At 38.7% G+C, this 207,216-nt stretch overlaps 1 protein-coding gene across 1 annotated transcript; it reads left to right on the top strand.

Annotated features, from left to right (window-relative positions):
* The first annotated feature begins 6,268 nt into the window (after positions 1–6,268).
* On the top strand, positions 6,269–164,067 carry LOC122806958. Its single transcript, XM_044077808.1, has 5 exons — positions 6,269–6,389; positions 45,370–45,450; positions 48,235–48,353; positions 76,756–76,930; positions 160,767–164,067. Exons 1-5 carry the CDS (start codon positions 6,297–6,299, stop codon positions 161,466–161,468), a joined length of 1,170 nt encoding a protein of 389 aa, XP_043933743.1. The 5' UTR covers positions 6,269–6,296; the 3' UTR covers positions 161,469–164,067.
* Positions 164,068–207,216: the final 43,149 nt, after the last annotated feature.

Raw genomic sequence — 207,216 nt, 5'->3', positions numbered from 1 at the left:
TATAATGTTTCTAACATAGAATGATCCTTTTGTTAATGTCAGTGATGTAAGCCAGGTACTCGGGTGATAGTTATTAAACTTACAAGTGTTTGACTTCTTAGCACTGAAAACTAGTTCAGACCATCACCAGACTGACTAATTTTGTAACATGTTAAACGGTGGACCTTATTTACTGTTGTTAAGTATGTATATAGTGATTCATCTTCTGCGGGTGGGGGGGCAGCTCTGTTCTTCCCACACTTCTCCATCCTTGGAGCAGCAGAGGAACGCGAATGGAAATAACGTAAAACAATTTATTCAACGTTTTCGTCCAGTAGACTTCTTCAGAATAAAACTTCTATCTTTGTCTCAAACATTTATACACATGCTATGCAATTAATCAATTAACAGTCTAATCATTCAATAAAACAATAAATGCTTTATAAAACTGTAATAAAAACATAGTAGAAACTTAAAATGCATTTCATGACATATTTCTGCAAAAAAAAAAAAACAGCTTTGACAGAACTTAGAAATGATTATGACCTATGTTTTATGAAAGCAGATAAAGGGGGTTGGGTAGTTGTAATGTGGACCACTGATTATAATAGAGCAATAGAAAGCTTATTAGCTAATGAAAATGAATATTGTGAAGTCACTTATAACAACATCGGGAGAAGTTTTAAATATGTTGAGTATTGTTTATATGATTATTTAATGAATGGTGACTTGTCTGTTGACCTGTTGAAAACGTTGAATAAATTGTTTTACATTTTTTCCATTCTCGTTCCTCTGCTGCTCCAGTGTTTGGTTGGTGAAGTTGTGTTTCGCTGGTATTTGGATTTTTCTTAGTTCTCCATCCCTGGATTTAATTTTTTCCATAGGGAATCATGTATTATATCACTTCCTATGATCTTTTAAGTTACATATAAACATAAATAGTTTAGTACTACCCTAATATATTAGTGACATTAATGACATTTCCCACTTAGATTACATGCATGCTTTCTGTCAGTATGTTAGTAATTCTCTGGCATGCACCCACACTTTGGCTGGTATTAAATCCATGATCATTTCTAAAATACTGAAGTGAACTACTGTTTTTTATATATGTCGGTTATTCATTTGCATTATGGTAACACTTGAAATTGATTGTTCTAATCGTACAAGCACATTTTTAGGCTTGCTTTTGGCTACTGCCAGTGCTAACAGTATCAGACAGACATATGTTAGCCATATCTGAAACCTGGTTAACCATCAGTTACCCTAATATTTTGAGTATTACAGACTCATGACAAATCTGAGGATGTATTTCTTCATTTATTAGATATGAAATGCCATATTTTTTCAAAACTAGAGGCCAGAGCATAGCACCAGCAATGGAACTGTACTGTTGATTAAAACGATATCCTGTGTAAGGTCATTGCATATTCCATAAACAATGAAGTATCAAACAGCACATATGAGTGCAGACTAGTTTCACTTGCCTATCTCAGCATCCTCAGTACAGACTAATAACTATTCTTCATGCATTACTTTATAGGTTATTTATGGTCACATGTTCCCCTTATAACAACATTCACATACCTAATTGGATAATTTATGAAGGGCTGCTTAGAAATAGTTCAAATATCTGGTTACATCTTTTGAGTCAACCACCACTTACTGCAACCAAAACAATAATATATTTGGTAATTTCAAAGTGATACCATACCTGAATGTCAAAACATATCCTTGTTTGGAAACTTCATACCTGAATGTCAAAACATGTCCTTCTTTGGAAACTTCTGTGTACCCTGGAAACTATCTGTACCGCAAGCTGAATCTGACTGTCTGAGTTATAATGCATTACTTGGTAGTATCAACTGGCCTATCAGACCTTATCCCCTCAATGGAAATATGTCAGTATTAGACATGATTTGCATCAGTTGCCATAAGAGATGTGAATTTGTAGTGACTCCTGCATGACCCAGTCTTTCGTGACATCTGCATTATGATTACTATTTCCTCAGCAAAGGCCAGTAGGCTATATGATAGAATATAAGATTTATTTGTTTTTATGTAATTTTGTTAATCGAGTAAGATAACTGGACCAAAGACCTTTTTTAGTCATGATCCATATTACAATAACGTAAGTGCAAGCAACAATGCAAAACATGTCAAACATTATACAACAGCAATACATAACAACACATAGCAATATATAAATATTGCAGACATTATAAGTTGGCATATAGAGTATGCATTACTGACAATTACTGTGTAATGTTATAGCATGCACGTCCATCATTGTACTGGAGGTGGGCAGGGCAGGTATTACTACTGAGTTAATTAACTTTCAGCTGTGACAGTAGGAAGGGAGAGGACCAGTAATCTTACACAGGTGCTTAGTAATACTGGGAGGGACGGTATTGCACCACATAGGTTCATGTCACAGTAACACTCCTTCAGCTTTGTAAGTGCAGGAGGTCAGACACTGCTGAGCAGTGTTATGTAATTTTGTGCCAGTGCTCCTTCAGATACAAAGAAATACAAGGACAATACATGGTGAGCAGTCCCTAGTACTACAAGGATAAGGGATCCACAACTGTAGAGGCTGGAGAGTGCCGCCATAATTAATATGCTGCTGTACTCTGCTAGTCATGAACCTTCAATTGTGGGTGTTATATGGAAGGAGACTGCCAAGTAATTGCTCTTACTATCAGAGCTCTGCACTTTGAGATGTACTGCTGAATGGTGGTTATTAGGAAAACATACAGTCTTCTTGGAAAGGGCACACAGAACCTAATTATGTTTACATTTTTGGGAAAGTGGCTCTACAGTTGGGAAGGTGGGATCATGGGATTCGTTTGAACAGCTGCTGGCTGTGTCAGGACAGTGCACACTTACATTTTGTGGTGAAGACAGACATAACTTCGTATTACATACCAGTGTAAAAAACAGTGTTCCAATTTGCTGCAGATGCAGGAAAAGGGGGAATGTAGTGCTAGATAAACCATTATAAAAGTGCATGCTTAATTGTGGGGTGCACTGTACATTGTTAAACCATTTTTAGTACTGTAAAGACAGTGCATATTCAGCTTGTACTTGTGAGTAGGCAAGGCATTATGCGCTATTTTGTTAATAATACTTGGAAAGTGTTAACTTCAACTGTGGAAGTGGGAGGTAGATAGAAGTCAGAGAATCAAAGAGATGCAAGTGAAGTAAGAATGTTGGGAGGTGTAATGTTGTAATACACAAAATGCAACACATTTAAACACACCAGACATATACAGGACTAAATGAATCTGTTATGGAGTTACATTTAGACTGCATTTTTTATTGTTTGTTTTTTTTTCTTTGCTTAACATTTGATTTATTCCTGTTTATAACAAGAAAACCAGTAATTATCTATCTGAACTTTGCAAATTAAGTGCTAATGTGTGGTTAGATATATGTAATGCTAGGCTGCTATAATATAATGTTACAATTACATTCACTACTTAAGTGCTGTCCTGGTTCACATGGACCACTAATGACCCTCAGCCTTACCCATGAGACAGGCTGCCTCACTGAGTACTTGGCAGCCTGAGAGCTGCACAGCATCACTGACAGGATGCTTCCCATCTGCAGGTGTAGCAGTCTGCAGCTGCCATAACCCCTCTTTCCACAGAATCTTCTGTGTACTAACAACTAAAGCACATTTTATTTTTCTTCTAAGAGCTATTTTTTTAGTACTGTCAATATTTTTATACTAGTTTACAATTTTAGGTGCGTTACTAGCAAGAACACAGTAATTATTAATGGAGTACCTTGGAAACTCATTAGAGCACAAAGCCAACTATAGTACAAGTTTGTTGTGGCAACAGACACTTGATCCGATGCTTCACAGTATCTGTTGCTGTGTATAAGTAAAGAACATACTCCCCAACACACACACACACACACACACGCACACACACACACACACACACACACACACACACACACACACACACACACACACACACACACTCTGACCAGTGCAGTAAAAAAAAAAACAGACAGAAAAAGTGAGAGAGAAGGGTATTTTATTCAAAGTATTAGTATCATCCAATTATATTATGTCTGTTTAGTGTGAAGCACCTGATAACTATTAACATTAATTAGACAGCTGTCATTATTTATTTATTTCCAGTTTGATTGCCGGGGAAGTCCACTGGGTCAACAAGGCCCATTTTCAGTGGAGGCCAGGGGAGAAAAGCTCTGAGAATGCATTAAAAAAAAAAACAGTTTACATACAGGATTTACAAAAAAAAAAAAAAAAAAAAATTAAAAGGGAGCTGTTGTATTTTCTAAGTCAATATTTTAATTTGAATTTCATGTCCATGATATTCACATTTTAGTACATTACAGAAGAGCTATTAAATGATGAATAACTTCCTACACTGCTTTCTCATTTCTTTTTTATAGTCTTTAATGAAGTATAATAAAAGCTGTTTAGACTTGATGAGAAACTACATAGCTTCTAGGTCACACAGGGTATGAGCGCATCTCTAGTAAGGAAACTTAATTATACATTCCTGTTAGTAGCTGTATGCAGACCCCAGCATACCTTTATTCTTAAAATACTGTTTAAATAAATTATTTATTTTATTTATTAATTTCAATTTGTTTATCAGAATACAGCACTAGTTTCCTTGAGTCAAGTTCAGTCTTAGTCAGGGGGTACAAAGTACATAAAACAAAGAATATAGACAACACAAAGAAAACAAAGGATAAAATATAATACGTTGAAGGTAACAAATATGACTTGAAAACAGTTATGAATAGTTAATAAAATAAGTAAAAAGGTTAAGGAAGCATCATTTTTAGAAATTCACCTATATATTTATAGAGAAGTAGTTGTTACTATCTACAGCAAATGACCTGTCTCACGCAAAAATACCTTCAAATGACAAGCATAAACATTATAGGTGCAAGTTTTTTTTTTCAGCAAACTGCTGAAGTTTCTTCAACCTAGCAAATGCAGTGTCAGAAATTACTGAATAGAATGCCTGAACCCATCTTTTTGGCATTTTGTACAACTATTTTATTCACAAATTTCTTCTTAAAAAGCTAGCTGTCTACAAATGGCTCAAAATGATAATCTTTACGAAATTAGAGCCTGCCATCAAAACTCAGGTGCAATGCTGTATGAAATAGTCATCTTGTATGCATGTTTGCACATTTGGTTGAATGTATTTCATGCATTTGGAAAATGTCACTACATTTTCATAAAGCTTGGTTACAAAATCATGTGATTTAACTTTTCATTTAATATAATTATGTGCATTGACTGCTGGCATGGCTTTATGGCTTATCATTTAAGAAAATAAAATACTGCTTCGAGAGCAATGATAACACTGGGTATAATAGTTGTTTATTGCTACATTTTTAGGGGATCATTTGATACAAAACACAAGTTAATTATGTGAAATAGGAGTGCTAACATGAAATCTTTATTTATCTTTATGAATCTGGAGTGGCTTCTGGAGAGCAAAGGTGTGGGAGTTTTTGAGCAGAAGTTTGACTCAGTTTCCTTGCTTGCTTGTTTGTTTGTATGAGCTCTTACTGAAAATAAAGTGTTGGGGAAAATCATTATTTTCTGAAGGTGGAGGGCTAGAGTCAGTATTAATAAGAATTCAGTTTGAGCAAAAATGCAGCCAATGTTATTCTGGATTTAGATTATCTAGTACCATCAGCCAACAAATAGGAGGTTCACTTTGTTGTTTTTCTTTTTCCTTTTTTAAGATTACACTGACGCTTTCCAGAATAATATGAAGTTTCTTAGGGTCAACAACTGTTATGAAATACAGCTTTAGCTGTTTAACAAACATCTTAGAGCAGTTTCTGAATTCAGGGTTTATATGATAGTCTACAAAGTTTACTGTTTGTGTAACTTTTTAGCAGAGTGTGTGCCCCTCTCTTTGTCTCCCTCTTATCAAGTTATTTGCTCTGTATCAAGCCAGTAATTGTATTGAATGCTAACTGAACATTCTTTAATGGAAATGTACGTCTTTTTTTCTTATGAATGCATTTGCAGATCTTTAACCAACTAAAATTGCCTGAACATAAAACTTAGAAATAAATTAAATAGGTATTTATAAAAACACAAAAGTTTATAACTTTTTTTTTCTTTTAGTAATTAACTGAACTTTAAGTAGGTGGTGTTTAGGACCCAGAAAGCATTGGATTCCCAGTTTTCACATTGCAAGCAGGCTAAGAACAGATCATCTGTCTCTGTTTGCATCTTCCTAACTTTCATGTTCTGTATTTGTGAGAGATGAATTTCTATGGCCAGTTAACAGTGTAACAGTATGCATCGTGCATATCAACCTCACACTCCTGCAACAAACAAGTACTTGAAGAAGAAATGGGACGTGACACATTATGAGATGCACAGGAGAAAGGTACCATATGCTTATTATTTAGAGTATAAGAAATGCTATGAGATGTGGATTTAGCTGCATGTCTTTCAGTGTTCTAATCTTTGGCAACTGCTAACAAAGAGTGTAAACATGGCGTATAATGGAATGCATTGCAGTTTTGTTCATAAAGGATTCCTGGAAACACTCATGTGAACCACACCAAAATTGCTACAATCATAATTTACACTGTAGTTCCAATTGTAGCAATGCTAGTGGTTTATTATGATTACAATTAATTAGTATCTCTTACCAACATTTACAATTCTGGAGCTGCACAAATAATTAGTATTTCAAATTTTTAGCTATTTTGCTCTGATCCTATAGTCAGGCTTCAGTAGCTTTCCAAATATTCTTAATTTCTGAACCATGATGTTCATGTCAGATTCTGCCAAACAAACTAAGTTACAGAAAATATATATTCTTAAAGTTTAGTAGTGCAATGAATTTTTAAATCCCATGATCATACTAGATTTAGTCAAAACATTTGTAATAGTTTTTATAAGCTCTCTAGGGTACTAGGGTACAGTAGCCACACAGACACACATACATGCACACATGTTGAAAGTAAGCACATAAAGTCTACGACATTTTAATGAATGAGAAGATATCAAGACACAAGTGATGAGATAATACATATAATTAAAATATGTAACAAAAATACATATACAAAAATAAAAAGTTTGAGCAGGAAATAAAGTACTTGTGAATATAATCATTGAAAGTGACCAAATACATACTCTGATACCGATACGATACATATATTGATATGATAATCTGCAGCAGTGACTGCTGAGTAATTAATGCAACAAATTAACAAAACCAAGCAGAACAAACTGCTGTTTACAACTTAAAAAGGCAATCATTTGAATGTGTAATCCTTAGAGTATATGTAATATGATCAAAGGAAAGCAGAGCTAATGGAGCAGACTGAAGAATGTATTGCTAAACAATTTATGAACAGAACATAGAGGAAGACATGGCAATCGTGTAAATACTTGTGAACTCATTGTAGTGTCTCATCTTAAATCTGGTGACACTAGCATAATGTGCTGGGGGTCCGGATTTCAAATCCTAAATGAGAACTAATATTATCCATTCATTTCTATGATTCTAACAGTGCATAAAACGGAAGGCTTTATCTCTATTTGTGCATGCCTATTGGTAATTTCACCTTGAATCTGGTGGTGAAAGTATCTAGAGAAAAGACAGAATACAAGCTGTAAACATTTGAGCAAGGAAAAACTCAGAGGTATGAGAGAACTAAGGGATGTTCATACTAGGTAGTAGAAGGTGCTTCAAAATTAACTGAGCAAAAGCTCTATGGAAAGGTACAGTCCTGATTGGTGAAGGTTAAAAAAAAGGAGTCAATAGGTAGCAAAATAAATTAACCATATGTTTTATGCAGTTAACGAGGAGTGTTGTTGGACGATCAAGAGGGTACCAAGGAGTAATCATGTAAAAATAAATGATAAGCATGCTTATGGAATAGTATCTATGTAAGAGGGAAAAGTGCTAATTCGTTCTAGATAGGGATGGTCAGCCACAGTGGACACAGATGGGGCATCTATGAGAGAGGTGAGTGATGACACAGACAGCCTTATGTATGGCATACAGTTATGTATTATGTCCTATAAATTAGACAAAACAAATGAATGACTAAAGAACTTGACTACTAAATCCCAGAGATGAAGATTGGTGCAGCTGGAAAGCAATCAAGTCTAATGACTCCAGACAGAGATTTATAACTCTTTACAACCTGGCTAAAAAATCCATAAAAAGGTTTAAAGCTAACTTTAGTGAAAAACAGCAATCCTTTCTGTATCATGTTTATAAACAAGTTTAACATCTAACAGGAATAACAAAAAATAATATCCTAACCACACATACCTCTCAACCTGTTACAATAAGAAATCTAGACAAAGCCAAAAGTTTTGGGGGGATGTAAGTCTAAATTCAGGGACAGATTTTAATTATTTGCTCTTATAAACTTAGTAAGCTGCTAGAACAACACATTTTATGTTAGCATTCATTTCATGAAGGACTTGAGGTTTGTAACTCAAATGTTTGTCATTATTTAGTGACTTCAGTCCAATGATTTGCCAGAAAACCACACATTTTATGAGGAACAGACCAAAAATATGAGGCAGAAATCTGGACATTCAAGAGGTATCCAGTTGTAACCAAAAATATTTAGTCAGACAAGTCCTCATTTTTTACTGATGAGTTGCTCAAAGAATTTAACCACCTACCTTCTCTCTCGTGTTTCACAACCATTATTCCTTCTCCACATCCAACCCCTCCAGAATTTATCTCATCATTTTATTTCAGAAAAATTAAAACTAATGAGGAAGAAAACCTCCTAGAAAAAATACTCATAGACACACACCTTGAAGCTGGCAACTTACACCCTTAGATCATTAAATCTGTTTTGATTATGTCATTCCCTTTGTTGAGCACATTTATAGCCTACCTTATCTCACAACTCATTTTCAGATATCTTGGAAAACATCTTAATAAACCCATCCCAGATACATCCAAACCCAAGTCTCCCTTGTAATTCAGACTAATGCACTTACTCCCAACTCTTGATAAAATCCTGAAAAAGTTAACCTATTCACAACTTACTAAAAATATCTAAGTTCAACAGAATGGATAGTGGCCTGGGTGTAGTACAGTGATAACCCTTTGGACCATAACTAATGACATTTTAAATGATAAAGAGGAAATGTCAGCTGACTGGTGTTGTTTTCACAGTCCTCACAAAAGATTTATTTCTGGTTGACCAACAAAATGTCTCCATGCTAGCAAGTGGCCTAAAACGTAATGCAACACAGTGGTACCAAAACTTTCTCGCCAGCAACAAATTTACAATTGTAGTAGAACCAAGCATATCTAAATCCAGCTGCTCTGCCTAAATGCGTGCCTCAGGAATTCATCTTATCCCCCTTTTCTTATACTTATATGTTAACAAACACCCCTATTCCATTCCCATATCCCCATTTTATCCTATATATATGCCATGGATATTTATAGGACAGGCCCAAGATCAGAATCTATAAAAACATTCTGAAAATTGTTGCAAATTGGATGGGCAGCAGAAAACTTATTCTTAACTTGTCCAAAACCAAAGCAATGATCTTCAGAAGCAGTAAGAAACCTAATTTGTTTTCTCCAGACTGGCTAATAATAATAATAATAATAATTGATGATGATGATGATGATGATGATGATGATGATGATGATGATGATGATCGTCGTCGTCGTCGTCATCATCATCATCATCATCATCATCATCATCATCATCATCATCATCATCATTATTATTATTATTATTATTTTATAATACCAAGAAACAACACATTAATTTAGGTATCTCAGGCTATGGTTAGGTCAGAATCTCAAATTCCAAATCCACATAAAACACATCAGAACTAAAATCCAAAACCTTTTTTTCTGAGCTTGAAAAATTCATGTTTTCTATCCCCAGCTGCCAGAGGCAATAGTCAAAGGAATCCTGCTAGCACAGTTAGAATAATAACATCCCATAATTGCCTCATCCTTCAAAAAAAATCTAAAACTTCTTCAAATAACATCAAATATGATTTGCTGGTTCATAATACATGCTACCCAAAATGAAATTCATTGCTTACTCCTAAGTAAAGCAAAGTGGGTGTCAACCAATAAAGCTGTACTCCTTCTTGGTTATCTTCTTTTTATTATACTCCTTAAGCAAAACTCATTTCTAGACTTCACAGATATGCTCACAATAAGAGAAAAAAACTATAACCTATGAGCGCACCCTGAACATGCCCACAAATTCTTGCCCTGCATTGAGAAAATATATATATGTTGCAGGAACCACTGCTTTTCAATATTGGGTTCAAAAATCCAGGAATCCATTCCACCCCATATAAAAATCTCAGAAACTATGCAGAATTCCTATCTAAACTAAAATCCTACTTACTAGAAACTGCAAATTATGCTAGTCCCAAGCTTAACAAATTGCATAGCAATCATAGTTGGTTTTAGGCGTCAGTGAACACTGCAATCGATGGGGGCCCCCAACCACAATAAGTTATCTTATTTTGATACTTTGTAACAGGTTGCCAAATCAACAAAAGTTTGTATGGCAATATTGTGTACTTAATAAACCAGTTAGATAATAATAACTCAGTTATATGTCCTTTAAAATTCAAAGATACCTCCAGTTATTATAACAATTATTTTTTCAATAACAGGCTTCAGAATTTCATTAAATGTTTTACCAGTGACATAGTGTACTTGACTTGGTTAAATCCTGCTGGTGGGCATTCTTTCCACTAAAACTAACATCATTGCCAGCTTTAGGTACCTGCAGTACCTGTAGCTGCAGTGTCCCTCCCTTATCATCCTTGACTGTGTGGGGGCCTCTCAAAAGCTGCTTCTGGTTGGAGAATTGTGAGGAGGAAAAAACAGATTATTCATTTTTCAGTTACATGCTTTATCTGAAACAGGATAGTGATATGCTCTGGTTAGGATAAAACCATTAATCAGTGAATGAACATGAACAAAGTAAGCGCTAAAAATCAGCAACCTAGACTGATCAATCTCAGTGCTAACCTTGGATTTTAAGAAGAGTTGATGCTCTTGATTTTCAACGATGGCTTTCTGTTTTAGGGAGTTTTATAAATATTGGTAGAACACTAGAAACTATAACTTTCAACTTCTTTGCTCAAGAATTTATGACAAAACCAAAAATTATAGCAGAATAAAGGCTAAAAATCAGCAACACTTTTTAAATATTACTCTAATGCACTTAAAAAGTTAATAGAATAACACATTTTGGATCAACATGCATTTTTTGGACAATAAGAAGTATGAAAGTCAGATGTTTGAATTTACTGATCTATAATCCTGAATGATTTACCAGCAAATCAAACTTTTTTATGAGGGTTAGAGCAAAATCCGGAACAGTGACAAATATGCATTACTCCTCAGTGAGGTAATTAAAGGTGACTTATTCCTGCTGCTGACCAATGACCGCTAAACAACAGTCACAGCCTGGCACGGCAGTGCTATTGTTCCACAGTGCACTGCTATTTGCTGAAATCAGTGTAAAACTAGTATTGCTATGGCTTATGTTTGTGCGTGTGCATGCACGCACAGGTGTGTGTGTGTGTGTGTGTGTGTGTGTGTGTGTGTGTGTGTGTGTGTGTGTGTGTGTGTGTGTGTGTGTGTGTGTGTGTGTGTGTGTGTGTTGCTGTGTAAAAGTAACAAGCTGGCTATAATTTCTTCCACTTTCTAGCACAAACATCATCAGCATTGCTATTATGCTTGAGTGTGTGCGGGGGTGTGTGGTTGCACTGTATTTAAGAGTAACAAGCTGGCCATATTTTCATTCACTTACTATCACAAATATAGATCTTATGCATGATAGGTGGTTATATTTGATGGTTTGGTAGGAAGAGCATGCGTGTGGAAGCAACTGTACATTGCCATTGTGACACAGTTTGTAGCTTTGCCTTTCACAGTAATTTGCTCTGGTTGAGTTGTTGACTCTTGTTTTTTTTTCTATGTGGAGGCTGCATGCCCTCCTTATCTATGTACATGTCAATCCACATGCTCAGGTTTCCTTCTGCACCTCAAAAACATGCAGCAGTAGAAATGGAATTTTTCCATTTTCATGTAAGGTAAACATGCAGTGTGTGTATGCAAAAAATATCACTGATTTTTATCTGGACATACAGACAATAATGCCAGACACATACATAACTCTTCTAAGCAGCAATAAAAAAATGCAGTTAACAAGTGATTACATTTCAAAAATAAGGCATAGAATACATCACTGAACATTCAAACACTGAGCTTCTAGGAGTCTGGAGGCCCCTACACCCCAGACTGTTTAACTGGATTTTGACATGGACTTAGTGGGGCCTCTGCCCTCAACCCCACCTATTCTAAAACCAGCCCTGCTCAGAGGTGTGAACAGAAGGTTGTTGTAGGTAGTGTATGTGGGGTGGGGTGGTCATTACTTCTTTAGTTTTCATCACAATCAAACCTTAAAGATATATACAGGAGGTCATTACAGCTTGTGATAGAGCTGGGGACAATCTGGTCATTTCTTTCATTTTTTTAATCGACCTCAGAGATATGTAAATAAGGTTACTACACCTCGCATCGGGGCACTATACTGTCTAGGAGCAGCAAGTGGAATAAATTACAGAAATCATTATTTTTTCACTTTCCTCACAGTCATACATCAGGCATGTATACAGGTTGCTGCCTTTGGAGGTTAGGGGTTTAGAGTGAGGAGGTATGCTATGTATATATATGACAGCAATCACATGAAACTTATGACTGTGGCCATTTCATCCTCTGCTTTCATCTCAGTCTAACATCAGGGGTATGCATAGGCAGTGGCTGTCATTTTTTTTGGGGGGGGGGGTGGATTTGTGTATCCTCACAACAATTGTCTTGTCTTGTTAGTTTATAGTGAGACATTAAGCCTTGGGCACAACTTATGTCTTCACTGAAAGAAACAAATAAGAGTGAAATTATTTTCTTAATCATGGTTTTTGCTCGGGCCACCACTGGATTAAAAGGTTGGCAAATATCCAGCTCAGAGCATCTATACCCCTACAGCTTCTGCAGGCCCCAACATAATTGAGTTATTTTTTAAATGTTTATTAGTATGCTGTCTTGGCCAAGTAAGGTATGTTGAAAGGATGCAAGAAAAAGTAAAATTGAACAGCAACACTGAATTTATTTCCTTAATCATAATTTCTGTTCATGCCATCATTGGATGAAAGTGTTGCATAAAAAGAAAAAAAATGTATATGTACTTCAGCACATATAGAATGTTTTGGCTTCTTGAAAAAGCTGAAGAGTAAGGCAAAATGTGAGAAAAGAAAGAAAAATGTAATGGGCATGGCTTGGGGATCCTAGGTTGGGGGAAAATAGAGGGAACACAGGATGATGTGTGATGTGTGTGTGTGTGTGTGTGTGTGTGTGTGTGTGTGTGTGTGTGTGTGTGTGTGTGTGTGTGAATGGGTTGAGGGAGAGTGAAACAGTAGGCATCTAAGTTCAGCCCTGTACATAGGGTTGTCATAATGTATCATCATTGCATCTACATGCCTTGCCATTAATCCATTAAGCTGTTTACTTAACAGCTTAGGTCATGGCTAAAATTTGGCTTCTAGAAAACAACGTCTAGTGACTTCTCATCTTCTCAGTGTTGATGATTTAAAACTGTATAGCTCATCAGATGAGGAACTGAAAGTACAGCTGCAGGTTGTCAAAACTTTTTCAGATGATATTGGAATGTCATTCAGCCTTGATAAATGTACAAAAGCAACCTTTAAAAAGGAAAACTGCAGCACCAGGAAGATATCAGTCTGGAACAGGAATATGATGTGAAAGAACTTGAGCAAGAGGGAGTGTATAAATACTCGGGAATTGATGAAGAATCAGCAATAAACATGAACAAATGTGAATAAAACTTAGTAAGGAATACTTTAGAAGACTTCAATTGATCCTGAAAACAGCATTGACATTTAGGAACAAGATCCAAGCCATAAATCAATTTGCTCTTCCTGTCCTAACTTATAGTTTTGGAGTGATTGACTGGCCCCAAAAAGTGTTGGATTGATTGGATATTAAAACAAGAAGGATGCTTCATGCTCACCAAATGATTTATAAAAATCAGTGCATACCAAGATTATATATTCCCTGTTCTGAAAGAGGTATGGGCCTACTTGAAATTGATTACATGTATAAATCTGCAGTCGTGGGACTTCACACATATCTACTGACCTCACAAGATCCAAATGTGGCGAAAGTTTTGAAACATGAGGAGAATAAATCTAAGATGACATCTCTGCTTAATTTAGCAGAAGCATATCGACATCAAGCAGGAATGGTAATCAAACCAGAAGTGGATAAAAATCAGGCAGCAACTGAATATGCTAAAAAACAAAAGAAAGAATATAAGGTGAAGGACCAGTTGAGAAGGCAAGAAATGTGGAAAAAACATAAATATAGTTGCAAGTATAGAAAACTTCTGGAAGAGCCTCATGTTGATCAAGAATGAACACAGGAATGGTTAAGGAGAGGTGAATTCACATCAAGAAATGAAAGGTTAATATTGGCAGCCCAAGACAGCGGATTACATCCATTGAACATATGGGAGAAACAGATATATGTAGGGTTTGCAAAACTGAATTAGAAACAGTCACACACCTTGTTACTGGCTGCGACGCACTAATGGCAGAGTGACTGTACACTGAAAGGCATAATAATGTGGCGAGACTGTTACACTGGAGATTGTGCAAACATTATGGTATCGAAGTGGCTAAAAAACATTGGAAACATGAGCCCCAAAGAATCATAGAAAATGATGAAGTTTATATCACATGGGATCACCCAATACCAACAGTTCAAAAGATAGATGCTAGAAAACCGGATATAGTGGTTCATGAAAAGAAGACAAAAGTAGCATTGATCATTGAAATTGCCACACCCAGTGACTACAGTGTCTTGCGTACAGACAGACACAAAATCATAAAATACGTTGGTCTGCAGGCAGAAACGAGGGCTATGTGGAAGAAAGATACCCAGACAGTTCCAGTAGTAGTAGGAGCAACTGGTCTTATAAAAAAGAATTTACAATCATATTTAGATATGTTACCAGTTTCTGTAACACCATACAAATTACAGAAGGAATCATTACTGGGCACATTGCAGGTGCTGCGAAGAGCACTATTGTCTAACATCAAAGAGTGAAACAATACTAATTTCATGAACTTTAATCGTACTTTGACTTAGGAGTGGGGTCTATTCCCGTCATGGTAAAACCCAAAAGACTTGGAGAAATTAAAAATGACAGTAACTGTGAAGGTCCTTCTGTGAGATAGGCCAGCACAATGTGGTACACAGGCCTGTCATAATTTAAGAGCATTGTAGCTACAGGTCAGTCTGTGTGTACTATGCCTAAAACTGTGCAGCATGAATTAAAAGGTTGCTTAGGAAGGGTGGAAGTGACAGACAAAAACATGTGCTTGAAGTGTCCAGAAATTCACAACTTAAAATTTGCTGAGGCCACCAAAATGCTAATACTGGCCCTGATGGCAATCTTAGCACTTTCACTTCTTATCACATCACATCACATAACACTCTATAAACCAGAACATACAATCTTCCAGTCTTCCCTACATAATTATCCCCATTTAATACTTCATTAATTATAACTCTGCCTCTCATTCTCTTTCTACCTGTAATTAATGCATATTTCTGCTTTCTTCAACTCATTTCTAACACCTTCTATCTTCTCTCCCCTTCATAGTATCCTCATTTTTGATAAAAATGTCAGAGCTATGTACAAATTATAAATATTATATATATATATATATATATATATATATATATATATATATATATATATTGCAATCTGAATCACTTTATTTGAAGACAGAATATAACCATTATACTTTTTGTGCAATTCTTGTGCTTGTACACCTCAATGATTATACTGCTCACCATTACAATAATCTATTTTAGTAACAAATATGCATTGTTATGGTGAACCAATACCTCAGCTTATTTATTTATTTATTGACATTTGTTTACTGGGAAGGTCCACTGGGCTAAAAAAGCCCATTCAATTTTGTCTACCTATATTCTAATCTATTTATCTATCTTGTTAATTGGGTTAGCCCTGCTGGGCTGCTTGCCAGTCTCTTTAAGAGGGGATCTGGGGTGACCAGTTTGTGACAAATGAAGCATAGATAATACAGCAGATAATACTTGTAAACAGTTCAATTACACAAAGATATGATGACATGTTAAGTAGGGCATGAAGATGATGCCTTTGTCTACAATGGTATGCATACAATATAGTTTTCAGTTAATCCAAAGTCTGTTATTAAAAGCACTAAGCATACAGTTTCTCTATTGTATAATCATCTGTATTGTTACATTTGTGGAGAGCATGTTCAGCAAATGGCTTTTTACGTCTGTCATGATCCACTCTGAATACAGTCACAACACTATAATTTTGTGAAGTGTTATTATCTCATACATCATAAGAAATGTTCACATTTCTAATAGCTATGGCTCAATTATTATTAACATCATTAGTAGTCAATGGACATGTACAATTTCAAATGTGCATTGTATGTGAGAGTAATGTGCAACTATATTTTAAAGGTATAATAAAGTCTGAATGGAGTATTTAGTCATAATTCTATATTTTCTAATGACTGCACATTTTTGCAAAGGGATATGTTAGTACAGTTGTGCACTGCAGCTAAATTAAACCCAGACTACCTATATGCCTTGTCTGTTCTATGCTTTTTATAGCAAGTAGAAGGAATATGACTCAGTGGCCTATTACCTATTTTGTGAGTGTTTTAGACATGTTTTCTGGTATGATTATGCTATTTTCAGCCAGAATACTAGGTTTTGGAGGTTAAGAGAGGAATTTCAGTATGGAAGTGTTTGTCTAAAAGAAAACTGATGTTGCATAATCTTATTTTAAATGCTCCTCCATCCTAGTTTGATTAATACAGCAAAGTGATGCAATGCTTTTGTGATTCCTACAGTAAACAGAACAAATTTTATATATATATATATATATATTTTTTTATGTCAGTAAGCATTCCTTCTGGGTCCCTATAATGAAAGAATGATATGTTAATTTTGGCATTAGGAGAGCTCTAGTCAACATGCAATACATTTCTGATGATAGTAGGCTTTTTATTTTATGTATACCTTTTTAAGCTCTAGTTTATTTCCTTAAGTGATGTATCCAAATGTGTACTGAAGCTGAATATTTAACTAGTAACAAGACCCAAGTATTTCCAACAACTACTTCGATAGGTCCAGAAAGGTGCTGGTTGAGTTCTGAGTTGTTGAATCACTGCTGTTTCTAACTTGGTTGCTGTACATAAACATTGTCTTTTTCTTAGTAGCAGTCTGCTGTGATTCAAGCAATACACAAGGACATCAGAACTAAGGTTTTACTCAGTACCTGGGTGATGATTTAACAATGTGCACTTGTCAGCCTACTATACAAGAGTACGTCCTCCAGAGTGCAATGATATATTACCAGTTAACACTGAAAACAGTAAAGGGCCATGTATTGGCCCTTGTTGTGTGTCTGATTTCACAATAAATGGCACCAAGATCAAATTTTAAAATATATTGTTTCATTGTGATCCGAAAGGTAACTACTGAAGCAGCGTACTGCACTCATACAGTTTTGAGACATTGCAAAATCAAGCTCATCCATATCAAAGGCTCTGAAATAGTCTAGAAAAAAACAGCAACATTTTGTCACTGACACATATTCAATAGGTTTTACTGTAGCTGTGGTTGCATTGTGACCAGCTCTGAATCCATGTTATAAATGAGATAAAATGTTTTTACAAGATACTAGGTGCCAGTGTTTTGTAGATTGATCACTCTTTCTGTAACCGATTAATTGGGCTTACTGTGTTTTTAAGTCAGTTGTTTTCAACCTTCTGTGTATTGTTTCCTTTAAGAACCAATACAGTTTTACTCTGCCTTCATTTATCAGGTACAACATACTTTCTTGTAAAGTCGAGTCTGTCTACTGTTAGTGGGAATGTATGGAATTTTCCTTGCATTTGTAGGTGGTAAGTTGTAACAGAGGCATAGACATAATGTTTAATCTGTCTGGTTTTCATCATAAAGTCTTGCAAGTATGTTTTACTAATTACATACTGCAAAGGCGTATTTTTCACTAGTTCTATTACTGAAGAGAAATATTTCTTGATGTGTAGCTATATCCAAGTTGTGAGCTTATTATTGATGGGTTGTCATTTCTGGTGAGCTCCTTTCCCAGACATATTTTTGTGGTTTTCCAGTATTTTGGTGGGTTGTTTGAGGTATAATGTTATAGAGCATTATACCAATATTGCTTTGTTTGCCTCATTTGAGAATGGTACTTATTTCTAATAGCACAGTATAGATTTTTGTGGTGTATCTTCTCTATTTTTTATATATTTCTATGCTAATTCCTTTTTGGTTATAAGGAAGACACAAGGTACCCTGCTTTACATGACTACAGATATACATGCATTCAATGTGTTGAGCAGCAGAACACTGAAAAGGCATAAGGCAGCATTTAGTTCTGGAATATTGAAGATGTTATCGAGTCTATGTAGTACAGTTCTCTATCCATTTGTCTGGCTGTTTATCAAAATTTCTTATGCACTTGAATTTAAACAAGGACGTTAAAAGGGTTATATTACCACATAGTAAATGTTCACTGACTGTCTTTGAAATGGTTGGCCAATGTACCAAAGGCGATGAAGTTACAGTCCTCGTTAATATCCAGTCTAATAACATCTGTATACCTGTCTTGACAGCTCCCAGGGAGGACACTAATGACCCATGCACAACAAAGTGACATGAAATAATTTATTCTTTTCTGGTTATATAGAGTTTAACATGGAATTAAAAGTCCCCTAACAATGCAATTTAAATCTTGAAATATTCTTCAAACCATGAAATGATAACACTTCGACATTCTTTCTGCTTCCAGACTCAGATAAACATGTTTTATATTAGTAGAATTTTAAGCACTAATTTGAACAGTAATGATCAGTTTCACTGCCTGGGGTCTCAGAAGTTTGGAGCTCATTCATCTAGATGTAAATATCTGATGAAGAAGTTTGGTTACTCCTTCTCCTGTTGTCGCTGCAACCTTTTCTGTCACTGGAGTACTGTCTGGGACAGTAATTTCACTTCTTTGGGAGAATAGCTTTAATCAAGGTTATGATACAGCTGTAATGTTTGGCTCAAGCCATGTTTATACTTCTTGAATTTTGTAACATAATCTCCTCACACTCAGATGTAGTGTTTTAATGCCTTTGGCTAACTTGAGCACACCTTCATGTGCCACCTCAGCAAGTTTAATTAGATGACCTGGCTTGAGATTATTTTCATTGTCCCAGGCTGAAAAAAGTTAAGTATTCAGAATATGTACAATACGATGCTTTCAAAGTGTGGTACTGCACAAGTATAAGGCTTTCAGCATCTTCTTTAACAGAACTCAAAGCATTATGTGGCAAACTGCCCGATCAGCCTTTCTACCAGTGAATAGAAGTTTTTCTCAAGGATCCACTTTAGGTCCACTTCTCTTTAACTTAGTCACAAATGAATCAGCCAGAGCTGCCAAACTTGCTACTCTAAGTCACTATGGAAATGATCCCACTCTCATCTGCTCAGCTTCAACTCTAGCTGAACTGTAGGCTTTAATGCAATAATCTTTCTCTTCAGTTCAAAATGGCTACAGAACTCTCAGCTCCTGCTAAATGCCAAAAACACCAAGCTTCTATTATTCTCCCTAAATCTCAAGACAGCAATAATAACTTTTCTGTCATCACTGGAAACCTGAACTAGTCCCTTGTTCAAAACTACTTGGTGTAATTAGTAATAATCTGAAATTTGACTATCATATACCACAAGATGTTAAAAACATCATCAAAATCATGGTCTTCTGTAGAGAGTCAAACCGTTCTTAACACAAATTGGAAGTAAATCCATGGCAAGTGTTTATCTCTTGCTAGCCTTGTCTATGGCTCATTCATGTTTATCAACCAACAACCCAGTCAGCTTGCCAAACCTTTGTGCTACAGTAGACTACCTAAGGTCAGTGCAACTATTAAACACAAAACCCATCACTGCTTAGCCCTTCAGAAACTCAACTGGTAGATCTGCCAAATGTCTTTGACCTCACTTAAATAAATGTAGCCAACAAGATTTTATACCAGTAAAACAAATGCCCATCCATTAGCCTCTAACTGCACTGGTATACTTCACATAGGGACAGCTGACCAAAGGACCTTTACCTAACCCGTACCCAAACATCACACAACTCATTTAACAATTCTCTCTGCTTCTCTTGCCAAGTGCTAATTTTAACAGGAGCCCTAGTGCTATTTTGATTTTAGCAAACAGCACTATATTTAAGAATAGCTACTAAAAGATAGCCTGTGTAGGTATTTTTGATTTTGCTAATGTCAGAGGTGCTTAGCATGACTCAAGAAATGTTTAAAAGTAGTTGCACTGACAGAGCTATAGTACAGTGGGTTATGACTGGCTGTGACCACCTATATAGATGTGACCACCTGGCTTTTATATTGATATTACAGATTCTGCAGTTTAGGTTCATAGGTAGGTACTAGGCTATCTGCCCGAAGGCATTTATAAGCCTAACCGGAATGTGTTGGCTTTCGCCACCCCCTTAGATTAGTTCCCTGTGCCTCTGTCCAGCAGACCCATTGAAGTGATCCCTGGGGTAAACATTCTGTTTCCCATCCACTCATCAAGGTTTCTCTTGAAGAGGGTTAGCAAGGAGCTCTGCCTAATGTAGATTGGAATCTTGTTCCAGAGCATGGGAAATCTCTGGGACAGGAATCTATCCCTCCAGCACGTCCTATTTATTATTGTGGTGAGGTTTAGATCCCTGGAACGTGTGGCTCGAGGGGATATGGTTTACTTTAGGTGGAGCATGTCCATCAATTCTGGGTTGGACATGGCCTTGTATGTCAGGCAGAGATCACCTCTGAGTAGGCGGTATGCAACCGAGTACAGCTGGAGTTTCTTCAGTCGAGCTGCATAGGGCATCTGCTTGAGGCCAGTGATCCTCTTGGTGAGGTACTTCTGTGGTCTTTCAGGTTGTTGCAGGTGTCTTGTAAGCTACATCCCAAATGGGGCATTGTTATCTATGATGGGCCTGATGAGTGATGCATATAGGGGCCCAATGACCTCTTTCGATCTGGATGCAAACCCTTTTGTGATTAGGTGGGCCACATAGAAGGATTTTCCAACCACTTTGGCAATGTGATTATCAAAGGAGAGGTCACTATCTACTTGGGTCCCCAGATCCCTTATTATGTCTTCCGTATTTAGGGGGCTACCCCCTATGTGGTAGTTTGTGGGTACTTTGTTTTTTTCCAAAGGTATGACTATGCACTTTTTGGCATTTAGCTTGAGGCCATGGTTTTGACACCAGGTATCTGTCTCAGTGAGACCCTTTTGGAGGATGTCCGTGTCAGCCGGAGAGTCAATTATAGCCCCTAGTTTGCAGTCGTCTGCAAACTTGGTCAGTCATAGTCCTCCTGTGCTTGCCTGTACTTCTGCGAAGTATATGCCAAACAGGAGGGGTCCTAGGGCTGAGCCCTGGGGAACGCCACTTGTAACTGGTTTAGAGTCAGACCTAGCTCCCGCAACTCTTACCATGTGGGTTCTGTCTGTGAGCCAGTTGGCAACCCATCTCGTGATGTAGGGGTTTATGTTCAGGCTGGTGAGCTTGTCTATAATACCTGAGTGGGGAATGGTGTTGAGGGCCTTTGCGAGGTGTAGGTAAGCTGTGTGAACCACCTTTCCCTCATCTATAGCCTTGGTAACTGTCTCAAAGAAGTTCACCAGGTTTAGGAGACATGATCTGCCCTTAACAAAGCCGAACTGGGTAGAGTTCAGTGTTTGGAGGTTTCCAGTGTATCTGTTAATGAGATCCATGATGATGTGCTCCATAGCTTTGCAGACCAAGCTAGTCAGGCTTATAGGGCAATAGTTTCCAGGGTCTGTTGTGGCTCCACCTTTGTGGAGTGGAATAACCATTGCTGTGCACCACTCTGTGGGCATGTAGCCTGTGGAGAGGCTGAGTTTAAATAGTGTGTTTAGGTAAGGGGTTAGTTCATCTTTGAGCTCATGTAGGGCACAGCCTGGGACACCATCCAGTCCTATTGATGCTGTATTTTTGGCTTTGGAGAGGGCTGTTTTAACCTGAGTGTCTGTGATTTCAGGGGCACTACATTCTTCTGGTATAGTTATGGGCCCTTTTGGGGGTGAGAGGGGGGATGTTGGCTATATCAGTTGGTTCAGTGTATTTTGTGCCATTCTGCACTAACTCCGAGCAGATCTGAGAATTCCTACTTAGATTTTTGACATAGCTAAAGAATGCCTTGTGGTTATCTTTGGAGTCCATGGCAATTTTTCTTTCAAAGCTAGCCTTGGATGATTTTATGAGGGGACGTAGTTTCTTGCTGATACTGATCAGGGATGTCTTCCCTTCTTGGGATTTTACTCTTTTCTGGACTAGTTTCCTCCTTCTATTGTATAGCTTGTTTATGGCAGGGGTCCACCAGACTGGTTTCCTTTTCTTGGAGAAGTGAGTCTTGGTTTTGTTTGGGATAGCATGATCCATGCATTCTTGTAGGTGCCCGTAGAGTGCATTATTAAAGAATTTTGCAGCTTGGACAGCGTTATCCTTTAGCATGGGGGCTTTGAAACTTCCCACCTCTGTCTTAAGTAACGTGAAGTTTGCTTTTGAAAAGTTTTTCATGGTGATTTCTTTGACCGGGATGGTGGCAGAATGTGGATATCCAGAGTGATTAGTTTATGGTCAGATCTAACCAGCAAGGGGTTGACCTCCAGTGTGGAACACCGGTTGACCATGTTGGTGATGACCAGGTCAAATATGTTGTCACCTCTGGTGGGAGTGTTGACCAGTTGATCCAGGGCGTTTGAGTTCATAAATTCTAGGAAATGTTGGGCAAGGGAGTTTGTACTTGAGTAGGTCTCCCAATTAATGTTTGGGTAATTGAAATCACCCAATATCAGGGTGTTTGGTAGGACCTTTATGTTTCCCAGTGTTTCCAGGAATGTGGAGTGGGGGTCCTGGGACATGGTGGGTGATCTGTAGCAAGCTATAATTTGAATAGCAGTTTTGCCCGTTGTTAGTTGCATGTGGATGATCTCTGAAGCATCGTGCTGTGCCACTAACCTGGAGGTGTGGGTATCCTTGATGAATATGGATGCTCCCCCGCCTTTTGTATTTCGGTCCAGGTTTTGTGGCCGAAATGTATGGTATGAGTTGTAGCCTGGTAGTGTTGGGGTGCTCTCTGGAGCCTTAAACCAGGTTTCTGTTACTGCAAATATATCAATTTTCTCCATACTGAGGAGTGCCTCGAGTGTGGGCATTTTGAGGTTTAGACTTCTGGCATTGAGTAGCATTACCCTCAGTTTTTTGCTACTTGTGCCCTCAGTTTTTTGCTACTTGTGCTATTTACGGCGGTGGGTTTGTCTTTTGAGCCTTGCCTAAAAAAGGCACTATGGGGGTGGCAAGAGCCTTGGCCAGTATTCAAAATCCTAAGGGTGACAGGTGCAAGCCATCTCTAGCGAAGCAGTGTGGCTTGTCGAGCATGTCATCCCAGGCTGACAGACACTGAATCCCCTTTGAATGACACCAGAAGCTTAGCCAATTGTTGAAATTGATAATTTTTTTCTCTATACCGTGGTATCATTCTTGGTGAGGGCAGGATGCTACTCAGGGTCAGGGTCATACCGGCCTGGGCTATGTGATCAGAGACCTCCTCCATGTCTCTTTTCATGTAGTCCAGGGAGGTACGGCTCAAGAAATTCACACCAACATGGACAATGATAGAGTCATATTTGTACTTGTTCTGGAGTGACCTGAGTGCTTGTATTATGTGGCAGATCCTGGCACCTGGCAGGCAGCTAACAGTAACCTTCTCCTTGTTCAGCCTAGTGAGTGGGACGTCAGTGTGCCTGACTATAAGAGTCACCTATTACTAGTGTGTTGGGTATGTTATTTTGCCTTAAGGGCTGTGATTGTGTGGCATACTGTTTTTGTGAAGTATGTGTTTCATGGATTTGTGTTGGGGGGGTGAAGTTTGCTTGGATGTCTGCTTTGAAGGTCTCTGTTGCTTTTGCAGATTTTTATTTAGAGCCTCCGTGTATGTTTTCGTGTATTTATGTGTGTTTTTTGCCGGTGCTGGTTTCATAGGTCTATGTGAGACTGGTGGCGTGATGCAAGTAATTCCCTTCTCTTCTTGACTGCCTGGTCCAGTCTTGGGTTGAGAGAGCTTAGCCTCCAGTTTGGCTGTATAATTGCATCTCTCGCATGTATTAGTGTTTGGTGGAAGGAGGAGAGGGTTGTATGTGTACATGAGGCAATTGTAACATTGCCTCAAAATGCCCAGATTTACCAGTTGGACTGGAGAGTACACCTGCCTGGATAGGTACAGTGAACTGTTTTACTGATTGGCTGGTAAGGTCGAATAGAGACCCTTGTCCTTCTCTACAGTATAGGGGGGTCTAGTGCTAAGGTTTATTAGTACTTGCTATCAATGGTGGCTGGTGACTTCAAATCAATGGGGGGCTGCAGGAGACAGCTGAATGGGTGGGGTCAATGGGGAGGGGTGTGGCCAACTAGAAGGGGAGGAGCTATGCTCAAAACCACAAAAACTAACTAAATACACTGCCCTGGGTGCCAAACTGGCATTATGAGAGTCCAATCAAGGCAAAATGAAGTGTAGAAGAATAAAAATATTTCAATGCATTGGCTGCATGACAGCTTACTTAATATCTAGATGGAAACAAAAAGGTTGTGAGGTATGAAAAAATAAATTACTTTTTAAATACATGAATGGAATGCCAGTCAAAATCAAGTATAAGAAAAACAAGCAGCACTCAACTCAAACCACTTCTTGCACTGCAGTTCTAATTACAATTTATATTCAGCTTTATTAAAGTACCAAGTAACATGCTGAAAGTAGAAATCTCTGATGCCCCCACTTGTAAAAATGTTTCTTATCCAAAAAAAGACCTGCTAGCTGACAACTATCTACTTGTTTCATGGGGAAAACATGATCAAAGTAAATAAATGAAAAGAAGAACAAGAAATAAGCTCAAGATACATTGCTTAAAAGGATTACTGTACAGGTTATGGACCACACAATTGGCATTCTGTTTAGTTTACGGGTAAAGCCTGCAGAGATGACTGGAAGTCTCCAAGTGTAATGAGCTTCTTAAAATAATGTAATCCTGTCCTTTATTACAAATACTGTCATATGCATTTCAATATCCAAGGCTTATACATTATATCGTTAAGTATTCCCTACATGGCAACAACAGAAAGGCTTTCAATGTTGGCAATTCTTTAACAGTATGCTTATTAAAGCTTACTTGAATGATCTCAGCCAAGCTTACCTGATGTTCATTAAAATATTGCTACTTAAACACAGAGCAACAGGCACTTTGAGTAATAAACATAAATCAACAGTACAAAAAATTTGACAGAAACCAGACCATTCTGCAAAAATCAAGGACAGATGAAAAGCCACTCTATTTCTTGTGTCTACCTTGGATGGGGGGGATACTCTGCACATTTACACTGCATAACTACTCCTTGCCTTGCTTCGACACATCCAGAGTCACTACATGGAGGAGTAGGGTGCAACACGTATGTCACAATTTGAAATGTCTCTGGCTGACTGTGATGGCCCTGACACATTTGTCATACCTCTGAAACTCAGAGCAAGAAATCTGGACAAAGCCATACAAAGAAGTGGGACAAAGGCCCAAAAATAAGGACAAATTTTAAATATTGCTCTTATAAACTTAGAAAGATAATAGAATAGGTCTTGCATTAGTATGAATTTTCTGAATGGTATGAAATCTGAAACTCAAATGTCTGTCGTTATTTTCTAACTTCAGTCTTTAATGATTTGTCACTAATTTGCCAAAGAAAAACACAATTTTATGAAAAATGGACCAAAAATGTGATGTAAAAATATAAAATAGCCACACAATACAGCTGGGAACCTGTCAAAGAAGGGTCACTTTAATATTTGTACTGCTAACTTGAGCAGCTGACAAAATAAAAGAATCTATATGCATTTCTGAAATAAAAGTAATCTATAACTCTGATTATTACAGTTATTTCTTAATTGTAAACCCTCCATGATTTCTTCCAAAATTGCTATTTTGCGGAGGGATTATTAGGGGGAAGAGCAACATTTTGAGCCAAAATCAGGGACAGTTGAGAGGTTTGGCTATGCCTAATTCTATAAAGCAATTTATTTGCATGTACCTCTCAACCTATTAATGCAATAAATCTGGACAAGGCCAAATATATTGGGGGAAAATATAAACAGTACTAAAAATTGCTCTTGTATAAACTGAGACAGTTGATAGAACAACAGGTCTTACTTTAGCATGCATTTTTCTGAAGGTTATGAAGTCTGAAACTCAGTGTATCATTATTTAGTGACTTAATTCCTAAATGATTTGCCAGCAAACCACAAATTTTATGAGGAACAAACCAAAAATAAGAAGCAAAAATCTATTCAATTTTGAAAATCTGGACAGTTGGGAGGTATAGCTCAGCTGGGGCTGTCTTTAAGTTTGCCGACCTTCCCCCTCACAAAATCATGGTCGAATGGAGCCTCCCCCTGCAGCCATTCCAATGATCCATTACTTGGCTATTTCACTCCATTTACCATAAACACTAATGTGCATACTGGTTTACTTCTATGATGATTTGGACTTCATTTGAAAGTTTTATTTTGCATTTTACAGCACAAACACTAAGACATCTGCTAAACAAACTTAGCATTAAAACTTCTCTGCCCTTGAAGCTCACATTCATTGAAACAGCATTGAAACCCACATTCAAAGAAAATACATTTTACCAGTGACAGATAAAGATTAATTCTGGGCTGTTTTCAGATCATAGGCCCCTTGCATATGAAACATACATGTGCTCTTTTTCTGACAAAAAAAACTACTATAGTAATCTTCAGCAAGTAAATCATAATAACCCCTGTAAATTCTGGAAAAACTTAAATAGACTTATTCGCCCTGGTCAGACTACAACTCCCTCCCCCTCTGAGTCGGACAATATCTCAACCAATGAAATTGCCAATAACTTTAATTCCTTCTTTATTGACACCATTAACTCGTTGGCCTCTCACCTTTCCTTTCATAAATCTAGCATCCCTGATCTCTCATCTTCTAACCTACCAACCTTCATATTACAACCCATCTCTACCACCTTTATCTGAAAATGTATCCAAAAACTTAAACCTGGCACCCCCTCTGCTGACCAGCTTCCACCTGAATTCCTCCAAAAAACAGTGAATGAAATAGCCTATCCTGTATCCATTCTTATAAGCAGAACTATTAATGAAGAAACCATCCCTGATATTTGGAAATTTCTTATATCATCCCCTTACACAAAGGAGGAAACTCAAATGAGTACTCTAATTATAGGCCCATAGCAATCCTGTCACCACTAGCAAAAATAATGGAAAAATGTGTTCACTATCAATTAATGGATCACTTAATTAAACACAACATTCTAACTAACTGCCAACATGGTTTTAGACCATTTCATAGTACTACCACTGCACTCCTATCCTTTACTGACTTCATCAACAAAAAACGTAATAACAATATTCTATCATCAGCTCTCTTCATTGACCTGTCCAAAGCCTTTGATATGGTTAACCATCCCCTTCTCATAAAAATTCTGGAATCTATTTCCTTAGAACCCAAGGCTATCCATTGGTTTGCTTCCTACCTCAATAACAGGAGACAGGCAGTCCTCTGGGATAACAAACTCTTTTCTCTCTTGCCAATCTCGCTTGGTGTCCCCCAAGGCTCTATTCTCGGACCACTTTTATTCTCCTTATTCATAAATGACCTACAAGTAGCTATACCCCAGACCACATGCATACAATATGCTGACGATTCCACACTTATTTGCTCTGCTAAAACCATCTCTGAATTACAAACAATTACACAAAATGTATTTCACACAGTAGAGGCATGGTTCTTAAAACGTTGTCTACTCTTGAATGCTAAAAAAACCAAACTCCTCCCCTTTAAGCCCACTACTAGGCCCCCCCCCCACTAGAATTTTCTATCTCTTCCGGTGATGGCACCCTTATATCACCTGACTCTACCACCAAGTTATTAGGTGTTACAATTGACAACAACCTTACCTTTGATAGTCACATTAATAATACTATTAAAAATGTAAACAGAAAGCTGGGCTCCTTCTACAGAATCAAAATGTTCTTAACTCCTACAGCTAAAGCTTCACTTGCTCACTCTCATCTTATTTCCACTCTTCTCTATGCTTCACCTATCTACACTAATCTAAAGAAAAACAATCTCTCTAAGCTGGCTAACACATATCATAGTATAGCTAGATTTGTTACTGGAAATCTATATAGAACTCATCACTGCCTGAACCTACAGCAACTTCACTGGCTTGAACTAAAAAACATGTTGTTACTTTCTCAACTTACCTTTGTACATATGATTTTCTACTATCCTAACAAAACACCTATACTTTCCAACCTGCTTACTCCTTACACTAACCTTAATTCTCTTCGCTCCTCAAACAAACTTCTAGTAACCTTAAATAAAACTAATAACTGTGCTGGTGACTCCCTTTTCTCCAATACAATTGGTAAGTATTGGAATCATCTTCCCACCGAACTAACTTCCATTCCATCCTCGGTTCTCTTTAAACAAAAACTCAAAACACACCTTAAAAAACACTGGTTATGCTCTTGCTTTAACCCTGATTAAAACTATGGTTTCCATAACTTCTTTTCTCTCTCTCTTGTCCTCTCCTTGTTTTCCTTCTTACTATTTTAATGGGACACTACCTATGCCTTAATAGGTTTTTTTCTTTCTACTCCACTTTTTTTTTCCTATTAGTCTCTTTTAAATCTATTAATAATGTTGTTAACATATTAAATTAACAAGAATTTTTTTCTGCTGCTGTTACTTTTACATTTACTACAAATGTCTTTCTCTTTTCCTTTCGTTTTTCATGTACTAAATGTTCAATTAACCTTTGTTTCTGTACAGGTTATGAATTTAGAATACTTCAATGTAGAATTTTATATTGAACTAGGCACCTTATTTTATTCTTGACTTTTTTTTTGTATTATGTAATTTGCTTTTTTTTTTCTATGTGGAGCTTTTCTCCCCAGCCCTCTGCTGAAAATGGAATTATATCCAGTTAGACTAGCCCGGTTAACAAATTTAAAATAAATAAAATAAATAAATAAATAAATAAATAATGATACTAAGGAAATGTGGACTCATGACCAGAGCTAAGATTCTGATTTAGCCCTCTCTCTATACAAGGGTTGTCTTTGTTTTAAATTCCAGCATTTTTATTAGTATGCAATAGTCCTACCAACCCATTCCAGAAAATGAATGTAACGTAACAAACTTTCTTTCTGACTTGCACATCTTGTCTGAACTTTTGCCATTGGAGACAAAAGGTGAAATTCACATACTTTAGTAATATCAAGCAAGTAGCTAAGAACTCATGACTGACCATCAACTGTCACCAGGGTCTCTTCTCATCTGTCTGCTTTAGCAGACACTTCTTACCTCCTCCAGACGTTCTCATGACCCATGCTCTGGGCAATTGAAGAGATTGAGGCTCATGGTGCAGCATCATATTGTTGCCAAGGAGTGATTTCCACCAATGACCCAATGCCCCCACCCTGACATACACCCATTAATATCCATCTGCCAGTGCCCCAATGCCCACCACCCCAACACACACCCATTAATATCCAGGAATAAACATGCAGTAGAGCATGCTGGCATTTCATCCTGCAACTAAAATAATTCAGACAGTGCCCTAAACTGATCTCCCTTAAGAAAAGCACCCCCACTCTGTGCCAAGGATCAGTGGCAAGGTGTTCCCAAGTACAAGCCCTCCTCCTCAGGATGGGCACCCCATCTTTCTCTGCCAGCACCACAAACATGAGATCAATTAATCAAACTCTACTTTCCTGGGCTGTAGTCAAGTCTTTATCCGTCTATGCCACAGTGTTGCTAGGCAGCCAAAGAATTATTACAGAATATCACCACATGGCATACTGTAGTCTATTTTGTTTTTTTGCGTGTGCTCATCTTGTTTAGTTCCTAGCAAAACACTAGTTTGCTCTAGCAGGGAAAAAGTACTTTCTTCTCACTGCTAGCTACGGACATCACTGTGGATATGCCTGCATGTAACATCCCCTCTTTGATAAAAGAAATCCTTTAAGCATTTACCATGTGTATAATTTTTACCTAAGATTTTACCAGAATGGCTAAATCCCGTTGCAGGCTTTGGGCCTTCTGCAATACTAGGAACTGCTGAAGCACTCTATGAGATGTATTGCTCGGCAAAAGACTATTAGACATACTGCTAACCAATTTAGGCATTATTTATTTATTCTTACACTTGGTATACTGGGGTAGTTCCATTAGGCCAAAGGCCTCTTTTTAGGGAAGACCAGAGGTTGTATTCTTCAAGCACGTCATAAATTGTATCAAAATTTGCTGACAATGTAAAGGAGCATTAATTCACTGGCAACCTAAATGAGGCATTATTTAAGTAATTGCTGTTCATTAAAGGAAATACTGCCCCCTGGCCATGAAAGACTTCAGTTGTTCACCATACCTTGCAACCTCTAAGAGCAAGAAATCTGGACAAAGCCATAAATAATGAGAGGACAAAGGCAACAGCAATAGGGACACTTTTTAAATATTGCTATTACAAACTTTGAAAGTTGATAGAATAATATGTTTTGCATTAATGTGATTTTTCTGAAGGGTATAAAGTCTATAACTCAAATGTTTACCATTATTTTCTGACTTCAGTCCTCCATAATTTGCCAGTAATTTACCACAAACCACACTTTTATGAGAAATAGACCAAAATATGGACCAAAAGTCTTGACAGTCCAAGAAAATCCATGCAGTTGAGAGGTATGTTGTTCACCCTATCTCAAAGAGAATTTTTTAAACTTCTCAGAGCTTTAAACACACTTCAAACAAGCTTCAAACATTCTTTTTTAGTCTAGCATACTTTTTACTCTGCATCTTCTGCAGTGCCATGCCACTAGCTTCACCTCTTCTACACGCAGTTACACTATATTGCATAACTGCTAACATCGACTGAAATTGTTTGGTAATGACATACTAAGTAAAGACTGGTGTAGTTAACAGTTCCTTGAAGTGTTTAGATGTAGCAAGCACTGCTAAATATGCTCCTAAATCAATTATTCAACAGATCATACAATGGCTGTCCCATTGCACAACAGATGCATTTCTCAAAATATCTTACCGTGCCAAGAACTCCATTCAACATTTGAAGATTCTCTGGTTGATTGAGCTGTGTAATAGTTTCCACATCATTTGGGTGTGACATAGCCTCAGATTTATTAGTTCAATATCTCAAAAAGCTAAGCTGCTTCTGTCCAAGAATCCTACTTATTTAATTTCAGTCTTGCAAATTCAGGCTTACGTGAGGGACTTCTACAACATGCACCATGTTCATCCTTAGTGCTTTCTCATATTAAAATGTCATTTATAAACCTAGGAAGGCCTTGCAATGTTCTCCTCTGAAACATTTTAGGAGTAGTTGGAGTTTAAAATGCTAGTTTATCAAGGCATTGTCTGGTAAACAGCAAGCAAGGTACTGCTCCCAAAATAAAAGGGTATCTGCCCCAGTCCCCTCACAGCATCTAGTGAAGAAAATGACATAGCTACACTCAGCTTTCTCAGTCTCTCTTTCAGAATGGGTAAAATAATTTTTTTCTTTTTACCTGTTTCATTGTCTTTTTAAAACAATGCAGTTTTGCACCTGTCAATTTTGCTGTAGGACTGTCACCATGAGAACATACCAGTTTAGCTCCCTCTCATAAGTGTAAGACACGTAAATGTGAATCTAACAACTTCAACAAATAAAAGGCATTTGTTAAAAGGAAGTACAGTGAATTTCAAAACATACACTGTGGTGCTGTTAAAGCATTTTTGTAAAGGGCTACACCCCCCCACACACGCGTGCACACACACACACACACACACACACACACACACACACACACACACACACACACACACACACACACACACACACACTTCATTACATCCATAGCTGTCCCTCTTACCTGGAGCAACACACAAGCCCTTCAGTAGATTCCCATCCATAGCGACTCCAAATCCAGGCCACGAGATCCAATCCATAGCAACACCATTAACTCCAAATCCCTTGGGCCATTAAATCCATAGTGACACCACCACATGAGATCCCCCGATGAGACTCCTGGAGCACATCCACCACGTGAGATCCCCAACGAGACTCCAGCCTGCCGACGTTGCAGTCCGGGTCCGATCTTTTTCCAGCTACAGGCTATGCAGTTAAAACTGCATAGACTTCTGGGATCTCTGCTCTGACATGTTTCCCAGTCCGGACTGCTGCTGGGGCAGTCTGCGCATGCTCCAGACTGTCTCAGCAGCAGTCTGGACTAGTGCACATGCGCCAAAGTCCGTGAATTTTTTATTTTTTTTATCCGCGCAAATTTAATTTTTTTTAATTTCTTTTACTTTCTTTACAGCTGTTTACAGCTGAGGGGCTGCAGTCCGGCAGTCCAATAGCACAGGCCGCCCCTGCTTGCTATGAGTTTTGAGCAAGTGCCGGTATGAGAAGTGAATGGTTTGAGTGCTTAAGTTGAAAGTTTGTCTAGTTCCAAGGGAAAAATTGAAGAGTAGACTTTGTGGAGCTGAGAATAGTTATACCCTAGCTAACCAGTGCTACCTGATGTGCAAAACTGAACAAACACAGGTTTTATAGCAGGGAAATGAAAGAGATAGAAATTAACCCAAAATGGCCAATAAACTACTATTTCTGGGCTGAAACCACTCCACCAGGGACAGATAGGCTGCTCAAAGCTCCGTCACTCACAGCGAACAGAGAAACTTCCTACTATCCAAGTAAGGTATTGGGCAAACACAGAAACTTGTACCACAGCCCTGAATTCAGCACTAATTTGAAAACTGGACTATACTAGCTTAGAAAGGTGGGAAAACAAGTGTATATATATATATATATATATATATATATATATATATATATATATATATATATATATTTTTTTTTTTTTTCAGAAAATAAAGCAAATACAATCAAAAAAACACTTTAAATGCATAGAAATGGCTATCACACTTGAGTTTGTAGCCTACAACAGTTAAACAGGTAATTTAAACACAAAAAACAACTTTGTTAAAGTGCAGGCAGTAAAATAAGTACAATATATAGCTGAAACAAGCTTTTTAAATCACAGAAACTCTAGAAAATCTGTGTTTTAGGTGGAACTAACTAAAGGCAGCAAGAAAATGCAGAAAAATTACACTTAATCACTCCAAAGTCTCTCTTTTGTCTCTCTGCTGCTGTAGAACTCGGCAGGGCATGCACCAGGCAGGAGCTTGCTGAGCTGTATACTGCAGCCTAATTACACCCAGGCTATACAGAACAGGCAAATGTAAATAAGATATAAGTTGGAATTGCTGCAGGAAGTATGCAAAATTCTGTAGTACATAAAATACCCCAAACAGTAACTGTTCTATGAAGGACTGTAAAACCCACTATCATAAATGTATCAGTAAACTAAAGTACCATCACTCAGTGTCCTGTATAAATCAAAACTGTTTTCCCTGTTGAGCTATAACTAGAGTGGGGAGAAGGGTGTAGCTGCTCCAGGCAAAAGATGTTAGGGGATGAGATTGATACTGTAGATTAGACACTGATTGCTCCGCTCAGATCAGTGGCACTTGAACAGCCGGGCATGTAGGTACTAGAGTTTGCTAGGGCTAGCTATCTGATTTGTATCCTGACAATGCTGATCTAGCAAATTCCAGACAAATACATTTAACATACACCAAGTTTCACTGATCTGGACCCCATACACAGTTATGCTGTGATGCACCATTCACCCAACTCTACCTCCATAGTATAAACACCTCCTTAGTCTTAGTTAGCCATCATAGCATAGACCACAGTGAAAACAATAGCATACATTCTTACTGCAGATACCTAGAATGTACAGGCCGCATGATCAATGAGTCACCTACCAGCATACATTGCAGTAAAAGCCTGTGATAAAATATTTGCTATACTTGCAATGTAACATATAAAAAGACAACTCAGAATAGCTTTATGAGTGAACAATGATAGAATCTCCTCCAGAATCACTAATCGCTCCAGGCACATTCACATTGTAAATTGTAGCATAAGTGATCGTATGCCTCGTTTGTGTGTGTGGTCCTCTGACAGCCACAGCAATAGTGTTTTCATATAATTTCTGATTGTAAGGGTCATTCACCTGCACTCCTGGCATTTCTAAGCAAAATTAAAAAGTTATCTGCATCCCCCGCAAGATCTCTTCCCTCTCCTGACTGAATTGTTAATGTCTGTTCCCTGGAAACTCCATGCATAAGTACAAAATAATTAGCAAAATCAATAACGAGTGCATTTTTATTGGCTACAGTTACATACATGAGGAGTAAAAACGTAAAAAAGGTTCAAAAGTATGCCATTTTGGTAGTGTAAGGGAATTTAAAAAAATAATTAATTTATATATGTTTAATTGCACATTTAGAAATAAATTAAGGGAGGAGTAACCTTTATTCATTCTGTCATAGTTAAGCAATTCTCTCTGAAAAAAAATATACCACATGCTACATGAAATGTGTGGTTTCTACAACCCAGTGTGAATGTACACATTTTAATGTTTGCCATACTGGCAGGTTGTTGTGTGGTAGAATAAAAGATCATGTAGCTGATATCAGATATAAACAGGGGTATAGCCTGTTAGCCAAACATAGGATGAGCTATGCAGAGGGACAGAAGTTTTTATTCAGTGGACTTGGCATGTTGCACAAAAATGCCAGTGGATGGGACTGAGACAATGTTTGTCAGTGTTGGAATCAAGGTAGCAAATGATGCATTTGATCACAGGATCACAGGAAATTACTAGGCTATTGGCCCTGATGCCCTCACAAGCCTAGCTAAGAATTTAGCCCATGTTCCGACAAGTCAGCACCTGATTCCCCTGTCCAGCAAGGACACAGGTGGAATCCTAGGGGTGTATTTTCTGTTCCCCATTTAGTTATACAGTTTGCACTTAAAAAGGGTTAATAAGGTACTCTGCTTGACATGCACAGAAGGGGGAGTCTCTGGGACACAAATCTGTCCTGCAAATAAGTCCTATTGATGTCACAAACAAGGTTGAGGTCACACGTGTGGATTACTCTAGTCGAGCCTGACTTGTGGATATGGAGCAGTCCCAACAATGCAGGGTCTGAGATTGATTTGTATGCCAGACAGAGGTCATCTCTGAGGAGTCTGTATGAAACTGAGTAGAGGGCATAGGGCTTTTAGCCTATTTATATAGGGTAGATGTTTGAGGCCCTGGATTCTCCTGATGAAGGACCTCTGTGGTCTCTCCAGCTGCTACATGTGATTTGTGAGGTACATGCCAAAAGGGGCATTGTACTCAATAATGGGTCTTATAAGGGAATAATATGGGGATCTTATGACCTCCTTGTCCCTGGATGAGATACCCTTACTAATGAGGTGAGCCATGTAGAAAGCTTTCTGTACAATGGAGGCAATATGGTGGCTGGCCAAAAGTCAGTTTGCTATCAACCTTGGGTGCCCAAGTCCCTCACAACTGATTCTGTGATTAAGACCTTGCTATTAATGTGATAATTTGTGGGAACATCACTTTCCCCAAAGGGGATGAGGATGCATTTTTTGGCATTTAGTTTGAGGCCATGTTTCCTGGTACCAGTCATTTGTTTGGGTGAGACCCACTTGGGGATATCCACATCACTAAGGGAATTGATGACAGCACCCAGCTTGCAGTCATCTGCAAACCTGGTCAGCCATAGCCCACTGGTTTTGGCCTGCACCTCAGAAAAGTATATTCCAAACAAAAGATGCCCCAAGACTGATCCCTGGGGTACACTGCTCATTACGGGTCTACTGCTTGAGGTGGCTTCCTCTATTTTGACTAGGTGGGTTCTATCACTGAGCCACTTTGCTATCCATCAGGTAACATATGGATTGATGCCTAGTTGAGAGAGTTTATCTATTATACCCGAGTGGGGAATAGTATCAAAGGCTATGGCCAGGTCAAGGTAGGCAGTGTGCACCATCTTCCCCTCATCCATGGCTTTGGTGACTGTCTCAAAGAAGTTGACCAAATTTAACAAGCATGACCTCCCCTTGACAAAACCAAACTGTGTGGGATTGAGTGTTTGGAGGTTTCCAATGTCCTTGTTAATGAGGTCCATGATAATCCATTCAATGGCCTTGCAGATCAGGCTAGTTAAGCTGATGGGTCTAGAATTTCCTGGATCAGTGGATGCTCCACCTTTGTGCAAAGGGATGACAGTGACTGCCCTCCACTCAGCTGGGACAAATCTGGTACTCAGGCTTTGGATGAATTTGAATAGTGTGCATAATGGTGATGCAAGTTCCTGTCTGAGTTCATGTAGGATGCAGCCTGGGATGTTATCAGATTCCATGGAGGCTGTATTTTTTGCCTTTGAGAGGGCAGTGATGACTTTCTCCCTAGAGATAAGGGGAGGGAAGCAGGTGCTGGAGATGTCCTGATTTACTGATGGGGGGACAGAGCGGTGAAGTTTTCACTGAACCTGTCTGCCTGCAGGTTGGCTATATCTACGACATTTGTGTATGTGGTGTCATTGACCACAAGTTCTGAGCAGATCTGAGTGCTTCCTTTGAGATTGCTGACATAATGTGAAAGAGCTTGATGAACTTATGGACCGGATGACAGATTTTCTTTACAACCAAAGCTGAAAGCTAAAATATTAAGTGAAAAACTTGAATTAGGCATTTGGGAATTTAATTAATATATTGTTAGTTCATGATGACATCAAGTTAGTCTGCTATTCATTACATAAAGTGTTGTTTGTTTCTTAGCCAGTGGAATCAAAAATACTTTTAATTGAAGCAAGTTGGTTGAAGGTATGCACAAATTAAAATGTTAGTCTTTTTTAATGGTGGGACAAAGCCCTCCATACTATCATGTAGAGAACATGTATTCCTGCCCTCCCACTACTAATTTAATCAACCTTGGAGTGGCTGTACTTTCAGTCAGGGAGATACCCTCCTTTGTAATGACCCATTTGATGAACTGTCCATTAGATTCCATTGTAGATTTTTAAGTTGCAGACAGTGATTTCACAAAACTGGATGTCATAATTTTTATTAATGAAAAACATGCTATATGTACTTTATGACACCGCCTAAAAGTTATATATAGAACTACCTGACAATGGTATTGGAACCAAAGATGCCATGCCCCTAAATGCCACCAATAAACAAGGGCCCACATTTGTTCCATAAAAACAAGCACATACCCAGACAACATAGCAGCATTTTATCATCCCATGATAAATTCAGAGTGCGGTGCAACAAATGAGTATGTATGTATTATGTGCAAAGATACAGTGGCATATATGACACATTGTGACTCAAATGTGATACAGCTGGATGACACTGGGGGTGGCAATGGGTTCAGCTTGTGGAGGCTTATATGCGAACATTGTTGTCACACAATGGGAAAAGAAGTTTTTATTTCCCTCATCATTTTACACATATGTTAAGTATTACACTCAGTTCCTGGATGACATTTTATCCTATGGGATGGGCCCAATGAACGTTTTAATGACTTAATGACTTACATTGATTCTATCACCAGCTTTTTAAAGTTCACTCACACATACGGACTATACCAGATCTCATTTTTAGATGTCCTTTTAATTAAAGATTACAAGAACAAGAAAATTATATCTAAAATTTACAGAAAGGAAACATATTACAATTCTTTACTTCACTTTTCCAGTACCCAACCTCAGAAGCAAAAGAAAGCCATAGTGAAAGGGCAATTTGTATGTGCTGCATACATGGTCTCCACTATGGAAGATTTTCTATGCGAATGTGACAACCTCTAACAAATATTTTTAAGAAGGGGTTACCCTTATAAATTCATTACAGACATTCTTTTGGAGGTAGTCAACAAAAGAGAAAGAGGTTTTTACCTCCCTCTCTTAGCAGACCATGAAATGGATATTTCCCCAGCCTCCATCAATATATCTACTAACAACACAGAGGAGGTTAGGGATTACAAGACCTCTTTTATCACTGTTTTTACTGGGAATAGTTATAAATTAAAGAACATCTTGGAAAGGAATTGATCTATTTTAAGCCAAGAAAAAACTATTAGACCTTACATAGGTATGAATCATACAATGTTTTTTAAAAAGGGTAGAAATTTAAAAAGCATCTCTGAAACCAGGAATTATTCCAGAAGGAAGGACGGATACACGAATAAATGTGGAATGTGCAATTATAGTAAATTTATTAAGGAAGGCAGTGTTTTCCAGATTAATAACATAGAGGTCAGGATTCATCGAAGACTTAACTGTGCTTCAGAAAAAGTTATATATTGTGCTATGTGCAACAGCTGTTGTTGTTACTATATTGGGAAAACTGACCGTAAATTAAAACAAGTATCTATGAGCATCTACATGATATTAGGTTAAAAAGGGAAACTAATGCCTTAAGCAATCATATTTTAGAAAATTAAGGGTATGTTTTTAAATTTACAGTAACTGACAGTATTAAAACAGAATTTCAAGGTGGAGCTTGGTCTCTGTTACTAGAGAAGAGGGAGCTGTACTGGCAGCTGCGTCTTGTTGCAGAAAATTGGCCAGGTTTAAATGAACACATCTCAATAAGCTCCCTACTGAAACTAAAAGCTAAAGAAAGATAATTAGTGTATGTATAGAATAGGCTTTTAAACAATATTACACAATCTATTTTTAAACATACATATTTATAAGTAGGATTTTTATCCTATTTTTATTTTATTTTTAACACCTTTGCCTTTAAGGGGGTATATCAGTTTCTACTTGATTGTGGTGGCATTTTTGTTCTTCAATATAAAATGTGGTTAAACATTCAATTATTTATCTGATGAAGTTCTGAATGCACAGGATGAAAGCGCTTATCATCCTTGGTTTTTATTTGGTGTTTAATGTAAATAAATTTGGTTTCTCTACTTTGGGCTCTGTCTTAATATTGTAAGAGAACGAACACTGTGAAGGGCAACTCCAGCTACTTTGCTGGACTATCTGTTACAAAAAGCACAAGTCATTGTTAAAGCAGACCATCCACCAAACAAGTACACATATGCTTACAGAAGTGCAGAAAATGCATATGCCATTGACTTCTCAACAAATGCAGGTCCACTATTGCTTGTTGTGTCTTTCGACTTTTCCCTGTTAGGGGTCACCACAGTGGAACTCCGGTCTGCTAATGATTGGCAGTAGATTTTTACGTGCCGAGTTGCCAGCTCTGATGCACAACCTTCAACGAAGGTACGCCCATTCACGCATGTCTCCACACAGAAGACGCTCTAGCTGAGAATCGAACAGGACAACGTCTTACTGTGAATCGACAATGCTACCACAGCACCACCTGCTCAAAAGTGCAAATATGATGTGCCGTGTATTTCCAAAAAAGAAAAGAAACCTTATTGTGGTAGCAACCATTGCCACAGGGGCAATTCAATGAGTATCCTATATCAAGTTACAAAGACAGCCAGCATCCAAACATCCCATACTAGAAAGCCTTAAGAAATCATACAGCAGGAGTTATATAGTACAGGATACATGTGCAGGCAGTAACTGAAACACAGACACACAAACCATAAGAGCAACATGTGAGTCATAGTTCCATACAAAGGAATATCCCAGGGTTTCCAGTGTATACATTTAGGGCATCCTCTGTGGATGTAATGCAAGACTTTATAATGTATATACATATGGCATAAATCATAACATAGCTGTTTGCATCCTTTTGCCTTCAGCAACAAGAGGTTTACAATGCTGAATTGCTACAACCATATTGAATACACATGTCCAGGAAGCAACATGAAATGGGAATGCAACATTTCAGAAATACATGGTTGCTTTATAACTCTAAAAAAAGGGATAATAAAATAAATGAGGCTTGTATAAAGTCTAATGAGTTCAGCATAAAACCATAACATCTTCATAGGGGAACTAGACATTTAGAGATGTTACCTTGATGACTGTTGGAAGATACGGCGAGCGGATAAAAATTATTTATTGGAGTTTGTCCAATACCTTAATGATAATAAATGGAGCATAGAGTTTACATTAAATTGTGATTTGAAAGAAATTAATTTTTTGGATGATACTGTTGTTAGGAATCCTGATGATATTCTTAGCTAACAGTTTTTTTTGGAAATATCCCCAGTATAATAACTTATCATTTACACAAGAAGAAAAGAGTGAACCAAAACCAATAAATCCTTGAAATATGGAGAAGACCAGGACAAAATTAAAATATCCAAGGATTTTAATGTCACTCGTTGAAATCAAAACACTCAAAAAGCACAAAACCAAAACTGCATTTTTTTATGCAGTTTTGGTTTTGTGTTTTTTGAGTGTTTTGATTTCAACGAGTGACATTAAAATCCTTGGATATTTTAATTTTGTCATGGTCTTCTCCATATTTCGAGGATTTATAACTTATCATTTGCTACTAGCCTACATCCACATCATATAATTAAGAACATACCCAAGTCTCAATTTTTGCGTATCAAACGCATTTGTTTCACCAAGGAGAGCTATGAGGTCTATCAGCAGGATTTAATTTATAGGTTTCAAGAAAGGGGCTATGGATATAATAATGTTATACCTGTCAGTAATTGGGCTTCTGAAAAGGACAGATTGGATCTATTAGAATATAGGGACAAAAGCAATCAGAACAATAAAATTATTGGATTTGTCACAACACTTGGACAAAATGTTAATGTGACCAGGGACATTATTAATTGTAATTGGAACAGTTTACTAGCTAACAATGAACTTTGTGAGGTCCTCGCCCCTAGGTGCCAATTTTCCTATCGGAGGGAGTGGACTTTGGAGTCCCGTTTTAGTCACTACAACATTATGGGGGCAGCCATTCTTCCAATCAACAACTGACACATATGGAGATAGATTGTTAGGCTCTTTTTCCTTGTGGTCACTGTTCCTCTTGTAAATTTATGTTTAAATCAATACAATTTTCTAGTAGGAACACTAGTAAGTTTTATGATATCAATTTTTTTGCTAATTGTAGTACAGACTGGTTGATATATTTAGCAACCTGTTCTTGCTCAGCTTTTTATATTGGCCAAACCTTCCCGCCCACTTCGTATATGAATGTGTGAACATTTTAGTGACATTTGGAATAAAAAACCCTCCAGTGCTTTATACAGACATACTGTCATACACAGTTCAGCCAGATTCAATTTTATGGTGATAGACAAAATTCAGGGAGATAGGAAAAATAAGTTAGGTTGGCATGCTCTACTAAATAAAAAAGAAAGGAGTTGGATCATTAAGTTAGGTGGGTTATTCTCCCCAGGTCTTAATGACCACGTATAATTTGGAATAAGGTTATTTTTGCAATGACTAATTGTTAATTATATAGTGTTAATTAATTAGGTGTGTGTGTGTGTGTGTGTGTGTGTGTGTGTGTGTGTGTGTGTGTGTGTGTGTGTGTGTGTGTGTGTGTGTGTGTGTATGTATGTGCTGTATAGATGAATTCATCACTGAGGAAAGTATTCATGCCGAAACTGGTCTGAGTTATTTTGGTGTTGCCACATTAATAAATGAAGTTATTTCCACTCTTTTTGGTGCTGGCTTCCTTTCTTCGAATTGTGTTGAGATTTTTGGCCAGTTGCAACAGCCGTACTTGCGAGATTCTTTTTGTGAGATATAAAACAGTTCCAGAGTCAAGAGAAGTGTGCACAGATGAAAGGAATAATACATGCAACACCAAGTAAAGATCTTACACAGCAGGCAGACAGCATGTGGCAGTACACAGCGCTGCCTTACAAAGTTCCAATTCTACATCAACAAAAAGATGCAGTGGGCACACACTGATGGGCTGCAATATTCAATTGAATATATAGTGTAAATGTTTCAGAAAATAACATTGAATGGATACAAAGCCATTCAGTGGCATGAAAGTGACTTGTCAAAAACATATATATACAGGGCCAATTAAAGCAGGCTGTATTAGTGCTGGCCATATACCAAAACATACTCGGTGCCAGGCCACAGAGCTGTGAAAGGAGAAATGACTCCTGCACCACCAGGAGAGTGTCACACATAGTAAGCAAATGCAGCATATGCAGTCCTGCATGTGGTTTGGCTGAGTAGTTAAGACCACTGTGTGCAAACTTGTACAGAGCTGATATACCTGCAGTACTGGAAAGAGGAATGTTAAATCAAAGCCATTATTGAAACCCTGGGGCTAGAAGCATCACCATCTATTACACAGAACATAAGTCCTTAATCAAATTGATAGGACTGTAGACACTGAATAAAGTTTCCCACCACCAATTAGTAGCACAGATCTCCAATAAATTTGCAGATCCCAGAAAACGATATCATAGTATTAAGTATAAAGAGGCTTTGTGATGACCGGCACATGCTCTGCTTAGTTAACAGAGACTATAGTGTACAGGCCAACACACTGCTGATACACTTATCCTATAGGCAAGTAGAATCATGTTAGTGTCAAATCCTCATTTAAACTCTGTGACTTGAATCATTTCCTAGTGCAAGAGTGCAGACCTAAGAACACAATATTAAGACGGGGGATATCCAGCGATCCATTCATTCCATCAAAGCATCTCCAAGGAGTGAGTCCAAGTCTACAGCAGGACTGCAGTGGCTGGCCTGTTCATGGACTGTCCAGGCCAATGAAAAACTAGAATTCGGACCACCACAAGGCTTACACGTCTGTCCCAGTGATGTAAAGAAGGTTGGTACAGAACCAGAATTTAAACTCTGTGTCTAAGGATACCAGTGCTCAGCATACAGGTTTACAAGCCATAGCACTCACTAGTAGTTGAAGTATTAACAGCTGGAGCAAAAGGCAAATATGCATTAGTTACACCTAAACAAATAATATAGCTGTAAGGCTACAATGGCCAGCTATAATGATGCTGTCAGCAGTTAAATATGTACATACTGTCCAGTGATATAGGTTTGATGTATGACACCAATATGAATGTCAGTAATGCCACCATATTCATATTTCATATTTTGTGTTAACACGCAAACACACACACACTTATACACCGACACGTGCAATTACATAATTGTGTGCATGCAAGCATGTGCACGAGCGCAGGCGCATGCACACACACACACACACACACACACACACACACACACACACACACACACACACACACACACACACACACACACACACACATTGAAGCTGCTTATAGCTGAGCGATAAGTACAGTGTTTTTACAAAGGTGGGAAGTCCATATACTCATTCAGTGGATGCATGCATAACATTGCAGCTTAAAACTTAGTGTTAAAATATGTATCAGTCTCTCTCATATAATAATCACCAACCATGTTAACAAAGAAACAGGCTGTTTCATAATATCATTAGTTTTTCTCACCCATTTCTAACTTTGATGTAACAACCAGAGGAATCTAATGTTTGTTGGTAGACAGTTGATCAATGCTTAGAACATCATCACTGGAAGGTCACTGGCATCTTGTTATGGCTGTTAGACTTGGAGAAGAATGAGAAGGTGAGTGCTGCATTTCAATCACTGTACATTGCCCAGTTCCACCTGGAAGTATGAGTTTACAGTTTTCCTTTTTGCAGTATTTGAAAATTTCTTCTCTACAGTCCATAAGAAAGCTTTGTAAGATGATTACATTTAAATTTTTATATCAAATGTTTAAAACAACCAAAGTAGTTGAGTTCACATTGGTAAATATGGGCTTCTAACACTCAGAAATCCATTTTTTCCATATAAAAAAATGAAATGTACATTCATTGGGATATTATCCCAAATGCAGTATCAAGTCAAAGCTATGGTATAGACTGAAATGCACCTGATGCTCTCTGATTCATTGTGAAAGGTGGAACTGTTTTACATGAGTGTTATATTAAAGGTGCGTTTTTTGTAACTAAAACTGCTTAAATCTTTAGATTCATGGGTATCTCACTTTTTAATGATAATAATAATAATGATGTCCTCCTGAGTAAGATAACACCAGATTGTCTACAGCTTGAGGTCCGCTTACTGCAATGCTAAGCTTCTTTAGCCTTTGTCTGTCCTACTTTAATACAGCCCACCTGTCAAATAATATTAGCTGCAGAGGTGACTAGAGTATCAAACCCAACAAGCACAGCCAGCACTGACTATATACCATGTTGTGACAGAAAGCATTCGCTTAAAGCACGGGATCTCTTCCTTACATGTATTTAAATGTATTTCTTTGCTCTAGGACTAGTGCCCATTCCTCAAAAAACAATATCTTCATCAGCCCTGCACGTGGATATTTGTTTGCTCCAGTGATTTCTCTTGTTTGTGCATGATTGACAGACATGGACTTGGGACACACGTTGCCATAAAGCAAATTTACGTAGTACTTAATCTTAGTTTTTGGGGAGCTGAGAATAGAGATGTCTCTCAGCCCATAGCACCAACAGAAGGCTTAAGAGGAACTGTGCATATCAAAATAACACATAACAACCTCTTGTATGTTAATATGCTCCAAGAAGAAAACCAAAATATAAGTGAAGAAACACTGCAGCTAATTCACTTAGGTTGGGAAAGCATACTTTCAAACAAAATTTGCAGGTTTTGAATACCTGGAACTGCAGTATGTTCTTAGGGGGAATGTGACTTACGATGTCATGTGCAAAGTCAAGAATACTGTTCAACAGACGCACGTCACTGTGTAAGAAAGAAAAGCAATTTAAGCAAAGTTGTATTCCATGGGGTGTCTCAGTGTTCAGGCTAATTATCCCCTCAGAATGTAATGTGGCAAGATGAGGCAAAGACCATAATGAATAATGTTACATATGGATATAACCTGAGATACTTTGAACAGCTGGCTTTGCCTACATTTTAGCAACTTGGTAGGTCAGGTAAAGTCGCTACTTTAGGCTGGATTCAGAAAAGTTACAACAAAGTGTGCTCTATGTGTACACTTAGTAACCTTTCTGAATGAACAGACAGAACAAGCTTTGTGGTAGGGCTTTTCTTGATTTCAGAAAGTGTACATGTTCTGGTAACCTTTATGAATCTAGCCTTTTATAAGTCAGAACGGATCTGTGTGTCTAACCAGTAACCTGTTTTTCAAACTGCGGTATTAAGGAAGTAAAAATACCATTTCTTTTCTATGCCTGCAGGTTGCTACAGCAACAGCCGCTGTAGACACCAAAGGACTGCCAACACCAGCTCATCTGCATGTAAATCTGAAGAAACTCCAGGTACCGATTTTCTTTGCTTTGTATAAGATTAAAAAAAGGAAGAAGCAAAAACCAAAGCCTGTTTTGAAATCAGTTTCATTTTGTTTTTAACACTCAAAGCAGAAAGTCCGCCAGTGATCACCCCCACAAAAAATAAATCTGGTCTGCTGCCCCACTGGTGTAGGAAAAACTGCATCCACTTGCTGTGCTGGTGACCATAGTTCAGCTAGCACCTGTATGCAGGAGAACTGGGAGAGAAAGAGAAAGAAAAAGACATAAAGAGCAAGACTCACTCACACAGGAACGGGGAGGCTTTGGTTTGTTTCTGTCTCCTGGGGCAGAGAAGCAGAGTATAGTCGTGTCCCAGAATGGTAGCTAGGGGACCTGTTCTATTCCCTCTTTAAAAGCATGCAGGGTATCTGAGAGGGTGCACTGCTTGTGGAAGCAGACAACAACGCTACGTAAATCCTTCTACACGCCCACCCCTTAGCTATTGTCAGGTACACAACTGGAAGAACGTAGGCATATCATAAAGATAAATGACACTCATTTAATATTGATAAACATGAATAAATGAAGGTAAGGTTACAAAAACACTGATTTTGTTCATTAACAAGATTGAGATTTATTACAGCATCCTGGGTCAAAATATATTTCCTTCTACAACACAATTATCAAAGCAATTGCAGAACTGTATTTTAGTCTATGAGTGCCTTCAAATATATACTTTATAGAATGTATCTTCACTAACTCTTTGACTTCATGTTTGTTTTTTTTTCCATGGACTCCTCTTGCTTATGGAAAATTAACAGAAATGGATTTGAGACAGTCTATTATCAACAATGCTTTTTTTTTTTGCACTTCATCTTTTATGCCTGTTATATTTCCCGTGACAACTATATTTTTTTTTATTCTGTGGCATTATGGTCATTTGTTTGTGTGTTTGAATGTTCTTGTTGGTGAACCTGTTTTTTTGCAGATTTAGTTCATCTGTTTGATAGGATAAAGTTTGGTTTCCTTCACTGTTATTTCTTTGTTAATTTTCTTGTTCATGTAAAGTGCTTTGGTAAAAGCACTTAAATAAAAACAAACAAATTTAAATCATATGTGAACCTTCCTAAAATTATCATTCATTTCTGCTTTACTATTTTGAGGTTATTCATGCTTAATTCACTTTCCGTGTAACTCAAGCCTGTAAATGCTACAGCTATATGAATATCACATCATCTTGGAAGGGACAAATTAATTTTATAATAACTGTGTGTTCTGATTGAGGCCTAAAATATTTTTCCTAATACGATCTTGCCATTTGCACAATGGGAAGACTTAGCAATACTGAAAACAAAGACATATTTTTCTTTTTTCAGCTTACTGTTGTGCAACAAGGGAGTCAATGATGTAGATATCTGGTGTGTTACTTGGGGGTGGGAATATTTGTACATGCCATTTGGTGGGTGGAACCTAACCACTGACACGATAGGCAGGCCACGATACAGTACTGATTACTGCTAGGATATGGGGAAGGGTACAGAGAGGGAATTTCAGTCTGTTCCAGTATGGAAGTCAGGAAAAACAGCAGACTGTTACTATTCCTGGTATGGGAGCTTGGGCAGGAAAGCAACTGTGATATTGGACAGCATGGGAAGGGGGCACAGGGAATACTAACTGTTACCAAGATGCATGGGGGTGGGACCAAGATTAATGGGGGTGGGATCAAGATTAATGGGGGTGGGACCAAGATTAATGGGGTTGAGAACTGGGATGTTCTGCTGGTTGGCAGGCTAAGTTGAGATTACCAGACACTGTTCAGTTGGTGGTGTGGCCAAAGACACTGAATACTGTTAGTGTAAGTGGATGGACAGTGGGCATTCAAGGGTGGTCAATGGGCATTCAGCAGTGCTGATTTGAGGAAGCAGGTTAAGTTGGATAACAATTGTAGCTGGAGTACATGTGGGCGGTAAGGGGAGGTGTAGGTGATATCAGACACCTCACACCCTACATTTTCTGAAGGGTCTGTATACCACCATTTTCATGAACTTTACTCCAGACCTTTGAAAAGCAGCAGTCACTTCTAAGAACCACACATACACTTCCTCTGATGGTATATATTTCAGGGTACTTTTCATGCTAATAGATTAATGGTGAAAGGGGTACACAAAGGCATGGTCTTTAAGAATTGAGATTCTCCATGGTATCCTTTAAGACTAGTGCAAGCATACAGCAAGGGGTTACCCCAGGTATAGAATTTCAGGATATGTGTTTCTGTGTGTCAAGATATTATAGTATTTTATTAATGAAGAATTAAATGTGTAAAAGGTGTCAAGATAAGAAATGAAAGGAAGTTATGCAAACTTTTATACAGCGCCATCTGTAAGATGGTAACAGTCCCCTCTATGAGAGTAAAATGTGTTTCCATAGCCCTGGTGACAGTGGAAAAGAGACCTTAATTATATTGCAGGCCACTATCATAGGTGTTAGTATGCATAGGAAAAGACCTGTGATTTAATGCTAAACAGCACAGGAAGTAGTTATTCAGATGTTTTATTACAAAAATTGCACTTATCAGCATTTTCACTGAAGCAAAGGTGGCCTGTTCTTATAGAATACAATAAATAATATACTTTGCTTGTTTCTCATTTGTGTGTTCTACCCATAGTGCTTTCCTGTCAGCTGCACGCTTGATACTTTTTAAAAACTGTTTTACTGTACCTGTACCTGTACCTTGTGCAATCAAGAAACTCCTTCACATCAAGACCATGACCTGTCATATTCATTACAATTTCCCTGTTTTTCCTCCTTATCCAGCTGGAAGAAGAACGGCTTGCCAAGATAGAACGGGATAATCAGATCCTTTCATCTAAGCTGGCTTACATTGTAAGATCAAAAGGACTGGTGGATCACAGGAATGACTACACCGGAAGAAGGTACACATTACGACTGAGAAAATGTGTCACTGCTATAAATATTCATGTAGTTTTGTTTTCAGAGTTTTCTGTCCCCCAATTATTTACATTTATCAGTAGTCATGATACAGCAGTGCACATGTAAACAAGATTCCTGCTCTGTAAAAGACACCAGTTCTAGGTCAACGTCATTAATCATGTACCGAAATGCATTCTGCAGCTGTCCCTGCTCCCTCTCAGGTTATTTAATTCCTTCCTTTCTGTTCATTTCAGTCCCCTGCATCTACTATAAAACTGCTATTCAGTAGAGCAAAGCACAACCATCTCAAAAATCAAGAACAACATCTCCCTTCAACTCTGCTCTGGTTGTCCCTTTATATCCCTACAGACAAGAAAAATTGATGACCAATAAAGACCATGATAACTGACTCCATTCAAATGTGTAACTGCTACCTGAAACAGCTGTAGTTTCAACATCTAGCACTGATATCCTTCAGTTATTGAACTGTGCCAGTTCTCACCGTGATATTTCTGGCTAAGAGAGAGCGAACTAATAGGCTCAGTATGAAAACTGGACAGTTCCATGCTTACTAACACAAGTCATACTCATGTACTTGATTTAGAAGGGAGAAGGAGTCAAACTGAGTCTTACTGAAATTTATTTAACCAGTTTACTGTTTTCACTTTTCTTTTTTTATAACATATCGCTGTTGTTTATGTTGAGCCAATCATTTTCAGACAAGCATGCACATACATGTTTTTCCTCCCCCTCAGCACAGCAAACCTTCAGCTGCCATCACCTGCTGTCCTTATTCAGCATGTCTACTGGATGTGCCTGAGCTTCCCCCAGGCACCATGCAACCCACCGCCAGGGCTGATGAGGATATCGAAGGCACTGATGCTGACGATTGAGCATGCCCTAACTCACCACTCTGGCAGCCTTGTGAGCTTTGTTATGGCTGCCTTTAGAAGTGTGTGCTCACTTCTGTACATGTTTAACCTCCTGAACAAGTGGCACACCTCTTGCAATGTGAAATTCACCTGGCACTTAATGTTGCAATGGGAGTGAGCCAGGATGTCTCACTCCCCTACAGTGAGCAAGCTGGTGTTGGCTACTCTCTCCCACCCTCCCCCACTTAGTTCCTCCAGTGCCTGTTCTGCAAGTTGAACACAGGCTGTTTGGGGCACAGTCAGGGCTTTATCCCTCTGTGTCACAGGATTGTACAATCATATATGGTCTTTAAGGTTACTCTTGTATAAACGCTGCTTAATAACTATCTGTCTATCACCTTGCCATTGTGTACCTTCCAGCTGATGATTTGCTATTTTTCTTCAACTCTTATTGTTTCTAACTAACCCACTATTATCTCCCAGGGCTGGGGTTGCCTCAGCCACAGGTGGGTTGGAAAAGGGACATGGAAAATTGGAGGAGAGCATCTAATAGGGTCATATATACTGTTGTTATATTGTGGGGAATTTTTGAGAAGCCCTAACTGAGCAAAGCTGCTAACATCACATGCTTCACTGCACATAATGTCAGTTAGTTCTGGCCCTATTCTCTAAAACTGAATTTTAATTGCAATCTGTCTTGTAATCATGGCATGCCCCCATCACTGAGTGAATTCTTACCCCCTCTTGGAAATACAGAAACAACAAAATACCACTGATTTACACCTGACCCTCACTGAGCCTTCCAATGACTTATCCACTAAATCAGTCTGGGGTAATATAGGCAGCAGTCAGGGCTACATCAATCCATGTTGTAGAGCCAGGTACTAATAACTACCATCTTTTTCAGGTACACCCTCTTTCTTGTAAAAAAAGGTCCAAGAGAGTAATACTAATAAAGTGGAATAGTTAAATTTTTACTATTTCAAAAATAAACACTAAGGCATTTGTAATACTTGTCAAAGACAATGATATATATCTAAATAGGTAATAACAAAACCTGAGTCACAAAATAATTTCTTATGATTTTGCCACCAACAAATTATGTTGTAGAAGTAGTGAAAAACTGAAATTCACTTATATGTTTATTCTCTTTGTTTTGCATAAACTGTCATATGCTCATCCTAGGGTCTTCCAGAAATAAACAAATCACAATACTGAGTAAGTGCTAATTTTGATAACTGTAGTTACTTAAAGATTACATTATTTGGGGGAATCAGACTGGCCAACGTCACTGTAGTAGCAGTAGGCACAACATTAGCTCAACCCAGAGCCATGAACAATGTATTCGTTATCACATCACTTACCTGACCAGTATGTTAAATAGAGCTGTCAAGTTCTCTCTCTTCCCTGACAGATGCATTGAAGCCATTGTTTCTAAAGAAAACTGACAATTATCATCATCACAAAGACAGCTGAATGTTAGACCACCATGAATCCAGAAATCCAGCGGAAAAAAATTGAACTGTTTTTTGCCACATTTTACTGTATACTGTATTAGTTCAACTGTAGCATAGCCCAATTCCAGGTTTGCTGTTTCTGTTTTGTAACTTCTGAGCATCAAATTCAAGCCAACTTTACTGTTGAAGGCCCTTCTGCACCCTTGTGGGAGGAGAGTGCTGTCTGGGTCCCATCTAATTGAGGGTGATTGGACTAGAGCTCAGAGGCAGAGCATCCTTATTAGCTAGTTTGAGTTAAAAGGTTTATTTCTTGTATTGTGTAAGCCCCATGTTTGTGCTTGTTTGCTGGTAGCGCACCATCGTGCACTGCCACGTAGCGGTGATTATTGTTGGTGGTTATAGACGCAAATGTTTTGCTTAAATTTTCCCTTAGCACTTTGCTTGTGGTCCTCTAGAGGTTTTTTGTGACCCTGCTCTACTATCAGTTGGAACACTAAGCCTAGCCTCAGAGGTACCAACACACCTCTCACCCACTAGCCATTCCTAAGTGTGACCTCTTTTCCTGACCTTATAAATTTACCTAACACTATGGAGAGACAATTTCCCACAGTTTCTCCAGCCAGCTTGGTCAACATGGACATCCTGAGGCAGTGTAGCAACTGCCTCATGTTCACCGACAACCCTCTACTCCTAGTCCACACAAACTCAGCATATGAGAGATGCAACTATATTAAGAAACTTGAATCCATGCTGTCTCACACACCAGGCAATACATATGACAATGAGCAGGTTGTCAGCATGCACATCTCACCTCCTACCCTGCCCAAACCCACATCACACATACCTACATATGCGGAGGTCCTCACCAAAAACATACCTAAACACCAGAGACCTCCCAATTAGAAACACAAGCACACTAGACATATTTCCTCTGCAGAACACAATACACATAATAGCACACACACCAGTGTCTCACTTGTCAAGCCCTTAAGGCAAAACACAAAATCAAACATATTGAAATAGATGATTCCATCGTGAGACACACAGATGTCCCTCTCACCAGGCTGGATAAGGAAAAGGTCACAGTTAGCTGTCTGTCAGGTACCAGAATCCACCCATCAAACACATGCACTCAAGTTTCTCAACAACAGGTACTGTTATGGCTCGGTCATAGTCCATGTTAGTGTGAATGACTTCAGACGTACCTCTCTGGACTATATGAAAAGAGACATGACTGAACTCTCGGACTATGTGTCTCAGGCAGGTATGTCCCTAGCCTTAAGCAGCATTTTGCCTAGGATGATGCCTGTATATAAACAGAAAATGAATGACTTCAATAATTAGCTTATTTCTGGTGTCATTCTAAGGGGATCCAGTATCTATTAGCCTGGAATGACATGACTTATAGAATTTGATGCTTTTCCAGAGATGGTCTTCATCTGTTACTCCTGGACTTTCAGCTACTGGCTAAGGGTCTTGCCACCCCCCTAGTGCCTTTTTTAGGCAGTGTCTCAAGGACAAAATTCTCAATGTAAAAACTCCATCTAAAAACAATCTCAGGGTTATGCTGTTAAATGCTAGGAATCTTAACATGAAACTGCACTCACTGGAAGCAGTCCTCACCTTGGAAGACGTGGACATTTGTGCAGTCACAGAGATCTGGTTCAAGGCTGTGAAGAGCACCCCAGCCATACTGGGTTACACCTCCTTCCACACATTCAGATCACAAACTGAAGGAGTGAAAACTAAAAGAGGCGGTGTATCAATATTCGTTAAAGATAAATACACCTCCAGATTGGTTAAACAGTATGATTCCCTGAAGATACTTCAGGTGCAATTAACTGTTGGTAGGACACCTAATCAACTTATTGCCAGCTACAGGATCCCCTTGATGAATCAGGGCACCCACTCTGCCTATTTGGATCTACTGGAGTCTATCACGATGCATCCGAACACAGTTAACTACCCATCTATTGGCTGGGTAAATTACTTGTGCTCAAACTCACTTGCCAAAGGTTCCTCAATTTCATTAACTCCAATGCCCTGGACCACCTGGTTGACACCCCCACAAGGGGTGCCAAGATCCTGGATCTGGTGCTTACCAGTATGGGGGAACCACTGCAGCACCCTCACTGTGAGGTCTTTCCTGATGATATCTGACCACAAATCCCTCTCATTCGAAGTAACTATCACATCTGACCATCCTAGCAGCAACTAAACTAAAAAACTTCTCCAAAGCAGATTATAATCCCTTACGGGATGGTATAAATAGATTCACTGCACCTCTCCCCTCAGATGGAACTAGCAACTATACCGAATTCCACACCAATGCTTTATACAATCACCTGTATAACTGCATTGACTTGGCCATACCTGATAGGACTAAAACAAGCTCCTCAAGGAAGAGCAAACCTGCCTGGTGGACAACTGCTGTTAACAGGATTTACAATAAAAGGAAGAAATTGCTCTCTAAGAGTAAGAGGGAGTGAGCCCTAAACTAGAAACACTACCTCCTCAGCTTAAACAAGCAAATAAGACTTCTTGTGAAGTCTTTCAAAGCAAACTACGAATCCAAATTAGCTTCCTCAACTAAAGACATCCATAAGGCATTCTTTAGTTACATCCATAACCTGAAAGGAAAGGCCCAGATCTGTGCCAAACTGGTAGTTAATGATACCACATATACTGAGCCTGTGGACATAGCTAACCTGTTGGCCAACAGGTGCTGTGAAAACTTCACTCCCCTGTCCCCACCACATGTACCCCATGACATCCCTACCACCTGTCCCCTACCTTGTATCTCTAAATTACAGGCCATAAACACCCTCTCTAAGGCCAAAAGCACAACATCTATGGGACATGATAACATCCAAGACTGCATCCTACATGGGCTCCAACAAGAATTAGCAAAACCATTGGGTACTCTTTTCAGTCATAGTCTAAGCACCGGCTTTTTCCCACCTGAATGAAAAACAGCCACCGTTATTCCCTTGCACAAAGGTGGTGCTTCCACTTAACACAGAAACTATAGACCTATTAGCCCGACTAGCCTTATCTGCAAAGCCATGGAGCTAATCATCATGGACCTTATCAACAAAGATATAGGTAATCTCCAAACACTTGACCCTACTCAGTTTGGATTTGTCAAAGTGAGATCATGCCTGTTAGATCTGATGGATTCTTTGAGACAGTCACTAAGGCCCTGTATGAGGGGAAATCTGTGCATACAGCCTACCTAGACTTAGTCAAGGCTTTTGACACTATCCCCCACTCAGGCATCATTGACAAACTCACCCAGGTAGGTATCAACCCTTATATCATTAGATGGGTCACTAACTGGCTCACTAATAGAACACATATAGTCAAAATAGGGGAATCCACCTCCAGCAGCAGACCAGTAACAGTGGTGCTCCACAGGGATCAGTCCTGGGACCTCTACTATTTAGAATCTATTTCTCCAAAATACAGACAAAAACTAAAGGTCTGTGGCTGACAAAGTTTGCTGATGACTGCAAACTGGGAGCAATCATAGAATCTCCAAATGATGTCAACATCCTACAAGAGGGTCTTACACAAAAAATTATTGGTGCCAAAGTCATGGCCTTAAACTTAATGCAAAAAATATATATATTGCCATCCCTTTTGGTTAGAGTGATGTTCCTGCTAACTACCAAACCAATAGCAACACCCTAAGTATGCACTCAGTGACGAGAGACCTGGGCATACAAGTTGACAGCAACCTTACCTTTGATCACCATGTCTCCACAGTGATAAGAAGGGCATTCTATATTGCTCATCTCATAAGTAAAGGCATTGCCTCAAAAAAAAAAAAAAAAAGAATTTATAACCTCTCTGTACTCTTCCCACATCAGACCAACAATTGAGTACAGCGCCCCTTTTGGTATGTACCTTTCCAAGCACCTGCAGCAATTGGAAAGACCACAAAGGTTCCTAACAAGGAAAATTTAAGGTCTTCAGCATCTGTCCTATGTAGATCATCTGAAATCACTGTCACTTTATTCTGTTTCATACAGACTACTCAGAGGCGATCTCTGCCTTGCATATAAGGCAATCACTGACCCTGCTTTACTGGAAATGCTGCATACCCACAAGTCAAATGGTACATGGGTTACTCGCTCTGAAGACCTTAACCTGGTATGTGACATTAATAGAACCTGCTGGAGGAACAGGTTTGTCTCCCAGAGGTTACCACACCTTTGGAACAGACTCCCACTTCATATCAAACAGAGCACCTCATTGGCCCTCTTCAAATGCAATCTGGATGATTGGATGGGAAACCGTAAATTCACCCCAGGGAGTTCCACCTGTGTCCATCTTGGACAGGGGCAATAGGTGCTGATCATGGAAATAAGGGTAGGACTTGGCTAGGCTTGTAAGGGCCCTAAGGCCATTAGCCTAGTAACTTCCTCTGATCATATAAAAGGTACAGTGAATAAAATGGAAATGATTTAGACCATACAGAATGGGACAGAAGTTAAATAATAAAAACAGAGAAAAAGGGCTCCAAGTGTCGTCCAAGACAGTTGAAAGAAAACACGTACTGTGATCTAACAGCAGTTGAGGAAATAATGGGTCTTACTGCAGCCTAGAATTCTCTTAGTATTTAGTTTATTTTTCTTCAATGTTTGATCGCATACGCTCCTGCAGTTGATCTTTTTTGTCATTTAGTTTTCGGCTTTCTCATGTTCAGTTTGATCACAATATCATGCTTCCAATTTAATGTGTTTATTTTTCTGCTGTTTTTCTAGAATCAGAACTGAAGACAAGAGGTGGGTGGGTGGGAACAGGCAGCAGCATGCCAAATACAGAGGCCACAAAATGCACTTTCATGAAAATGACACAATAAAAACATCAAATTTAGACCAAAGAGAAAATGACAGGAATTAAACAAATACTAAAACACAAGAAGGGCTCTAGAGTTTTCTAACTGGCTGACAGAAAAATGTGGTGTGCTCTAACAACAGAAGAAATATTGTTTTTACTGCAGCATGGAAGTCCCTCAGTATTCACTTTAATTTTTTTCTTCAACTGTTAGCTCACAGCTGTGTTTTTTTTTTTTTCATGTCAGTCAGACTTCTTAAACGTTTGCAGATGATCTTATTTGTCTTTTACTTTTAGTGCTTATTTAAGTCTTCCTTTCTGTTTAGTGTAAATTGTGCTATTAATTGAATGCATGTAAGAGTCAGAACGGTGGAGGGTGGATTGGATCAGACAGCAGCACAGAGAATCCAGTGACCACAAACTGCATCTTTCACAGCAAGATTAAAAATAAGTTTGCAAGTTTTTCTAGACGGCAATATTTTTTAAAAAACATTTTAATGGCAACAATACTGTTATCAAACTAATGTTACAGAATTACTTTGTAATAATCCCACAAAAGCATTGGAAAAACTGTAATTCCTCACTACGACACAGTAGTTGATAACTTTAAAGAAAGTATTTCTTGATAGTTACTGATAGTTATAAAATAAAACCTAAATAAAATTTAGAAATAAAAGAACTATAGTCATACTGTATAATTTTAAACATTTCCAAAATGCTAGTTATTACATAACAGCAATAAGATGTTCCATATCACTTCTGCCATAGTAGATTCATTCATCTTTGCCCTTGCCTCATCCCGTACCAAGAGTGATGTTATGGTAGCACTAATATCTGCTGTTGTAGAGATTATGTAGAGATTTACTTCTAAATATCCAGGCAAGGTGAATGAAATTACGTTGCTTTAGTCCCCGTGTAAGACATAACAATATAACACATAGTTTGAATGACAGTAAGACTAAGGCACATAGTGCAATAATTAAAATATAAACAACACAATAAATTACCACAACTGGACAGGAAGACATTAGACAATATTATACTAGTAGGTATTGCAAAGACTATGACTTCACATTGTGATTGCTTAGAATATTGCACTTCAGTTGTAGTATGATATATTCTGATATTCATATTGCACATGTATGGAGTGGTGACTCACTCCTGACTATTGCACATTCAGGAAGTAATAGCATAAGAAACCAGGCTAACTGTACCAGTTACTGAAGCAATTTATCAGAGTGATTATTATAGCTGATACTTCATAGCGAGTGGCATATTGTTCTGATTATTTGCTGACATGCCTGGCATTCAAGTTCGGCAGCCTTATGGACAGAGGGAAGAAGCTCCTATTCAGTCTAGATGTTTTGCAGTGTAAGCTGCAATACCACTTGCCCGAGGAAAGGTGGAAGTACATGCCATGGGCAGGGTGAGTGGGATTGTCGATTATCTTCCTAGCCCTTCCCACACACCAAGTCTTAGCAAAACACAAGCCTCTTAGCTTCCCTTAAGGACTCCTCTCGAACCTCTTGTAAAAACAAATCCAAAAACAAATGAAACAGAGTCGAAACTGGCTGTAATCTTTTATTATAAAACGTAAGCGCTTTCAGGTTAAAAATCCCTTCATCAGACAAACTTCACATAATCATGACCGTCTTTAAATATTAAAACATTTCTAAAAGCAACCAATTACTTTCTATACTTGACCCACCTTTTCTTTAAGGCTGGTTTTAAAGGTACAGAACTATTTAACCCAGGTGGGTTGTCAGCAGCCAACTGTATAATCCATCTTAACTCTGCATACTCAGTATCATTGACAATGCCCCCCCCCCCTTTTTCATCTGTGCAACATGCAGAACCATAAAAACAAAAGTATGATCTGGAAAACTGGAAACATGCTGGTACAATGCATTATGTTTATCCTTCTGTCTAATAAATGACAAATGGTGCGCAGTATTCTTGTTTTTAACTTACAATTAGTTTTTCCAACATAAAAACTCGGACATGACTTGCAGCATGCCAAGTAAACCACATTCTCTGTATGGAAATCTGCATAAAACTCAAATGTGTATTTTTTGTTTGTAACAAGATGTATTAATGCCTACAGGGAAAAGTCCCTGTTCTCATGTGTGCAGAGGAAACACTGTTAGCCTTCTTCTTATTTTTTAAACCAGATTCAATGCATAACGTGTTTTATATTACTATTTCGCTTGAAGGTAAATCTAGGTTTCTCATCTAAAATATCCTTCAAGTGATTGTCACTTCTTAGTATCTTCCAGTTTTGCTTAATAATATCACATATCCCATACACATTGTTACTATAACATAGCATTACCTTGGGTTTTATGTCATACTTATTAGATGGCTTCAACTTATCTCCCTGCTGTTCTTTACGACCAGAAAACCATGGTCTAGCACTGGCTTCCCTGTTAGGTATTATACTGCTCTTATTTTTTTCTAAATTTTCCTTTGAATACCCCTTTTCCTTAAGATGTTCATTTAACACATCTATTTCTTTCTGAAACTCATTATTGTCTGTGCACAGCTGAGAACCTCTGTACCCTTGCCCTTGCATAATATTATGAAAAGTATGCCTAGGATGCATGCTATATGCATTCAAATAATGATATCTCCAGCATTGTTTCCTATGCAAAGTGGTATTTATCTTACCAGTTACATTTTTATTTAATGTGACATCTAAAAAGGCAATGGTCTCATTGCTATGCTCTCTTGAGAACCTAAGAAAATCTGTAGTTTTCTCCAGGTAATCAACTAAGTTTAACAGTTCATCACTGCCCTGTGCCCACAACAAAAAATATCATCAACAATTCTGGCATAAAAAATTGTTGAAGTCTTTCATAGATGTTCACATTTAAAAATATTTTTATCTTCCCAGAAGGCTAACACAAAATTAGCATATGAGTTGGCACAGGGTGTGCCCATGGCAACACCCTGTACCTGCCTGTAATGTGTTCCATTACAAAGAAAGTCAACTGTCGAATTTTGTGTTCAGACAGGCAGATAAAGGTGGAAAATGGGTGGTCATGTCAAGGGCCAAATATAATGAGATGGTGTATAGCCTTTTGTTGATGCAGGAGGATTATGTGAAATTGAATTCTAATCCTTTGCATGATTTTAATGAACAGCTGTTTGAAATTTTGGAACGAGGTGAGAGGTTGGGTTTTTTTAAGTAGGGATAATGTTAAAAAGTTATACATTGAGAAACCATGTGACCCCACCTTTTATGCTTTACCAAAAGTGCATAAGGATTTGTTGAACCCACCGGGGAGACCTATTGTCTCGGGGATGGGCTCATACTTACAAAATGTAGGTATTTTTTTTGGATTCTTTATTGAAATAATTTAAAAAAAAAAGATTCCTGCACATGTGGTAAATACTGAGGAGTTATGTAAAGAGGTTAAGAAATTGTCCTGGCATGATGAATACTATTGGGTGGTGATTGATGTTAATTCTTGATATACGAATATTCAGTTGAAGTGGGTGTTGGAAGCTGTTTGAGACATTATGGGTGAGGGCCCTAGAACTCCATTTGTGGTGAGGTTGTTGGAATTTTGCCTGACACACAACTATTTTAAATTTGAAAATGACATTTTCCTTCAGGTTAAGGGAACGGCAATGGGGGCACCTCAAAAAATCTAGATCCATCAGAGCCACAAGGGCGGGAGACTTAAACCTTGACACGGCTATTAATAGGACGTGCTGGAGGGATAGATTCATCACCCAAAGACTCCCTATGCTGTGGAACAAAATCCCGGTACATGTGAGGCAGAGCACCTCGCTGGCCTTGTTCAAGAGATATCTTGACCAATGGATGGGAGATCACAGATATACCCCAGGGATAACCTCAGTGTCACTGCTCGACAGAGGCACAGCAAAATAATGGGTATAGTTCCCCATACTAAAGGGGTGGCGTAAGCCACAAAACGATGGGCTAGGCTTGTAAATGCCCTCGGGCAGATAGCCTAGTATGAACCTATGAACCTATATGCCCCTACGTATGCTGTTCTATATATGGGTTTTTTGAGAAAAAAATTAATTTATTGTACAGAATTTTACAAAAAAACATGTTGTGTTGATCAAGTGATACATTGATGGTCTTATTTTTTGTGTAAGGGGGACCCACGGGAGTTTGAAATATTTTTTTCAACTAATGAGCACAATCTTAGTTTTTCTTTGGTAAAAGGTGAATCTAAAATTGAATTTTTGGATGTTGAATTCTATGTGGATTTGGAAAAGAACATTCAGTTTAGGCCTCATAGGGAATCTACTGCTGTTAACAATTTTTTACATGCAGAAAGCATGCACCCCCCCATTTGCTTAATTCTTTACCTATGGATGAATTACCCGAAACACATCTGAAGAGGGTTGTAAGATGGAATTTCTCTTGGAGGCGAAAAAGAGGCTCCATGTAAGAGGGTATAGTAAAGATGTTTTGCAGCATGCCTTGGATGAAGTTTTAAATGGTAAACATGGAACTAAAAGTATGAAAATTAGGAACTGTAATAATATGTCAGGTGAAGTTGATGGGAAGGATCTCTTTTTGTATCCAAATTTTCTGGTTTCTCTGAAATAATGAACAATTATTTTGGATTTGTGGCATGTTGCTTACGATTCTCGGCTCGAGCCCCTCCTGTGTGGAGTCTGCATGTCCTTCCTGCGGTCGAGTGATGTTTGAAAGACATGCAGGTAGGTGCGTATGTGAATGGGTGTGCCTTCTTTGAAGGTTGGGTGTCGGGCTGGCAACTCGGCACCGTAAAAATCCACTGCCAATCATTAGGGGACCGGAGTTCCGCTGTGGCGACCTCTAACCGGGAAAAGCCGAAAGACACAGACATGTTGTATGTGAGGATGTAAATGTGGGGAAATTATTTCCTAGATTTATTAGATTCTCTTATGGTGGGGCTTAGCCAATCTGAAGGAACTCTTAAATATGGGGTGTTTTAGTGGTTCACGGGAACCTTCTGGTGTGTTTGCTTGGGACACTGTAATGTTTGTACTTATGTTAGAAATATTCTGGGAAATTTCATCAATGGTAAAAGATTTGTGTGTAAGGGTAGATTTAGTTGTCACTCATGTGGGGGTAGTTTATGCGATAGGTTGTGGGTGCACTGATATCAGGTGGTATATTGGACAAACTAAGAGGGCCATTAAAGTTAGGATTATGGAACATTTTTATTTTATTTTTTTATTTTACATTTGTTGACAGGGATAGTCCGACTGGATGCATGTCCATTTTCAGCGGAGGCCCGGGGAGAAAAGCTCCAAGGGTAAGCAGATACCGCATTACATAATACCAGCATTACATATTACAAATAGACTATTTACAGAGATTACATAAGTAAGCAAGTTAAACAAGTTCCACATGTTACAGTTAATCCTGAGCACAAGTCAGGATTAAATTAAATTACACAGTAAACTGGTTAACAGATTTTAACACATTCTAGAGAGAGTTAGCCAGGCTTGATACATTGACATAACCAGTTAAGTGACAAATGTTGTTTGAGTCTAGTTTTAAATTGACCTAAGGTGGAAAGTAAGGTAATATCAGCTGGAAGAGAGTTCCAGGATCTACTTACAGAGTTTGCAAAGAGAGAATCACCGGCTGTGTTATTAATTTTGCTAGTCTGAATTAGTAGTTTGTTAGAGGATCGAAGCGGTCTAGGATTGTTATAGGGGGTGATAATATTTTTAAGTGCAGGAGTATTGTCCGGATTATAGAGGATTTTATAGGCCATAATCAGTTGGTTATACTGGATTAGGCTGGGTAGTTCAAGCCACCAAAGCTGATTTAGATTGATGCAATGATGTGTCCTAAAAGGCAGCCCAGTGGTAAACCTGGCAATGTGGTTGTAGCAAACTGAGAGTTTAAGGACAGTCTTGTTTAAATTCGAGAGTAGAGGGGATGCATACAGAAGGGTTGAAAGAAGGTGAGAGCGAGCTATGGCAATTTTAACTGGAGGGGTTAGGAAGGCTTTTATTCAGTAAAGTGACCCTAGTTTTTTATTGATGGTTTTGATAGTTTGGTTAACATGTAGGTCAAATTTTAGATTATTGTCTATGATGACACCTAATAGTTTTGTAGATGGGTCAGGGGAGATTATTGTGCCATCATTTGATTTTATGGTAAAGGTGAAAGCGGTAGACCTACGTGTTGGTAATTTGAAAGATATTCAGAATAAAAACATGAGAGGTCCAGTCGCAGAACATTTTGTTTATGTGCATGAAAGAAAAGTGTCTTGTTTTTTCTTCACTGTTCTTGCCTAGCCGGTATTGAATAAGGGGGGGAGATATTGTTAGGAAATTACTGGAACTGGAAAGCAAGTTCATTTTAAACTATAAAACACTGTCACCTAGGGGGTCTCAATTTGAAGGTTAATTTAGTATATCAGGCAAGCCTGTTTATGCTGTAAAGCAGTTTTGGATAAATATGTTATTTAAAAATAAAAATATTTAAAAATTAGTCAAAAAATATTTAAAGTACATTTTGTGTAATGTTTAAAAACTCAAAAGGTTTTTTCTTACTCATCAATCTTTCGGCTTTTCCCAGTTAGGGTTCGCCACAGCGGAACTCCGGTCCGCTAATGATTGGCAGTAGATTTTTACGTGCCGAGTTGCCAGCTCTGATGCACAACCTTCAACGAAGGTACGCCCATTCACACATGTCTTTACACAGAAGATGCTCTAGCTGAGAATTGAACGGGACAACGTCATACTGTGAGGCAACAACGCTATCGCAGCACCACCACCGCAGCTATACCACCACCGCAGCTATGTGTTTACATTTGTATGGGTGAAATATGGTATGTGTCACGTTAAATTGATTAATTGTTAGGGGTTTTGATTACTTTAAAAGGATGGCTGTGCTTGATGCATTGTATCCGTTGAAGGCAAAAAGCTGAGGTACCAGCCACTAGCTGTAAATTAAAGGATTTTACAGCCTATTTCCTTCTCCTGTGGTGTTTTTCATCTTTATCTTTGTTTGGAGCATTTTTATTATGTATTGAATATATTTCTTAGTACAGTGGACAGTTGGATAGCACAGTCTCTTAGAACCTTTCCCATAATATTATCAGGACCAGCTATTTTTCTTGTGTTTACTAACCTCAGGGTCTTCAGAACATCAAATGTTCTTAGACATAGCACCTCCTCACCCTGTTCAACAGGGAGCTTATTTGGCACAGTGTTGTTGTCCATATCACATTTGCTGAAGTAGGTGTTTAGTTTGTTCAGTAATTCTGTGTTGTTACCACATGGGGATGATGCAGGCTTGTAGCTGGTTATGGCTTGTATGCCTTACCAGAGATGTATATAGGCCAGGAGGGAATAAATCCTTGCATATTGCTGCATAACTCCTCCTGGCAGATATACCATTTATATAACACACCAAGATCTGAAAAATGCACAGGTTTTGAGATCATTCTGAGTTGAATACCTCATGTAGGGCTATGACTGACTCTATTACATATATCTATATCTATATCTTTATCTCTCTATATATTTATCTATCTTTAGATGAAATGAAGCCTTGGCGTCATATGCATTTGGCTGAGAGTTCCTTTAAATTAATGTCTCATTTAATAGATAAATGCTTCTTTAAACAGAGCTATAACTTGTTTTGAAGCATTTTAACTAAGTCTTGGAATCTATAATTATTCTTTATTAATGCTGCAAGCATTATTAACAAACTTTAATGCATAAAACCTTAGCAGGCAATCATGAAAAATGCATTAAAAGCATTATTAAACAATAACCACTCAAAAGAAAAAATAAAAAGGAAACCTTTACTACTAAATACTATACAATTAACCTATTTTTAAGTCAGTATATAAACTGACAATAAAGTAGCTTGGAATAAGAATTCATACATTCTGTTTATAACTAGTATTCTAGTTATATAACACGGTTATCTGCCCATTTCATTTTCTGTACTTACCTTAACCTATCATGCTTAGCAACTATACCAATAACTTAATATCTTCATATCCTTACATCTTTGGGCCCTTAGATCTTTGTGCCTTTAGATCTTCTCAGCCTACAGCCCCTCTACCAATTATGGGTTGGAGCCATCGGATTTGACCTTTAAGTAGGAACCTTTTTCATACTTTTAAATGTTCTTAAAGAGTGTAACCTTAAAGTTTAGCCAAGGTAGCTATCTGCTCAAATGCTTTTGACAAGATTTTCCAGTTATATTCTTCTCTTCTGCCATATATATTTAATTCATTATATCTATGACAGTCTTGATTTCAGGGCTATATTTGCATTTCCACAATTTTGTAATTATTTCCTTTGCAACCAGCAATAACAGTCTGGTCTCATTTGGGTTTAATTCAAACCATTCTCCAGAAGCAGCAAAAATAAAATATAAGAAGGTTCTGTACAGTGAAATAAATTATTGGATATATTACATTTATTATATTGTATAATTCTGCATTAAAATTTAAAAGAGCAGAAAATGCCCAAAATATGTGCTCCCAAATGTTGTTTTCTCTCCATTCATGTCTCCAACAATCTATGAATGCACATGGGAATATATATATATATATATATATATATATATATATATATATATATATATGTGTGTATGTATATATATATATATATATATATATATATATATATATATATATATATATATACAGTAAGCACACAAGAGAATAAAACTTCCTGGTGAAATTTTATTTTATATTTTCTGAATTTTGTGGTACATCTAGTCAAGGAACATATCCTACTGCATACCATTTCTGAAATATAATTCTTTAACTTTATAATTTGTACAGCCTTCATTTTTGCAACTGGGTTTGCTTTCAGATCTGTCAGTTCTCTAAGGGCACTGCTAATAAGCCCTTTAACCTCGTGCACTTCTCCTCTTACTTCAATCAGTAGTGACACTGTCTTAGGCTTTGAATCAGACCTGCCCTCACAGATCCTCAAGTCTCTGACCAATGCCATTAAGCCATTATATTTAGGCATTCAGGCTGTCTTCAACCCAAACCTCTCACTGACAGTGTTCCAGTCCATCCATATAGTAGCCTCCCTAATTTGTTCCCAACATACCAATGGGTTGCCATACCTGCCTGTCCTTTAACATCTCTCTTTAAAAATTCTATTGGGAGTAGGGATCCTTTTTAGTCAATTACATTTTCAGAATCTAATACATATTTTTCAGGAATGTAAATGCGGTGGTGGTGCTGCGGTAGCGTTGTCGCCTCACAGTAAGACGTTGTCCTGTTTGAGTCTCAGCTAGAACGTCTTCTGTGTGGAGACATACGTAAATGGGCGTACCTTTGTTGAAGGTTGTGCGTCAGGGCCAGCAACTCGGCACGTAAAAATCTACTGCCAATCATTAGCGGACCGGAGTTCCGCTGTGGCGACCCCTAACTGGGAAAAGCCGAAAGACACAACAGCAATATCATGCTATACTACATGAGGGGGTTTAGTCTTCCTTATCAGGAAAGCCCAGAAGGAGATCCTAGACACTTCCGATGGATCCACCCCATTGAGAAAATAATAATCATTGTTTATAACAAATATAAGTTTTAAGCTGAACAGCATCAAAGTACAAATATGGATCCAGTACCCTTAACCCCACAACATCTTTCCCAGTACTATTCCAATCCAAATAAGAGGGAATTTTGCACTATCCCATATGAAATTAGTTGTGAAGGAAATTCAATAATACCTCTCTGAAATAACAGAGCAAAATTACCAGGATTTGCCAAACTGATTTTTTTTCAGAAACCTTTGCTTGAAAGAAAACTGGCAGAACAGAAAACAGACTGCTGGGTTTCCAACGTTTTCACGATGTATCATAGGATATGCTATAAGACTTGGATAAATGGGGTTTCTTCTAAGAGGTAGACAGATCACTGCATGATCGTTCTCAAGTAGAAATCAGGCCCCTGAAGACTTGGGCATGAAACAACTACTTGTACTATAGATGAACTGGACAGCTAAGACTTCTGCTAGAAGGTTCTTTGTGCCTGGCGATGGATTGCCTATAACTGGAGACATATGGATAATACCAGTTCCCTCAGCTGTATGCCTAGTGTGCATATGTGGTACAGTCTTGTGCCACTATGTTTATGCTCCACATGACTGTTGAGTGATTGGTGAACACCTGAATCAATCCTTCAGGTAAAACACTTCTGAATGCCTTGACAGCTAAGAGCATTTCTTGTAAGTTAATGTACATTTTTCTTTGCGTAAAGGATGTAATTCCCATGGATGAGCACCTCTGCTGGAGTCTAAAGTATCTGTTATTGTTAAATCTACTAATCAAAGTGATAGAAGAAATTTGCTGAGAGTCAGATGAAGCAACTATAACCAGCATTTCATGTCCTCTAGTGCAAGCTGAGTAAAAAGAAAATCCAATGAGTCCGAAATGTGATGACAAACTCTTAAGATAATGCTGACATTTTTTCATGTAAACTCTGGTAATGAATATCATGACAATGGCTAACATATCACCAAGAATGCCAGAAAGTACCTGGCCAACAGTCTGGACTGAGATGCTACCTGGAATAAGGATGCCATCTAGCTAATTCTCTTCCAAGAAAAATGCTTTGTTGATCTGAGTCTAATATCACACACAGAAAGGCTATCAGCAACACTCATAGTCTTGGACTAAGCCTGTTTTTCTTTTGTGTATAGTCCAACCTACAGGTTCTAAAAGTGGACTGACTGTTTCAAGACTTGCCAATAATTGTTGCAAAGACCAAGACTTAATGAGTTTGTCAGTCAAAGAAGGTAAATGTGCAGGCCACTTTCTCTGCGAATCATTATAGCTGGGGCTAAGCACTTTCTGGATATCTCTGGGGAATTAGCCATGGTAACTGGTAAGACTACATACTGACATTTCTGTTGTCCTTCCCTGAAGCTGAGTTATGTTCTGTAATGGTAGGAAATGGGAATACTCTGTTACGTCTTTTTTTGGATCCAGAGTTGCCAGCTAAGTATAAAGAAGCAGAAGGGAGAGAAATAAAAATTCATGATTGAAATGTTAACATCTGTAATTTCTTTACTGGCAAATGTTTGCTTAGATACAAGAACACCATGTTGGGCATTCTCTAGTCTCTGTCACCACTTTTCAGGATTTAAAAGAAACTTGGGCAACATCTCTTCTAGTGAAATCATCTGATGAAGGGGCTTTGATGGAAATTCTTGCTTGTAACCTGTACTCAGACTCTCATTCAACCACTTGTCTGTGGAGATTTTGCCTGAGGGATTTTTGGAATTGAGTTCTCATGTTACCATCTGAAAGTGTGGGATGAATGGTGCCGGTAAGTGTTAAAAGACTCCAGGCTCCATGGAGTTATCTGCTAATAAGAATAGGTATGAAAGAAGTTACTTAGAGAAACTGAAATCTGAAGAAGCATTGTTAAAATGTGAAAGTGCTTACTATTAAGCTACAGCTGTTCGTTTGATGTCTTGATTTTCGATTAAAGCTTGAAGAATCATCGTGGTGTGCCTCTTTTGTGTTTTTGGTTACTTAGAGAAACTGCCTTTGTCATAGGATGAGAAAACACCAGAGTAAGAATGCTCCTAAGTTCTAGACTACACATAACTCTTTGAATTCTTTCTTCCTTTACCATATGTTCTGCATTTATTTTATTTTATTTTACTTGACTGTTTATTTATTTATTTAGAGAATGGACCTACATAAAGATAACTGTGCTACACTATTCTTGTAAAATAATTTTTGTCTCACAGTAAAGGAAGACACAATAATATGTGGAAAAATAAATAAATTGGAAAATTCTCATTTGTACTGCATTTTTCTTGTAAAAACATATATTAATATAGCTAACTCTAGAACAAAGAGACACCATTAGAAACTGGAAGAGTCCAAATCATGATCAGAATATTTTGTGAAAAAAGTTGACCTTTTAAATTAATTGTTTGTTACACCTTGCAGAATGCTAAATTAAAACCATTTTAGCTAAATGGTAAAATCACTGTTTATTGGTGTCATCTGTGGTGCAGTATAAAAGTATAAATGATGAAATTTAAATAAAACAAAAAGTAAAGTATGCGGTTTAAAAAACTAAGAAGGCAGGCTACTATCTATTCATGTGTATTTACAGCCTCCCTATTGAAATGTCAGCATTCGAAGTGTCGAGTGCTGACAATCCAAAGAAATAAATACCAAACACCCAGGAAAGGAGTGAATCTCAAAGATTACTATTCTCCTTCAAACTTCTTTTTTCCAGGGGGGCAACCCCACCTCCTAATGTGGGAGTCCCCCCCCCCCCCCATGATTTATATACAAAATTCAAGATTGCTATATCTTGGAGAAAAGGGAATTTCCTAAGAAATGGCCATCTCAGACCTAGTATATGTAAGTCCATTCTATTGGCCATTTAGTCTCCATGTTTCAAGATTCTCTCTAGTGGGATTTGTGTGTGTGTGTGTGTGTGTGTGTGTGTGTGTGTGTGTGTGTGTGTGTGTGTGTGTGTGTGTGTGTGTGCGCGCGCGTGTGTGTGCAGTTATATAATGATTAACTTCATCAACAACAAAACAGCAACCAAAACATGTCAAACAATCATTATAATGATAATGCAACGCATCGAAAATCAGTACATTGAAAAAGGAAACAAATTTAGTTTTCTGATGCACTACCTAAAATCCAGCCATATTCAGCTCTAATTTATATGAATAGTCGTAGTATTTTTTTTTAATTTAAGATGCACATTAAGGTTAGGGGCAGGGTTATGGTTAGCATGCATTATTACTAAGGTGCCACCCTGAATTACTCCTTCTCAGTCCACCCCTCCCCTCTGCTCTTTCTAAAGTATTCTGACAGTCTTTTCCAATAACTTTCAGAAAAGCCCAAACTTAGCCCTCCTTGGATGTGCAACAAGGATTAGATGAATCAGACCTTGCTAGACATGGCCTGAACCCCTCAAACAATATTGCTTTTTCTTCTGCTCAGACATTTAACAATTTATCCATTAAGGATTGAATTTGACCTAGTTCTGTATTGTGAACATCTCAGCTGAGATCCAGAAAGGCTTACCATGGGGGGAGGGGGCCTTAATATGGCACTTTTCCACATCGCTGTAAGCCTTTCTGATTATTAGACCTCACTAGTTCTGAGGTTTTCCCTTGGTGGGGGCCTCAGCACTGTGGGCACTATTGTGGCAGAGCCACATAATAATGTGGCAGTCTGTGGGAGCAGCAACTGCTAATTAGCTATGTGCTCACTCCGAAAAATATCAACTGCTCACAGTTGATGCATAACATTTCAGTGTTGCATGAAAAATTGACTTCCATAAAAATATGTCAGTCATCTAGTCACTCTCACTGTGCAGGCAAGTTCAGTGAATATACGGGGGATGTTTGTGTATATATGTGTGTGTGTGTGTGTGTGTGTGTGTGTGTTTTAGAGCTCACATGCAGGGCCGGCCTTAGCTGAAATGGCGCCCTAGGCGAAGTACTGCTGTGACGCCCCTTAAGCCCCACCCCACACCATATTTAAGGAACACCCCTATTTGAGCCACGCCCACATATGGGTCACTCCCACCAAAAGCACTCCAGTTTTCAATTTTTAAATGCATGAAAAATCATACTGTAACAGATACCTTGCAGTATAGTTAAACTGCAAGTGCAGCCTGAGGGCTGCTTATGCACATTGGTCAACATTTATGTTTTATGCAGAGGTAAGTCTGCTATTACTCACATGGAAGGTTGTAGCCTCAAAGGACCCTGTTTTGCACAAAAAAGTCCTGGCTCTGCACCTCCTTTTACTTCTGTTAAGTTGGAAAAAAGTACCATTTTTGACATGCATGGTCTATTTTAGGCAAAAGGCATAACACCCACAAATAAGCCTATGGATCCGACAGACTTGAGGGCAGAGTCGGATCCGAAGTACCCAGTACTATCGGTGCCGACCCACTCCCGGCTCCAAGGCTGCATGGCTCCGAGCGCTCCGAGCCTGGATAGCGGCTCGGAGAAGGAGCAATGGGCTGAAAAAATGGGGTCGAGCTCCCCCCCAGAGGGGGGGGGCAGGACCACTCCCATCTGCATCTGAGCCTGGATGAACCTTCGCATCATCCGGTCCATATCAGCATCAGAAAGGCTACAGGTGGATCTCGAAGAGTCTACTGAGGTAGGCTTTGAGTGCCGCCTCGATAGCCTCGACGGAGATCAGGTCTCCTCCTCCTCGGGGCCCGGGGAGAAACAAGGTGACCGGAGCCAAGGAGGAGGAGATCCAGTAGCTGAAGCAGCCAGAGGGGAAGCCTGCTTAGCTGGGGGGGGGGGGCGAGACGGAGGTCTCGGCCCGCCGCTTATGGTGCTTCTCCCTCTGCTTCCTCTTCCTGGCCTCCCTCTCCTCCGACCCTTTAGCGGGAGTTTGAGTCCCGGGTGGAGGAGGAGGGGCAGGAACAGTAGAAACTACCAGGGTAGGTACTACTGGAGGGGCGGAGGCCGAAGCCGAGTCCGAGGCAAAAGTCCCGCCAGGACCAGCTTTGACCTCCGCACTTTCAATGCCCTGGGGTTGAACGCTGCACAGATAGTACAGCCCGAAGTGAGATGTTCAACCCCAAGGCATAGAACGCACCGAGTGTGGCCATCAGCCGGACAGAGACTATGGCCACACTCGGTACATTTAGAAAAGATAGGCTTTGGGGCCTCGGACATCTTTTTTTTTTTTAACAAAAAAAAAAAAAAGATTTAAAACAGAAAGACTAAACACACACACGCAGGCCCCAAAGAGACACTACACAAGCACACACTACGCAGCCAGCGAGGAGAGGGAATTATACCAAAAGTATATAAAACAAAGGGGAACCTAACTCTTTCACACAAATATTACATTTTTAGCAAAAAAAATTACACTTAATATTCAAAAAACAGCACTTAGCTTAAGGAGCTCAAGGATCAAGCCTTCCACCATGCGCGGCAAACTAGATCTGAGGTCATGGAGGGTGAGCAGGGCATTATGGGTGAGGGGAGGAGCTAGGAGCTCGGATCCATAAGCTGGAAACTGTTGCCGGTTCGGATCCGATATCGGATCCATACCCCACAGGTTGCTGACAAATGAATCTCCTACTTCAGATTAATTGTTACTGTTTGGCTTAGATTTAGTGTTGGTAATGGGTCAAGAACTTACTCCATAGGCAGCTTACAACAGGTGACAAACCAGATGGTTACATTTTGCAGCACTGACAAACATATGCTTCAAAACCATATCAGAACACACCTATCAGCTATACAAAACACCAGGTCAGAGTCCATCACCCAAAGAACTTTGTTCTAAGAACTAAGATGCACAATTTGCCTATCAAAATTATACCGCCATACTCTTCTTACGGAAAAGGATTTATACCATAGAAGCTAAATGGAACACTGAAATCACACAAACTGTGTTCACTCCTATTTGAATAGGATGTGGTAAGTAACTGTTAATATACATAAATCATTGTCTTTAATTGAAAATGTTGCTTTATGAAATACCAGGAATACCCATGACTGTCATGTGTAACGTCATGTCATTCCCACAATTCCAATATTTTAGAGCTTCTAATTAAAAATCAAAATAAATAAATAAAAAAATACTAAAGTAAACAAACTTAAAGCTTTACAAGATAAAAAAAAAATGTTTGGCCTAAAATGCCAGCTTCCATAAAATGTAATCTTCCATTAAGTAAGAAGCTGAAATTCCAGAATTTAATACCATCTTTTCTGAGGAAAAGAATTGTGTCTTTGGTAACTATTGTGCCTACTTACCTACCTACCTGCTTGGCAGACCTTCTGTCAAAGTGTTTCACATCTCTGGTAAGTCTCTCTCTAAAATGAATCAACCAAAAACAAAACACAAGTGTCCTGAAAGACAGCCAGTAAATACTCACATACAGGGTGGAGCTCATTTGTTGGTATTATGCCAATATCTTTAAAGTCCCAGTGGCTGACATAAGGGGCAATAAACTAGAGGACACTTGGATGACTCACTGGAAATTGATTACTACTAGTATTTCAGAAATGTTCCATCTTATTTACTTTCTGTCATGGGTCTATTTCTGTTAGCATCCAATGGATGAGTTGGGAGGGTGGCCTAATGATTAAAGTATTTGCCTTACAAACCCAAGGTGCAGGGTTTGAGTCCCACAAGGGATAATTGGCTAAGCTTAAAATGGCTCACAAGGGCATTAAGCTTAGTACTAACCTATGAGATACGCATTCAAAGTACCCATGTTCCATATATTATACTACCAATTCAACAGCAAGACAAGTTCATGACTACTGAATATTGTCCACATCATACCTTTCTTAAAGTTATCTTGTAAGCAGTCATGCATCACACTTTTGGATTCACCTTCTACTTAGTTTTATAGCATTAGAACTTTTCTGCTCATCCTCATCTGAAAAAGGAACCACTAATTAGCACAATTACAAATTTATCCAATCCTGTTATATTCTTCCTTATGTTTTCCATCCTAAATTGCAGACTAATAGTGCTGTATATCATTTTGTAATTTGCAGGTAGGCTTCTCCTTCCATCTGTTCCACAGTACAAGTTATAAAGACATTAAAGTGATATAGTTCCAACTTCTGAGCCCTATTGTAACTAATTAGTAAGACCCATTTCTGTGCATGCATTAATGTAGAACAGCTTTTTGCATTCCAGTCAGGTTTTTACCCTGACAACCCCACTTTTTTAACTCAATCTCTTGTACAGGAAATATCAGGTGTTGTCAAACTGGTAGTAAGCCACATGCTTTGATCATTCAGGAAAACTATTACATTTATATTTATTAACTACTGTCTATTCCCACCAACAAAACAAACATAATGACACTTTGGGACAGCAGAACATTCCACTCCCCCACCCCCCAAAAAAATTCTGTTTGTTGTTGTACACGTCTTTGCACATGTACTCCTAGAAAAAAAATAGCACAATAACGGAACAGGACAAGGGACACTTGAGACAGCACTGGCTCTTACCTCACTGGTGAGCAATACATTCATTCATTCCCATAGTCAGAACACTAATTCCAAAAAAGTTAAAGTCTACAAAGGTGTTAACTGTTTTCAGAATGGAAAAACTTGATCGCTATTCAAACTAATCTCCATATGTATACATAGAATTCACGCGTCGTGATTATGGCCACAAAACATGTAAATATATGACCCATGACCCGAGTACAGGGCATGCAAAGTAGACAGTAAGATCGGAACACTGTACAGCTGGGAGTTGTTTTGAAAGCAACCAATCTTCTGTACAGAAGAAAAACTGCCAACAGCATTACATGCACCAGTTCCAGTTATAGTGCATTTTTTCTGCTTGTGGATGCAAAGACATTCGCAGTCAGCTTTCAAAATTAGAAACCATAACCTGTGCACGAGTTAAAAACTAAAGACACCAGTAGTTGGTGCCTACAAAAAATTCTCTTCACTATTTTCATTAACAGCTACCTTAAGTTCAGTCATACAAACACCGTGCTAATACCATAAAGTAATAAAACATAACGTACCCATTATAAGGAACGCAACGTTGTGTGTGTATCACGTGCACGTCGCTTGAACTGCAGAACGTATTTAGTTGACATTGGCGTCATGCCGCACAAAAGTTTCTCCTTAAAGGAGAAGACTCTTGCATCGTCGACTAAAGTTTTTTTTTTTTTTTTTTTATAGCCTCCTAGCCAACCCTCAGCTGTAAGTGGGAGGGTACTCGCGTCCCCTCCCCCGCCCTCTGCCCTCTGGTCCCAACTTCCAGCGCGAAGAGAAGAGCGCAAACTTTATTAATTAAAATAAATAAATAACTACATAAGGCGCCCTTTACAAGGCCAGCCTGTACGGCGCCCTAGGCGGTCGCCTAGTTCGCCTATGCCTAAGGCCGGCCCTGCTCACATGTGAGGGAATGTGTGAGGGTTTCCATGAGTGTGATCAACTTTGGGGGAGCTGGTTTGTTGATTTGTGTGTGTGTGTGTGTGTGTGTGTGTGTGTGTGTGTGTGTGTGTGTGTGTGTGTGTGTGTGTCTGTGTGTGTCTGTGTGTGTGTGTGAGTGTGTGCATGTGTGAGTGAGTGAGTGCAGGAGGATGCCTTTGCAAATGCAATACATGGGCTGTTAGGGAGAACATTGCCACCATCAGGTCTTACAGTGCTAGTGCTTGATTCAGAGACATTCTAATGAGCTGATAATAAAATCTTTCACACTGTGGCCATACCTGTCTCTGCATTGTATTTTCTCACCATCAAGGTAATTGATTGACCTGCAGTGGATAATTACTCTGAGTGGTGAGCCTTTCTCTGAATCCTAGGATTTATCCAAGATAATGAACATTTTCTGTTTTATGTTCTATTAAGAGATGTCCACAAGGTTTAAATTTTAATGTACCTGCTTTGTCAAATTACATAACCATTTTTTAAACAGTTGTTATTTATTAGCTGTACCAGTTCTGCAAGTACTGAACACCCTTTAAAAATGTTATTGTCTTGCATGATTTTCATGCTGGCTTTATTCGGAATCCCCCAGCTCCTTACTTGTAGGCCATGATTTATCTGGTTTAGTGTATTCTAATCAGCATACATTCTTCCTCATTCTACCTACTTCTATAGCCCTTCAATTCTTAGCTCGAGGATCAGGGCCAAAGACAAAAATAATGGGGTACAAAAGCTCAAAATTAAGGACAGAGTTTAAATGTTGTTCTTATATACTTAGACAGTTGCTAAAACTTATTTTTTAATTTATTTTAATTTTATTTCATTTATTTTAGTTGCATTTTCTGAAGGAAATTAAATCCTGAAAGTCAAATGTTTGTCATTATTTAGTCATTACAGTCCTTGATTTGCCAGAAAAAAACACAATGTCTATGAGGAACAGACCAAAACATGATGCAAAATCGGAGACAGTTGAGAGCTATACCTTCCTTGTTCCCCTCCTCAGTCCTCATTCTAAAGATGCATGCTCTAAACATATTTCCTGAATGTAATATATAGCGTTTTATAGCTTTAAAAAGTAAGGTTAATTCCTATTGGGTATGCAAGTCACATCACATAATCATCCCAGTAGCACTTGGCACTCACAGTAGAAATTAATAAAAACTTCATAGAGGCTGGTAACACATCTAGCTTGACTCCATCTTTACTGAGTGTCCTGACAGATATTACAAGTCTTAAACTGACATCAACCCACCCTTCCCCTGCCAATTCTTCTGTGTTTCTTCCCACACTTCAAACACACCACATGAAACTGTCCTTCTTCCTCTATCCCCAAGCTCCAGCACCTTCCAGCCCCCAAATTCCACTTTTTCAAGCTTTCTGTGGCTAAGTGCCACTTATAAAATGTCCCCTGTGAATGTGGGTGGGAGGGTGGAGCTAGTTGCTTTGCTGTGAAAATCTTTGGGAAGCTGCAGTGCTAATTAACAAAAAATACATATACAGCAACTCCTTTTGCTGTTATGCAACCTTAATAGTTTCTTGGCTTATGCCCCTTTTGTTTTAAACTGAATTTCTGATGATGACAGAGTTGTGAGCCTAAGACAACAATGGAGGGTCAGCAAGAAGTGGTGAATCCACCCAAGCCCCAATAGTCCTTTAGTTTGGAGAAGAGGTTGGATAAGTTGGCCATATTGGTAGTTCAACTCTTATATGACATAGTAGACATAGTGGAGAATGTTATACATAAAGAAGCCACTTAGGCCAGACCCTCATTGTGCAGAAGGCACAGCTACCACTGTGTAGGGCAATAACGAGAGACCTCCATGCAGTGCCATCAGTCCTACATGCAAAAGCAATATATTTGAAAAACTGCCAAAGGCAGCGTGCTGCAGCTGTAAGCAGAGGGATTACAGGAGACTCAGTGTTGGGGATCTTGTAAGGGAAGAAGAGGTGGCAGTAAGGAGACAGGAATCAGTGACTTCAACACAACTATAGGAATGGATGAAATGAAGGAAGTGGAAGTGGGACCAGCGGGATTAAATTTAAGGAAAGAAGGAAAGTGAATAGAGTATACTACTTAAGTTTTCAAGAGAAGCAGTAGAAGTCATAAAGGTTCTAGGGCTGGCATGGTAATGCAAGTGCAATTTGGTGAGATAGATAACAAAAGTAAATGTGATTTACAAGACTGCAAAAAGATAGGCATTCTTTGAGTAAATAATTTCATTTTAGAAGTGCGTACTTAGCATCTTTGAAACAAAACTGCATCCCAGATTTTCCGTAGTCTCTTTTTCTCCATGGTTGGTGACAATCCCAGCAACAAAGCTATATGAGTGAGTGTGCAAACTGCAAACAATTATTTTTTTCAACTGCTGGTTTGGTAAAGACAGTGTATCAACACATTTGATACAGGTCTTTAAGTTAAACTAATTAATATATTAAATTAGTAGGGTAATCAATATCTTGTGACTTAATTTTAAGTATATAAGGAAAGTTTGTTTAGAGTTTTTTTTATCTGATGAAGTCTTCAGTGCAAGCTGAAAGTACGTATGGCTCTTGAATTAAATATATTTTATTCAGTGTTTATCATAGCAACATATCTTTCAGTTCTTCCACTTAGTTGGAGATTAGAGTTGGTTTTATTGTTCATTTTTCTTCAAGGAAGCCATTTCTGTGTTTTGTTGTCTGATATCTATGCATCTGATGACTCCAAGATTGCATGAGTCAGAGTAAAGCGAAAAGATAAATTGTAATTAAAAGCAAATTTTATACTGTGATGTTATAAAACGTTGGAGTTAGAATGTTTAGAAATAAGGGATGTGGGTGTCTTTGTCCCCAAATCAAGGGAGTGGTCCCCTAAAAAACATTTTGTCATGTGTGTTTGCTTGGAATATATCAATGTACTGTGTTACAAATGAAGGCATTGTTGATGGTTTGGGTACTCAACAGTTCCTGCTTGATTCTTTATATTTTGACCAAAGGAAACTTGACTGTTAAATCATTAGAGCCAGTAGATGATTTTAATACTGAATGACGAACATCAGTGTAACATTAACATTTTTTACACAGAAAAGGTACAGTGTGATACAAACTTTTCAAGGAGTCTATAGAATTTAAATTATATCAGAGAAGAAGTAAGAGCACACAGGAAAGACATGGGGCAACAACAAAATAGGTTATACTTCTTATCAATTAGAAATTGAAAAATGCAGACAAGCCTGGCCAAGCAGTCATTATCTCTTGCCAGGTTATTTTTCAATGAATTAAGGTAAAAGATGTTGCATTTTTTATTTTCAAGTGACTAGGGAAATAACTGATGTACTATACATTTGTTTCCCCAGTCTGAATTCTGAGAAGCGTCTTCGTGAGTTCCAGAAAATTTCAAGGGATAATCAAGCTATTCTCCAACGGATCACAAATAAGGAATCTGAGTACAGAAGGGAGAAATGGGAGAAAGAGTGGGACATAACCAATAAAAGATTGGAAAAAATTACCAGCTATCCAAGGACTGTGAAGGTAAAACATAAAAGAAAGAAAAGCAAAATATATTACAAGTACATTACTAGGATGAATACAGAAAAATTAATGCATTTCTGCATATAAACCAAAATAAGAGAGTTAGATAGAGTAGGTAGGAGTCTCCCAGCAACATTTAAATGTATCAGAATTCATTTCAGAGATGTAATGAACCGTTTTACTTCCATTTTATTTGCTTAGCATGAAAAATGGGCCATGAAGGATTTAGAAATGCCTGTAGGCACTGCATAAGAGAATATACATTTAGGCAATAGAAATACCTGAGAAAACATGTTATTAAAAAGCCTACATAGGAATAGTCCAGCAACAACACACAACTGTGAATCATATGTGGCTTCAGAGACTCTGCAATGCATCTACAAGGAAGGACCTTTGGTGTGCCATCATCATCACAGTGCATTGCCATAGTAACTGCCCATACACTGCAAAATACTACTGTGAGAAGGATATTGAACCAGAATGTCAGGCCATGCAAAAACAATGGCGTACAAGAGTGATATCAGGATGTTATTAAGCATAAAACCTGTAATAGCATGTAAGGCAATGCAACTAGGCATGATAGGGAGAGGCTAATATACAGAAAACTACCCCAATCAAGACTGACAGTAGGTTGTCACATGTACTGGTAAGGACACATATAACCATGTGTACTGAGGCTCACAGAATCAATGACTAAAGGATCTATATAGCTATTTTTATTAAGAATAATGTGACAGGCCACACACAAGGTAATGACAATATGGATCCAAAACACATCATTGGTGGCTGCAGTGTAACAAAGTACCAGTTGTTGGCTGATCACAGAGCTGGCATACACCGTTCTGTGGGCGTGGAAAACTAAATAGCTAAAGACTGACAGTGGGGAGAAGAACAGGTGAAACATGGCAATAACAGATGACTGTGTACATTGACTATGCAGCTTGCAGGGTGACCACATGATGTAAAACATCTGTTTGCAGCTCTGCACATGTAGCACACATGCTACATGGAATGCAAGTATGCCCTGCTTTAGTCACCTGTGTGCATGGCCTTAGGAGCGTGAGTGAAGCTGCATTAATGTGTGTGTGCGTGTGTGCGTGTGTGTGTGTGGTATATATGTATGTATTGCTGTATGTCATGTAATGCAAAGCAAATCTGTTCTATACTCTCCGTAAGACAACAGACATATGTCCAGCACACACAAAAACACACACACACGTCATGTACTCACACAAGCATTCACAGACAGAGAAACACACACAACAAACAAGCACACAAAACAACATAAGCAATACAGAGGCAACACATCTGATGTAAAGTTGTGTTTATAATAAATCCTACTACCAATACTTTAAAACAAGTAAAAAACACAATAGTACAGGATGAATATTTGGATTAAATATATTAAGAAGGCAGTATGAACTATTTACAGTAACAGTAGGTGATTAACAGGAAATTAACTCTTTATTTTTATTGAAAAACAAAATAACTGGCAAACCTTGAGATAAGAGCTCCATGATCCAAAATCCAAAGTCAAAATGTAACAAAACAAATAACTGAACATGGAGCAATCAAGGCTAAGAAATAATTCCACACAGCCGCAACCGCATATAAAAGTCCATTAACACAAGATGACAAATCTGTTAAAACACAGGTTTATTCAATGATGGTAAGTGCTTTCACTTAGGAGCTTCATCAGACCAAACATATACAAGAAGAACACATATATATAGGAAGCATGATAATTATTCATAATCATTCAATTAACTTCCATTAAAGTTATATACCCAATACAAATCTATAGTTGGGAGGCAATACATAAAAGTCACTATATAAAAATAACTACACAAAACATTAATACAATATATCCCTATCACTAAAACTAAATATATATATAAAAATATATACAAATATATAAATATATAAAAAATATATGACATCAGATAAAATTTCAGAAACAATAGCCAAATTATTTACAGAGCCTCCTCCTCTTTAGGACTGGTTTAATGGAAGCCCTCTCATTCAAGCCCTTGCCCCTATCCACTCTTAAACTAATAATCCAGCATGCTTTCCAGTATTCAGTATACGTTGTAACATCTCCCTCTCTTATACTTGGTTTAATTGCCTCCACAACCCTGAATTTAAAAGTATGATGTGCTCCTAGCTCAGTGACATGTTTCGACAGGGCATTATTAGGGGAACACTTCTTTATATTATACATGTGTTCCCTCATTCTATCTCGTAATACCCTGTTAGTTTTTCCCACATAAAATGCCCCGCAGAATTCACATTCCGCTAAGTATACTACATGGGGGGGTCATACAATTGTGAACACCTCTGAACCAAAAATCTTTACCTAAGTCTGGATGTTGAAAGACTTCTGTAGTGTTTATATAACGACAACAATTACAAGAACCACATGGTTCAGTGTAACCAACACATACCTGCTCCATACCCCTTTGACTAGTGCATAAAAGTTTCTTCAAATTCTTATGATTTCTAAATCTAAACCTGGGCATACTACCTACTATATGGCCAATCACATCGCCGACCAACAAGATCGGCCAATATTGTTGAAACAACTTTGTGACCAATCCCATGTCACTGGTATAATATAATGGAATCTTGGTAAAGATAACTCCACCAACACTCCTTGAACTTTCAAGGGGGTTAGAAGGCCCATAATATGGTTTTGCTTTAGTCTCTCTCAGAAGGGTCAAGTCCTCCCATTGTCTCTCTAACTCTGTTGGAGTATAACCTCTGTCTAGCAGTTTCTTTTCAATATTGGCTAACTCCAAATGAACCCCAGTCTCCGAAAGGTTCATTCTGGAAGCTCTCATACCTTGTCCTCTGACAAGGTTTTTGAACACGTAGCCCGGATGCTTGCTAGACCTGAAAAGAAAAGCATTTCTGTGACAAGTTTTGCGAAAAATATCTGTATTAATCATCCCTTGTTCCAGCTTCTCAACATATACATCCAGATATTCTATAAAATTGTAAGAAAACTTGTATGTAAATTTCAAGCATTCTAGCAGGCTATTCACAACCTCAGAGAAACTAACAAATTCTTGATAGGACCCACGCCACAAAATAAACAAATCGTCTACAAAGTGTCTATAAAACATAACATGCTCTCTGAACTCAACTCGATAGAATAACATATCTTCCTCCCATTGTGCTAGGAACATATTGGCATAGCTATTGGCACAAGAAGTGCCCATAGCTACGCCATGTTTTTGTAAATATACCCCATCTCCAAACATGAAAACATTATTATTAAGTACCATTTCTAAAAAGAAACAGATCAAATCAACCTGTGGAGCTGAATATTCACTGTGTATATTTAAATATTTCTGCACATATTGTATACCCAATTCATTGGGTATCATGGTAAACAAAGATTGTATATCTAATGTGGCAAACGCTAAACTATGAGTGTCCGCCACTTCCTTCAGACACTCATAGAGGTCCACTGGAAATTGTTTAGAATCTTTCAAAACAGTTGAATTCAGGTTGATCACAGGGCGCAGGAACTTTTCTATATACAATGAGAGGGATTCAGTGACCCAACCTCCTCCTGCAACAGTGGGCCTCATAGGGGGATTAATGGGATGCTTATGAATTTTAGGTAACCCCTGAATAATAGGAATTAACGGATTATCAACAATCAAGAAAGCAGAGACCTCATCAGTAATAAGAGCTGCTGTCTTAATGTCTATCATATCATTGTTAACAGTATGAATAATCCTATGCACATCTTCTATCAAAATCCTATTATAAAATGTAGTATCATCCAATATATCTTGCATGGACTTTTCATAAAAAGTCCTATCCATAACCACTATTAAACCACCTTTGTCCGCAGGACGAATTACTAAGATATTACTATTTTGTAAGGTGTAAAGGGCCTTCCTCTCCTTAAAAGTAAGGTTATGTCTCAATTGTTTATTCATAACAGGTGTCCTATTATCATAAAACCGAAAAATCTCATCTTCTGTTAGCTTACAATAAGCTTCGACCAAGATGATTCACAGGTATAAAACTACTAGGTTTCCTCAGATGTAAATCCTGACTACAATCACTATTAACTTTAGAAGTATCATTATAGCCATAAATGTGGCGTAACATTACATCTCTGCAAAACATTTTCAGGTCTAAGATATTGTCCTCAATTCTACTTGGACAAGTGGGTATAAAATTCAGACCTTTACACAACACATTATGTTCTTCCAACGTCAGTGGATGATTTGAAATATTATAAATCAATGAGGTTTCATTTTGCCCCACATTTTCTTTATAGTCTGAATCATGTGTGATTCCCCTGACAATTTCCATTTGTACCTGCCTGTGCTGGTCGACCTTCATCTCCCCCCTCCCCTGTCCACTCGAACAAGCAATGGAAAAGGGAGTTCACCATTGGCCCCATTACAATTATGCTCAGGTGCTCCATTATTGCTAATAATCCTACCGTTAGTTTAAGTATAAGAGAAGGAGATGTTAGAACGTATACTGAATACAGGGAAACATGCTGGATTATTAGTTTAATAGCGGATAGGGGCAAGGGCTTGAACGAGAGGGCTTCCATTAAGCCAGTCCTAAAGAGGAGGAGGCTCTGTAAATAATTTGGCTATTGTTTCTGACATTTTATCTGATGTCATATATTTTTATATATTTATATATTTGTATATATTTTTATATATAAAACCAAAACGTGAGGTGCGAGTACCAATCCAAGACACACCGGAAGATTCCACAAAAATACTCCAAAGATCTTGAACGCCAATTTATTTTAAAGTAAAATGCGTTTTCGCCGCTACAAACAAGAAGCAGCTTCCTCAGAACAACATCACTGAAAGGTGCCAAAAATCATTTTAAATATGTACAGGAAGTTCTTTAAACGACATCATTTCCTGTCTTGGCGCTCTGAAATTGAAGTCTTGTTCAACCAAATGGACTCCACCTGTGAAAGTTGCAAGCACACAACTGAACTGAAGGCAGCCTTCTCGAAATCCAACATTTGCAGTGAGCATCACATTCCTTCACCCAGACTCATACAAATTCAACATATTCATTCTGTTACAACAAAGCAGTCATACACTGATGCTATCTGGCATCAGTGTATGACTGCTTTGTTGTAACAGAATGAATATGTTGAATTTGTATGAGTCTGGGTGAAGGAATGCGATGCTCACTGCAAATGTTGGATTTCGAGAAGGCTGCCTTCAGTTCAGTTGTGTGCTTGCAACTTTCACAGGTGGAGTCCATTTGGTTGAACAAGACTTCAATTTCAGAGCGCCAAGACAGGAAATTATGTAGTTTAAAGAACTTCCTGTACATATTTAAAATGCTTTTTGGCGCCTTTCAGTGATGTTGTTCTGAGGAAGCTGCTTCTTGTTTGTAGCGGTGAAAACGCATTTTATTTTAAAATAAAATAAATTGGCGTTCAAGATCTTTGGAGTATTTTTGTGGAATCTTTCGGTGTGTCTTGGATTGGTACTCGCACCTCACGTTTTGGTTTTGCTTGTTTGTTCTTTTGCACTTGGTTTGTATTTTTATATATACATTTAGTTTTAGTGATAGGGATATATTGTATTAATCTTTTGTGTAGTTATTTTTATATAGTGACTTTTATGTATTGCCTCGCAACTGTAGATTTGTATTGGGTATATAACTTTAATGGAAGTTAATTGAATGATTATGATTAATTATCATGCTTCCTATATATATGTGTTCTTCTTCTTGTATATGTTTGGTCTGATGAAGCTCCTAAGTGAAAGCGCTTACCATCATTGAATAAACATGTGTTTTAACAGATTTTTCATCTTGTGTTAATGGACTTTTATATGCGGTTGCCGCTGTGTGGAATTATTTCTTAGCCTTGGTTGCTCCATGTTCAGTTATTTGTTATTTATTTTGCATGTAAATGATCTGGACCTTGTTACATAATAAAACAAATGAACAAAGTGTGTTACTTCAGTGTTATGTCCAAACATGCAATAATATATAGAGAAAGATTAACACCATAGCTCTAGCAATGCATAACATATATATAAAAATGCAGACTCATATCACTTCATAAGTTTAGGCCCATTTGTGTAGCAACAACCAAAAAAAAAAACTACTGTTCCCAATTTAAATTTATGGTTAAGTCACTGACTTACATATTTACGAGCAACATTATGTTTAAAGTCTAGTTGTAAAGCTTTTGCGAAGCTTGTTAGAGTGGGCAGAGGCTTGGACTGAGATTCCACCACAGCAGGACATTTGTGATGTAACAGCAATAGCAGAGCAAGGAACAGATACAGGGGAAGACAATACAACAGCAGTCACTGCTGAGGTAGAGACAAGTGCAGCGAAAACTAATGTGGGAAGCAGCCATGTTCACAGGTTCATAGGTATATACTAGGCTAACGAGCACTAGGGCCGTTAAAGGCCTAGTTGTGGACAATTCAAAGGCATAGATTGCATGAAAATGCAATGATTGATACTGTGCAAATGACATGTAATAAGAAAACCCATACATACTGTGTATGCATCCACCCATTCTGAATGCCATGACAAACAGAATAAATTATGGGAGCCATGCTAGGCATAGAAGCAACAGCAGCATGCATTAGTAACCTCCATCACAACAAGTACTGGCAATGCTGTGTACCCCAGTTGTCCATGTCAATAAAGACAATACAGGAGTGACAGCCATATCAACATCAAACATATCAGCAGATAATTGATCAGTTCAGAGTGGACAGAAATACACTACAGGACCTAGATGAATTGTGTTACCCATGAATGGAATTAAGGGATTTATGCGTGGTATGCTGGAATGCCTTCTGTGTGGAGTCTGCATGTCCTCCCCGCGGTCGAGTGACGCTAAAGACATGCAGGTAGGTGTGAGTGTGAATGGGTGTGCCTTCTTTGAAGGTTGGGTGTCTGGCTAGCAACTCAGCACCGTAAAAATCCACTGCCAATCATGAGTGGACCGGAGTTCCGCTGTGGTGACCCCTAACCGGGAAAAGCCGAAAGACTTTTTATGCATGGTATGCCTGTACCTGTGGAAACAAATGCATATGTAGTGTTCACCAACCTAGCTGTAGGGACCTTCCTGTGACCTACAGTGACATATTAAGTATATCACAGGATTCTGTATCTTGAATACTTATCCAGTTCTTCAACATATTGATACAACATGTGGAGAAGCATATCTACTTTCCAAGTACATCAGAGGAGAAACCCAACACTGTGAATGCACTCAGAAAGATTGTATGTGTCTATCTGATGACCAGGAACCATAGAATGCACCTGTTTTGGTATTAACACTCCACCTGATCCAAATGTACAGGCATATATAAGTAAGAAAGGCTATTACCCCCTAATCTCAGATATAGTCTCTATTGGCCAGAGCATTATCTATAATGTATCTATGTGCCACCTGGGAAGGTCACAATATTCACCTAAGTGGCATACAGTTGTCCTTTACCAATGGCTCCTTCAAGGGAACTTCCCAAAGGGTCGCCTGCTTGGTAGATACATACATAATGCAGACAGAATGAGCTATGCAGACAGCTGCCATAAATGCTAGAATCAAACCACATATAATGTGTTTTATGTGTTGCAGGCAATGCCCTTGAGCCATGGGCAAAGAGCCTATTTGTACCCCACAGACCATGGAGGAAATTACATAGCATATGGCCATATGCTGATATCAGAAACACTGTGGAACATATAACTGAACTTCAGAATGATAGATTCTATCGTTTACACCTCCATTAAGGCACTACAGTAGAATCCTGACTTTTGCAGCAAAATAATTTGCAGTGTGTGCCATTCTATGCAGCATGTTCTTGCAGAAACAAGTAGTGTAGTCAGATAACACCACAGTAGGACATGACATTTGTGATGTAGCAGCAGTAACAGATCAACAAAGTGATACGGGGAAGACAATATAACAGCAAAGTCAATGCTGAGGTAGAGTCAAGTGTAGTGGTTTTTCAACGCTCACAAAGTGACAGCAAATAGTCCAGAACCATGGGCTATAACACAGACAAATAATAATATGATGCTTGCTGTAGTAGCTATGCAGTGCATGATCTCGGCAAGTGTGTATCAGATATCAGCATACCCACACAAGACAGGGGTTTTGTAGGACATAGTTAACATCATTTGCACAGGTGGGAGGGGGCACAGTGCCAATTGACTGCAACACTAAAATGTGAGGCAGGGTTATGGGAAGGAAGTCGGCTGCCTCACACTCTAGGTAGCTCCTGAATGTCAGCAATCACATTGTTTTCCTGGCATGAGTATTTCTATATGCATTGCCTTCCTCAGGTGGCCATACCATACCTGTACACCTGTGGACAAAACATTTCTTTTATTGGGTGAATATGCCAGACTACTCCATGCATGTGTTACTGACCATGCCCCACCCACTATATTTACCTGCGTATCACCTGCAGTTACTAATTAATAAGGCCACCTCCCCAGTATATGATACTGTAACCATGCAAGTATGTAGCTAGGACAATAACCAGTCCTATTTGCCTGGGTATCCCATACAGTTTCCTGTTGACGTGTCCTTCCCTATCAGTACCAGGAGTAAACAGGTGAGCTGTGTGACTGTATGCTGGCCCTGCATGCATCAAGTGAGGACATCAGTATACACACACAAATATATCTATATATATATATATATATATATATATATATATATATATATATATATACACACATATATATATATATGTATATATATATATATATATATATACACATATATATATATATATATATATATATATATATATATAGATACATATGCATCTATATCATATTATCGTACAATGTAAATAGCGAACGCTATTTCATCATACTGATAATATCAAAACAACAAAATATCGAACAAACAAAACAGTGAATTTTTTCCCAGGGAAAAAATTTGCTGCTCCGTAAAAAAAAAAAAATAAAATTCGATGTTCCGTGACTTCGTTATTTTGCCATTTCGACAGTATCGGATCGACTAAATAGCATTCACTATTTAGTCCATTCGATACTGTTATATAGACCCTATGAAGGATGAATATTGGGATGAAATATATTAAGAAGGCAATATGAACTATTTACAGTAACAGTAAGTGATTAACGGGAAATTAACTGTTGATTTTTATTGATTTTGCATGTAAATGATCTGGACCTTGTTACATAATAAAACAAATGAACAAAGTGTGTTACTTCAGTGTTATGTCCAAACATGCAATAATATATAGAGAAAGATTATTAACACCATATCTCTAGCAATGCATAACATATATATATAAAAATGCAGACTCATATCAATTCATATGTTCAGACCCATTTGTGTAGCAACAACCAAAAAAAAAAACTACTGTTTTAATTAAATTTATGGTTAAGTCACAGTCACTGACTTACATATTTACGAGCAACATCATGTTTAAAGTATAGTTGTAAAGCTTTTGTGAAGCTTGTTTGAGTGAGCAGAGGCTTGGACTGAGATTCCACCACAGTAGGACATTTGTGATGTAACAGCAATAGCAGAGCAAGGAACTGATACTGGGGAAGACAATACAACAGCAGAGTCACCGCTGAGGTAGAGTCAAGTGCAGCGAAAACTAATGTGGGAAGCAGCCATGTTCACAGGTTCATAGGTTCATAGGTATATACTAAGCTAACGAGCACTAGGGCCTTTAAAAGCCTAGTTGTGGACAATTCAGACATAGATTGCATGAAATTGCAATGATTGATACTGTGCAAATGACATGTAATAAGAAGACCCATACGTACTGTGTATGTATCCACCCATTCTGAATGCCATGACTAACAGAATAAATTATGGGAGCCATGCTAGGCATAGTAGCAACAGCAGCATGCATTAGTAACCTCCATCACAACAAGTACTGACAATGCTGTGTACCCCAGTTGTCCATGCCAATAAAGATGATACAGGAGTGACAGCCATATCAACATCAAACATATCAGCAGATAATTGATCAGTTCAGAGTGGACAGGAATAAACTACAGGACCTAGATGAATTGTGTTACCCATGAATGGAATTGAGGGATTTATGCGTGGTATGCTGGAGTGCATTCTGTGTGGAGTCTACATGTCCTCCCCACGGTCGAGTGATGCTAAAGACATGCAGGTAGGTGCGAGCAAGAATGGGTATGCCTTCTTTGAAGGTTGGGCATTGGGCTGGCAACTCAGCACCGTAAAAATCCACTGCCAATCATGAGTGGACCGGAGTTCTGCTGTGGCGACCCCTAACCGGGAAAAGCCGAAAGACTTTTTATGCTTGGTATGCCTGTACCTGTGGAACAAAGGCATGCCTAGTGTTCATCAACCTAACTGTAGGGACCTTCCTGTGACCTACAGGGACATATTAAGTATATCACAGGATTCTGTGTCTTCAATACTTATCCAGTTCTTCAGCATTATGATACACCATGTGGAGAAGCATATCTACTTTCCAAGTACACCAGAGGAGAAACCCAACACTGTGAATGCACTCAGAAAGATTGTATGTGTCCATCTGATGACCAGGAACCATAGAATGCACCTGTTTTGGTATTAACACTCCCCCTGATCCAAATGTACAGGCATATATAAGTAAGAAAGGCTATTACCCCCTAATCTCAGATATAGTCTCTATTGGCCAGAGCATTATCTATAATGTATCCATGTGCCACCTGGGAAGGTCACAATATTCACCTAAGGGGCATACAGTTGTCCTGTACCAATGGCTCCTTCAAGGGAACTTCCCAAAGGGTCGCCTGCTTGGTAGATACATACATAATGCAGACAGAATGGATTATGCAGACAGCTACCATAAATGTTAGAATCAGGCCACATATAATGTGTTTTATGTGTTGCAGGCAATGCCCTTGAGCCATGGGCAAAGAGCCTATTTGTACCCCACAGACCATGGAGGAAATTACATAGCATATGGCCATATGCTGACATCAGAAACACTGTGGAACATGTAACTGAACTTTAGAATGATATAGTCTATCGTTTACATCTCCAGTAAGGCACTACAGTAGAATCCTGACTTCTGCAGAAAAATAATTTGCAGTGTATGCCATTCTATGCAACATGTTCTTGCAGAAACAAGTAGTGTAGTCAGATAACACCACAGTAGGACATGACATTTGTGATGTAGCAGCAGTAACAGATCAACAAAGTGATACGGGGAAGACAATATAACAGCAAAGTCACTGCTGAGGTAGAGTCAAGTGTAGTGTTTTTTCAACGCTCACAAAGTGGCAGCATCTGGTTCAGAACTATGGGCCATAACACAGACAAATAATAATATGATGCTTGCTGTAGTAGCTATGCAGTGCATGATCTCGGCACCTGTGTATCAGGTATCAGCATACTCACACAAGATAGGGGTTTTGTAGGACATAGGTGGGCGGGGGCCCAGTGACAACAACACTAAAATGTGAGGTAGGGTTATGGGAAGGAAGTCGGCTGCCTCACACTCTGTGTAGCTCTTGAATGTCAGCAATCACATTGTTTTCCTGGCATGTGTATTTCTGTATGTATTACCTTCCTCAGGTGGCCATACCATACTTGTACACCTGTGGCAAAACATTTCTTTTGTTGGGTGCATATGCCAGGCTACTCCATGCATGTGTTACTGACCATGCCCCCCACTATATTTACCTGGGTATCACCTGAAGTTACTAATTAATAAGGCCACCTCCCCAGTATATGATACTGTAACCATGCAGGTATGTAGCTAGGGCAATAACCAGCCCTGTTTGCCTGGGTATCCCATACACTTTCCTGTTGACATGTCCTTCCCTATCAGTACCAGGAGTAGATAGGTGAGCTGTGTGACTGTGTGCTGGCCCTGGACATCAGTATACACACACACACACACACACACACACACACACATATATATATATATATATATATATATATATATATATATATATATGTGTGTGTGTGTGTGTGTGTGTGTGCGTCTATATCATATTATCGTACAATGTAAATAGCGAATGCTATTTCCTTGTACCGATAATATCAAAACAACAAAATATCGAATGGAACAGCGAATTTTTTCCCAGGGAAAAAATTCACTGCTCCCTAAAAAAAAAAATAAAATTCGATGTTCCGTGACTTCGCTATTTTGCCATTTCGACAGTATCGGATCGACTAAATAGTATTCGCTATTTAGTCCATTCGATACTGTCATATAGACCCTATATATATATATATATATATATATATATATATATATATATATTCTGATTTGGAATGCCTACATGCGCTCCACCCTTTTATATGTCTCAGACATGCACACAACAACTTAATGACTCTTTCTGTTTGACAGGCACCACAGGATTTCAGGGGTGCAATAGGTACATTACCACCTCAGTTCTCCTTTTTTTTTACAATCTAATGTTCCATCTCAACATCCAGAACAGCTTTGCAGCAACCATAATAAATTCTGTTTTTATGTTTGAAAGTAGTCTTGCAAAAGATGGCAACTGTGCTTTATGTTGCAGCAACACAGGGCTCTTAGCATGGAAGATATGCAAATCACGCTATATAGCACAGATGTCTTTGAACTGCTTCCTGTGACGCACTGCACTAACTGTACCTAGTGGTTAGCCATGCCCATACTGCTTAGTAAAAGGCATGTAATCTCTATACTTGTGCATTTGGGACCGCTAGTAGTGCCATGGTGCAGCATTACACTGTACAACATCTAATTCAGAAACATGTACCTGTGTGCACAGGTCTAGCATATTAATATGGGGAACTTAAGAATATGAAAATCTTGCTTCATGTTCACCTTGCACTTAAAATGCCTTCTATCGTGAGTCATGCTGATACTGTTTCACGTGAGGCATGTGATGTCTGTGCATGCATATCTGGGACCATGTGTAGTGTCATGGTGCAGCAATACATTGCACAATATGTGATTCAAGGATCAAGATTAGAACACTGAACATTTGAAATGTCGAGTGTTCTAATATCGACCCGTTTTCAGCGAACGCTGAAAATATCGAAGAAACAGAAAACTGAATTTTTTCCTAGGGAAAGAATTCGGTTGTCCGTTTCTGTTGCTTTGGTATTTTCAGTGCTTTGGTGGAAATTTACGGGTCAGGTTCAGGTAAGTGTGCGATTGTGTGGACGTGTGGATTAGGGCGGGTTATATGAGTTAGGGTTAGGGCGTGGGTCAGGTAAGTGTGCGATTGTGTGGACGTGAGGGTTAGGGCAGAGTAGGTGAGTTAGGGTTAGGGTTAGGGCGCGGGTGAGGTGACTGTGTGATAGTGACAGACCTTAGGGTTAGGGTTTGGGTTAAGGTAAGTGGATAGTTAGTGGTGTATGTATAGTTTAGTGTAAGGTTCGGTGTAAGAGTTTAGGTGTTTGTGTGTGGATTGCTGTTTGTTTGGTGTGCTTGTGTTGTGTGTATGTGTTCTGGAACAGTGAATTTTTTCCCTAGAAAAAAATTTGCTGTTACGAATGTTCGATGTTTTGTATTTTCGAGTGCTACGGTTCGATATTAGAACACTCGACATTTTGAATATTCGATCTTCTAATATAGACCATTGATTCAAGAATATGAATCTGCATGCATGGGCCTACCATATTGTTCTTTGAGTGGACTAACTGAGTGTTCATGGCTGCTTCATCCTCCATGTACAGCAGGGCTCCCACTAGGTTTACCAGGAAGAACAGGAGTTTCCTGTTCTTCCTGCACAGAGACATCAAGGATCATCTGCTAGACTATTATAGTGACCTTATTAAAAAGGCCAACATCAGTTTTTTTATCTGGCACTGATGCTGTCCAGTGCATGGACATCATCCATATGTGGGAACAATACGGTAACCCAAAGCAGTTCCATACAGTAACCAGTAACAAGTTCAGAGACTGGTGTTTGCTGAATTGCACAGGTAATTGGGTGCCTGCATTTCTGGAGTGACTTGAGAAGCCACTGGACCAGTGGGCCCAAGCCATCAGATCTCCAGAGGACCAATTGGCCCATGGCATCTTCAGCTCAAGTGTGTGATGTCTGGGATCAATGCCTTATGAGTTGGCATGGCAGTCCAATCATGCCAGAAGCCTACCATATCTCATTCATATTGTTATCCATCTTTTCTGTGTCTTTCATCATAACCTTTTTATTGTCCTGACCTCCTCATAACCATTTGTGTACCCTCTGTCTATATGTACCTATCTACTATCCACCCCCACCTTTTTCTATGTCTACCCTCTCCATAATTGGCTGTCCTTGTCGGCTACATGCCCTTCTTAATCTATCCCATGCAAAGCCATTTCTTGATACATTCCCCATCTACCCTTCTCTTTTAATAAGAAAAGGAGGCTATATTCCCCCCAAAATACATTCCTTCTTTGGGCTGTATGTTCCATATTGGTTATCCTTATGTTCTTTCCTCGGCCTGTTGTACTTCCCTTTCCTTCTTTACTAACACTCCATGTTCTTCCCAATTTATGTTATGCACATCCATACTGGTGTTCATGTTGCCTGCTCTGCTTTCCTATGCTTCCTACCTGCCACTGTTTGCCATTTGTTGTTGCTATCCACAACAGCACTGCCCATAGCCACATGTAATACTTTGGGCAAAGAGAGATGGCTTTGTCATGACATCATGTTAAGCCACCCATGCACTGCTTCTCCATTCATAGGTTCATAGGTAGGTACTAAGCTATTGGCCCAAGGGCCTATGTAAGCTTAGCCAACAAGGTTCCCTGGCTTACGCCACCCAAGAAAGTTATTTTCCTGTTCCACTGTCGAGCAGAGACACAGAAGTGATCCCCGGGGTGTATTTCCTATTTCCCATCCACTAATCAAGATTTTTCTTGAAGAGTGCAAATGAAGAACTTTGCTTGACATAGATGGGTAGCCTGTTCCAGAGTATGGGAAGTCTCTGGGACAGGAATCTATCCCTCCAGCATGTCCTGTTTATTGTGGTGACAAGGTTTAGTTCCCTAGAGCATGTAGCTTGGAGGGATTGGGATTTCTTTAGGTGTAGCATGTCCAACAGCTCTGGGTTTGACATAGCTTTATATGTTAGGCAGAGATCACCTCAGAGTAGGCGATATGCTATGGAGTAAAGCTGGAGTTTTTTGAGGCGGTCAGTGAAGGGCATTTGTTTGAGGCCAGTAATCCTCTTTGTGAGGTACTTCTGTGGCCTTTCCAGCTGCTGCAGATGTCTTGTGAGGTACATTCCAAAATGGTGTTGTTCTCTATAATGGGTCTAATGAGTGTCGAGTAGAGGGGAACAATGACCTCTTTTTTCCTGGATGAGAACCCTTTAATGATGAGGTGTGCCATGTAGAAGGACTTCCTGACTACTGTGGTGATGTGACTATCAAAGGAGAGACTACTGTCCACCTGGGTCCCAAGGTCTCCTATCACACATTCGGTATTAAGTAGATTGCTGCCTATGTGGTAGTTCATGGGTACAGAGTTTTTACCAAAGGGGATGACACTACGCTTTTTGGCATTCAGCTTGAGGCCATGGCTCTGACACCAGGCATCTGTCTCAGCGAGGCCCTTCTGTAGGATGTCCACAACATTTGGGGACTTGACTATGGCTCCTAGTTTGCAGTCATCTGTGAACTTCATTAACAAAGAAGGCCTCTGGCTAATGAAGTTCGCAGTCATCTGCGAACTTCGTTAGCCAGAGGTCTTCTGTGTTAGCCTGTACTTCAGAGAAGTAGATACCAAACAGGAGAGGTCCCAGGACAGAACCCTGTGGTACTCCACTTGTCACTGCTTTGAGGTCAGATTTGGAGTCTGCAACTTTTACAGTGTAGGTTCTGTCACTGAGCCAGTTGGCAACCCATCTTATGATGTAGGGATTTATACCTAGTTTAGTGAGTTTCGCTATAATTCCAGAATGGGGGATGGTGTTGAAAGCCTTGGCGAAGCCACGATAGGCTGTGTGAGCCACCTTACCCTCATCTACGGCTTTGGTGACTGCCCCAAAGAAGTCAATCAGGTTCAGGAGGCATGATCTGCCTTTCACAAAACCGAACTGGGTGGGATCCAGAATTGGAGGTTACCAATATCTTTGTTTATGAGTTCCATGATGATACATCCCATGGCCTTGCAGACCAGGCTCATCAGGCTAATAGGTCGATAGTTCCTGGGATCAGTGGTGGCTCCCCCTTTGTGGAGTGGGATAACTGTTGCTGTGCGCCATTCAGTGGACACAAAGCCTGATGCAAGGCTATTATTGAACATGGTGCTTAAGTGGGGAGCCAGTTCGTTCTGAAGTTCGTGTAAAACACAGCCTGGGATGTTGTACAATCCCATGGATGCTGTGTTTTTGGCTTTAGAGAGTGCAGCTTTTACCTGCGTAGTTGTAATTACATGGACTCTGCATTCTTCCTGTATAGATATGGGCCCTTTAGGGGGTGAGGGGGGTAAAGTTAGCACTGAACCTATCTGCCAGGATGTTGGCAATATCAGTTGGTTCTGTAATTTTCGTGCCTTTGTGCTGTAACTCAGAGCAGAACTGGGTGTTGCCATTGAGATTCTTGACATAGCTATAGAATGCTTTGTGGTTGTCCTTAGAATTAGTGGCAATTTTGTTTTCATAGCTAGCTTTGGAGGATCTAATAAGGGATCTCAGCTTCTTACTGAGGCTGACCAGGGAGCTCCCCCACTCATGGGATTTTACTCTCTTTTGCAACAGTTTCTTCCTTCTGTTGTACAGTTTGTTTATGGCAGGGGACCACCAGATTGGCTTCGTTTTTTTGGAGGATAGCATCTTGGTTCTGTTTGGGATAGCAAGATCCATGCACTCGTGTAAGTGCTTATAGAATGCATTTGTGTAGGATTCAGCAGTTGTAACTGTATTGTCCATCTGCATGGGTGTCATGAAGTTCACCACTTCTGTCTTAAGAAGCATGAAGTTGGCTTTGGAGAATTTTTTTACCATGGTTTCCTTAATGGGGGGTGGGGGTGGGATGTGTATATCAAGGGTGATTAGCTTATGGTCAGATCGGACCAACGAGGAGTTGATTTCAGGTGTGGAACACTAGTCACTCATGCTGGTAATGACTAGGTCTAGGATATTGTTGCCCCTGGTGGGGGTGTGAATAAGTTGATCCAGGGCATTGGAGTTTATGAATTCCAGAAAGTGTTGAGCTAAGGAGTTGGTACACGAGTAGTTTTCTCAGTTAATGGTGGGGTAGTTGAAGTCACCCATTATTAGGGTGTTTGGTTGAACCCTAATATTTTCCAGTACATCAAGAAAAGAGGAGTGGGAATCCTGGGGCATGGTGGGGGATCTGTAGCAAGCTACAATTTGGATTGCAGTTTTGCCCAGAGTTAGTTGCACTTGGATAACCTCAGATGCATTATGCTGAGCAACTAGCCTGGAGGTGTGGATATCCTTAATGAATATGGACACACCTCCGCCTTTGGTGTTTCGGTCCAGGTTACATGGCCGAAAAGTGTGGTATGATTTATAGCCTGGTAGTGCAGGGGTGCTCTCTGGAGCCTTGAACCAGGTCTTAGTCACTGCACAGATATCGATGTTCTCCATTTTAAGGAGTGCCTTGAGTGAGTGCATTTTGAGATTTAGACTTCTAGCATTGAGTAGCATTACCCTCAGTTTTTGCTTGCCTGTTCCTGTTATGGTGGTGAATTTGTTATTTGAACCTTGCCTTAAAAAGGCACTATAGGGGCAGCAAGAGCCTTAGCCAGTATCCGGAATCTCAGGGGTGACAGGTGCAGGCCATCATGGCCTGTTGACCATGTCATCCCAAGCAGACAGATACTGGAACCCCTTAGAATTACACCAGAAGCTTAGCCAATTGTTGAAGTCAATCATTTTGTCCATGTACTGCGGTATAATTCGGGGAGATGGCAGAATGCTACTCAAGGCTAGGGTCATACCTGCCTGGGCTACAAAATCGGAGAGATCTTCCATGTCTCTTTTCATGTAGTCCAGGGAGGTATGTCTCAGGTCATTCACACCAACATGGACAAGGACAGAGTCATATTTGTACTTGTTGTGGAGTGACCTAAGTGTGTGGGTTATGTAGCAGATCCTGGCATCAGACAGGCAGCTGACAGTAACCTTCTCCTTGTTTAGCCTGGTGAGTGGGACATCAGTGTGCCTGACTATAGAGTCACCTATAACTAGTGTGTTGGGTACGTTGGCCTTATTGGCTGTGGTTGAGTGGCACACTGAGTCTGTGGGCTCTCAAACTCTTAGCAGAAAAAATCTGGACAGAGCCAAAAATAATACAGGGACAAAGTTCCACAAACAGGGACAAATTTTAAATATTGCTCTTATAAACTTAGAAAGTTGCTAGAAAAAAAAAATGTTTTGTGTAACCATGCATTTTCTGAAGGCTATGAAGTCTGAAACTCAAATGCCCGTCATTATCTAGGAATTAAATTCTCAGTGATTTTCCTACAAAAACCCAGAAAATCACATATTTTATGAGCAACAGACCACAAATATGAGGCAAAAACCTGGACATTCTGCAAAAATCAGAGCTGTTGAGAGATATGCCTCCTTTATGATTGTAAAGTGTTACTATGCATGTTACCACTTTGTTGTCTGCCTTTTAGCTTAGTATGCTAATGATTTCCCTTACCTGTTACATCCATTACTGGCTTCTAGATGTTTTGTGTAGTGAACCCCTCAGAATTATCAGTATGCAGGCCCACTGCACTATCCCAGCCATAGTCTTATGAAGGAATGCATTCCAAATGTTGAGCCCAAGAACTGAAAAGATTCTGTAGATGCACTGCAGTGTAGCATTCCCAAGGTCTGTTCAGGAGTTATCTGACTGCTCTTCTCGGCACATTAAGGATGGATTCTTATCAGATGTCTGTAGTATCTAGGTTTAACCTTTATATAAAAATGTACTAAAAAAAGTTTGGCTTTAGAACTGATTAGTAACACAGTCGTGTTTTCAATAATGTGTTGTTTTCAATAAATGACAAATTTAATTTTGGACTGTCTGCAGCTTGCTTAGTAGCTTGTTAGATGACTGTACAAAAGTGTTGGCATGTAGTCCAGGGTGGGTACACCTTTGACCAGATATTCCCTTTCTTCCCTTGAGAAAAGACTAGCTTTTGGGCTACAAGATGCCATGACTTTAAAAAATAATTTCTTATGTGCATGGATTAAATAAGGAATGTATGCAACCATTTTCCTAAATAATTTTAAGACTCAGCCATTTCTATATGTACCTCATTAGGACCATTAATTTACATTTATTTCTTTTTTTACTCCTGCCATCTTTCTTGGGCACTGAATGACATAGTTTTTGTTTTAGAGAAGATAATGTTAAGTCTTACATTGTCCAACCACAAGACAAATGTGGAAGTAACTGATAACGTGGACTTGGTTTTGATTCAGTCTTTGTGAGATGCCAAAAACATCATGTCATCACAAGTACAATGACATCAGCTGATGTTGTCGGGTCACACATTTACAAATAATGAAAACAGCACTGGCCCCAGTACAGAACCTTGTGGAACTCCTTTTTTAAAGGGATTGTGTTGACGAGTGGCAAATGGTTAATTTCAAGCCTAAAAACTGTGACCCTTGTGTAACTTTGGAGCCACTTTAGTTTACTGTTTCCCAGACTACACATCTGCAATTCCATAGAAAACAAATTATGATTCACAGAATCAGATGCTTCATTTGGGGTAAGAAAGGTACTTCAGTCAGCTCTCTGTTGTTTTTAGTAAAGAGTCAAACAGTGAACGCAGTACAGTGCAAGTACTAAGACCCTTTCTGAAGTTATTACATCAATCACATAACAGGCCATAGGAAGTAAGATAATCTGTAATTTGTGTGGTGACCGCTTTTTTTTCTAAAATTTTAGTCAAACAGAAGAACATGGAAACTGGAGTGAAAAAAATCAGCTTTGTTTAGGAAGACATGTTTTTCAAGCAGTACAAACTTTATTTCAAGGAAACATTTGCCATGAACCATGGTAAAACAATAACAACAAGCAAGCAAGTCAATTCATCTCATAAACATGAATTAAAAAATCTAATTAATATTAAATATGACTGTCTTATCTGTGCCCTGTACAGTGAGAGAAAAAGGAAATAGACAACTTAAGTAGAATTAACAGAACTGTTATCACAATAAATTCACTACAGATAGTACACAGAGTATCATAACCCATTCATTTCATAGAAATAGATGACTTGCATGTGATTCAGCTATCACATATGGCCCATTGCAGAGAGATCTTCTGTCTAACTTTCTGATTATGCTTAGAGATTTCCATGTCATAAATCTTTCATCAGAGCAATTATTTCTGAAACAGTGTGCCGGGTCAAGTTGCTTCCGTCTTATTCTACTTTTTATATACTAACATAATTAAGGCCAGAAGCTGCTTATTAAGAATATTTAAGGTGTGTTTTTCATGTATAGAAAGCAATAATAATTGCTGACTAATCTTGATCCCCCCCCCACCACATACACACACACACACACACACACACACACACACACACACACACACACACACACACACACACACAAAACTGATGTAACAGATGCTGCAGGGAGTCAAGAAAAGGAACTAACACTTGGCATTCAACAAAAATATGTGACCTCTCTGCCAAACTGTGCATTCCACACCTCCAGCAACAGGGCAAAACTTGCAGAAAAATACAGTGAAGTGGGGATGGTGTGTAAGAATATTTATGCTGACAATGGGAAATTGTGGAATACCGAGGCATTATTAAAACAAAATACCAACGTTTGTCAGTAATGGTCTTAAGTTATCTTTTTCTAGAAATGCCTAAGTTTTAACTATATACTTATTATGTACTGATATTAGTTTACAATATATGAAATTTATTAGGTGTTTTTGGCACGAGATGGACATCTGGCCTCCAGGAAACATTCTAAAAGCTCTACCTGAGAAGTGTTGTCTAGCCATGAAATTTTTTTTAAATGCCATTTCTCTAGAAAGATCCTATAAAAATACAGTACTCTTTGGGGGGGGGGGTACATTTTATGTGCCTGCCAGTGCTGGCCAGCTCTTGACCTGTATTTAATACACCAGTTCCTCTCAATAGGAAAGGGCCCAATTGTTTCTAATCCAGCTAATGAGTTTGAGATCTTGCAGTCTCCAAAATGGGGCTTTCGGAATAGGTGCCAACTTGTTCCTCCAAGCTATCAGACCATATATTAAACAAGGCTGCACATCTGATTACATTAGTCTGTATGCCTGGAGGGAGTAGAATAAGGGTTCACCTTTTGTTTGAAAATGCAGTTAAAGAAGCCTTGTATCCCTTCCTCAGGTGAGGATAACATAAAGGATTTCCAGACAGCCAAATGCTGATTAGTAAGTAGACAGTAAGTGTGCCTGAAATCTGTAACTTGTCTGTATAAATCTAAATCTAAAAACTGCAGCTTGTCTATATAAATCCAAATTGGGTTTCCCAGAACTGCCTTTGACATAGGAAGAATCAGTTTGTCATGCAACCCTTGGTGTCCCCCAGCCCAAATAAAGTTTCATACTTTCCTAATCAAAGCAGGGATGGTATCTTTAGGGGGAGTGGCTAGTGTATCTTATAAAATACACATAACTTGAGCTAATATGAACATTTGAAATGCTGAAATGCTCTGTTTAAGATCAGGCTTTATCATATCCAATTTCTCAATGAGTTTAGTGGAAGAGTGAGAAAGCAAAAGATAGGCTATTTGCACAGTGGCAGTTAGCTGTATTGTCAGATTAACCCTCAAATATTTAATCCTAATGTGAGACCAATCCCAGATTCCTGGAGAATCACCCATATCTCTGTCATCTTGAAATCTGACAAAGATCCTCTCTTTCCCTGGCCTCTTATCAGTCAATTTCAGTTCTTAATATGGGAACTCTTCTATAAGGGACCCAAAGGAAATATAATTTACTGTGAGAGCAGCTGTTTTCTCACAATTGATTTTATATCCATCAAAACTTCTGAAGGAAAGTAGAATGCTAAAGATCTGAGATAAATAACTTTGCACAACTCCTAAATATATCAGCAGATTATTAGCATACAATAAGGCGGTATAAAATTGTCCATTCAGCTGCACCTAAGTGACTAAAGTTTCACAGCCAATGGAAGCAGGTAGAATTAATTAAAATAGGGTATAAAGGACATCCCTGGTTGGTGCCCCCTTGTATCAAGAATTTCTGTGAGAGTCACTCACCAACCTTGACCTCCTTGCCTGCTGCTTGATACAGCATTGCAAGTAGGCTCAAAAAATTGCCTTGGAACCCAAATAATTTTAATATATGAAATAGATAGGACCATTTCATATGTTCAAAAACTTTTTCCATCTCAAAGCTTAAAATTACTAATGATTTCTTTTTCCTCCTTGCATGTTGCAACAGCCAAGTTGTTTTTACTACATTGTGAAAAGTTTGGTGGCCCAGAATGAAGCCAGTTTGATCGGGATGAATAATCTGAGGTGGCCATTTAGCTATTTGGTGGGCCCAGATTAACATAAACAATTTATAGTCCATATTAAGAACTGAAATTGGCCAGGGAGATGGGGATCTTTGTGCAATTTGAAAATGACCGAGATATGAGTGGTTCTTCAGAAATTTGGGATTTGTCTGTCTCTAAGACTTTTCATTCCCTAAACTGCCATTCTGACTTGCTTTTTGTCATGCACTGTTCTGAAAGCATGAACTTTGAGAGCTGACTCTTAAGCAATGCTGGGAGAATAAGCCAAAATAGGATCACCCAGGGCTCTCCCTCAGAAGTAACAGATTAGGCAATGACTACTTATTCCTCCCTTCCTTAGCTGGCTTTCCAGTGTCAGAGATGTTAACTTGAACTCAGGTTGGCTCCCCATTAAAATGTCAGCACTTAAAATGCCAAGTCTAACATGAGAAAAAAAGATTGAAACTGCACGAGAAGAGTGAATTTTGAACATCACTCTACTCCTTCAAACATCCTTTTTGCAAGGCTTCCTCCCCCTGAACTTATGTATACTGACTCTGAGATCACCATACCTCAAAGAAAAGGGAATATTCCAGGAACTGGCCATCTTGTATTTAGTCTGCTTTTTTCGACCATTCATTTTCCACGTTTCAGGACTGTCTATAGCAGGTCTATTACCAATGGTTAAACTGAAATATTCCTTTTACACCAGTGAGCCTGTGTAACATTATCTTGTGTTTGTCTCCCAGGTATAAAGCCACACTGGTCACTGTGAACTAGAACAGGTGAAGGTTCTAACTCTAGCCTCTAAGAATGAATGCTGCACTTGTGCTCAGTAGTCAACATAGGGTTGGGCTTATTAGATAAAGGATTAGCTTGATCATTACAATGTTTTGGGAATCACAGGGACTAGGGCTTCTATTCTGGAGAGAGGAAGATTGCCATCACTGGAAACTACTTCCTTCATAACTCACAAAAATAGGAAAGAAAGATTCCAGAAAAAAAAGACCAGAAAAGGGTCTTTGGACCAGAGCACTTACACAGTTCATATATGTATAAATAAATACATTTTTACACCTCACATAACATACCTGGACCAAAAGCCTTTTTTTTCATATTGCCTTAGCTTCTAAGTAAGTTTCTTCAAAGAAACTACTGCATATTAACAACTGCCAGCTTTAATTTGGACAAGAAGTTATCTTGATCAGTCTGATTGCAGTTTTAAGCTCACATACAGCAGACGTGATGCGGAAATTATTTTATATGCCACTGTAATGGTGGTTTGGATGAAGTTGTGTGGAATGCATTATATGGAAAGGTAACAAGAAATTTATTTTATATATTACCAAGATGGCTTCACCCTGATCAAGAGTTTAATTTTAGCTTTATGGTAGCTTGAGTAAAATTCAGTTACTAGCTAAAAAGTACACTGCGTGGATGCCAGAAAAGAAGTAATTTACAGAACCTGAATGAAAATCAGCCAGAAAAGGCTAATAGAAAACACACTGTCTGGGAAAAAACTGTAGCTGCTTAGCAAAAAGCAGTTCAAGCTTCAGCTTTGGTACAATAGATGGCTTCCAATATTTTACTGGAATAAAAAAATCAAATGTGCTCAGAGGTGATTAATAGAAGGATTTGTTAATTGAAAGGGCACATTGAGTGTAAGACATGTACTAATAAAAATACAATCATATCAGCAGAAAGAGTTGACCCTGACAAAACTGTGGCAGAAGGGGAAATTATTAAAAATTGGAGACAGCAGAGTGCTTGTGGAAAAGTATACATTGTACATCAGTCAGAAGAGAGGCAAATTTATCTCAACAATCAGGGAATGTGGAGGTGCAGGTGTGCAGAGGAGCTGAGTAGAAGAATCAAGAGTGGTTTAGACTTAAACCAGAGTCTGGTGTTGCGAGATGGAGACAAACAGAGAGAAGACCAGCAAATTTGAAATTAATAAGTAAATGGGAGGCTATAAAGCATCAATCACACTTATGAAATATGGCTTTACAAGAAAAAGTGGCTGAGACAGACTGGACCTTTGATGACTTTGTTAAACTTGTGGGTGGACTATAAAGCACATACCCTACTTTATGTCATTAATGTTTAGAAGGGTGCAAAATGGAAAATAATAAAACAATTTTTGTTATTAGTATTTGTGTAAAACATTTCATGATGAAATCTGTATATTATATAAAGTAAAGCAGTTTTGTGTTATATGTAGTCAGGGTCATTTTAAATGTGGGGGTGGGTCTCTTCAGTGACTGTTATTAAAGTAAATAAGTACTTTTTTAGTTGTAAGAAATATAGGCTTTACAGTACAGCAAGAGAAAAAGGTGTGGAGAAAAGCAAGTTTAAGGTTAATTTGCTGTGATCTTCGGCTGCTGGGTTGGAGGTGAGGTGTAAAAGGGCATTGATTACATTATATGTAAAATTATGATATTTTCTCTTACTTTTACAAGGGTGAATGTCTACATTAATGCCCATAGCTTAAGCTATAAACAATTGTTTTTGTAAGCAAGCAGACTTGAAAACTAAGACAAAATGATAAAAGTTGTAAAAAAATGCCATGTGTCTTACATCTGCAAAGATATTAGCTTGTATTTTTTTTTTCTTTTAGCAAATGTTTATTGGGAGTCGGGAAGTCTGCCTCTAAAGGCAGTGGTACATTCTGTTCTGAGTGAAATTTAAAAAATGCATTGCTGACTAATTTTACATGGAGAAGAGCTATCTGCAGGTACAAGCAATTAACATTGTGAGTTCTGAGAATTCTTTGCTGAGAGACATGAGAAATGTAAAGGTACAATGGCAAACAGTTTAGTGAAAATGAAGTTTGAAATTATGGGAACTGAATAAGAGATAGCAGCCTGTCTAGCAGCCTGAAAACTTTAATTCATTTAATAGAACAGTGTACGATTTAGTTTTATTTAAAGATAGCCAGCGCACTCTTTCTTAAGTATTCTTAAGAATTTAAGTACACAGATACAACCCTGTGTTTCGCCATTTAAGGGGAAATTACTTTGTTCGCAAGGGTTCCATGTTTATAATTACACAGACATGGAAATCACTGAAGCACATTTCTCTCTTTTTAGGAAAGGGTTTAAGTTTGTACCTTGGTGTAAAGTAGATATAGTGGATGTACTCACAGAACTTAAAATTTGTATAAGGAAGTTGAATTTTCAACTACAGTTTAAACAAGCGGCAGAAAGAACCCCAGTAGGTAATAGATTCAATAGAAGAGCTTATACAATCCACTTATACATCCTACTTTAGTGGATTTTGAAAGAATATGTACAAAGGAAATTTATCAAGCCTATTAGTTGCATAAAAATAAAACTTTTAACCTCACAGGAGAGGAAGACTTAGAATTGAAAAAAACTAAGAGATTCAGATCTATACAGGGTGATGAGACCTGATAAAGGGGGTGGGTGGTTTTGGTGGAAAAAGAAGATTATATGAATGATATAGCAAACACACTCTATGACACAGATCACTATGAAATAGTTTCCAGAGGTGAAATAGACATAGCTCATAAAAAGCTAATGCTATTCCTGGAAAATAGTTTATTCCAGGGTGTGAGTAATGAACAAACTTTTAGATTTTTGTTTAATGACCACACATACATCCCCACTGCCTTCGGAATTCCGAAAGTGCATAAAAATGTTTTTCACCCATCATACCATCTCATCATAGCAGCACATAACAGTTCTACTTACTCAATGGGGGGTCTTTATTGACCGTTTATTGAAAGATACATTAATTCCTATTAAACATGTGTTAACAGATTCATGGGACTTCCTTGGAAGAATTAAATAAGAATATTTCTTAGAATCTAAGGGATTTTCTACCATCAATGTAGTAGACTTGTTTAGCTCCATACCACATGAAATAGAATTGGAATTATTCTCAGAGGCTTTATTAGAACATACTACATTGAGGGGGCCTCTTTTCAATTTTATTACTGATGCTATGGAGACTATTGTACAGCATAACTACTTTAGTTTTGAAAGTGAATTTTTCAGGCAGCTAAGAGATGTTGCCATGGGGTCAAGTTGTTCCCCAATGTATGCCAACTTAGTGGTAGCAGCATGGGGAAGGCAATACATTTTCAACTCAGGTTTTGAAGAAGGGTGTTTTTTTTACTTGCGTTACCTGGATGATATTTTTGTTTTATGGAAAAGGGAAGAAAAAATAGTAAAACATTTTTGTGAATACATAAACAACATTTGTGGATATTTTAAGTTCACTTAGTTTCCATGCTACAGAAATTAACTACTTGAATGTCACCATTAAAAAGAACAATGAAACACAACGATTTACATCCAAAGTTTTTAACAAGTTCACATATTCAAACAGTTTTTTGGCATTTGAAAGTAACCACCCATATTACATCAAAAGAAATCTAGTTAGAGGCCAGATGATCCGAGGAGCCAGAATGTGCTCCACTATTACAGATTTTAAATTAGAACTAGGAAATTTGAGTTCTATGTTTCTGGCCTGAGGGTATCCCCCAAAAATGGTTTACGATTTGGCTAACTAAATTCTGAGGGGGTGAGGAAACAAGTTTGTTCCACTTTTAGGTCAAGATACAACCACAAATAGGGTGGGGAGACCCAACAATAGTAAAAAAACAAGAATACATTAACACTATGGTTACACAGTTTGGAACTTTTGATGGTTCAGTCAAGAATATTTTGACTCAGAACTGGTTAATATTGCAGTGTAACCAAGGGTTAAGTAACAAACTGGGAGAAAAACCACTATTTACAACTAAGGTGTGACAAATTTTTGTTTGAACATCCCATCCACCAACAACCCACCCAAGGAGGTACAACTAGTTGTATTTTATGCAAGTATTGTCCCTACATTTACACAGGTAAGGGATTAATGGTAGGTGACCCCCAGGGAAAGATTTACTTGAAAAAAGGGAACTGTGATAGCAGTGGATTAGTATATATAGTTATTTGTCAAGACTGTTACATGTTCTACGTGGGGAAAATAGAGAGATCCCTATGTAAAAGAATATATCAACATTTATATGGTATTGAGACACACAATACTAACACTGCATTATATAAGCATACACTCTCTTGTGGGGTTAGCCAAGGATTTCATTTGGGTATCTTGGAAATTATTAAGAAAGAAGTCAAACACACTGCAAAACCAATACCAAGAACAGAAGCAGGATCCAAAACGAAGTTCCACAGCAAGCTTGGATTGATAAGGTTAATGCAACAACTGTTTTATTTATTCAAATGTTCATACATTTATTGTAGCATTTATATTTTGTTTTGAGCCTTATTCAAACATCAGTTGATGTAAATGTATTTAACACATGTATTTTATGACAATTATTTATTCATTAATGTATAGTTATAAGAGTTTTGTATATAGTTAACTCTGAAGCACTGTTTTTTTATGAATTAATTGTGCAATCAAATGGGGGTGTGGTTTTCAGCACCGTGTGACTATCAATGAAGATATTTAAGTGTGCAAATAATTTACTTTAAGTGTTTCTGATGAAGTCTGAGGCTTAAGGCCGACAAAAGTGCTTAAATTAATAAAGCTTGCTGTGGAACTTCATTCTGGATCCTGCTTCTGTTCTTGAAATTATTAAGAAAGATATTAGTGGGGGGACTGGTCAAATAACATATATAGAAGTGAGTATAGATGGCAGATTTTGTTAAATGCCACCCACCCTCCAGGTCTGAATGGCCATGTTTCCCTTGTGCCTATACTTAAAGAAAGAGCGACTAAACTATGAACTGTGAAAGTTTGTATAAAAAGTTTTTGAACAACAAATGTTTATTTTGTATTCATATTAATAGCTATTTAATATTCATTAATAATAATTATTTTCATTTAAAATGGTAACAACTAATATACTGTGATTTTAGAATGATTATTTCAATGTTTTAGAAGTTCATGAACACTTTTATTGGATAATTGAATTATTTAAGTACTTAATTGCTGCTAATTAATTCAAGGATAAAAGCACTTTGTGACTGGATATTAACTGATTTGATAAAGTCCTGTAGTGTGGCAGACGAAAGCGCTTGACTTATTTTGTGGCTGTGAATAAACGGAAGAATTTTACTTTGGACTCTTCTTTTGGTATCAGGTCTGGTTCCACGAGGTGTGTTGGTTTATACAGTTTTTGTTTCTCCTTGGAGAATGCTTTTTTTCTGTGCATTTGAAATTTAAAAGATGCATTGCTGACTATTTTTACATGGAGAAGAGATATCTGCAGGTGCAAGCAATTAACATTGTGAGTTCTGAGAATTATTTGCTGAGAGACATGTGAAATTTAAAGGTACAATGGCAAACAGTTTAGTGAAAAATGAAGTTTGAAATTATGGGAATTGAATAAGAAATAACAGCCTGTCTAGCAGCCTGAAAATTTTAATTCATTTTATAGAACAATGTACAATTTAGTTTAATTTAAAGATAGCCAGTGCACTCTTAGGACTAAAAGTTAATGTTTTCTGAAAGCATGTAAGCTGTTTTTCACATCTGGGAGGGGAATAGAAATAAAAAGATAACAAACCACAATCAGTGTAACTGGGAACAAAGACTGTTGCATGCATTTTACCATGGATAACCTTAATTTTAGGTCAGGTAATGCTTGTGGGTGCATCTGTCAATGTGTGGCAGTTTTACCTATCTAGAAGGTTAAACTTCATTTTTTGAAGATGTACTTTATCTTGTTAGTGCTAAGTTAGTTGGGGATGGCAATGTTCTGAAAATTTTTTTAATGGTTTTCATGGAAACAAAAAGTTTTGGAAAATGTGACACAAGTTCAAATGGAGATGAGAAGAAACAACTGCATAAAATGTCAATCTGCCAAACATTATTGTGTGCACGTAACATGAAAGCTGGAAATACATGTTCAAAAAACTGTTGTGTATAATAGGTGGGAACAACAGCTTTTTATCATAATGGCTATGCTATCCATATTTTCTTGGAATGTAAATGGCCTTAAAGGTATAGACAAAAAGGAAAGAATATTAAATTATATTAAGAAATGCTGAGTGCAAACACAGTGCTGCAGGAGACACATTTAGAAAGAAATGAACATGTGAATTTGACAAAGAAAGGATTTCAGAATGGATATTTATCAGAATATCAGGGACAAAGTTAAAGGGGAATAATTATACTAATTGCTAGGGGGACTCCAATAGTGATAGAAGAGGGGGAAATACAATAATGGTAAGCTTTGTGGTAGTAAGGGGCTGTTGGAAAGGGAGGAAAATTAAGCCGGCATGTATTTTTATTCCATAAAAAACTTATTATTGAGCTTAAGAAATTTTTGAGAGAAACAATCATCCTTCAGCAGGGAATATTACTTATAGGTGGGGACTGAAACTTGATTTAATATAGTGAGGATTTATTAAAGGACCTAGAAGGGATATATCACAAAGGAAGGTAGATTTCTGAAGAATTTTATGAAAATATTTGGTGTGGAAGATATGAGTTCAGCAGTAGAAACTCAGGCTTTACAAACTATTCCCCAAGATAGAATAACTAGGATAGACTATATAGAAATTATTTTTCACAGGAGAATGTGCATTTAATTGAAAGCTTGGGCACACATCCAATAACAATTTCAGATCATGCACCAATAAAAACCAAGATAAAAATGCAGGCTAATGAGGTAAAAAAATAGATACTAGCACTTTCCACCTGCCTGTTAAAAAGAGAGGAATTTAAGGAATGAGAAGTGGAAATTATTCAAAAGTTATTAGGGAAGATAGAAACATCTTTAGATGGTATAGCTAATGAGTGGGATAAAATGAAAATAGACTTTAAAAACAGGACATAAATAAAAGAGAGAGTTATGGTTAAGACATAATCAGAGTTACTTAGAGGGGCTGACTAAGATTAAAGTATTTCAGAATAAGCAAAAACAGGTACTGGAGCGATACAAGGCTATAGTAGACAAAATCCACAAGGTACATCCAAACACAATAAAATCAGTTTATTCCATAGACATAGGTAAGCGCTTTTACCCACAAGGGCTTCATCAGACCATACCCAATCACAGATTTCAAAACATTTAAATACCCACAATGGCGGGAAACTAATGAATTCTTAAGTCATAAATATGTAAATAAAAAATATACATGTGTATATATAGACAAATAGTTAAACAACATACAATAAATGAATATATATATATATATATATATATATATATATATGTTAAAAAAAAAATATATATATATATATATATATTTATATATATAAATAAAATATATATAAAAAGATATGTATAAAAAACATAAACTATAAAACCTCCTACCTATACTTAAGCCCTCTAGATTTTAAAAAAGGTTTAAGGGGTATTTTATCATTTAGGCCAGGGTATTGATCTCCCCTAAGCCTAATAATCCACTTGGCTTCCTGACTCTCAGTGTACGTCTTAATATCACCCCCTCTAGGGTTAGGATATACCACTTCCATAACCCTGAACCTAAAAACATGAGTTCCATCAGTTTTCAAAACATGCCTCGAGAGTGCATTGACAGTGGAGCCAATCCTAATTTGATATAGATGTTCTCTAATTCTATCCCTGAATTTCCTATTGGTCTTACCTACATAATACATCCCACAGGTCAAGCAGGTAGCAAGATAAACCACATTCTCAGTCATACAATCAGCAAACACCCGAAAAATATACTCATGTAGATCCAGGGGGTGGATAAAACTATTACTGCAGTCAATGAACTCACAAAAGTTACATTGTCCACATGGAAATGTCCCATAGACATCATGTCATTCATTCCTTGTTCTACCACTTGAATAACACAATAGTCTCTTCAAGTTCAACTTATCCTTATACACGAACTGTGGGGCATCAAAATTAATGAAGCTAAAGCAAAGCCTATAGCAGTAAATTAAGTATCCACACATGAACTGGTTCAGCAATACCCATATGTATGGGGACAAGATGAGATGAAGTATTTAGGAGTATGGATTTAAAAATGCTTCTGTTATGGTAGCTAATAATATGTGGGAAGAAACTAAACAAAAGATAATAAAAAACTGAGAAACTGGAAGCTCTTGTTTATGGATATGGATGGTAAGATACAAGCAGTGAAATGGTTTTAGTCTCTTTTATATACAGGTCAGGAATATTTTTATAAACCAGAAAAGAAGTTATGGACAATAATTAATAAACAGTTGCAGGAATTTGTTTTGGAGGTGAAGAGGGCAAAAGGTTGAATAGAATAAGTTGATATTTCCAATAGAACAAAGTGGTTTAATATTACCTGTTTTGAAGGGATATTTTAGGGTTGCATGTTAAGGCTGACATACATTACAGAAGCAGAAAGTTGTAATTCAAGATGTAAAGGGATGATGATGAAGTGGGGGGAGTTCAATAAATAAAAAGAGAGAGATTGGGGTTTTAGATTCATATGTTCATAGGTTCATACTAGGCTATCTGCCCAAGGGCATTTATAACCTAGCCCATAGTTATGTGGCTTTCGCCACCCCTTTAGTTTGAATAAAACTATGCCTATTATTTTGCTGTGCCTCTGTCAAGCAGTGACACTGAAGTAATCCCTGGGGTATATCTGCGATCTCCCATCCATTGGTCAAGATTCCTCTTGAACAAGGCCAGCGAGGTGCTCTGCCTCACATGTACCGGGATTTTGTTCCACAGCATAGGGAGTCTCTGGGTGATGAATCTGTCCCTCCAGCACGTTCTATTAATAACCTTAAGGAGAATAATAACCATATAGAATATTATATTCATAAAATAGCAGAAATTATTCTAAGAACTAAGCTAATGCAAGAATGGAGAAAGGAGGTTTTACTATAGAGATGACTGCAAGTAGGGGTACAAAAAATTGATATGAGAGGGCTGGAATTTACTGAGAAAAAACTGTCAAAGAAACCAAGGTATTGGGAGCAAATAACTAGAGAGGGAAAAGTAATAGAGTGGGATGAGGTCAAGAAAACATTTGGACTGCAGGCTAAGGACTGCCTTCACTACCACGGACTGATATCAGAATATAAGAAAAGAGAAAGAGACAGGGAAATCTTAAGTGAAAGACCTGCTCAGGTAGAGCTTTTAGATGAATCTTGAACAGAAGTTGCTGTTAAAAAATTGATAAGTAGTAAAGCATATAAATATTGCATGATAACTATAAAAATTAATAAGAGGCTGTTAGAAAAGATTGGGAAGAGATACAGAAAATCAGTTTACAACAGAACAATGGGAGGACATATGTATGGCTCCCAAGCATGCAACAAAGTCCAGGAGGGTTGGGATCTCTGCTTGGAAGTGTTTGCAAAGATATTTTTACACCCCAAGCAAACTTTAAATAATTTTCCCTCAGGACGATAGCAAATGTTGGAGGTGTAATGGGGTCTTGGGATGAAACAGGTAACTGGTAACTGGAAACATATGTTTTGGGCCTGTAATGAGTAGGGCAGATTTTACAAATTCGCTAGCAAGTACTCTGTCAGAAATATTGTGTGAGCAAATGGCTGTAACTAAGGAAGTGATTCTTTTGAGCTGGGACCATACCTCTCAACTGTTTGGATTACTGCAGAATGTCAAGATTTTTGCCTCATATTTTTAGTCTGTTCCTCATAAGGTTTGTGGTTTTCTGGCAAGTGACTGAGTATTGAAGTCACTAAATAATGACATACATTTGAGTTCAAGCTTTATATACTTCAGAAAATGCACGTAAGCACAAATCCTGTTATTTTAGCAACTTTCTAAGTTCCTAGGAGCAATATTTAAATTCTGTCCTATTTTTGGGCCTTTGTCCCCCCATTATTTCAGGCTTTGTTCATATTTCTTATGCTAGAAGCTTGAAAGGTATGGCTACGACATAGGATCTGAGTTGCCTAGACTTTTTAATTTTGATGGCTGCCAAAAAAAAACAATTATTAGAAAATGGAAATCAGAGTCTAAACCAATTGTATTTGAAGTACTGAATATTGTAAAATAAATTAAATTAAATTAAATAGGATCTTTAGAAAAGGGGAAGGAGAAATTCAGATAGAAATAAATCAAACTCATGGGAACAGTACATGCAGAGTATGAGAATAATGATCAGGAGGGGGAGGAGTGAGGTTTAAGGGAAGGCAGGAATTCACCATTTTGTGCAATGTTGCACTGATGATAGTTACAAGGAAAGAAAAGAAAATATGTGTGATGTGTAATGTGTATAATGTATCTAAATGGAAAAATGTTAATATGGTTTGTTTTCTTTTCTGTTACTGTATGTCTGCCTATATCTTAAGTGATAATTTAATAAAGGTGTTAAAAAATAAATTTATTCTGTATGATGCATCTGGTTGGGCAATCCCGACTGGAACCCTGACTACAACCCAGGTCCCAGGCAAAGACGGAGGAACCAGCCACAATAACAGGTACAATAACAACAATAACAGGTGCCACAATAACAGGTGCTCCACTTATCTGGAACCACTCTGTTAAAGCACTGACTGAAGATGAAAAAAGTGTGTTGTCCAAAGGACTTACTTTTGTACCAAGCTGCAGGAGTGAGGTTGCTCAGGTAGTGACAGACATTAAAATGTTTGTGAGGAAGCTCAACTTAAGGGTACGGTTTAATGGCAAAAGTAATGACATTGAAAATAAGCCTATTGATGAAACTATAAAAAGGCCTAGCAGCTATTGTCCACCACTACATCAAACATTATCTGCTTTCGAAGTGAAATGTGAGATGGATATCAGGAAACTCCTTAAAAAAACTCCTAAGAAAAAACTTTCTAACTTAACACAGGGAGAAAGAAAAGCATTGCTTGAGCTAGGCAATGATAAATCCAGGCATGTAATGAAGGCAGACAAGGGAGGAGGTATACTTGTGACTGATACCACTAGCTACAACCAAAGGATAGAATACATGCTGGAGGATAACAGATTTTATGAGTTATTTACCATGGATGACATAAAAAAACATATGATTTATGGAACACTTATCTCACCACATTATGGGGAAAAAACTTATTACTGAAAATCTTTATAGTTACTTATGGAGCCCATGCCCAAGTTTACCTTACTTTTTGGGAATACCAAAGCCACACAAGAACAGAGAAGACCCACCTTATAGACCGGTGGTAGCAAGTGGAGGTTCCCTTACTGAAGCCACAGCCATTTTTACCTTGATCACTTGCTGAAACCTTTAGCAGAAAAGAATAAGTCATACATAAGAGATTCAATGGATTTTTTTTTGAGGAAAATAAAAAACATTACAGTAGAAGCTGACAGTATTTTATTAACTATTGATGTGGAATCCTTGTACACTGTGCTCCCTCACAATTACTGTATAACAGCAGCTATGGAGTCTTTTAAGAAACATAATCAAGGTACACAGGCACAACTGCAAAAGTTAAGCAAGCTCATTAATCTTGTACTGGACTTCAATTTCTTTACTTTCAATGGCAAACACTACAAACAAAAAACTGGTATAGCAATAGGGGCTGCCATGGCTCCCAGCATAGCTAACATAGCCCTGGCCAAGTGGGAGGAGGACTTTGTTTTAAACAACACAGACTACATGCAGCATATCACATGCTATTTACATTTTATTGATGACATCTTTATTGTGTGGGAAGGTGACACCTTGCAGCTTGGAGATGTTATCACTTACCTCAATCAAACAACCCCCTTCCTGAAGTTTACCTCTTCCCATAGCTGTACTTCAACCACTTTCTTAGATATGCAGATTTCCAAGGACACCAACAATAACAGAATCACCACTGATCTATTCAGAAAACCAATGAGGGTTAACTTATTACTCCACAGTAAAAGTCTACATCCTACAAAAACCAAGTATAATGTAGTGAAGTCCCAAGGCTATAGATTAGCTAGAATTACGACAGAGATGGAACCATTTTTGAGAAACCTGAACAACTTAGAGAATGATTTTCTAGTGAGAGGCTATGAAAGTCAGATGTTAAAAATCATCCTGGAACCCATTATAAAACTGAAAAGGACTGAAGCACCTTCACTCAACCTCCCCAGTAGGAAAATGCTAAGAAATTCCACAGATAATAACAAATGCAAAAATAGCTGCATCCTGACATACACTTTGGATTATCACAGTATTAAAAATGTTATTGAAGAAAACTGGGACATTGTCACAGGAAACCCTTTTCTGATTAATATCTTAAGTGAAGCCCCATCCTTTGTTTATAGGAAGGCCAGGAACATTAGACGTTTTGTTGAATTTAAACCTAGACCATATGAAAGAAACACTACAAGATGTGAAAATAATTGTACAGATTGTATATTTATACAGCAATGTGATAGTTTTTTTTTGCCCTTATTTAAACAAAATCATTAAGACCAGTGCAGGGGGTGACTGTAACACTAAAAAAGTAATTTACAGGGCACAGTGCAATAAATGTGATGCATTCTATGTGGGCAAGACTGTAAATAAACTCAAGCGTAGGATTTCATATCATCTGTCAGAAATCTGCTCTGGATGTAAAATAATCCACTAGCCAAACACCCTTCTCTTCATAAAAGACACACAGGTTTTAAGTTCCAGATCCTGGATTGCTAGACATGGGTGATCTTGAAGGAGACATCCCAAATATTCTGGAGAAACATGAACTCATGTGGCAATTAAAGCTAAACTCTTTTAGGAAGCCTGGACTAAACTACTACTGTTCAAATAAAAGTGCACTGGAACTTAGAAAATTGCCACATTGTTTACATGACTAATTTTATTTTATTTTATTCTACCGGTTGGTTTTAAATACCATTTTAAATCAGTTGTAATTTAAGTGTATATTTTATTTCCATCATCATACATTTTTCTTATTATATTTTCTTTTTCTGGTTCTCTTTTTTCCACTTTATTCAAAATGATGTGTAATAACAACACTAATTATAAAATTATATATATTTTTATAGATAGTTTTTAGGGTTCTTTTACACAGACCTGAAGAAGTCTAGAAGGACGAAAGCGATCTTTGTTAACAATAGGTTATGAAAATAAAATATGATTTTTACAATTAATTTTTTACATGCAAAGTGTATATGTATATATTTATATATATATCTTTCGATTGCCAAATTGACTAAGGTTGATTTATTTCCAGCCATGTAGTATACTGTCTTGGATAAAATCACAGACTTAATAATCTACTTAATGTTGTTGTTGTGTCTTTCGGCTTTTCCCAGTTAGGGATCGCCACAGTGGAACTTCGGTCCGCTAATGATTGGCAGTAGATTTTTACGTGCCGAGTTGCCAGCCCTGACGCACAACCTTCAACTAAGGTACACCCATTCACGCATGTCTCCACACAGAAGACGCTCTAGCTGAGAATTGAACAGTACAACATCTTACTGTGAGGTGACAATGCTACCGCAGCACCACCACCGCTAATCTGGTTAAATAGGAGGTACCACATCATTATAAATTTTATTTAAAGTATATAAGGGTTATATCATTATGACAGCTACTAAGTAGGGCAGGACCAGCTCAAATGTCACACTGATGGGGGAAGGGATGTGAATTTAACATGTGTACCAATAACACTTTGTTTTACAGCACAATAAATCACTCCCTTGCCTGATAAAAATTATATATATATATATATATATATATATATATATATATATATATATATATATATATATATATATACATATATATACATATATATATATATATATATATATATATATATATGTGTGTGTGTGTGTGTGTGTGTAGACCACTTAGATCTTCTCAACAAAACCTAATCACTGTTAATAAACCCCAGCGCCCTGCTGGCCAGCTTCTCTTATCCTTTACCCTTGCTAAAAAATGGAATGCCCTGCCTTTGTCACTTAGGAAATGTACCAACATAAATAACTTCAAAAAACCAGCTTCATTCGTACCTTTTTCAAAACAGAATTTGCAACTGCACTCTTCTGCCTATAAACCCTAAGCTTTCTACTCCATTCGCCCCAGACTAACCTCCTCCTACTCTGCTTCTTATTCCTTTCTAAAGTATTACACTTAGTGAACAGCATAGTAAAACATGTATTACTCATGTGATGCCTTTCATACCAAACTAAAAATTGAAATTGTTGTATTTCTTTCTGTTGTAACTACCTGTTTTTTTTAGTTATTCAGACTACCCATTAACTTTCCATGTTAATTGATTTAATTTTAGTAACCATAATATTTGAATTGCTGAAATTCCTTGTTTTGGAGCTTTTCTCCCCGGGCCTCCACTGAAAACGGGCTACCAATGCCCAGTGGACCCCCCGGTAATCAAACTGAAATAAATAAATAAATATATATATATATATATATATATATATATATATATATATATATATGTGTGTGTGTGTGTATATATACATATATATATAGATATGTGTGGCAACATGCGTGAATGGGCATTCCTTTGTTGAAGGTTGTGCATTAGGCCCACCAAGCCAGCACGTAAAAATCTACTGCCAATCATTAGCGGACCGGAGTTCCGCTGTGGTGACCCCTAACCGGGAAAAGCCGAAAGACACAAACATTTAAAAAGCTTGTGAGGAAACTATTATTCTTGTCTGTGCACTTAATAAAGGCTTTTCGACTGGAAACAGACTGCCTGTCTTGCTTGGATTACTTTTGTACACTTAGTAATTCTGTACAATTATATATTTTTATTATTTATTTATTTATTTTTTTACTTAAGACGAGTTTAAGTTTGCTACTTCTACTACTTTTGTCTGATCTGATAATTCTACAGCGATTAACTAGAGATATATGGACTAAAAATCTTCCACACAGAGAAGTTTCTTACACTGTTTTGTTTTTGGACACACTACACTTGTTTAATGGGTTGTTTTGAGGCTTCAGGTATACCACAGAGATTATTTGTTTTTCATTATACAGAAAGCCAACAACAAGAAATGTATTTTTGTATATTTCTGAGTGATACAACTAGTTGCACAAAATACATTATATAGATAGCTAACAACAAGAAATTAATTTCTATGTTTCATGACAACTCATCCACAATATATAATTATACACACTATCCTGTGTGAAGCGTCTTACAGTATATTAAAAATGTTCCGTCTGGAATGATATTTGAAGGCATTTGTTAAAATGTAACTAAACTGTTAAAAAGTAGGGTTACAGCAATTAAATATTTACAAAAGAGATATCTGAGAGCTAGTAATAAGCTGAGACAGCAAAGACCAGAAGAAAAACATGGTTCCACTAGGAAGCAAACTAGATATACCGATAGCAGACAGACAGTTTGTAGATACACACACACACACACACACACACACACACACACACACACACACACACACACACACACACACACTCACACACACACACCATTTGTGAGTAAAGTATATCAGCTTTTGTAGAAACATTACAAATTTTGATAGCAGACCCTAAACATGACAATTGCCTTAAGTCTAATCATAAACCAGTATATAAAAATCCCTATGGTATGCACAGCAGATTAGTACCACCATATGTAAGCATTGGCACTTCATGATATATTAACCATGTACTCTGCCTGCATCCATGTATGCATATTACTGGGGACAGAAGCAGACTAAATATGGTACGTACAAAACAAAACAAAAAGGAATTCGACCGGCATATACGAGCTTCATGCTAAAAACGCTGGTTTATTGAATGTTAATACACAAGGCACAGCTAAACAATATGACTAAGCGCTTTCACCTCAACAGGCATCATCAAAGTCATGTGCTTTCATTCAAACATACCTTAAATAATGTACATCACTTCCTCTTTACCAGTGCCATCAGAAGTTTAACCCTTGCCATACCTAAACATTTTCAGTTCTGTTAATAGTTTCACTTAGGTCAAGAAGTACAGACATAAAAAATGCATGAGGTAAAAATAATGAAAAAAAAATAAAACTTCACAAAACAATAATAATAACAAACCTAAACATCAAATATGTGTACTATTATAGCTCACTCTTACAAAACTAACAAAATCACAATGAACTTCTTCTTTCGGCTTTTTCCCGGTTAGGGGTCGCCAGCCTGGCACCCAACCTTCCAGAGAAGGCACACACTCGCACGCACTCACACCTAGGGCCAATTTAAAGTGTCCAATCCACCTACAGCATGTCTTTGGGATGTGGGAGGAAACCGATGCACCCTGAGGAAACCCACATGACCACAGGGAGGACATGCAGACTCCGCACAGAAGGCACCCCAGCAAAATCACAATGAACAATGTTTCTAAAAACAGTATTTCTAAAAACAGTGGTTCCATAATGTATACATGCATGTCCATAACCTAACACAGTTTCCTCTTTTGTTTTAACACATTGGCTATGGAAATATATTCATTAATTCCAGGTTCCACTTTGACATTCAGTCTAAGTTGCTATTTAGTTTCCTTAATTTCTATGTCTAACTTGGGGTCACCCCCTCTGTCTTCTCTGGAGGACGTACCAATTACAAAAAAATAAAATCTTTTGTAATTTTAACATACAGATGAGTGCATGAAGAGTGAACTGGATGCTTTCTTGTTTTTAATGTCTCTGGTGTGGTCAGCAATCCTGTCTCTTAAATGCCTAGTGGTTTTTCCCACATAGAATGCCTGACAGGAAATGGACATGGCCACATAGACCACCATCTCAGTGTTACAGTTGCACCTACCAGGGCATTACAGGTTCCTATGAAATCCTGCAGTTTCTGCATATGGCCCATCGTTGATGTACTTGCACCAGTTACATATAAAAAAGGTTTAAGTGAAACCATCTCATTAAGTCCTGGTACACTTAAACCTTTTTTATATGCTCGTATGTTATCACAAAACCACCAGGACTTAATGAGATGGTTTCACTTAAACCTTTTTTATATGTTCATATGTTATCAAAAAACCACCAGGACTTAAAGAGATGGTTTCACTTAAACCTTTTTTATATGCTCGTATGTTATCACATTAATATATAATTATTATTTATTATTGTTTACTTGGTGTATAATGATGAATGGGCATTGTTTTTGTTATTTATATTGTTCTATACATCCTTGTCACAGGTTTTAAGACACATGTTTATAGGGTGCAGTGTTTATTAGTTCAAGATTACGCATTGAATGCTGATCGGCTGGCTGATTGTTGTTTAAATAAGGTTTTGTGTTGTAATGAAGCAGTCTGATGAAATGTTTTTTTTTAATCATGAAAGCGCTTACTACCTTTATAATAAACATTATTTTTAAGTATAACTTTGGCTGTGTTGGTTCAGTACCTTGTTTTTTTTACTCTAAATACACTTTCAGTACTAGGAGTCAAACCCTTGTCTGGGAACACGCTTTTGTTCATCTGTGTATTCAAGCAAATTGCAGTTTTATAACAGTAATATCTGTTCTAATTTTTGAGCCTTTGTGCCCCCTTTAGTTTAGGCTCTATGCAGATATTTTGGGTTAAGAGAGTCAAGTGGTATGCAAACCTCTTAACTTCTTCTGCTGCCACTGCTTGATTGCTCTCACTCTTCACATATGTACATGTGCACGTGCGCACATATACTTTTGCTCTCATTGACACAAACACACATAAACACTGCTTAGCAAATGTAAAATAATGGCTTGTTTGATCTTGTTTGCACTTTCTTGCATGCATACACTCATACACACACACACACACACACACACACACACACACACAAACACCGTTCTATTTTTTTTTTTAATTTTCTTTCTTTTTATTTTATACTCATTAAACAGCAATTGTGCTGCTTAGCGAGTGTAAAATAATGGAGACTTGAACTTCTTTCAGTCTGAGCTCCACAGCAGCTTAATATGTTGCTGTGAAGTGGCGGACTCGTTTTTCAGGTGGCATTACCTATAGCATAACACCCTGCTTGAGAACGTTCATTCTCCAGTCAGGCTGCCAATGTGTAGTTTATCCATTCTGTAAAATTCAGTAAAGGTTAGCACTCTTTCAAAGTGATGAATATGAGTGTATGTGATTATGGTATTTGGCCAATGTAGGTGCAAATTCTATAGGCTTATCTTTTTATAATTGTGTGCCTTAAATGCTAAGAATACAACATTCCTTCCTGTTTTTCTTTTTAATAAGTTCTGGATAAAAATTATCATTTTATAGATAACTCATAACTTTCTTAATGCTATAATGTTTCAATCCACCTACCACTTATACACTGTTTCTTATCTGAGTGTTGCATATGTAGCCATACATAGCTGCAATAAAATTATCTTTATGTGTTTTCATACTAAAGGTTATGCTTTACAAAATTGCTACCAAGTTTATATCTATAAAACAGTTCTATAAAATATCCAGTTGTAATAGTCATTTGCCTGTAATGCTCATTTTATACTGTTGTATATAGAGTATATTCTTACAGCATACCTCTAACTTATCTTCTTGTGTGTAATTTGCTTTCCAGATTTATTTTATCTCATAAATAGCATAACACTACTGATGTTATAAAATGATTGTCCAGTCTAATAACCCTACTTTTGGCAGTATAGTGGATACGTTTTTACATTGGAAAGTATATGTCTAGTACACCCTGTTCTATAAAACACAAATCTTATTACTTTATCTCATACCGAACATGACTGATATTACCTGTACCTCCCATGGGCAACCTGGTACTGCTAGGGAATCTACCCAAATATTATTGTTACTGTTAATAATGATTGCACTTGAAGAAGATTGTATAGTTGTGTAAAGTAGTCACCACAGCAGTATATCTTTGAAAAGAGATCACTGTAACCATAAAGGCTCCCATACTCCTTCCCCACTTAGTAAAAAGCTGTATTTTATTCATTATAATCAGAACTGCATAAAGCTGTAGGATTTGTTCAATCTAATGTTTTTGTAACTACAAAGTTACCTATTATTTGTATTAATAATTGAGTAACATCCCTTATTGTATTCCTTTTGTTATTACCTTTGTTATATAGTTATAGGTTATATTTTCTTTTGAGGGACTACCTGCATGTTTATAATACAGTAAATACATTTTATTGTCAAATCTACTATACATTTACTTGTTCATTATACATGATTTCTAGACATTTGTCCAATATATTTGACAACAGATGGTTAGCACTGAAAGCTGCCTACCACAGGCACCCTTCCATTTGAGTACTTAAGCTCAAAGAAATAAAACATGGAAGAACATGAATTATACAATGACTTCCAAGATGGCTGCACATTGAGTAACAGTTTAACTCTAGCTCTCCCAGTGTGAAAACAGTAACTCAACACAAAAGGCCAGTAGGCTTTCGTGTTTATGAATAAATTTCAGTAACTGGCTAGTAAGTGTACTGTCTGTGTGCCAGGAAAAAAAGAAATATGTAGAGCACCTGGAAAAAAGCAGCTACAAAAAGTGATGAAGAAACACTGACTGGGGAAAGTTTTGCAGCTGTTCAGCAAAAAGCAATGAAACACCCAGGCGTGACTCCCAATAACCTACAGGAAGATATAAGACAACTGCAAACAGACCTAGTTAAAATAACCAAAACACTAGTACAACACAGTATATTGACACAAATGGCTAAAAGCTGGAAAAAAGGAAGAAGCTTTAAACAGATATTCAGATGAGGTGATAAAGCTGCAAAAATCAGAGGCTGAAATTAAGAAAAGGCTAGCTGAATATGAGACTAATCAGGAAGAGATGTTTCAAAAAATAATAGAATTAGAGGACAGAACACATGGGGAAAACCTGAGATTTTCAGCTATACCAGAAAAACTGGAAGGAACAAACTGCATTAATTTTATGAAAGCACAAATAAATATTGGACTAGTATTCCACAGCAGGAGTTGTTAATTGAAAGGGCACATCATGTGTATGCTTCAAACCTGGTTATGAGAAAGCAACCTAGACCTTTAATAGCAAGGATGCAATCCTCCCAGCAGAATTAGTTGATTCTGACAAAACTGTGGCAGAGAGGGCAAATTACTAAAAGTGAAAGACAGCAGAGAGTTTGTGGAGAATAATTACTCATTGTACACCAAGAAGAAGAGGAGTAAATTAATTCCTCTTGTGAAGAAAATGAAAACACTATAATCTGTGTTAGCATGTCTGGCAGGAGATTTGTGTATATTCTCAGATTAACTTGTATTATATGCCAGCATGTCTAATTGTGAATATGCAAATAAGTTTTAAAAGTTGAGTATTTCCCTGTATGCATGGAATGTTTAAAGAATGTATCAGTACTTTGATACAGTTCTAACTGTGCATGTTGAGAGGGACATTCTAAAGTACAAACTGTGGAGAATCAGCTGAACAGTGAGTGATGACATTAGAATGTTCCTGGTTTCTAAGTGATTATTTAAACAGCTGCACTTTTTCAAACAGCTGACTGTTATTTTTAAAATAAGACAGTTGAGACTGCAGTTTGTCAAGTGCTGAGTAGTTTTGTGATGTACAGTCAGTTACAGTTCTGTGCAGTCAGTGCATACCCAGAAAAGAGAACTTACCAAAAACTGTAAGCCTGCCTTTTGCCTTACTGTAATGTGTTAGATTAGATCAGGGGCAGTATTCTTTAGTTAGCTTAGGAAAGCTTAGTTTTTAAGATAGAATTTTTTTCTAGAATAATGGACTCCTATCCTGCAGTTTCATTTTACATTTCTTGTGATTGAGTTCTGGTGTTTATTGAAAGCTGTTGCTTTACATTCTTGTAATTATTTTATGTATTATTAAACTTTTTCATTACTTTACATTGTGGCTGGAAATCAGTATTTTTCTTTAGAAATTAGAGACTGCTTCTACCTGTTTGATACTCTCCAGGTCACTTTGAAGGCCTGGTCACTTCTGGTCATAGCTATCATTTATTTTGATATTTAATTTTCATAACTGGACACCCCTTTAGAAGGGCATGAAGACACTCTGATTGGTGGCAGCATTACCATATTAGTTTGGGGAAGGGACACAGTTGGAAATCTGTGTCAGGCTTTCCCAGAAGTGACTGGATGTGTGAGATTTAAACTTACCTTGAATGTGAGTGTATCAGAGGTCTTAAACTGGTACACATTGCTCTGAAGTGTATAATAAGGGAATACAGTTGGGGTGAACAGAGGTTTATAGTCCAGTCCCAGGAAAATAGAACATGTTCATGTTGTGCTCTTAAGGGAAACTTGTGAAATATTACTTCTGTTTAAGTGAAAGTTTTACATTGGAGTCAGTAGTGAGGATTGAAGCTCCTTAGTTACTGACCCAGGATAATAAGGGACATTATTTACTTGTTGGCATTGGGTGGGATATAGCCAGACATCACACCATTATTCAAGGAATGTTGAGATACAGGTGTGAGACTCCAACTGCTGTACCCAGTTGTCATCAACTTATTCTTCCCTGGAGAGACAAAATCATTTTGGTGAAGTACATGCTAAGGAGGAAATACAAAAGTTTGTCCAACAAAAAGTGAGCTATGAAACAGAAGGAGATTCTTATTCTTGAATTCTGGTAATAAAGATCACAGAGAGACTGGACTTGTGAAACCTTTTCTACTGTTTCAACAGAAAATGTTGGAGAGAAGGAAGGGAATATGAGAGTTGACTAGAAGAATCAAAAGTACATTGGAAATGAAGCAAAGGCAGGATTTGGGAGATGGACATATGCAGTAATAAAACCAGTAACTCAATATGGGATTACAATGTGATAATTATATTTGTGAAATATGACAGAACAAGAAAATGTGGAAATATTGGACTTTTTCAGAATTTGTTTTACTTGTGGGGGACTCTAAAGTATATGCCCTACTTCATGTCATTAATGTTCAGAAAAATGCTTGAGGGAGGAAAGTTGACTGTAAGTAAAGAAAACAGTTTGTATTTCTTAATAATACTGTTTTTGGTGTATGGTTCTCTTCGCATGCTATAAAGTAAAGTTTTCTCAGTTGTTTTTAGGTGTAATGGGATTGGATATAGGTGCTGCTGTTCTTTTTTTCTCCCTTCTCTCTTTCTTGTTCAGTTTTAAGACATGCTGTGCAAAAAATGGTTAAAAGAGTTTGACAAAAAAAAATAATGTATCTTCTCATTCTTACATGAGGGGGGTGAATGACTGGATTAAGGACTTTAGATTGATGTAGTAACAAGGTCTAAGAAAAAGCAAGTAAATGAAAAAGAATGTTGAGTATTATGTGGCTTTTTCTAGCAATGAATGTAAGCTGTATCTGGCCCTCATGATAAAGAGAAATTGACTATCTGGTTTTCATGTCTCCATGGAGACAATCTGATAAAGAGAAATTGTTTACAGTCTGGTAAGAGTGACTGGCTGGGGGAAAAAAAAGAAAAAAAAAAGACTGGCTAGGAGATAATGTTCTCTGAAAGCACTCAGGGGTTTTCTCATCTGGGAAAGCTATAAAGATAAGACAAAATCAGTAAGCACTTAGTAGAAGTTCAGGCCGCGCCATGCATCTTAGCATGGATAACCTTTCTTTTATGTTAACTCAAGTCTATGATTGTGGCTGTCATTTTGGGACATTTGTTCTTATTAGGAGGGTAAAACTTCAATATTTCAATATGCACATAGTTTTGTGTGTTATTATTAAATTAATTGATTTCTGGGGGTATTGGGTGTGTGTATTTGTTTGTTTTGTTTTGTTTGAAGGCTTTCAATAAAAAAAAAGTGTTGTAAGATGTAACATAGACTCAAATGGCTATGACAAGAAACAACTATATAAAAGTTCAACCTGTCAAACAGTGTATGTATGTAACAAAAAAGTCAGAACTAGACATTTAACAAAAACATGTGTTATACATAAAAGGTAGGAATAATAATTTTTTTCATACAATGATGCTTTCTGTAATGTCTTTAAATGTCAATGGTCTCACAGATAAATACAAAAAAGAAAGAATAGTGAACTGTATAAAAAATGCAGAGTGCAATAGCTATGGAAAGAATTGAACATGTGAATTTGATAAAGAAAGATTTTCAGGATGGTATTCAGTTGAATATCTGGGAGAAAGGAAACAAGGAGTATTTGTATTAATTGCTGGAGGTGCTCCAACAGTGATAGAAGAGAATAAAAAAGATAATAAAGACAGATTTGTAGTGCTATGGGGCTACTGGCAAGGGAGGAGGATTATACTGTCATGTATTTATATTCCACTTAAAACTGCTATAAAGGAGTTTAAGAAAATTCTCGAAGAAATAATAAGTTTTCAGCAAGGATTATTACTTATAGGTAGGGGCTGAAATTTGATTTACAGCTGTGAAGATGTGTCTGGGGGGGTAGAAGGGAAATTATAACAAATGAGGGTAGATTTTTGAAGAAATTTATGAAAATATTTGTCATGGAAGATGTGAATTCAGTAATAGGAGTTTGGGGTGAATTTACACATTATTCTCCAATATAATAAACAATGGACTAGGCTAGACAGAATTTACATTTCAAAGGAACATGTGCATTTAATTGAAGTTCTTGATACTCACCCAATAACTTTTTCAGATCACGCGCCAATAATAACTAAAATAAAAAGACTGGGTAATGAAATAAAAATGAGACACTGGCACTTCCCCACCTATCTGTTGAAAATATATGAATTTAAGGAATGGGTAGTGGAGATTATTCAGGAACTATCTGAGAGGATAGAAATTACTTCTGAAAATATAGCTAGGGAGTGTGATAAAATTAAGGTGGAATTTAAAATAGGGTGTAAATAAAAGAAATGGACCTGTGGTTAAGAAGTAACAAGAATTATATAGGGGGACTGACATGTTAAAGTATGGCAGAATGGGGGAATCTCACAGAATAAGAAGCGGATCAACTGCAGAATGCTAAGCAGAAAATAAGGGATTACCTCTATAATATACACAAGTTTAGAAAGATTGGTGTTAAGCAACTGATATGATGTTGTCCTGTCTTGCCTTCATTCTGTCCTGGTGGGTTTGGAACCGATCCTCGGTTCTGACTCGGCCGTTTACAAAAGCTCGAAGTCTCCAACTAGCTTGTGGCTTACTCCCTATCCCACGATGCTGTAGGGAATTCCTCAGATCTCATTTGCCGCTAAACAGATCAGGTGTTTCACAACTGGCTCTGGCTAAGTTTACCTTTAAATTATTATAATACCTTCAAAACTTCTATTTCTTTAATCAATTTTTTTTTGCTAGTTACCTTAGTTAATTCCTTGACTTTGTTAGTTACAGTATTAGACTGTGTCCATAGCTTGCTGCTTTTCTCTGAGGCCATCGTTTATCTCAAGGCCTAAAATTTCATCCCTATCCCGACATTTGGTGTCTATATAGTTCTTCAGATACATTTAGCTTATAATGTTTCTTTTACTAAACTTTCCATTCGAAATATGTTTTTGTGTGTGTTGGTTATTTACTGTTCAGTAAACTAGTTTTTAACCTTTTTCCTGAGCCAGCTCATTTAAGTTAGAGAGCTGTTCAGCCAATTTAAGTTAGAGGGCTTTTTTCTTGTGTGGTGTGCTATTTTTTTTCTGCTTAAAAAAAAGTTAATTTTTGTTTCTGGTCTTTATCTAAATAACTCGTTTGAGTTAAAGAGCTGTTTAATCTGTAGATAGTAGAGAGTTATCGTTTCTAAATATTAATGGTGTTGTTAAATTGTTTTTGTTCCCTGTTTAATATGTCTAAACAATTAAAAGACACTAAACCCTCAGGGTTTAAGAAATGTTCTTGGTGCTCTCAGAAAATGTCTTTGACTGATAGCCATACTGACTGTGTGTACTGCCTTGGAGCAGTATACTTGCAAGAGTCTTGCTCTATATGCCACTCATTTAGTTTGAGGGTTCTCCTCGAAAGGGAAAATAAGCTGATACTGAGGGGATTGTTGAAGAGTTCTTTTTCAGAAGCCTTAGGAGAAGGTCAGAGTGCCACAAAGCAACCCCCTTCCCCTCCTTCTAAATCTGGAAAATCAAGCAAAAGATCTTCATCTACCTCATTGCATCTGAACCTACTAACAAATTACCAAAAATGTCTTCATCGGACCCGAAATCTGTCAGGCCCAAAAATCCATCTACCTTGGCTCCTCCTGTTTCTGAACCATTGGTAATGCAGATTCAAAGATGGTCCCCTGTCCTGTATCTGGTTTCTCTGATATTAAGATTGCCAGTACTACAAAGGTCAAGATCTCCTGCCCCCTCTTCTTGATCCTCCAGGAGTCTATCAAAAGATTATAATGGATTGTGTGGTGCAGGGGCTTTTAAGTACATCATTGCTATCCAAATTATTGTTGGCGCTGACCCAGAGGGTTTTGGAACAGAGTGGACCTACCCCATTACCACTGATTCCTCCTCTGACCTGCCTCGGGGCCTCAGAGCCAGAATGTATGGAGCTGATCATAGTGGAATCTTTGGAGCCGAGACCTGTTCCAGGATCTTTGGTTCCAACTACTGCTGTGACTTCCTTGGTGCTGTCTGAGCTCAAGGAGTCTAGGAGCTGATGCTCTCAGGTTGGGTCTGGGGAGGACAGTCAGACTGGACAGTTGTCAGATCCGAACTTGCCTCTCAGTGCCTCGGCATGGGAGAGTTCGGCTCCTACATCGGCTTCGGAGCCAACCCCCTTGGTGCCCGGGGCACCTTCTAGTTCTTTGGAACCGGGAGCTTTCTCAGATCATGGGCAAGCGGCTTTCAAAGCAATGAGGAGAGTGGTGTCCCCACGGGCAGCTCCACTCTCAGATCCAGTCATTCCTCCCAAAAGACATCTCTCCATCTCAGCACAACCGATTACACACAGACGTGGAGACCCAGGACCTCAGGATGCCCCAGTAGGTGAACCCCTCTCTTCCGAAACCTCTCCAGAATGCCCTTTTGAACAGGTCCCTCACAAGAGATTATGCAAGAGGAAGCATTTGGACTCCTAGAGGAGTCAATCACATCTGACACAGACCTTGATGAGTCAGAAGGGTCCCCATTGTCACCCTCTGAGGATGTATCCTTTGCAGACATCCTAGAAATTCTTAAGCAGAGAGGTGGCTGGAAACCCATCAACCCTTCTGATGAGAAGTCTGTCTACCTGAAGGCTTTTGGGTCTCACCCTTCTGTCACTTGGGTGTCTCCGCCTTTTGATGAACTTATGAATTTAGTTTGTCAAAAGGCATGGCAGTCTCCAGATTCAGCAGAGCCTGTCCCCCGAAGGCCAAATAAATTCATCACATCCCCTGAGGATAACACCTTCCTTACAAAAGGTGTCCCAGTCGATGGTATGGTGGTGGCCACCAAGAAGGAGTTGTCAGAGACGTCCTCTTCTGTCCATCCCCCGAACAAAGAGTCTCATACAATACACAGATACGGAAATGCATGTTTTCTTCAGTGACCTTTACACTCAGGTCCCTGAATTATCTTACACACTTTACCAGGTTGCAGAGAGATCTCCTGAAAGAGCTAGGAGATACTGTCTGGGGTTCAATAGCTGCAGGGGTATCAGAATAAGTGTCCTCCCAGCTCTCCACCTTGAACTCAGTAGTAAACTCATCCATGAGGCTCACTTCTTACGCAGCTGATGGAGTGAGTAGGGCAGCAGGTTCAGGAATTTCCCTTAGGAGGCATTCATGGATGCACTTGTGTAACTTTACAGAACTCTTTAAGTCTTCCTTTGTTAACCTCCCCTTCGGTGGCTTGTCCTTGTTCAGGCCTAAGGTCAAAGACACACTAACCAGGTGTGAACAGGAAGAAAATACTCTGTCATCAGAGTCTACTTTTCCATACCTTCTAGGCCTTATCCAAAAGGTTAAAAGGGAGGAAAGATGTGGTTTCAAAAATCCCAGAGAGTTTTTCAAGACACATGTGGTGAGTCTTCCCCATGGGCAGAGGGGGAAGCAATAATGGAAGATGTCAGCCACACAGCAGAGGGAGTCTGCAGAACCAGAGTGACAGAAAATCCTTCTTTGGTAAGCCGTTTCAGCAGTCCTGAAAGGAGGGTCATCTCTCCTTCTCTGGAGGCAATTGGGGGTCGTTTATCCTTGTACCCAGATGTCTGGCTAAAAATAACAAAAGACAAATGGGTACAAAGCATCATATCCAGAGGTTACTCCATACTCTTTTCCTTTCCCACTCTATGCATATAAAATATTCCGGATATTCCACCCAGTCACAGGAAGCAAACAACCCTAGAAATACAGAAGTTGCTAGAGAAAAGAGTCATCCAACTGGTCCCTGCAGACCAAATAGGATCCAGACCTTACTCGAGGTTCTTTTTAGTTCCAAAGAAATAAGGGGACTGGAGACCCATACTGGATCTCAGCAGATTGAACAAATCTGAAACAAAGACAAGTTCTGGATGGTAACACTGCAATTGATACTTCCTTTTCTGGAAAAAGACAATTGGATGTGTTCTACAGACCTCAAGGATGCGTACTACCATATAAAAATGGACAGGCCATGCAGGAGTCATCTGTGCTTTTGGCTGGGAGCCACTCATTACCAGTTTTGAGCTCTGACTTTTGGTCTCACTATAGCCCCCAGAGTGTTCACCAAATGTATAGCAGTAGTTATGGCTTACCTAAGATGTTTAGCATTCTAAGTGTTTCTGTATCTAGATGACTAGCTCCTAACCACCATCACCAAGCATCTTCTAACAGAAACATGAGACACCACTCTGAAACTCTGTTCTTGTTTAGGGATCACAATAAATTACAAATAATCTGCCTTATTGCCATCTATTGTTTTTATAGGCACAAATCTAGATACTACAAAAATGATGGTAAAGCTTCCCCCAGAAAGAGTACAAACCCTTCGGTGACAGGTTGTAGGCATTCTTTTCAAAAGGAAGATTCAAGTAAGGACAGTTTTAAAATTACTAGGCATAATGGCAGCAGCAATAAATGTAATTCCATTAGCGCAGCTGCACATGAGAATTCTACAGTGGCTGCTGTTCACTCAGTGGTCCATGCAGGAACTTCTGATGTCACACCAGATCATATTAACAGAATCTTGCAAGAGAGTCCTTCATTGGTGGCTACACTCCAGTCAAGTGACTTTAGGTAGACCCTTTGTTCTTCCAAAACTGCTAGCCACAGTGACTGCGGATGCTTCCCAGATAGGGAGGGATGTGCATTATCAGGGAAGTACAGTCCAAGGCACTTGGCAGGATCATGAGGCCCACTTGCACATCAATGTCCTAGAGATGAGAGTGGTGCTTTTTGCGTTGCAGGCATTCCAAGACTCTCTGATAAGAACGATTGCAATCCAAATGGATAATATGTCAGTTGTATGGTATATAAGCAAACAAGGAGGAACCAGATCTTATCCCCTTTGTTGAGAGGCCCTGAGAATATGGAAGTGGGCAACCTCCTCCCAATGCTTTCTAGTAGCAATGCACATCCTGGGGAAATCCAACTTAATAGCAGACAAACTCAGCAGGGCAATACTGATGCCTCACGAGTGGTCCCTCAAACAAGACATAGTGGAAATGATTTTCCGAAAATGGGGCCAGCCTTGCTGTGACCTTTTTGCCACATGCATGAATGCCAAATGCAGCAGCTACTTTGCGCTAATCCCCCCTCTGAACGAGTCCCCAAGGGATGTACTTGTACACGATTGGCCCTCGGGTCTCCTCTGTGCCTTTCCTCCTTTTCCATTGATACCCAAAGTTCTTCAGAAAGCCAGCACATTGGGAACGGCCTTAATACTTGTCACCCCATACTGGCCTCATCAAATCTGGTTCCCCTTCTTGTGACCTCATCTTCAGGAGGGGCCCTAGATTCTGGACCCAGTTCCGTATCTTCTGACTCACCCATCGGGAAGGCTCCATCCATCTTTTCAAACCTTCAAGTTGACAGCATGGCCGCTCCAATTCCAAACATAGCCAGGCTACCTGACCTTTCACCTTTAGTGCAACATATCTTGATTTATTCTCACAAAGCTTCTATGAGAAGATTATATCTCAGCAAATGGAAAAGATTTTCCTCCTGTGCTTTGGAACATCATGTTGACCCATTTTCTGCACCTATACCCTCCATACTGGAATTTTTAGCTAAGCTTTTTCAGGAGGGGACAGCTGCAGCTACTATTCGAGTTCAACTAGCAGCAATCTCTAATTTCCATTTTGGAGAAGGGGGTCCAAATATTATGTCCCACAGACGTTGCAAAGCTTTCTAGAGAGGTACTAACCTGTTAAAACCACCCATTAAACCACCTCTACCCACCTCTACCCCATGGAACCTAAATTTTGTATTATGCCATATAATCTGTTCCCCCTTTGAGCTTGCATCATCCTGTGACCTAAAGTTTTTAACCTGGAAGATGATTTTCTTAGTAGCAATCACTTCAGCTAGGGGAGTTTTGGCGCTACAAGCATTTTCCATCAAACCTCCTTTTAAACTATTCCATAAGGACAGTCTCACTTTGTACAAACCCATCCTTTCTACCAAAAGTATGCTCAGAATCAAACTTAAACCAGTCTTACCATTTTTTCCCCAAGTATGGCAGTAAGGCAGAATATATATTACACCAATTAGATGTACACAGACAATTATGTTTCTACTTACACAGAACAAAGGACTTTAGAAAAACTGACCAATTGTTTGTATCCTTTTCAGACTGCAAGACGGGTGCTTCAGTAGCTAAATCCACTCTATCCAGATGGTTGTCAGATTGCATTACATTCACCTACCAGTTTGTAAACAAACAACTTCCAGGTAAAATAACAGCTCATTCTACCAGAGCTATTTCTACCTCTTCTGCTTTTCGTGCAAAACTGCCAATTGATACCATTTGCACTGCAGCAACATGGGCAAGGCCTCATACCTTTATCACTCATTACAAAGTGGATTTGGCCTCCGGGGACAGGGCCTCTTTTGGATCCACCATTCTGAAGAATGTTCTCCCATGAGCCACCAAAGAAAGATGATGCTAGGAACACTGTCCCACCAGTACAGAATGAAGGCAAGACAGGACAACATCACATAAAGAAGTTATGTACTCACCATAACGTTCCATGTGAGTTATCCATCTCACCTTCATTCTTATGTCCCACCCTCCTACCCCCAGCCTTTGGCTCCTGGAGGATCGAGAGGTTACTATTTGGTATCTAATATTCTCTGACCCTCTACTTGGCTTGTAAATAGTAAAAATCTTTTATATGCACTTTTTAGTATACCAACAAACAAGATTTGGGGAATTCCCTAGAGCATCATGGGATAGGGAGTAAGCCATGAGCTTGTTGGAGACCTCGAGCTTTTGTAAACAACTTAGTCAGAACTGAGGATCGGTTCTGAACCCACCAGTACAGAATGAAGGTGAGCTGGACAACTCACATGGAACGTTATGGCGAGGGCATAACTTTTTTTTTTTTGATAATAACACTAGAGAACAAAAACTTTTAGCACAACGACTCAGGCAACTGAAAGTAGAAATGGTTGTCACCAAGCTTAGGGAGCCTACAATAAGCAAGGTGACAAGACATCCTGTAGAGGTATTAAAAATATTTCAGAAATTCTATGAAAGTCTGTATAAAGAAGAAAAGTATGGAAATCAAGAAAATATACAAATGGAATGTTTATAGAAGAATTAAATATGGTGAGGTTATAGGTAGATGAGGCTGAATTACTAATGGTTAGTGTGATGATTTGAGGTATTGCCAGCTATGTCAGGAGAAGTGGGGCAGTGGATGTATAACATACGCCAGCATAGCTAGCTGGAATTTTGTAAAGAATTATATGTCATTTGTTTATCAAATTGATTTGTACAAATGCTTGCATTGAAAAATGTATTTGTAAATCTGCTTGTGTTAAAAAATGTACCGACAGTGGATCCTGACTGTATTGTAACTGATTAAATATATATGCTTTAACAGAGGATACTGGAAGAGAAGAGGTTAATCTCAGTCCGGCTAACTTTGAAAAATAGTAAGAAATAAAATTACCTGGTTTAGGCCATAAAGATTGTATCTTACAGTTCTGATTGCACCCAAAGACTAAATGCCTGTGCCAGGGAATGGTTTATTAGCTTCTGTAGGAAGAGTGGGAGTGTTGTATGGTTTTATAGCTTCCAGATGCTATAACACATTTTAGCAAAGGTCTTTCTGTGTGTATGGTAACATATATATGCTAAATTCTGGTTCAATTTCTAGCAGTAAGAGTAGCATGGGAACCAGAAGTGAGATGACCAGATATATGTGATGTCATTCTGTAATCTAGGACAAAAATGCTGTTTTAATACCAGATGAGAAAGAAGCCTCAGAGTACTATTGTTTTTGGAACCTGATAAAGAAGGACCCCTCACCTACTTCATCTTGCCTTGAACTAGTAAGTGAACCAGGGAATAGTAATTCTTTAGATCAGTCAGGATAATATAGTGAGATTAGTTAAGTACTGTTTTTCTGTATCTGTGTGAATCTATTCATCTGTGTTATTGTAATATTCCCTGTGATTGAAACTCTGGTGTTTATTGTAAATAGATATTTAGTATTTTCATGTTCTTTGATTATTTATTATTAAATATATTTAAACTTTTCATTGTGGCTGGTCCTTTAGAGAATATTTTAACCTTTGAGAGTACTTATATCTATTTGGTGACTCTGTGGCCACTCCTGAAAGCCTTACTGCATTGGTCAAACACTATAATTTGCATTGACATTATTTTCACTCAGTATAATTAGGTACCCTTATAAGAGCCTTAGAGCAGCTGGCTTTGAAGTGTCTGGTGGCAGTGTAACTACCTTATAGTCTAGGCAGAAGATGGCATAGCTAGTAAATCTGTGCCAAATGTTCCCAAGAGAGAGAGAGAGAGAGAGAGTGTGCGTGTGTGTGTGTGTGTGTGTGTGTGTGTGTGTGTGTGGGTGGGTGTGTGTGTGTATATATGCAAATCCAATCTCCATAAGTGTGTGTGTCAGTTGTTATGAGCAGGGACATGAAACACTGGTTTCACAGGGAGGACTCAGCTCTATAGCAGTGCCATTGGGGAGTCTTACTGGACACATGGAGGTGGACAGAGCGAGGAAAAACAGACCCCATACTAAGTGTGTTCCCTGTGTGCTCTTAAGCGAACTTGTGCTTGATGCAGGGAGCTGTGTAAAAAAGCAATTACTAGAAAATGGAAATCAAAATCTAAACCAACTATACCAGAAGCAATGAATATAGCAACACAGATGGAATTGAGATTCTTAGAAAAGGAGAGGAGCAAACTACATATGAAAAAATGGTAATTATAGGAACAATATGTACAGGGAAGGAATGAGGTTTAAAAGAAGGCAGGACTTAAATGAGCTATGTAATGTTTGACTGAAAATAATTGGGTAGATTATAAATTATGTACAATGTTTGCAACTGAGAGTGTTCCAGTATGGTTTGAGATGTAAAATGCTTGCAACTAGGATTGTGTCAGCATGGTTTATTTTCATTTATGTAAATATATGATCATCTGTGTCATAAGGGATGGTTTAATAAAGATGTTTCTTGTTTAAAAAAGGACAGCAATTGAATAATTTATGTAATGTTGCTTAGGTTATATGATATATAGTAATATATGTGAAGTATAATGCTTGTAAATGTGAACTTGATAATATAGTTTGATCACTTCTACAAAAATGTAAATTTGCTATGTCACAAGTGTTAATTCAATAAATGTGTTTAAAAAACATGAATTATACAACAAAGGCTCATTACTATTTAAACTATTTAAAAATGAGCATGCTGATTGGACAGACTAACCAGCATGCCCATTGTAAATTGAACATATACCATTAGAAAAAAAGTCTGGCCACTGAAGTACCATTGAGTAGCCAGACTTTCTGTTGGTATATGTGAGGAACAGAACAAAATATAAAAATAATCAGGTACATTCTGCAAAACTAAACAAAGAGAAACCTACCTGATTTTCCTTATATTTTTGCACTGCCCTTGTAAGAGCTGGTTTATTTTTTTTAAATTGTTACAAAAATAAACAGCAACGGAGATTCTCTTTTCTCCATCATTTCTCCTGCACTGCATTAATGTACTGTGCAAGCATGGGAATGTAAGTCTGATATACATGCGCAGTACATCAGTCTAGGGAAGAGAACACGGAAGAAGACTGAAGGGCCCCTTATACGAATACATTACTTAAGAAAGGTATGCAATTTCTTTCTTAAATAATGTAATTGTATAAAAGCAATAATCCACTCCTGTTTGTGGGTATATCAGGATTTATTTATGGTTGGCTTTGTTTAATCACATGGGCTTCATCCTCATGATCAAAGCACACCAGCCATGGATAAATCCTGATATACCCACGCACATCATGGATTATTGCTTAAATATTTAGGGAAGTATGTGCCGCCTATGTCATTGCTTAAAGGAGAACTCCACCTTCTACTACAGTTTAACTCAACCCTTAGGTTGTTTTTCCTCCTAGAATATGGTTACAGTATTGTATAGGGACGAGAAACCTGCTTGTACTTTATAAATCTTTCATTTCCGTACCTTAGAATCAAAGGAAGGGAAAGTCTGTCCACTTTTTTTCAGCTTAACTTCTCACATTATTGAGGTATTTGTCTCTGCCTGTATGACATACCACAGATATAGGGAACTCTATAGTTTACCTTGACAGGTACTGCTGACAGTCTTATACTTGTATACTGATGTCAGGAGCTCAGTAGCTGTTATAAAAAATACAGAGAAGTGTGAAACTGTTTTCCACTGTATTTATTGCAGATTGGAAGAGAACTTACATTGATTCATGGCTGTTTCCAATGCCATTCATAGCAAAACAAAGTAATTCTGACAAATTTGCATAAGCAGCATCACAGTATCGAAATGTTAAGCTTTAAATGTTGGTTGTTTATATTATGTTATATTTTAAAATGACTTAATGAAGATTAAAAGATATCTGTGACATTTAAAGAAAAGTCAGAAAATATTTTTTTCTTGTAAAGTGTCAACACATTTACCATTTTCATAAGCCCCCTGGACAAAACTATTTAAGTCAGGACTGCTGTGTAGGAATTGAGACAAGTGGCAACCTATTAACTAGGGGCAGAGCTATTGCTTATAAGAAGGTATTTTTATGCTTTCTTGTGACAACTTTCCAGAGGAGGTTAAATATCTGGTGCACAGATCCATAGGAAGAGAAATCTTTCACTGCTTTTTGAGTTTGTCCTTAGACAAGTAGAGTGCGTGAGCATTTTCTAGTCTGCAAAGGAACTGTAACCATTGATGGCAACCATGATATATGGCTGAATTTACTTTAGCATGTATGTGTTATGTGCCCTTTCATTAAAAACATTAGGAAATCAGAAGTACGTTATCTAGCTGTATTTGAAGTACATGCATATATGCATAGAAACATATGAGTGTGTATAATGGAGAAATAGTGTATATGCACACGTGTGTGTTTGCTCGTGCACGTGTATGCATGTACATATACAGCTAGTGACACTTTACCTCCCAATCTGCAGTTAGGTACCTTTTTCATGTAATAAATTCATTTAAAGTGTCTGTATTGCACAGTGCAACCACCAAAAACTTTCTATTAATTTGGAATAAAAGACTCACTTTAATGTATGTGTATTACAAAGTACAGTTAATTCATTGTTTTAAATCTTGAGTGGTCTCTCTTATTTTATTTTTATTTTATTTATTTATTTAACATTTGTTGACCGGGAAAGTCCGACTAGGTTCCACAGATTCTGTTTTCAGCAGAGGCCCGGGGAGAAACGCTCCAGAAGCATGTCTTTAGAATGTGGGAGGAAACCAGAGTACCTGGAGGAAACCCACGCGAACGCAGGGAGAACATGCAAACTCCACACAGAAGGCACCCCAGCTGAGAATCGAACCGGAGAACCTTTTGCTGTGAGGCGACAGCATTAACCGCTGCACCACTGTGCCACCCGCCCTTATGAAGTTATAAATGCTTTTGCTTTAAAAGATGTTTTGCAAATTTTCATGATAACTTTGCATATGTAACCCATGGAGCTTTTTACTATAGATATCCATTGAAAACGGGTTTTACTTCCCAGTCAGACTTTCCTGGTAAAAAAAAAAATGTAAATAAGTAGGTAAATTAATAATGGGAGTGATGGGGGCTGAAGCTCCAGACTCACGTGTATGAAATAGGTCTGCTGTTTCTATTCCCACTTTAGTCTGAAATCATGTGCATCTGAAACACTAAATAGGCCACTTATAATTTTAAGTTCCACATCCACTAGACACAGTCCATCACTGAGTACAGGTGAGGCATAATATGGCTAAACTACCAAGCAAAGAGAGAGTTAAACACTGATACAAGGAAAACAAACATTCCATTTTTCATTAATCAGTTTATTAACATTAGGATCCCTGAATGTGGCATTCATGCATTACATATATAAATATGGTAAGCAGTGCTATGAATGGAAAACAACTGACATTTGAATTGAATGGGGATAGTGCAAAAGAAAGAGCAGACAAGATGTGGCTGAAGTGGATGAAAGACAGGGAGTCAAGGTGATGCAGCAGTAAGCAATGAGAAAAAACGGGCTTAACCAGAGGTGCCAGAAGCTGCTGAAGGCTGGGAGGTGGGGGGCGGAAGGCAACAAAGACACTTAATGCAAAAAAAGTCAAATATTTATTTATTTATTGGTATATACTACCATAAGAGAAGCAGACAACAGAATCTGAAATATGTACATTCTTGTCAACGCACGTGTAATGTGTACTTTTATATAACACAAAAAAAAATTATAGAAAATATTACTTAACCTTAGAAAATAGTGTATTGTTGGCTCTTATTTCAGGTAATTGTATATGAACGCAAGCCAAAAAGCTTTATCTCTTGCCTGTTTTTGAGATTATTGCAAACATTTCAGGTAATAACATGGGATTTGGCTACAAAACACACTTAGGACTGCAATAATAACCCAGGAGCTTCCAGTTCAGCTTGCCTGTGAATCTGTCCCCACACCTTTAGCTTCAAGAAAGCATGGTATTGTAGCTACAGCCTATTACAACTCAAACATTCAATTTTTTTTTTCTGGAAAATCTTTAGTGTTTTCACTTCTGAGATATTGCAATTTAGTACACATATACTCAGGACATTAGTTTTACTCAGCCATTTCTGCAGAGGTCAAACAGCCTTCAGGTGGAAACAAAACATTGTATCTGACTGCGACAACAAAAGGCCTCTAAAACTCTGCCTTTACTAGTTGTATATAAGAAGCCATATGTGAAATCACTGTAGACAGTCACAATAAAATAAATTGTGCACACCCGAGCTGTATTGCACCTCCCATAAAATGTATAGGCTATGAGGTGGCACTGAGGAACATTATCTCTTTGGCCACATCACACAGACTGCCTTTTGGTTACAGTGCTGCAGTGCACCAAGTCTCTGTATAACAGCCAGAAGGGAGAAGACCTTCACTTAGAAGGCATTACTGTGACAAGCTTCTGTTCCATACCATGGTAGCCAGTCCCATTATTGCCCAGTCACACTGGTGCTGACATTCGGCCCTAAGCATCTGTGCTGTATCACAGCAAGCAGAGACAGAGGTCCAGCCACACCTGTTCCAGTGTTCAGCATCATGTCCATGTGCTATGTCTTGGCAAATGGTCCCCCAGGTCCATTTATACAAGCAACAATATGCAGCATTAACAAGCCTCTGTGCCTTAAAATGGACGGTGGTCCATAAAGTAACATTCATCCTCTGCACTCAGGCAAACTAGGCCAGCTCATACAGTATATTTTAACACACTACCCATGTCCAGAGCAACAACATTAATGCAGCTAAACCCACCACAATGTGCACCTCTGAATTCACAGGCTTCAAAAAGACTAAATTATTAAAACTATATGATGAGCTCTCCAAATTTAAATGCAAAATTTCCAGACCCCCATGTAGCCACAGCTATCATTTATCCTAATGAATTGTACTGCAGTCTAAGAAGCAGCATAAACTTAGCTGTCATAATCAGCACCAAATATACTGCCAAATATAAAAGTAAACCATCTAGATGCAATACAACATTAATAAGCTATATAACAAAATAAAAAAAAAAACATTAAAGGCCTATAATAAATCAGACTCCACCATCTTAAAGATTTTGTCAAAAAGCTCATCAAAAATATGAAAGTTACCATAAGGAAGACAAAAGTGGAACCCAAATTAAAATTTGGCATCTGCAGTCAAAGATAATAAGAAATCCTTCTTTAAATACTAAAACTTTTTAGCTTAAACATAGTCAGAGGGTAGATTCCTGAGTAATTGAAAATGGCTATTATTATGCCCCCCCCCCATAATGGGATTCCACCAGATCCCAGGAACTTGAGAAAGTCACTGCAGCTATGGATAATAGCCATGTAGTCTAGACAGTGGACTGGGATCTCGCCAAGACCTTTGGAACTATTCCCTATGGTGTTAGTCCAAGTAAGCTTAAATGCCTAAACACAGATCCTTATGGTATAAAACAGATAGCAATATAGATAGTACCCACTTAGTTAAAGTAGCAGATGCCATCTCAGAAAGCAAAAAGGTAGTTAGTGGTATTCCTCACTACTGGGATCCCCTCTATTCAGCATCTTCTTTTTGGATCTCCAAACCACCAACCCGGACATATTGTGAACTAAATTTGCTAATAACTGTAAGCTGATGTTGTCATTCACTCAGCAGCTGATACCAACAAGGACTAAACCATACAAATCAATGGTGTATTAGCAAATGAGCTTAAATTAAATGCAAAGGAGTGTAACACTGTCACGTGGATAAACAAAATATCATAGCAGCTTACATTACAGCTGACACCCCACTTCAGAATACTATGGTCACCTGAAATCTTGACACCACTCCCTGTCTTTTGGCAACCATGCAGCAACAGTAGTCAGGAAATCCTTCTGTCTAGCTTACTTAATAATTTGTGTGATACTCATCCAAGTCAAAAGGAGACAGCTATCTTTACTTTGTATTCTACCATGATCATACCAGTTATAGAATATAATGTCCTTCTTTTGTATGCATCTGTTCAAACCCATCACACAGCTATAAAGACCTTTGAGGTTCCTAAATAAAAAAAATTTACTGGACTAGACACCCTCATTTACCAAGACAGGCTAGAAACTCTATCCCTATGTTCTTTGTATAGACTACAGTGCTATAGTTTTTGTCTATCATTTTGTATTATTGATGACTCAACCTTCCTTGATCTTCTACACCACCACAAAACAAATGGTTCCACAAGCATTCAAACTAAAGACTTGAATCTTCATCTACATACAGATAAGACGCATTGGAGGAACAAACTTATTATTCAATGCTTCCCTCATCTCTGGAATATGTTACATAAAAAGAGAGTAATAGCCATTATTGCTTTAACGCAAACCTTAACAATTAGATAGGCTCTCATAAATTCATCCCCATCCAGAACTGTCTGTCACCCCTGGAGACAGATGATGCGACCATGTGATGGGGATAAGTGCTGACAAGGGCAAACTCTGCCTTGTATACTCTGTGAAACAGCGAATCTATAAATACATGCAGTGGCTAACAGTTTCATTTTTTTTCTGACCATAATAACAGGAAACGAGTGGCCAACCCATGACCTATACTGTGAAGTATAAGCACCTGTGATTGCAACCAATCACAGTGCTTTCCTGACAATTTCTAGTCTAGCAGTCATTTGACTAGAGGTTGATGGGACTTGTAGAGTTGTTTTGCAGGTGCATTTACTTTTTTTTATTTATTGGGGCAGGAAGCCAGATGAAAATATGGGCAGTGATAACAGTAAACAATGTCCAGAGCAGACTATACATATATTTTTACTTTTACTTTTAGCACAATCAGTATAGGAGGAGGTTCCCTGCATACATCTCAAATTCTTTACTTAAGAATTCTGGACATAGCCAAAAATAATTGGGTGGCAAAATCAGGGAAAATCAAATATAATTGGGTGGCAAAATCAAAAAGAGAATTTATAATTTTCTGAACAATATGAAGTATGGAACTCTAGAGCATTGCATTATTGCTTTGTCTGTAATCCACCTTGTTTTACCAGAAAATCAGGGATGGAAAAATGTGAAGCAAAATCAGAGATGCTTTCTTTGCAAAATCAGGTACAGCTGAGAGTTTTTTTTTTTTTGATCATTTGCTAATAGGGTTAGTCTTGCTAGGCTAATGGCTTCTTGTCTGGGGAGATCCGAGGGAGTATTTATACTACTTGGTGAAATTTGGCTAGGGCACTGGGGAAATTCCCCTGCTTTGTTTGATAGGTTCCATGGTTCTTTTACATTCACCTCAGCTGCCACCAACCTAAGCAGATGGAATCTTGATTAAGCATCTCATCTGAAGGTGGACATACTCAGGATTGCAACCCCCCCCCCCCAAAAAAAAAAAAATGCTACACTGCAATGCCAGCAGTCCAGTCATCTGGAGTGGGAATAGAGACAACAGCCTTCTGGTCTTCCAGTACTAAAGGCAAGAGTACTAACTGTTGTGCCACTGACACTGTATGCATTCAACTTCTTTGTTCAAGAATTCTGGACACAGCAAAAAATGGGAATACAAAATCAGGGATAATTTTAAATGTTACTTTTAATTCACTTAAAAAGTTAATACAAACGAGGTTTTGCATCGAATAAATCAGGCACCACAGAAGCAATAGAAGCCGGCAAAAAAAATTCAACAAATAAAATCACAACTATGCAAAATAAAATAAAGAAAACCTTTTAATGTGAACGCTTTCGGCAAGTAAAATAACTTGCCTTCATCAGACACACAGTTTTTTTCAAAGCATCTGGTTCTTTTTATATGCTATTAGGCCAAGCCAATTAAACAATCAGCCTAAATAACAAAAGAACAATTTTTAAAGCAGCCTCGCCACTAAAATCATGTAATAATAATAAATTTCAATATAAATCCAATACAGTCATATAAAACCTACCTAGTAAGAAGAAACCATTAGTAATAAAAAAATACAAGTGTTCTAAAGAAAAAAACAATAAACAAAAATATTTATGTACACATTCCAAAGTGTTATTCACATTAAAAATGGATATGAGCCGCTATAGATGTTGTTATTACCTGAATATATCTTCACATAGTTCCCAAAGCAATATGCTAAAGGCTTACCAATGTATAGAAATCTAAAAATATGTGTAAAAAATAATAAAAATAAACAATATTAATGTTAGATATCTAGCACAATAAACTAGTAATGTGTAAGTGTATAAACAAATTGGTGTCATCTTTTAAGAGCCAAGTATCTGAACATGCATTTAATAGAGAGATTCTCGTTCAAACCTGGGAAAACTTGTGCTCGTGTCTTAATCTGCCACATGAGCTCATCAATTTCGAGGAGGACTTGCCAAGGTCCTCCTCTAATATCAGTTCTCCTATGTTGTAGAATTGCAAACTTGAAGGCATGATCAGGAAGATCTAAAATGTGTTTAGCCAGAGCATTATTGGGATCATTTTTACTTATAGAATAATAATGTTCGTAAATGCGTTGTTTCAGTTTCCTTTCGGTTTTACCGATGTAAAATGCATCACATAGAGTGCACAAGGCCACTTACGTAACTCCCTTGGACTCACAATTATATCTATAATTAATTTTATATGTTTTGTTATTAATGGGAATTTGATTAGTGACAAAATAGAAGTTATGTTCTTACCATAACGTTCCATGTTAGTTGTCTTCTTCTCGCCTTCTTCTTGCTGGATGGGTTCGGAGCCGACCTCGGCTCCGACTCGGCCACTCTAAAAGCTCGAGAGTTGGTTCCACTGGCTCGAGGCTCCCCTTATATCCCACAATGCTAGGCGAGAGTTACCTCAGATCTCGTTTGTAAGCTAACCCCAGCTTATAAAAGTAACAGACTAACTGTAAAAAAGAGTCCACCTCTAACAACAGGAAGAAAGAAGGGTGACCTACATCCTGAACCAGGAAATATGCATAATAGCATATGTCTAAGAAAGAGGTGGTAGAAAGAGAGGTCACAATCACAACTCCTCTAGGTCTGTCCAGGCCAGGGGGAAGGAGGGTGGGACGCAAGAAGAAGGCGAGAAGAAGACAACTAACATGGAACGTTATGGTAAGAACATAACTTCTATATGTTAAGTTGTCTATCTCGCCTTCATTCTTGCTGGATGGGACCGCGTCCCTAGCACCTTGTCCTGGGTGGCCTAACGGAACAGACTCCTGAGAACAGTGGAACCAAAGTTAGCTCTATGCCTAGAAGCTAAATCCAACTTATAATGAGAAATGAAAGTGTGAGGAGTAGCCCAAGTAGCCGCTGCACAAATGGTGTCAATAGGCAGTCTGTCTTGGAAAGCTAAAGAAGTAGCCAAAGCTCTGGTGGAATGAGCCTTAGGTTTATCAGGCAGCTTTTGATGTCTAATCTCATATACAAGGGAAATCAATGATGTTAGCCATCTGGATAATGATACCTTTGAAACTGAAAGTCCCTTTCTGCTCTCCGCATAGGAGACAAACAGCTGATCAGATTTTCTGAACTGTTTAGTTCTATCCAAGTAGTACCTCAATTGACGGTGAACATCCAGGCAGTGTAATTTTGTTCAGACCTATTGGAGTATTCTGGAAAAAAGACTGGTAGATCAATGGATTGATTCAGATTTGATGTCGAGACCACTTTAGGCAAAAAGGACGGGTTAGTTCGTAAGGATACTCTGTCCTTATGAAACAAAAGATAAGGAGGACGACAGCTGAGTGCTTGAAGCTCTGAAACTCTTCTAGCTGATGTAATAGCTACCAGAAAAAGAGTTTTCCATGATAACAATTTTAAAGAACAGGAAGCTGCAGGTTCGAAAGGGGAAAGAAGCAAGAACTAAATTTAGGTCCCAAGGAGAAGGAGGATTTCTTATAGGAGGTCTGAGAAGAAAAACTCCTTTCAAAAGGCTTTGCAGAGTTTGTGGGACATTAGGGCAGATTCAGAAATACCCACATGAAAGTTAGAAATAGCTGCCAATTGAACTTTAAGTGTAGAGGGAGATGAACCTGCATGGAAGAGTTCAGCTAGAAAATCAAGGACTAGTTGGATGGAAGCGGTGAAAGGATCTATGTCCTTTCCTTGTGCCCAATATGAGAAGCGTTTCCACTTACTCAAATAAATCTTTCGAGTGGAAGATTTATGGGAAGCTATCAATATATCTCTAACAGAGTGAGATAATTGAGGAAGCCTGGCTAAGGTTGGAACTGGAGGAACCAAGCAGTGAGGTTCAGAGAGGGAGGGAGCGATGAAACTGACCCGACTGATGGATCAAAAGATCTGGAACTAGGTCCAGATTCCACGGTCGCTCAAGAGAAAACGATGTAGAAAGGGGAACCACACTTGTCGAGGCCAGTAAGGAGCAATGAGGATCAATGAGGCCTTCTGAGCGATAGCTTTCTGTATTACTTGAGAGATCAGTGGGAAAGGAGGAAATGCATACAGAAGTCCCGGGCCAAACTTGGACTAGGCGTCTCTGCTGGGTTGGCCTGGTAAAGGGAATAGAGTGAAATATTCTCTGCACTTGCTGTTTTGGGGAGTAGCAAAAAGATCGCAGCAAGGCTGACCCCACTTGAGAAAAATTTCTCTCACTACAGAGTCTTTCAGAGACCACTCGTGAGGCATGAGAATAGCTCTGCTCAACTTGTCCGCAATGTGATTGGACTTCCGCGGGCTGTGCGTTGCTATCAGAAAACGCTGAGAAGAAATCGCCCATTGCCACAGTCTGAGTGCTTCTCGACACAGGGGTATGATCTGGTCCCGCCTTGTTTGTTGATGTACCACACTACAGACATATTGTCTGTCTGGATTGCAATTGTTCCCAAGGGAAGAGAGTCTTGAAGGGCTTGCAACGCTAAAAGCACTGCTCTCATCTCCAGAACATTTATGTGCAAGTGGCATTTGTTTGGTTGCCATGTGCCCTGGACTGTCCTGCCCTGATAATGCCCCCCCCACCCGATCAGGGAGGCATCCGTTGTCAGTGTAGCAACCGGAGGAGGTGGAACAAAGGGTCTTCCCGACAGGAGATGGGGGGAAGACATCCACCACATGAGATGCTTTTTGCACGCTTGCGTGATCACAATGGTGTGAGACATTGGAAGTTCCTGGTATGACCATTGAGTAAAAAGCATCCACTGAAGGATCTGCATGTGGTATCTGGCTAATGGAAGGAGAGGTATGGCCGCTGCCATAATTCCCAACACCTTTAGAACTAACCTGGCTTTGATTCTGTTGTTGTTGAGAAGGAGTGATACAAATTTGTGAATGTCTGATATCCTCTGATGTGTTAGCCTTGCAGACATGTTTATCATATCTAGATTTGCGCCTATGTAGGTAATAGTACGACAAGGCGACAAAACAGACTTTTCGCAATTTATTGAAATACCCAGCTTTTGACAAACGCGAAAAGTGTAATCTCTGGCCATCAGAAGGAGATGCTTGGTGGGAGCTGTGAGGAGCCAGTCGTCCAAATATGGAAACACCTGGAATCCTTGTCGTCTCAGGTGAGAAGCTACCACTGCCATGCATTTGGTAAACACCCGGGGGGCAGTGGTGAGACCAAAGGGCAGGGCCCTGAACTGAAAATGACTGGTTCCCAGCCTGAAGCGGAGGAATCTTCTGGAGCGTCTGTTCATCTTTATGTGATAGTACGCATCCCGAAGGTCTATAGAGCACATCCAGTTTCCTTTGCCCAAAAGGGGAAGGATGGATTGCAGCGTGACCATCCGAAATCTTGTTTTCTTGACTGATTTGTTCAAGACACTGAGATCCAAAATTGGTCTCCAGTCCCCTGTTTTCTTTGGAACTAAAATGAACCTTGAGTAGATTCCGGATCCTTGCTGGTCTGCTGGAACTGGCTGAATTGCTCTTTTTGCAAGCAGTTTTGAAATTTCCAAAGCTGCTAGATCCCTTTGAGCGGGTGGAACATCTGGAAGGGATTTTTTTTGACTGATTTGGAAAGCGAAGAAAGGGGATAGAATAGCCTTCGGAAATGATGGACTGTACCCATTTGTCTTGAGTCAGGGATAGCCAGGCTTCTGGGTACAGTGACAATCTTCCCCCGACTGCCTCAGAAGATGGGCAGTCGGGCAACACCTCAGGGATGCTGAAAGGGCTTGTCAGGGAAGGCTTCCCGATTGCCCTGGTTCTGCGGACCCCCTGCCCCTAGGGCGGCGTCTACCATTGTTATTCCCACCTCTGCCTCTGGTGGGAAAGCGACTCTGTCGTCAGGCGAAGTCCCTTGAGATTGTTTACGGAACCACATCTTTCCACCCTTCTGGCCTTTGGGGTAAGGCCTGGAAGGAGTAGAAAAACGGACTCCAACGGCAGAAAGGGTCTTGCCATCAGTCTCGCACCTAGTCAAGGTTTCTTTCACTTGAGGACCAAAGAGATGATCCATCAAAGGGAGTTCGTGAAAGACGTCTTGAAAGGGTCCGCAAAATTGCATAGCCACATCCAGGCATGCCTACGTAAGGCCACACCTGTCCCTGCGGCTCTGCTCGCTCCATCAGCCGCGTAAGAAAGAAGGCGCATGGAGGAGTTGGTTATGGAATTAAGGGTAGCCAGCTGCGTGTTCATCTTATCTTGAAACCCGCAGCTGTAGGATCCTTTAACATTTCACTCGCTTCCTTGATCAAGTCCCTTTGAAGACGAGTAAAATGGCACAGGTAGTTCAGCGAACGCATGGTAAATGTCGCTGAGGAGAACATCCGCTTCCCGTACCTATCCATGGACCTAGATTCCTTGTTAGGTGGATGGACAGGTACTGAAGGATCAGCTAGCTCCTTCTTTGTGGCAGCCGCTACCACCATAGCATCCACAGAAACTCCTTTTGTTAAAAATTGTTTGTCTGCTGGAGCTGTTATGAACTTAGAGGGTCTCCTGGGAGTGGGGTCCACTGAATCAGGAGCCGTCCATGCCTTCTTAGCAACCACCTGCATGAGGGGGTCGAAGGGGGGGGACACCCAGGAGGTGGAAGGATGAGAGCCAAACGCCTCAAGATACACAGATTCGTCCTCTGAAGGGTTGAGGGCTGGCCAATTTCCCCTCTGTTTCAGGATCTCCAGAATGTCTGCAAATGAGACATCTTCAGAAGGGGAACGGGCGGAACCCTCAGAATCATCCAAATCTGTGTCTGACGTGATGGACTCAGGTGAGTCAATGTGTTTCCTCTTACACTTCCTCTTCCGAGGGGCTCTTCTGCCAAATCAGGAGAGGCCTCGAAGAGGATGAAATCCCACAGGGGCTCCTGAGGAGCTGGCTCTCTGCGGTCCGGGATGAGGGAGTGAGTCGACTTAGCCTGAGGCACCATAGAGGGAGGGGCGGACGGAGCCGACTGTGGAGTAGAGCTAGGCTCTAACACACTCCGCATGACCTCGAATGCACCCCTGTCAGGCAGAGCCAGAGGTCCCCGCTCCGAGAAGCTAAGAACCCCCCTCGGCACCGACAGTGATGGCTCCGAGGCCGATGTCGGAGCCGAACTCACCAGCGCCGAAGCACCGAGGGAGAGGGGGGTCGGACAAGGGTCCGATGCCACTCACCCCCTCGGAGCCGACGAGGGAAGTCCGGCGCCGAGATTCTTCCAAGGAAGAAAACGTAGCCGACGACGGAGCCGAAGACAATTGTATCGGCTCCGATGCAATCACAGTCTCGGTTCCGACACGACCCGGCTCCGAGCTCAAGAGAGTCGAAGGAGGAATATGTTGATGGACCGGGGCAGGCATCGACTGATGAGTCGGGCTCTGAAGCATCTGGGCCAGTGCCTCGGACTTAAGTAGTCGACTCACTACCCTCTGAAGGTCATGATCCGACAGCCTCGATGACCTAGAGGAGTGAGATCTTTGGCTCCGTTCAGACAGCAGGGGAGATCCTGGAGCCGAATGAGCGGAGCCAAGAGATGGTGACCTGGACCTCTTCCTAGTTGTCGGCTCCGAAGGTCTGGTCGGAGCCGACACGGAACTACTACCTCGGCTCCGGCCGGAGCCGGCGCGGCCACAGAAACTGTGGACTGAGACTTATCGGCTCCAGCCGGAGCCGATGAAGGCAAAGGTTGAGAAACCTTAGGTCTCGGCTCAGTAGCCGGAGCCGAAGACCTAGATGCCTTAGAGGGCTTCCCTGTTGAAACAGACAGGGAATCCTCCTGCTTGAGTAAGCCTCTAAGAATCAATTTATTCTTTCTTTCCTGCAGGACCCTGGGGCTGAAGCCATGGCACACAGCACAGGAGTCCTGCAGGTGCAAAGGCCCCAGACAATAGACACAAGAAGTGTGAGCGTCTGTCAGAGACATTTTCTGACAGCACGCATCACACTTCTTGAATCCGGAGACCTTTGCTTCTTTAGACATTTTTATCTGAACAGGTGTACACAAACACGCACACAAACACACTAGTTACACCCTGTCAGGTTAATTATAATAAAAAGCAGTACTAGAAATTTAAACTAAAATAATACACACACACGCCACTAGGGAAGGAAAGGCCTATAGGCCCAAGGGAAGAACCAAAGGTTCTTGAGGAAAAGAAACGGAAATTTTTGGAAGGGAATAAAAAGTTTTCTAACTACACTAAACTAAGTAAATATATTAAATTAAAGGGGTTTTTAAAGACTAATTTCAACAAGAAATAGTACTCACCAAGAACCGGTAGAAACAACCAACCTCGAAGCTGTAGCGGCAAACGAGATCTGAGGTAACTCTCGCCTAGCATTGTGGGATATAAGGGGAGCCTCGAGCCGGTGGAACCAACTCTCGAGCTTTTAGAGTGGCCGAGTCGGAGCCGAGGTCGGCTCCGAACCCATCCAGCAAGAATGAAGGCGAGATAGACAACTTAACATAATATATTTACAATAAGAACATGTGCCGCATTTAAACATGCCTTTAGTTCTATTTGTACATTCTCTTTTTCTCTCCAGGAGTGATTTCAGATTTTGGCCTCGCCTATATGTTATTCTGGGCCTAACTCCTAGAGCTTTCGATAGCTTTTCATCCCCTTTGATTAGATTCCAGTTCTTATTAAGAACTTCTCTAATGCATAAATGATCCAATGAATATGTACAAAGAAAACTGACTTGATGAACTATAAAGTTACTAGACAAATGGGTTGATTGCTCGGCAGTACAACCTTGATAATGGTTCAAGTTTTCAATTGGGATGACAGCCTGATCAGATAACAACGGTGTAAAAAACCCCGTAGTCCTTTTGTTTATTATCTCATTTTTAATGTTTAAAACTAGGGTAGAAGGATACCCTCTGTTCAAAAACATTTTTTCTAGCAAGTCACATTCAAGATTGAAATCGGTCACATCAGAAACCATACAGGCTGCCCTAACCATCTGGCCTTTAACTACTGCCTTCTTCTGATGGTAGGGGTGACAGCTAGAAAAATGCAAAAATGTATTGGAGTATGTTGATTTACGATATATCAAGCTTTTATACCTACAATTTAAGTCATCCCTAATAAGCTGAATGTCGAGGTAGTTAATGGACCTCTCCCCTATGGCATAAGTAAATTCCAAAAAGTTGGTAGTCTGGGTGATGTTCTTAATAAAAGAAGGAATAAGAGAAAGGTCACCTTTCCAGATACAGAACATGTCATCCTGGTACCTAGTGTACCAGGAGACATAGTTCTGAAAAAGTGAATCTTTAAACAAAAAATTGTGCTCCCAGAATGCCATAATGGCATTCGCAAAACTACTGCCACAGGGGGAGCCCATAGCTACCCCTGACTTCTGTAAGAAGAATAGATCTTCAAAAACCATGAAGTCATTAGCCAGAACAAGTTCTAAAAGTGTCCCAACTAAGTTAATGGTGTCTCCATTAACTTTCTTCATAAGCAGAAATTCTTTAATCCATTCAATGCCCAGCTGCTGGGGGATGACCGTATAAAGGTCCTTAATGTCAATTGTGAGAAAATGTGCATTGGGCTGGAACTCTAGCTTGTTGATATGACTAAGAAACCCCCATTGGCTTGGCCTAATAGCATATAAAAAGAACCAGATGCTTTGAAAAAACTGTTTGTCTGACGAAGGAAAGTTATTTTACTTGCCGAAAGCGCTCACATTAAAAGGTTTTCTTTATTTTATTTTGCATAGTTGTGATTTTATTTGTTGAATTTTTTTGCCGGCTTCTATTGCTTCCGTGGTGCCTGATTTATTAGTTTCAGTTTTTGATTGTTATTTTGTTTGGTCATTGTGATGGCAAGCGGAAATGGAGCGGCAACTCAGGACTTGTTTTCCCAGGACGTAAGTAGGGCTAACAGCCAGGAGAACGCAATCGGAAATTTGACAGCCCTAGTTCAGGTTCTTCTAGGGCGGGTTGAAACTTTGTCTCAGAAGGTGGAAACGTCCTGCACTAATAGACTGAATGAGCCTAATGCTTCTGTTAGACAACTAGGTGAAATGAATAATAATGATCCTAATGAGCCTTTGCCAGGAGTTGGTAGCAGCAGTGTCACAGGTGGTGTTTCAAGAGGCGTCATTGGAGCCACCGACGCTTATTCAACACCACAAAACAACATAAGCCGTATGGGCATTAATCAAGGAGGAGCACAAGGCACCTCAGTCCTGTTGGTGAACGACAGTGGCTCACAGAATTGTGTAAGTAATATTCCTTCAATGTCAGCATTTGTGAACAATAACAGTTTCTTTTGCGGAAATAACCAATTAAATAATTCATCTGAGGGAAGGGAAGAACAGTCCGCAAATGAATTACCTAATTTAATTAATGACTTTGATATAAAACTTTATAAATGTAGGAAGCTTCAACTTGAGGTTTCCTACCTACAACAATGTATACAGAACAAAGTTATTCCCAAAGGTCTTAGGCAATGGCGGTATCCAGCAGGGCTGGTGAATGACTCTACGTTCCATAGGGAACTACTGGACCTTTTTGACCGTCAAGGATTCTAATTTCTACAGGCTCTTATTAATTTCTATTCTACTGATATTAACATTCTTAAAAAAGAATTGGAAATTTTAGATCATGCCATTAAAAGCCATATAGACTTTTATAGGTATAAGTATGAATATTGTAGAATTTATACTAGCATTGAGTCAGCACTGAATAAACTTTTTATTACTAAAAAGAAAAAGATAGCTAGGGATATCAGCAACTATTCCAGCAAAAGAGCTTATTCCAAGCCTCCTTCTAATGGTTCAAGTACCCAGTTACCTGACTTTAATATAGACAGAAATTTGAATGAAGAAGTCTTGTCCCCTAGTACATGCAATGATAGGCCAGTAAATGGAAATATGGATAATCAGCCACTCAGACGTAGTGAGAGGCTTTGTACAAACAACAACGGCTTTGGCAATAGGGACAATAATGTCAGCAGCAATAGCAATAATTCGGATAGACAACTGAGGGACATAAATGATAGAGGTGATGGATCTAACCATCAGGATTTTCAATCAACCAACAACAACCGAACCATCAATCGTCAGTCCAATCGGAATCGGCCACAAGCGAGGAACAACAAAAAAAGCTCGAGGAGACGGTAGCCCATATTCAAGAACTAGCTTGTGGACCACAAGTTTACACAAGCTCAGATGGGGACTTTAATATTTATAATTATACCTCTTTTGATGTGGACCAAGAATTTGTTGATTTTTTGAGAAACATGGACATTGCTAAAACTATCATTGACCTCAAGTTGTTTGTCCGTAAACTTAATCTTAATTTGCTTATGGGGAGTAGTTCTAGCATGGTTAGTTCTCTAAGGGTCTCTAGTGTATTTAATCCACTCATTCACCCAGATTTGAATGTTTTTGAGAAAATGTGTGAGATAGATTTTTGGGCTATTAAAGAAAGCCAGCTATTTAAAAACACAAAGAACACTATTAGCCATTTTGAGTATGACTGTTTAAACCTGCTGAATGATTGTGACATTAGGGTCATGAAGCCTGACAAAGGCGGTGGCCTTGTGTTTATGCAATATGACATGTACGTAGATAGTATGGTAAAACATCTTAATACTGCTGCATACACACGGGCCACTTTAAATGAGGTCAATGGGGCACATAGAAAGATTAGAGGGGTGTTGGAGGACTTATTTCTGGAGGGCTCCATTGACATTGACCTATATCATTACCTCATAATGTTAGCACCTAAAACACCAGCACTTTTTGGCAATCCCAAAATTCATAAAACACTAAATGATCCTCCCTTCAGACCAATAGTTGATGGTCGAGGATCAATTACGTATGGGTGTGCCAAATATATTGATAGTGTGCTAAAACCACTTATTGCTAGTGAACCACAAATCTGCAAGGATTCGTGGGGGTTTCTTAGTCATATCAACAAGTTAGAGTTCCAGCCCAATGCACATTTTCTCACAATTGACATTAAGGACCTTTATATGGTTATCCCCCAGCAGCTGGGCATTGAATGGACTAGAGAATTTCTGCTTATGAAGAAAGTTAATGGAGACACCATTAACTTAGTTGGGACACTTTTAGAACTTGTTCTGGCTAATAACTTCATGGTTTTTGAAGGTCAATTCTTCTTACAGAAGTCAAGGGTAGCTATGGGCTCCCCCTGTGGCGGTAGTTTTGCGAATGCCATTATGGCATTCTGGAAGCACAATTTTTTGTTTAAAGATTCACTTTTTCAGAACTATGTCTCCTGGTACACTAGGTACCAGGATGACATGTTCTGTATCTGGAAAGGTGACCTTTCTCTTATTCCTTCTTTTATTAACAACATCACCCAGACTACCAACTTTTTGGAATTTACTTATGCCATAGGGGAGAGGTCCATTAACTACCTTGACATTCAGCTTATTAGGGATGACTTAAATTGTAGGTATAAAAGCTTGATATATCGTAAACCAACATACTCCAATACATTTTTGCATTTTTCTAGCTGTCACCCCTACCATCAGAAGAAGGCAGTAGTTAAAGGCCAGATGGTTAGGGCAGCCCGTATGGTTTCTGATGTGACCGATTTCAATCTTGAATGTGACTTGCTAGAAAAAATGTTTTTGAACAGAGGGTATCCTTCTACCCTAGTTTTAAACATTAAAAATGAGATAATAAACAAAAGGACTACAGGTTTTTTTACGCCGTTGCTATCTGATCAGGCTGTCATCCCAATTGAAAACTTGAACCATTATCAAGGTTGTACTGGTAAGCAATCAACCCATTTGTCTAGTAACTTTATAGTTCATCAAGTCAGTTTTCTTTGTACATATTCATTGGATCATTTATGCATTAGAGAAGTTCTTAATAAGAACTGGAATCTAATCAAAGGGGATGAAAGACTATCAAAAGCTCTAGGAGTTAGGCCCAGAATAACATATGGGCAAGGCCAAAATCTGAAATCACTCCTGGAGAGAAAAAGAGAATGTACAAATAGAACTAAAGGCATGTTTAAATGCGGAACATGTTCTTATTGTAAATATATTTTTGTCACTAATCAAATTCCCATTAATAACAAAACATATAAAATTAATTATAGATATAATTGTGAGTCCAAGGGAGTTACGTAAGTGGCCTTGTGCACTCTATGTGATGCATTTTACATCGGTAAAACTGAAAGGAAACTGAAACAACGCATTTACGAACATTATTATTCTATAAGTAAAAATTATCCCAATAATGCTCTGGCTAAACACATTTTAGATCATCCTGATCATGCCTTCAAGTTTGCAATTCTACAACATAGGAGAATTGATATTAGAGGAGGACCTTGGCAAGTCCTCCTCGAAATTGATGAGCTCATGTGGCAGATTAAGACACGAGCACAAGTTTTCCCAGGTTTGAACGAGAATCTCTCTATTAAATGCATGTTGAGATACTTGGCTCTTAAAAGATGACACCAATTTGTTTATACACTTACACATTACTAGTTTATTGTGCTAGATATCTAACATTAATATTGTTTATTTTTATTATTTTTTACACATATTTTTAGATTTCTATACATTGGTAAGCCTTTAGCATATTGCTTTGGGAACTATGTGAAGATATATTCAGGTAATAACAACATCTATAGCGGCTCATATCCATTTTTAATGTGAATAACACTTTGGAATGTGTACATAAATATTTTTTGTTTATTGTTTTTTTCTTTAGAACACTTGTATTTTTTGATTACTAATGGTTTCTTCTTAATAGGTAGGTTTTATATGACTGTATTGGATTTATATTGAAATTTATTATTATTCCATGATTTTAGTGGCGAGGCTGCTTTAAAAATTGTTCTTTTGTTATTTAGGCTGATTGTTTAATTGGCTTGGCCTAATAGCATATAAAAAGAACCAGATGCTTTGAAAAAACTGTTTGTCTGATGAAGGCAAGTTATTTTACTTGCCGAAAGCGCTCCCATTAAAGGGTTTTCTTTATTTTATTTCACATAGTTGTGATTTTATTTGTTGAATTTTTTTGCCGGCTTCTATTGCTTCCGTGGTGCCTGATTTATTAGTTTCAGTTTTTGAATGTTTTGCATCGACCTGCAGTGTCTGAACAATAAGAAGTATGAAACTTTAATGTCTAGCATTATCAACTTCTCAGTGATTTACCAGAAAATCAAAACGTTTATAGGGTACAGAGGAAAATCAGAAACTTCAGAGACATTCTGCAAAAGGAGACACAAAACCACAATGTTGTGTGCATATACAAAATTTATATTGCTTTTTCTCTTTCAGAAGATAAAACAATTCTATATACTCATGTATCTGTGAGTATGTGCAGAATAATTCTAAGTCCATATTATAGCAACTATTTTACAAGAGAAATTACTTTTATAGCTGCACATTAAGAAATGCAACTGCACATAGTCTACATGGAATGAAAAATACCGTAATTGTTTTATAGTGTGCATACTCACATACCTGCACAGATGAAATCATGAACACTCGTGCGTATACACACACACACACACACACACACACACACACACACACACACACACACACACACACACACACACACACTGAAGTAAGGATTCTGGAAAAGAAAAGAAAAGGAAAAGAAAAAATAGACTACACATGCTTCCTGATGACAGCGGTTTACATGCATTTTTTGAATAAAAAGAAATATGAAACACTAACACTTGGCATTACTGACTAACCATAATCATCAGTATTGTATCACAGAAAATCCAAACTTTTAGAGAGACAGGGAGAAAATATAAGGGCAATATTAGAAAGATCCTGCAATATTACTTGACAGGTATTTCTCCATTAAGAGTTTTTTTTCTTTCTTTGCAGCTAATCATGATATGCATTTAGACAGCCTATAATAAGATGCAGATGGAGGCAGGACCAACAGTGCATGTTTTTTTTTTTTTATGTTCTTGTTCCACATCACAACATACTCAACTACTGTAGCAGAAAATTAAGAAACGAGCTTTCATAATTAAAATCAAGCCTGTTTTTTATTAATTTGTTTAATTATAAAAGCTTGTTTCTTGAATATGTGTTTTTTTCCAACATATGAGTCAAGAAAGGGCACAGACTATGAGTCTGTGGAAAATGGGGGGGGGGGCTCCACCCTTTTTGCCTTTAGGTTCCGGCACCAATGGGCTTGACAAAATATGCTAAAATGCTTCTTAAATATTAATTGCATTAATGACATACCATGCTTACTAAGACTGTGCAGTTGGTGAAGAAAATAGATGATGTGCATACATTCTTGAATTTTGCTGTAAATTTTTCACCATTGTACGAGGGAAAATGCAGACATATGTGTAACATATTATGAATAGAATATCAGAACATCTTTATTTGGCAGCCATTTGTGTTTGTCTCACTGGCATTGCCTTTGTTTATAATGGTCACCAAACTGTTGATTTCGAGTACAATTGTGGAGTTTGCCAGGGATAGAGAGACATATTGGTGGGGGGGGGGGTCAGAAGGCTGCCCTCTTTTGCATTGCTAAAGTAGCTATGCACATCATTTCACAAGAGATGATTACTAGGAAGGCAGTAAACTAGGGAACTATGCAAAGGGCAGAACATATACAGATGACAAATATATGTAAAACAGCACATGAATAAGAGAATATCAATGTTAATCTAATTTTGTATAGTCAACTGGGGGGAAGTGCACTGAAAATGGAATGAAATGGATGGGAAACAAGACTGCAGAAAGGAAATGTTTTGTACATTAAATATATCACCACTGCCATTATGACTGGAAACAAATTGCAGAAAAGACTAAAATGCAGTGAAAAGCTATGAATTTCTTTGGATAATTACTGAAATCCACAGCCACCATACCTAATAACAAACTGACGAAGCATAACATACAAACATCAGGAGTCCAGTTTCTTGTAAAAGAACTCAAAGTAATTTCTAAGTCATATACAACCCTGAACCTACGTAGTACTTGTGTCATTATCAAGGAGCCAGTTTTGCTGAGGAGAGATTGACCCTGATCAGAGACGGATCATGTTCAAATGGGGCCCTAGGTAGGGTAATGGATTGGGCATCACACACACACACACACACACACACACACACACACACACACACACACACACCTTACCTGGTTATGTGTCCAGTAGTGTTCCACTGAAGATGTAAGCAGCAGGTCACGTGTTTAAATTCCATGTGTGGATGCAGAATATAAGAAGCAAGCAACAGCAGGTGCATGTGGATGCACAACAAGATGTAAACATTGCACCCAGAGGGTATTCTTAAAGGCAAACACCCTTAAAGAAAACACGTATTGTTTTTTAATTTAAATTAAAAACTAAGTGTTTTGGCAGCCCCCTGGCCAGTGGGCCTCTTCCAGCCAGCGGGCCCATAGGTGGCCCCCTGGCTCTGGGCCTGATTCCAAAAGACTTGCTCTCAGTGTAAGTTACCAGTATGGAATTTGCCCCCTGTGCAAGCCTGTTTATAGATAGGTCTTACACTAAAGTAAGTCACTCACACTGTGAGCAAATCTTTTGAAATTAGGGCAGACTTGCAATGACAACAACTCTTTTGGAATCTGGCCCATTGTGTTTACATTAACAAATCAGTTAATGAGCAGAATAACATTAAAAGAGAAAACATATTGCCAGAACCCATCCCATCTGTGCCACAAAACAAAAAAGTTATCCAAAGGTAAGGAATAGAAAAGTTGACAATATTTGGCTGTAGAAATACAAACAGCATACTAAGGAAAAAAAGAACATAGCATTAGTTACAAAACAAATGCAACTGATAAAGAATTTCCTACAATATTCACCCCCCCCAAAAAAAAATCCCACTGGAGGGATTGGGGAATGGAAATGTTTTCCAGTCCCTTATTTTTACTGTTTCAATATCAAGGAGTCAGGTTTGTAAAACAGTTATTTTCTTGTACTTTAACAAATTACTACATGAGCGGAATAACAAGAAAAGATAGAAAATATAATACTACAAGACATCTGAGCCTCAGAAAACTGTTTTTCTTTCGGCTTTTCCCAGTTAGGGGTCGCCTCAGCGGAACTCCGGTCCACTAATGATTGGCAGTAGATTTTTTACGGGTGCCGAGGTGCCAGCTTGACACCCAACCTTCAATGAAGGCACGCCCATTCTACACATGTCTTTCGAACCCCACTCGACCACGGGGGGGACATGCAGACTCCACACAGAAGGCGCTCCTGCCGAGAATCGAACGGGAGAACCTCTTGCTGTGAGGCAACAATGCTACCACTGCATCACCGCGGCTTATCCTGAACCTCAGAAAACTATTTCACCAAAATTAAGGAATAGAAAGTTGGTCACAGTTTGTTGTGGACTGGCTTGCTAAAGGGGGGAGAACATGACATTAATTACAAAACAAATGAAAATAAAACTTTTCTACGGCATCCAAGTAAAAATAAATAAATAAAAACAAAAAACATCTGACTGTAGGCACTAGGAAACAAAATTATTCTCATATCCCTTCCTTTCCAGTAGTAGCTATCACACATGAAACTGCAAATATCTCTAAGTGCAGTGACAGTTTTGACACCTCAGAAATAATGTGGGGGTGGCAGACTGACAATTTATCTTGGACTACAAAAGGCTTTCAATTTAGCTACTTTTTTTTTTTTGGTTGCAGCTGTATAATTACTTAGTATAGCATAAAACAGGCTCTAAGATAAACATAAATGAGGGTCATTCCAGGAAAAAAGAAGCTGTCCTGTTAAAGAAGGAGTATAAAATGACAATGACTGACACTAATCCCATTATATGCCAGTGGAATGGGAATACACTGCTACTTACTTATGTCTAGCTTGTTTTATATAAAGCAGACTTGAAATGGATTGTGGGAAAGAGAAAGGGTTGAAGAAAATCAAGATTATGTTGAAATTTTAAGCTCCATTGGCAGCCATTTGCAGAAAACATATTAAAATTCTGCAAGAAGCACACAAGAGTGATTCTGAGGTATTACAAATAGCTCAGAAAACAAAGAGAGAGTTAACAAAATAGATCTTTTTTTTTTGTTCTAAGGTGGAGTTTTCCTTTACGTGGGTCTGAGATATATTTTGGTTCTCACAAAACAAAAGTCGCTACTACAGAAAAATCTGCCTGGGAAATGGAACATAGATGGTGGGCAAACACAAATCTTATTACTTATTGTTACAATGACCTCTCCTTAAAGAACTACTGTTATGGAAATATCTTACAGAAGTGTGCTTTCCTTATACTACAGGGAATTTCTAGAACAGAGCTCTTGCTAGTAAAGATTTATTATAATTGCCAATTAAAGGTCAAGTTGTCTTGAAATGTGTTAATCATCAGTCAAAGCATAGTTTATGAACTCAACCTTCATAAAATAGACAACTTTAGCCATCAACTATAGATGAATAAGCAGAGCATTATACATAATTCTGAATTATATAAAATATATTTATTTTTCTATCAAGATCATATAAATTCTCTGGGTTATATTTTTTATCCCAGATTAGAAATGTAATGAAAATCTTATTATCTAATGGAGGAGTTAAATGGTCATACTTACTCTCTGGTAGTTTTGTCAAGCAACATTTCTGTGATTTTTGTTTAACTGTTTTTCATATTTTTTCACTGCCTACACTGTCACACAGTTATGGATTTTGTTATATAGACGTTAAGGATGCCTCATTTAGGGATACAAGGAAGCTTGCCCTCCTGAAAAAGATTGTGTTTTATACATTTTTAAGTTAAACTTCCCAATCTACAAAAATGAAGCACGATCCATTCTAGGGTGAGATACAGGGAACATGAGGAAACTGTTAAAATGATAATATTCGTATGTAGCTTTCTCAAAAAACAGTTATTTTTTCATTTCACTGCAAAATGTAGTATCATACACAATCCATCTAGAGTAACAAAATTAATTCAGAACAATCAAAACTGTTGGAACTGTAGGGGAAGAAGGACCTTCTATACACTGCTGGTAGCAGAGCAGAACAAAGTAGAAATGTTAATACAAAACCTTGTGTACTCTAAATAATAAGTTAGATTCCTGCCTACAAACTCACCAGGTTCTTCCATTAATTAAAACTACAGAACCAAAATATGAACTTGGCTGGAATTGTGTATTCTGGGTATTGAGAGGTCCATATTTTTCCATACTGGAAAGAAATTGCATTATGCTACAGAAATTTAGTTTTTTACTGGTTTATTTACTTTGTGGATCAAGGCGTTTGGGAGCTTGTCTGCTTCTTATTGCTAAGTAAATTCATGCAAATATGTCATGAAGGATACATCCATATTTATGAATGAATGAGTGAATGTGTAGCGAACTAATTTGCATGTTTGTATTGAATATTGGACACTGAGCTATAAAAACAAATATATAGATATGTGTGTGTATGTATATATGTATCCACCATTCATAGACAGTCTTCATCTGTATTTCCATACAGAAAGTTGATTATCTTGGCTCTGTAAGGTATAGCTAAGATCCCATGTTTAATAGATGGTGAAACTGTGCCATCTCTATAAGAACAATTACAGAGCTCCCCTGAATATGCCATATATCATATCTCTACATGATGTGGGCATTTGTGGATACAGCTATCTGCCTCTGGACATTGGTTACATTCCATGCATGGCACATTCCCCATACTGAAAAATTAAAAAACAATAAATAAGTGTTTTATATTATAGGTAACAGCATGAGGGGTTTTCAGGTTCAACAAATATCAGTGTTTGAAGTCTGGAATATCTAATACATTTTTTCAGCTTTCCCTACATTTTTTTGAACCTTAGTTCACTGAAATGTCAGCCAGATAAAACAAACTGGTCAGAATACCAGCTTGATGAAACAAGCACAAAATGCATTATCTGCAGAGGAAGTTGTATCTCCTACACTCCCTTACTTATATATACCAACTCCACGGTCACATAGCCAGTATAAAATAAATAAATAAAATCCATACACTCAGGAGCGGCCTTAGATCAACTGGTGCCCTAGGCAAAAGGACTCCACAGTGCCCCCCCCCCACCACACTACCCGGTGCCCCCATCCTGGTTTACCTACACCAAATAAATACTAGAAAAGTGCCCCTACCAGAGCGGCGCCCTAGGCAGCTGCCTAGTTGGCCTATGCCTAAGGCCGGCTATGCATACACTTTGAATCACCGACAATGGGCAAATAAAAACTGCACTTGCTCTGATTTCTTAACTAAAATGCAATTGGGCAATTCAACACTAGGGAAAAGAAATTGAAGAGTTTAAATATATCTATTTTGCACTTGAGAAAGTGTAGGGGACCAGTTTAACAGTGTCTTCATCTATCTATCATATTTTTTCCCTATTGCTTTTATTATCAATTTATTTTCTCTGTAAATGTGTTTTACAAATCAGTTATATACACTGAATGTAACATTCAGATGCAGGCATAATCTGAGAGAAAGCACAGGAAATAAACTAAATACAAGCATAGATTTACTTGATGTACTGACTTTTAGATGAGATATTAAAATGAAATCCTGTCTGCCTGCATAGGTGTAGCTTAGGTGGATGGTAAAGATCCAAATGTACTTATGAAAAAGATTTGGAGAATTTTCCAAGTCTCATGACTAAATTTCCATCTAATTATATAAATACCACCTCACCTCTGGTCTTCTATAAAAATGGGCCACAGGCCTAATCAGGGTTACAGATGTAAATAAATACATATTTGCTGCATAAGTGTTCTTCATGCATTTAGGATCTGTGCTTTTATGTCTACAATAGAAACCAGGAGAAACATAGAGACCTATAGAAGAAAATGGCAACTTGGCCCAACAGAGATGCCTAATACAAAATTAAATTTCATAATAAAGATTATTAATTTATTGCAATGGCCTAACTCCCCTTCCAAAATTAGTTTCTGTACCTTGTGTCCACTGAGTGCCTCCTCAAAATTAGCAGATTACAACTGTGTGTATCGCTATTGTTTATCCATCCCATAAGTTCTAAAGTTTGCATGTTGTTTTATATTTTACCTCTTATTTTGGATGGCTGTTCAAGAATTTGTCACCCATTAAGTAAAACAATCTGCTTTCTGAATCTGAAAGTGGTTTTCAGTGATATTCATGTAAAAGGCAATCAGATAAATTGCTTTGATCAGTTATCATCAATTCATGTATAATACACAGCCATCTTACCAAAATAAAACACACTCAAATTTCCAGCCAACATGATAGAAAGCTATGACAAAACTGATGAAATGGGACGCAGGGTACTAGGAACTGATAAGAATGAATGTTTCCCAATATAGCCATAGGTGAAAAATAGATATTAAATGAGTGAAAGTTGATAAAATTGATTCTGCTAAAAAATGTAAATGCAAAATGTAAGGCCAGCCCTTTTGCTAAACTTTGCAGCTTTGCAGCAGTGTTGATTTTGTGAGAGATAGAGAATTAGGTTAAGATACCAATATGTTCCCTTACATTACAAATCTTGGCTATTCTTTGCTATAAAGAGAAGTCCAGCTTTGTATCCCAACTTGTCTGTAACCTAGCCATTCAGATAAAGTCTTAAGTATGTCTTAATGTAACCAATCAAATTAAAATGTCAGATTAAAAACTGAATTACTGAGTAAAATGGAAGAAATCAAATATTATAATTCCAATAGCAAGACTACTTTAATGTTTTTCACATTGTGATTTAACAAAGCCAATAAAAGAAATTATATATAATATTTGTATTTCTCATGTTTGTGTAGGTACTATGTTAATTTCTGCTATTGGCACAAAATAATCGACATATTTGATGAGATAAAAAGACATTTTATTTTTTTTTTACTTAAAGCAATGTTAACAATACTAGCTTTAGTATTTTCTTAAGATTAGGAAGTGTATAACACACTTGTGTTGTGCTGATTTTGATGACAGATAAGTTACAAAGCCGAAGCACTTTAACAAGTTTATTAAATATTTAGGTATCAAAAGCCAGTGAAAATGTAGGATTAGATGTTAACAGCTGGTTCTGCTTCTTTTCAGCTGCTTTGATTTTTTTTTCACATTATGACTACAGAATTGCTTTACCCATGGAAATAAAGTAAAAGTAGTCAGAAAAGAAACAGTTAGCTTCTTGTATGTTGTTCTGGTGAGAGTGTGTACAAATAATGCATAAACATATAAATGAGAAGCAAAAGAAACCATAGTGATGAAAGGAAGTAATGTAAGACAAAAATGGTGATTAGTATGTCAATAACACTTAAACTTTTTTGCTTCTACAGAAATCAAAACAAAAGGTCCACATTCAGGAGGAAGAGGAAGAAACATCACATAATACAGCTTATAACAGAAAACGTGAGAAACAGCTTTTACCCAGTGTGGCTTCTACCAGAGAATCTAGCAAGAATGACAACTGTAGTGCTTCTTCAAGAGGATCAGAGAGGACTATCCAGACCTGCATATCTCAGCAAAGTGACTTCTCTCTTCTGAGTCTATGTGGAAAATCAGAGAGAAGTAACCAGTATTATATACCCTTATCTAAAGCCCATAAACAGAGAACCTGGTCCAACACATCTTCATCTAGAGGACTTAAAAGATCTGGTAAATCTAGAGCAAAAGAAAGAAATGAATCCAGTGTAGCATTATCTGTTAAGTCTGAAGACATTAACCACAGTGGGGATGAGCTGAGAGAATCTTTATCTTCTAGGTGTAAGCAGAATAATCAGTTTAAAATGTCCTCAGCTATATGTGGGACAAGTGATTGGTCTAAAAAAGTCTCAAAGGTGTGGTCTATATCAGGTGACCAGATCAGGGTAGTTGTACCCTTAGAGGTTCACAGAAATAAGGAATCCATGCAGGCCTCATCAATACAGTCTGAAAGCTCTGAAATATCCAGGGTGCCATCACCTACAGAATCTGTGAGTAGTCAGGATTCTAGAATGTCCTTACCTACACAAACAATGAAGAATGCTTTGTCTTTATAATATACTCACTCAAAGTGTTTTACACATATATGCCCAGAATGACTTCACTCTGTAAATCAGGTAAAAGTTAACAGCCCAGATTGACCTCACAGACTCTATTAGGCATACAATTTTCTTCAGTAGTACCTCCATCTCAGATAACGAGGGAATCCTAGGATTCCCTGAAGACCTAGTTTTCAATGACCATACCACTGATAAAGATTCACCCAGTTCTGAATAGTGAATTCCTTTTCCTCAGGGATGTGGAGATTCAGACTTGGTTGTTTTATGTTAGGGGTTGCAGAATACTAAACTCTCAGCATGGTTGGGGGAGGGGCTTTTCTACTTCAGATCAGTCAAGTGTACTTTACAAGTCTGTTTTTGAAGAACCATACTTTATCCAAAAATGATGATTTCTGCCTCCCACAAAGTTAAAAAAAAGATTAACATACTCTAGAATTGCAGTTTATTTTTTTTAATTATTCTCCTGTCTGCAAGCCATCTTGCCTCTATTACCTCCCATTTATTCCCAATCATCAGGGTGAGAGTCATTCATGACTTGACTGGCATCCAGGTAGCAATGAGGGTAATTTCCCTTTTCTGACCTAACCCTTATCTGGCAGTTGATTTGAGGTCTTTCAGTACCTTCCCCTGTTCCACCCCATGAAGGTTACGACTCGTTCATAGCTTGGCAGAGCCAAGCATATCCCAATTCTGGAGTGCTACATGCCATGCACCTCTCTTGTTAGTAAGTGCTGGCATTACAGTGAGCCATTGCTCTTCCAGTGCTTAAGTTTCTAGTCAGTCTTGAGTCATCTGGGTCATAGTTAGCACTCTGTCACTTTACACCAGTGACCTTACAGCATTGTATGTTTATCTTATTTTAAGAGAATTCATTTAAAGAGATAGTGCCATTATTTAGCTCATTGCTAGTTACTAGAACAGTAACAGTTCTAACCATTTTAACCATAGAAGCTGATGAAACTGGCATGATCTTAGAAACTTCACAAATGAAAACTGAAAACAGAGTGGTTTCCAAAATGTCTCCATTCACAAAGTCCAAAAGTGTGTCTGGTCACATGTTGGGTCATCTTTAGTGATCTGATAGTATAAGAAGTCTTTTAGAACTTTTTAATAAAATCAGGGAAAAGTAGATATTATCTAACAAGCTCATCAACATGTTCTCAACATCTAAACAGAAGACAATCTCAAATTATGTCTTTTTTAATGTCTGTGAAAATTAGCTATCCATTTATAGACACACAGCAAGTATCTGAGAAAAGTGGCAGATTCCAAATAATCCCACCAGTGCAACATATAAAGCAGTTGCAACAGGACAATAGCATGTAACTCCCATTAGAACCAGTAAAGCATAAGCAGATGCATCCTGGACTGCAAGGTGACATTGGTTTCACATAACAAGGTGACATTGGTTTCACATAAGGTGACACTGGCTTCACATAACAAGGTGACATTGGTTTCACATAATCTTCAGCACAGGATCTATCACTAATGACAAAGATTAAGTAAGCTTCTCCAAGTTATTACTAAAGAATAAAAGATCTAAAATAACTTCCTGTACAGGGCCTCTGAAAAAATGACTGACAAAAAAGTGTTTGTCATTTGTTTGTTGACCAGGGTAGACAAGAGACAATCCTTGGCATATCATGACAGATTAAGACAAAGTGAGAGGATGAGACAATTTGGAAAGGAGGGTAGGGGTTAATCTCGTTCTGTTAGTAGATACTGCAAATATGTGAAAACTATATAATTTCTTAGCAACTATTAACAGTGAAGTTCTGACATGCCATCTTGATATTGCTGGCAATAGATTTCACAAAACTTTTCATTAATTCAGTGCTATGAGTACATTTGCTCAAATCTAGCACAAAGAAGTCGACATGAATTGTATATATGAGCACTAGGAATGGGTAAACATTAAATGATCTGCAAATAAAAATTGTGACACTAAAGAAAACTCAAAGGTTGAACATGATGAATAAAGACCAGCAAAATTCCACCAACACTGAGTGAATATATTCACATGTCAGCAAACAGTAACATCTGTGATTCAAGCCCAGGTAGAGACATTCTATTAGGACTTGCTCTGCTTCACCTCAGTTTCCTTTGAAGTGTGTGCAGAGGTGTTATAACTACAACCTCAAGGCACATCTACTTACTAATATACATGTGATTTGTGAAGAAAAATGAGATGTCAAGCTGGGAGTCAGGTGACAGAGCCTTATTAATAAGCTTCCATACATTATCTACTTTCATCTAAATTTGAGCACGCATTATTTTATACTGTATTCCTGCACTTTGGTGAGACTGTATACCTGAATCCTTAGATGTCTAATTTTTCTTCACAGCTCTACTACAAGAGCTTGTGTACAATTGCTCAATGACACTTACACTAAATGGGTCTATATCATTTTGTCAAATGGGTATTCAGTGAATACCCATTCATCAAACACCTAATTACTGAAGCTGTGTTTCAGCAAATGGTGGCTTTTAACTAGGACAGACCAGTGTTTGGTCACTGTCTGAAATTGCCCTTTTCCCCACTGTAGTGCAATATCAGAGTTGGTATATTTAGTTAGGGGGGTATGGGGGTAAAACCCCCCACATTGGGGGGTGGGGGGCATAGACCCCACCTTGGCAGGTTTTTAATTTTTTTTGTGGGCTCTCGGTTGGCCAACCACTTGTCTGCCCTAGTTAAAAGCCACCATTCACTGAAATGCAGCTTTGATAATTAGGTGTTCGACGAATCGGTATTCGCTGAATACCCATTCGATGAAATGTCATAGACCTCACTAAACATCAGTTGCCCTCCCACTAACCCAGTCCTGCTGAAGTACCTAGCCTTCCCCCCAGTCAACTGCATATATTGTCTGGTGTCCTAAAACGTGCTTCCCTGGGACTGCTATTATTACCTGTCATTATACATGGTCTAACAACAGAATCCAATAGACAAGAAATCTGATTACTTGATGATATCACACAAACCAGAAATCGATATGTACTGGAAAATGTGCATAATAAGTTAAATTATAACTTGAATCAGATACTTCCCTGGCACATTAGAAACAAGATAATTATTAATATAAGACTAGGCTTGTATTGTACATGAACCTGCACCCAAACATACTACATCATGCATTAAATGTCATGGTGTTATAAAAAGGAACAATGGAGTGGTTGATATATCTAGGGGGAGGTGAGTTACATTTATGTCACACTATGTAATTTTTTTAACAAAGTGATTCATTAAGGCAGTCAAAACCCACTTACAGCCATGTTAAATGGTTAGAAAGAACCTAAATCCATAAATCAGATTGGCTATAGGAAGGGATACACTCTTTCCCAGTTAGAATACTCCTTTGAGCTTACTGTGTTCACCATAAATAACAATCTACATGGGCACCAGGTGTAAAATTTATGTTACTACGCTAAAAGGTAGTCTGTACCATTACTCAATGAAGACAATTGAGTCGGTTCAATCTGATATGACATTCCTTTAATGCATACGAAGTAAGAATCTAGTATAACAATGAAAGATACACATATAACAAAACCGTACTTCAACTTACAGAATCCTGACTGTAAGAATCAATGACCCTCATACAAAAGTAATAACAATACTTGCATATGTACTATTCCCAAGAGGGATACAATTGTTAACTATATGAGAAGTTCTACTTGCCCTACCTGACAACCAGAGATAAATCCTGCTATTCTGATACTTGTATACAAAAACTTGTGTATTGGGACATGTCCCCCTCCCCACTAGGTAGCTGTCTCCAACAAAGATAACTTGCCATGGAGCTCCAGTCTGGACTCGTTTGACTGCTTATGGTGACCCCTGCACTGAGGATAAGCATGGATCCTTGGCAAAATAAAACCACTAACCATATGCCTTTGTCAGACACCACAACAGATGCACATTCCATTAATTTTTAAATTATGGAAGGCCTGATGCCTGCTACATTTGTTAAAGGTACTTATTACGCAACATTCCCTAGTGGATTATCACATATATTAATCGCTGTATTGGAAAAGTGTGAAATGTAATACATATTTGGGAGTGATACAAACCTAAAACTGTTCATAAACCAAATGAAAAAACTCTTAATGCAATCCAATGCCATTATTATGCCTTGTTCAAATGGCAAAATATTGCTGCTCTTGTTACTGTCAAAAGTGATATAAACAAATCTCACATATGTTGAGAAATACTGAATTCAATCTCTATCCATTCAGATAAACATTATTTGAATAACTCAATTTGGTATTTAAAACACGTGTAGTTTCACAAGAAAAAGAGACAAATATTACTTCCTACTCAGTCTGTAATTCATGTAGACTTGGAAATGGCACAGGGCAAATCTGAGACCTTTCCTTAAAATATGTAAACCTTCAGATGTTAAAATTACTTCAGAAATTATTTTTTTCTGAAGAATATTAGTTTGAACTAACTTCTATTCCAGTTTCAGTAATATTAAGAGTCACATATTTAAATCCTATGGAAAATTCTCAATTTACCCTGAGATGAAACTGCACTTTCTAATCACATATATTTTTATTTTGCAACCATTTGAAGGTGACTTTTTATTTATTTTTTGAATATGTAAATCTCCCATGTGAAATGCTTCTTTCATGAGATGCAGTTTGCTTAACTTCATGTGGAACATAAGCTTTACAATGTTCATATAAGACAGTTAATTGAAAAAGGAAAAGCTGTTTCAGTGTAACAATAAAAGACCGCCTGAAGAATATTAAAATGTGATTATCTATATTTAATCTCAAATATATGATGCTGAATATACTGTCTTGGAACATGTACAGACTTCTTCAAGAGAGGGCAGAATGTAAACATGATATTTATTTCACACAGAAACATTTATGTACATTGAAATTTCAGACACTGAAGCTTAAGTTTAAGCGCAGGGCAGTGGCGCGCAAATGGGATCGGGCGAAAAATTAAAAAAAAAAATAAAATAAGCATTTTAACCAAAATCACTATTTTGCCATTATACTCAATGGCAGGCAGAAGACAATATGCCAAGTGAATAGTGGTTGCTAAGGGGGGAGGCTAAGTGTGGGACCTGTAATGATGCATCAGGAGGCAATCCTATGCAAATGAGGGGAATGATACTGAATCCCACATTTCCCCTCAATGCTAGTCAGCACCCAACAGTGTAAGAGCAGGAATAGCTTGGTGCAAGCCTAGGAGTTAGCTGACATCATAGTGGGGTGTGTCAGGCATACTGTAAGTGGATTGGAGTGGCTCGGGTTTGCCCTTAGCTTAGCAGAGCTAAGCAAGGGGGTATGTCTGAGGCTGCCTAGCACTCTTTACATTGCTTAAGCGGGTGTGCACGCCGTGCACCGGAGTTTAAACATAAAAAAGTAAACTAGGAAATAGCAGTTCTGTGCACATTTGAGCACTGTGTTTACGCGGCGTGCCCCCAGGCTTAAACAGGAAGGCAATGGGAAAGGAAGACAGCAGTAGGAAGGTAATCTAGGAGAACTAGCATAGCTGGCAGGTGAAATGTATCAGAATCAGACAATTACACAGGCAGCAGACCAGCCCAGCCCAGAACACTACTATTAACTATGCAAACACTTTTCCCTCTGTTTTTTCCCACATACTCTACACCACTGGTGTATACAAGCAGGGGAATTTTAACAAATAAAAACAACAAAATGATAGGGACTGCAATAGCTATCATGCATCAACATGTGGAAGAGGTTGAGGGTGGTGAGGATGAGAATGCTGTTGACCAACCCACAGTGAGAAGATGGAGAAGAGTGTACAGACCCAGGGTAACCTACCAGGGGCTACATGAGCTAGAGATAGTGGAGCACTATAGGCTGGACAGGGACCTCCTACAGCAAATTGTTGAGCTGTGCCGGCCACGCCTGACACACAGAACTAACAGAGGGGAACCCATCCCAATGGATACTAAGGTATGTGAAGGCCTAAGTATACTTGCTACAGGTACCATCCAAAGGCCAACTGGGGATATCATAGGGATCTCACAGGCATCAACATCCAGGATACTCCACCAGTTCCTGGATGCCATGTCAGCACATGCCGGTGAGCCTGTATATTTCCCCAATAACCATGAGGCATTGGCCAGCAATATGCGTCTCTTCCAACAAATAGCAGAATACCCTGAGGTAGTGGATGCTATAGACTGCACGCACATATGCATCAAAGCACCACCCGGTGAGCGGGGTACAGTCTACATCAAACGCAAGGGCTTTCCCTCCATCAACTGCCAGGTCATGTGCGATGCCAAGGAAATAATAATGAATGTGTGCTGGCTGCCCTGGAAGCTATCACAATTCCCACATCTGGCATCTGGCACAGCTGTACCAGAGATTTTCCAGTGGGGACATCCCTTACGGTCACCTAGTGGGGGATGCTGGTTATGCACTGGAGCCGTGGCTGATGACACCCATCAGAAATGCACACACACCTGAACAAGAACTCCATAATGAGGCACACGTACAGACCAGAATTGTAATAGAGAGTGTGTTTGGGATGCTCAAGTCATGGTTCTGGTGCCTGGACACATCCGGTGGAGCCTTGCAGTACTCCCCAGCTACATGTGCTCAAATTGCCATTGTATATGCCATGCTACACAATATGATCCTGCGGAAACAGCTGCAGCAGGAACAGCATGGGGCAGGGCCACACAGCCCCCTCACCATTGCCAAGGCCTGCACAGGCACAGAGTGACTCGGAGGAGGAACAACCTGAGCCTAGCCCAGTAGGCAGAAGGAGGCATGCCCAGTCTGCCCTGGCCTTGGCAAAGAGGCAACGCATAGCACATACACTGACACAGGAGGGACCCAGGGAATGGCACCTCTCTCGGACTTGCACATACAGTAAAAGGGATGCCAAACATTACATTACCTGTGCTCAATCATGTATAGAGAGTGTACTATGTGCATCCAACATAGGCAGCCCTCCAGCACCATCCTCAATACTGGCACACCCACAAGGTAAGTCACTCTCCTTACCAATTGCTGAATGGAGGAGTATGTGTTGTTACTTGGATGACAACACATAGTAGACATCTATAGTGGCAGCATGAGATCTGTAACAAATACTGGTATCCCCATAGTAGCCAGTACTGCACATGGTGACAAAACCCGCTGCAGGAAATGTGCTGGGCCACTTGTGTGGTCATATGACACACACATGCCAGTCAGGGAGGTTCACATACCCAACAACAGTCTCAGTCAGCAGGACAGGTGTAGACAAACATAAACAAAGGTCTTTGCTAAGGCCCTTGAATGATGGCTAGAGGTAACCCCCCCCCCCGGCCTACACAGACAGACTACATCAGGTCAGGCAGTGGGATGTTAGTTTTGATGGGTTAGAAGTCAGAAACTGATATGTAGGTCAATCAAACCTAAGACCTGCAGTACACTGATATGCCTCTAGTCAGCATGATAGGTTAGAATACAGAATGAAACGGAGTACCTGACATACTTGTACAGTCATAGCAAATGTGTACAAGTGTCAAGTGTGCCCCCCCAATCCTACGTAGAAATGTAGTAACAGTCAGGTGTGCCCCCCCCAATCCTATGTAGAAATGTAGAAACAGTCAGGTGTGCTCCCCAATCCTATGTAGAAATGTAGAAACAGTCAGGTGTGCACCCCCAATCCTATGTAGAAATGTAGAAACAGTCAGGTGTGTCCCCCAATCCTATGTAGAAATATAGAAACAGTCAGGTGTGCCCCCCTCAATCCTATGTAGAAATGTAGTAACAGTCTGGTGTGCCCCCCAATCATATGTAGAAATGTAGAGACAGTCAGGTGTGCCCCCCCCAATCCTAAGTAGAAATGTAGTAACAGTCAGGTGTGCCCCCCACATAATCCTATGTAGAAATGTAGAAACAGTCAGGTGTGCCCCCCCCCCACACAATCCTATGTAGAAATGTAGAAACAGTCAGGTGTGCCCCCCAAATCCTATGTAGAAATATAGTAACAGTCAGGTGTGCCCCCCCCCCTCCAAAACGATGTAGTCATGTAGTAACATATATGTGTAAGTATAATACTAGTGGAGCACAGATGACCTGAGTTGGCCAAGGTAGCAGGATAGATAGTAGCATTTGTACAATATGCAGGTATGCGTGTGTTAGGTTGGTGTGTGTTTCATATTGTGTGAGAGTGGTCAGTATGTATGCATGTTGAGGTTTGACCTGGTGGCCATTGCCCATTACTGCCGATGACAGGGCCAAGTCCTCACAACGTCAGTGTCAAAGAAAATGCCCCCCAGTATAACACATGCTAGCAGTAAGCCACTGTAAATGTATGGCAGTAATATGTGTCACCATCTGAAAGATGGATGTGGCATGACTGTTGGGCTAGATATACAAGCAGTACACAGGGAAAAGTACCCCAGACATACAGTATATAATGTGTAACTGTGAAATGGACACACCCTTAGAATTGTACATACAGGTATGCATCACATTATCTGGGCTTGTAGTTGGGAATACCTTAAGGCATCTGGCCGAACACTTGCAGATCACAAAGGTGATAGGACTGATGTATTGGGAAATGGCTGATGTCCCTGCACAAGCCAGCATAACTAGAATGCCCCATGCATATCTGCGAGTCAGATGCAAGTAGTGTCCATAGCACATGTGCACCCAGCTCTCCCAAACCTCACCTACAGGTATCTCTCTGATCTTATCCCTGCTGTTGGAAATGGGTACAATATGACCACCACCTGTGTATGTCAATAGTGAAAGGCTGCAGCATGCAGTGCAGGTGTCCCATACAGGTGTGTCCTGAGCTGTAAGCAGCACCCTGCCAGCATCCACACTACCTGTCCTGACGTATGACCCCCTGCCTCTAGGTAACCTGTGTGAATATGTATAGCTGTGCTGTATTGCCACAGCAAGATAAGGCCATACTGTCACGTCGATGGATGTACAAGTATGGGATCCTCTGCCATCAATGTACCAAGGTGCTGAACTGGATACACTGACCCAGCAGCAAGTGTCTGCAGCTCCCCTCAAGAATGGCATAACTTTCCATGAATATGTAGGCATTTGACCGCAATAGTGGACACAGCTGCATTCACCCTGTGTTCCCCAGCACATCACTGTGAGCAAAAATTTCCACCTGACAGTACTTGAGGACATAAAACATCACAGTGTATAACAGTACACATGTCTGAATATCTCTAACACCAGTACCATGTAGCCGAAGCAGCACAGACACAATCTACAGTACACACTATCCCTTGCACAGTTTGACCCCATATTGCCAACTGATCTACAGATATCCTGCAGAAACAGTTTGCTAGCTGTAGGTGTAGAACACAAAGGTCTGCACTGGAGTACAAACTACCTGGAATGGATACACACATTCAGTACAGAAGGGCATACTGGGCATGCTCACACACTTAAACAAAGGAAGCCCATGTCTGCCAACAACAGTGGACCATACATATCTGACAGTTGCAGATGTTAGTGCATACACTCCTCAGTATGCACCAATTATGCTTTGCACACACATTGTAGGAGGTCATTTTTTTTCACTCCTTAGCCTGCCTCCTTTGTTGTCTTTTTTGGTGGTGTTGTCATTCAGGATCTGTTGTATGTTTTCTATTTGTTTTCTCTTTCACTTTCTTTCTCTGTATCTCTCTCTCTCTCCAGTACATGGATTGAGCTGCCTGGAATAGATTGCAGCACGGCTTTTGTGGGTGATTTACATGAGGTGATGGCCTCTGCACCAATCAGTGTCCCCCACTTGCTACCTGCATGCAGCCAGCTGTGTAGTACTTCCAATTACCACTGTCATGGCAACCCACTACTACAAATCCCTACATCATGTGGTTGTGGTCCCTTTACCTTTCCTGTATGGTGGAAATCCTTCCTGTGTGTGGACAGCAGTGTTACAGACAGCACATAGCAATACCTCTTACAAGAGGACTTGCACACTCAGGCCAGCTACATATTTGTATGAGGTTCCAGAACTACAAACAGACACCGTGAGTACTGTTGTTGTATGCATTGTATAGCACCAGTGTTACAGAGTTTTTGTGTACATACTAGTTTAACATGGACTGCAGTCTGTCTGCATAGCTCTCAACTGTGTGCCTATCCACTTGATGGCCAGAGGTGTGTGTGTTATGTTTTGCCTGTCCACCACACAGGTCTTGTATCAGATATATCACTGGCTGTGTGTGTGTTGAGTGCTATCAGTACATGGCTACATCCATTTGTGTTTCTGACTTCATATTCCTGACTAAGGATATGTTGCAGACTATCTTGTAACACCAGTGACTTGCTTAGTGTATGACAACACAGTTTCACATATGGGCCTGTGTTCCTGCCTCTGTCCTCCACCTACATGCCAGGCTTTGTCCATATGACAATGTAGTGGCCTGTGAGTATGTCATGCTTTCATTCCTGCCATCATTCCACTGTGGTTGTGCCCCCCAGAGATATTGTGGGGTTGGGTCCATGTATATGTGGGCTTCAGCTGCACAATACATGTGTGCCCTTATGCAGTCCAGAGGCCAGTGTATGTAACAGTGGTATATAGCCTTGTATGTCAGTCTATGGGGGGTGAACCATAAATAACCTAGGCTGTTACAACATGTGAGGGGTATCAGAGGTAAGCTGCCTTAAGGTATTTTGATGTACATTACCATACAATTCACCTTGGGTAAATGCAGGCCTACTGCTTCTTGCCATACAGACTCTTCTGTTTGTCAGTGTGATTGTGATGGTTTCAGTTATGCCTTGTCATGTAACAGATACATCCCATTGTGTCATCTGAGGTCTTTACCCCCCCCCCAGGGATTGTGTATAGAGTGTAGATAGAGACTGCTGGACTATACATCTGCATTACTTACTGTTGATTGATTGTTATCCTGTGGCCCAGTCTGTCTTTACTGTTGTACTACCTGAAGGCCTTGGCCTGGACAGCAACATATGTAATGCTTTCTGGAATACTGTATTCATTTATCTGTTTGACAGTTGCATTAGTCTGTTTATATGTATTACAGAGTCTAAACAGCTATATGACATGCCATTATACAACTGTAATATCACACAAATAAAGCTTTCTCATGTATGCAAACCTGTGTGTGGTGTTATATCTTTTGACCTCTCTGTGGGTATATGTTGCAGGCAACAATTGTCTTTTGTATGGATGACTCATACAGTGTCCAGTTGGTAAGGTGGCAACTGTAGGCATACTAGCTGTTCCGTATGGTGTGCACCCTCTACATATGTATCTTCCTATACATATCTCTGTGTGTGTGTATGTGTAGTTACACACACACACACACACATATATATATATATATATATATATATATGTGTGTGTGTGTGTATCTGCATATATGGTATATGTATCTTAGGAATGTTTATTGCTTCCACATTGTACATTCCCTATGGTAGCCAGACTGTACTGCATGATATGTTATTGATACCAGCCTGACATCATACAGGTGGGATGGATTACTGTTAACATATTGTGTCTATGTTGTGTCACGTCCTGGTTATGGGATTTGCAACAGTTGGTATTGTTTGCTGGGCAGACTTGTTTGGCTGTGAGGGGGGGGATATCAGTACATACAAGACATATGTTGCTTGGGCTCCCTCACCCCCCCCCTTAACGGTGCATGTGGTCATATATGTATTTGCTATGTTCTCTTTTATATCTATAGCTATATATCTGTATATATATATATATATATATATATATATATATATGTTTACATTATATATATTGCTGTATATATACAGACATACATATGTAGACATATATATCTATGGATGTATGTGTATATATATATATATATATATATATATATATATATATATATATATATATATATGTGTGTGTGTGTGTCTATGTCTATATCTATTTAGATATAAATATATGCACACACACACATACATCTACATGTATAAATATATTTCCTGTACTGTTGAATGACTGTGCTGGATATGTTTGTGAAAACATCAGGGTTATGTTTATCTGACATGGCATAGTGATAAATCACTTTGGCTATGGTGTGCAAGGTCCTGGGTTCAAGCCTTGCAGAGGCTTTTTATTTTGTTGCTGGGCAGAACAAGGGCCGTTGGCTGCAGAGTGATTAAGGCACTTTTAAGCAGTTGTAAGCAGGTTTGCGTGGGGTTGCGCGGAGGTAAGCACTGCTAACTTCCGGTTACAGTTTCTTATACTGATTTAGCTTCTCAATGGCTTAACCTGTGCAGGCATTGCTTACCCCTGCACAAACAGGCTTAATCTCGCTTACTGCTTCTTAAAAGTGCTTACTCCCACTTACCCCCGAGCTAATTTCTTTAAAAGAAAAGAAAAAAGGGTTGATAGGAAAGTGGTGAAAAAGGGGCACAAAGAGGGAAAGACAGTAGGCAAAATAGGTAGGGATGTGAAGAAAGGGTGTGGGGAAGGTCCATAGCTGCCCATTTCTTCTACAGCAACAGCTGTGCATATACAGTGAATTTGAGGATAGATTTGGACACTCAAACCCTTGAGAGAGGGGTGAGGACAACAATAATATGTTGTGAAGCCAATTAGACCAGATCCCATGTGTCCAGTGGACATGTGTGCAAAATGGACAGCTAAGTATGGGGCAAGATTTTTTTTTTGGGAACAGGTTGCCCTTTTTTTTTTTCAGGTGAGAGTGGGATGTTGGGGAGAGATAGTAGGTATATTTGGGGAGGTAGGTTGGGTAGGTTAACAGACAAGACAAACAAGATGCATGCAGGGGCAGTATATGACACATGTGAGGGGTAAACACCTTGATGGGGAGGGGTGCTGGAAAATCAGAAGCCCATGAGCCCCCTAGTAGAAACAGTGGGACTGAGGTCCCCACCCATGGGCAGTCACCACTGCACCTTCATAGCCCCGAAGGTGGTTGTGCTGGGGTCTGAGTCGTAGAGCCAGGCCAGCCCCCTAGTCGTGACACATGGCCCTAGAGCTGGCATAGCAGATCTCCAAACTCCCGTTTGAGTTTGCTATGCACTACGACCCGGACCTGGCGATGGGTGACAGGTTCCTGTCCGCACCCGCTCTCAGGGGGGGTGAGCCCCATCCCCTGAGGCAATTCTACCTGAAGGTGGTGCATGACCAGTGGACGAGGTTGGGCCCCAGACATGCTGGTGCCCGGTGCCACGGCCAGCTGAGGTGGGACAGGTGGGTCAGTTGGGACCCGCATTCCCATAAGTGCTATGGTGTTTATGTTTTATCAACATATGTGGGTTAGTAATAATCAACACATTCCAGGATTCGGTATAACAGCATGTATAGATATTCCCATTAACCCAGACACCAGATATGGTACAGTTGCATAGCAAACAGAGCACACGCATATATGGGACCACAGTGGTAATTACAACAGCATGCAGGCACATTAATGACACCATGCCAACAATGTGGGAGTATTTCAACATAGCACATGCATAGAAACAGATTTAAATAATTATCGAACAATAGGACATATGTCCCAACATTACAGTTAGGTCAGCACATACCACTTGAGTTGTGTATTTACTTTATTGTTGCAGATATGGTGGGGGGAGGAGAAAGATGTCAATTAACAACTAGTATATTCCTGTAGTTCCCATTACTTTCCTAGTCAGTGCTGTTATCTGTACCTTACAAGTATTAGTACACTACCCTATTACCTTACTTTGGACAGCGGTATGGCTGTCAACAACTATATACATGAACTGATTTTACCTTCAGTATACACCTCTTACCTGGTATACCTGTGGAGGAATTGTTTGTTAACACTAACTGTTTCTACACATACTCCCGAATTCCAGGTTGATGTTATGCATATACCTGTCCATCTCTTTTTGCACAGATGCTGGGCATGTCTTGACCACATGCAGGTGAACCGGGACATATTTCGACTATTGCCCTCTTAAACCTTTAGTGACTTACAACACTCTTATACAGGATTTCCTACACAGTTATATTATGTAGCACAGTGTAGGTGACAGTGATGAGTGATATCTTATTATTCAGAGCAACTGCAACATTCACAGTGCCATACAATACCAGAATAAACAGTATCAGTACAGGGTATCAAGCTTTTATTTTTAGGCACAGTGTTCATATCTGACAGACCTCTGGGAGCAATGTTTGTTAGCACTACCTGAATGTTGCCTAACAAATTACCAGATTCCACATTAGGATTATGCACATACATCTCAATCTGTTACTGTACACACTATGTTCACAGCTTGAGAACATGGGGGTGTAGATGGGACATATTCGGCTTATTACTCTCATAACATTTTGGGGAATTGCTAGAGTGACAGGTTTGTTCTTATAGATGTGTAACAATCAGTTGTATTTTTTGTTTCCTGCCTAAACATCTGGGATCATGCCACTGATTTCCCAGGAGGACAGGGTGACAGGCAGCAAATATAGGCCGATTTACTGGACATTCTGAACATATCTATACAGTTGTGGGGTATGATTCTGTATACAGCCTACTACCACTCCCAGGATTCAAACCATGGCTGTGTGAGCTAAAAATACAACAGTTCATGTCTCAGTTGAGTGTGCTATTTGGATTTGTTGTCTGTCTTTTCACTGTTTTCTGTCTATGTCTCTCTCAGTTGTACTATATGATCTCTTGGGATTACACCAGTCATATGTAGACATTCCTACACATAGGTTCATAGGTTCATAGGTTTATACTAGGCTATCTGCCCTAAGGCATTTATAAGCCTAGCCCAAAGTTTTGTGGCTTACGCCACCCCTTATATGAAAAAATACTGTGCCCATTAGTTTGTTGTGCCTCTGTCCAGCAGTGACACAGAGATGATTCCCGGGGTAAACCTACGATCTCCCATCCACAGGTCAAGATTTCTCTTGAACAGAGCCAGCAAGGTGCTCTGCCTCACATGGACCGGGATTTTATTCCACAGCAAAGGGAGTCTCTGAGTGATAAATCTATCCCTCCAGCACGTCCTATTTATATCCGTGCTAAGGTTTAAGTTGCTTGCTCTAGTGGTTTTGGTGGATTTGGATTTTTTGAGGTGGAGCATGTCCATTAATTCCGGGTTGGACATTGCCTTGTATGTCAGGCACATGTCACCTCTGAGCAGACGGTATGCGACTGAATAGAGCTGGAGTTTCTTCAATCTGGCAGCATATGACAGATTTTGGAGTCCCTTTATCCTTTTGGTGAGGTACTTTTGGGGTCTCTCCAATTGTTGCAGATGCCGGGTGAGATACATCCCGAATGGGGCATTGTACTCTATCATTGGTCTGATAAGTGAAGAGTACAGGGGAACAATGACCTCACTAGATCTGGATGTGAATCCCTTCATGATCAGGTGGGCAATGTAGAAGGTCTTTCTAACCACTTTAGCAACGTGAATGTCAAAAGAAAGGCCACTGTCAACCTGGGTCCCCAGGTCCCTGTTAACCTCTTCTGTGCTTAGTGGATTGCCACCTATATGGTAGCTTGGGGTTACCTTGTTTTTCCCGAAGGGTATGACTATACATTTTTTGGCGTTTAACTTCAGGCCATGGCTCTGGCACCAGCTATCTGTTTCCGTGAGTCCCTTCTGAAGGATATCTGTGTCCGATGCACTTTCCACTATGGCGCCCAGTTTGCAGTCGTCTGCAAACTTTGTCAGCCAAAGTCCTCCCATGTTGGCCTGTACTTCTGAGAAGTAGATGCTGAACAATAGGGGGCCAAGGACCGAGCCCTGTGGGACACCACTTGTGACCGGCTTGGAGTCTGACATAGCGCCAGCAACTCTAACCCTGTGGGTTCTGTCCTTAAGCCAGTTTGCAACCCATCTTGTGACATATGGGTTTACATTTAAGCTGGTAAGTTTTTCTACAATACCCGAGTGGGGTATTGTGTCAAAAGCCTTTGCAAGGTCAAGGTAGGCTGTATGGACTGCCTTTCCCTCATCAATGGCCTTGGTGACTGTTTCGAAGAAGTCGACCAAGTTCAAAAGGCATGATCTGCCCTTGACAAAGCCAAACTGGGTCGGGTCCAATGTCTGCAAGTCCCCTATATCTTTGTTTATGAGCTCCATTATGATCCTCTCCATAGCTTTGCAGACTAGACTTGTTAAGCTTATGGGGCGGTAATTACCAGGGTCCGTTGAGGCACCGCCTTTGTGGAGTGGGACCACAGTTGCCGTACGCCACTCCTTGGGCACGTATCCTGTGGTAAGGCTGAGATTAAACAGCTGCCTTATGTGCGGGTTTAATTCCTCATTTAGCTCGTGTAGCACACAGCCGGGGACACCATCTGGTCCCATTGATGCTGTGTTTTTAGCTTTAGAGAGAGCAGCTTTCATCTGCGCATTTGAGATGTCTGGGAGGCTACACTCTGCTGGGATAGTTATCTCTCCTTTAGGGGGGGAGAGGGGGGTTGAAGTTTGCACTGAACCTGTCTGCCAGTATGTTGGCAATGTCTGTGGGTTCAGTGATTTTTGTATCATTTTGGACTAATTCTGAGAATATCTGGGAGTTTCCACCCAGGTTCCTAACATAGCTGAAAAAGGCCTTATGATTGTCCTTTGAATCCATGGCAATTTTTCTCTCAAAATTGGCCTTAGTTGATTTTATGAGTGCTCATATTTTTTTTATGTTACATTTTTTATGTTACATTTTATTTATGTTGCACAGTGTGGGTAACAGTGCTTAATACAACAGTATTATTAAGTGATTGCAAATCTACATTACCATATGATACCAGAGTAAACACATGCAGTCCAGCAGTTAGACCTTTACTGTCAGGCTATTATGCTTTTATTTACATACAACCTATATGAGACTCTTCCTGCCATATTCTCTGGTGTATGCAGTACATTCCTTAAACAATACAGGTTTTATACAGGCCATTAACTTACTACTACTTTTAGATTTATTTCCTATGACAGCACATGCAAGAGTATTACTAACCTGCCTTGCGTCACAACTGCTCCAAGTGACATCCATGGGCCTCCTGGTTTGTAGCCCACTCACTTGCTGCTGTGAATGACATAAGAGGAATATTTAGCCATACCTATCCATAATATACATGAGCTGGCAATTATTATACAGGTAGTGGACTTATACTTACACACGGCTGGGATCTCCCCTGCCCTCCTAGCCTCTTGGATGCACTGATCCAAGAGATCCCCCTTTCGCCGCTTCAGGTCGGCATAGTGATGCCTGACCTGCTCACCAGTTTGGGGTATGCCAATGGTACTGGTGAGGTCACGGCGAAATGGTCCCAGGCATCCGGTTTGTATCAGGAACCCTGGTACTGGCACTGCATCAGTCTCTGGTCATGGTCTTTCACAAGGAGTCCTGACATGACTCTAGACTCCCAGATGCCCCAGCACTGCACGCGAAAGAGCACATCCTCTCCCATTTCAGACATATTGCCTACAAGGGGAAGCTACAACCAGTTATGAGATGTATTCCCACATGTTGGGTTTAAATAGGGCCGATTTCTCACACTTTGCCGTGATTGGATGGTTTTGAAAAGGCTAAGCTATGGGCAAACCTGCTTACCTAAGGTTGGCACTGCTTAAAGGGGTATACCAATGGGCACACTGAGTTAGCTGGCCTACAAATTGCTTACACCTACTATGCTAGGCTGTGCAATGCTTAGCGTTGCTTAATATTTAAGTTGCATTATATTTGCTTTTTGGCATTGATTTATTATTTATTACATGTTATATATGTGTTTGGTATCCATGATTCATGTGTACATACACTGTATGGGGTCCTTGTGTTTATTAGAGGATCTCAGCACTTTATTACAATGACACCTCACATCTGGGCTTAATGCAGTACTCCAGTTCAGATATTTATATTATGTAATAGGTTATACAACATAAAGCTGTACGTAGATTCCTTTCACATGTTCAGTTTGAATTCCCTATAGTGAGGATCTGTTTGGTGATACCTCAATCCTATGTACTGCTGTGATGCCTTAGTGGTTAACTACTGTGACTATGGTGTACAGGATCATGGGTTCAAATCCTGCAAAGGCTGTTTATTTTGTTTCTGGCCAGAACAACAGTTGATGTGTACAGAGTGCATAAGGCACTTTTAAGCAGGTTTGCGAGAAGGTAAGCAATGCTAATCTCCGGTTAAATATGCTTACAGAGAGTTAGCTTCAATATTGCTTAACCTGTGTGTGCATTGCTTACCCCCACACAAATGGGCTTAAACTCGCTTACTACTGCTTAAATATGCTTACTCCAGCTTACTACTGCTTAGTAGTGCTTACACTTGCTTACTAGTGCTTATTCCCGCTTACCACCGCACTAATTTAGACAGTAATGTGTACTGGTTCTTGGGAAGGTGGCAGATTAGGGAACTTTATGCAGTTATTATTCATTACACATTTTACCTTCCATTTGTATCCCTGATTCCTGTGTACATATACTGTACAGGGCAGTTGTGATTATCTGTGGACTTTGCAACATTATGACAATAACACCTCACATCTGCATTTAATGCAGTACTCCAGTTTACAAATATATGTTATTTAGTCGGTTATGTAACTAAAAATATTGGTCATAAAGTGATTTGGCATGGAAAATGGAATGTACTGGAGTGGGACTCGAACCAGGAATGACTGTTCGTAAGGCGAATGCTTTACCCACTACACTATTGCTGTACTGCTTCATTTGCATATATCTTGCTTTTTATTCTCTTGTGCCATTTAAGCTGCATTAACCGTAGCTAAGCAATGGGCAAACCCGGATACCAACGGTTAAATTTAATCTGTTTCATAAAAAAATAACATCTTTATATTTGCTGTTTTAACTATTGCTCTTGTAAACGTGGGGGGACGTTGCTGGGGGTATGCGAACACCTATGAGCGGTCTCGCTCATTCTTTTATTAATACTCTGTTGTTCTTCATTGCAGAGCTCTCAGACATGCCCTCTGCACTCGTACACGCTCCATGTAAGATTAGGAGCTCAGGCAGCGCATCTTCATTAATATGCATGGCACGCTGCCGTCCTCCTCCTAAACGGCCACTTCTGTGCAGGACTAAGCTAGCCCTGCATGGAAGGATAGTGAATCTGGGGGATGGTTAAGAAATTATAGGAATTACTTAGAGGGGCTGACAAAGGCTGAAGTATTGCAGAATAAAGGGACTTTCACAGAACAAGAAGAAGTGCAAATACATTGTGACAAAGAGAAAATAAGGGAGTATCTGGATAATATGCATGAGTTTAGAAAGATTGCTGTATGGGAAGTCTATTCCATAGCATGGGCAGTCTCTGGCTTATGAACCTGTCCCTCCAGCATGTTCTGTTGATTGTGGTAATAAGGTTGAGGTCTCTGGAGCGTATGGTGTGGAGGGATTAGGATTTCTTTAGATGTAGCATTTCTAACAGTGCTGGGTCAGACATGGCTTTGTAAGTCAAGCAGAGATCGCCTCTGAGTAGACGATATGAGACAGAGAATAGTTGGAAGTTTTTTTAGCCTGTCCATATAAGACAAGTGTTTACGGCCTAGGACCCTCTTTGTGAGGTACTTTTGCGGCCTCTCCAGTTGTTGCAGGTGTCTAGTGAGGTACATGCCAAATGGGGCATTGTACTCAATGATTGGCCTAATGAGGGAAGAGTAGAGGGAGACAATGACCTCTTTCTTCCTGGATGCAAAACCCTTAGTAATGAGGTGTGTCACATAGAAGGACTTTCTGACCACAGTGGCAACGTGTTGGTCAAAAGAGAGGTTGCTGTCTACCTGTGTTCCCAGATCTCTTATAATGCCTTCTCTGTCCAGTGGACTACCATCAATGTGGTAATTCAAGGGAACTGGGTTTTTCCCAAGGAGGGTGATGACACATTTTTTGGCATTGAGCTTAAGACCATGGTTCTGACACCAGTCATCGGTGTCATTGAGGCCTTTCTGTAGGATGTCAGCATCACTTGGGGAATTAATATTAGCTCCCAACTTGCAATCATCTGTGAACTTTGTTAGCCAGAGTCCCTTCGTGTTGGCCTGAAGTTCAGAGAAGTAGATACCAAACAGGAGAGGACCCAGGACCGAACCCTGTGGGACTCCACTCGTGACTGGTCAGCAGTCTAACTTGGAGTCAGCTACTTTCACTCTATCTATCTATCTATCTATCTATCTATCTATCTATCTATCTATCTATCTATCTATTTCTATCTGTGAGCCAGTTTGCAACCCACCTAGTGATATAGGGGTTGATGCCCAGCTTAGTGAGTTTTTCTATGATTCCTGAGTGGGGAATGGTATCAAAGGCCGTTGCCAGATCAAGGTAGGCTGTATGAACCACCTTGCCTTCATCCACAGCTCTGGTGACTGACTCAAAGAAGATGACCAAGTAGAGCAGGCATGATCTACTCTTCACAAAACAAAACTGTGTAGGATCCAGAGTTTGGAGATTCCCTATATCCTTGTTTATTAGGTCCATGATGATGCGTTCCATAGCTTTGCATATCAGACTCATCAGGCTAATTGGACGATAATTCCTGGGGTCTGTAGTCTCTCCTCTTTTGTGGAGAGGGATGACATAACAGTGCACCATTCGGTAGGGACAAAGCCTGAGGTGAGGCTGTGAATGAACAGGGCACATAGGTGAGGTGCCAGTTCACTCTATAGTTCATGTAGAACACAGCCAGGGATATTATCAGGTCCCATAGAAGCTGTATTTTTGGCCTTTGACAGTGCTGTTTTAACCTGTGCAGCAGTAATACTGGGTACCTTGCAATCTACTGGTATTGTGATTGGTCCTTTGGGGGGGAGAGGGGTAAAGTTAGCACTGAATCTGTTGGCCAGTATATTGGCAATATCTGTTGGCGTGGTATAGGAGGTACAATTGTACATTAGCTCAGAGCAAACCTGGGTATTGCCATGGAGATTCTTTGCATAAATATAGAAGGCCTTGTGGTTGTCTTTACTATCTGCTGCAATTCTGTTTTCATAGCTAGCTTTAGAGGATTTGATGAGGGATCTCAACCTTTTGTTGAGGCTGATAAGGGAGTTTTTCCAGTCTTAGGACTTCGCCTTATTCCGCATCAGTTTCCTCCTTCTGTTGTAGAGTTTGTTTATGGCAGGGAACCAGCAGATTGGCTTCCTTTTTTTTTTTTTTTTTTGAGGAGAGCGTCTTAGTTCTATTGGGTATGGCGAGATCCATGCATTTGTGTATGTGTTTGTACAGTGCATTGGTGTATGACTCAGTGGTTATGCAACTATTCCCCATTTGCATGGGTGCCATGAAGTTAGCCACCTCTGTTTTTAGGAGCCCAAAGTTAGCTTTGGAGAAGCTTTTCATGGTTGTTACCTTTGGGGGGGGTGGATTTCCAAGGTGATTAGTTTGTGGTTGGATCTAACCAGGGAGGAGTTGACTATTGGTGTAGAGCAATCGTCGCCCAGGTCAAGGATATATATGTATATATATGTATGTATATATATGTATATATATATATATATATATATATATGTATGTATATATATATATATATATATATATATATATATATATTTATATGGAGCATATAACTAGAAAGGGAAAAGTAATACATTGGGATGAGGCCAAGAAGATGTTTCGACTGCAGGCTAGAGACTGACTTCCCTACCAGGGAATGATATCAGAGTATAGGAGCACAGAAATGGATAGGGGGAATCTTAAGTGAAAGAGCTGCTCTGGTGGAGTTTTTAGTTGGATCTAGAACAGAAGTTGCTGTTAAAAAGGGTTAATAAGAAGGGCATATAAAATATTGCACAATAACTATAAGAATCAGTCAGAGGAGGTTAGAAAAATGTGGGAAAACAGTCTGGAAAAGTTATTTCCAAGAGAACAATGGGAGGACACTTGTGGTTCCCAAGTATGCAACAAAGTCCAGCAGGTTTAGGATCTTTGCTTTGAAGTGTTTGCATAGGTATTTTTATACCCCAAGCAAACTTCATATAATTTTTCCTTAGGTAGATAGAGTTGTGATGGAAAAGAAAGACTTAAGTGGGAACGTGTTTTGGGAGTGTAATGAGTTGGCAGACTTAAAAATTATCCTACAAAGTCCTCTGTCAGAAATATTGGGTGAGCAAATGGCTATAACTAAGGATATGATTTTTTGAGCTGTGACACAGTATTTGAGTTGCCTGAACCCAGTAAGGCCTTATTAAGATTAATTATGTTGGCTGCCAAAAAAACAACTGCTAGAAAATGGGAATCAAAGTCTAAGCCAACTGTATTTAAAGTACTGAATATTACAAAAGTGATAAAAGAACTACAAGAGGGATCTTTAGAAAAAGGAAGGAGTAAATTACATAGAATAAATGGAAATTGTGGGAACAATACATACAGTATAATGTTCAGGAGTAGGAGTGAGGTTTAAAGGAAGGCAGGACTTCAATTTATGTAAAGCTGGACTGAAGATAATTACAAAAAAAAGAAAAAATATGTGATATATAATACATGTAAATTGAAAATGTTAATATTATTTGTTTTGTTTTCTGTTAATGTATGTTGGCCTATGTCTTAAGTGATGATTTCATAAAGGTGTTAAAAAAATAGAGTCTTTTGAGAACAGTCAGTCTCAGATTTATGGGTACCTGTTAAGTGTTCAAATTGTCATTTGTTTTAATGCTTGAAACACCAGCAAAAAAGTTAGAAAATTAACTTTTTGAAATGTTGCCAGTATTTGCTTGTGTGAGATCCCAGAGCATTGGGCCTCAAAGTTTGTCCTTCCCCTACTGTAGTGCGATCTCATGGTTGGTATATATAAGATTCAGGTTCATAGGTATGTACTACGCTAATGGCCCTGGAGTCTTTACAAGCCTAGCCCCAAAAAAATTGCCCAGGCACCATGCCACCCGAAGTTAGTTCACAGTGCCCATATCCAGTAGTGCAACTGGAATGATCCCTGGAGTGAACTTTTGGTTACCCATCCACTCGTCAAGATTTCTCTTGAAGAGGGCAGTGAGGTGCTCTGCATGACATGAATGAGAAGCTTATTCCAGAGTATGGGCAGTCTTTGGAAGATGAACCTGTCCCTCCAGCATGTTCTGTTAATTGTGCTAATCTGGTTGTGATCTCTGGAGCATGTGGCGCGGGGGGACGGGGATTTCTTTTGGTGTAGCATTTCAAGTAGGGCTGGGTCCGACATGGCTTTGTAAGTCAAGCAGAGATCACCTCTAAGAAGACGATAAGAGAGTGAGAACAGCTGAAGTTTCTTGAGTCTGTCCATGTAGGACATGTGTTTAAGTCATAGGATTCTTTTTGTGATGTACTTTTGTGGCCTCTCCAGCTGTTGTAGGTGTCTGGTCAGGTACATGCGAAACGGGGCTTTATATTCAATGATCGGTCTAATGAGGGATGAGTAGAGAGGGATGATGACCTCTTTCTTCCTGGATGCGAAACCTTTGATTATAAGATGTGCCACGTAGAAGGACTTTCTGACCACAGTGGCAATGTGGTGGTCGAAGGTGAGGTGGCTGTCGACCTGGGTGCCCAGATCTCTTATGGCTCCATCAGTGTTCAGTGGGCTCCCATCAACGTGGTAATTCGTGGTAACTGAGTTTTTTCCAAAGGGAATGATAATGCATTTTTTGGCATTAAGCTTCAGGCCATGGTTCTGACACCAGTCATTGGTCTCAGAGAAGCCCTTTTGTAGGATATCTGCATCACTTGGAGAGTTGATAATGACTCCTATCTTCCAGTCATCAGTGAATGTGATCAGCCAGAGTCCTTCTGTGTTGGCCAGGACTTCTGAGAAGTAGATGCCAAACAGGAGAGGGCCCAGAACTGAGCCCTGTGGGACTCCACTCATGACTGATTGACAGTCTGATTTGGAATCTGCAACTTTCACTCTGTGGGTCCTGTCTGTGAGCCAATTTGCAACCCACCTAGTGATGTAAGGATTGATGCCTAGTTTGGTGAGTTTATCAATGATACCTGAGTGAGGAATGGTATCAAAGGCCTTGGCCAGGTTGAGGTAGGCTGTATACACTGCCTTACCCTCATCTACAACCTTAGTGACTGCCTCAAAGAAGTCAACCAGGTTCAGCAGGCAGGATCTACCCTTGACAAAGCCAAACTGTGTTGGATCAAGAGTTTGGAGATTGCCTTTATCTTTGTTAAGCAGGTCCATTATGATGCGCTCCATAGCTTTGCATACCAGGATTGTCAGGCTAATGGGGCAATAGTTCCCAGGGTCTGTAGTTGCTCCACCTTTATGCAGCAGGATGACTGTAGCAGTGCGCCATTCATTAGGGACATAGCCTGATGTAAGGCTGTGATTGAACAGGGCACACAGATGTGGTGCCAGTTTGTTTTGTAGCTCATGTAGGACACAGCCAGGGATATTATTAGGACCCATGAACGCTGTATTCTTGGCTTTGGTCAATGCAGATTTTACCTGTGCCACAGAAATGGTGGGTACCAGGCTGTCCTCTGGTATTGTGATAGGGCCCTTGGGGGGGGGACATTGGTAAAGTTGGCACTGAATCTGTCAGCCAGTATGTTGGCAACATCTGTTGGCACGGTATAGGAGGTGCCATTGTGCAATAACTCAGAGCAAATCTGGTTATTGCCTTTGAGGTTTTTGATATAGCTATAGAAGGCTTTGTGGTTGTTTTTGGTGTCAGCTGCAATTCTGCCTTCATAGCTGGCTTTAGAGGGTTTGATAAGAGATCTCAGGTTTTTGTTGAGACTGATAAGGGAGGTTTTCAAGTCTTTTGACTTCATTTTTTTCTGCAGCAGTTTCTTCCTTCTGTTGTAGAGTTTACTGATGGCTGGGGAACACCAGATTGGCTTCCTTTTTTTGGAGGAGAGCGTCTTAGTTCTATTTGGTATGGCAAGGTCCATGCATTTGTGTACATGCTCATACAGTGCATTGGTGTATGATTCAGCTGTTATGCAGCTATTTTCCATTGACATGGGTGCCAAGAAGTTAGCCAAGTCTGCTTTTAGGAGCCCAAAGTCGGCTTTAGAGAGGTTTGGAGTGGGGGATGTGGGAGGAGCTTGATCCCTGCAATAAATTTGTTTTACTTTTTGCTTGTTTTTTCCCTTTTAGATTCAAAGTGTTTTTCGATGTTTTGCTAACAATTTTCATAATTCAAGAATTTGACATATACTTGAGATTTATCTAACCCTTCCAGCTACAGCCAACTCTTAAGTTACTTTTTTGTCTTCTAGTCACAAATACTTTTCTTTACAAAACTATGTTTTTAAAGTAATTTATCCAGTTACTCTCTTCCTATATCTTTCACAGTTATTTGAACTGGGGACCTCCTTGACCAATTATCATATCATGTGATGCGTCAGACTACCGGGTGCAACGCTTTCCTTAAAAGTGTTGCATTTCTACCAGTTTTCTTTTTATGATCTGTTTTACTTTTACATATAATTTTCTAATTAGTGTAATCATGCTTCCTGAATGCAACAACCCTTGCATATTGTTCCCTTCTACCACAATATTACATCTAACAAGTTTAGTAACAGCACAGTGACAAAAAGTAGATTATTTGTTCTAGTAATTAAAAGTTCAGCATTATGACATCCCTTATGGATACTTCCAGGTACAGTTTGTTAGCTTGCATTTACATTTTTTACAGGCTAAGTATTGCTGTCAGTAATTGGGGTCTGTATTACAAGATCGAAACTTTAGTTAATCAAATAACTACAGATCAATCTTGTAATATTGAAAGCCAAAAACCTAGAACGTCCAATTTAATGCAGGGAAACATTTCCCTTGGCAGCATGAAAAAAAAAAAAAATTTTAATCCCAAATTAAGTGGGGGGCGTTTCCCTCACACTCCCCTTAACTAAATATACCAACTCTGAGATTGCTCCACATTGGAGAAAAAGGCATAATCCCCATAATGGCCAAAGGAATTGTTTCCCTGCGTTAAATCTGCCGTTCAAGGTTTTTGGCCTTCGATATTACAAGATTGATCTTTAGTTATTCGATTAACTAAAGATTCAATCTTGTAATATAGACCCCAGTAATTGAACAGCACTTTAAAATGTGCCCTTTTGCTGAACACTTAATATAAATCAACTACAATAGTAATTTTTATCTTTTTGACAGGCAAAGAAACATACTTAGATGGTTTAATATTAGCCTTTAATGCATACGAGTCTGGGCTGTAATTTTAAATAACAATGGACATTTTACCAGAAGAATTAGCCATTTAGAAGACTTAGGGCCACTCTGGAATACCCATTTTCTTAGGTTGCTAGGGACCACGCTCTTAAAATGTTCTACAAACAAGATTTCTACAATTTTATTTACATTATTTGCATGAGATTATAGCCACAGTTTCAAAATATGCATTAAATGATCCATTTTTGATCTTCCTAGTTTGTCAACACTGAGTGTCTAGCTTCAAGATTTAAGGACCCCAGCCTAAGCCAGAATTTACTGTCTCAGTTTGTGATGGTTATGTGCATAAGCACCTTCACGGCCCTTGTATGATTTCAGTGCGTCCTCTGATAGTTGTAAGGATAATATTCTGGCTCAATCAGCTTGTAGCCAGGTTTCACTAGTTGCATATCTTTCATGTGTCACCAAATAAGTCTAAATATCATTTTTTTTTCAGGAGTACCCTAGGTTTTTAGATTCATAATAAGGTGATTGGCTGGTTCATCGTTGTGGATATATTTTGCTAAAGGCTGAGAAAGTGTTGGTTAGTGGCTTATCCTGAAGAGGTGTAACAGAGTTCACCAAAGCCTTTGGCTATTTAATTGTTTCATTTAGAAGGTAACACCACAGCTAAAGTTTCTGAATACACAGATTGTTTACTTTAATAAAAGAATTCACCAACAGTAAATGTTTCCTCAAAACAATCCTTCCCGTTGTTATTAAGTATCTACGTTTGCCACATCAAATCTTCATATGGGCACAAGCGTTTTTATGTTTCACATATAGTGTAACAAACAAGTTGAGAGGAGCCAAAAATCCAGGACAGCTTAATAGCCAGTTGCTTTAAAAGATAGCATTTCTCTCAGAGAGAGAATTCACAGTTTATATCAACTGTTTTTTATTCATTGCAAACAACACTGTAGCCTATGGCGGTACTTTCAGTACTAAGGATCATCTTTAAAACAAGCTTCTCATTTTTAAATGGAAGTTTATTTAGTAGGGAAACACAAAATGGGGAGTAATGCAACTAAGGAAATCATTCATGTACTGTTAGGTTCTTTTTTAGAACTCACTTAAATTGTTTCAGTAATCTGTAATGCACATTAGAGAATGGGTAAACTGTACATCACCACCCTGATTGGAGAACAAGCGTTCTCTAGTAGGGTATTAATGTACAAGTAATGCCCGCTGAAAAATGAGTCCACTGCTTCACAGCAGCATATCAAGTTGCTATGGAGCTCGGACTGAAAAAAAAACTAATGGCCATGATTATTTTACGCTCGCTATGCAGTGCTTCTACTGAGTGTAAAATATATTAAAAAAAAAGAAAAGTGAAAAACAAAAGAGTGTGTGTGTTTGTGTGTGTGTGTGTGTGTGTGTGTGTGTGTGTGTGTGTGTGTGTGTGTGTGTGCGTGTCTGTCTGTGTGAGTGTATGCTTGCATGTGTGTGAAAGCGAGAACAATCAAGCCATTATTTTACACTGCTAAGCAGCGTTTTTTTCTGTTTAGCGAGTGTAAAATCTAAATATAACAGGAAAAAAGTGTGTGTGTGTGTTTCTGTGTGTGTGTGTGTGTGTGTGTGTGTGTGTGTGTGTGTGTGTGTGTGTGTGTGTGTGTGTGTGTGTGTGTGAATGAGTGCATGAAAGCGAGGTGTGTGTGAGTGAGAGAGAGTGAAGAGTGAGAGAGATCCAACACTGGCAGCAGCAGCAGTCAAGAGGTTTACGTACCTCTCACCTCTTAGATAAGTTAATTGAACAAAACATAAAATAAAGGGGGAACAAAGGCTCAAAACATGAACATATTCCTGTTTAAAAAATTGCAAAGTTGCTACAATAATGGGATTGTGTTAGCATGCATTTTCTGAAGTACAGGTGTTGAGGGATGGTATCTCTGTGACAGAGGGATAGACAATGAGATCGATCAGGTGTTGGGGGGTGGTGTCTGTGTGACAGAGGGATAGACAATGAGATCGATCAGGTGTTGGGGGGTGGTGTCTGTGTGACAGAGGGATAGACAATGAGATCAATCAGGTGTTGGGGGGGTGGTGTCTGTGTGACAGAGAGATAGACAATGAGATCGATCAGGTGTTGGGGAGTGGTGTCTGTGTGACAGAGGGATAGACAATGAGATCGATGAAACTATGGCAGCATCAGATAAGAGGTTTGCGTATCTCTCCACCTTTTAGCTCAAGAAATGTGGATAAAGCCTGAAATAAAGAGGGCTCAAAGGTTCCAAAATAGAAACAGATTTTAAATAACTGTCTTTCGGCTTTTCCCGGTTAGGGGTTGCCACAGCGGGACTCTGGTCCGCTAATGATGGGCAGTGAATTTTTACTGTGTCGAGTTGCGAGCCCAGAGCCCAACCTTCAACGAAGGCACACCCATGCATGCACCTACCTGCATGTCTTTAAATAGATTCAACAGTGGGGAGGACATGCAGACTCCGCACAGAAGGCGTTCCAGCTGAGAATCGAACCAGAGAACTTCTTAATGTGAGGCGACAATGCTAACCACTGCACCACCGTGGCCACACAGAAACAGAAACAGATTTTAAATGTTATACTTAAAAAAATTAAAAAGTAAGTTACATAACAGGATTTGTGTTAACACAGGTTTTCTGAAGGAAATAAAGTCTGAAAGTCAAATGTATATCATTATTTATTGACTTCAGTACCCAATGACTGACAAGAAACCATTTAGGCAGTAAGGAACCAAAAAATAAAGCAAATATCTAGATTTTTTTTTAAAATGATATATTTTGGATTTAAAATGCTTCCTTTAACACATATACTACAGCAACTTTGAAACACTAGGCAGAGGAACTATTTTGCATCCAAAATATATTAAAAAATATATAGTAATGAAAACTATAAATAAGTAAAACACAACAATTCTACAAATAGCCCATTCCCTAAGCAAAATAATGCCCTCCAGGGTGTGTGTTAATGTGTAATTAATGCTGTTCCAGGGGTGTAGAGGCCTGACACTGCTGGGAGGGCATTTATTGCACAGTAACACATACCTTGTCGGGCATTATTGCTTGCATATTTATCTCAGAGCTGGACAGTAAACAAAACAGTACCTTAAAAAGTATAAGTCTTTCTCTTCAATAATCTCTTTACCCTACAGGAAGGAGGTAATCCCATCAGTTTACCTTTACAGAACAACAGCTGCTGTTCCTTTTCAATTTTCAGTGATACTTTCCAGACTGCCTTCTTTCTTCACATGTAGCTCCCTCAAGACTCCTATTTGGAACTCTGTCTAGACCCAGAGATCAGGAGTCTGATCTCCTCCAAAGGTAGTGGCCATTACACAGCCTAAAAGATATCTGATCCTTATGAGTTGTCATATTGGGCCTCTCTTTGTTTTATATTCCCAGAAATTCTGCAGTTCCCTTCTATGGTGAACCCTTTAGTAAATGTTACACTACCTGGTATACAAACAGCAGGTAAAACACCTCCAGTAGCAGTATGTATTCCAAGATCAGCAGTTAGTATGCTACAAGTTATGTCATCTCTTCATCTGCAGTGAGAATAAATACCATTCATTAGCCATCATAGGCAACTTTGGTGACAGTAAAGGTACCTAACAACCCCTTTACATATATTCCTTAACTAATTTCTTTAATCATCGGTGGCACCGTAGTCTATCCACTTTATGTATTCCTCTTATTAGCCTCTGGAGGCAACATTCACTCTCTTTGATCCCAAAGTTAAATGCATTAGATATTAACAAAGGAAGCCATAATCTAATTTTCTCTGTCCAGTTAAATATGTCTATATTGGTCACTTTTAATAGCAGTAAAGGAAGCCAATAACTAGCCCAACTCTGTGTACTACACTACCACCTTATCCCTGGTGGCAGCAATGTCTACCCATCTCATACATTTCTCTTCTTGGCTTCTGGTGGCACCATAGACATTCTCTACATCCTTTTATGCACCTTATTCTGATCCTTTAATTTAGCTTCACAGAGTTTAGTACTGTAGAGTATACTCATATTTTATATCTCCTGCTTGATTCATGTTGGCAAAAAAAGAAGATTATACTAACCCTTGGGTCTATAAATCCTCCATACTCATATTAGACTCTTTTAGTAACAGAGACATCCTACTGACTGAATTCACACTTAATAACCATTCTTTTAGTATTCATCCATGTTAAACTTCCTTTTACCTTTCTCTGGTTCTCTTTCAGCTTCCTACAGTCTCACTCCTCTAAAAATGAAAGTCTTCCAAATTTAATATGACACTGCCAGCTAATAAACACTTAACTATTACAGTGATAGCGAAAACCTGCCGATTGTTTGCTTCTTTGTTTGTTTGGCAAAGGCTTAGTCATTGCAGTCCCATTTCTGCTGTTTTCTATTCTGTCTGTGATAGAGAACTGATATAAAAAAGTAATACCCACAGTCTTCCTACTAATTCCCATAACTCTGCACTACTGTCACATAGTAAAACCAGACAATGATGGAAGGCACTACAAATACTGCCTCCTTTCTCTTCGACCAACAGCTACATATATGAACAAGATTAATGATATTTCTGCATAAACCAAGCTCTAAATACTTAAGATGGTTAATTCTCATGTACTTAGTATCTCTAGTCACATCCAGAGACATTAACCCAAACCCTGGACCACCGCAAACCTCGAACACAAAAGCTAATTTCCCTAAATCCTTACTCACACAGCAACCTATACATCCTCAAACATGCACTAACAAACACTACCTGTTAGACTTATATATAACAAACATGCAATAACAAACACTACCTGTTAAACTTATAAATAACAAACATTCCCAGCTGATGTGAATTTATTTCATACCTTCCAAACACAGTCAGCCTAACCCTATTACTGTTACCCTCTCTCAAAACCAGTAAATCCTCCCTGTAAAAATAATAAGCAAATATGTCCCAAAATCAAAAGAAACTGACCTTATAATAACACTTAATGCTGCAGATTGGTGTGTCTGTAACCAACCTAACAACTTAACTAACCCAACAACTGCCCTACAGATTTTCGAATCAGTGATACATCCCATTATCAGCAGGCTTGTCCCCAGACATAAAAGATGTTCTTGGCTCAACACCAACATAAAATTATTTATAAAAAAATAGAGGCAAAGTGTGGTATACGTGAAAAGCATCAAAACTCCTAACTGACCAATTTTCCTAAAATTAAAACCAAATGCAAGCTGGAAACAAAAGCAACAAAATCCTTCTATCCATGTACAAGAATGTCTGTCATCTAGCCCTAAGAGTTTCTAGCAATTAAGTACAGAAATAACTTACTTTGATAGCTGTAAAACGTAAAGCCACTCCAAACAACGGAAACGTTTTCTTTAGGATAAGGTGTATGGTTAGGGTTCGGGGCAGGGTTAGGGTTAGAGTTGGCACACATTACTAATGTGGGGCAGGGGAATAAAGCTCACCTGCCACATTAGTATTACATGCTAACCATAACTCTGTCCACCTGTCCATAACCCTAATTATGCACCTTACCTTACAAAAAAAACTTGTTTGTATTACCACCACTATTCAGACAAATTTGAGATGAATGTGTGAATGGATTTTGGGCAATAGATTATTAAAGGAAATGCATTTTATATTTTAGTGAAATAAACATTTGTTTTACAAGAACATGTGCTCTATAAGACAGAGGTATAGCTAGCAAAAAAAAAATTCTTCTTTAATTTTAAACTGTAGGAATCTACTTGTTAATCTTTAAGACACACACACGGAGTGCTAACATGCTTCAGTTTTATCGAGAAAAAAATGTTCCTTTTTAAATGATAACAAACTGCTTGGAAGCAGCAGCTACAGCTTATGCTGCACATGAAATATCAGGTCTGATCACAAGTGAAATGTCAGCATTTGAATATCAATAATGTACTGCACTGAAGACCGATCAGCATGTGCTGATCGTGCCCCCTAATACATTGCATACAGGGTGGCTGCCCCCTTCATCCCTACCCTTGCTATGCTAGTGTGATAGGGGAATAGTAGAGCATCAGGAAGAACAGTTATAGTGAATTATCTGTTTTATTATATGTTAGTGTCCATTGTTCAGTTTGCTTTTTACTGAATACTCTGTTCTATTTTAGAAATAAGATTATTGGTCACAGGAGGCTTGTTTATTCCATTGTAGTAAACTGCATACATTTATAAATATTGAGCCACCATAGATTATAATCACATTTGTGTGGCTTTGTCAGTTACACTAAATAATTATTATAAATGAAAATTATTCATAAAGACCAAACTGGATTTATAGTGAGCAAACACAAGACAATATTAAGAGACTAATAATGTTGACTATGCAAACAGGGGGAAACAAAATTAGTGGTAAGTTCAGTAGACATTACAAAGGCATCTGATTTAACAAATTGGAACTAATTATTTAGATTATAAAAATATTACAGCATTCCTGAAAAGTTTATTGATGCAACTAGCAATATATATTTAGATTCTAAAGCTTATATGAAGATTTGCAAATGTCTTTCTTATTCAATTAAATTAACAAACAGGATTAAACAAGATTGTCCTTTTTCAGCTTTACTATTTGCTTTGGCAATTGAATCATTTGCAAATTATATTAAACAAAATCAGACTATAGAAGGCTATGAAATAGCTAAAGAATGTAAATCCAAAATCTAAAATCAATACCCAGTATAGTTTGACTCTATTAATATGTCTGAAAATATATCTAATTCAAAAATAAATGAATAATCACATAACAGAAATCTTAATAAATGAATTCATGAAAATAAGAAGTTATTTAATTATTTAGATATTATTATTGCTATGGATTTAGATTCCATTTTTCAATTAATTTTTGAAAAGATAATAAATGCTGTTAATTTCACTATTAAGAAATTGAATGATGTAGTTTTACATTTGAAGACAGGCTGTAAATCAAAATGATACTAATGCCAAAATGTTTTTATATTTTACAAAAAAAAAAAAAAAAAAAAAAAAAAAAACAATTTGCCTGGGTAAAATATTTCTAAAGAAATCAGATAAATATTTTTAGCATTTCTGTGGTACCTTTCTAAACCCAGAATTGCTTTTTACCAATATCATTAGAGCATGAGAAATGGTATTATGGGTTTTCCAAGTATTTAAACATATGCTATAGTTTCAGTTTTGAAGACCATAATGTACTGGATAGGTGAAAAGTATCACAACCAGCCTTAGCAATTTTGGGCCCCGATTTACACCATTTTGGAGGGGCCCATTATCTACCATCCTACCTTTTCTTCCACTTTCTGGCTTCTTGAACTTGAGACTATTTTAAATTAAAAATAAGAAGGTATGTTAATAATATGTATAAAAATAAATCAATATGTTATTTTTTTTTTAACTTATAGTTTAACAAAGAAATGTTGAAACAGAAGTAAACTGCTAGACTCCTGGATTATCCTCTGATCGAACATCACCTGTAGTTCCTCTCTCAGGGTCTGCTTAACTCACTTAGGCACACTGTTAAGAGGGCTGCTTGATGGGCCACTGAGGTCCTGTGTCTACACTGTGTGTCACCTAATGGGCACACACTGGCTTACATGTTCTCAAACTCAGTATACTGCCTGGATCTCCAAAACCTGGGTAGGAGATAGCTACACTCTTCCCCCTCCCCACACATTTTTATTTGATTTTTTTCTGCCTTTTCAATTTGTTTCCTTTCCTGGCTTTCCCTCATTTGAGTCATGTCTTACTCTCTTTTATATCCCATGTCTAACAATGTACATGCTCAAATACATTGTTATTTGTATATTATCTTCTCCATATAAATATTATACTGTATGATGTTATGACAGTGTACAGCTACTCTTCTTATCTATTTTTCTACTTATTTTACTGACTGAATTTTTGTATTACTTCTGCTTATGATTGCATTTGTTTATACTATATACTATCCTGACTTATACTTCTCTACTTGGTTGCTTTAACATTACCACTGTTGCATTAATATTGATTAAAGTTTGTTTCTTTGGTTGTTTTCCACTGCATTACTGTTTTAACACTTTCAACAAATTGAACCGTTTTTCTATTGAACTCTGCCTCTAAACACTCAGGACATATACCTCAAGCATAATTTCTCTGAGACTATTTTGTTCCTATTGGTGACTGCAACAAGCATTTCTGTGCCAGACATCTGAATTGGTAACATTCTGTCACAAGTCTTAATGATCAGAAGTTACCTCACTTCACAGTATCTCCATTTTTAATGCTTACTCATGCTTGTTTTCATGCTGTCTGAGACTGACTATTCCTCAATTATTTCTTGCAACTTTGCTCATTAACAATCATTCATAAACCCCATATCAGCAAATGAAGCAAAAATAAAATCGTAGCTCTCTAGCAGCCTTCAAAATAAGCCTTATCTTATCTTTTGATACAGTAAATGCAGGGGTACGCAAAATCAGATGGTTAATCTGACCCATTTTTGTTTGAAAACTCTGTTGAGCACTCAGCAACAGCAACTGACAGCTATGGGAATACAAGCAGCTAACACTGTGAGTCATAGAATGTGCATGAAGCTGCACCTACTAATAATACAGGACTTATAACAACTATGGGAGCTGGACTACCAGTAGCAAAATGCCTTGAAACTTCCTGTACTGTCTCTTAGGCAAATCTCTGGCAAGTGTAAGGTATAATGAGACTGTCACAGCCTACTGTGGGGCTCCCAGAGAGAACGGGGTTCTGTTGGGCCATATTAGTTCAACTGGCCTAAGGCTAGCCTGGCAAATATGAGTGTCATTGGAAAAATACATGTCTAATTATATTAATGCAGTGTTCAAAGAACTTTAGGAATTATGTTTTAGACATACATCATTAAGACGTAGATACTACTTCTACAGAGAATTCCAATACTAAGTACATGTGAGATATGAGTAAGAAGGGTTTTGTTATTTTGGTTTAATTTACTTAAAGGACAACAAATTATATCTATGGATACTATATGTAATAATAATTTACTTAATTCTAATTGGATTATAATCAAGAAATATGACATTAATGCTGGAAGATGTTAAAGAAAGTCTCCCTTTTGTTGAAAAACATTAGCTAATACTGGCACTAAAATATAAATATTAAAATTAGTATTGATTTTTTTAAAGCAGTGTGATTTGCTTAATGCAAACAGTGAAGAAAATAACTTTTTTGTTTTGAGGTCAGTTGGTTAAACAGCATTTTGTATGCCATGGAAAAATATATATACATAGAAGGCCAGAATCCAATGGAGTTGCTCCCAATGTAAGTCTGCCCTGATTTTGAAAGACAGTGTAAATGACTAACTTTGGTATAAGGCCTATATATAAACAGGCTTGCACCAAGGGCCAGATTCCAAAACATCTGCTCTCAGTGTAAGTGGTCTCTTATGCTGAGAGTAAGTCTTTTAAAATCAGGCCTATAGTTTTTCTAACTCATTATATAATATGATGTGTATGTTAATGGATGAGTAAGTACGGTCAGAGCTTAATAACTCATGCAAATATTGCAGAACCAATAGGGCTTAAGCCTTAATAGGATCTTGATCATTCTTTGACACCAACTAGAAAATCTCTTCTACTTAGCCATATATGATTTTCTAGTAGCAAAGTTTTTGGCTACCTTTAATACCTGTGTCATGTCCTCAGAAAATAAGATGCCTACAAGGTATTAAATTCTGTTGGCCAGGTTGTGAGTTGGAATGTGAAGGTTGTGGTGGATCAGGGATCCCCATCCTGTGTGTGTAACCTGTCTTATGAGGAAGCTTGTGGTAACTGTTCTTGGACATTTTAAAAGAAGGGAGAACCACTGTTTCCTGTGCCAAAAGAGGAGTTACCAATACTATTTTTGGGCAGGCCTGTTATATCTTAAAAAGGACTCTGTTATCAGAGGAAAGGGTGGAAATGCATATAGGAACATTCCTGTCCATAAGAAGGAAGTGCCATATGTCTTCAATGCCTTTTTGCAAGGAGTCATGGAACAGAAATTTATTAACTGCTTGTTGTGAATGTAAACAAATAAGTCTACTTGAGGATATCCCCAAAGGGCTAATCTTCTAGGAGACCCTAACTTCCTTCCACTAGGGTCTGTCCTGGTCCTGTTCATCTTGTCTGTCACAAAATTCTGCCTCAATGCAATATCAGTAGACTGTAGGGGGAAGGCTGAACTGCAGATCAAGCTTTCAGGCTACCACTGTTAATCTGCAAAGAGGGCAAGTTCTGCACCCCCCCATTTATTTATGTAGTACGTGACTGTGGTGTTGTCTGTGATGACTAACAAGAGGTCCTAGAATCCAGAGATTATTCATTGTTTTGAGAGCATTTAATAATGCCATCATTTATTTGATAGTTAGGTGTTTCTTTTTGTCCTGATAGTTCCAAAGACCTTGTGTTTTCACCTCTTTGGAAATAGCTCCCCATGCAAAATCTGATGCATCAGTGGGTACATATTGAGTAGGGCCTGGAGACGGAAAAGGAGACCTGAATTGCAGGACAGTTAATTTACAGACCAGTGAATTTCCATCTAGACAAAACACAGCACCAGAATTTGAAAGGGGGAGTGCTGGTGTTGGATCCAGAGTGATTTGAGGAACCACTGAATTTTCCCATTTGTAATCTGGCTAGGTAAATCATAAGAATTGTAGATGTCAAAATGTCAGTATTTTGAGATAGCCCCTGAATGTGTGATCCAGGTAGGAAAACATCAGGAATTCTTCCTTGTAAAAATCCTCTTAGTCTTGTGGAAGGAAGGCTATCATTAGACATGTATCTAGGAGACAGCCTAGAAATACTATTATGTGAGATGAAATGAGAGCTGATTTTTCTGGATTTGGTTGAAACACAGGTAATGAAAAACATTACTGACAAAGAGAATAGATTTTTGACACCCTAGAAAAGAGTCTGCAAAAATAATGAAAACTGTGACTGTCTTGTAACCTGTAATAAGCTATTATTGAGGCCACACACTTTGCAAATACTCTTGTGGCTGTTGACAAACCAAAGGGTAAAGCAGAATGTCGAAAATGTGAACCGGACATGGAAAATCTTAAAACGTGTCTGAAAATTATATCAATTGGATGTGAGGATAGGCATCTTTAAAGTCAAGAGTGGCTAGAAAACTCAAAGGAGGAATGAGAGGTAACAGACAGTATTCAGACCATTTTGAATTTTTAATATTTGTATGTAGGTTTAGAAAGAAGAGGTCTAACACAGGTTTCCAGGTTCTTTCTTTCTTTATCAGGAATATCCTTGAGTACAATCCTCTTTCTGGCTGTTTTACTCCCGAGAAAGCATTTGATCCAAAATAGGAGGAAACAGGGAGGTTTGACTGATAGGATAAGAAGGAATCCATTGAAATTAGGGGAGAAAGTGTCACTGACAGCTGTAACCTTTCTGTATTATTCCCAGGGCCCAGAGTCTGATGTGATCTTGTACCAAAGAGGGAGGTGAGTAGATAGGTTTTAAGAATTTAAGAAAGACTTATGGGGTTTCCGGGGGGGGGGGTTGTTTGGGGGAAGAGAATCAAACTTTTTTTTTGGATTGCCCTTGGCTTGGGAAGGTCCTCCTTTCTTTTTGGAACTGCCCTGCTACTGCTTTTTAGAAGTTTGTTTCCTTGACTATTGCTGTGATTGTTGGAAGGGTTTTCCATAAAAGGTCTCTTGACTAGAAGGGAATTTTTTATTGTATTTAGGTATAGGGGATTGAAGAATCTATGGAACTCCTTGTATTAACTTCCTCCTTTCATGAAATGTCTTGAGAACCCGAATAGAAGAAGCTCCAGACAAAATTTCTTTATCAAGAGGTGCATTAAAATTTGTACCTTAACATTCTCTAGTACATTGTGGGTGTATAGCCAAGCAAATCTTTGTATAACTGACCCAGCATCAGCAGCTCCAGAAACAGCATCAGCAGTATCATACAAGCAGATAAGAGAATTCACAATAACCTCTGATACCAAATTCCTTGTAAACTGTGATACTAAAAAATTCTGGTCAACCATTAAAGAAATCTTACATCCCAGCCAAAAATTCAACCCAACACCTCTTCCAATAACTCAACACTCAAAACTGGAATAGAATTCAACTCTTATTTCATAGATAGTATAGCATCCCTAACCGTAGATTCCCCAACATCTAATTACAGCTCTGCCCAACAGCCTCATATCACCATACCAACTTTCATCCTAAACCAAACTACTCTTAAACAAACCCAAACCTTGCTCTACTTAAGCTGATGACATGCCAAGTGAGTACCTTAAAACAGAAGCCAATAGCATTGCCTATCCTGTCTCAATCCTTATAAATAGGTCAATCCAGGAATGCCATGTTCCCTTTCTCAGGCAAAAATCACACATTATTCCTCTACACAAAAAAGGAAATTCAGCTCACTAACTTTAGACCTATAGTAATCATATCCTCCCTTTCTAAAATACTTTAAAAATGTATTCAAAAACACTTGCTAAACTATCTCCTGCAGGAAGAACTACTATCCCCCACACAACACAGCTTCCATCCCTCATATACTACTAGCACTGCACTTCTAACCTTTATATATACTATCAATAAAACTAGACATAACGGCAACTAGCATCCTCCTTATTTCTACACTTGTCTAAAGCCTTTGACACAGTTTGTCACAGCAAACTTCTACTTCAAATGTCTCACTAGGACTATCTCAGCTCAGCCTTCTATGGTTCAAAAGCTACTTGCCCACTAGGAATCAGTCCATAAATTGGCACTCCCCTCTCTCTCCATAATTCCCTGTCACCACTGGGACATAGGCTTTATCCTTGGTTCCTTCCTCTTTAACATTCTCACCAACACACTCAACATGTCCACACAACAGACCTCTCTAATACAATATGTAGATGACACCACAATCGTATGCACATCAGACAACCTGGCACATCTTGCAAAAATTACTCAGGAAGCTTTAACAGCTACTGAAATATAGTCTATAACTCACAACTCATTCTCAAACCCCCTCCAAAATAACAAAATACTTTTTTCCCCAAATCCCTCTAGCATGAAAAAAAAAAAACTAAATTTAAAATTCTCTGTCTTAATAATACAACTCTTGAAATCATTTCTCATAGCAAATTATTAGAGAATGATAATCTTACGTTCGACCAGCATATGCAAAGTTGCATAAAAAAAGAACCAAAAACTAGTGGTGGTTTATAAAGCCAAAATCTTTCTCACCGTTCAACTAAAACTACACTTGCCACTACTTACTGGCTCCCTATTGAAATACTGGCACTCAAAATGCCAAGTGCCGACAAGCCCCCCCCCCCCCGCCCCCAAAAAAACTGAAAACATTGGAGAAGAGCAAATTTCAAAAATGTCTTTTCTCCTTAAAGTCCACTCCCCCCCCCCCAACTTATATATATCAACTCTGAGATCGCCTCTAAAAAATGTGAATATTCCTAGAGATGGCATCTCAGACTTAGCATATGTAAATCCATTCTTTCGGCCATTCAGTCTTTGCTGGTCCTGACATTTCAAATAGTTACCCTACTTACCTTCTCCCCTCACTACTTTATGGTCCTGCCTTCCTTACTAACCTCCAGGCATTACAAAAGGGAAAACATGAACAATACTATAATAAAGTGGCAACATTTGCAGTAAGCACCCCCTTCAGAACCCATCACTGTGTAGCACTAAAAAGCTTAAGTTGGTTAGAACTACCACATCAAGTAACATATACAAAGCTTCTTTCCATCTATAAAATTATCCAACACCCAACTACTTGTCCAGCACTAAATAATATTCTACACAGCTATCTTCACACTTGGTTATTATATTATATAATGACCAAAAATATCTCTGTGTTTGCAAACTATAAAATCTGCAGGGTATGGTCTGTACTCATAACATGTTGCTAAGGCCAGGAACTCCTAGCCCTTGTCCATCAGTTCAGTATGCTGTCTGCAGTCCTTTAAAACCATTGTGAAAGACTTCCTAGTGAAAATCTGGCTCCGTTCTTGTCCTACCCCAGGATAAACTACATCCCTAAATATGAACCATACACCTCCTTACTCTTCCTTCTTTATTCACTTCCTAATTTCCATCAATTTCTCTCCCCTGACTCTGTAATTATACCATAACTCTGTATTTTTTTCTTCTCTTACTTCACATTGCAATTCCTGTTCGTATTATACTAACCTACCATAAATTTCTGTATAATAGATAAAATTTCTCTAAATATTAAATTATTATTATATTAGCTATATCTGTTTAATCAATGCTGTAATGTGTTTAATTTGGTATAATTATTTAAACTGCAAATGTTTTGTATTATTTTTGAAGCTTTTAAAATGTTCTTGTAATACTTTGGAATTTTTTCTTCCTGGGCCTCCACTGAAAATGGGTACCTACCCGATCTGGCTTCCTGGTAATTAAATGTCAATAAACAAACAAAAAATAAATAAATGAAATAGCTTAAAGATGCCTTGTTCCTCAAAGAAGGAAGGTCAGTAATTATTTTTTCCTTCATATTGTCAACGGAGGCTAAGAAAAACTTTGATTTGTGTGCTTGACAGATAACTATTGGAAGGCTAAGGCTGAAGAGGCGTACACCTTCTTCCCATACCAATTGAAGGCTCTATCATTTTTATCTGAAGATATGGAGTTAGATGCCATAAGGTGTTGAGAAGAAGTTGAATTTGAGTGCCCTAGGATTAATAAAAAGATTTTTATGAGACTGAGGAACTTTACAGTTTGTCATATTTCCTATGGGCTTCTGGATGGCTATCTTGAGAACCTAGCAGCATTAAAGGCATCTTCCAATAGGTTCATAGGTTCATACTAGGCTATCTGCCCAAGGGCATTTATAAGCCTAGCCCATAGTTATGTGGCTTTCGCCACCCCTTTAGTTTGAATAAAAACTATGCCTATCATTTTGCTGTGCCTCTGTCAAGCAGTGACACTGAAGTAATCCCTGGGGTATATATGCAATCTCCCATCCATTGGTCAAGATTCCTCTTGAACAAGGCCAGAGAGGTGCTCTGCCTCACATGTACCGGGATTTTGTTCCACAGCATAGGGAGTCTCTGGGTGATGAATCTGTCCCTCCAGCACGTTCTATTTATAACCGTGTCAAGGTTTAAGTCTCCCGCCCTTGTGGTTCTGAGGGATCTAGATTTTTTTAGGTGAAGCATATTCATCAAATCTGGGTTTGACATGGCCTTATATGTCAGGCACAGGTCACCTCTGAGCAAGCGGTATAGACTGAATAGAGCTGGAGTTCTTTCAGTCGGGCAGCATAAGACATATTTTTGAGACCCTTTATCCTTTTGGTGAGGAACTTTTGGGGCCTTTCAAGCTGCAGCAGGTGTCTGGTCAGATACATTCCGAACGGGGCATTGTACTCAATCATAGGTCTAATGAGTGATGAGTACAGGGGGACGATGACCTCCCTTGATCTAGATGTGAATCCCTTCATGATCAGGTGGGTGATATAGAAGGTTTTCCTAACTACTTTAGCAACATGAGTGTCAAATGAAAGGCTACTGTCAACCTGGGTCCCCAGATCTCTGATGACTTTTTCTGTGCTCAGTGGATTGCCACCTATATGGTAGCTAGGGGTAACGCTGCCAGAACTGGAGTAATAGCCACTGGTTGTGGAGACTCTTCTTGTGATAAATCATAACATCTGTGCTGAGTCTCTAAAATTTGTTTTGGCTACCACTTAAATAAGTTCTGCCAACTGTGTCAGAAAAAGGATAACTCCTCACAGGGTAGATGGAGGAAATATTTTCTTCTGGCTCAGATTCAATTTTCTGGGGTCAAAACATGGGAGGCATAATCTATCCCACTGCCTGCACATCAGAATCTGCAGGGTAGTGTATCTTTTTCTTTTTGATTATGAAGAAGGCACTGCTTGAAGAGATTGGAATACTTTAAATAAGCCTTTGGCAAAAGACAACCAGTCTTCCTTTGATTCCTTTGAAAAGGGAGTCGATATATCAGATATATGTTTCAGCTTATGAGTCCTCTTTCTAGGAATTTCAAGAAAAAATCAGCATTCTGACATCCTGTTTTCTCCTCAGGTATTGACATCTCAGTCTGGCTTTGTAAGCGTTAGATATTAACCACCTCCTCCAGTCCTAATAAGTGTGATTGTCCCCACCCAAAGCAGATACATGAGCATTCTTAGTGAAGTTCTTGTCTTGTGGCTTCTAGTTACTTAATGAGTAGCAATGCCAGAAGAGTCAAAAGTAGCCAATGGACAGTGCAAGAACTCAGACATAGCCACAGTGGAGTCATACGTCAAGGCAGAGAGGGTATTGGGAGGGACACAGAAATATAACAACTTTTTTTTTTTCTTGTGTACCTGTGGAGGGACATCCAGTGGACTGGGGCCTGGTTCCATAACTTTGTGGGATAAAGCTTTAAGCTTCTAATTCTTTAAGTGAAATAATTAAGAACCATGTCAACTTTGGGAGTAAAGGACTGACAAATCAAGCATGACTGAATGTCATGCTCCTCCTCAGGCCAAAAAGACAGGATATGTGGTGATCTTTACATGGAATGTATCACCCACACTAATACTATTCCTTTATTTTATTTATTTATACAATTTGTTAACTGTGATACTTTAGACGTAAATAGAAAAACAGATACACTTTTCTTTCAAAAATAGGAAGAAAGTTACTTATCTGTCAGCTTGATGAAACTAGGCAAACATTGAATCTGTGAAGATGGGACAAAGAGAGAGTCTTACCGGTAGCTTCAACATCAGAAAGTTATGATTTTTGGCACCGGTACATCTACTTTTATACCGGCTCTCTCTCAAGGTCCAGTGGATGTACAGGCACATGGAAGGTGCCCATAAGCTTTAGAAGCTGGCCAGACATCATGTATTTGACAGGATATGTTATTTATTTATTATTTATTGACATTTGTTGACCAGGAAAGTCCACTGGGTCAGGAACCCATTTTCAGTGGAGGCATGGGGAGAAAAGCTCCACAATTAATACAGTCAAATAAAAATATAGACACTTGACAAAAACTTTTTTAAAAGTGGAAATATGCAAAATTAAAAAATATATATATATAAAAGTAGAATACATAGACAATATAAAACTTATCAGTATGTATCAGAACTTATACAAACTTCGATAACAGTTGGTAGTATAGTACAAAGCTTGAGTTGTTTCTTTTTGGCATTGCATGAAAAAAACATGGCAATTTTTTGCCGAACAGTTATAGCAGTAATAGAGCTGTGTTGCTGTCAGGGTAAAAGTTATTTTGAACTATGGAACTGGGTTAGCAATAAGTAGTGAAGGTTTTATGGTGGTTTGTTTGATTTGCAATGGCATTTGATGTTATATAGGAAGTACGTTTTTAATGCTACTTTATATGTCTTTATACAGTCTATTTGGGTAATATGGGGGGTTAAGGAGTTCCATTTTTTAGCAATGCTAATGAAGAACAAGCATTGTCCAGCTCTTTTGTTAAGCTTGGTTACACTTAGTAGCAATTTGTTGGAGGATCTTAGGGTACGTCAAGGAATATAAGTTTGTAGTATTGATGAGAGTGCTGGGCAGGTATTTGGTTTACAAATTAGTTTATGGGCTAGCATTAGTTGGGTATAGCAAAGATAGTTTGGGAAATCCAACCAGTTCAGTTCAGAGATTGCTTGGCAGTGGTGTGAGCAGTCAGGCTTTCCTGAGGTGAATTTAGCTATTTTATAGTAACAAGACTGAAGTTTATTGCTGAGGGATGAGTGAAGGTTAGAAAAAGATGGCACTACCATAAAGTAGAGCAGGGATGAGTAAGGTACTTGCCAGTTTTGTTTTGGTGTTTTTGTCCATGTAAAGTTTATGATGATAAAGTTTTCTTTATTGCATTGAAAATGTGTGTTTCAAAGGTGAGTTTGTCATCAATTGTAATGCCTAGTAGTTTGGCAGATTTTACTATTTCTATTTCAGTTCCCTCTTTAGATAAGATTTTGAAATCTATATCTGGTGGTTTTGAAGAGAATAATAGAAGTTGGGTTTTTTTTGGTGTTTAGTAGCAGTTGTGAATTGTTTAGCCATGATTCAATCTCTGTAAAAGCATTTTGAGTAACTGTGAGAAGGTCAGAGAAATTGTTTGAAGTAGAGATTATTGTCGAATTGTTGGCATATTGGATAATTTTACCTAGTTGAAAGACTTTGTTGAGGTCATTAATAAGGATGTTGAAGAGTAGTGGTCCCAGAATGGAACCCTGTGGGGCTCCTATATTGTTTGACAAATAATCAGATTGGACGTTATGCCACTTTACAGATTGTTGTGTGTTGTTTAGGTATGATGTAAACCAGTTCAGGGATTTGGGGGTGCAGCCAAGTTTTGTTAACTGGATCAGAAGTTTACTATGTGATACTGTCAAAAGCCTTAGATAGATCCAATAAGATTACTGAAGTGGGGTGACTTGTATCTAAGGCTTTGACAGTATCAGTGAATGAGAGCAGGGCTGTAATAGTGTTGTGCTCTGGGCGGAAGCCATGTTAAGTGGGAGACAGAAGATTATCAATAAGGTACTTGAGTAATTGTGTGTGTACACACTTCTCAAGGATTTTGGATAGTGGGGAAAGTATAGAGATGGGGCAATAGTTTGAGAGGTTGTGAGAATTTCTGCCTTTATGTAGTGGAATATTAATAGATTTTTTTTCCATAGATGTGGAATGTATCCTTTTGCGAGAGAGCGGTTTATAAGAATACTAACTGGATATGCAATTGCATTTTCTGCTAGTTGTAAATATTCTGGGGTAAGGTTGTCTGTGGAAAGAGAGCATGGTTTGAGTTTTTTTAATAGTTTACATATGAGAGATGTGGGTACTGGTTGAATAGAAAATGAGTGAGTTGAGGGAGGATTGGAATTTTTGTCAGGAATGAGTGGTAAATTGTCATTTTGTATGAGATTATTAGTATTCTGGGAGTATTGGTTTGGGCTTGTTGAGGAGTTTTTGATTAATTTTTGGATGGTGGTAATAAAGTGGGTATTAAAGTCATGGGAAATTTGATTAGGGGTCTTATCAGGTGCAGGAGAGGGATTCTGTAGAGCTCCAGGGTTGAGATGGGTGGAGACTGACTTCCAGAATTTCTTTGGATTATTTTGAAAGTTGTTAGCTTAGAGGAGAAATATTTTTTATCTTGTATTACTAGCGTCTTGTCTCTATTTCTTAGTTGTTTGAAATTAATTTTGTTTTGTTGTGTTCTGCCTTTTTGCCAAGTTTTCCATGCATTGTCTCTATGAAGGATGCATTGTTTGGACAGTTTTGTTAGCCATGGGGCATGCTTTACTTTTGTTTGCTTGATACGTATATAGGGGCCAAGCTAGTAAGAGTATCCATGAAGAGCTTATTAAAGTAATTAACTGCCTCGTCTGAGTGTTTAGTGGGAGCCAGTTATGTTTTTTTAAAATGCTTGAGAATTTATTTTGGTCAAAGTGGGTGAGATTTCTGGAAGTTTTATAGGAGTGTGTATTGACAATATGTGAGTGAGTCATGTGGTGTATGCTGGGAGGTGGTCACTTAGTATGTTGGGTAGGATGCCAGAGTTTGAGTAATTGTGGGGGTGGGTAACTAATATCCAATCTAAGATAGATTCTGATCCTGTAGATAGGCCATTAGTGGGAGTGTTGATAAACTGAGTAAAGCTATATAAATTTATGCTTTTGGC

This window comes from Protopterus annectens, chromosome 7.part0 (genome assembly GCF_019279795.1).
Source record: "Protopterus annectens isolate FY-2018-M chromosome 7.part0, PAN1.0, whole genome shotgun sequence".
Classification (NCBI taxonomy): Eukaryota; Metazoa; Chordata; order Ceratodontiformes; family Protopteridae; genus Protopterus; species Protopterus annectens.
Note: the sequence above shows the minus strand (reverse complement) of the source record. Positions and strands in the feature narration are given on the sequence as shown.

Excerpts from the sequence above, each read along its gene's own strand:
- LOC122806958 (XM_044077808.1), top strand. The coding sequence starts at position 6,297 with ATGCATCGTGCATATCAACCTCACACTCCTGCAACAAACAAGTACTTG. Across the intron at positions 6,390-45,369 it reads ATGAGATGCACAGGAGAAAG|GTTGCTACAGCAACAGCCGC; the intron begins GTACCATATGCT and ends CTATGCCTGCAG. Across the intron at positions 48,354-76,755 it reads AATGACTACACCGGAAGAAG|TCTGAATTCTGAGAAGCGTC; the intron begins GTACACATTACG and ends TTGTTTCCCCAG.